This window comes from Oryzias latipes, chromosome 13 (assembly GCF_002234675.1).
Source record: "Oryzias latipes chromosome 13, ASM223467v1".
NCBI classification, from domain to species: domain Eukaryota; kingdom Metazoa; phylum Chordata; class Actinopteri; order Beloniformes; family Adrianichthyidae; genus Oryzias; species Oryzias latipes.
In genome coordinates this window covers 27,565,575-27,809,566 of record NC_019871.2, presented here as the reverse complement: position 1 = coordinate 27,809,566, position 243,992 = coordinate 27,565,575, and the positions used below count along the sequence as shown (strand labels likewise).

General features: G+C 39.9%; 5 protein-coding genes across 12 annotated transcripts in view; 4 read left to right on the top strand and 1 right to left on the bottom strand.

The window, feature by feature from the left end:
* Nucleotides 1-20,153: 20,153 nt before the first annotated feature.
* Nucleotides 20,154-40,057, top strand: LOC101174937 (von Willebrand factor A domain-containing protein 5A). Of its 3 annotated transcripts, XM_020708464.2 has the most exons (20): nucleotides 20,154-20,342; nucleotides 20,436-20,496; nucleotides 24,176-24,378; nucleotides 24,461-24,683; nucleotides 25,667-25,833; nucleotides 25,915-26,029; nucleotides 29,535-29,707; nucleotides 29,785-29,873; nucleotides 29,948-30,092; nucleotides 31,512-31,591; nucleotides 35,084-35,198; nucleotides 35,284-35,442; nucleotides 35,545-35,660; nucleotides 36,851-37,071; nucleotides 37,186-37,251; nucleotides 37,415-37,480; nucleotides 38,914-38,973; nucleotides 39,148-39,287; nucleotides 39,425-39,548; nucleotides 39,656-40,057. In XM_020708464.2, exons 2-20 carry the CDS (start codon nucleotides 20,454-20,456, stop codon nucleotides 39,733-39,735), a joined length of 2,385 nt encoding a protein of 794 aa, XP_020564123.1. In that variant the 5' UTR covers nucleotides 20,154-20,342; nucleotides 20,436-20,453; the 3' UTR covers nucleotides 39,736-40,057. The 3 variants fall into 3 exon arrangements, with proteins under 3 accessions (XP_020564123.1, XP_020564121.1, XP_020564122.1); XM_020708462.2 differs by lacking the exons at nucleotides 20,154-20,342; nucleotides 20,436-20,496 and adding an exon at nucleotides 23,849-24,057; XM_020708463.2 differs by lacking the exons at nucleotides 20,154-20,342; nucleotides 20,436-20,496; nucleotides 38,914-38,973 and adding an exon at nucleotides 23,849-24,057.
* A 13,306-nt stretch (nucleotides 40,058-53,363) lies between these two features.
* rap1gap2 (RAP1 GTPase activating protein 2) lies at nucleotides 53,364-177,021 on the top strand. Of its 6 annotated transcripts, none has more exons than XM_023961596.1 (24): nucleotides 53,364-53,499; nucleotides 76,312-76,347; nucleotides 139,541-139,625; nucleotides 149,258-149,293; nucleotides 153,906-153,938; nucleotides 155,228-155,260; nucleotides 155,409-155,633; nucleotides 157,185-157,288; nucleotides 157,458-157,536; nucleotides 162,796-162,849; nucleotides 164,054-164,137; nucleotides 164,226-164,326; nucleotides 165,322-165,451; nucleotides 165,960-166,115; nucleotides 166,334-166,405; nucleotides 167,959-168,045; nucleotides 168,143-168,283; nucleotides 168,968-169,117; nucleotides 169,778-169,890; nucleotides 169,966-170,064; nucleotides 170,160-170,283; nucleotides 172,210-172,315; nucleotides 172,417-172,490; nucleotides 173,608-177,021. In XM_023961596.1, the coding sequence occupies exons 1-24, from the start codon at nucleotides 53,372-53,374 to the stop codon at nucleotides 173,614-173,616; spliced, it is 2,259 nt and encodes a 752-aa protein (XP_023817364.1). In that variant the 5' UTR covers nucleotides 53,364-53,371; the 3' UTR covers nucleotides 173,617-177,021. The 6 variants fall into 6 exon arrangements, with proteins under 6 accessions (XP_023817364.1, XP_023817365.1, XP_023817367.1 ...); XM_023961599.1 differs by lacking the exon at nucleotides 53,364-53,499 and adding an exon at nucleotides 72,228-72,599; XM_023961597.1 differs by lacking the exon at nucleotides 153,906-153,938.
* LOC101174447 lies at nucleotides 176,406-179,693 on the bottom strand. The gene is made up of 5 exons (XM_004075917.4): nucleotides 179,417-179,693; nucleotides 177,826-178,167; nucleotides 177,515-177,748; nucleotides 177,399-177,424; nucleotides 176,406-177,283 (listed from the first exon to the last, which is right to left on the bottom strand). Exons 1-5 carry the CDS (start codon nucleotides 179,466-179,468, stop codon nucleotides 177,185-177,187), a joined length of 753 nt encoding a protein of 250 aa, XP_004075965.1. The 5' UTR covers nucleotides 179,469-179,693; the 3' UTR covers nucleotides 176,406-177,184.
* Nucleotides 179,694-183,155: 3,462 nt separating this feature from the next.
* On the top strand, nucleotides 183,156-230,415 carry blmh (bleomycin hydrolase). Its single transcript, XM_023961603.1, has 12 exons — nucleotides 183,156-183,301; nucleotides 185,143-185,340; nucleotides 188,803-188,912; nucleotides 195,346-195,487; nucleotides 195,616-195,704; nucleotides 197,735-197,827; nucleotides 213,304-213,459; nucleotides 213,557-213,715; nucleotides 213,801-213,868; nucleotides 215,587-215,704; nucleotides 215,919-215,985; nucleotides 230,121-230,415. Exons 1-12 carry the CDS (start codon nucleotides 183,292-183,294, stop codon nucleotides 230,267-230,269), a joined length of 1,359 nt encoding a protein of 452 aa, XP_023817371.1. The 5' UTR covers nucleotides 183,156-183,291; the 3' UTR covers nucleotides 230,270-230,415.
* Nucleotides 230,416-235,468: 5,053 nt separating this feature from the next.
* slc6a4 (solute carrier family 6 member 4) overlaps nucleotides 235,469-243,992 on the top strand; it is a 24,358-nt gene continuing 15,834 nt past the window's right edge. The window contains exon 1 of the mRNA XM_011482921.3: nucleotides 235,469-235,681. The gene's annotated coding sequence lies outside the window, so the exon portion shown is untranslated. The remainder of the gene's footprint in view (nucleotides 235,682-243,992) is intronic.

Genomic DNA, 243,992 nt, shown 5'->3' with positions numbered 1-243,992 from the left:
AGCCAAGGTACTGCTTCTAGCCAAGCATGACAGTTTCTGCGGAAATAAAGCGAGGTGGCCCAAGACCGACTTGACTGAAGGAATTAACGCTTGTAGAAGAAATGCAAACTGAACATTTTTAAGGATGTCCGTCCTGTTGCTTTCATTTTATGAAATGGGCCATCTTTCCATCCAGGCAAGAACTACAGCAGCAACTTCCAGCGGGTGACAATGAAAAGCTGTCCATCTTTCGCTCCTTTTACTGGGAGGCAGCGTCGGGCGAGTTACGCCACACTTTGTGAATAGATGGTAGAAGTTCTGCTTGCATTAATGTCGAAGTGCAGAAAAGCCAGCATCATTGATGAGGACCCGCACGAGAACGAGACAGACTCTGACAATGAGGAAAGGGAACCTAGTGTGTTTGATAGAAATTTAGCCCAACTGTTCATTTCCGATCCAGAAGATGAGGACTTTGATGGATTTTTGGATGCTGATTGATGACTGAAAAAATGAAAAATAAATCACGACCAACTCAGTTTTGCTCCCGCTGCCTTTTTTAAATACACACTAGCGTGCATGTTTTACCGGTATGTGTTAATGTGCCCAAGCCCTAAAACCTAACACCTTTTGAATGTGTCAAATACAGAAAAAGCACCCATAACTGAAAGTGCGCCTCATGGTCGTGAATATACGGATACCGTGGCTCTTTGCCTCATTTCATATTTATTTTTTTTCACGTGATTCCTCATGGGAGGGGAGCACCGCCATCTTGGTGAGGTCAAGTTACTGCTGCAGTGCATGCATGTGAACACATTTTTTGCAAAATGCCAGTTCATTGTGCAAGTTTCAACTGCCAAAATCAGAGTCCACAAAGGAGGAAGGTAGAACATTTCACAGGTAGGAAATATAATTATTTTCTTTTACCACTGGAGGGGCTTTATTAATAGAACACATGTTGACATGTATGATGCTGCAGGGCTATTATCAACATGCTGCATGATGTACGTATAATTTGCTGTCGACATAAATGTAAACTTTATTTTGTTAAACCTATATACAGTATACTAGGACTAGGCTAATATAGTAATATAGATTTATACATTTCTGACTCAGTGACTGAACTTTTCTTGCAGGTTTCCAATGGATTCAGACTTAAGGAAAAAGTGGGCCTTAGCAATAAAAAGAGCTAACCAAGATGGATCACTGTGGTACTAACTAATACTAACTAATAATACAGTCTGGATATGTTCATAAGATTTTGGTGAAACAGATTTTGATAAGAGGCCAGACTGTTTGCTTGAAACCCGACACCGAGCAATCTGTGTTACACAAACTGATCACTTACATGAATCAGTATAAATCTATTGTTTTTTTTTGTTTCTTTTTAAAGGGGAAAATCTGTTTTGACATTTGGACTTATTGTTGACTTATTATTATCATTTATTATTATTGACCTATCATTGATTTATTGTTATCATTTAATTGTTATCATTTAATATTATTATTGACTAACTATTGATTTATCATTATTATTTATTATTTATTCATAATCTAGCCACAGGGGTTGCAAGCCAGTTGCCTCTGTGCCGGTCCCAAGCCCGGATAAATAGAGAGGGTTGCGTCAGGAAGGGCATCCGGCGTAAAAATTGCCAAAATAACCATGCGAATCATCCACAACACTTTAGACATACCGGATCGGTCGAGGCCCGGGTTAACAACGACCGCCACCGATGCTGTTAACCTACAGGGTGTCGGTGGAAATTTGACTACTGTTGGTGGAAGAAAGAGGGGAGGCAGAAGGGCCCGTGGCCAGAGAGAGAAGGGAAAAGGCAGGAACATAGGTTTGAGAATAGGGACTCTTAACGTTGGCACAATGACAGGGAAAGGCAGAGAGCTGGCAGACATGATGGAGAGAAGGAAGGTAGATGTACTGTGTGTGCAGGAGACAAGGTGGAAGGGCAGCAAGGCACGTAGTATTGGAGGAGGATACAAACTGTTCTATCATGGTGTTGATAGGAAGAGAAACGGGGTAGGAGTGATTCTGAAGGGGGAGTTTGTAAACAGTGTTCTAGAGGTGAAAAGAGTCTCAGACAGGATGATGAGCCTAAAGTTAGAAATTGAAGGGGTGATGGTGAATGTAGTCAGTGGGTATGCGCCACAGGTTGGCTGTGAGTTAGAAGTGAAGGAGAGATTCTGGAATGAGTTGGATGAGGTCATAGAGAGTATCCCCAGAGGAGAGAGAGTTGTTATTGGAGCAGACTTTAATGGACATGTTGGTGAGGGCAACAGAGGTGATGAGGAGGTGATGGGCAGGTTTGGTGTGAAGGAAAGGAATCTGGAGGGACAGATGGTGGTGGACTTTGCGAAGAGGATGGAAATGGCTGTAGTCAACACTTACTTCCAGAAGAGAGAGGAACATAGAGTGACATACAGAAGTGGAGGTAGGAGTACTCAGGTGGACTACATCCTATGTAGACGAGGTCATTTGAGAGAGGTTATTGACTGCAAAGTGGTGGTAGGAGAGAGTGTAGCCAGACAGCACCGCATGGTGGTGTGTAAGATGACTCTGGAGGTCAGGAAGAAGAAGAGAGGGAAAACAGAAAAGAAGACCAAGTGGTGGAAGCTACAGAATGAAGAAACTTGTGAGGAATTTAGGCAAAAGTTGAGACAGGTCCTGGGTGGTCAGGATGAGCTTCCAGATGACTGGGAAACTACAGCAGAAATTATCAGGGAAACAGGTAGGAAGGTGCTAGGTGTGTCATCTGGAAAGAGGAAAGACGGTAAAGAGACTTGGTGGTGGAATGAGGAAGTACAGGAATGCGTCCAGAGGAAGAGGTTGGCTAAAAAGAAGTGGGATGTAGAAAGGACTGAGGAAGGTAGACAGGAGTACAAGGAAGCGCAGCGTAGAGTGAAGAGAGAGGTGGCAAAGGCCAAACAGAAGGCTTACGATGATTATGACAGGTTAGACACAAAGGAAGGAGAGAAGGACTTGTACAGGCTAGCCAGACAGAGAGACAGAGATGGGAAGGACGTGCAACAGATAAGGGTGATTAAGGACAGAGATGGAAAGGTGCTAACAACCCAGGAGAGTGTACAGAAAAGATGGAAGGAGTATTTTGAGGAGCTGATGAACGTGGAAAATGACAGGGAAAGAAGGGAGGAAGATGTGGTTGTTGTGGAGCAGGAAGTAGCAGAGATTGGAAAGGATGAGGTTAGAAAGGCTCTGAAAAGGATGAAGAGCGGAAAGGCCGTTGGTCCTGATGACGTACCTGTGGAGGTATGGAAGTGCCTAGGAGAGACAGCAGTGGAATTTCTAACAAGGTTGTTCAATAGGATTTTAGAGAGTGAGAAGATGCCTGAGGAATGGAGGAGAAGCGTTCTGGTTCCGATCTTTAAGAACAAGGGTGACACGCAGAACTGCAGCAACTATAGAGGAATAAAGTTGATGAGCCACACAATGAAGCTGTGGGAAAGAGTAGTGGAAGCCAGGCTTAGGAAGAAGGTGGAGATTTGTGAGCAGCAGTATGGTTTCATGCCCCGTAAGAGCACCACTGATGCCATTTTTGCTTTGAGAATGTTGATGGAAAAGTACAGAGAAGGTCAGAAGGAGCTGCATTGTGTGTTCGTAGATTTAGAGAAGGCGTATGACAGGGTGCCGAGGGAGGAGCTGTGGTACTGTATGAGGTCGTCTGGAGTGGCAGAGAAGTATGTCAGAGTAGTTCAGGACATGTATGAGAGAAGTATGACGGTGGTGAGATGTGCTGTAGGTCAGACAGAGGAGTTCAAGGTGGAGGTGGGACTACACCAAGGATCAGCTTTGAGTCCTTTTTTGTTTGCTATGCTGATGGACAGGCTGACAGACGAGGTAAGACAGGAATCTCCCTGGACAATGATGTTTGCGGATGACATTGTAATTTGCAGTGAGAGTAGAGAGCAGGTGGAGGAACAGCTAGAGAGGTGGAGGTTTGCTCTGGAAAGAAGAGGCATGAAGGTCAGTCGTAGTAAGACAGAATACATGTGTCTGAACGAGAGGGATCAAGGTAGAAGCGTTAGGTTACAGGGGGCTGAGGTGAAGAAGGTGCAGGAGTTTAAGTACTTGGGGTCAACAGTTCAGTGTGATGGGGAGTGTGGAAAAGAGGTGAAGAGGCGAGTGCAGGCAGGTTGGAGCGGGTGGAGGAAAGTGTCAGGAGTGTTGTGTGACAGAAGAGTGTCAGCAAGACTCAAAGGAAAGGTGTACAAGACAGTGGTGAGACCAGCTCTGCTCTATGGGTTAGAGACGGTAGCAGTGAGACAGAGACAAGAGGCTGAGATGGAGGTAGCGGAGATGAAGATGTTGAGGTTCTCCTTAGGAGTGACCAGGTTAGACAGGATAAGGAACGAGTACATCAGAGGGACGGCTCATGTTGCCTGTGTTAGCGACAAAGTCAGAGAAGCCAGACTGAGATGGTTTGGACATGTTCAGAGGAGGGATAGTGGATATATTGGTAGAAGGATGTTGGAGATGGAGCTGCCTGGCAGGAGGGCAAGAGGACGGCCAAAGAGGATGACTTATTTATATATTGTTATTTATTATTATTATTGACTTATTATTGATTTATTGTTATCATTTAATATTTTTATTGCTTTACTATTGAATTATTATTATTATTATTATTGATTCATTATTATTATTATTATTGACTTATTGTTTATATACTTTTATCATTTAAAATTATTATTGACGTATTGTTGGGCTTTTCTAAATAATTTAAATTACATGTCAAAGAGGTCTAAAACTTTGAAATGTTTAAAAATTATTTTCAAAAATTCTTTGTAATCTTTATTTATTTATAAGAAGTCCTGCAACAATGCATTTCTCATTAAAGTTTGAGCTTAAAAGGCTGACTGTTTCTCTTATTTAACAGCAACAAATGATGTATTTATATATAAAAATTATATGCATTTATTATATATTTATTTATATGTACAAGTATATAGAAATATGAATATATATAAATCATATAAAAGCTACTTAGATGCCACCAAAGGCTATAGAAATCATTGTCATGTGTCATTGTCACGTCGTCGACCTCACCAAGATGGCGTCGCGCTCCGCCACTGTCGGCCAGGCTTCTAAAGCGGGCGTGTCTCCTCTGGTGATATAACTCATTGCATGTGAACACATTTTTTTGCAAAATGGAGTTCCGGAAGATGGCGGAGTGAGTGGCGGTGTTTGAGGCAGGGTCTGAAAGAGAAACCAATTTTTGTGTCCAATTACGAATTGTGGTGAGAACAACCATCCCCAGAAGTGTCAGAAAATCAATATTAGGTAGGAAAAAAATACGGATAACTTCTAGATATATTTTTCACGTTTTTTCTCTACTGCATGAAGAATGGCTAACCCAAGGCAAGCTAACGTTAGTGACCATGATTATGACCTCCGGGCTCTTGAAAACAGTTTTGAGGAAGAAGAAACAGTGCAAATGGAGCAAGCAGTTGCTGAGGATGTGAATGACCCGATCTGCTTAAACAGCCCAAACCCAAAAAGAATGAAGAAACGAGGAGCAACGAAAAAACAAGATGGCGCTAGTAATGCCAGCCTCACTCATGCCATGCAGGCTATTCTAACCAGATTTGACGGCCTTCATTCACGTATGGATGAAATCCAAACAGCTCTGAAAAGATTTGACGACTTGGAAAAGAAATTGGAAGGCATAGAAAATGGCATGGATGGGATTGGAAAATCTACAAAAGAGAACACAGAAAATATTGTGAAGCTGCAAGAACGTGTGGAGCATCTCTCATTAGAAAACAAAGAGTTGAGAGAGAAATGTCTGGAGAGCGAAAGATACAAGAGTAGATGGGACCTGCGGCTGATGGGGCTGCCAGAGAAAGAAAACGAAAACACCAGAGAGGTCGTCCTCGGTATCCTCACCCGTGTGGTTCCGATGTCTGTGGAGAAGCTCCGGGACACCGTTGACACCGTTCATCGGCTGGGAAAAAGAGGCGCAGGGAATAACAACATGCCAAGAGCCATAATAATCCAGTTTGCAATGCGCACGGTGAGAGACGAAGTGTGGAGAAAAATCCAAGGAAGCCAGAGTCTGCAAAGAGATAAAGATCTACTTCAGGGAGGACTTCTCCAAAGAAGATCGGGAAGCAAGAGCCAAACTCTGGCCGATGGTGGAGCAAGCCAGACGGAGCGGGAAGAGAGCCTTTCTGAAGGAGGGATATGCGCTGATAGAAGGGAAGAAAGTGATGCCATGACGACCAGAGACAGAGTTTGAAGGTCTGTTTTTGTTGAGCATTAAAATGTTGTAATTTCAAAGTTGATAACAAGGTTTATAATTAAAAAAAAAAAGAACTTTTATTATCAACGGGGAAGTTGGTCCAATTATGTTTTTTTATGGTTTTGGACAGACATTCTGCTCATTCCTGCATCTTCAGGAAATCTCAGCGTTTATTTAGACACCAAGTATTCTGCTCAGTGTTCATGTCTATTTTATTTTTATTTATATTCCTTTACTCACACGGCACGAGCCGCTCAGCAGGAGTCCTGATTCTGTTTAACAGGTTTACGGGGAAGTTAATTAGGCATCTTGGAGACAGAGAAGGCCACTGGTTGTTAGCAGCTATTGAAATGAATGAGCAAGCCATTATTGTTCTGACTTTATATGGGTACAATAACAAAGTACAAAATAAGAATATGTTGGAAAAACTTGCTAAGGTTTTGGTGGAATGGAAAATTTCTCTTGATATACAGATAAAATAATTATTGGAGGAGACTTTAACATTGCTTCAAACTCCTGGCTTGATAGATTACCCGTTAAAGGACAACAACCAGAACACAATGATGTCATCAGAAACTTCTGTTTGTCAACAAACACATTTGATTACTGCAGATTAAAAAACCCCACGTCTATAAACTATACATGGATTAGTGCTTCAAGCAATAACCAGCAATCAAGAATAGATTATTGGCTTATTTCTCAACATTTATCTGCTCATGTAGGAAACTGTGAAATAGAACCGTCTCCACTTAATGACCATTCTTTAATCAGCCTTTCCCTAAAACTGTGCAAAAATGCACAACCATCTCCAAACATGTGGAAATTTAACAATAAACTTTACTAAATGACATATTTAGTAAGGAGATCAAATCTCTATGTTTGAAAGTCAAGGGAATGGAAATGACAAACAAAGGGAAGTGGGAGTGGTTTAAATTTGAAAGCAGGTGAAATTGCCAAAAATGTTGTAAAAATATAAAAATAAAGCAAAAGGAAATAGTCAGAAATATGAAAATTTTACCCAACAAGGCTGATCCTTCAGAGGAAGATCTGGCCGAGTTAAACATGCTCCAGAAACAACTTGATGAGATTTATGCAGAAAAAGCAAACGGTGCGTTTATACGATCCAGAGCTAAGTGGACTGAAGAGGGAGAAAAAAAAACAACAACATACTTCTATGGATTAGAGAGAAGAAAATTGCGACATCTTTTTTACCCAAATTAAAGAACACATCCAAAAGATAGAAGACGTTGATAGAATTAGTTTAGAAGAAGATGTAACTATATCAGAAATTGAAATTGCATTGAAAAATATGAGTAATGGCAAATCACCAGGAATAGGTGGACTGACTGCAGAATTTTTAAAGTTTTTCTGGCAGGACATTAAAGATTTAATGATTAATGCTTTCAATGATTGTATCCAGGAAGGTTGCCTAACTCCATCTATGAAAACTGGACCAATAACCTTACTCCCTAAACCAAATAAGGACTCTTCAAAGTTAGATAATTGGAGGCCCATCACCCTGCTGTGTAATGATTACAAACTATTGGCACTAGTTTATGCAAACAGGATAAAACTGGTTCTAGACAAAGTAGTGGATAGTTTTCAATCTGCCTTTATAAAAGGAAGAAACATACATTATAATGTAAGATTAATTCTGGATATGCTGGATTATCAATCTATGATAGAAACAGAAAGTCTCATTTTATTTATTGATTATTTCAAAGCCTTTGATTCTGTAGAACATAACTATTTATTTCAAACGCTGGAACATTTTGGATTTGGAAAAAAAAATTGCTCAATTATAAGAATGTTCTATACTGATATCTACAGTTACATCACTGTTAACTCAGAACTAACACCCAGAATAAATGTAACATGTGGAATAAGGCAAGGATGTCCAATATCACCAAAAATCTTCATTCTATGTACTCAACTCTTTGCATACTTAATTCTAAACAACCCTAATTTTCAAGGCATTAAAGTTTTTGATTTTGAATTCCGCCTTAGCCCGTTTGCAGATGACAGTTTTTTCTCTAAAAGACAAAAACATGGTAATGAAAGCCCTGCAAATTATATCCATTTTCTCAAAAGCTTCTGGTCTTCAATTAAACTTACAAAAATGTGAATTACTACCCCTGTACTCTTGTCTGGAAAAAGAAATGTTTTCAATCCCAGTAAAACACGAAGTGAAATATTTAGGAATTAAATTAATTAGAGATGAAAAAGAAAGAGAAGAAATAAACATAATGGAAAAAATTAACCAAATGCAGAAATCATTCAATCACTGGTTAATCAGAGATCTAACCGTTTTGGAAGAAATTTGTTGTCCAAATCTGAAGGAATTTCAAAATTAATTGATCCGTATCAATCTCTCTACATTAACCCAAAGAATGTTAAAAAAAATTAACTCAGTTATTTATAAATTTATTTGGAGAAATAAGATCCATTACATCAGAAAATCTCAACTAATTAAGGAATATAATTTAGGAGGTATAAGGACGACAGATTTTGAATCAATGATTGGAACCTTTAGAATCTTCTTCCTCTTTCGGCTTCTCCCATCAGGGGTCGCCACAGCGAACAAGTCGCATGGTTATCTTGGCAATGTTTTACGCCGGATGCCATTTCTGACGCAACCCTCTCAATGTATCTGGGCTTGGAACCGGCACAGGGGTAGAGAAGGGAACGGGGAGCAGCCCGGAGTTGAACCCTGGTTTCCCGGACGGAAGGTGCCGCAAACCAGCACGAGCTAAACCGGTTAAAAGACTTTATGGCTAATCCTGACTCAATATGGTTTCATATTCCCAAAAACATCTTCAATAAAGTCGGTGGATTCGATTTTTTGGTGAGATGTGACTTTGAAATTTCAAAACTTCCTATAAAGATTTCAGAATTTCACAAACAAGTACTTTTCCACTGGAAAATGATATTTAGCCACAATTTCACCCCTCACTGCGCCACCCTGTGGAACAACAGAGTCATTACCACAAACAGGAAGACCTTTTTTCATCAGAATTGGTTTGACCACAAGATTATTTTTGTGAGGGATATTCTTGATTCAAATGGAGAAATTCTTCAGTTAAAAGACTTCAAAAGTAAATATGATATTGAATGCACAACCAAAGAATTCCAGAAAATCTGCAGAGCAATTCCAATTGCTTTAATACATTTAATAAAAAATACAGTATTGTCTTCCTATGTTCAAATTAAACTACCAAATTTAGTAATAGGAGAAAATAAAACTTAATGAAAAAAATGTGATAATAAATACCTAAACAAATCCTTTAAAGGTAAATTATACCATGACTTCAATAGAAAAGTGAAATATAAAATAACTGAGACACCTGTCACATCAGGTGCTCAACTTTGGAAATTCCTAAAATGGCCAGTGGTCCCCAAAATTAAAGAAATGCTGTTCAAAATTATAAACAATTATTACCCTTCGGCAGAGACATTGAGAAGTCGATTTGGCTTTGTGGTTGATCAGTGTGATTTCTGTCATGTAGCCCCCAGAAACAACCAGACATCTGTTTTTTTTTCATGTCCAGTGATCCAAAGATTCTGGCAAGATTTTCATAACTGGCTTAGTCAAAAAATTAACAACATACAATTCACAGAAAAAGATATTTTGTTTTATAACAGTAATTTGCCAAAAGAGTCAACAAACTTAGTGAACATCTTCCTGCTTTTGGGAAAATATTATATCCATAAGAAAAAGTGGAAAAAAGATCGGCTGAACCTCCTGTGTTTTCAAAATGAAGTCAGATTGTATTTATCCTCATTGAAATGTATTCACAACTCAAATCCTTTCATTGATGACATCTGTAACTCTGCTACAGAATGGTTACAAATCTAGGATCCAGATTGTTGATTACCTTGTATTTTAATTTATGCTGATTCTTTTTAATATCTTTTATACATGATACTTTATTTTATTTTATTTTTTTATCTTTGTTTTTGAAAAGAGCTGTGCCTTGCATCTTTGTGTGTTGTGTCTGCGAGAGTTTTGTAATGATTATATTTCAATAAAAAAAAAAAAAAAAAAAAAAACATTTTTTGCAAAATGCCAGTTCATTGTGCGGGTTGTTCTGCCAAGATCGGAAAAATGAGTCCACGAAGGAGTAGGGATGGGTATCGTTAAGGTTTTAACGGTACTACTACTCTTATTGATACTGCTTATCGATCCGGTATTTTAACGATACTCTTATCGATACTTTTTGAGAACGAAAAAATAAATAAATAAATAAAAACTTAAGAACATAAAGTGATTTATTTCCTCATTATGCAACAACATTGTTGTTTTTAACAAAACATTTTACTTTATACATGAGAATGTTCCAGACAGGATATTTATTTAGTCATTTTTATTCTTTTCTTTATGACAGGTCTCCCAAAAATCAGCTCTGCGGGTGATGGTAGTTTACTGTCAATTGGTGTTGCTCTGATCTGCAATAGTGCCATTTGTAGATTTCCACCATATTTCAGTGTCTTCTTGACGATGGATTTGATGTGTCGTACGTGTCTTTCGATGAATCCGTTACTTTTTGGGTAGTGAGGAGAGCTGGTGATGTGTTTGACTCCCCACTCCTTTGTGAACTGTTTGAAAGCTTCTCCTGTGTACTGTGTCCCGTTGTCCGTCAATATTTCATCTGGACGTCCAAACAATGACATGTATGCTTGTAGTTTTTGTGCAACTGCATGACTTGATGTTGTGTGCATCTCATCCACCATAGGGAACTTGGAGTATCTGTCCACAGTTAATAAGTAGTGGCGACCATTTACCTCAAACAGATCGGATGCGAGTGATTGCCACGGCTTAGTTGGTACCTTATGTGGTTGAAGAGGTTCCTTTGGGTTTGCATCTTGGTTTTCAATACACACTGAGCAGGATCTGCACATCTTATCAATGTCGTTGTTCATCTTTATCCAGTATACGCTTTCTCTTGCGAGGCGACGTGTTTTCTCAATTCCTTGATGGCTTGAGTGCAGTTGTTTTAAAATGCTCTCCGTCATAGAGTCGGGAATCAGCACTTGTCTGCCTTTGAATATGACTCCTGTTTTTATGCCAAGTTCATCCCTGAAGGCCCAGAAGGCACGAAGATGTTTTGGTAAGTCCTGTATTTTTTCTGGCCATCCTTGATGAATCACCTCCTTTAGTGCACTGAGTTTGAGATCTTTGCTTGTTTCCGCACGGAGGGTGTTCTTTTTGTCAGGTGAGAGGTTAAGAAGTGCGATGGTGTACATTTTAGGGTCTTCCGGTTCAAAAATCAGTCCGTCTATACGTTCATCCAGCTCTATTTCACTGCTGTTTTGTGGGTTGGGTAATCGACTTAAGGTGTCTGCGAGGACCATCTGTGATCCAGGACGGTACATGACCTAGAAATTGTACCCCTGAACTTGGACTAGCATTCGCTGTAACCTTGGTGGAGCCGCATGTAGTGGTTTTCTGCATATGGTTACAAGTGGCCTGTGATCTGTGATCACTATGAATGCTTTTCCGTACAGAAATGTGTGATATCGTTGTATTCCATAGACAATAGCAAGCATTTCTTGCTCAATGTTGCTATATCTGGACTGAGTATCTGTGAGTGTTTTGGATCCAAAAGCTATAGGTTGGTTGTTTTGCACAAGAGCAACACCTAAGCCTTTCTGGGATGCATCTACTTCAAGTGTTATGGTCAAGCTGGGGTCGCAGTATTTTAAACACGCGTCCTCAGTGATTATTGTTTTAAGGTCATCAAAACAATTTTGGTAGTTTGTGTCCCATACCCACGGTGCGTCGTTCTTCAGTAGTCCTCTCAAGGTGTGTGCTTTGTCTGCGAACCTTGGTATGTAGGGGGACAGGTAGGATAGCATCCCGATGAATCTGTGCAACTCATCTTTGTTTTGTGGAGTTGGCATCTTTTGGATGTCTCTGATTTTAGCTGGGTCCGGTCGAATGCCGTTGGTGGTGTACTGGTTATCAAAAAATGAGATTTGGTTTTGTTTAATGTTACATTTTTCACTGTTGAACACCAGACCTGTGTTTGCAGCACGCTCCGTCAGGTTGATTAGGTTCCTGTCATGTTCCTCTTCATTTTGTCCATATACTGCAATGTCATCTGCAATGCTGACCACACTTTGCATTAATCAGTAGGGTAAATAGGGCAAATCTATTGTTGACTGTTGGACTTATTGTTGACTTATTATTGATTTATTATTATTATTATTGATTTATTATTTCTTTTACAAATTCTTTGTATTAATTTTTTTTATTTGTAAGAAGTCTTGCAACTATTGTCAAATCCATCTCTGCACTCCTTAGTTGTTTGTCTTCACCGACGGCGAGGTGAGCAACACTAAGGAGATTCTGGATCTGGTGAAGGAGAACTGGGGGGTATTCCAGGAAGCATGTTTAAACTAGCCTGACTTTAAGCCTGAACTCTGGCTGAAATCCGCCTGAACTTGCTTACTCTGGGTATGTCGGTTCCAAAAGACCGGATATGAGTCAGCGTAATTACGCCCGACTTGGTAACCCTGGGTTAATGCACATGCACAGCAGGTACATAAAGACATTCTCAATAGATCGCCAATTTCCGGAGTCACCATGGAAACGCGTGGAGAAAAAAAGAAAGCGCTATACTTCAGTGAGACGGAGTCTGATATTAATGACAGCGTATGAAGATTATAAGTCCATCAAAAAAGTAACACGGCTGCATCCGCAAAAGAAAGAGTTTCTGCTTGTAGTAGAAGAACAGACAAAGTAAACGCACGAGTTTCTGATCTTATTTCCATTTTCTTTGTGACGCATATATATATATATATATATATATATATAAACTTAAATATATTACTTCTATTGGTAACAAATAATTTAGTTAAATTTATTCAACCTAATTTCTTACATCTATAAAACTCAATAATTGTTTATACCACTCAAATTTATGTATTTATCTAACCAAATGTCATATTACTCCATTAATTTTTTTTCCATCTTAATTACTTATATTTCTTGAACTCTCATATGTCTAAGTAAAAACACAGTAAACAACTAAACAGCTAAACACATTTGGTCAAAAAGCCACACTTAAACCCAAATCCGTCCAGACAGGCAAAGGGAATGACATCCCAGAATCCCTTGCGGTGCCGCTCTAACAGCAGAACCAAAGTTACAACTACTTAATTGAATTAATTTGAATGAAAGGAAAATAATTGTCTGAAAACTACGTGTTATTTTTAAAGTGACCTAACAAAAAAATGATTTATCTTAACTGAAGCAAATAATTAAGTTAGATCAAAGTAAAAAAGTTTCTCTTTCCAACATCCATATGTGGTCTTATCATCCTCTCACCGTGGAAAAAGTATTATCTGAGCTTCTTCATCCACTAAATCATCTTCAAATGGACACGCCATGCTGCTTCACCTCTCTGTAAACAAACTAACCTTCAACTAAACCTGTTCCAGACCAGGTTATGTTCAGAGCATGAGTTGCCATGGCAACTTGACATATCCTGAAACAAACCTCCATTTCTGGAACCGAAAGCTGAGGTTATCCGCTTCCTTAGCCTCAAACGTACCGTGGTAACTAGCATAACCTGCTTTCTGAAATACCCCCCTGCTAAAAATTAAAATCCTCTTGATAGGTGAGCTTATTTATGATCATAAATATTAGATAATAGATTTTGCCTTTTCAACTTTTAATTGCAGCTCATCCTATAGTTTTCATGAACAGATAAGGTTTGTGATCAAGCTTGTTTGTAGTCTTTTGCTTAGTTCTTAAATAAAATTAGAACAAAGTTCCCCCTTTTTCTTTTTCATTGAATGAAAGATGCATATTTTTCAATTTTCAACCCTTCCCTGTGACTTTTTATTTCTAAATTTAAAATCCTATGAGATTTTTTAACAAGTATAGTCACATTACTTCGGAACCTGTGACCTGACATGGGTAAAAAAAAAAAGGCCAATTCGTTCCCACGAAATAAAAGGTGACAAAAGGTCACGAAGTGACCTTTTCCACACCCAATATTTTCAACCGGAAACAGACCTAAATGCTTCCGGTTGCATCTTCATTGTAAATAAAATTTCTGTTTTAAGGCATTTATTATTTCATTGCATCATTGATGTTTCCATTGACTATAGCGAGATGGGCAGCTGGTTGCCGCCAGAGCGGCATAGCGAGCACTGGCGGCGGAGCTCCTCTGCTTGTCATGCCGGCATCCGGACAGCTGGATGACAGACAGAGAGCCGCTGCAGGATGGGGAAGCAACAAGATCGGGTTGATAGTTGCCGTGCACGTGCATTAACCCAGGGTTACCAAGTCGAGCGTAATTATGCTAACTCATATCCGGTCTTTTGGAACCGACATACCCAGAGTATCCAAGTTCAGGCGGATTTCAGCCAGAGTTCAGGGTTAAAGTCAGGGTAGTTTAAACATGCTTCCTGGAATACCCCCCTGGAAGATTTGTAATCATCAACATATCAGTTCAGACAGTGGCGGTTCTACACTAACTTACTCCCTGGGCAAGTAACCCCACCAGCCCCCCCTGCATACATACAAAATTTGACAACATCCTGCCGTCTTCCCTATCTTCTATTTAGCCATTTTACACAAAAAATGCATGAATTTTCTAGACTCGTATTACAGGGCGGTCAAACTCAGTCACACAGGGGCCTAAGTTAAATACACGCTTAAGGTTTTGGGCCGAAGAAGATAAACATTTACTGAACACACTAAAGCTAAACTTTTAAACCTTTTAAACTGAACTTTTTGAACATAAATATGAATAAAAACAGGAACATTAATCCAGATATATAACTCAAGTTAAACCTTAAATAACTTGTAATATTTTGTTCTCCATAGAAATATATTCTGTCAAAATTATACAAATATGAACATGCTGCAGAACAAAACAAAGAAAGCCTGGAAATATTAATAAGAAATTACAAATCAAACTAGAAAGAGCTGCATTTCCAGAAGAAAATGCAGGGTTGAATGCTATAATGCTGAATGAAAGCTGAATTTGCTGAAGAAATGGCTGAACAGAGCTGAAAGAGCTCAACATTTTAAAAGTAGAATGGTTAAAGTAGGTAAAAAACTGTGAAAGAAGTTAAAAAAAAGATTTCCTATGTATTTTAATGAAGCAAAAATCCTGGGAAATCCTGGAATATCTTTAAAAGTTAAAAGATTTGAAAAAAAGTCATAGCAGGAATAAGCTGAAAAAGTTGAACATTGTAATAGTAGAATGGCTATAATAAGTCAAAAAATGTAGAAGGAGTTAAGCATGAAAGCTTAAGTTGATGAAAAAATGGCTGAACTGTTGAAAATTTGAAGATGTTGCTAAAATTGTTAAAAGTGCTAGCATTGGAATCAGCATCATCAACTGACTAAAAAAAACACATTGTTTGAGAGTATCATATTGGTAAAAGCTACATGTTCTAAGTTGACAGAAAATCCACTTTTTCAAAATGGCGGCTTTTCTATTAATTTTATCTCCATAGCGACCATTTTACGTTTGGGTCGGCATGGGATGACGAACAAATCGACGTCAGTTTCAGACAAATCGGAAAAAGTAAACCTTTGGAAGTCCTTAGCAACGAAGTTTGTTTGCTAACCACGCCCACATTCCTTATATGTCCAGATCCAGTGAATTTCAATCTGTTCAGTTCCAGCCATGGATGAAGTTTATTGCAATATTTGCTTCAGATTTTGTCATAAAAAGGCCACCAACATTAGGTTGTGTCGACATCCCATAATAATTTCAAAGCGTATGTTGAAGTCCAAAGCCTTGTGAGCATTTCAAAGTTTGAACGGTGCCTCTAGCTGAAAGCTTGTTAAAGTTATAATGCTTGAAAGCAACAAAGGTTTTCAAGGATTCTCCATGTATTTAAATGAAGCAAAAATCTTGGAAAATCCTGGAAAATCTTGGAATATCTTGAAAAGTTCAAAGACTTGAAAGACTAAAAGTCGTAGCTGAAAGAAATAAGCTGAAAGGGTTGAACATTGTAATAGTAGAAGGATTAAAATACGTGAAAGTTTGAAGAAGTTTAAAATTGCCTCACATTTTGGCACAAAATGGCCGCCAAACTGTAGGTGGTGTTGCCATCCCATAATAATTTTGAGCCTTATGTTGAAGTCCAAAACCTTGTGAACATTTCAATATTTGAACGGTGTCTCTAGCCAAAAGAATGTTAAAGTTACAATTGTTTAAAGAAGCAAAGGTGTGGCCAATGGAGCAAAAACATTGGAAAATCTGGGAATATCCGGGAATATCTGGAAAAGTTCAAAGATTTAAAGGACCAAAAGTCATAGCTGAAAGGAATAAGATGAAAGGGTTGAACATTGTAATAGTAGAATGGTAAAAATAGGTGAAAGTTTGAAGAAGTTTAAAATTGCCTCACATTTTGGCACAAAATGGCCGCCAAACTGTAGGTGGTGTTGCCATCCCATAATAATTTTTAAACCTTATGTTGAAGTCCAAAACCTTGTGAACACTTCAATATTTGAACGGTGTCTCTAGCCAAAAGAATGTTAAAGTTACAATTGTTTAAAGAAGCAAAGGTGTGGCCAATGGAGCAAAAAGATTGGAAAATCTGGGAATATCCGGGAATATCTGGAAAAGTTCAAGGATTTGAAGGACCAAAAGTCATAGCTGAAAGGAATAAGATGAAAGGGTTGAACATTGTAATAGTAGAATGGTAAAAATAGGTGAAAGTTTGAAGAAGTTTAAAATTGCTTCACATTTTGGCACAAAATGGCCGCCAAACTGTAGGTGGTGTTGCCATCCCATAATAATTTTGAGCCTTATGTTGAAGTCCAAATCCTTGTGAACATTTCAAGATTTGAACGGTGTCTCTAGCCAAAAGAATGTTAAAGTTACAATTGTTTAAAGAAGCAAAGGTGTGGCCAATGGAGCAAAAAGATTGGAAAATCCGGGAATAACCGGGACTATCTAGAAAAGTTCAAGGATTTGAAGGACCAAATGTCATAGCTGGAATAAGATGAAAGAGCTGAACATTTTAATAGTTGAATGGTTAAAATAGGTGAAAAATTGTAGAAGGAGTTAAGTGCCGAAAAACGGCGGAAGATAGCGTAAGAGGAAAACAAAGGGTTGAATGCTATACAGCATTCAACCAATAATTCCGTTTTTTTTTTTGGTTTTTTATCATTTTTTAGAGCATTTTTTTTAGAGCTGGACTCCTGCTTCATTTTTAGCAATAATTTCTTAATGTGTGACGTCCTGTGTGTGTCTTTGTGAAACATATCATAGGTGATTAGATCTAAAAAAAAACTTATTGTGATTAATATGTTTAGGTCTTATAAAACATTAAAGACTAAATCATGGAACTCATCAGTGGGATTACTCCAAAAATATTTGGCATTTCCCTAAATTTGTGCAACAACAACAGCAGAAATCCTCCAAAAAATCTCAATCCATAAAAAATGTTCTGCGCCCACCACCCCTCCCCTTCCCTCTGACACACGCGGCTCCGTCTCTATGACGGGAGGCGCAACTGTGGCCCAGAGTTGATTGTCAGATAGAAAAAGACTCCCAATCACCTGTTAGTGTGATTCAGCCAGCCACCTCTCGAGTTTTTTGACTTAAGGCCAGGTACACACCGGGACGAATTTCGCGCGCGATATTCGCCGACGTTTAACGCCTCGTGACTAAACAAAGGGCACCAACGTGAGTGTGCACACCGACGCGAAAAACGCCACGCTTTAAAGCACCATTTTGTAAAAAAACGCCTCGGGTTCGTTTTTTTGGTTTGACGTGCTGCGTCGAAAACTAGACAACCAATGAGAATGGCGCTTTTGCACACGTGTCTGGAGCTTCTGAAGTTACAGTAAAACACAACTTGGGGGCGCTCAAACACAAAACTGCCTTTCTGAGCACATATACCGGCGAAGAAGATAGACGCCAAGTAGCGTCTACATTGCCGCGAAGAAATAATGACGGACATTCTAAAATATCCCCGAACCACCATTTCAAGCACCAGTTGGAGCAACTGGTGCTTGAAATATTCATGTTTTCTTTGTATGATTCTGACAAGCGCGTAAATACTTGCTTCTTAAAGCGACTTTAAGAAGCGTAAAGTTGCGCAGCGCCACCTTATGTACAGGTCTATTTCTGTTTACATTAAGCGCCATCTAATGTCAGGGAATGAAATTGCATGTTCGCTCGGCTCATCGTCAGCGAAAATCGCCTGGGTGTGAACACAAAAAATGTGGCGAAAAACGCTGGCGAATAACGCCTGGCAAATATTCGTACCGGTGTGTACGGGCCTTTATGTTTCAAAGACTACCGCAAAGAGGTGTGGCCGCAAGCATCTTGCAGCAGAGGGCGGTGGTCATGTGCGCGTCGGGTCTGCTGTGTCGGAGCAAGGAATTGTGGGAAATAATCCCCATTGCCTGCTTTTGTCGAAATTGGGTTGAGCACGGGTGTTTGTTCTGCCTAATTCCTTTTCATGTGCCTGTTTTACGTTGTTTCACTCTGAGTTATTTCAGCTTTTTTTAAATTTATTTATTTTTTTGCACCATAAGTGTGAAGAGGAAATAGGATGAAAACATTTTTAAGAGTCTGTTGTGTCAAAATAAAAGCGTAAAGTGTCGGCAGCTGAAGCAATTTCAAATTAAAAGCTCCAAGCTTCCTCTTTGAATATAGTAGCACATTATGTGTAACATATCGGGCACGGCAAATGCCGCCCCCTATGAAGTACCACCCTGGGCGACCGCCCACATCGCCCATATCAAAAACCGCTACTGAGTTCAGAACAACGACTTTTGCATAGATAGTGTCTATGGCCCGAATGTTGACGAATCCACAGATACTTTACCTCACTCTCTGTTCACTCTGACTAAAGCAGTACATGAATGATCTGGGTCTCTGTGACGCTTGGCGCTCATGTCACCCAAACACTAAAGGGTTCACCTTCTTCTCTCCTGTTCATCACTCACACTTTAGTTTAGACTATTTATTAGTCAGTAAATCTATTTTAAAAGATATCAAAAGTTGCAGCATTCATCCAGTCATTATCAGTGATCATGCACCAGTTTCTGTAAATATATTTAGGAAAATATCCCCACCCTCGGGTACATGGAGGTTTAATACATCTCTGTTAAAATAAAAAGAATTTATTGAATTCTTTAAAACAGAGTGGGCAACCTTCTTAAAATTCAACAATAATCCTGACATTTCACCATGTCTTCTTTGGGAAACAGCAAAAGCAGTGATGAGAGGGAAAATCATTTCTTACTCAACTCATAAAAAACACAAAGAGAAAGCGCATTTATTAGAATTAGAAAATAAAATCCAAACTCTGGAGGCTGCTTCTGCACAGGAACACATTCTGGGAGATCTGAAAAAAATAAAAGCTTCAGTTAAATGACATTATCAATAAACAAACACTATTCAAAATAGAAAAGACTTTGACTCGAAAGATTTGAAAACTTAAATAAATCTTGCAAATTTCCAGCTAATAAGCTTAAAAGTAATAAAGAAAAATAAACAATCCCATCAATTATGGACCAGACAGGTAATGTCACAGGTCAAACTTAAGAATATATTTAAAGACTTAAAATATAAAAATGTATGTATACACATCACAGATCCACCCATCAGAACAAAGCAACAACTCATAATGTAATAATAAAAATAATGTAAACCTACCCGTGTTAAATGAAGATTAAATCAAAAACTGGTAACAATTTTATTTTTAGTTATTTTTTAACCAATACTTTTCTTTGTATTCAAATACTATTTGGTTTAAGTTTATTATTTTATGAAGCGGAAAACAGAAAGAGACTAAAAGAATGCAAATCAGTAACTGCTGTGACTTAGGTCAACTCAGAGGAAAGCCCCGCCCCTCCCGTGCATCCCTGTGAACAAAACAAGCGACCAAAGAGGTGCGTCTTTATCGTCACTTTCCGGTAACAAGTTTCAACATAAACAAAACCCCGTTGTTCTGTCACCATAACAGACAGTCGTTTAAAGGGCAGAGGCGCTTTAAAACAACATTTCAATCTAATATTCACGCATTTACGTTAGAAAGGGAGAAAGAAGGAGGAACCAGATAGTAATAGCGGGAACAATAACCTAAATGTAACTGTATAAACACGTAAAACGCCGGCGGTATTGTCCTTTTCTTTTCCATTCAAGATTTAGTTTATTTTTATTTTACTTGTTTTTGTGATCTACTTTGTGCCGCAAGTATTAACAGATTGACAGGATGGAATGTCTCTTCGGTCTGGTGTCCTGTGAAAGACAAAAAGGTACAGAATTGACTTTTTCTCTGCTGGTTTTTTAAATTGTGTTGTTAAAGTTTTGTCGTTACCATGGAGCCCTGAACATTCTTAATACTAAGAACTTTGTGGGACAAATTAGTAGTAATAATTGAAAATAGTAACTCACAAAATCCAAATGTGTGTGCTAAAAAAACCTAATTATTGGCCACAAATTGTTAAATTGAGGGAAAAATGTCTGTCTGTCTGTCATGTCCAGAGCTTAAAATGACTGAACTGTCTGTCTGTCTGTCTTTCTTTGGTCACGCTAACATCACTGATGCTTCTCGAATGAACAAAGGACTGATTGTTTTTCTGACGGAGGAGCTTTTAGTGTCTGATTTTATAGCGTGTGACGTCACTGTGGGCGGGGAGTTCCTATAGGTGTCCCCGTTCCCGGTGCCGTCGACTCGGGTCATCGTTTCGGGGTTTCCCCCGTTCATCCCCACCGAAGCTCTGGAGAAAGAGCTGCAGCGTTTTGGAAAGTTTGCCAGCGGTTTCCGTCGTGTGGGTTTAGGATGCAGGGGTGAGAAGCTGAAGCATGTTCAGTCCTTCCGCAGACAGGTGTTTTCATGTTTCTGAGCTCTTCTGCTCAGACTCTGGACGTGTCCTTCCGCGTGAAGCACGGGTAGCCTGAAGTGCTTTGAGTGCGGGAACGCTGGGCATAAGCGCGCCGCCTGCCCTCACAGGGCGGCTGACGGGCGGCCTGATGAGGCCGCTCCGGCCGCTCAGGTGGAGCAGGGGCTCGCCGCTGCTGACTCGGTGGGTGTGGGGGGACCCTGCCCCTTCTAACTGCTACAGATCCTGGTGAAGGTTGCAGCTCTGGAGCTGCTCAGAGCAGCAATAGTGAGGTTAATGTTAGAGACAACGCTGTTGCTCCTGCCTCAGAGCTTCAGGAGGAGTCTGAAGGTGGTGTGAGTGTCAGTGTGGAGAATGTTGGCGGTATTTCTGACCATTCTAGTGGTGATCAAATGGGCACAGGGGTGACTGGTGAAGGGGTTGAGTGTGCAGATGGACAGTCTGCTGTTACTGATGATTTTTCTGCTGTGATTCCTCCTCCTGTCACCACAGACATGGAGCTGGATTCAGACTCTGACTGTGTCTCTCTGACAGAGTCCCAGATATCATCCGATGACATTTATTCACTTGAGGAAATCAATCACTTCCTAGAAGATTCATTTGGTAGACCGGTTAAAGTGGCTGATTATTTTCCAGATTTAGAAAAATTCATTCTGACGTCACTAACTTTACAGAAATTGGTTGACTTTAATACACTTGACGAGAAGAAACGGTTTAGGTTGAAGAAACATGTCACTACCGTTCGTAAACAGTTGAAGGCTTTGAAGGGTAAAAGCTCCAGAAGGTTGAAAATGAAGAAAAAGATTGAAACGTTGAAGTAGTTATGACTCTGTGTGTGTGGATGATTTTCCTCCTTCACTCCATGTTTACAGTTAAGGCAGCCTCTTTAAATATTAATGGTGGGAGGGATACGGAAAAGAGGGCGATTATTAAAGATGTTTTTGAAGATAAGGCTTTGGATGTTTTGTTTTTACAGGAGACACATAGTGATGTACTGACTGAAGCAGAATAGGCTCTGTGGTGGAGGGGTCAGTCTTTCTTTTCTCATGGTACAGTCCTCTCTGCTGGGGTGGCGGTTCTTTTTTCACCTAGGCTGAGTCTTAATATCTTATCCGTCAGTGAGGTGGCCGCGGGCAGGTTCCTCGCTGTGAGGGTTGAACTGAACGGGTTTAATTTTTGTTTGATTAACTTTTATGCACCTGCAGAAGGTGCTCACAGAATCCCTTTTTTCCTCACTTTAGAGGATTTTTTGAAAAACTGTGATCCAGGGGACGTTATAGTGATGGGCGGTGACTGGAACTGCACATTGGATTTTACTTTAGATAGGACAGGTGCAGAACCTCATTTCCAGTCATCATCGGTTTTATCAAAGATTGTTTCTGACTCTTCTTTGGTTGACGTGTGGCGGCTTAATAATCCCCAAACCAGACAATACACATGGGCCAGGAATGTGGGTGGGAAATTGAGCCTCGCTAGACTGGACAGATTTTATATCACAGACAGCTTTAGAAACAGGGTTTATGGGGTTTCCATTTATCCGGTTGCATTTAGTGATCATCATATGATAACACTAGAATTACACCTTGTTAGAGTTTTTTTGTGAGAAATTTGAGTTTTTTTGGGAGCTTTGGAGATGTAGAAGATCTGAGTTTGTTTCTGTTAGCCAGTGGTGGGAGGTGGGTAAAGCACAAATACGGGTTTTCTGTCAACAGCATACAAGTCATAAGAGTTTCCATCAGTACCTGTGGCATCAGGACACCCAAGGCATGAGACCGATGATCGACTTTGTGGTTGTTTGTAGTCGTATTCGGACGTGTGTCTTGGACCTTTGGGTAAAGAGAGTGGCAGAGCTGCTCAATGATTGTGATGGCGAGTTGGATTCACTGGAGGAGGGCGGAAAGACGTGACAGATCCAAATGTGCTGTGAATTTCTGCTGGGAACATCTGGGTGAGCTCCCCATCAGAGAAGCTTTCAACTCCCACAAAGTTTCAAACAGGTACCGAGGGAGGCTGGGGACATTGAGTCCGGGTGGACCATGCTTTCCGCCTCTGATGTCTCTGCCGTTGTTCAGAGCTGTGGTCACTAGGTCTCTGGTGCTTGTTGCAGTGGTAATCCCAAAACTCAGTGATAGACACCGGAAGTAAGGGATGCTGTCAAGCTGATAAAGGAGTTTACCGGGCCTGGCTGGCTTGTTGGACTCCAGAGGCCGCTGATGGGCCGCTGTCTAAGCAAACTGCAGCCCGGAGTGTTGCAGAGGCAAAAACTGGGTTCTGGGAGGAGTTTGGGGAGGCCATGGATAAGGACTGTTGGTTGGCCTAGAAGAGATTGTGGCAAAGCATCCAGCACTTCAGGAGGGGAAAGCAGTGGTTTTGCAGGCCGCGTTTTCTGAGCAGGTGAGGAGCTGTTGACTTCGACTGGGGACTAGGGGGTGGAGTGCTCCTGCCCCAGGTTGAGGAGCTTAATTAAATACTTTTAGATCTTGTTCACAGGTGAGGAAAGATCGCAGCGTGAGATCGACAGGTGGATCGGCGCGGCATCCGCTGTTATGCGGTAGCTGTACTGGTCCGTTATGGTGAAGAGAGAGCTAAGCCAAAAAGGAAAGCTCTCAATTTACCGGTGGATCTTTGTTTCGATACTCACCTATGGTCATGAGCTATGGGGTCCCGAATGAGTTCCCGAATACAAGCAGCTGAAATGAGCTTCCTCCATAGGGTGGCTGGGCGCTAGATAGAAGGAGGAGCTGGGTCATCTGGAGAGATCTCGGAGTAGGACCGCTGCTCCTCCAAATCCAGAGGAACCAGTTGAAGTGGATCAGGTGTCTATTCCGGATGCCTCCTGGACGCCTCCATGGGGAGGTGTTCCGGGCATGTCCCACTGGGAGGAGGAAAACCCAGAACATACTGGAGATACGTTGTCTCTTGGCTGGCCTGGGAACGCTTCAGGGAGGAGAGGAGCTGGAGGAAGTGGGCGGGGTGAGGGAAGTCTGGGCATCTTTCCTTAGACTGCTGCCCCCGCGACCCGGTCCTGGATGAGTGTAAGAAGATGGATGGAGGACTTACTTAACCAGAATTGTGTGTTTTTTTTTCTCAGTTCCTCTGAAGAGCGTGGAGGTGGAGCTGCAGGTGAAGGACCATGTGGCTACAGTCATCTCCACTCTGAACTACCAGAACAAGGAGGACAAACCCATAGAGGCGCTTTTTGTCTTCCCTCTGCCTGGAGATGCTGCTGTGTGTCATTTCAGTGCTGACATTGGACAGACACACATTGTAGCTGAGCTGAAGGAGAAGCAGCAGGTGATGTGGACAGAAAGCTTCCGTCTCTGTAAAGCAGCTGCAGATCAGTGAACATCACTGACATGTTTGACGTTTGCTGCAGGCTCGTGAGGAGTATGACGATGCACTGAGCTCAGGGCAGCAGGCCTTCCTGTTGGAGGAGAGTGAGCAGAATCCTGATATCTTCTCTCTGAGTGTGGGCAGTCTGCCTCCAGGGGAGAGCGCCTCCATCAGGCTGCAGTATGTCATTGAGCTGGCTGTGGAGGCTGATGGGGCGCTGAGGTTCTGTCTGCCTGCTGTGCTCAACCCTCGCTACCAACCTCAAGGTATGAAAACCTCAAGATTTGTTGTTCAAATAAATATTCAAACAATCTGAATTATTAAAACCCTTTATATAAGACTCATTCTATAGATGAACATGATACTTGATTTAAAATGTGTTATTTTGTAACTTAAATGCTACACTTTGATGGTAGGTAAGCTTATGCAGGTTGTGTTTATTTTTTATGAAGTTGGTTGAAGTTTTGGCTAAAGATGTTGTGGATCCATTTTAGGTCGGTGAATTGTATTGTTTAAAATAAACCAATATCAACTATGAATCATCAACCACAAGTTATGATATGAATCAAATCGTTGTTAAGATGAATTGTCACACCCCTATAATATACATGTATAGTCAAAGAAGATTTTTCAGTTAAGCTATTTTACTTTCTTTGATGTTCTATTTTTTACGTCTAAAACGTAACACTTCTTGGGGTTGTAAAAGCCAGTATCTCACAATTTGTACTATTTTCTTTCACGTTCATTAACACTATTATTTTCTGTTGAACTGCGGTGGAAGCTCTGTTGTTGACACAAGTTAGATTTATCATCAAACAACAATGACCTTGAGGTCATTTTCTCATAGTTCTTAAGATTTCCCAAACTTGGCCCAAGAAACCTCATAAAAACAACACATGTTTACAGTTTTACTTATGAATCTGAACCTCTTAATAGAGTCTGTGTATGTGTGACAAATGTTATGTAAAACCCCTGGGTGTGGGAGAAATGGGAGACATTACCATCAGAAATGACTGAGAGCATTAAATGAGGACCAGACATAGAGCCCCCCCCACCGTCCAGAAGAAGAATAAAGAAAAACACAGAGTAATGAAATGTTTAAAAAAACCCAGATGTTCAAATTATAACCTTTTTAGCCATATCATGTTGGATTTAAATACAAAACTTGAGTGAGGCACTAAAGCGTTCCCCTTTTCTACCTAACATACTCGTGTTTTTGATGCCTCCTGGTCTCTCACCGTGTTTGCAGGTAGTGAAGGTCCTGGAGTCCCGGTGAGCTCAGTTCCAGCCTCTGAGATTCCCTACAGTCTGTCCTTTTCTTCACGAGTGTCCTCTCCTCGTCCAGTTTCCAAAGTAGAGTCCAGCTGTTCTCTGGAGCCTCTTCACTACCTGAACACTGATCACACAGAGGCTGCTGTAAGTAAACAGCTGTGAGAAGTAGTTGTTGCTGAAAAGAAGATACAAAGGTTTCGTCATCTTTGTGTTGTTGGTGTGCAGGTGAAGCTGGCTGCAGGACACAAGTTTGACAGAGATGTAGAGCTGCTGATTTATTACAAAGATGCTCACCAGCCCTCTGCTGTGGTGGAGGCAGGACAGGACTCTGCTCAGCCTGGTGAGTTCAAGTTCACAAACTTCTGTTAGAATAAATACACCATTTCATCACTTGTGTATATTGATCAACAAGCTTCATTCTAAAAGAAATAGTGAATATTCTTTCATTTCTTAGAGCTGTGACGGTGTCGAATTTTTCCTCACCGCGGTGATGAACCACCAGGGGGCGCAGTGTCGCGGTTAACCGCAGCCCCCCCCCCCCCAAAGAAAAAACACAAAATCCCCCGGCGGCCGCATCGAAAATAAATACAATTACAACATACTAGTCTTTATTAACAAACAACAATAACAACTAACAACTACACATCTAACTGGTGAACTAACTATAGGTGTTGTAGATTGACTGTGTGTGAGCGCGAAGCGTCTTGTGTAGGAATAGTAGGAAGGAGCGCACCCGTGTGTTGGGGGGGGGGGGGTTGATTCTTCTGCAGCAGGCCGCTCTGGAGCTGCACGCAAGTTTCACCTGTGCTCTCTGGTACAGACATCTTCTCAGAATATTATGTATTGCCCAGTAATAAGCAGACTGCAGACACTTCCGGTAGCCGTGAAGCCTAACACCCATGAAGAACGCGGGGCAGGAGGCTCCGCCTTTGTTTATACAGAAACGTAACGTTACGCTGCAAAAATAGTTCCCAAACAAAACATGTAGTGATTTTCATGGAAATCTAACAGCGCGCGTTCATGTTTGGTGTTACGGAGTGAAGGAGGACAGTAATACCCCCCCCCCCCCCCCCCCCCCCAACACAAAATTGTTGGCAGCCGTGTCGCGCTCTTATGAACGCACGCAGCTTGTGATGGAAATGAATACAATGAAAATTAACAATTAGAAAGCAGTAAATTTGTCGTATTTCCTTGCGAGACGGAAACTTCTGTTGTAGAATAAAGATGTGTGCTTCTGAAAGCGCGCGCCTGTTTGTGTAACTGTAAAGGGAGCCGCGTGCCACGTGCAGCGCAGAGTCAGACAGTGAGAGCGCGCACGGTGGGAGAAAAGGAGACAACAGTCTGAAAGAAAGAAGGAAAGTCTGAACAAAGGACTAGCAGAAAAGTAAATTATAAGCAAAGATGAATGCGCTTAATGTGTTTATTATAGTTCCAAACACGCACCATATGCAAAAAGTAAAAAAAAAAGTGCGTAAAAAAAGTGCGGTGATGAGGTCATCTCCGCGGTGATGGGGTTATCGTCACAGCCCTATTTCAGCCGTAGACTTTTTGACACCTTTGAAGAAGCTGATAATGTTCTTAGAAACAGTGAAAACACAGATTATTCCTTTTATGGACATATAGGGCCTACAGTGAGGTCAATAAGTATTTGATCACCCTGTGATTTAGCAAGTTCTCCCACTTAGAAAACATGGAGGGGTCTAAAATTTTCATCATAGGTGCATTTCCACATTGAGAGACAGAACCTGGAGAAACATTCAGAAATCACGTTGTACAATTATTTATAACAATTTATTTGTATATTACTGTGACAAATAAGTATTTGATCACTTGATTTAAACAACTTTAATATTTGGTACAGAAACCTTTGTTAACAATTACAGAGGTCAAACGGTTCATGTAGTTCTTCACTAGGTTTCTACACACTGCAGCAGGGATTTTGGCCCACTCCTCCATACAGATCTTATCTAGATCTGTCACTGAGCAACATGGAGTTTCAGCTCCCTCCAAAGATTATCTATTGGATTTAGGTCTGGAGACTGGCTAGGCCACTCCAGAAGCTTGATATGCTTCTTACGGAGCAACGCCTTGGTTTTCTTGGCTGAGTGCTTCGGGTAATTCTCATGCTGAAAGACCCAGCAACGACCCATCTTCAAAGCTCTGACTGAAGTCAGGAGGTTTTTCACAATATCTCACAATACAGAGCCCCGTTCATCCTCTCCTTAAACAGTGCAGTCGTCCTGTCCCCTGTGCAGAAAATCACCCCCAGAGCATGATGCTTCCACCCCCGTGCTTCACTGTAGGTATGGTGTTCTTGGGATGATGCTCCTCCTTCTTCCTCCTCCAAACACGCCGAATGGAGTTAAGACCAAAAAGTTCTATTTTGGTCTCATCTGACCACAAGACTTTCTCCCATGACTCCTCTAGATCATCAAGATGGTCATTGGCAAACTTCAGACGGGCCTTGACATGGGCTGACTTCAGCAGGGAACCTTCCGTGCGATACATGATTTTAAACAATGACGTTTTAATGTATTACTTGCAGTAAATATTGGAAACGGTGGTCCCAGCTCTCTTCAGGTCATTGACCAGCTCCTCCCGTGTAGTCCTGGGCTGATTCTTCACCTTCCTTAGCATCATCGATACCCCACGAGGTGAGATCTTGCGAGGGGCCCCAGTCCAAGGGACATTGACAGTCATCATTATCCTCTTCCATTTTCTGACAGTTGCTCCAACGGTTGTTCTTTTCTCACCAAGCTGCTTGGCAATTGCCCCGTAGCCACTTCCAGGTTTGTGAAGGTCTACAATTTTGTCTCTTGTGTCTTTTGACAGCTCTTTGGTTTTGCCCATGTTGGTAGTTAGATTTCTGACTGATTGTGGGGGGCACAGGTGCCTTTATGTAAGCTAACAACCTCAAACAGGTGCCACTAATTTAGAATCATGAGCAGAGTGGAGTTGGACTATTTAAAAGCAGAACAGCAGGTCTTTGCTGGTTAGAAATCTATCTGAGAATCAAGTGATCAAATACTTATTTGACCCCTCCATGTTTTCTAAGTGGGAGAACCTGCCAAATCACAGGGTGATCAAATACTTATTGACCTCAATGTATATGATGCAAAATTAAATCCTTGACTTGTTAAGTGTGTTGCAATGTTCATTCCGCACTAAAAACAAACCCAATATGGTATTTTGATCCATTCACACATTTCTGAGTATTCCTCTAAAAACCTGCACTCTGACAACCAGCTCACAATTCACAAAAACGAGCAGGTTCTCACATTGTGACATCACAAAGTGAGGAACTGCCCCTTCCAGGAAGAGTCTGTGCTGCCAGCACCGCCATCAGGCTAACACACACTCCCACTTTCTCCGTGAAGCTAGCGGTGATCAGCCAAATGCTTTCCTTTTACGTGCACAACATGAACATCCACGTTTGCAAAAGTTTGGATATTGTTTGGTTTCGTGGGAGAAAGGCAGACGCACTGCCGAGGCTGATTCTAGAATGATGTCATGTAATATGCGGCACCCGCACGAAGCGAAAGGCGGAGCCTCCGGGATTGAGTCGTAATTACTTGCATAACTAATATTTAATAAAAAAATTGTTCTTGCGTTTTCCCAAAGGTAATATATGACCATATATATGGATATAGTTTACTATAAAAGGCTTAAAAAAAGCACAATATAAGCCCTTTAAATATGTTAAAGGGATTCTGGGAGTTTTGGCTGGATGCAATTTGTTTTGGATTCCGAGTGTCAAGTTTTTCTATTTCAAAATATTCTTGCTTTTTACTTGTTTTTCTGACTTGACATAACATTAATTCATATGTTTTTCTCCTGTTCGTTAGGAACACTGATGGGTGATCCAGTGGTGATGGCGAGCTTCTACCCTAACTTTCCTGAGTCGGTGCAGTCTTCCTCGTCTTCCTGTGGAGAGTTTGTGTTCTTACTGGATCGATCAGGCAGCATGGATTTTCCTATGGCTGACATCCATCATCGAACTCGCATCGACAGTGCCAAGGTAGACATTCATGCAGAAAATCTGCCCTTTTCTCTTGAATGACCTGACGTCACGTATTTCCTGTTTCCTCTCTTAAGGAAACTCTCCTGCTCCTCTTGAAGAGTTTACCAATGGGCTGCTATTTCAACATTTACAGTTTTGGTGACCGTTTTGAACACCTCTTCCAGTAAGCTAAATCAAACAAAGTTTGTACTTTGGTTGTAGTGTGTTGTTTGTATGCACGTACACTTTCCATAACAGGAAAAGCCTGAGGTACAGCCAGAAGACCATGAAACAGGCTCTGAAAAAAGTCGAGGAAATGTCGGCTGATCTTGGAGGAACTGACATCCTGGAGCCTCTCCAGCATATTTACAGACAAAGCTGCATCCGTGGTCAACCTAGACAAGTAATACATTTATACATACACACACATATACTGTATGATCTGTATTTCATCATCAAGAAATGTGAAGTTAATCACAGCTTTAGTGCTTTTTCTTACATTCTAGCATCCTCTGCAATCCCTCAATTTAAATTTATGAGATTAAGGATATATATCCTGGTTAGTATTGTAATATACGGAGCCCGTGACCTGACACGGGTAAAAAAGTAATTCATTCCTTCCCACAAAATAATAATCTACATAATAAGTCCTTCATAAACAGGGATGTGAGCAATTCTTACAGCAGATACCTTCACATTTCTGTCTGTGTGTGTCTCATCACATTGCACGGAAGACACGGAGAATGTTTAGAGATCAAATTTATTTATTTTAAAAAAAGCATCGGTAATGACGTCTCCATTGTCTTGGTTCATTCACATACCGGTACGCACTCCGTCCTGCCGCAAAAGCCTCTTTCTGCCACTACATCCGTGTCTCTGTGACCCGCATTATTTCAAGAGGGGAAAGTAAAAACAGGAATCAAACTAGGGAATCTTTTTATTATTTTCTTGATTTAAAATAAGCAAAATATCATAGGATTTAGGAGGCCCGATCTTGCTGCTTCCCCATCCTGCAGCGGCTCTCTGTCTGTCATCCAGCTGTCCGGATGCCGGCGTGGAAAGCAAAGGAGCTCCGCCGCCAGAGCTCGCTATGCCGCTCCGGCGGCAACCAGCCGCCCAGAGTAGCAATCATCTCGCTATAGTCAATGGAAACATCAATGAGGCAATGGCATGACAAATGCCTTAAAACAGAAATCTTATTTACAATGAAGATGCAACCGGAAGCATTTAGGTTTGTTTCCGGTTGAAAATATTGGGTGTGGAAAAGGTCACTTCGTCACCTTTTGTCACCTTTTTTTTCGTGGGAACGAATTGGCGTTTTTTTTACCCATGTCAGTTCACGGGCTCCGTAGTAATGTGACTATACTTGTTAAAAAATCTCATAGGATTTCAAATTTAGAAACAAAAAGTCACAGGGAAGTTTTGAAAATTGAAAAATATGCATCTTTCATTCGATGGAAAAGAAAAAGGGGGAACTTTGTTCTAATTTATTTAAGAACTAAGCAAAACACTACAAACAAGCCTGATCACAAACCTCATCTGCTCATGAAAACTATAGGATGAGCTGCAATTAAAAGTTGAAAACCCCAAAAAAAAACTTGGTTGATCATAAATAAGCTCAACTATCAAGAGGATTTTACCTTTTAACAGGTATCAATATCATTTGCAGAGGTCGGCTTGTTTTGGTTCTGTTGTTGTCTTTAATAATCACAGCACACATAACACAGAAACAGGATTCAGCTGTGAATCACAGATACATTTACTGCGTCTCTTGCTGTGTCTTATCAGCTCACATTGTCAAATCCATCTCTGCACTCCTTAGTTGTTTGTCTTCACTGACGGCGAGGTGAGCAACACTAAGGAGATTCTGGATCTGGTGAAGGAGAACTGTGCTTCTTACAGGTGAGAGCTCAGAAACTCAGACCAGGGGGTATTCCGTAAGCATGTTTAAACTACCCTGACTTTAAGCCTGAACTCTGGCTGAAATCCGCCTGAACTTGCTTACTCTGGGTATGTCGGTTCCAAAAGACTGGATATGAGTTAGCGTAATTACGCTCGACTTGGTAACCCTGGGTTAATGCACGTGCACAGCAGGTACATAAAGACATTCTCAATAGATCGCCAATTTCCAGAGTCACCATGGAAACACGTGGAGAAAAAAAGAAAGCGCTATACTTCAGTGAGACGGAGTCTGAGATTTTCATGACGGCGTATGAAGATTATACGTCCATCAAAAAAGTAATACGGCTGCATCATCAGCAAAAGAAAGAGTTTCTGCTTGGAGTAAAGAACGAACAAAGTAAACGCACGAGTTTCTATCTCATTTCCATTTTCATTGTGACGCATATATTTACACACACACACACACACACACACACACACACACACACACACACACACACACACACACACACACACCCACACACCCACACACACACACACACACACACACACATATATATATATATATATATATATATATATATATATATATATATATATATATATATATATATATATATATATATATATATATATATAAAAGGGTGCAGTCCCATCCAACTACCGGCCAATAACCTGTCTCTCCACAACATGGAAGCTCATGTCTGGCATCATTGCAACCAAGATAAATAGGCATATGGATCAATTCATGAGCAACACACAGAAGGGCATTGGTAAAGACTCTAGAAGAGCCAAACACCAACTCCTGGTCGACAGAACAGTCGCTCAAGACTGCAAGTCACGACACACCAACCTGTGCACAGCCTGGATTGATTACAAGAAGGCCTATGACTCAATGCCACACACATGGATCACTGAATGCATGGAGCTGTAAAACATCAACAGGACTCTAAGAGCCTTCATAGGAAACTCAATGAAGCTGTGGAAAACCACCCTTGAAGGCAATGGGAAGCCACTTGCACAAGTGTCCATCAAATGTGGGATATACCAAGGTGATGCTCTGTCCCCACTGCTGTTCTGCATAGGTCTGAACCCCCTTAGCCAAATAATCAACAAGACTGGCTATGGATACCGACTCAGAAATGGGGCCAACATCAGTCACCTCCTCTACATGGATGACATCAAGCTATACGCTAAGAGCGAGCGTGACATTGACTCCCTGATCCACACCACCAGGATCTACAGTACTGACATTGGGATGTCATGTGGGCTCGAGAAATGCAGCCGGATGGTGACAAAGAGAGGCAAGGTAGTCCACACAGGAGGGGTCTCACTCGCAGAAGGAACAATAGCAGACATTGAGGACAGTTACAAGTACCTTGGAATTCCGCAGGCAAATGGCAACCTGGAGCAGGCAACAAGGAAAGCTGCAACAGCTAAATACCTCCAACGAGTATGGCAAGTCATGAGAAGCCAGCTCAATGGCAAAAATAAGACCCAGGCAATAAACAGCTATGCACTGCCAGTTATCAGATACCCTGCAGGAATAATAAGATGGCCAAAGGAAGAGATACAGACCACGGATGTTAAAACACAAAAGCTCCTCACCATGCATGGAGGGTTCCATCCCAAATCCAGCACTCTGAGACTGTATGCTAGCCGCAAGGAAGGAGGCTGAGGACTAGTGAGCGTAGAAGCCACTATCCAGGATGAAACATCCAAGATGTATGAGTACATCAATCTCAAGGCCCCAACTGACAGTGTGCTCAGTGAATGTCTCAGGCAATGGAAAGCAGAGGATACAGTGCTGGAGGACAGATCCTCATGGGAGGACAAACCCCTGCATGGGATGTACCACCGGACCATAACTGAAGTGGCTGATATCAAGAAGTCCTACCAATGGCTAGAAAGGGCTGGCCTACAGGACAGCACTGAAGCGCTCATCCTGGCAGCTCAGGAACAAGCCCTGAGCACCAGAGCAGTAGACGCTCAGAACTACCACACCAGACAAGACCCAAGGTGTAGGTTTGTGCAAAGAGGCGCCTGAAACAATCCAGCACATAACTGCAGGGTGTAATATGCTGGCAGGTGAAGCATACATGGAGCGCCACAATTAAGTGGCTGGAATAATATACAGGAACATGTGTGCAGAATATGAACTGGACACCCCAAGGTCAAAATGAGAAACACCTCCGAAGGTGGTAGAGAATGAGAGGGCAAAGATATATATATATATATATATATATATATATATATATATATATATATATATATATATATATATATATATATATATATATATATATATATATATATATATATATATATATATATATATATATATATATATATATATATATATATATATATATATATATATATATATATATATATATATATATATATATATATATATATATATATATATATAAAAATTATTGGTAACAAATAATTGAGTTTAATTTGTTCAACCTAATTTCTTACATCTATAAAACTTAATTAGTGTTTATACAACTCAAATATACATATTTATCTAACTAAATGTCACTTTACTCCAATTCAATTAAATGTTTTTACATCTTAATTTCTTGTACTTCTTGATCTCTCTATACAAATATGTCTAAATTTTCTTTGTTTTATAACATTAAAATAAATGATACAGTGTGGATTAACAATATATATCCAGTATTTGGTTACTATGATTGTAACATTAACTTCATTTCTTGCAACTTGATTAAGCACTTGGGGTACTATATAAACTCATGGTCCTCTCCCTCCTTCTCACTCATGGTGCAGAAAGAATTAAACATAACAGGACAAATAACTCGATAAAACACAGTAAAACAACTAAACAGCTAAACACATTTGGTCAAAAAGCCACACTTAAACCCAAATCCGTCCGGACAGGCAAAGGGAATGGTATCCCACAATCCCTTGCAATGCCGATCTAACAGCAGCACCAAAGTTACACCTACTTATTGCATTATTTTGAATGAAAGTAAAATAACTGTCTGATAACTATGTTATTTTTAAGCTGACTTAACTAAAAAAAAAAAAGATTTCTCTTAACTGAAGCAAATAATTAAGTTAGATCAAAGTAAAAAAGTTTCTCTTTCCAACATCCATATGTGGCCTTATCATCCTCTCACGGTGGTAAAAGTATTATCTGAGCTTCTTCATCCACTAAATTATCTTCAAATGGACACGCCATGCTGCTTCACTTCTCTGTAAACAAACTAACCTTCAACTAAACCTGCTCCAGACCAGGTTATGTTTAGAGCATGAGTTGCCATGGCAACTTGACCTACCCTGAAACATACCTCCATTTCTGGAACCGAAAGCTGAGGTTATCAACTTCAACTTCCCTAGCCTCAAACTTACCGTGGGAGCTAGCATAACCTGCTTTCTGGAATCCCCCCCCCCCCCCCCCCAGATCTTCAGGACCTGTTTTATAAAGAGGCAAACATTTTTTAAATTTGTTTTAATTTCTAGGTGTTTCTCTTTCGGGATTGGTCCAGGAGCCAGCTCTGCTCTCGTCAATGGGATGGCTAAGGAGGGAGGAGGTCATGCCCAGTTCATCACAGACAATGACAGGATGCAACTAAAAGTAAGAATTGATGTTTCTTTACTTTTTGTTTTTAGACAAGCAATCACTGATATCTGATATTGCAATCCTCCCTTCTGTCTGTCAGGCGATGCAGTCTCTGCGGCTTGCTCTGCAGCCGTCTGTGGAGGACATTTCTCTCACGTGGGATTTACCCGCAGGAGTGACCGCCAAAGTCCTCTCTCCAACCATCCAAAACATTTTCCAGGGACAGCGCTCTGTGGTATTTGCTCAGCTCACAGGTCAGGTAGGAGCATCAGTTTGTCACTTCCAAGTAACATTTGGAAAGGCATTTTATGATCAAGCGTTTGGTCTAAACGCTGAGTCTTTGTTTTTCCTGCCTTCCTAGAGCTCAAAGACAGGAGAGGGCTCTTTGACTGTGAAGTACAGCATTGCAGGTCATTCCTGTCAAAACCAACTGTTCCTCAGCCTCAAGCCTGCACCCATGGGTTCCTGCACAGACAGGTGAAACCCCCTGGACATCTTTGAACCTGCTGTCACCTCATGATCTCCAATAGTTAAGTGTTGTTTAGCGGTTGTTTAGCTGTCACACAGCCATGAGAACAGCGTGGTGGTGCTTTAATACCCCCTTGTGCTATCCTGTGGGGGTCATCTGGACCCCCACAAGACGGGTATCGGCTTGTTCAGTGCACCTGTCTTGCTGCCAGAGCTCGCTGAGACCAGAAATTAAGTTACTATGACCCTTGTGCTATCTTGTAGGGTCCAGATGACCCCACTCCCAACGTTAACGTGCCTCTAAGGCACGTTAACGTTGGGAGTGGGGTCATCTGGACCCTACAAGATAGCACAAGGGCTACCAGACTCTTGACTCCCCATCCTCTAATGTTCCATCATCTGATGAAACCACATCAAGATTTATTTATAAAGCCCTTTTCCTACAAAAGTAGGATTATAGATGCTTTACAGACTTAAAACGATTAAAAATGAAGCGGTTAAATAAACAGAATTCCCTCAACCCTCCCGACCCTCCCCAACATAATAAAACATAAAATGATATATGAATAAAACTTAAAATAGAAAAAAGAAATAGAAACCAAAGAGGAAACCAGGCTTTCTGCTGCTTTTATGAGATGATCTAGGAATATTCTTTCTAATACTCTGTTGTTGATTCTCAGTAAAATAGTCTTTCAAAAACATAAATCCTTTTAAAGTCTCTCATTTACGCACAAAACGGACTTGCAGAAATTTTCAGGAAATCTCTGCTCATCCATACAATTTCACTGCAAAGTGTCAACCTGCTGTCAAAGGGTGTGTTCTGGCGAGGACGCGTCTTTGAATTATTGATTTATACCTCATTCAGTTATGGACTGGCTTACAAATGTATTAGAGACACTACTAACCCACAAAAAAGATGACATCAGAAAAGCACACATTCATTTAGTTCTTCCCATGTAAATCTACAGATATATGAAATGTACATGGATGGACTTCTGTTTTTGGTGACTTTGGAATGTAAGTAAAATGCCTATAAACAAAACAGTTTGCCTGGCAACATTTTGAGGCTTTTTTATAAAATGGTGGTGGGTTAAAAGGTTTTCTCGGTTATACAAACTTGTAACTTAAGAAAGGCTAGTTTTTGATGTTTTCTTTATGAAGAATAGCCATTGTTCAGGGGTGTTTTCCTCTTTCTGCAGCCTCACAGTGCACCATCTGGCTGCGTTGACTCTGATTCGCCGGCTGGAGATGGAGGAAAGAGGCTGTGAAGGCGAGCAGAGTGAAGGGGTGAAGAAAAAGCTGGTGGAGGTTAGTGTAGAGTCTGGAGTGAGCAGTGCCTTCACGGCCTTCATCGCTGTGGACAAAAGCAATAACAGAATAATAAAAGGCCCACTAATTACCCAAGAACTTCATGCAGACCGTGAGTGACCCGTCTTAATTTATCAGTCGGTGAAAGTACTTTCGTTTTTTTGTGTCTTTTCTGACATTCTTTGAGTGCTTTAATATTTGTCTCTTCTTCTGTTTCTTCACAAAGTGGTTTTAAAAGGTTCTTTGTTCTTCTTTGGAGATGATGACGATGATCTTTTTGGCGGTAATAACGGTATGCGCTCACAGCCAAACTCATTTCTTGTACTTCAAAAGATAGTTGTCAGAATTCAAGCAAACTGATCATTTGGAATAATCACACTGTGTTAGTTCAGTTGTGAGTTTTTTTGTTGCTTTTTCTTTACAAATGAGATTTGAATTGTTCCTTCTCTTAACAGTTTTCAGGAGGATTTACTCATCTCTAAAAAAAAGGCCCAAAAAAAGCCTTTCATTGAAAAAGTGTGGTAAGTGAAGTCCTGATACTGGAGATATTTACACCTCAACTTTCTGTAAGACCCAACTTTAAAAAATTCCACAAGAAAATATACATTAAAAACAATGCAATAGATCTTACGCAGGGAAATTAAAGGTAGCAGAATGTATTTCTGCACCCATTGCATGCATTGCTACACATTTAACAAAAGAGCAAAAGGTACATCTACAACTATGTACACATGTTGTGTGTATGTACCACTATGTACTCATCTTATTTACTTTTCTACACCAGTTTAGCACAACAACAAAGTCATTAGTTGTATTTCTGTAGACATCTTTTCTATGTGATTGATGGTTTAGTTTCCTGAGCTGATAGTTTCAGGTCGTTCCATATGTGAACCCCTTTAATTGGAATACATCTTTTATTTTTGTTCTGAATTTTGGCAATGAGAAAACCTCAAGACCTTTTAGGTTGTAATGACTCATTTGACCTCTAGGGGGCACTGTGGACTAACTGTCGTAACTTGCTTTTTTAGACTGAAAAAAAAACAAATTAAAACAAAATATAATTCTTTGCTACATTTAAATTTGTTTTAAACATTTCTAAGCAGTAAAAAATACTTTATGTCGACATTTTACAATTTTTAATTTACTTGTTAATTTTTTTGTTTCATTAAGTTCTATTAAGACAGAACTTATAAAACTCATGTACACCAGTTTAAAAAAAAAGAATTCAAATTTTTTATTAATCTTTTTAAAAAAAAAAAAATTTGATAATGAATGCCTTTGTATTTGGACAACAATCAAAACGTTTTAACTTAGATTTTATTGGTAAGAATGCCAATGAATCAGTCCAACATTTATCCACCTTTTAAATCCGACTCGTACGTTTTCCAAACTTATCAGATCCTTTGACATTTCTGTTGCTCCTTCAACAAATACAGAGGATAACAGGAACTTGAAGAACATTAAAACGTGTCAATTAATTGGTGTCGTTTGTTAAACTGAGGAAAAAGGAAGACCTGAGGAATCTGTTTTGGATGAATTTTTATTTTTATGTCAATGATTAAAATCAGCATGTTGTTTCTTGCTTTATTGATTAGTTTTAATCAGTCACCAAATCCTTTAATGATTTATTTCAAATAGTAAAAGTATATGCAGCACATCTATACTTGCATTACCCCTTGTGCTATCTTGTGGGGTCCAGATGACCCCACTGCCAACGTTGGCAATGGGGTCATCTGGACCCCACAAGATAGCACAAGGGTCATAATCACTTCATTTCTGGTCTCACCTGGTTTAAAAGTGAGCGCTGTCTTCTTATCCCAAACATGAGCGAATCACAGAGCTGACTCTCTGATCCCTCGGCACATTTCCTGTGTAAGCTGGTGTTGTTAATAGCCTCTAAAAGTGAAATGATGCTGATTCTCTTTTTTTGAAATATATCTTTTGTTGCCGTTAGCTTGCAGACTACCTGCTTCCAGCCTTAAAAGTGCTGGACGTCCCTCACCGCAGAGCAACGGTAGGCTGTGCATTTGACGGGGGAGCACACCTTTCATGAGGCATCCTCTTGACTTGTTTTGATCTGGCTACACCTCTGCTCTCTTATGAGTCTTAATTCATTCACGTTTAAACACGACGGCACGTCTCTGCATTACGTTTGTTTGTTTGTTTTTTTCATTTGAACTGAATGCAGACTCCAAGCCCCGGTATGAGGATCCACTGCTGCAGCTGGTTTCCCTGCAGGAGGCCTGTGGCCGCTGGCTGCTTGATCCAGCTCTGGCTATTATTCTGGGAAAAAGCAGAGAAGAAGTGAAAAAAGCCAAACCCACAAAGGTTTGTGACACATCTGCATTTAATAATAACAAGTTAAGTGCAGTTAAGCACAAATATGGCATTAGAAAATGATGCTGTCAGTGTTAGTCTCATCTCAGCTGGTTTATGTGAAGCTTCTGCCTTTTCTGATTCTTCAGGTCAGTAAAGCAGCGTGGGCGACCGTTCTGGCTCTGATTTGGCTCCATAGCTCTAAGGTGGAGGCAAAGAAAGAATGGGAGCTTATTGCAGTGAAAGCCGTGTCATGGCTGAAAACGCAGAAAGGTATGACGCAGAAGAAGCAGCGTTTGCTCGGCTGTTTTGGTAAAAGTTCTGCTCTGTCAAATTTCATGTCTTTTTGTGTCCCCCCCCACCCCCCCACCCCCCCACAGTGGCTTCCATGTCCGATTGTGTGGCCGCTGGAAATGCACTTTTGTGTTGCAACGTGCAGACAGACACTCTGGGGCTGTGATGTGTTCACTGAGGTTGTTTTTTTCAGGTTTATGTTCCTGTGTTAAAATCTGCAGGAGTTTGTTTGTTAAGATGCTTTTCTAAAATAAAACCGTTTGGAACATGTTTTTAAAAGAAAAAAAAGTTACTGAGCTGGCAGCTAAATTACTCTACAATAAAAGTAACTATTTGCTTCACTGTGTTTTTAAATGATCAACTGAAATGTGTAAAATAGACATGTACTTGTGTATACACCAGTGGTGGGCAAACTACGGCTCAGGGACTGGGATTAAACTATTTCATCTGTTCTGCAAATCTGGAATAAATGAAGTTGATAATCCTTACGAATTTCAGTCTCCCCTGCTGCAAATGAATTTGTCTTTTAGATGCAGAAAGTTATTCTGCTTTCAGGAGGCGGTGGGAAATCTTTTTGACATTCATGTGTGTTTTATGAGTCAGTCATTTTTCCAATCATTCCAACACCACATGAACGCAGTGTTTGAGGTTTTTCCCTGAAGGACATCAACTTGTTGCTGCACTAAAATGAGGCCAAAGGCCACATTTCTGCCATTAGAAACTCCAAACTGTTCTGTTTTAAAATACATTTGTTCATTTTCAATCCAAATTAGAGCACATTTTCATCCAGGTTCCATGTCATTGCTTTCTTCTAGGGTGGATAGCCAAAACGCTCCACGCCTCTGCGCCTGGACTGGCCCCTCTGTCTAATTTTAAAACCTTTTGTGACCCACAAGCCAAAACGTTTACCCACCGCAGAATACACCTTTCAATATTTATTTCAGAGTGAAAGAAACAAACATTTCAGGAACATAAAAAGCCCTTAAATCCACAGTCTAAAATGAATACATTTTCTGTAAATCTGTAGTTCTTTTCCTCAAAAGTAAACAGTTAAACATCATGAAATGTTAAATGCAGCTAATGAAATCCATTCATCTCTAACAATCTGAGACAAATAGTCTGGAATCTCCACCTGGAAAAGGCCAACTTTTCATCAGGCTGTTCAGGGGGGTATTCCAGGAAGCATGTTTAAACTAGCCTGACTTTAAGCCTGAACTCTGGCTGAAATCCGCCTGAACTTGCTTACTCTGGGTAAGTCGGTTCCAAAAGACCGGATATGAGTTGGCATAATTACGCTCGACTTGGTAACCCTGGGTTAATGCACATGCTCGTCAAATACATAAAGACATTCTCAATGGATCGCCGATTTCTGGAGTCACCATGGAAACGCGTGGTGAAAAAAAGAAAGCGCTATACTTCAGTGAGACGGAGTCTGAGGTTTTAATGACGGCATATGAAGATTATACGCCCATCAAAAAAGTAACACGGCTGCATCATCAAAAGAAAGAGTTTCTGCTTGGAGTAGAAGAACGGACAAAGTAAACGCAGGAGTTTCTGATCTTATTTCCATTTTCCTTGTGACAAATATATATATATAACTTATCCAATTTTGCCAACTTGAATGAATCACTTCTATTGGTAATAATTGAGTTAAATTTATTCAACCTAATTTCTTACGTCTATAAAACTCAATAATTGTTTATACAACTCATATTTACGTATTTATCTAACTAAATGTCATATTGCTCCAATTCAATTAATATTTTTTCCATCTTTACTAATTATATTTCTTTAGCTCTCATATGTCTAAGTTTGAGCCGGCAGATATACTCAATTTTATAACAATAAAAAAGACGGGGAAAAAATGCGCGGTGTGCATAAATTGATCAAAGCATTATCCATCATTGTTATTACAGCATAAAGCGGTAGGGGTGCTATATAAACTCATCATCCTCTCACTCCCTCTCATTCATGGTGCAGAGACGTAAGCATAGTAGGACAAAATAACTCAGCAAAACACAGTAAAACAGCTAAACAACTAAACACATTTGGTCAAAAAGCCACACTTAAACCCAAATCCGTCCAGACAGGCAAAGGGAATGGTATCCCACAATCCATTGCGGTGCCGATCTAACAGCAGCACCAAAGTTACACCTACTTAATTGAATTAATTTGAATGAAAGTAAAATAACTATCTGAAAACTACGTGTTATTTTTAAACTGACTTAAAAAAAAAGATTTATCTTAACTGAAGCAAATGATTAAGTTAGATCAAAGTAAAAAAGTTGAATTTTCCAACATCCATATGTGGTCTTATCACCCTCTCATGGTGGAAAAAGTATTATCTGAGCTTCTTCATCCACTAAATCATCTTCAAATGGACACGCCATGCTGCTTCACCTCTCTGAAAACAAACTAACCTTCAACTAAACCTGCTTCAGACCAGGTTATGTTCAGAGCATGAGTTACCATGACAACTTGACATATCCTGAAACATACCTCCATTTCTGGAACCGAAAGCTGAGGTTATCAACTTCCTTAGCCTCAAACTTATCGTGGGAGCTAGCATAACCTGCTTTTTGGGATACCCCCCTGTACTCCATATTTCTGCAGTGCGTTTGTGTGTTCAACAACGCTGGTTCTGATTGGCTACCACGAAACATGATTCATTCAGTCATTTTTACTGATGAATAAAGTTTTGCTTTCTGACAGAAAGACACTTTATGCCACAATACTGGCTGCTGGTGCTTTCAGTTTATTCAGATTCAAATAATGTGCTGCTATATATTTAAATCAGTTTACACACCGCGCAGCGTTGTGATAACAAAAACAGTAATTGGTTGAAATGACTTTGTTGCCGATAAAACAGTGAAAGAAATTTTTTTTTTTATATTTGTTTCCTACAGAAAAACATTTGAAGATGTTCTTGAGAGGTTTGGGGAAACAAAGACAAATGTGAATAGAAATATTTGAAATTTGACATTTATTTAATGAGCCATCATTTGTAGTAACAAAAACCAGAAAGCAGCGCATTCTTTCCCTGCTCCCTGTGAATTCTGTTGTGGCTCATCTTAAGCTGTGTCATCTAACAGAGCAGTCCGTACAGTTGTGTGCAAACAAACTCGACCGTGGTTTTATTGGTTTTTGGTGGAGATGTGAGAACCACTGATTGCTACTAAAGTTTAGCTTCACTTTTCTTCCCACAGTCATCAGAGAAGAGATTTTAGTTCTACTTTGACTTGTTGCCATTCATTTGCCCTGAAATGCCCTTACAGGAACATTTAGTGTCAGCTTTTGTGTGTTCTGCATGTTATTTTTCTGTTCAGTCTATTTAACTCCCTGATCTATCAGGTAAGGGGATTCCAGCGTACGCACCAGCCTTATAACTTGTCTTCTAAACATTAAACTTAATGATAATTAACTAAGCAACGTTACTTTAGGTTAAGACTCATTTGTTTCTGTGTGCTGGACTGTTCAAATGACTGGTGCACATGTACTGTAGAATATAACCAGACCAATGACGTGTGACGTCACCCATAGAAAACGCCTTACAGTACTTCAGGTTCCAACCAACCAAAGTCAATTCTGTCGCCATTTTTCCGTCGCCACGTTGGATGTCCTCAGTAAGCCGTTTATTGGTCCGTCTACATTTCTATGGCAATCACTCTTTCCAATCAGGAGTGAGGATGTTTGAAGGCCACACCCCTTCCACTGAAAGCGGGCTCGGGACGGTCGGGACAACACTTTGAACGTTTGGCCCGAGGCCACCTACTTTTATTGAGGTATCTGATTAGTCAGTTGATAACTTTAAGATTTTAAGCCAAAATATGAAAAAACAAAAACAAAATAGGATTAGCAATAAAATGTTAATAAAAGGTATCAGAGCAAGAATGGTTATCCACAGGAACACAATAACCGACTGACTAATAGATGTTTATTTCTCTAAAGACGTCTGTGGGATTTTGTGGGATTTTGTTTTTTTTTTGTTTTTCCTGTTTGAAACGTCAGGAGGGGGGGCTACTCAGAATGGATGAACCATATCCCCCCACTGTCGGTTCCAGGATTGAACACAAACCAAATATATGACACAGTCAATGGTAAGTGGTGTAAACTTTTATAGCGCTTTCTAGCTTCCTTAAGGCTCAAAGCGCTTTACAGTCACAGACCCATTCACCCAGTCACACACACATTCACACACTGGTGGCGGCTCCGCTGCCGAACACTGGCGCCAACCTTCTACCAGAGGCAAGGTGGGGTTCAGTGTCTTGCCCAAGGACACTTCAACACACAGCCGGGCAAGGCGGGAATCGAACCTGCTATATTGAGATCGAAGGTCTACCACCCTACCGCTCGTAAGCCTGTGGAGTATGACCAGTCAAAGGTTTTGCATTAAAGACAAACTTCTCCAAAGACATTATTTATTCCTCATTTATTTTTATTTTTTTTACGAACACTTTTTTTTCCAGAAGATGGACTGAAATGTAGAGCCGTAAACTGCAGGTACAAGGTTAGAGAGTAATGACATGAGGGGTGATGATCCTGAAAACATTTCATCAGTAAACCCTGCAAATCCACTCAGGAACACGTAAAGACAAATCCATGTAATCTTCCTAGACTAGTTGTGCAGTCAGCAAACCCATAATGGCATAGCTGCATACAGACAGGATTCTGATGGTGTCCTTGGAAAAAAACGGAAGTGAAGCTCTACTTTTTGTTCACCTGTATGGATTTTAGAAGCCCTCAGAAGTAGCTTTTGCTTCATTTATCAATAATGACCTGATTTATAAAGTGACTCACTTTACACTTACAGGTGAATAGAGTCACTTAAACTTTGTTAAAATGACCTTATCAGTCACCATTTCAAGGAAAGTTTAGCTTAAGGGTTCCACCTAAACAACAAAAAACCCGGAAAATCTTGGTCCAGGTGTTAAGCTAATCTCTGGGGATGATGCAAACATTAAGCTGTTTCAGATTTGTCAATTTAAAGACCACAGGAAAATGTGTTTTTAACAAGTTCTTGTGGCATTTTTCTAATGATGGAGGACATGTATAAAGAAAATTAAGATAAGAATGTATTTTCTGAGTACCGTTATGTCTTTATTCATATTGTTGTATATCAGGAGCAGAAAAAGAATGCAATCTTTAAAAAAGATTGTATTTGTGATGTAGAAAATACGCAGAGCGGGCCTCAAGCTTTCTGCTCTGCTCCATTCTGATGCTTCCACTAGTAGACGACTAGATCGAGCTGGAATCTGGCTCTAAACGGTACGGCTGGATGGCTCTATCGCTCGCCATTTTAGTTGCACAGGTAGTTTTAGGTTGGGGGTGTGAGGGGCTGTAGGCTAGAGGGGGGGGGGGGTATACAAAAGGATGATGCAAAATGTGGACAGGCTTTTTGATTTTGGCTAAAAACAACATAATCATAATTAAAAGACCTCTGGGAACACTTTGATGATTGGAGTGGAATAGCATGGATTTTACCCTTATTTTTCACACAGAGGGGGAAGAATAAATATTCCATTCATTTCATTCAGACAGCTGTGGTATTCTGGTTAGCAGAAAACAAGGCATCAAAGACAAAACAGTGTTTGAGCCTTTCTATTGTAGCTGAGTTAAAGACATTCTAAAAGTAGGTCAGCAGTAGAATGAATCTTCATAATCCAGATCTTGGGATGAACATTAAAGCCGAGTAATACGAAGCTAAAAAGCAAAAAGGAAGCCAAAAAGATGGATGAATGCATGAAAACTGGCAACTTTATACAGTCTGAGGAGGGTTAGAATCGACAACCAGTTACAGCAGCTGGACTCTTGTGAGATCCATGGTCAGAATCTAGTGCAGCAACTCTTCGGTTTTGGTCTGTTACAGCTGAATCGATGTACCTAATCATCCCAGAGGAAGTCTATGTTAGTAATGGATTAACCCTCGTGAAAAGGTTCAAAATATTGTTTTAAATCACTTTGTATCATCCAACCTTTTTTATTTACTTGTTTTTAGATAATATAGTCATATGTCCCTACCACATTCCCAATAAAATCTCTGAGTGTTTTTGAACCAGTGTGCCATGGGAAGGTATTCACTTTCACCTAATTGGCCTAAAAACATTTACCGATGACTGGATATGAACTCAGGACCAGGTTTCACACTGAGAAGGTAGAAATATAAAATATCATAAAAGACAATTTTTTTCTTTGTGTGCGTTTGATTCAGTGGCAATTTCTTTAACCCTTGTGCTATCTTAGATGACCCCACCCTTCCATTGACGTGTTCTTCCTACCATGACAAAGGTGGATAAAGGTGGAAAGATTTCATGGAATCCATGGACACCAGTGAAGATCACAAATCATTGAAGAAAAAAGGTTCAGAGCACTGTCTAGTGGGTCTAGATGACCCAACTCCCAACGTTAAAGTGCCTAAGATAGCACAAGGGTTACGACTGCAAGGCCTTATGTCACATAATTAATGGTCAAATATGTACTATTGTATTAACATTTTATTGACTAAAGATGCGTTAGGAAACGTTCATCTCAAAGACGAGCTCGTTCAGAAGCAGTTACATAAAGCAGGTCGGCTGACCCGATTTGCTTCTCATACATTCCCGCAGCGTCACAGTGCATTTCCCCATTGAAGCCCAACGTCCATTGACTTCAATGGGGCCGCTTTGAACGTTTTTTTCAGCGCTTCAAAACTAGACGGTCATTGGATAAACGCTGCGATTATGTCCCGCTCCAGGCTTCTGTCTGATGATTGGAGGGTCTGTCGAAAGACTGCATCTCCTCTTGACTGACAGCGATTGTGTACTATAAGGAATCACTGAAGCTATTTGCGCTCAGTCCCAACGCAGATGTTCAGTCGAAATAAAAACTGCTGCAACCTATTTCTTTGATATTTTCTTGGCGAAATAGCTTGATCTTTTACTTTTAAATAAATAAACAATTTTATGACGTAGGCCGAAGATGAGCTTCCCCTCTCTGACAGACCAGTAGCCGCCACTGGTTTTATTCCTATTCAAAACAGTTCTGTTAATACAGACTACAGAGTTTTTTTTTTCCCCTTCCATTTTCTGTGTCTTATGATTTTTTTAAATTGACCTTGGAGTAAAAAATGTTGGAAAACACTGATCCATACAAATGTGTGTATAAATATCACACTAATTTACAGTTACACTTGTATATAGTTACATATTAGTAACTGCAGGACGTACAAAGTTGTTCTCCCGTTTTTCATTAATGTGCATAGAAATGTGTACTGGTCCCAAAGTCTGTGTAGTGCATCACAAACGGCTCCTTTAGGACCACAGCAGAGGAGGAGTCAAGCGTTCATCTCCAGAACTCAATGAGCCATTTTTGGGGTCCCTGCGGGGGGCTGCTGGAACCAACCCAGCCACTGTTAGGTGAAGGAGGGGTACACTCTGAACAGGTTGCCAGTCTGTTGAAAGGCGACACACAAACACACCAAGGGACATTATCTTTTTTAGAAATACCAAGTAGCCCAGGAAGCAGGTTTTTGGATAGTGGGAAAAAGCTGGAGTGCCTGGAGAAAACTCATGCATGCACAAGGACAACATACAGGGGCGGGGCTATAGGGGACAAGTGGAGCAGCAAAAATCTTTGCCCCCCGCTTTATGAGGCAATATTAGTATTATTATTGACAGAGATTAAGAAATCATCAAACACACTTCTGTCAGCTTTGCAAAAATAACAAAAGCAATATTTTAAAATGATATCTTCCAAGATCTTTCACGTTTTTTTCACAACTGCTTTATATTAGTAACAGCACCTCAGCTAAAAGACCTGCAGTTTTAATAACAACAGTTACAATAAAACTTTGTAACAGCCTTCCAATTTGCTGTTCTCTCTTCTCCTTCCAAAGACTTCTGCCACCCCCCAGCCCTGTTCTAGCTCTACTCCTGAGAACATGCAAGCTCCACACAGAAAGGATTTGAACCGTGAGCTTTCTCACTAGCTGGTTACATGGGCAGAATATCTTGATCGGATCAATGGTCGGGTTAAAATTCAGTTTGCAGTTCATGAGCTCCTTCAGTATGTTGAACCATGGCTGTTTAGTGTTTGCACATTTCACTTGTCCTCCCTGCCGGCTCCTGATTTTGGTTTTGTCACCCTGGTCTGTAGCATTTCAGTCCTTTTGGGGTTGTTAAAAGGGAAAATTCTAGGTGTTTTGTGTTCCTTTGGGTCTTTTTTTTTTCCAATTACCACTTCAGAATCAGCGCTCATATAGTGAAAACCAATCAAGCTAACCCTGAAATGGCAGGTCTTCCTTGTATGTCAGCAAACTTATACACCTATACAAATGTGGATCCAAACCACCTTCCAGTGACTGTGATTTGATAGCTCATGACTACACGTGATGGTATTTAACGATTAAGATATCATGTAAACAGCAAAATGCACATTTTCTGGTGTTCTTTTACATTCATTGGTCAAAAGACAGTCTGTCTTTCCTGAACAGCTGGCATAACGTTTTTCTTAGATCTTTACATTTTTTGTAAGCATTTGTCGTCACCAGCAGATAACTCATCACCGTCTGTCCAGTCTGGAATACAAACCCAAGCATGCTGGAATCTGTTAATGCCCACGCAAGGTCATCCCTGAAGGATCTGGAGCGGTAAACAGCACAGTCACAACTGCTGGTCGCTGCAGCTTTAACTAAGAGTTTTGGAATGAAGCCTGAAAAATCCTAAAGACCCACTCCAATGAAAATCCAGTTTTTTGGTGTTTTTAACGTGTTCTTGTGGTATTTTTCTGATAAGAGGGCATATGTGAAGAGAATTAACCTCAACGTTGCATTTCTGACTCATTCTTCATTCAAATTGTGGTGAATCAGGATCAGACGACAAAAATGTTGTCAGAATAAGAGCTTATGTGTGTGCTGGACGAGCCACAAGCTCCTGCCTCTGCCCTGTTCTGATGCATCGACTCACAGAGAAATAGATCTGTTAACGTCTTTGTTTTCCTCATTTGAACTGGTATCTGGCTGTAAACTGTACCATAGCGCCAGTGTTGCCCGCCATTTTTGTTGCACCGGTAATATTAGCTTAGAGGTGTGAGAGGTTGAAAGCTATTGGGAGAGAGAGTAAACAGCTTAATTATGGGTGATGGGAGAGGGGGGGGGGTTGCTTCGCTCCAATGGTCCCGCCCGCAACTGAGAGGCAAATTTCGAATGAATTCCTGCTGCTCTACAGAAAACATGTCCTAGAAAACAACACAAGTTTTCATTTTGGGCTGAAAACGACATAATCAGAATTTAAAGACCACTGAGAACACTTTTACGATAGATTCAAAGATGATCAGAGTGGCTACTTAAGGGCTTTCTTATTTAGAAGTACACAGAAATAGTAATTGAAGAGTTTGGGAAGGATTGAAATCTCAAAGAATCCTAAATATCCACACTTGTGGGTGCATTTAAAAAACAAAAGAAAGTTAAAACAACCAAAAGGAAGCACAATTTCGCCAAGCAACAGCGATGAACCTGCTGCTCACAGTCATGTCATTTCACAGAACAATGGGAGTGAATTGGATCCAAGAACAGTCAGATCTTTGACTGAGTGATCAACCTCTCAAAGGCTTGCAAATGGAGATAAAAGAACGGAACAAGGGTAAGGATTTGTTGAGATGCTGTTTTCTCATCTGTGATGTTTCCTTATCATTTAGTCCAAGCACATGCATTTGCTGATGACAACCACTGCATGTGTGTTTTTACGTTATCTATGTTGAGTCATGATAAAATCAAGAGTGACTGAAAAAGGATCCTGGAGATAATTGGGCACAGAGGCTCTGGCAGGCGCCACCCCGACAAAGACTCCGCCACGTCACTGGTTAGTGAGACAAATTTAGGCCTATGGGGGCACTTGTTACTATGGCAGGCAGAATGCAACACTATCACCCGCTGTCACAGACCAACGCCTGCCAAGGCTCATCCAGTTCAAATTGTATGATTCCTCCATGAATTACACAAATAGCAGACAGTTTTTGGATTGCAGTCGTGGACTAGAAAGAAGAAGCCGGAAAGTTTCAAAGAATCTTGTCGCAACAAGTTGTGTTTTGTATATAGTGTTGACGGAAAAAAGGGCAAAAAACCCCCCAAAATAACTGAACCACTGAACTATTTTTAGTGAATTCTCAGTCTACATAAACGCAGGAGCGTTGGATACAGAAGGTCATTACAGCTAATCTTGTCCAAACCTTTGGCAGACCCCCAGCTAACACTTTCTAACTGGTTTCCACGGCAACCCCAACCAGCAGGATGAATTACATCTGACAAAGGACAGTTAATGTTTAACAGCATGTGGATCTCAGAGAAGAAACAACCTCAAAACACACACAAGGACAGACAGAGGTGTGTTGGGATGTGTGGATGGATGTGTGGGTGGGGCAAGGGGACTCATTTGGCACGAGGGTGCACCTGTAGGCTCCTGTGATTCATAGGATTGATTTAGGAGGAAAAGATCAAATTAAACCTGGGTATGTTTGTGCGCTTAGGGCTGCAGGCGGAAAAGCAGATCAATGGGAAATAGTTTATAGAGGCTGATGCTTCCATTTCTATTCAGAGTGATCAATGGAAAACTGGCCCTTGAGCTGCACATCAGTCACACCGGTGCGTGTCAGGGATGTGTTTGTGTGCACTTGAGTTGAAAGTAACTTTATTGAACACTTGACGTCCTTTGTCCCACGGTGTTTGCTGCACACTGGGCATGTTTGTAAAAGCGTTCCTGTCCGCGTGAGCTGAAAATGCGTGTCACATATCAGGATCGCTGACCTTTGGCGAAAAACCTTTTAGCATACTCCTCTGTGGTGAGTTTCTTTTTAATCTAATGATGTCCAACAAAGCGGAAACAACCCGAGAACCAGTTGGTCTTAGTGTTGATTTTGGCCACTATTGTCCTAGCTCAAACTGCCTTAAATAACAGTTGATAAAGTTTTTTTCAATGAATAGTAATATTCCAATTCCAGGTGCTACTTGAGGTGGCTCAGGCATCCGGTCTGGATGCCACCCTGGAGAGATATTCCAGAAATGTCACATAGTGTGGAGGCCCTGGGAAGGACCCAGGACACGCCGGAGAGACTACGGCTCTCAGCTGGCCCAGCAACACCTCTGGGTCCGCCAGAGGAAGTAACTGGAGGAAGTCTGGGCCTATGCTTGGACTGCTGCCCCCACAACCTGGTCCCAGATGAGCAGAAGAAGAGGGATGGATGGATGGATGGACAGAAATCCAAAACAATCCAGAGACAGCTGCTATTTCAGGCTTGGAGACAAATCTACAATCTATCTACAACTCTGGTTGTAAATACAATGATATTGTGCCAACCCCAGTAAAAAAGGGTTTTCCTGGAGGTTGTTTTGGGAAGTTGCAGTGTTACTGTTTTCCAAAAAACCCTTCCTCTTTTATTTTAAGGTGTGTTTCACTCACTCTACTTCCTGTGTTTCTGTTAGCTATTCCTCCTACAGTGTGTCGTCACACTGCTTTTATTTAAGGCTCTGCCACATTCAGCGTTATTCTCAGTTGATGCAGTTTGTCAATAAACTATTCGATTCCTTTATTTAATTTTGTTTAGTTAAATTATCTTTAGATTCTTGATTGTCCATCTTTTTTTTGAGGTTCTAATTTCTCATTAAATCTATTATAATTTTTACAATCGAAAAAAAACAACAATAGGTTTTGGAACCTTTGCTAAATCTTTTGTTTTTTAAATGATAATGCCGTTTTTAGCCTGTGTTGTTTTCTAGGACATAGTCTCTGCATAGCGGGAGCGGGTAATTAGAAATTCAACTCTGACACACATGCATTTCCCAAGGAAGGTAGGACCTTGGACCATCTGTGCCCTACCCCATCCCTGGAGGGGGGTACCAGGCCCTCAGCAACGGCGGCCCTGTCCCATGGGTGCTGGCTCCCTGGGCCCGGCAGTCCTCTTTCCACGCAGGGAGAGGGATCCTTGAGTTCTCTTGCAAGACCAAGAGCCGGGGATCACATTATATCTGAGTCGGGGCTGTCCGTGTCCCTGTGGTGTGGGTTCTGGTCCCTGCCCCTTTGGCCTCGCCAAATTTCCAACTGTGGGCGAGCCTGGTCGGGCCATGTTTACAACACTCCTTGTGGTCCCCTCTTCCCTTGGGTGCCCTCCTCCTGGCGGGGACGGCTGGCCCCTGCCTTGCTCTCTCCTGGACCATCCGTGGGCCGGGTGGGTGGCTGCCTGGAGCGTGGGGCGGGTCTCCCTTGGGGGGTCCTGGCTCTTACCTGGGGTTGAGGTGGGGGGATGCCCAGAACTCCTGGGTGGTGGTGGGGTACTTGTCTGGAGCTGTGGGCGTTCTTCCGGGGTTGGGTCCCGCGTTGGGCCCTCCCAGTGAGATGGGGGGGGGGCTGCCCTTGCGGTTGGGCTGGAGCTTGCACTCTCTGTCCCCCAGTGCCTCCCTGCTCTCTGGCTTTGGGGGCCCCTGTGTCTCACTGGCCCTGGCCTGGGTGGCAGATTTGATCGCCCGGGGGACAGTTGTTCTCCATCTGCTGCCGTGTGGTGTTGGGGGGTTCTGGCAGCCGCTGCTGCTGCGGCGGGGATCTTGGTGTGGGAATAGCTGGGCACTCTCCCTCCTTCTTTTTACATTCCATCATCCATTTTAGAAGAACATAAATACTCACTAGAGTACAGGTGTTAGCTCACCTTTGCAATAATATTTTGCGTGATTGAATGAATGAAATATTTCACACTAGTTGGTTTGAAGTCATAGGTATGCGCGTGTGAACAATATTTCTATTGTGTACATGTTGACCTGAACTTTTATGGAGCCAACAGGTATGTTTATAACATTTGAGTGTGTGTGTGGACAGGCCCCGCCCTTATGGACTTGTATTAAATCTGAACCTCACTGTAATGAGTATAACCATCCAGAAACCTGTTACTTTATGCTGCTTCATGATCACCCTCCTAACCCCCCTTCTCTCCAACATCCCTCTCTCTTCTTCGCTCCTTTCCTTTTCTGTCCGGTCCAACACCAAAGATTTCAAATACGATTAAAATGAATAAAGTTTGGCCTCAATTACAAAAGGGGTTTATTCAGACATACCTCTGGTTTGTCAGAAGATTAAGAACCCCTGTTGTTAAAGTAAAATATGTCCAACACAAGAGTCCTTTAGCTCTCATCTGTTTGCCCAGCTGTTGGACAGGACAAGTTAAAAAAAAGAAAAAAAAGAAATTCACCTCTGAGTCGTAGGCAGGACCAGTGGTATAAAGCAACCCCCCACCCCTTCCTGTCCTGAATCTTATAACATATCCTTACTTGTTTTAGTTACATTTTTATTTTAAACGTTTCTTGTTTTGCTGTATTTTTATTGTGAAGCACTCTGGCACCTTAATGGATTTGTAAAGTGCCATACAAATCAAGATTCATCATAAAAATACATCCAAACACAAATAAAGTCAAATATAATAGTCTAATTTGAAATTGGTCAGGTCTTTTGAAAAATGTTGGCCTCTTTCTTATAGAGAAATATTAATGTAGTCAGAAATAAGAGCCAAAAGCTCTTGTTCACCTCTTGACTTGTGTTTCTTATCCTCTCCTTTGCTTTTTTACTCGGTTCTCTTCTCCTTTTTGCTTAAACCTTGTTCTCTCTTCTTTCTTTTCTCATCATGCGATCTTAAAAGGCTTTGCAGGAGTTGAGGCGTAGCCCTCTCCATGGTAACGCTGTCTTCCATTCCTGCACGCACACACACACACACACACATCTTCTCTCGTCTCATGATCCCCCCCTCCCCCGTACGCGCTTCCTCTCCCGTTCCCCTCTCTCTTTTGCTCTCGGATGGTCGCTCAGCCTCCCTCTGTCACACACTCACCCTCTCCTGGCTGCGGGTCCACTGCTGATGCTGCACCATCCCCTGACTGCCAGATGTTCACCCCAGCTTTCAAAGCACCCGCCGGGGAGTCAAGGTAAGGTCCCCCCCACTTATTTTCCCAGCAAAACCACAGCAGACGTGATGATCAGTCTGCTGGTGACTGATGGGAGCATGTGCATTTGTGCGTGTTCACATCTGTGTGAGAACTCGAGAGCAGGGGGGAGGCTGGACCCGACACGTGGGATGTGCATACCTGCACAACCAAGTGAAGTGGAAATCTGTTGTCATAATTCCTCGTATTCACGCGAACTTGAGCCTTTCTGGATGTGCTTCGTGTGCAGAGTAGGCGTTCAGAAGTGTTCAAGCTGAGAGAGAACCCTTGGAAGCCTGGTGGCGCGCAAATCGCCTTGCCTGTTATTCTGCAACAGTGCTGCAACGGCTTCTGAGACTAATAGCATTTAAATCTCTGACCGTCGACGGCTCTGCTGCAGTGTAAAGCGTGGGTGGGGGGGGGGGGGGGGGGGAAGAGGGGCTGAAGCGTGAAACTTTAAGCTTTCTTCTGCATCCAAGTGCGCTCACAAGTGCAGAATCTTTTTAGAAATGTTCATGCGTTCATTTCTAAATGCCACCTCTGCACCCCCTCAAGTTAATTTGAAACACCCACTAAAATGCACGGCTGCCAGATTTGACTTTTTTTTTTTTATCGCCATGCCAGAAGACCTGAATCTGTGCTAAAATGTTACGTTCTGTCTGCAGGCAGAGCAGCCCATCTTCACGTACAAACACATTTCCAGCTGCGAGTCTCTGGGGGCTCAATCGTGTTAATGTAGAGCAGGAGTGTGTGCTAGCCCCCCCCCCCCCCCCCCTCCCTCAGGGAACAGGATCTTCGCTGCATGCAGCACAAAAAGAGAACTTCTGAGATGCAGTTGTAGCCATGCCACTGCCCACTTGAAACACTCATAATAGCAAATGTTAGAAATAAGAGATTTATTTCTGGATTCTTAAAGGTTCTGCCAAAGTCACTTTGTTCTGAAACATTATCCACATTGCATCATTTTTTTGTGCATACAGGCCAGCTTCATTTATATCGCTGTAGAAAACAAACAAACAAAAAAAAATGTTAAGGCAAAGTGGTCAAAAAGTTAGCAAATGGAAAGAAAGCAGATTCCATCCATTGATTCATTCATCCATCAATCATTTACACCTGCTTCCTCCTGAAGAGGTTATTCCAGTTACATGAGTGAAAGCCCATCATGGAGTGGTCTGACGAAAAAATAAATACAAATAAATATGTATCGAAATAAAATTCAGGGAGAATATTTAGAAGCAAAAAAGTAATAGCAATAAATAGTTCTTTATTTTAAGAATTTGAACTTAAAATGAACATCTTTTGGGGGGGAAAAAAACTTCTCCAAGTGGATTTTATTTTGAAATTTTCTATTTTCTTACTTGCATGCAACATTTAAAAAAACTCTTTTTCAGTCCTGTACTAATTTCTCACATGTTGTATAAAGCCAACAACATATCAGAGGTAATGTTGCCCCAAATGAATCCCTAAGGAAGCATCATTTCTCTTCCCTAATGACTAGAAAAGGAAAGCGTTTACCTGATCACTGCTAGCTCCGTGGAGAAAAAGTCTGTGTGTGGGTCAGTTTGAGGGCGGTGCTGGAAGTTCAGACTCTTCCTGGAAGGGGCAGTCCCCCACTTTGTGATGTCACAACAAGAGAACCCACTTGTTTTCATGGATTGGGAGGGGCTGGTTCTCAGACCACAGGTTTTTACTGGAATATTCAGAGATCAAAATACCATTTTGGGGTTTTATATTTATAGTGAGGAATAAACATAAGTGGTAGGGCGGTCGACCCTTGATCGGATAATTGCAGGTTAATAAAGTGTCCAAGTGTCCTTGGGCAAGACACTGAACCCCACCTTGCCTCTGGCTGAAGTTTGGCACCCGTGTTTGGCAGCGGTCTGAATGTGTGTGTGAATGTGTGAATGGGTCTATGAGTATAAAGGCTTTGGACCTTGGAGGAAGGTAGAAAAGCACTATAGAAGTATTTACCATTTACCATTTACCATGAAAAGCTCAAAAAGTTCATTTCTCATGATATACCCTGCTTAAAGGATTTACAGATTTTTAGCCCATTTTAATTTTGACTGTAAATAAGACATTTTTTTATCCAAACAACTTCCTTTTCATTGTGTTGGTGTAAAATATCCCACTGGAAACACAGATTAACCATGTTTTATTGAAACATGGTGGGGTGGGGGACCTTGGGCAAGACCCTTAACGCCACTGCCTCCTGAGCGCGGTTAGGCTGCAGCTCACCGCTCGCCCAAAAGATGGGTCAAATGCGGAAAAGAATTTCCAATTGTGGGATAAATAAAGTATTTTTTATTAAAGTATTATTATTATTATTATTAAAGAAAGTTTATAAATGGAACATTGAGACAATTAATTAAATTATACAAACTAAAAGTAACAAAGAGCATAAAACAGATCAGCTAAAAAGAGAATTGAGCACAGCTTTGAAATAAAATGGGGTAAACTACTGTTTTATGATGTATTTAACAAAAACCTGACCTTTAGCCTGCTATGTGTTTTCCTTTGGGGTCCGCATCACCACACCTGACTGTATTGTGGCCGACAGCACCCTCTGCTGGTGGCTTCAGCAATAGCAGTTGTACTGATTTTAGCCAAAAGGGTGTTTGATCAAAACAAGCATATGGATGATCACCTATGGAATTAGGGACTCCATGTGTGTTTTATATTCACTTTTTCCTCATCATCTTTGTTTTTTTAAAATCTCTGATTACTGATAGAAATTTAAATGTGGGAAACATCCCCTCCTTTGATTGGTCTGTCATTTGCAAAAATGAGTTTGAATTTTGATGTTCACTACAATTGACATACTTACTGTTGTGTTTTACATCCCTATGATTGTGAATTATGTTTAGTATTTTCTAACATCATTTCTATACTTAGATGTGGGTGACATGTATGCAGATTCTGCAACAGATTTTGTCGATTTGTCAACAAAATCCTCCTTTGAACGGTTCGCTCCAAGTGACAAGACATTTAAAATAAAATAAAAATTCAAAAAAAGGACAGTAAAATTAATTTTAAGGAGAAAATGCCCATAGATTTTTGCAATAGCATGTTTCAATTCTTTGACATCAACATGTACATGGGTAAAAATGTCAATTCCTTGTTGTTTTAAAAACATGTGAATTAATAATTAGATGACTGTATTTATTATTATTATTATTTATTTGTGTACTCCCCTGTTTTTTCTAGCTAAGACACCTAGAAGCATTTTAAAAATGTTTTGCATCACATAATATTCTTTTTTTTAAATATGTTTTAAGGTTGTGTAATGCAGGATGCATGTGTCCATGCACACATTCAAAAGTGTGTGCGTGTGCATCATATGTGTGCATGGGCTCATAGGAGGCTTCAATGTCACTTTCATTAAAATGCAACAACAGAGACAGGAAGAATAGGGGATATATATAAAAATAGTATGCAGCCTAAACAAGGTTTAGACAAGAGAGTCAGACAGAAAACCATGAAGGAAAGGTATGGAGACTTCCAAACTCTGCAGTATTTTGAATATGAATTCGAAATACTGTCGAGTTAATATCAAAGAAGATTAATAACCTCCATTGTGACAGCTAAACAGTTTGTAATAAGTATTTTTCTTTTTTAGCTTCACTGTCAAAAAATGTATTTTCTCTGAAACAGTCAAGATGTTTTAGTTTTGAATCAATCAAACTTTTCTTTTCATCATTTCAAAATGTCTTAAGATCACTTGAAGGGATGACTTCAGCTGTGGCCCAATACCTTAAATAACTTTTCATAACTCCTGATTTTTTTTCATCTGGCTCCCGTCCAGAGCGGCAGCTGCAACGGCAGACGCTCTGCTGCCACGACCATCAGAACCAGACTGACTCCTTCCATGTTCCTGTCACTTCCTCACCATGTTCACAGCTCAACTATTCTTAGCAGGAGATGTTTGCACTATCAGACTGCAAACTCCAAAATGTATAAACCAGTCCACACCCGATACTGGGATGGCATGTCTTCAAAAAACATCATTCTAGATTCTGACAACTGGAAATATACAGGAAATAATCAGTTTAACTGATATGTTTTTGATTCTTTTCAGTCATTAATAGTGTATGTCCATTATTTCTTCTTTTGAGAGTCTTTAAATAGTTTTTTGTCCAGTTATTTGAGTATTGTAACTTCAGATTGAAATAGTTCCAGTCAAACAATTCATTTCCTTGAACATTTAATATAATATGAAACCCATGATTACGCAAAGTATAAAATGCCAGAAAAGCTAGTTTTTAATCTGTGGTCTCCTGGCCATTATTTGTAAAAAGACAGAAAAGCATGCATACATTTACAATATAATACAAAATACACACAATCACTAACTATGCAATCAAGGAAAAATACAAAATCAAAACATTTAATCACATCAGTTATTTTACCGCTTTATGTATATATATATATATACACACAAAATATAAGGAAATGATTTTTTTATGAAAGAAAGAGAAAATCGTTTAAAAATCAGCAGTGGAAGTTCAGTTGTTTCTCTTTTCTCCGTCTCAGACTGGACTTGTGGAGTTTTGTCTGTCTGTCATCGCTGACTGCAGAGTTTCACTTTGCCTCTAGAGATGGGATATTGACACATCTCCCCTGAAAGGCAGAGAAAAACAATTGAGGCAGCAGCAGCAGCTCAACAGCAACATCACCCTACAGCAGACTCCAGCCCTTGACTTGGCCTGACCTGACCTGACCTGACTTGTCAGCAGGACTGGGATCAATCTGCTGTATCAGAGAAAGCCTCCTACACTTGCAGTCTGAAGCTAAAAGTCACAATTCTTGGGAAATGTTTACTGTTGTATGATAAACAAATTTCCTTTTTCTATTCATTGTGCCCTGAATTTGCATCATTTTTTCTCTATACTTTTTTTCACAAAGTTATCCACCTATCAGAAATCTTCCCACCTCCCTGTCTGTCTCATATTTCATCTCTCTACATCATACCAACATATTTTAAATAATGTCTGTATTTAAGTGCGTTTCTTTTTTACACAAACAATAAACACTGTCCTATAATGTAAACTGTTGTAAATAGAAACCAACATGCTTTTTTTGTAATTTTTATTTTATGTCTTTCCAATTTTTCTTTGTTCCTGGTCTTGTCTTGTTTGGCATAATTGTGTTTCATAAATTACACTATGCTACACAAAAATGAAGGAATTTCTCTGTAGTCCCATTAGAGCTGTAGTTTCAGAAGCTCCAAAGCGCTTCCACCTGTGTTAGCATATTTTATCAGTTTGCTGTTTCTCTGTGCTCTATAAGTCTAAGGCAGTTATTACCATGATAGTCTTTGTGAAAATGATCCAACAATTTGCTGACCTCTGAGACAACAGGTCTGCTCTCACTTTTAATATTTGCCTTTGAGTCGATTTAGGAAATTGAGAGCACATTCTAGTTGTTGTTGTTGTTTTGATGCAAAACAACTAAGTATGCCTGTCTGCAAAGCAGCATGTGCAGTGAAGATCACGTGAAAGGTGACTTGATAAAAGCACCTGTTTTTTATCACTATGCGTTCATCATTCTTCATGCAAAGTTCTGCAGATGGATAGAAAACGTGTGAAAACATAGCTGCAGGCTGGCCTCGTGTTGTCTGTGTGTGTCCCTGAAAGTGATATAAACGATCGTGATTCATCTTGATGAGACGGAGGCCATTAAGGCAGTGCATCCGCTCTGACTAGAATTCAGCATCCCATTCCAGAAAACCTCAAATGGACTAATAACCTATTAGAAACGCAGAGAGGGAGTGGTCTGGGAGTCAGGGAGAGATAAATTGCAAGAAACAGAAAGGTCTCACGTCTCTATGGGCACATATGCCACCCCTTGGGAATCCATGTAATTGCTATTTCCCTTAGAACAAGGCCAGAAGAGACTGCAGAAGTGGCATTAAAGAAATAAAAGGGATAAAGATGGGAACATCAGGTTTCTTGTAGAATAATAGGCACCAGAGACAGAAAGTTATTGAAGAATAAACCAAAGGGAGGTCTAGAAAATGGGATTAATGGGAGAGAGAAAACTGAGACACAAGAAGCAAATGTGAACAATAAAGGCAAATTGCAGATTAGTGAGATCCCAGCGCGGTCTTATTACCCAGGTATCCTGTTTTTGGTCATGGCAGTAAGTACCACTGATCCACCAAAGATCAAAAAATGACTTTGTTTTTTCCAAGAGCGATACACCTATAAATGCCAATTTATCAAAATTAAACTTTAACTATGAAGCTATTTGAACAAACCTGATTGTTGTCTATCAGTGCTCCTCAGCAGGTTTATTTTGGCAGCTACACCTGTTCAAAAGCTCAGTTGATTCCTTGTAAGACTAACACATGAGAAACCAGGATTCGTTTCCCAGGGGGCGCCATGAGCTTCATCCAATTCAATAAATTTATAGAGCCCAATGTTACAACACAGTTGCCTCAACAGGCTTCACTAATTGTACAAAACATAAAATCCATTATAAAATACAATCGATGATTGCTAAACTTAACAGACTAAGTTAGATTGGGCATCCCTGCCCTTAGACCCTCCTTCTCGGTAAGGACAAACTACCATGCTCCGTGCCCCCCTGCAATACCTCCGTGCCCCCCCTAAAAAAGTATAAAGTAACAGACTGTTTTGGTTAAGGCAAAGTAAAGTTGTTGTTTTTTTCCCTGTAATACTAAGTTACCCAACGGGCTGCTCTCTTTCATCAGGATCCACAGATGTTGGGGATGCTGACTTTCTAAAGCATTCAGCTTCCATCACAAAAAGTGTATAGGAACTTCTTTTGGCAGTATCAGTTTAGTGTGGTGAATATGGGGCCAATCTCTTTTGCTTAGTCCCATTTTTTCTTTTATTCTTGTCAGATCTTAAAAAAAAGTTACCTTTCCAAAAGGAGAAACGTTTACTGGAAATGTATCTGTCTGCAGAGTACGTCCTTTCATCTTCATCTTGCTTTTGCATCAAATTTTTGTTTGAAGTTGGCCTAAACCAGGGGTGCTCATTGAAAAGGATGTGGGTGTATTGTGGGCAATCAAAGATGAATAAACAAAAAATTAAAGATATATTTGAAAAAAAAAATCAGTAAACGAATCATCACCCTTACAGGTCACTTGATTGACATGCAGAATGGCCAATCCAACATCCTCTGGAACATACGTCAGTGTGTTTAACCACTCTGAGCGCACTTTCTGCTCCTGTTTTCTTTCTTTCTTCTTCACTGTGGATCCCCGGCGGAGCACCACTCCGGCCAGCGGGAGCATTTATTAAGGCCCGGCCATAATAATCTCGAGACCTTTAAACAGAGAAGGGGCAGCCATTTGCTCAGCAGTGGTTAACGAGCTGCACTTTAAAAATTGTCATGCCCCCCCCATAACCAGGTTTACAACAGAGCATGAAACACAATTGTCGCTGTTTTCTGTTTTTGTAATAACACACGTTATCGGTCCCAAAATGTGTATTACTACAAAAATAACATTAATACACACGGCAAAGCTATCTTCTCACAAAGATTTGTGTACTGTTACTGTTTAATTTTCAATTATTATTACATAAACATGCTATTTTTAAATGATCATTTATAGAAGCTGTCAACTATATATATATATATGTATATATATATATATATATGTGTGTGTATATATATATATATATATATATATATATATATATATATATATATATATATGTGTATATATATGTGTGTGTATATATATATATATATATATATATATATATATATATATATATATATATATATATATATATATATATATATATATATATATATATATATGTATGTATAGACACTGACCAAAAATATAAACGCAACACTTTTGTTATTGCTCCCATTTTTTATGGTATGAACTCAAAGATGTGAAACATTTTCCACATACACAAAATAACCAGTTCTCTGAAATATTGTTCACAAATCTGTCTAAATCTGTGATAGTGAGCACTTCTCCTTTGCCAAGACAATCCATCCCACCTCGCAGGTGTGCCATATCAAGATGCTGATTAGACAGCATGATTATTGCACAGGTGTGTGCAATACTGTGTATATACCTGCCCTCTCACCCTCCGCGGGTGGTTTCTCCTCCAAGCTCGGGTCCTCTACCAGAGGCCTGGGAGCTTGAGGGTCCTGCGCAGTATCTTAGCTGTTCCTAGCACTGCGCTCTTCTGGACTGAGAGGTCTGAGGTCTTTCCAGGTATTTGTTGTAGCCACTCCTCCAGCTTGGGGGTTACTCCCCCAAGTGCTCCAATTACCACAGGCACCACTGTCACCTTCACTTTCCAGGCTTTCTCCAGTTCTTCTCTGAGTCCCTGGTATTTCTCCAGTTTCTCATGTTCCTTCTTCCTGATGTTCCCATCGCTTGGCACTGCCACATCCACCACAACGGCTTTCCTCTGTTCTTTATCCACCACTACAATGTCTGGTTGGTTCGCCATTACCATCCTATCAGTCTGGATCTGGAAGTCCCACAGGATCTTTGCCCTCTCATTCTCTAGCACCTTCGGAGGTGTTTCCCATTTTGACCTTGGGGTTTCCACTTCATATTCTGCACACATGTTCCTGTATATTATTCCAGCCACTTGATTGTGGCGCTCCATGCTTTCCCTGCCAGCATCTTACACCCTGCAGTTATGTGCTGGATTGTTTCAGGTGCCTCTTTGCACAGCCTACACCTTGGGTCTTGTCTGGTGTGGTAGATCTGAGCCTCTATTGCTCTGATGCTCAGGGCTTGTTCCTGAGCTGCCAGGATGAGTGCTTCAGTACTGTCCTGTAGGCCAGCCCTTTCTAGCCATTGGTAGGTCTTCTTGATATCAGCTACTTCAGTTACGGTCCGGTGGTACATCCCATGCAGGGAAGTCCCACAGGATGAAAGGTTTGGTTTATTTCCCCACTTCTCCATCAGGTCTTTCCTTTCCTTGGATCAAACCATCTTCTTCTTCTTCTATTCCTCTCATGAGGATCTGTCCTCCAGCACTGCATCCTCTGCTCTCCATTGCCTGAGACATTCAATGAGCACACTGTCATTTGGGGCCTTGAGCTTGATGTACTCATGCATCTTGGATGTTTCATCCTGGATAGTGGCTTCTTTGCTCACTAGTCCTCGGCCTCCTTCCTTGCTGCTAACATACAGTCTCAGGGTGCTGGATTTGGGATGGAACCCTACATGCATGGTGAGGAGCTCTCGTTATAATAATAATAATAATAATAAATTTTATTTAGAAAGCGCTTTACATTTTAGATAAAATCTCAAAGCGCTACAATGGAGGCAGAAATAAAAATGGTTTACAATAAGAACAAAGTAAGACAAAAATAAAACAACAATGAAAGTACTAAAAAACATTATTAAAAAGGAAAGTTTTTAAGCCTTTTTTAAATGTGCCAAGGCTTTGTGGGGCTCTGAGGGATTGTGAAAGATTGTTCCAGAGTCGAGGGGCAGCAGCCTGAAAGGCTCTGTCTCCTATAGTGGTTAGCCTGGTCCTTGGCTGATGAAGGCAGTGTGTGAAATTGGAACGGAGGAGTCGTGAAGTGGCTTGCGGGAAAAGGAGCTCACTGAGGTAGGCAGGGGCAGTTCCATGGACACATTGGTAGGTGAGGAGACAGAGTTTGTATTGAATTCTGGAACGAATGGGTATTCAGTGAAGTGACTGAAGGACAGGAGTGATGTGGTCAAATTTGCGTCTCCTTGTCAGGACCCTAGCAGCGCAGTTTTGGATGTGCTGGAGCTTTTCCAGGCTCCTGCCAGGAATCCCAACAAGGAGAGCATTGCAGTAATCTAGTCTGGAGGAGATAAAAGCATGGATTAGTTTTACTGCATCAGACTGGGTGAGTGAGGGGCGGAGCTTTGCAATGTTTTTCAGATGGAAAAAAGAGACTTTGGAGAAGTGACGTATATGATGATCAAATGTTAGGGTAGAATCGATTTTGACACCAAGATTTATCACAGGTGAAGAAAGCGGAATGTTGTGATCAGACACCAGAATGCTTTTGGTGGATGATGTTTTGATCTGGTGATGGGTACCGATTAATATGGCTTCAGTCTTGTTGCTGTTGAATTGGAGGGAGTTTTCGTGTCTTAACATCCATGGTCTGTATCTTTTCCTTTGGCCATCTTATTATTCCTGCAGGGTATCTGATAACTGGCAGTGCATAGCTGTTTATTGCTTGGGTCTTATTCTTGCCATTTAGCTGGCTTCTCAGGACTTGCCTTACTCGTTGGAGGTATTTAGCTGTTGCAGCTTTCCTTGTTGCCTGCTCCAGGTTGCCATTTGCCTGCGGAATTCCAAGGTACTTGTAACAGTCCTCGATGTCTGCTATTGGTCCTTCTGGGAGTGAGACCCCTCCTGTGTGGACCACCTTGCCTCTCTTTGTCACCATCCGGCTGCATTTCTCGAGCCCAAATGACATCCCAATGTCAGTACTGTAGATCCTGGTGGTGTGGATCAGGGAGCCAATGTCACGCTCGCTCTTAGCATATAGCTTGATGTCATCCATGTAGAGGAGGTGACTGATGTTGGCCCCATTTCTGAGTCGGTATCCATAGCCAGTCTTGTTGATTATTTGGCTAAGGGGGTTCAGACCTATGCAGAACAGAAGTGGGGACAGAGCATCACCTTGGTATATCCCACATTTGATGGACACTTGTGCAAGTGGCTTCCCATTGGCTTCAAGGGTGGTTTTCCACAGCTTCATTGAGTTTCCTATGAAGGCTCTTAGAGTCCTGTTGATGTTGTACAGCTCCAAGCATTCAGTGATCCATGTGTGTGGCATTGAGTCATAGGCCTTCTTGTAATCAATCCAGGCTGTGCACAGGTTGGTGTGTCGTGACCTGCAGTCTTGAGCGATTGTTCTGTCAACCAGGAGTTGGTGTTTGGCTCCTCTGGAGTCTCTACCAATGCCCTTCTGTGTGTTACTCATGAATTGATCCGTGTGCCTATTTATCTTGGTTGCAATGATGCCTGACATGAGCTTCCATGTTGTGGAGAGACAGGTTATTGGCCGGTAGTTGGATGGGACTGCACCCTTTGAGGGATCCTTTTAGATCAGGATCGTTCGCCCTTCCATGTCTGTATTTTACAACACGCTTTTAGCATACAGTGTCCTCACTGGACTGTTGCTACTACATACTAGTGCACATACTCACAGTTGGCAGAGGCTTAGTGGGAAATGTCAAAGTGGTGCAAATCTCGCGAATCTTGCTCCAGGCTTTTATTTCACAGTTCTATTCTGATATATGAAAGACTTGGTGTCATGGAAATCCTGCAGAACACAAAGCGCAATTGTTGATTCCTCCTTCATTATCACTTTAAAAATGGTTAGCACTTCCGTGAATTGAAATGGACACTACACACATGTCACTACCATCATCTGGTTTATCTTTATCTTTCCTGACCACTGAATGTATGTTTTGTATGAAGAGCCCAAAAACGGATTAAGATAATTAATGCATGAATGCGAGAGTTTTAAACACGGAAGCCTGAAATGTGCATTTGCACGTACATCAAACCATTTATACATAACCAACCCACATAAACTGGACTGACTACATAAGTTTAGTCCCATCTTTGTGGGTTAACGTGTCTAATCCTTGTTCAAATGTGAATGTTGCTCCCAGTGTGGTGGCTGACGTTTTGGACAAATGTCCAAAATTGAACTGTTTTCCAAGATATGTTTTCCATTGCTGTCCTGTACTGTTAATAAGGAAAACGCCTGCATTTCCACATCATTAAGCATCACTTTCACATTAGGTCTCATCCACTAATTGAAGGCAGTGTATCTCAGGTTTCTATGAAGCTCTTACATTTTTTGTGATTTTGTTAAAAATGTATGAGGTAAAAATAATAATAATAATGTTTGAGGTAGCTCCAATATTAATTACCCGGCCCCTCATCTTAATGTTCATTGGTTGCTATTGGACTTCAAAATGAGTGCCTTTAAAGTTTAAAGTCTGTTCGGCTTGCTCGGCTCCAGATGTGATTTCTTCTCTTCGTCCTTTTTGTTTTTGTATCAATAACATTGTGTGAGTTACTATTCCAATGACCAACTTCTTTTTATATGCACCCTTCACTCATATTGTTTCTGCTGTAGTGTGCCTTTGAACGACTCAACACAGTCTCTGTCATACCGTCACTGGATTAACCACTTCACACATTAAGCTGTAATTTGCAGCGTACCCTTAAATCCAGGACTAAGCTTAATTTAGCATCACCTTGAATGGAAATAACATTGAAAACATTTTTTTTACATGATTGGAAATAAATTAAGGGCATTGAGGAGTTAACCTTAGAAATGCGAAATAAACAGAGAACTATTGTGTTCTCCTTACTATGTGTTACATGTATGGCATATTGTTTATAACTTTCAGGCAGTCCTTTTAAAACCATAGCAACAAGAACACAACCACTCAACACGTCACCTGCATTGTGCAGGGCTGTGATAGTGATCACTGCACCCATATTACAGTCTGTGATTATTTCAGAATTTGTCTTCTGTTGTGATGTTAGTGGTGTGCACAGGCTGATGATACTGGGCTTTTCCTTGCACATCAAGCACATCTATTACTTTTATTGATCTGAATAAATATTAACCAATTTCATGGTCTAAAAGTTGAATCAGCTCAGCATGCACATCCGCATTTTTCTACTTTAGCTTCACCCCTTGACTCTCCTTTATTAGTCCTAATAAATGTAAATGTACAAATTTAGTGTCCAAAATCTGATACTTCATTTTATATGACTGTCTGCTCTACATCGAAATTTTTTTATACATCACAACTTTTTTATGGCAAAGAAATCCTGAGGAACTCCTCAGAGCTGGTTAAAGGACTGAAAGGAAAAGGAAGGTGGCCAAAGAGCCTCTTGGGATATTTATTAAAACAAAACAAAAAGTTAAAACTGCTTTTTCAGCAAAAGGGCTCACGAACAACTCAAATCAGTTACTCTCACTAAATGCATCAGCAATGACTTAACATACATCACTTACCCGCAAACCTGCACCCAATAGTTGTGAAGGAGAAACATTTCATCCTTTGCCAAATAATGTCATCACACATATGTAAAGTGATAATAAAAGATATTCTGAAATCACATTTTCAGCCGAGAAAGCATAAAATAAAATCACTCAGCAGGTGCACTCCCATTAGGACTTTTCCTATTCTAGTTTAAAGTAACAATTCATTTTAACAAGGATTTAATTCATATCATTATTTGTGGTTGCTGATAGGATTTCTCAATTCTTTGACCTAAACCAGTGACTCAGAGAGAAATACCTGGTACTGAACAGGACGGTAAAGTTGTCCAGATTATTTGGATTTCTTCAAGATAATCAAGTGTAAATTAAATATGTGTACAAACAAGTTAACAAGAATGAATGTCAAATCCATTCCCATTTTAGTTTCCAAAAGTTCAGCCCATTCTTGTTTATCCACATCCAAATAATCCAAAGGGAACATTCTTAGAACATTCTAGCACACTGTTTGGTCACATGACTTTGCTAAATTCAAAGTGTTTTAAAACATTGGACTGGAATGATGGTTGATCAGTTTTTGCTGACATCTCAAGTACAGTACAGACTAAAGGTTTGGACACACCTTCTCACTCAAAGAGTTTTCTTTATTTTCATGACTATGAAAATTTTAGATTCACACTGAAGGCATCAAAACTGTAAATTAACACATGTGGAATTATATACATAACAAAAAAGTGTGAAACAATGGAAACTATGTCACATTCTAGGTTCTTCAAAATAGCCACATTTTGCTTTGATCACTGCTTTGTACACTCTTGGCATTCTCTTGATGAGCTTCAAGTCACCTGAAATGGTCTTCCAACAGTCCTGAAGGAGTTCCCAGAATGCTTAGCACTTGTTGGCCCTTTTGCCTTCACTCTGCGGTCCAGCTCATCCCAAACCATCTCCACTTTTCAGGTCCGGTGACTGTGGAGGCCAGCTCATCTGGTGCAGCCCCCCCATCCCTCTCCTTCTTGGTCAAATAGCCCTTACACAGCCTGGTGGTTTGTTTGGGGTCATTGTCCTGTTGAAAAATAATTGATGGTCCAACTAAACCCAAACCGGATGGAATAGCATGCTGCTGCAAGATGCTGTGGTAGCCATGCTGGTTCAGTATGCCTTCAATTTGGAGTAAATCTCCAAGAGTGTCACCAGCAAAGCAGCCCCACACCATCACACCTCCTCCTCCATGCTTCACGGTGGGAACCAGGCATGTAGAGTCCATCCATTCACCTTTTCTGCGTCGCACAAAGACACGGTGGTTGGAACCAAAAATCTCCAGTTTGGACTCATCAGACCAAAGCCCAGATTTCCACTGGTCTAATGTCCATTCCTTGTGTTCTTTAGCCCAAACAAGTCTCTTCTGCCTGTTGCCTTTCTTTAGCAGTGGTTTCCTAGCAGATATTCTACCATGAAGGCCTGATTCACACAGTCTCCTTTAACAGTTGTTGCAGAGATGTGTCTGCTGCTAGAACTCTGTGTGCCATTGACCTGCTCTCTAATCTGAGCTGCTGTTAACCCGCCATTTCTGAGCCTGGGGACTCGGATGAACCTATCCTCCCCAGCAGAGGTGACTCTTGGTCTTCCTTTCCTGAGGCGGTCCGCATGTGAGCCAGTTTCTTTGTAGAGCTTGATGGTCTTTGTGACCGCACTTGGGGACACTTTCAAATTTTTCCCAATTTTTCAGACTGACTGACCTTCATTTCTTAAAGTAATGATGGCCGCTCATTTTTCTGTACTTATCTGCTAATTTCTTGCCATAATCCAAATTCTAACAGTCTATTCAGTAGGACTATCAGCTGTGTATCCACCTGACTTTTGCACAACACAACTGATGGTCCCAACCCCATTTATAAAGCAAGAAATCCCACTTATTAAACTTGACAGGACACACCTGTGAAGTGAAAAACATTTCAGGTGACTACCTCTAGAAGCTCAGAAGGAGAATCAATAAGCCAATTGATTAACGACTTGCCTCAGAAATATTGATCTCGTTGGATCATAAGAATATAAACCGATTCATTAATAAGATTGATTATTTGTTGCACCCCTACAGTAAAAAGATAAGTCACCCATAGAAAATGGTTTACTTCAATCTTTAAACAAATTAATTCACTTCAGTCACCATTTGTCCGAGATACGGACACCGCCATTAGGAGACAGATTGTAACCCCAAGCAGTGGTTGTTCCGAGTCTGTCTGACTCAATGTTTCTATGGCAACTACTGTTGCCATTCAGGAGTGAGCTTGTTGGAAGTCCACACCACTATAAGTTGAAAGCAGGCTCGGGAGAATCTGTCGAACGTTTTAAACGCTAAAGGTGGGGTCCAGTGGGCACCACATGCTTTTACTGAGACATCTGATGAGTTATTTTATTACTTGAATAACCTACAATAAAGACAAATATATCATGAAAAAAATAGGTTTAACAAAAACATGTTAAAAAAACGTATCAGAGCAAGAATTCCGACAAATACAATGACTGAGTAACAACTGTTTGTTTTTCAATAGAAGTCTATTGGATTTGGGGTTTTTGGAGCCAGCGGGTACTTCCTGTTTGGAAAGTGAAAGGGGAAGGAGTTACTAAGTCCAGTTCTCCTATGCAGTCAGTGGTTGTACTGGGATTGGATTCTTATGTGCCTGCATTTCATGACACACATTGATTCTATTTTTGACACTAAAGATCACAGCTACTTATTCGACACACCGGAGTCTATTTTCTTCTGACTGCCAGCAAACTGCAATGAATTTCTGCACCTGGCAACCAGGGGGAAGTCATTTATCTCTCAATACCCATACAACACAGCAGTGCTGGCATTTATCTTAATGTAAAATAACTTTATTACCAAGCAGTCAACACCTACACCCCTGATGCAGAGAGAAAACTGAAACCGCACACAATATGCAAAAGAAAGATGGGAGTTACCAAACACAAAAGGAAACAATGTACTCTTTTTAAAATCTTTAGCAGTCAATATTTTTAATTCTAAATAAAAAAAAAACACATTTTCAGCTTTTGTTTTTTTTTGTTTGTAGAGAACGGCATGAGCCTCCATTAGAACAAAGGTACACCTTTAACTGGTTGCATGTCTCCAACAGGGACACAACAACAAACACATTTTCATATCAATCTATCAAATGTGTGCTTATATACAGTACAGTATGTGGAGAAACAGGGGCATCCACATGGAAAACATGCAAACTTTAAAGCCTCGATTGAACAAAGAGCTCTTTCACAGGCGTTATAATAGTGAAACCACAGTGAAACCACGGTGAACTAAAAATGGCCATAAAGGAAAAGCTTTTAAGTGTTTTTTCTTATTATGTGCCACACCTATGGACACATGGCAACTGCCAATCATGTTTCAATGCACAAATACATTTAACCATAGTGAAATCAAATACATTACTTGTGGAAAAGTCATGAAACTGATTTAAAGATTTTCAATCAAACGATGACAGAAAGCGTCCTTGGCAGTTTCCACATTAAGTATAGATTTTTACATGTTTTATAGGGAACTTAAACCCATCGCTCTGTTCAAGTGCTGCAGCGGGCTGCTGGGCAAGAGTCAGAAAATAATAGGATTTGAATGTTCCAAAGCAGTGTGTCGTTATTTACTTATTAGCATTGATGTGAACAGTTTCATGACCTGAGATTTTGGCCATTGTCTCCAAACTCCAATAGAATGCATGCATTTTTACTTCGTCTTTGTTTATCTTACAGTTTGTTTCTTGTCCTGATTGTAACTTAATTGACATTTTAAGCTAAAGTTTAAATGTTTTCTATTTAAAATAATGGTATAATTCCAAATGCTGCATGCCTAAACTTTATTTCTGCCTTTTTTTTTTTAGTACAATTTAAAACAATTCATTTTCCATGTTAGCAAAAGGCAGCCAATGATCAACATGGTCTTATTAAGTTTCTAGCCTCAAAACTGAAGACGAATATGAAATGTGGCAAGGCTGCTGGCTCCACAAAAAACTCCAAAGTTTTACTTTTTCATGTTTTTTGTTTTGTTTTTAGCAGCAATGCAATTTTTAGAATTCAGAGACGGTAAAATGAATGTTTGTGTTGTGTGGGGAAAAGGCTTGTGTTGCTGCCAGAGGTCAGAGCAGAGCTGTGGAGTGGAATTACAACCACGTCAAGCATCGTTGCAGACAAGATGCAGCCGCAGAAAGTCTCACCTTTTGCCACTCATGTCATAGCAGTAAGGATGCTAATGCTGCAGCTCGCAGTGACTCATTCCCAAAACAAAAGATTGAAAGAAAAAACAGTTGCCTACAAGTTATGTTGTCTGCTGCAACAGTCAGACAGGAGTGTCAAAAACTGGAGAACAGCTGCAAAGAATGGATCTGTCATTTAGATCTGTCATTTAGATCTGACCACATCTAAAGACACGGAAATTCTCTGACATTGATGATTCAATTTTCTGTTTGAGCTTCAGCTTAGCAAACAAATTATGATTCTACCCTTTTAGCCAAACTTAAACAAACAAAAAAAACAGAGCAATTTCCTTGGGGATAGTTTCAGTATAGCTGTGATGGTTCATTAGAAATTTGCCTCTATGTTGCGGGCAAGACCACTGATGCAGAGTACGCCCCCCCCACTTCCTGTCATCCATCAATTTACATTGCTGGCCCCCTGTCATTCTCAACCTAATATTAGCAGTGCAACAAAAATGGCATGCAATATCGGAGCTATCCAGTCGTAGAGTTTTGATCCAGAGTCCAGCTCAGATGAGGAAAACAGAGACGTACATGGATCTGTTTGTCTGCAAGTGGATGATCAGAATGGAGCAGAGCAGGGAGCTTGTGGCTCGCTAATTATAGCTTCTATGTCACAACCACGAGATTTTTTCAATGCAATTTTTTCATCTACTCCTGATTTATCACAACTTGAATAAAGAAATACTCAGAAATGCATTTTGGAGCTTAATTTTCTTTACAGAAAGCATTAAGAGAAAGAAGAGATGCAGAAAAAGAGGAAGACTTCAGAACAATGAATACCAGTACTCTGTCTGTGTCAGATGTGTGAAGCACACCCTACACACTCTCCATCAAACAAAAGAATGCTTAATAATTCAGAGCACAGCCACAATGTCAACATAATCCATGTAAGACTTCTTCATTCTTAATTTTCCCCGAAGTGGAATCTGCAGCGTAGCGTAGCGTGGAGTACTGACGATGCAAACTGAATTGTAGCTCTGTGTGTGCGTGTGTGTCAGTGTAGAAGTGGTTACAAGTTTTTTTCAGTTGCTTCTCTATCAGTGCTGAACACTGTGAACTCTGAAAATGAGACTTGTCATCTCTGCAGGGAACAGGAAGGGTGTGAGGAAGTCACTCCCATTGGCCACAGCATGCTGGGTTTCTATGTACAGCAGCCTCCCTGCAGCTAAGCTCTCTTTTGCTTCGAAAGTAGACTAATATAGTCGACAGTGGATCATATTATAAACCTGAAATCAACAGCAAACATTATTGGGACGGGGGCAACATCCCTAATCTGGAGTTATGAGTCAAAATGCAATGTGAAGGCTGTCTGTGGAATGTGAGGATTTGACTGAAGAGTCTTTCAGTACAGGAAGTGGACAGCAAACAAACATGCAAGTGTGTTGTTGTGTTGATGAGTGTGATTACAGAGCTCCATGACCCCTCCTCACTTGCTCCTCCTCCCCTCCGCTGATATGTGTATACCTGTATGTGCTGGCTGCAAGTGTTTATGCGTGTTCAAGCCGGCTGCAACCGAAGAGCAAGGGGTGTTTCAGGAAAGGGGCTGAGTGGTCAGGTGGCAAAGTGGAAAAACGACAGCTCAGGACAGGCAGTTGGGGGAAGAACACACAAAAAAAAAGAGCAAGAGACAGGGAAAACAGGGCAAACAGAAACCAGAACCAGGAGGGAGGGTAGGCTGGGACTGAGGGTCAGCTAAAAGCAAAGAAAGTGCAAGTGCACAGTCTGTGAAAAAAAAGGCTGGTAAACTTGCAGGAGAGCGCACATTTTCACCAAAGAAAGAAGCTGCAGAGTGCACAACTGCTGAGGACATTTGGACAAAATGCTGAGGAGGAGAAGTGTTTCTTTCGGAGGATTTGGATGGTATGTTCCCTCTAAATTCTAAAACAATGGGCTTCCTATTGTTCCAAGTAGTCTAACGATATTAGCACTTAGTGGTGTAACGGGAGAACGGAGGGTTTTGCAGAAATGTGAACTCCTGTCATGAAAAGGAAGGATGGGTGGGGAGACTTCAGTATCTCACACCTCTAACTCTTTGTGTGTGAGACCAGACCGTTTTGCTGTATGTTGTCACCAATGTGGTGAAAAATGAAAAGCATGTTATTGTTGCATCCATCCCTCCTGGAGCCTCTATCCTTTCTGTTCCGGTTCTGCTGTACACTGGCTAATAGGACTTCCCATCATGCAATAGCATGGAGACTACCTGTGAGGCCATTTAGCGTTTAATGCTCTGACACACTCGGGTGGAGCGTTTTCATGCCGGCTCTCTTGTTCGCAGTCATTCTGACACTGAAACGCAGCTTCAGAGCACTTAACCTTCCCCAGGCGCGCCTGCAGCTGCGCCTCCACCCTGAGAGGCTGCAGCAGACGGTAACGGACCTGACAAAACGCCACGCCGGGCTTTACGCTGCTGAGTCACTGCTAATGTGTGATACTGAGACAAAATCAAAGCACGCCAATCAGATGGTTGTCAGTAAAAACGTATTAAACTCATTTGTTCTGCAAATGTTTGTGGTTTAAAGGTTTCGGACGAAACGATGTTTTGAACAAAAAGGTCCAGCTTTACTCAGTTTAAATCATTCTTTGCCAACTTGTGGTTTTTTATTTGCTTACATCTGGAAAAGCAAAAATGCTAACTTAAAATAAATGTATAAATTTAAAGTGACGTTTTTGTGGAATTCAGTACATGGATTTTCTAAAGCAGTGGTTCCCAACCCCCTGGCCTTGGACCGGTACCGGTTGTTGGGCCACTTAGTACCGGGCTGCAGACAGAAAAAAAAAATGCATCCACTAACTTTCATTATTCCCGTTTTGTTTATTTTCTCACACAAAATGAAGGTTTTTTTGGAGAAAATACTGAATTCTGTTCTCCACATCCGTCCTTCTCGACGCGTCACGTGACGTTAAGCAGCTGCTCGGACCGCTGAGTTAGTAGCTCCACGCTTAAAAGCTAACAAGAACCAATCAATAAAACGCTTTTGGAAAATTTTCTTTGAGAAGAATGAGTCAGTGAGAAAACCAAAGACCAAACCTTCAGCTTTAAAGTAAAATAAAGCTGCTGCTTACAGACAAAAGCAGGAGTTTTCCTCCAAAGAAAAATAGAGATTTATTGAGACGGTTGTTCCCACATAACAAAAACTGCTCGCTCTGCCTGACTCTTGAACGTTTCACACGTTGATAATACAGACACGATGAATTCTTGTTCATTATTATATTTACAAAATACCAGTTTTACGATGGTTGTGTCATTTTATTTTGCCTTATTTATCCGTCGCACCTTATAAGTCGGCCGCGGCTAAAGTTAGCATCCGGTTGCTAGCATCCACTTTGACGTAAAAAGGAGAATCTTCATCACAAAGTTAAAGTTTAAACCAGCCACAAACATTTGAAGATAAAGATTCAATCAAATAAAGTTGCTGATTTTGAACTAATAAAAGAGACATTTGTGAATTTTCCTACTGCAAAGGAGACTTAGGAAGGCATCTGTTAAGAATTTTGAGCACAGAAAATTTTCCTCTGTGTTAAAAAAAGAACACATTGAATCAGGATTCATGTAAAAGCAAAATATGATCAATCTTTTTGCCCTGAAAGATGATCAGAGATTGAGATCTTGGTGTTAAAATAGTGTTCTATAAAAAAAAAAAAACTGTTGCTTTTTTAAAATTATTTACAAATCAGAAACAACAAATTGTAGTAGGTTTACTAGATGGAAAAATAAACCTGAGACCACCATTGTTATTAAGAGAAGGTTTATCTTTCTTGACAAAGATGGCTTCTTTCACTCCTCGCTTAAACCATCCTTTCTCTCTGGCTAGAATTCGGACTTCACTGTCCTGGAACGAGTGGTTTGTGGCCTTCAGGTGGAGATGCACTGCAGACTCAGGTCCACTTGGGTTGGCTCTGCGATGTTGGTAAAGCCGCTTGTGTTGGGGTTGTTTGGTTTCTCCTAGATACTGTTCATTGCAGTTCTCTTTGCATTGGATAGAGAGGAACAATGGAACCAACCTGGATGAATGAGAGTCTTCATAGACAACTTCAACAAATCAACTATTTTGATTCATTAAATCTTTGTCTGTGAGGGAAAAAAATCTTTGTTTTCAGATGTTTTTTTTTACAAAATGTTTGTACTAGCATTTTAATATGAGACATAGGTTTTTAATAAACCGGAAGCATAATAAATATTAAAAACAAACTGAGAGCCCGTTCGGACTGGTCCGTGAAAATCCTGCCTGACATTAAAGCGTGACCCCAAAAAGGTTGGAGACCACTGTCCTAAAGGAGTTATTAATTTATACATCATTTTTCCCAACATCCATAACTTAGTCCTTTCTCATGAATGTAGAGGTGGAACGCATTCATTTTTATAACTTAATTTGTGATTGACAATACGATTCGTCATTCATTTAGGTTCATTTTGAGCAATTTGATTCAATCTGATTTACTGACTAGAATGAATCCAGGACATCTCCAACCATTAAGACTCAGAGAGAAATACTTGGTACTGAACTGGAGTTTGGTGTGACTGTGGCATAAGAAAATCAAACCATTCACATAACTAGGTCACATGACTACAAGCCCAACACTATTAATTCAGAGAATCATCGAACAGTTTCATGAAACAAAAAGATAGAATTAGGAGTGAACTTCTGCCCTTAATATGTTTAATTATCAATTATCATTTTATAAAGACATGGTGGCAGCACGAACTGTGTAAAACATGTTTGCGTGTTTAACTGTAGTTGAGTCTAAACTTATTTTCCTGACATTTGAATATCAGATGGTTGCCTCTTTGTTTTTGTGTCTGTTTCCTCGTCGATGTTCCCTTTCAGTCCCACATTCAAATCTCCTCTAAGAAGACAGCTCAGCTGCTGCTATAAATGTGTTTTTGCAGTTGTGTGCGTCGGTTATAGACGTATGTTTGTTTTCATGAAACACAGAAAAGGTTTAGTGTGTTTCAGGCATCATATTAAAGACAGTTGTTGGTGTCATTAATGTAGGAACAGAGTCTGAATATTTTACAAACCCTGAAGGCAAAATTTGGAAGCAGAACTGAAAAGTGAAAATGCTCGTCTCTGATTGTGTGTGTTTAGCGTGTGAACATGTTGTTGAACATGTTGTTATGAGGCATGAATATGGCCCCTATAAACAAAGGCAGCAACCAGTAGGTGCACACTGCGGGGAGATGACCTTGGTAAATGTCAGACTTTTTCTCAGACGCAGCGTCAGGTTTAGCTGTTGAGCCAGTTGACCCCGCATGGAAGTCAGAATGTTAAATACTCCGAGTTTTTGTGCCATATGAAACATTGCGGGCTACAAAAAGGATCACAAAGCTGACAAACTGCAGACAGACAGATGCCTGTTTGAAAATATTGCCAGAGGCCACAGGGGAGGCTGTGGAAATGAAGTCATAAATGTTTACTGCTCGCCCCTGATCTGAGCGGACAAAGCCGTTGTTTATCCCTGCAGTCCTGTAAAATAAAAGCACTAATAGTGATACATTTGACTGCTGCTTTGAGAAATCAATAACACCTCTCTTTGTGTGTGTCTGCCTTTTTTCTGTCTGGCTTTCTCCCAGGATTGACAAGTCGACTCTGGCTGCGCTAAGAGCTCGGTGAGTTCTCCTTCAGATTCTGGTCATTTACTTTAGATTGTGTCTTAATGCATAAAAACATGATCCCCTTATTGGTTGATCGCATCAAAAGGTGTGTACATTTTAGCAGAACTGGGCATAAAATAATGGCTTCTTCTGATCAACATGTTTTTAGATTATACACACTTTTTTAACCTTAGTCTAGTAAAGTTCTTCATCTTCGTCTGCTAAACTTCTGTCACTTCAAACTTCAAACTCTTCTCAGATGAAGCTCATTTAGTCAATCTGAGCTTTTGTAACACGATATTTAGTCCCAATGGATATATGAATGCTAAAAGTTACATTCAATCTTTCCACCTTTTCATCAAGTAATTGTAATATTCTGAGGAAATAACAGGAAAAAAGCATGACTGAAAAGTCTGATTTGCTAACAGGGTTGTGTATTCAGAGGAGATATTTAACCCCAGACTGAGTCAGAGGCACCTATTGAAGTGTAAATGTGGTTGATATACAGTATATACTGTATTATATATATATATGTATATGTATATAAAAGGAGGGGGGGGGGGTAGGTTCCCTAGGCCCTTAGTGTAAAAGCAGTTTGAGATGGGAAAGTTCACCAAATTTCAGCCATAATACAGTTCAACTTAAAGCCCCATCTTGATGAAAATTGTGTTTTTCACGTGTTCTTGTATTTTCTGATGGAGGGTATAGATTAATAAAATTGAGCTTTCTTAGTATTTCTTTATTCAAATCGTTGTAAAAAAAAATGCAGTTGGAAATCGGGCTTATTTGTGACGTAGAAAGAAACGATGGGCCACAGTCTTCCAGCTCTGCTCCATTCTGATCATCCACTTGCAGACGTCTTTGTTTTCCTCGTCTGAGCTGGATTTTGGATCTGAAATGGACGGCTGGATAGCTCTGATATTAATTACCCTTAATGTCAGGTTGACTGTGTGAGGGGCTGTAAGGTAGCGGGAGAGTGCGTTATCAATAGGATGGCGGGAAGGGGGATTGGGGTTGCACGACTGCTGCTCTGCAGAAAGTGTCCTATGAAACAACGCCTTTTTGTTTTTGTCCAAAAACTGCACGATCATATTTAAAAGGCCACTGGAAACACTTTTAAAATAGATCAAAAGATGATCAGGGTGGGACTTTAAGTATGCTGACCTCTATGCTGCCCTGCAGCTGTCACCAGTGACTGGATTTCAATCATCATGAAGTATGTCTGCAACCTCAAGAAATCTCTTTGCTTTTTCATCTCATTAATAATAACAATTTTAAGACATAGTGTCGTTTAATCACACATGAAAAGATGAAAATGCATAGAGCTGTACATTTTCTCATTAGTATGGAGCTGAAAGTTTGTGCTGGTGAGTCCTCCAAATGAAAATCATTGTGGGTGAAAGCCATTGTTGCCGTTTAATGAGGTTCAGTTCAGAGACAGAGCCACTCTAATGATGTTTTATTTACTGCAGCAGACCACATTTTTTTTATCAGTGGTTTCCCTGTTGCAGACTGATCACAACACACTGTCCTTACTCCTGCCCTGCTAGTGTCGTGCAGTCCACTTCAGTATCATCTGATTTTTGTCGTGTTTGTTGTGTAAAGCCTCTTTCCTCTGGAGCTTTAAAAGTTTTGGTTTGGATTTATGGGGATGCACGGACAGGGAAAATCCAAATGTAAATATTGTTTTAGGAATTTTACGGGAATCCTAATTTCCACACATCTGAGTCTGACGGGTCTGTTGCCATAATGACGCTATAAACAGCAGGTTTTGTGTGATCCTGCTAACTTCTCATCCCACGATCAGCTGTAAGTTGTTAGTGCATCAAAGATGCTTTATGATTAATTCAAACACATTTTTCCAAGTTAGTGGTTATTGAGGCTTGACTTGAAGTCACAGTAAAAAAGCACAGCAAACTTTGGTCTGATCTTTGCTCTGTGCAACACTCATTCATTAAGACAACAATGTGCCTTGATAAAATGTAAATAATAAAACAACATAAAAAGTCTTTAAAAACTGAAAATTATTATAAGGTTGATAACATGTAAACAATACATAAAAGAACATAGAAAGGGCATCGTTCAGTTACTAAAAACAGAAATATATAATTAAGCTGTCATTATACAAAAGTTTATCAGTCAGTAAAAAAAACAAGCTTTACAACTAAAAGTGTTGAAATAGTTAAAACCAGAAAAAAATATGAAAGAAAGTAGAGTAGATCAAAAAATAAATAAATTGAAGCCGTCCAGAAGAAAACGTGCAGATGTTCCAATTTAACTGTTCTCTCAAGATTATGATAAAAAAATATTGTTACATTTTTGTTTTTTTTACTAAAGTTTATTCTAATTTTTGTGGTTAAAAACATTTTCGAGGATAAAATCAGTCAGTCACCAATTCAATTCAATTCAATTCAATTCAATTCACATTTATTTGTATAGCCCAAAATCACAACAACAGTCGTCTCGATGGGCTTCGAAGTAAAACATGAACTCAAAAGGATCACGAATACAAAGAGTTCAATAGAAAAATACTAAAATGAACTAACAAACTGACTAAGCTATACTGGCATCCCTGCCCTTAGACCCCCCTTCGCGGTAAGGAAAAAAAGGAAAAACTCGGATTCCGGAAAAAACGAAGAAACCTCAGGGGTGCCCACATGAAGGAGGGATCCTCCCCCAGGACAGACAGGCGATTTACCAGAAATCTTAGAGAAGAATTAACTTATATAAATCTACAACTACAAATATAAAAGTCCAGCAGACGAGCTTCATCCAGCAGTGGTTGGGGGGACAGTCAAAGGCGCGAGTCGAGGCGGAGACAGGAACCACAGCCAGGTGTAGGAGCAGGAGCAGAGACGAGGTACACGGTCAGGAACTGGAGCACGGATGAGCCAACTGGAGTCTGGAAGCACTCCCACTCCCCAGGAGGGGAGAGGAAAAGAGGGACAATTCTGTATCCTAAAAACTCAGTTTATTCTCAAAAAAAGGCTTAAATCCTATTCATAAATCATATTTCCAAGTTGTTTAGACTTTAAATCATTAGATGAACTTGCTGGAACATTTCTGTTTTCCCCTAGAAAGATCTGAAAGCACTTAATTAAAGTTGAAATCTGTATTTTTATTGCCCTTTTCTGACTCATGGGATGAAAAAAAAATTTCTGTGGATAATTTTCTTCCTTTTTTTAGCCAAGCGATAACCATAACCTTAATTTTCCACTTAGAAGCCCTTCCTCCTCCTCCTCCTCTTCCTCCTTCTGTCTTTTCCTACGTGCATTTAATTAGTAGCACCTGGCGCTTGATCATTTTCTTAATTTGAATGGAAGCAGTGGGGGTCCATCCGGGGATTGAATAATTCAGACAGCCACATGAAAGCTTGTCTGAGTGAAAGTCAATGACTAAAGTCAAGGTCTTCTATTAATCTGGTGTATGATGATGGGGCGGCACCTTGAAATGCACAACTGTGGCCCAGAGCGGCATGCAGGTGAAAAAAAACACAAAACTTCAGATAGGGTTACTGTTGACTTTGTTTACAGGACAAATTTGGTTAGCGTGTGACATGTAAATGAAGATCTGCTTGTTCTCAGCGGTGTTTGCACACAGACGCAAACCGGCAATGAAAGCCTTTCCTGCCTGGCCAGGTGTCTTCAGAGCCTCTGCTGTGGAGTGGCTGTGAATATGAATGAGTGAGTCGTGACTCTTGTCTTTGCAGACGCAGAGAACTGTGCGTGTGTGTGTGTGTGTGTGTGCGCATGCACAGTCGATGTGTACAACACAGGTGAAAAGGGTCAAACACGGTAAAAAAAAAAAAGAAAAGAGAGACAGAGAACAGAGGATTAACCTACAGAGCCACAAAAATAAATGTTTCCTCAAATTACTAGTTTTTGGCTACAATTTTGTATTTTGTGGCCATTTTGTGCAAACAAATTAGCATTATGTGTGCAAAGATTAGTATTATGTGTGAACGAATGAATAATTTGTGTGTAAAAATTATCATTTTGTGTGTACAAATAAGCATTATGTTTGCACACATTAGCATTTGTGTGTACAAATTAGCATTATGTGTGCACACACTAATAATTTGTGTGTACAACTTAGTATTATGTGTGCACACAGTAGCAATTTGTGTGTACAAATTATCATTTTGTGTACAAATTAGCATTATGTTTGCACACATTAGCATTTGTGTGTACAAATTAGCATTATGTGTGGACAAATTAATATTTTGTGAACACGTATTAGTAGCAGGAACTTTAAGATACTAAAGTACTAATTTGTGCAAAAAAATACAAACTCATTGACATAGAGCACTAAGTTGAAGGAACAATTTAAAATGTTTTTTTGTCATGTATCTGTATGAATCAACTCTAAATAATCAATTGCATCATACTTTGTGAAAGTACATCAGACATTGTTGTAAACAAAAACCAAATCACTACTATCTATATGGCATAAAAAGCTGATATGACTTTTTTTGTGGATATTATCAAAACTTTTTTAAAGACAAAGAATTTTCTGTTCATTCTTTGATGCAGTGGGCTTTAAAGGGTCCGGATGTCAACTCTGTGTTTAATGGAGCAGATTTGGTCGACATTTTTAGCTTGTGTCACAAATGTCTATGCTTGGTCAAAGTAGAAGAGACTTTGTTAAGTTTAATTTAAAACACAAAAGTCGCAGTTTGACTTTCTGCTTGTGTGCATCCAGTTTTTTAGAGTTAGCTTTCAAGCTGCCATATTCCTCAATGACCTGACTGCTATGAAAAATGTACAACCTGGAAAGCACAGGAGAATGGTGGTGAAAGAAAGGTGAAAGAAAGGTCAGTGGAAAGCCAGAGGAATAAAAAAAACCCAGCAGATATGTTGCTCACTTCAAAGTTTTAGGTTTTGGTGTGTGTGTGTGGGGGGGGGGGGGGGGGGGGGGGGGGGGGGGGGGTTAGGGTGCTATTTTGTCATTTTTCCTCCTTTATTGTGCTGACGTTGGGCTTTTTTGTTGCTCCAACCGCCTCTTTCTCCGCCTTCAAACGTGCGCACTGCACCTCATTAATAACTGCATAATCAAACCTGTGTGCCCGTGTGATCATGTGTGTGTGTGTGTGTGCAAACACATGAATCCGCTTTGTCTTGAAGAGGATGAATATTACAGGAGGGTGAGCAGGGGCAATAAAACAGTCCGGGGAGCAAAGGGGGCACACAGATCAGTCTGTACATTTTGTGTAACCATGCCACGCAAACTTTGGTAAGTAACCGCTGTTTATTCCTTCGCTGAGTATCCTTTCATTCACATTAATTAAACGCAGCTAAAAGGTCTCACAAAGCAATTCTGTAAGCAGTGATGTCTCAAAAACTGAACGTGTAGGACTGGAAGAGTTAAAAAAGCTGAAACAGAGGAGGATTGTACGAGTGTGTGTGTGTTTTTTTCTAGTAATGCAAAAGGTTGTCTTGCTCTAAGTTGTAGTTCTCTTTTCTTTGGAGAAAAACAACATGACCTGTTTTGCATTTGCTTTACCGTTTGGACCACAGCAAGACGGCAACAATCAGGCTCAATTTAAACAGATTTTTCATGCTTTTCATTAATGTTTCATATATGAGATGGTTGTGAAGGAAGGATGATTGGTGATTGGTGTATTAAAATTTCTTTAGATATTATATAAATGTTAATGTCCTCCTGCTTAAAGTGCTTTGATTGAATTAATCAACACATAAATCCACTTTTAGACAATATTATTAATCTCCGCCAACTTGAACCTTACTGGTCTTGTATCCCTTGTGCTATCTTGTGGGGTCCAGATGACCCCACTCCCAACGTTAACGTGCCTCCAAGGCACGTTAACGTTGGGAGTGGGGTCATCTGGACCCCACAAGACACTGCACTAAACCTTTTTTGTTCAATGATTTGTGATCTTCACTGGTGTCCATGGATTACATGAAATCTTTCCACCTTTATCCACCTTTGTCATGGTAGGGAGAACACGTCAATGTAAGTGTGGGGTCATCTGGACCCCACAAGATATAGCACAAGCGGTGTTTGGGACTCAACTGAAATGTGGCTGCAGTGAAAGGCTGGGGGGGTCAAACGTGTTGCTGATAATCCTTGTGTAGTCAGGTTAACACCATGCCCTAGCTCTGTAACATTTGACACAGAAGGATTCATGCTGCGTTACTCAACACCAGCAATTACTGTCACACACAGCGCTGACAGCTCCATCATTAACTCGTCCCTTCAGTTGACGGAGCAGAGATCGGCTCCTCCAGCTCTTCCAATTCCCGTTGGGACACATTTTATTTCCAAATCACGCACTTTAGTAGCCAAGAGGATTTTTTTTACTGACGCAGGCAGAACACAAAGGGTTTGAAGACTCACTCTGATGAAAATGGAGTTTTGGGTGTTTTTAACATCTTCTTATGGCATTTTGCTGAGGATGGAGGACATTTATAACACAAATATTGAGCTTTAAACTGCATTTCTGAGTATTTCTTGGTTCAAATTGCCGTTTTTCAAAAAAAGCTCATTTGTTACGTAGAAAATACGCTGGGTGGGCTACAAGCTCCCTGCTCTGCTCCATTCTGATCATCCACTGGCAGACAAATAGATCCATGTACGTCTTTGTTTTCCTCGTCTGAGCTGGAATCTGGATCTAAACTGTACGGTGGGATAGCTACAATACTGCTCGCCATTTTTGGTTGAAAGTGTGAGGGGGATGTAAACTAGCGGGAGAGTGTGTAAACAGAGACCTCTCAGCAATGAGGAGGGGGAGGGAAAGGAGGGGGCGGTGTTACTCTGCGCAATCAGTCCTCGCCGTAACTTAGAGGCAAGTGCAAAAGAACTACCAGCTCTGCAGAAACTATGTTCTAGAAAGTGACAGTATATTTTAATAAGTTTGGCTAAAAACGACATAATTATAATAAAAACCACTGGGAAAGTGGAAAATACCAAAAGATGAGTTTAAAGCAACTGCAGACTAATCTGTAGGGACAGTAGTGAGTGCAGTTTTCAAATTAACCATGGAAACCAAGCACACTTTCCTGTCTCCTTACTCTGCATCCACTAACACTTTTTACTGTATAGTAAAAGAAACTGGAAAAATGTCCTAGATTTTCCAACCTTTTCAGGCCACCTTTATTTGATTGAATTTTCATTCTCTGTCAAATGTTTGCGGCTGATTTAAACCTAAACTTTGTGATGAAGACTTTCCCTTTAACGTCAAAGTGGATGCTAGCAACCGGATGCTAACTTTAGCCGCGTCCGACTTTTAATGTGTGACGGATAACTAAAGCAAAATAAAATGACACAACGTCGTAAAACTGGTATTTTGTAAATATAATATAAACATGAATCCACCGTGTCTGCATTATCTGCGTGTGTGAAACATTCAAAAGTCAGTCGCCGCATATGTAAACGAGCAGCATCTGGAACAACTGTCTCAAGAAATCTGAATGTCGATTAAAACTCCTGGTTTTGTCTGTAAATAACTGCTTTTTGCTGAAGGCTCTTCTTTTTCCCCCCAAAGAAACTTTCCAAATGTGTTTTATTGTTTGCTTTGTAGCTTTAAGCTATAACTTGGCGGTCTGAGCAGCTGCTTAAAGTCACGTGAAGCATCAAGACAGACAGATGTGTTGAACATAATTTAGTATTTTTCCAAAATAAACCTTCATTAAAAGTATCAGAAAATAAAAAAAACGGAAATTATTCTAGTTAGTGTTTGCATTTTATTTTCTGCCCAGTACCAAGTGGCCCATGGCCCGGTACCGGACCGGGCCCCCTGGGTCGGGCACCCTTGTCTTAGATTGTTGTTGTTTTTTGGCTCCACCCCAGCTGAATTTCACAGCTAAATGTTCATACTGGTCAGCAGTTTCCAGTGATCCTGTCTGCTCGTGGGCTATACAGCCAGCTGCAGCTGCAGAGACCTCACCTTAGTCATCTATTCTTTGCATCCTTAGACCCCGCTTGTCTTCACACCATCCCCTTTATTCTCTCCTCTGTTCAAACAAACCTGCTGCTTAAATCCAAATGTAGCTCTGTTTCTTGGGTGTTTAGATTGGGCAAGCAGGGAAGAGTTTCTCCTTCTGTAAATCTTGTCAATCCTCCTCCAGGCTTTTTCTCTCACAGCTCTGTTCTGAGTTGGTGACATTGAATTAAAGCCAGAAGCAAATCGTAGTTATTATTTCTCCCCAATGATCAACTTCCAAATGTCTAGTACTTCCCTGAATTAAGAAAGAACCTACCCGTACATCATTACCAAATCCAAGTCCCTGATTGACCTGCTTTGACTTTCAACACGTGTTTTAGTAGGTAGAGCCTAAAAACGGTCCTGAAACATTTTGAACACGAACGCTGGAAGTGCATTTACGCACGTATGAACGTTTTATGTCGAGGGCAGTGTGAACGCAGCTTCAGAGTGCCATCAGGTGTGTTCAGTGTCAGAGCCCTGACGTTTGAGTTTCTCCATTTAACACATTGTATAGAAGAAGCTCTCAGCTGACCCCAGAGTGGAACGACAGAAGTAAAGCTGATACTTTAGACGGGCTCCAGAGAAATGGAGTTCATGACAAAGGTGAGAAGGCTTTTCTAAAAGTGTGGATGTGAGGTTCCATCTTTTTGAAGAAAAAAAGGGAATAAAAAAAAAGCAGCTCTGCCTAAAGCCTAGTTTTAAAGGGGCCAGGTGTAAATGTTATCTTACTGCTGGCATCATGGAAAAGGGCAAAAGTGCTGCTGCTATTTCTGGAGCATGGCATTTGCTCTATGTCCTCCTGTGCCTTTCTATGTTCCAGGCAACTACGGCGAGTTGCGACCACCAAACAAACATGAAACTGCATATCTGCTGGTATATTTACTCTGTGTGACGGCTTATTAAAGCTCCAGGCTTTGCTCTACAGCGCCAGGAGAAGAAGCAGTGATTAGTCACATATGGAGACTTAATGAGCTGCCAGCTGCATTGTGTTCTGCTTATGAGAAGTGCTTGTTAAAGCAGTGTACACAGTTGCAGCCACACGCCTGACCTAATAAAAACCTGCCATGTCGGGACGAGATAAAGGAGAGCAGCGGTAATGAAAGGACAGAGGTTCGTAGCTGTGAATATTACTCCAAGCCGGGGTTGATTTTGAGAGCAGGTGGATTCAGCTTTATCGCAACACAAACATGCAGTCGAGCGGGCGGACTTGATTGAAGCAGCCATAAAACATGCAGGACTTGTCATTTCAAAGTGTGTGTGAAAAATGGTACAGAAAGTGGAACCGCAAAGCCACAGACGCTTTGTATGAGAGCGATGTGAGAAGTGACTGAACACCACCCAAGCTCTCTCAACCGCCAGGAGGAAATTGCACTTCCCCTCCCCTCTCACTCCCAATGATGCTCAGTAATTCATGAGTTTCACTTTCAAATATTAGAATAACTCGAAGCACATTTACGCTTTCAGATCCAATGACAGCTTCACATTTTTGTTAGACTTCTCTCTGAAAAGTGACTTTTGGTTCCATATTATTGCATGAATCTGTTTCCTCTTGTGCAGCCACTAGAGGGCGCAGTGTGTCTGTGTAATGAAAGCAGCTCAATGGGGAAGCAGATTTCAGCAGAGGGAGCAATTTCACCATGATCTCCTTTGCTGCAGCGCTCCCACCTGTTAACATGCAACTTGTTGAGGACTGTTGTTTCATGCTTTAATAAGAATTGGAAGCTAAAAACATCATAGTTTTATTAAGAGAAGTTATTTTTAATGTTATCATCCTCTAATTTCACCTTCCCTGCTCAATTTTTTCCTCTCCTAGTTGCACTTTACACACTGCGTCACATTTCATCATCCTAATGGCTGTAGATCCCCAGTGCCAAATATGATCTTCTTGTTTTCTCAGCCATACTGTTTGCTGCAAACTACAGGGAGCCACAGTTGTTGCCATGGCAGTCAAAGCTAATGGTCACCTAAGGGATGGTCCAATATGGCTCATTACCATGGTGACTGCTCTGGTCGTCTCACCTTGAGACCAGATTTCATTGCCGCCGCATCAAAATATAACAGGTAATAGGGGAGCGGGTGCAATGTTGCTGGTTGCCAATAGCAACCAGAGTGTTTGGAGCTGCAGTGCGTGTGCAAGTGTGGGTTTCACCTAAGGGGGGATACATGGCAGGAGTGTGGAATCGCAAAAACATTTATGCAGAGTCTGAGAGCAGGAGAAGGTTCATTTAGTCACTGCCGTTGCTCAGACGGGAGTGATGTTTGGGGCGTTGCAGGTGTGGAGAGGAGCAGCGGCTTTATTAAACGCTGATCATGAGAGTAGCACCGCTTTGTGACCAATCAGACACAAGAGCCTCTGTGCACACCAAGGTTAAATCTGATTTAGGTAGTTGAGTACATCAAAGACAAGGGAAGCAGCACTGCATATTCTGGGGAAATGGCACGCCAAATTGACTGTGTGCTTTTAATTTGGTAAGACGTTTTCTACAGGCATTTATTTTTAATTTTTATAGCAAATATAAACACAGGAACGCTTATAGAAGTAAATCTGTATTTTACTGATTAAAAATATCAGCATTTGGTACAGACATTGTCAATGTAAAAGTTTTCTTTCAGTAACAATAAAGAAAAATTGAACAAGAGTTCAGGGAAAAAAAAGCCTTTCAGATCAAAGCAGGAATTAAAGTGTAAGCATTGACCTTTTCTCTAAGAAAACACATTTAATGAATATTTTATTATTTTGTTATTTAAGAAATTCATATAAGTATGTTGTGAAAACAGCTGCTGGCTACATGGGAAAATGAAATTTTGAGAACAGTGGCAGTGAAGCAAAGCAACAACGTTGAGCTAGTTGATATTTGATTAGCTGGAGGGTTGCTGCAGTTGCTATTGGTGATGTCATTAACTTTATCTGAATCAACACTCTGATCCAAGCTGGCAAATAAAGGACCGAAAATACCAGAAAACACTAAATCCTACTTTTCACTTTTAAAGTGTCTGCGTTCAGGGAAAATGTGAGTCATTTGAATGAACTTGTCTCTACATATTAGATCTTCTTTCAAACTGTTTGAAAGTACAGGTTTGCTTACTGTTTAAAAGGAGCTTCAAATTTTTTTTCTATCAATCAAAATGGAAATGCAATGGGGAAAAAATAGGAAAAAAAGTAAAACTATTTAAAAAAATATTTAAAAATAGTCATCTTACTGTATAAAGTGACTCTGCACCAATTGGTTAATGCGTATCATTTTTTTTATCACAGCTTCTAACCTTACTTTTGCAAACTTCTGTTTATTTTTGTGTTAGTTAATTACTTTAAACAGTTTTCTAAAGATTAACCATTTTTATCTAATCATCAGGGATGAAAACTTTAGTTGCAAAATCTAATCTGAAACAATTCCCTGTCCTGGTCTTCTAAATATATAGTCACCAGTGGGTTTGTTGTGTTTTGGTTTTTTTGTGTGTGGATGTGTGTTTTTCTGGTTAGGACTTCAGACTTGTTTCTCTGAAGTCCCCCAGACAACCAGCTGCCTCTTGGTTTTTGACAAATATTTACCTCCTGCCATTTCCGTGATGTTACACACACACTCACACACACACACACACAGACACACAGAGTGGTTGATAAGCGCACCATCTGGCCTGAGTGCCGCTGTAAAGGGCCCATAAAAAAGACCCTCATGTATTAGGAGAAATGGAGGGCTCCAGAAGGGGTAAACTGTGCAGAACAGGTAAACAGCACAAACACGTGCAGAGAGACCCTGGTTCTGGATGCACGTAGCTTAATCTTAAACTCACAAAACACCAAAGATAGGTAACAAATAGAGCGCATTCTAGATGTGTAAGAGGACTGTTTTGTAAAGATTTATCTGCCAAAGGATTGTACCATTTGTTACGACCCACCCTTTTAGGACCCTATTTACAGGATTAGGCCTTAGTCACAACTGTCCAAGTGGATGCAGACCAAAAATGGGCGGCACACAAGTTTAAAATTTTAAAACCGCTCGGTGAGCTCATAGAGCCAAAACATTCATGCACACTTGGTTGTAGAGAACACTAACACAACACGCAAGGGTGAGTAAGGCGAGACGCCGGAACATCACACGAAATTGTTCCCTGTGCTCTGTGTAAGGCACACGTGTCAAACTCAGGTCCGTGGGCCAGATTTGGCATTTATATATTATAATTGGCCCACGAAATCATATCACGTGTGCATTAGAGCTGACCCGCGGTATATACTGTACAACTAATACTACAAATCCCACAATGCTTTGCCAGTGTGTTGGCGCGCAGTCAAAACTGGCAAGCGCTCCTTTTATCTGTTGACAGTCATTGACAGCCATGCTCCAGTCACATCAGACAAATTGATTTCATCCTCCACAAAAATGGCCAAAGGAAAGATGGACAACAGGAGCTTTGAAGACAGGCGGGAGGCAGGTTATCTGTTCACGAATATAAAGTACAGACCTGTTTGTCTTGTGTGCGGAGCTAACGTGGCAGTAACCAAAGAATATAACATAAGAAGACACTATATGAAAAGGTTAAACATTACATATCAGTTGCAGTTAATTTTTTCAATAAATATTGGGTTTGGCCCATGACTTTACTTTACTGCTTAATTTTGGCCACTGTGAATTTGAGTTTGACCCCCCTGGTGTAAGGGGTCAATAATTGGCGTTCACATGATAATTGTGAACTCCTTTCATGTAGCCCGACTCTTGGAAACATTAACTGTATCTGAAAACTGGATGGAGTGGCTGTGAAGTCACCCATAGAAAATGATTTTCTTCCAGTTCCAACCAAACAAAGTCGATTCAGTCGCCATTTTTTCCCAATACAGATGCCGAGTCAAATGGAGTCAAATGACGTCAGTAAGCAGTGATTGGTCCGTGCTGGCGTAAATCATTGTTTCTACAGACACACAGGTATCACCTGCACCAGGTCAGTAAGGTGCTGTAGCGGCACCGCACGATTCCACGTGCACAAGAATAGTATGTTCCGTTTTTGTGACGTTCTTTAAGGTGATTGCACGAGCTTCAAGAGAACTGAAAGACACAACTGCACTCCCTTTAAGTTGTAGTTGCTCCTATGACCCTCCACGGGCCAAGACACAACCCCAAAACCTGCAGCGCCCGTATGAATCGACCCCTGTACTGGTGCATGTAATTATGACTGAGTAGTGAGTTTATGTGTGTTGGTTGTTAAAGGAGTTGCTAGAAGTTTTCTTATAGCTTTGTTTCATTTAGGCATTGAAAGACTCTGGGTTTTCTCATGCTTCAGGTTCATTGGTCAATCTAAATTGTCCTAAGGTGTGAATGTGAGGGTGCATGGGTGTGTGATTGTGGCCCTGCGACAGACCGGCCACCTGTCCAGGATGTCCCCTGCCTTTGCCCACGAGTGGCCAGGATAGGCTCCAGCAGCTCCGTGACCCTGAAAGGGACAAAATGGTTTAGAGGATGAACGAATACTCTCAGATGAAGATTAAGCAAATAAACTATCAGGTTAGCATCACAAAATATGAATGCTTTTTTTGTAGTGTAATGTCTACTTATTGACAGAAAAAACTATAAAGAACTTGCACTGTTTTTGTCATTAAAAAGTCCAACATTTATGACCGGTAAGCAGAAGGAAATTTCCCCCAAATCCCTGCAATAACTCTAGGAAAACCTGTCGTTTCATGAGTACCCCTCGACAGCCATGTCGGCACGTGTTCTGCTTTCCATCCTCCGTCTTACCAATTTGTCCGTCTTGTCAGTGGGAGTCTTTGGCAAAACTAACTAGGCCTGGCAGCGTTGCCATTGGAGATCATCTTAAAAGGATGTTTAAAGTGAAGTTCTGATTGCTTCTGTTGCTCATTTGTAAACAAACATACGCATCTCCAGCAACATCTCCTGCGTATCCGACGGCAACAAGAGATGCTGTAGAGAGGTAAGAAAAGAGAGTTTGTCTAAGGGGATGTGGGCAAACTTTGTGAATTGGAAAGCCAAGAAAGTATTGCAGATAGTTAGACTATTGGTATGATTACAATGCGATTTTGTTTGTGACAATGACTCCTTCAAAGACACCAGCAAAACAATGAAGGATAATGGCAATACTGGGTAGAGGATGCTTCTTTATCAATGCAGAGTTGATTTAAAAAAAGAGAGGAGTGCAACAATGGGAGAGAAAAATAAACCGGATGAAAACTAAATGGCTGCCCTCTTGGGATTAATGAGAAGAAGGAAGAAAGAAAGAACCAGCAGAAGGAGGCGAGGAAGGCTATCATATTTTTTATTTATTGTCTCTGTTGTAAATCATAGTTATGTGTCTGTTCCTTCTCCGTGACCCTAATAGTCATCGTCAAACGTCCACAGCTTTTGACAGATGGTCCAGCAAACCGCGTTTCCTCTGTTGAAACTGCATTTGGTCGTCTCCTTCTGACCCGTGTTTTTCCATGCACACAAACACAACGTTTCCCTCTCAGTGCATCCATGTCGTGCGCACCCTGACAGGACTTAACTCCAACCAATTTTCTGTCAGCGGAATAATTCGTCTCCACTTGAGCAACGCCCAGTTGGCGCTTTCAGCTGGTCCTTGACTGTTTGTTTGCACCAATTGCCGCTAAAAGGGTTGTGCCTTTCCTTAAAAGAAAAAGTTTTTTTTTTTTTTTTTTTTTTATTTACCCAGAGTCCCAACAAAAGCAAATGATGGGCTGCAGGTGCGAATCTAGATCTGCTGGGTCAGCTCTATGCTGTTTTGCTGAAGTTGCAGCTATTAGTGCGAATTGAATGGACAGAGATGGTAAAACACAAACCCCGTTCAGCATTGCCTTCCGTAGTTACTGTTGCTATGCCATTCTCTTCTCAGATTTAGCAATTTCTAAAACAGTGCTGCTTTTTTTGTTGGGAGTGTACATAAAATTAATTATCAAAAGCCATCTGTGGAATACTAAACAAGCCATTATTAGCTATGTGACTTGAGTAGCTCCCTGTAGATCTTTTTTCTGTTTATTGTTTCACAAAAGTGATTATCTAAAAGTTTATTTGTTTTAGTTTAGTTGTTTAATTAGCTGCAAAATTATAGCAGCATCCTACAAGTGCATTGGGATGGAGAGGGATGAGAGAACAGCTGTCAACTGTTGACACAATTTAAGAAGGACACATCTGAAGTTGGACTAGGATTACAATAATAACACTTGTCAAAATGAAAACATCTATACGCACACACTCTGCCAGAAACCCTCTCTTAGATTGAAAAAACTAAAAGATAATTCACTTGAAAACTTCAAAAAAGATATTTACTCGAGAGTCATTTCATCAAATAAAAGATGACTCTTAGTTGCCATAGAAACATGCCTTGTAGGTCTTCTGTCATAGGCTGTGCGGCTTTGATAACCACCTTTTTCCTTGACAACATTTCTGTGGACCTTGATTTTGTTGTTTCAACCAAGGGTCAAATGATTCCAAAGGTCTGACCATCTTAAAAAATGGTAAACCTGGTCGTTCTCCATGATTCTGTGAATATGATCTGCTTTTAAGAGCACATCAGCCTTCACACAGCAGAGAAAGATGGAAAAAAAAATCAAGGTACTCCATCTACCAAGAAGTTGTTTCACTGTTTCTTCTTTAGCCATTACCCTTCAGCAAGAATAATGGCCAAACTGAGGTCTTACAAAAAATAAAAAAACAAAAGTCTCCTCATGTATCATCAGTTAGGTGCTTTAAATCCAAATGTGCAGCAGTGGAGAATGGTTGGCTTGCATTAGCAGTAATTTGATACTGCTTTTTCCCCCCAGCACGTACCTCTCTGGCATGAAGTTGTGTTGGTATTTCAGCACTGGTTAGAAGAAATGCAAACTGTTTTAAGGCAATAATATAATCAAATAGAATCTTAAGACTTGTTTTAGTAGCATGCTAAAAGGATAAGGCTTTTAATGCACATCCCAGAGGGATTATTTGGTTTATAAAACAATTACAGAGTAAAAGCAGACTTGCCTGGTTATCTACCTCTGTTCATATAACCATGATCTCAGGTTACATGGTTTGCATATACAGTGCTGTCCAACTATAACGTGGTTGTGTTATGTCTGTTTCAAAAAAGTGTGTTGTGAGGGGTTTTAAATGACCTAAATCATGCAAAATCAATATTTAGAGCTTTAAAGTGTATTATTTTGTTTGATTCTCACAAAAAACAACCCCAAAGCGGTATTTTGATCTATTTACACAATTCTGACTATTGCTTTGGGTGCAAGCCCCTCCCCATCCACAAAAACAAACCGGTATTCACATTGTGATGTAAACCAATGAGGACAGTCCCTTCCAGGAAGACTTTGTGCTGCCAGCACCGCCCCTAGGCTAACACACACACATTTTCTCTAGCCCTCGTGCTATCTTGTGGGGTCATCTAGACCCAGCAGACAGTGCGCTGAACCTTTTTTTCTTCAATGATTCGTGATCTTCACTGGTGTCCATGGATTACATGAAATCTTTCCACCTTTATCCACCTTTGTCATGGTAGGGAGAACACGTCAATGTAAGGGTGGGGTCATCTGGACCCCACGAGATAGCACAATAGTGTTTGGCAAGAACGCTTTCTTTTCATATGCATACCATGCACCGGTTCTAGGTTGACGTCATGAAATGGGCGCCACCCACAAGGAGCGAAAGGCGGAGTCTCGGAGATCAAGTCATTTTACTTTCGAGTAGGAAAATGAGCTGTGAAAATTACTCATATTTCCTTAAAAAATGAAAGAACATTTAAATAGTGGTGTCAAACTATCGTGTTAATCATAAATAGTTATTTACAGACAAATAAGTGCGTTTTTTAATTTGCTGGCTCAATCTCATTTTTAATCTATGTTGTTGTGTTCTGAAATACATAAACCAATAGCCCAGCTGTGTACTTCTATGAACATTTTATTTGAACTGAAAACGCCTCTAACATCCCTCTCTGTGCTTGTCTGGGTGTGCGCCGTGTTGCTGCTGGGACGTTGTTGCTGTGCAACTTTGTTGCTCTTCACAGAACTAACGCACAATGCCACTGTCATCTATTGTGTAAGGAATAAAGCCGGATGCAGTGTTCGCTATCATCAGTTAATGGACTACACAGGGGGCTGATCGCGTTACACAATAATCTGTGGAATAAGGTATGTCAACGTGTGCTATAGTATTAATTAAAAGTTTGTGGTCAATAATATTAGGATTTCTCAAAAAAATATTCCTGCTGTTTTATGTGTTAAATTTGAGCACTCTGGACCTGGTACCCTTTTTTTTTGTTGTAATTTAATCTTTTACTGCGCCACAATGTCACAAATTTATACGGAAATACCTCACATTGAGGCTTTTCACAATAACTATTAGGCTCAATTGAGCTGTAATTAATTAGATGAATGAATGAATTACAACTCATTATTAATTTCGTCCCTCAGCTGGCCTGGGAACGTCTCGGGTTCCTCCCAGAGAAGCTGGAGGAAGTGGCCGGGGAGAGGGAAATCTGAGCACTTAAGAACAAAACCGCTGCGACAAACAAGGGAACACTGTTAAGATATTTCTGAATGAGTCTGTGCTCCAGCTGTTCTTCCCTAAAATCCCCTTTAACCATTGGATTATGATTGACATAGTTTGTAAACTCCGGATGTCAGCAGGCAGCACAGGTACTTGGCATAGCATTCATCCCGTGAAACTTCCAAGTGCCTGTTTGTTTAAAAATCTATTAAAGTGGAAAGAACGTGTTTTTAGTTTTTATTAGATCATGGAGGGCATTTATGTCAGGCAGCATTAAGTTTTAAATTCATAGTTTTGTTTTTTAGGAACAGAAACACAACTGGGGCTCGATCAGTTTTTGCAGATGGAGATGCACCCATAGAACAGTATCACAGAGTGTTTTCATTTGTCATGTTGTTGTTTTTTTCTGTCTGTGGCACATCATTCCCAACATTTCGCCACATTTTTTTTCTTCCTCTAGTGCCCTCGAATCCCCAAGGTACGTACTTAAACAGGCCTTTCTGGATTTCTGTGCAACTGCTGGGGAACCTCAGCTGTCGGCCGGCATCAGTCAGCCGAGCGAACTCAAAAAGCAGGACTTTGACTTGCTTCTTTGATGCTACCTGTGCAAGACAGTGTGGTCACAAAGGGGAACAGAAGATTAATGAAAACAAACGGAACAAAAAAATAATAAAGAGTGCGATATTAGGATTATATGGGGATATTCATCCGTTTATCTTTTGTATTCTGTGCTACATCAAAACCACAGTTTTTAACAGTTAGAGGCTTCATTTTGTGCTTTATGCCCTGTCTGAAGCCCATTAGCAGTCATTTCTGCAATTACTGACAAACTGTTTCATGCAGAAGGAACAAAAATTCCCCAAGTTAATTTCCCAGAACGCATCGAGCAGAGTGAGACAGTTGCGCGACACAATAATTGTCTGATGACATTTCTGTCGCTGTTGCATGACAGCAGTCAGCAGAGAGCCGGTCGGGGGTCTGCACACTTGGTAATTAAGGAAGGACTGGCTGAGATTTGACACTGTAATCAGTACGAACAAAAGGAAGGCTTCTATCTCCAATTCCTCTCAGCCCTTCATCGCCCTTATCACAGTCTTCCTCTAACCCTTTCCTCTCATCTCTCGCTTGCATTTATTCTCTGTGTCCTGATCATTTATAGTCATCTTCTTACTTACAGCGTGTCTCCATTTTTTCCTTCTGTCTATTTTCTTCTCTTCCACTTCTTTTTTTTGCCTTGACATTTGGATTTGCCCTTTGTGTTACCCTTGTGTGGCGTGATGCACTCTTCTGGCATTGCCATTTGAAGCTCCTCCCATGTCCTCTAATGAAAATGTTTTGTAATTTAGTTAGAGCGTGTGCACACCACAGGAGGGAAAACACTGAGTCCAAGCTTTATGCAAGTAACAAATGCTTGACCGTGCCATGGATCGGACAATTTGAGCAAATTAGTTTGCCATCAACAGAAACTATTCAACCAGAATCAAAATAATCCCATCAACCCTGAAAAAGCAGTATTTATTTATTCTACAATATTAATGTATTAATTATTATATTATAACTGCAACACTGATGTACAGTATTGCATGTTTACACTGATATAAATATACTTGTATTTGAAAAACAGACCCTTTGCATTTTTAGCAATGCACTGTTTAACCCTTGTTCTATCTTAGATGACCCCACCCTTACATTGACGTGTTCTCCCTACCATGACAAAGGTGGATAAAGGTGGAAAGATTTCATGTAATCCATGGACACCAGTGAAGATCACAAATCATTGAAGAAAAAAGGTTCAGAGCACTGTCTAGTGGGTCTAGATGACCCAACTCCCAACGTTAAAGTGCCTAGGATAGCACAAGGGTTAAAAAAGCTCGAACTCATTTTTCAACACTGTGAGGCGCACTTAAGCGTAATATTGTGTTCAATTTGACCAAAACACAATATAAGGGTTTAAAGCCTTATTATTCTTAGTTTTTTTTGCCCCTCATTTATGGATTAATTCAGGTTGTGCTTTCTGATGTCAAAGCAATTTAAGATATACGCAGAGCTGTGTCTAAGTGTAGCAGTGTGGGACTGTGTTTTGTTTTTACCAACAAAGTTAGCGGGGTCATTGCAACATTTTAGTGGTATCGGTCTGTTTTTTGTGGCGTGTTGTAAACAAAGGTTGGAGTTACAAGTACATACGGCAACAGGCCCAATGTAGCATAACGTGTTACCAAAAAGTTAATGTGAATGTAGTTAATAAAATCTGATTTACTGACTGATTTATCTCTGACTTTTTTGTCTCACTTAATGTGCCTCATAGTTCAGTGCGCCTTCTTTATGACATAAGTTCAAAAATAGACCATTCATTGACGGTGTGCTTTATAAAGCAGAACATACGGCAGTCTGACAAATGATTTCCTACACCAGCAAACAAACTATGGTGCATTTGAGAAGGATTTCAGTTTCTGAAAATGCATCTAGCTCAGATTAAACACCAATGCCTTAATTACAGACCTGTTACCATTTTTCTAGGCTTATAAAGACGAGATGTCAAGACTAAAGTAAATCCAGCATTGCTGTTCTTTGTGTTCATCTGCTCACACTTGTGATGCTATTTACCAAAACTACGTCAGAGAAGAACTAACCGTTCTTGTTCTCCTGGATGTGCTGCTTTTTAGTTTTAGTATTCCAGCATCAGTTTGTTTCTAACAACTTAGAGAAGATATTATTCTATTCTATAGCTCAGTGCTTGGCAGAAGTCAACAGTGTGTTCCGCCTTCACCTAAGTGCATTCTGCCTGAAAAGAACAAGTGATCTAGAAAATGAATGAATGTAAATACGTCCTCTCTGTCTACCCTACAATAACCTCCGTCCATTAACTTGGTTTTAGAATTTTACAAGACTGGACAGATGCTGGAATTGATTCACCAGTGAATTCCAAGAAGTCATGGGTGACTAGATCTTTTGCTTAATGGTTGGTTTCGGCTTTTTTTATCTTTGGGAAATGTGTCAGAAAAATGCACCTCTTTAGAATAAATGATTCAGTGTGAAATAGGCAAGAAATGAGAGACCAGCTGAGCGCAGATGAGTGCAGAACTTCCCATGAAACAGTCTAGGGTTATCCCATTTCAGTGGAGTACAAGATGTCAAGGGCATTTGTGGGCATTAGGGAAGCCATCTGAGTGTTTCACAGTCACGCTGCATCATCTTCCTCACTGCAGGATTACAGGAAATTGAGAATTTGAGATATGAAGCTTTCTGAGTTGATCCTGAAAGTGTTCAGTCAATATAAACACGAAAGAACATTCATTTAGCTTCAGATATGATCCATATTTAGATTCGATTAGATAACTTTATTTATCCCATGATGGGCAAATTCACTTATCAGCGGCAGCAAGGACATTCAGAAATGACAGCAAAAATGACATTCAAATTAAATAAATACAGCTGCAAAAGTGACATGTGATCCACTGCAAGCATGTGATCCACTTTTTTTCTATATAAATATATAGATAAATAAGTAAAAAAAAGTACACACCAAAAAAACAAAAGTTAAGGGAAAAAAACAACTGAAAACAACTGCAACAAAAATAAATGAGTGACAGAAAAACACCCCAGGGACCGTAGTGTGTCACCGTAACTCGGTGTTGTACAGTCTGATGGCTGTGGGGAGGAATGACCTTTGGTAGCGCTCCTTCTTGGACTGTGGGTGCTACAGTCTGGTGCTGAAGGAGCTGGTCAGCGCCTCTACAGTTTGGTGCAGGGGGTGGGAGGGGGTACATCCTCCTGTCCACCAGCTCCTCGATGGACTCCAGTGAGCAGCCCAGGACAGAGCCGGCCTTCCTAACCAGTTTGTTAAGCCTCCTCATGTCTCTGCCTGCACTGCCCCCCGCCCAGCACACAACTCCATAAAGGACCACTGAGGCCACCACAGTGTCGCAAAAAGGTTCTGAGCGGCATAAGGGAATTTCTGACACCAGTTTGGTCGATCTTTCATCAGTGTTCTCGTAAACTATGATCTAAGTCAGTGTTTCCCAACCCTGGTCCTTGGGGCACACTGTCCTGCATTTTCTCAATCCAAACCTGCTTAGACACACCTGCCTTTGATGACTGTCATTGTCAGCCTATTGCAAAGCCTGATGATGAGCTGAATCCGGTGTGTACAACAAGAGCAACACGGAAAACATGAAGGACAGGGTTCCCCGAGCACCAGGGTTGGGAAACACTGATCTAAGTATTTAACAATCTCTGCAGTCCACTTTAATCCAAAGTACTACAATCCAGTTTCTTTATACTTAATTAGGGATAGTTTTATCTAATGACATTCATATAATGCCAAAATCAAAGGGAATCCATACCATGTTAGAACAGAACACTTTAGCCAGACATGGACAACAGTTGAGCCAGTTTGCAAAGCAATGTGACTGCAGCAATGAGGCATGTCTGTGCTTTATCTGATCCCAACTGCGTCTGCGTGTGCATGCGTCTGCACCAGTAGCTTCGATTTTTCATGGTTTACATTAACCTCTGCTTTGTTTCATTTAACTGAGAGAAAATGTAAAATCCCACAAAGCTTAAGTAACAAAGTAATGAGGGTTTCTACAGTCCAGTAAATGTAATTATCAACATTTGAATTGCAATTCATTACGTTCCTCTGTTACGGACAAAAATAATTCAATTACAGTAATTTATTACTTTGTAATCCGTTATCCCCAGCACTGGTCATCGGCCCCTTGAGGGTTTGTGATCAAGAGGTGAAGGAGACCTTTAAACACAAACATTACAATACCTGCAAAGAACAAAGAGAAATCCACAGTTCCAAAGAAATGCACATGGTTTCTGGTGCAAAGCCCTACCTAAAGAATCAGAGGATCATGGCATAACTTTAGGGTGAAGTGCAGTTTCATGCATGAAGAATTCTGTTACAGAAAACCACAGTTCTTCTTTTTTTTTACTACAGAACAAAGTGGTCAGTCAGAAACTCCACATACTTTTCAGAAATCATTTTCACACCTTTAGGGCCCCTAAAGGGGGAAACGAGCTCTCTCCCCATGATTCTGGCCTGAAACAGGACTCTGCCACCTCCTTGCTGACGTCGCAGCCTTTTTGGAACATGGCCATCCTCCAACCACCCACTACTCTGTCCATCTGGACCATCCAGGATTGCGTGACACTCATCAATGAACCAGAGTGTTTTAAAATGAGTCTTCATGCATGTCTGGGCCCACTGCAACCGTTTCTACTTGTGAGTACTGTTTGGGGGGGGCAAATAGAAGGTTAACGTATAACTGCATGCCTGGAGGATCCTACACCTTAATGTTGGTGGTATTCCAGAGACATCAGCAACTTTAAATATGTGCTTTGTAATGGTATTTTAGCAGCTGCTCTCTTAATCCCGCGTGTGCCTAAAATCCACCTCGAATCTCCTAATAGTACAATGATCATAAATAAGTTATTGTGAAATATCCAAGGCTTTCAAACCTTGTTCAGGGCATTTAACTATTTCATGCTTTTTAGCAGCAGAGAGATCCTTTTTCTTTCTGATATTGCTTGAAAATGTTGGTCTGCTTATGAATGGGGTACATCCTTTTTTAGTAGTTATTCCGTTAATTGAACTCACCTGACAAACAAAGTATCACAGGTGTCTAACATTGATGTCAGTGATCCAAAGAGCCCCGAGACACAATATCATCCGTGAGTTTAATTGAAAAACAAAGAATTTTATTTTTGACACTTAAATACAGCTTGCATAATAATTTGGAAAGCACTGTAAACCAAGATCAGGTGGTTTAAAGCTGGATTCAGTCTACATAATGGTTTCTAAAGATTTGTTTTTCATTTTTACAGAAAGAGTCAAGCTTTAGGATAAGCTAATTGATTTTGCACTCAGAATGTCTTTGGTTTCACCAAGATCCCCTACTGTTTTTTTTTGTATTTTTTACCAGAATTGCCTAAACGTGACTGGGCTGTCTTGGTCATAGTGGCGACATGTCGCCAATTGTCCAGCTGATGGATCACCCGGCACAAACCTTTTACGGCCAGAGAACAAAGGAGCAGTCCATAATAGCTGTCTGGGCTGTCACAGCAGAGTATGGATGTATGTTTGCGTCAGTGTGGTTGGTGTATCACCAACATGATTGTGACAGAAGAAAGTGTTGGTTGAAAATAAATTGATGTGCAGAGGTTTCTTTTCAGGCAGTGCCTTGCTGTGGTGTTCTCACTTCTGACCTTGCAGCAATTCTGTCAGGAACCGGTGGTGTGGGACCCAATTATTAAACTGAAAAATGACAAAAACCATGGAGAAACTAAAAGGTTGTAAAGCAAAGCAGATGACCTGACCCTGGGGAACCGAAAAACCAGACCCTGATATACACTGAGGGTAATTAACTACATGAAGACGGCTGTGGATGAACAATCTGAACCTGGTATGACAGACATAAAGAAACTTAGAACATGATCATAAAAACCAAACTAAACAACAGAACCCTCACAGTACTCCTCCCCAAAAGCACAGATGCCCAAACACTTAAGGGGAGGGGACCTGGATGAACAAAACAAAAAAAGTCCAGAAAACAATGTGGGTTCCTGCAGCCTAGCAGAAGTGAAGGGATTCATGGCGAACCCCTTCTCAGGAACAGATATGAAGAGAAGCGGTACAGACAATTCTCCCCATCAAAAGGGCACATGAAGTGGAGCAGACCACTAAGCCACTCAGATAAGATTCCAAGGTAGGATCTGCATGTGTTCTGATTTGCCAATCCTAAGTTTTGACAAGGTGATAACTCTCTTGAGTTCCTTAGGAAAGCTAAGCAATTGGAACTTTGTGCAGTTCATGGTTGGCATGTATACCATCAGATAACCATCAGATACTCAGGTATGAATCAAACAAGCATCCGTTTGGTCACTTGGAGCATGAATCTCTTTACATTTGGAGGTGGATGAGTGACGTGCTACACATTGGAAAAAAAAAATAAGTTAACAGCACTAAACGGAAAAGGTGGAAATGGTAAATACTTGTATAGCGCTTTTCTATCTTCCTCAAAGGCCCAAAGCGCTTTACAGTCACATTCACATGCAGGTGGCAGCTCCACTGCCAAACACTGGCGCCAACTACCACCAGAGGCAAGCTGGGGTTCAGGGTCTTGCCCAAGGACTCTTTCGACACATGGGCGGGCAAAGTGGGAATCGAACATGCAATGTTCCAATCAGAGGTCTACCGCCTTACCGCTGCACCACAGTTGCCCACAGGCTGGAAGGTAGGGCTGTGTAGTGATAACCTTAGCACAGGTGTAATGAAAAATTCTGCATGTCTTACTGGTTTTCTTCTCTGGCGACACAGAATAAAAGATGCTCTTCGATCAACGGTAACTCTTTAACCATTTGTGCAATTAACAAAATTACAATGCAATTATTTGCCAAGTTGTTGTATTTTGCAATACCTAGTAAAGTACAAAATTCTCCCCATTAAAAAAATAAAAATAATAAAACCTCTTCAAAGCCTGCGTCTTCCCTCTGCTCTTTCATCTCCATCTGTCGCCTCTTCAGAAACACATGGTATTTGGTGCGGTTGACTCAGCAAGGGCCCTGACTGTGTGGGCTTCAAGCACAGCCACTGAAGCACATGCTTGCACTCCTCTGTCTCTCATGCACTGAGACAACGTGGGTATGAAGGGTCTTACTGTGCATCAAAGTTAATCGTCTGGCAAAAAATTGAAGAAAAAAAATGGGAAAGGAGAAAGCAATCCTTAATATTAACATATCAGAGAGCAGACTGGGGTTCATTGGATCATCGTTTGTGGTTGAAAGCTTGCCAGGGAATTAACAATGTCCGCTGAGACACAAGAGGAGGAGAGAGAATGGAGCAAGATAAGAGACACAAAAGGGGGTGGGGGGGGTGGATGAGAAGAGCAAGCTGGCATAAATGCAGCTCGCTTCTAACACAAAAGAGAACCAGTCTTGGGGAGGGTCAGACAGACAGATGAGTGAGGAGGAGGGGGGGTTTCAAGGTGCATGTCTGAAGCTTAATATGCAGCAGGGTGCAGAGAAAGTCCACTCTTTTCTAAAGTCTGAATGGACTTGAAGGCAAACGTGATATTTTAATCAATTTCTTACAATTTTGGAAGTTCTGAGACACTGCAAACCAAAAAAGCATCAACTGTTGGATTGAGAGCTGGAATCCAGCTGTATGCCAAATTACTTACTTTTCTTTGCTTTAATCCTAAACTAAAAAAATGAATAATTACCACAGTAGTCTATTTTCTGCACTATAATGCACACTTAAAAGCCCATTTTTTTGAAGGACAGTGCACTTTTTAATCTAGAGCGCCACCTATGGACATTTCTGGTTGTGTTTACTGATGTTGAAGAGTTTAAAATGTCCAAATGTTTGGCGTTTTGTTTTTATGAGTTGCAAACAAACTTGGGTGTTGTTGTAATTCTGATGCGGTTATCATGTGACTGTGTCAGACTGTGGAGTTCTTTTCCACAGTTACAGATGATTTAGGGATGTTGTGACAATGATGACCAGAGTTCTGAAACAAACTGGGAGCCCCTGTCTGAATGTCCATCAGCAGACCAAAATAGGCAACTGAGTGCACTGATCATGTCGGCAGACGAAGTGGAGGACAGAGGAACTACCTCGGGCCACCTGGTGGTCCGACCCACCGTGGCCAACAAAACTCTTTGAAGGAGGCAGTGGACCCGCCAAACCCATGTGCACATGGCTGATTGCTTGGCAGGGATCGGAAATGGTTCTTGGGGGGGGGGGGGGGGGGGGTCTACTGTGCCAGTGAACGCAAAGCAAGAAAAGGCCAATTTCTTAACATCATAATCAAAATTAGAACTGACCAGCTTCACTGACGTGGGTGCGAGAGAGAATGGACAGAGTCAAAAATGCGGCCATGCCATCCTACGGGCTGAGGCTGTCGTGTGGAAACATCACACAGGAGAGTTGGACCACCATCTTGCACACAACCTCCTCAAGCGTGAGGCCCAAACTGCCGGAGCGGAGGGCATACATTTCTGAATCACCAGGCTGCTTAGCGACCATAGCAGAACAATCGCTCCCAAAAAGCACGGGGGGGCAAAAGCGCACGTGAGAGGCAGGCCGCAATAATGTTGGACTTTCCTGGTACGTGATGTATGTCAGTCGTAAACTCTGAGATGGCTGCGAGGTGGCGCTGCTGACACACAGTCCAAGGTTCACTCACCTTAGCCATGGCAAACGTGAGGTTCATGGTCCACATAGGTCGCGAAAGAACGCCCTTAAAGCAAAAAGCGGAACTGTACCCAAACCTAAAGACATTTGTGAAGCTTGTGCCTCAACCGTTTTACTTAAGCATGAATTTAACCTAAACATAGTTTACTATTTTTAAATATCCTGAAATATTTTGGAGGAATAAGTAATTAATAGATGCAAAAATTCTGTACATTGTGCAAATGAACTGAAAATAATTTAAAAAATCTCGGTACTACATTGTGTTTTTTAATGTTTATTTTATTTAAAACTATCAGATAATGAAACATTTAAATAGCTGTTTTGTTTCGATTTTTTTTTTCCACAAAAAGTAGGCTAATAGTGACCTATGTCTAACTCAAATTGAGTAATTTTGAGTGAAGGTGTTCTGAACTCATAATTTTTAGACAAATGTATTCAAAGAAATTACACTGAAAATGTTACAATTATATTTCTGGATAATATCTTGTGATTTTTTTTATAGTAGATATCTGCTGTTAGTTTGCAACGAAAACAAACCTATTCAAGTGAAAGTGTCTTTGGGCAAGACCCTGAACCCCATACTGCCCCCGGTGGTTGTAGGTTGGCGCCATGCAGCAGCAGAACCGCCATCAGTGAGATTATGAGTGAATGTGACTGTGACTATAAAGCGCTTTGGGCCTAGTATAAAGGTAGTAAAGTGCTATATAAGTGCCATTTTTATTCCTGCAAAGAAAGAGAATACATCTTACTCAGTCTTTATCAAGGTGTGTTATAGAAATTATAATATAAAGTATATGTTCTGTCTTTTAATATGACATAGCAAGCATGAAGATCAATATTTTCTTTTCTTTAAGCTACAACTTTGTGTGTTAGGTTCTTTTGATACCACAGGCTTTAGACTCCTATGATCATAAAGAAAAAAAAATTCAAAAGAGAACAGGACACCTCATTTTAAACAGGAAACACCCCCACCTTCAGTCTAAACTCCTTTGCGTTTGTGCCTGGGTCAGCTATGAGTGCTGTGGGGCAGAGGTGGGTGGGGGGCGAGAAAAAGCAACGTCAGGCATCTGCTTTCTTAATAAGAAGCAAAACAGTATCATTTGTGAAATGTAAGACTTTTTTTTCCCACCCAAGCCAAAGAAGATTTTGAGTAAAAAAGAAGTCCAATGCCTCTGTCTGTCTCTGACACGATTTCCTGACTGCGACACGCTTTCACGTGAAGAGGCAGCTCCACTTTTGTCTTTGCGCCTGTTTAAAAGCAGTCTGCATTAGACGGCACAATGATTGCATTAAAATAATGTCAAAGCTGACGTCAATTTTTGTCCTTTACCAGTGCTGCAAAGACCTAAAGGTTCCTGAACTGGAATGCTATTTGCCTAATTTATTTATTTTTGTCATTTCTTTTCTGGTAGTGTGAAATGTTCACTATTGAGCTTCCCATGTCACCTGAGATGATATATGCAGCTGAAAAAGGTTACCAGGCGATTGTCTTTTAAAGGTGTGGTTGTGAGAAAAGTCACTTTATGTGGAAAATGCTTGTAAAGCAGCACACGTGTGTGGGTTTAGTGGATGAAGCCATAACTCACTCTGCCATAAACTTATCTTAAACGAATAATCTCTTGACTTCCGTGTTTTGGTTTGCAGTTCCAACACTGATAGTCCACGACTGTGATGCAGGAAGCTGTTGAAACAGCTGCTGAGACTTCTGGAAAAGACTTTTCTATCACCCAGTCTGATGTTTCATTTGGTGCTTTCAGAAAATGCTGCACCTGTCAGATGATGGAAAACAACCACCCTGCTATTGGGTTTTTATTTTTTATGTTTTTACAGAGGGACAGCTTAAGTGGACAGTAAACACAAAGACATGTGTTCTCCTTTACGTTTTTAAGGTCAAAGTGCAAGAACCAATTCATCAGAAAACAACTAGCCAAAAGATGAGTAAATACCAACTCAGTGACCTTGGGGCAGAGTGTCCACCCTGAGACTGGAAGGTTGATAGTTCAAATCCCCGGCTGAATCATACAAAAAGCTCTACAAATGGCATGTTTGACATGCAGCGTTCCCCGTGGTCTTTTATTCAGTGGCAGGAGTTCATTAGAAACTCAACTCTGAAGTGGGTGGGACTGTTGGCACAGATTGAGTCTGCCCTCATTTCCCAGTATCCCTTTGTGTACACTCTCTCCCGCTAGCTTAAAAAGCCCCTCACAACCCCAACCTAAACTTAGTGATGCTACAAAAATGGTGAGCAATAACTAAGCTATCCAACCGTACAGTTTTGAGCCAAATTCTAGCTCAGACGTGGAAAACAAAAACGTATATGTATCTATTTGTCCACAAGTCAGAATAGAGCAGAGCGGTGAGCTCGAGGCCTGTCAATTGTATTTTCTATGTCACAGTTTCAAGCTTTTTGCCAACAGCTTCTTTTTTCTGCTCCTGATTCAAAACAATTTAAGGAAAGAAATAATCAGAAATGCAAATCTTGAGCTTAATTTTCTTTTTATGTGTCCTTCATGGCTACTCGAACCATAAAAGCTTCTCTAACACCCTATAAAGTTTAGCTCGACCGTTGGCTTTATCTTTACAGCGGGTGTAGCTTGCGTGTTTACAGGGCTGCAACCGGCGCTTCAGAGTTCAGCGTCAGAGCTGATACTGATATTTTTTTGCTTGAAGTACTGTGATTACAACTTCAAGCTCTCTTACTGTGCCTCCAGAGACACATTTTTCCAAGAAAACATGGTTGCTGACAACAACATGGCGCCATACATAGTTAGCCGGAGGTCTGTTTTTTTTTTGTTCCAAATCCAGTAAATCCCTTTTTCCAATTCCCTATTATGGTCAAAAAACACATATTTAACTGGTGACCCTAGCAGTTGTGTTTTTTTTCTTTTTCAGTTTTAACCCTTAACCCTTGTGCTACCTTAGATGACCCCACCCTTACATTGACGTGTTCTTCCTACCATGACAAAGGTGGATAAAGGTGGAAAGATTTCATGTAATCCATGGACACCAGTGAAGATCACAAATCATTGAAGAAAAAAGGTTCAGAGCACTGTCTAGTGGGTCTAGATGACCCATCTCCCAATGGTAAAGTGCCTAGGATAGCACAAGGGTTAACATGATGTGTCTCTATTTCCTGCATTGACAGTATTATCACTGCAAGCTTTTTCTGCCTCCAGGATTCTTGGTCTCTGTCCATTTTTTTTTTTTTTCTCAATTGGTTGTCATCAACAGCTCCTCCAGTTTTGACCCAAGTTGAAATGGATTGGCCTCTTTTGGACCTACAATAGGTTTCACAGTAAATATAAATATATACAAAAATATTTTTCTTTTTTCTTTTACCCAACTGAATACAATTAGTTTAACTACCATTTAAAAAAGGAAAAATTACAGTTTTTCCTTTTTGCTTTTAACAGCGCTTTAATTGGCTTAAATAAAGATGTTTTTCGTCAGCATAAACTCAATGAAATGAAGATAGTTTTTTCAGCACAGTCCATGTTTCTTAAGATGCAACCAGAAGCTCCCAGCGAGCAAAAAAAGGGACATATGTGTTTAGTTCTTATCACTCAGGAGGGTGACTGACTTCAGAGAGGAGTGCTTCTTTTGCTCCTGGTCATTAGTTACAGAGGGTGGTCACACTTGAAATTCCTTAACAATCCCACTTAACACAAGTAGCACTGATAAAGCATAAATGAAGGTACTTTACTGTTGGAACCACTGAAGAATCTGCAATTACCAACAACATAGCTCAGCCAAGGCCACATGGGTCTCCTCCAGTTTAGTCAATTTGCTTAAAAAAACATTTTTCTTTTAATTTTATGTCATCTTTCCAATGCTGTCCAATTATAACTGATTCTATATCCACTTTTTAAATAATCCGTAGAAAATGGATTTGTTACTTTTGTGAACCAAATTCAACTTTATTTATAGCGCTGTTACACAAAACCTCAACGTTCTTTACATTAAATACATATAAAAAAATACATAAAAGGAAAATAACAATCATAATAAAAGCCCTCCAATACACTACGGGTGTAAGGATACAGTAAAAATCTCAATTCAGTTCAGTTCAGAATTTCATAGGGCTCGGTTCGGTACATTTCGGTTCGGTACTGCTGTTTAACACATCTGCCTGATATGAACTGTTATTTTATGTATTATTTTATTGTTATTCATTGTGTGCGTTTGTGTGGTTTTGCTGCCGGACACCTGAATTTCTCCCTTGGGAGATTAATGAAGTTTTTATCTACATATCTACTTTCGGTATTTCTTTGGTACAAAAAAGGCAGAAAAAAATTACTTACAAAATGCATTTATTGGTTTTAATAACTAAAATTGACCTATGTAGGTGATCTGCTTTATAAAATAAGAAAAACTATTAGCTGCCAGGAACCAAAACTCAACACTGACCAGAAAAAAAACATTTGAACTTGCACATTTTTTTTCTTGTAGACGCGATTGTTCCAGTCAGTGATGCCGTTTTAAGTTTGTCAACAGATTGGATGTGTTACTGTGGCCTACGCTATCTTTGTGTAACATTGTCAACACAGAGCATTCAACTTATCCAACTGTCTTTTTCCTTCATGGATGCTGACAGCAAAGCCAAAGTGTTCCCATACAGGAGAGTGTAAGGAGATGGGGGGGGTCCTCATCTCTGGCCTGGCGTCTGCATTAGCCACATGTTGACATGCTAACTGTCAGTCACCTAATAGCGTCTCGGAGGAAACTCACGGCTAACATTACTTCTGCCTCGGCGCAAAGTTAATACTGTGGCGACCTGGGGGTTAGCCCCGCCCATAGCCACTAAGACTCATGGGAAGTGTGAAATCTTGTGTGTTGAATCCTTCACCATCACTTAAGAGCTGTGAAGAGAAGTGACGTTCATGTTGTTATGCCGTTCATGTGTGTTCATAATAAATGGGTTTTAATATCAGATAGGAGAATGAGCATCTATTTCTCTGCCTACTCTCTCTCTCTCTGAGACTGTTTGAGGGCGTGTGAAGTATGAGGTAAGGACAGTCAACGCAGCTAGTTCAGTAGCAGCTCGGCTCTCGTTTCCCCGATACGAATGACACACCAGCTGGGTCGCTACAATGCATGTGCGGGAAAAAACAAAACAAAAACGTACCGAAACGCTACAGAAGTGATCCGAACCGAAACTGCCGTACCAAAACGGTTCAGTCCAACTACGTGTGTCGTTACACCCCTACAACACACACACACACACATTGTACAAATACAAACAGGGAAAAACAATCCATAAAATCGAAATAAAACACGTAAAAAGTAGTGTAAAGCCAAAAAGGAGTTTTAGTTTTTTTTTTAAACACCTCCACAGTGGATGACGTCCTCACATCGTCAGTAAGGCCGTTTCACAGTGAATGTTGGACACGTACACACATGTGCACTAAACGGACAATTTCTGACGTCATCTGTCTGTTCCAAAAAGTCAAAATGAACCTTATAGTGGAACCCAGCTTTGTTTGGTTTAAAAAAATACGTCAAAAAACAGCAAACTGTAAACGATGCATTTTAGTAATTAAATAGAACAATTCTTCCTCCTGATGAATGCCTCCAGTTATCACTTAAGGAACTGCAATATTCTACTGTAAATTTATATTTACAACAAAGAATAAATCTTTCAAAACACATTCATTTCATTCTGATTGATTTTTTTCCAGTATATCTTTGGGGGGGAAGGGTAACTTTCACGCTATAACAGTCATAATGAATAAGCAGCATCTTTCTGCACAACCTAAAACAAAAAGTGTTAAGATTTCAGCTGTAGAGGCAAAAACAGCAAGAACTGTAGGATTCTGAATCTTTAAGGAAATGTCACTCGGTTCCTTTTAAAGCGATTTTTAAAGGAATTCCACCTTTTTTTGGTTATATTTGAGCTCTGTAGTCAAGTTTTGTGTTTCGTTATTGTCTGTTTTCCTGCCTGTCACAGCACACCAGGTTCGAGTCTCATTTCTGACGTTATTCAGTCTCATGACTCGGCTTCTGTGGCTTCTTCTCATCTCCCACATGTTTTTTTTTTTGATGGTCCACATTTTGGTTCTGTTTGGTTATTATGTTTTGAGTTTCTCCTTGATTTGAGTCTTCACATTCAAACATTCATGAAAGATTTGGACTTGTGAAGTGTCGTTACAGAAAGAAAGAAACAAGATCTGATGGCCTAAAAATATTTCTTGCCACGATTAAAAAAAGAAAAAAAGTTTGTTGATATAAAAAAAAGATTAAGCAAATGAACACACTTCTGAACCAAATAAAATGTTTAACCATTACATGTCAATGTTTCTTCTTAACAACACAAAACAAAAACCACTTCAGACACTAGCTAATATTTTGTTTTTCGTTTCGTTTGCTTGAGGCCAGTAAAACTCATACAACATCAAATCAAAAATGAATTTAGTTCATTCAAAGACACATTTAAAAAAAAACATTTATTGTCTTTATTTGTTTTCACTTAACAGAAAAAAAAAGGGGGGGGGGGGGGGCTGTTGTGCCTTTTCCCACTGCTGTGTTTGCTTTTAGGAATATAGAAGTCATTGTTTCAGTGAGGAGGTATTATGGGGTTCATTATTAATGAATTAGAGTTTTGACTGGGAAAAATGAAACATTTGCTGTACATTCCGCTTCATAGGGCTCATTGGTTTATAAGGTACGCCATCTATAAATGGTCTAATTTTGAAATTATGTCATAAACAACATGCAGCAAATTATAAGGTGCAATAACCAAGACAATAAAGTCAGACTTAATAACAGCATTCACAGTAATTCTAGGATTTGTTTACCAAGTTAACTACATTCAAACCATATTCACAATACCTGTAACTCACAACCTTGTCTGCAACACGTAAAGAAACAGACGGAGACCGCTAAAACAAAAGTCACTGCTACTATGATAGCTCCCAACCTTGTTAGTAAAACAGTTTTCTTTTTGTCAGAGTTGGACCTGAGATCATTTATAACCTTGACCGTCTCTGTGGAGTGATGTGGTCTAAAACCAGACTGAACATTTTCTGAAAATATCATTTTTATTAATAAAATCATTTTTTTGAATAAAAACTAGTTTTCCTAAAAATCTTCCTTAAAAATGGCAGGTTTGACACGGGTCGGTAATCATCTAGATTTGAAGCATCTAAACCGCTCTCCTTCAGAGTGGATCTCACCATAGCAGTCTTTAAGGATGTGGGGAAGAGAGCGGTTAACGGTGCTCAGGAGTTCCTCCTCACACTTAACCCTTGTGCTATCTTAGATGACCCCACCCTTACATTGACGTGTTCTCCCTACCATGACAAAGGTGGATAAAGGTGAAAAGATTTCATGTAATCCATGGACACCAGTGAAGATCACAAATCATTGAAGAAAAAAGGTTCAGAGCACTGTCTAGTGGGTCTAGATGACCCAACTCCCAACGTCAAAGTGCCTAGGATAGCACAAGGGTTAAAAGTGAGGTGGGGATGGGATCCAGAGAACAGGTTTTACTTTTAAGTTGGGAAATCATTTTCTGAACCTTTGTAGCATCAATCAAGGCAAAACTGCATCTAGTGTGTTCTCAGAAGGCAAACAGAATGCACCAGACTGAACTGTAAACTGAACTTATGTGTCTGTGAAAGAAAGATTAAGGTGTTGGAAATGCATTTCTCCACCCAATGACTGCCTCTTGTTGTGCATTTTTTTAGTACTAAAGCTGCAGGATGTATAAAGTTCCTCAGAGACGAAAGTCCCTTTACCCTTTACATTGTTTTTCTTTTTCTTGTTTTCATAAGTGATGGATAAATGTTTCCTTATGTCTCTCTTCAGTCCTGCGTATCCTAGTTTTCCTAAAGGTCATCCTGTTTACTTAAGGGTTATGCTGTTTGACACCATGCTGGGAAACATCCATGTGATTTATGCAGTCAAAGCAGTCTTGATGGAACAAGTGGGAACTTTTATGATCAATACCGTTTTTTTTTCTTTCTATTTTGCTATTTTTTGTTTTAACCAAATGCCTCCTTTAAATATTGAGCTGCCCACATCCCATGATATCATGCTCTGGTCTTTCAAAAGTGCACACAATTCCTCTCAGTGTGTTTGCTTTGCTTTATCAAATAAAGAATGATGTTTTCTCAATATTACAGTTTGTAGTTTTAATTCTGGAGAATCTATAGGGTCATTTTATTTTCTTAATATTAATATTTGTTCTTTTTTTTTGGCTGCCGTTGACTGCTGCTACCCAAAATGAACAAACAAAAGGGAAAAATTTGCCAAATTAACTTTGAAAGCTCTGCAGAAAATTGCTCTTGGGTTCTGTAAAACCAGCCAGCTGCATGTCGCTTGGTTTTTTGCTCATCACGTTTGTCCTGATAAGAGATGGAATTCCTTAATTTTGTTTCTTCTCTTGGGGTTTGAATTCTATGAAAACACAACATTGCAGAGATAAACCCGGATTTGTGGCGCTTATGTCATTTCCATCTAAGGCTCCTCTGCTTGTTTGCCAGCAGCCTGCGGTTCTTTGTGCCTTGACCACCAATGCTAAGTGGATGGCCCTGCTGAAAATGTGGAGATACACATCTGCAGAATTACATCCGCTGGAGAACACAGAAAACAGAGATCTCTCATTTGAGCTTGTGTATTTTGGGGGTGGAGTGCTTACTCTGCAGGAGCTGTGAAGGTCATTCCGCTGCAGCAATTCTGTGGTTCAGTCGATCATTTGGCTCGACCGTGTGCATGTGTCTGAGTGTGTGGAGGGGGCCGCGGGAAGAAGACGGACAAACCTGTTGAAATGATTACTACAATGTAATCCGTTAGAGACATTTCGGGGGGGGGGGGCGTGTCATTTGCGCTGTCAAGGAACAAGCAGGTCATGTGGAGAGGTTGTGTTGACAGCTCAGCATCTGCATGTTTGCCAGACACTTTAGTAGCTGTGAAGAAACAGGAAAGGTTGTGCTGCATGCAAGTGTGTAACCAGAGCTGTGTTTAAAAACAGAGAAAGAGGGAGTACATTAGGTATAGTGCTTGTATCACTCGCATACTACACAAGAGTTTTAAGATCTATTCTGATTAAAATGGAGTTTTTGGTGTTTTTTACATGTTTTTTAATAGCATTTGTCTGACGATGGAGGTCATTTATAAAGAAAATTAATCTGAAATTGCCTCTCTGAGTGTTTCGTCATTAAAACTGTTGTAAATTAGGAGCAGACAAAAAGAAAATGCTGTTCAAAAAGAGATTATTTGTGACGTCGGAGATCCGCGGCGCGGGCCATAAGGTCCCTGCTCCGAGATCTCAAGAAAGGGGAAGGGAAGTGGGGGCGGGGTGGCTCTGCACCAACAGTCCCGCCAACAACTCAGAGGTAATATTCTAATGAACTACTGCCGCTCTGCAGAAACTATGTCCGACACAGATTTATTTAACTTCAAAAGATGATCAGAGCGGTTTTTTAACAGAGTTTTTTTCAGAATCTACTTTCAAAACCCATCTCAACATTTGTAAATACTTACAAAAATATACATATTTTGTGATCCTTGTGATTGAAGGAGAATACATTTCAATAAGGGGAGTTATTAGTAATGCAGGTAAATAATAAATTGTGCTGCAGAAAAATTAGCATGGAATAAGTCCATAATCTCTGGCAGGTCTTGCGTTCTTGGGACGATCTCAGACCAGACAATCCCCAGAACCCAGGCGCCGGTAGTGGTTAGAGGCCCACTAGTCCAAAGCATCGCTCCAGAAAGGAGGGGAAATGTTTTGAATGCAGAGAGACAAGCATTTACAATTTTAAAGGTGAATTTATTACCGGTGCAACCAAAAGAAGGCCAAGCAAAATTGGAGCTATCCAGCCGTACAGTTTAGATCCAGATTCCGGCTCAGACGAGGAAAACAAAGTCGTCCATGCAGCTATTTGTCTGCAAGTGGATGAATCAGAATGGAGCAGAGCAGGGAGCTTGTGGCCCACAAATTCAATGATTTTCCAATGGTGTATTTTTTTTGTTTTTTTTTTTGCTTTACAACAATTTGGATAAAGAAAATCTGAGAAATGCAATTTTGAGCTTGTTCTTCTTTATATATGTCCTCCATCATCAGCAAAATGCCACAAGAGCATAACAAAAACACCAAAAGCACAATTGTCCACAGAGTGCGTTTTTTTGTTTGTTCTTTTAAAGGTCTATCAGTGTGTCCTGTTCAAAAAGGAGTGCTGATGAATTATCCCTGATTTAGTGTTCCTGCTTTTTACAGTGTTTGTTGTCTTTAGGTAATGTGTCTCAGTGTGGTGGTCTGGACGGTATTGGTTCATAATCATTCACCTGTTTCTGATGATTAGTGCTGACTGTATTCATGTCCATGGTTTTCCTCTCAGGCACTCTATTGATTTATGAATTTCACTGGGTTTCCATTTCTTTCGGGTTGTCATGTTTCAGCCTGTTTTTTCATTTGTGTCTGGTTAAAGTTTAAATTCGGCTCTTCCTCCATCCCTGACAGGCTGAGTGTTTGTGTGCATGCACATTAATGCTTTTATTAGTTGGTAACCATCTGTCTGCAGGGAATCGCTGACAACAGCGGTGAGCTTGTTTGTTTGCCACCCCACGTGGTAGGGGAGGGAGGGTGGAATGCCCAGGTGACTGACTGCGAGTCCTGCACCAACGGTGGTGGGAGCGTAGAGTGAAAAAGAGCCACGGAGGGTGGAAACCTCTAAGGCGTGCCATGTGTGGCTGTCAGGACGATGGAGCTCTGGGGTTTAACCAGACCCATCCTCTGGCAGCTGTCTGGTTTCCATGGCGCTGATCTTACACAGAGAAAGCTATCATCTTTTATTTAATAGCTGCATTTATTGCTGCTGGGTATTTCTTCTTTTTTTTTTTTTTCAAATTAATTTATTCACTGGCTGTTGTCAGAGAATAACTGAGGCGTCTCCCCTGTTCAGATTTCTTTGTTCCTTGTCCCGAATGATCCATTTTTTTGGTAATTATCCATTGTACAAGTGCCAAAGTATCTCTATTTGAGCTGGTGAACTACTCTCACCTTTATATTATGGTTGCACAATGTCACCTCGACAGGTTCCACCAAATGCGCATCATGAATCACTGCTTCTCTGCTGCGTCAGCCTTTTTGAAGCCTCATGTGTAGCTTTGTGCCTTTGTCCTTGTCTGCAAAGTTTTATCTTTGAAGAAAAGTGACCTTCATTTGTTCCTTTCAAGGTTCTTTTTGTTTGATATGTCATGCTGCAGAAAATCAAAAAGACTAATTTGGTATAAAATCATCAGAGAAGTATAATCAATGCAGAAAGACCTGATATGCGTTTAATGAAGCGTACATTCTGTGTGCTTCCCACATATCAAGCTTACATGGTTTCATTTCAAACCCTTTTTTTTTACATCTGCTGTGTATTTGAGTAGACTCAAACAAAGGAAAAAAGATGTGAAAAATGAACTGCCCTTTACTGAATACAATCCAAATGTCAGCATGTAAACTGGTTCATCACATTACACATCCACCTGCTTCACTCCTCTATCCCCTTTAATACCTACCAGCATTTAACGTGGCATTTGAGTCTATGCACGCAAAGAGAAGAGTCAAAACCCACGAATAGCAACCTAATGTGTGCTTGTCTTTCTCTGAAGCAGTTCAAACAGAGGCTGAGAGCTGAGCAAGATTGAAACTACTTTGTACAAATCTGTACAATCCCTTTTTGGATGTCTCGTTGACGTTTGCGTACTTACAAATAACAAATAAATGTTTCTTGGTGGCTATAACCCTTGTGCTATCCTAGATGACCCCACCCTTACATTGACGTGTTCTCCCTACCATGACAAAGGTGGATAAAGGTGGAAAGATTTCATGTAATCCATGGACACCAGTGAAGATCACAAATCATTGAAGAAAAAAGGTTCAGAGCACTGTCTAGTGGGTCTAGATGACCCAACTCCCAACGTTAAAGTGCCTAAGATAGCACAAGGGTTAAAAAGCCTAATATAGAGGTCTCAGGTAGAAGACTAGGACTGGTTCGTGGGTCAGTTGGTACTGAGCCGCAGAGGGGAAATAAACACAACCTACGTGTTTTTTTTTTTTTTTTTTGTTTTATCTATAATTTGTTTCTGAAGTTTTATTTTGAAAAACGACTGAATTCTCTCCACCACATCCAACTCATTCTTGCCGCAAGTCAAGTTGCTCGATCACGTGTAGGAATTGCATGGTAAATGGTCTGTACTCATATAGCGCTTTGCTACCTTCTTCGAACGTCCAAAGCGCTTTACAGTCACAAACCCATTCACACACTAGTGGCGGCTCCGCTGCCAAACACTGGCACCAACCTTCCACCTGAGGCAAGGTGGGGTTCAGTTTCTTGCCCAAGGATGCTTCGATACACGGGTGGGCAAGGTGGGAATCCAACCCGGGAAAGACCGTATCTACCACTGCACCATGGCCCCCCCACTACATCCACTACTTTCTTACAACCACTTTATTGCTTGCAGAGTTGCCAAAATACAAACATATTAGGTGAGTATATTTGTGCAGAAAAGAGCCAATGAGGAAACAGAAGAAGAACCTCTGGCTTCAAAGAAAAATAAATCTACATTTATGAGAGAAAAACCTGGAGTCTTTACCACACACACCAAACCCACTCTGCATAATATTCAGCCACTCAGTTCAAACGTAACTAGGATGCTGCTAATAAAGTTCCTCAAGCAATGCAACAAGCAGATCCTTTCATTCATCTTCTTAACCCGTTTTGTTCCGTTTCGGGGTCATGGGGCTGCTGGAGCCTATCTCGGTCACCTGTGGGTGAAGGCAGTGGACATCCTGGACAGGTCGCCAGTCTCTCATAGGGCCTCAATCTCATTGCATGCACCTATGCAAACTCACATTCACACCTATGGGCAATTTAGATGGACCAATTAACCTATGAAGCATGTTTGTGGGCGGTGGGAGGAAGCCGGAGAAAATCCACGCATGCACGTGGAGAACATGCAAACTCCACACGTCCTGTCTTTTGCAAATGCACCGCTGCTTGCTTCATGTAAAAAAAACAAAACAAATCAACTCATTTAGTTTTGCTAAAGCAGAAGACATGTTTACTTGTCATTTTTAATTTATTATTTTTATTTATTGTCTTTCCCACTTTATAAGCCGCACCGTGTTATAAGGCGCACAGTCAATGAATGGTCTATTTTTGAAACTTAGTCCTTTACACCGGGCAAGAACGTGCTAAACGCGCGTTCTTGAACGTGCATGTAGCCCTTTGTGTTTAGGCTGGACTGTCGCGACCATATACTAGCGCATGTCCGCCACCTACAATTGGAGGAGTCTGGTGCCCCGTTAGCATATCCACAATAATACCCAACCGTGTTTGGAACTCATAGGAAAACCGTCTGACATTTTGACAGTGTACCTTTCGAGATCACTTCGACATCAATAAATAATAATTTGCGAATACTTATATCCATGACCATGACCATGATGGTTATTATTATGCTTTTCTATCTTCCTCAAAGGCCCAAGGTGCTTTGCAGTCACCCTGTAACACACACATTCACATCCTGCCGAACACTGGCACCAACTTTCCACCAGGGGCAGGGTGGTGTCAGTGTCTTGCCCAAGGACACTTCAACATGTGGGCGGGCACGGAGGGAATCGAACCTGCAATTTTCCGATCAGAGATCGACTGCCCTACCGCAGCACCACTACTATGAGAATGAATCCATCTATAAGGCGCTCTGGTTTATAAGGTACACTTGTTTTTTTTCATTTATTTTTTTCATCAAGGCTTTTATGTGTGCCTCATACTTTGGAGAGTATGGACATTATTTCACCCATACAACAGTGTCAGAAGTCGTTTTTTATTGCCGTACAGAAAGAAGCTATAAGGCAAACAGTTGGTGATGTGGATCTGAAAGGAGAAGCAAACAGGTGAGCACAGACAGAACCTGAACACTCCAGATCAATATGTTCTGTGGTGGTGACTGCCTTTGTTCTATTTACTGACACTAAACAACTGGAAAAGAAAACCTGCACACGCTGAACAGGACGAGTGTCCAAAGCAGTGCAGGGCTGACCAACCTGCTCATGAAGGATGCAGAAGTTGAGCAGGTGAATTGAGTTTAAAACAAAAGCATCAAAGTCGCAAACATCAAGATCCATTTCACATGATGCATTTTTTCCTTTATTAGTTTTTTTTTTCTATAGGTAGTATTTCAGCTTTCCTGTCCTTGAAAAAGGCAGAGCAGGCAATCAGATGATAAGCCGACTTGAATTGAAATTTCACACCTTGGGATGTGTGGTGTGTGAGAGTGTGTGAGCACACGTGGGGAGGTGGGAAAGGTGTTAGCGTGTGTGTTTTCGCTTGGAAATGAAATCACCAAGGCAAGCAGATGGAGCAAGGCCAAACAGATTAATGTCAAATTATTAAAGTAGAAACAAGGACATCAAGATAGAAAAACGAAGGGAACAGAGGAGTGAGGGGGCGGTACCTTGTGCTCCCTGCACCTATCGGATAGCGGAAGGGAGTGGCTATAAAGAGGTGGAGGAGGGAGCTAGCAGCAGCAAGAGGCACAGAGGGAGAGGAAGCAGAGCATGTTGAGAAAAGGAGGGAGAGGCGGGAAGACAGAGGCTGGCAGACAGAGAGATGCGGCGCTACAGTGTCCATGAGGCTGCTCCTCTTCATCCTTTCATCAAAGACCAAGAAGCACTGTGCTGCAGTCAAGTGCGGATTCACTGCAGGAACAAAGAGGGCAGATAGTTCACCTTGAGCTGGAGTACCCCACTTGGACCTCTGGAATTACTACTCACACTCACCGATTCATCCTGCCGGGACAAAGAGGACCAACTTTTGGATCTCTCCTGAAAGAGACAGTTTGTTGGTCAGGAGACTGTAATTGAGAGGGGGGGAGGAGGGGGGGAGGGTGCCAGCTGAGAACTCTCAGCTGCCTCCGAGCTTGGAATCCAGCAAACCCCTAAGAAAGCCCAACCTTGGAACAGCTGTCGCCCAAATTGTTTTTTGGCACCAGCTGACGCTGCTGGCATGTCTGAGTCCAGAGGACGGTGCCACAACAAAAAGGCCGGCATCCGGGCAGCCGTGATCCTGATTGGACTCCTGCACAAGTCCCGCAAAGCCAAGGAAAGGGAGAGGGAAAGAGAGGAGAACGAAGGGTGGGTGAAGTTTGTGCCAAGGTTTCTTCGGATGAGAGGTGCATGCTGGGAGAAAACGTCAGGGTCAAGCATCCTCTGCTCAGTGGCAGGAAGAACTTTCCTAGCTTATGTCTTTTAATGCGTAACTTTAGAGAAATGGGGACACTTTAATCCTTTAATGGTTCACTGATTTTGCATTTGCTGTTCTGCTGTAGGTCCAGTTCTTTAGAGAGATCTGGAGTGTTTCGAGTGAGTCGGCCTCGTTGACCGCTCTTGTGTTTGTATCTGGGTCAGTGGAAAGAAAAACACACGGGGAAGAGGGAACAAGGTGCCGAGGAGTGTGAGTGAACAGAGGTTTGCTCTGAGTGCTTTTGGAAAGCCCACAAGTGAGACTGAGAGGACAAAGGAGATGAGCAAAAAGAGCAGGACAAGAACAAAAAAGGCCTCCAGTATCCAACTCTCTATATAGCTCTTCATGTCTAGCCCTCACTATTTGTTTTCATATTGAACACATTGTGCAGTCAGCACTTGTTGATGCATGCACTTATGTTAGAGCATCAGAACAAGACTGCATCTGAGGGTTGACTAACTGCATCCAGGTTGAGCAGAGTAGGAAAAAAATGCCACAAAAACACAAGTAATATTGTTAAAAACACCAATTTTGCTTTTGGAGAGCTTCAAAAAAGGTACAGATTTGCATGTAAACGGACATTTTTTCCTTATAGACTTTCATTCAACATGCACATGCAAAGTGGGATTTTCCCTGCCCAGTTCTCTGGAGTGAGATCACCTTACTAGGTTGTGTACAAGAGGAATTAGATCCCTGAGAACAGTCCACCTGGTGGCAAACGGCGCATGAAGTTGACAGGGGCCAGCCTGCCAACATGTCCTGTCCTCACGTTTGGTAGACCGGTTTGCCCAAGCTAACTTTAGATGTACAGTTGACTGGAACTTGAGAAGATCATTGGAGATTGTGAAATTGTGATGGCATGGTGTGTGTGTATGTGTGTGTGTCTTTAATCATTACACGAGGACTCCCAAATGCACTTGTTTTAATAGCTCAGACCAAAATAGACCTTAACACACTTTGCAAAAGTTCACGCAACCTCAGTGTACATTCAAAGTGTAATTTGGATGCAAAGACAGTCTGGGTAAATATTTTTTCTTCTTTCATAAACTATTTTAAACTGGAGCTTTGGTTCCAATTTTTTCATTCATTCTTTTGACTAGCGTACATCTTCAACCATTAAAGCAAACAACATAATTCCAGCGGATTCCGAAGCAGAAAAAAGCAGCTTTGCGCTGATTTGCGACACTTGACATTAGTGAGGTGCTTACGCAATCAACGCAAATCAGCTGATGCTGTTGTGGGGAAATGTGTCTTCTTGTCGTTAGACAACACTTAATGCTGTAGTCACAACTGCACTCACGGGTGGATACAGCTTGTCTGCAGGGGAAAAAAAAATCAGCCAATCTGTACGAGGCACGCAGGTGGCCTGCACAAAACACCAAGGTCAGAGACCATTTGGTGGCCCAGAGAGCGAAATAGGCATTTTTTTCTATGGGCGTGATGTAGGCGACAGGTCATGGTCAAGACTAAAAAATATATCAAGGTAACCAATATACAGATTTTTGATTTTTTTAAACCCTGCGTAATGTGCATGGGGCCTTTTAGTGCTGTTCTAGTGATGGTTGTGTGCCCCTTGTGCGCAGCTTGACTAATAGAAATTAGGAAATTAAACAATCAGAGCGAAGTTTGATTGTCTAACTGCGTGCAGCATTTGCATTCAGCCAGTAAGGAGCCAGTGCATGCAGCTTAACAACAACTAGACTGCTGCAATAGGGCACCATACGACAGTATCACCCATATGCCATAAGGGCGTGGCACTGACATTATCCTTACAAATATTTCAACATGCACTGACCACACACTTGACAATGTACGTGACATTTTTACAACTTCCCTGAAGGTAATCGCAAGAGCCACAAGGGAACTGCGAGACACTCACTCCTCTGCCCCTGTTTACGACCTTCCATCGGCTCGGACAACCCAAAACATGCACCCGTACGGGAAACTGCAGTACAGACGCATGTGACTAAAGCGTTACGCTATTAATGGGGCTGAATCGATCAAATCGATTAATCGATCCAAATTGATCCAAGCTTAGTAAATTATTCATCAATCCATTTCAGTAGAGATTGATCTTTCATGCCTTTCCTTTTCCAGTGACCTGATGCAAAACAGCAATCAGTTTGATGCTAACGTATAATGGAATTTCACATAGGACGGCTAATGCTAACGCTTGGTCGACCTAAACATACACTGCTGACTGAATGAACAGTTTCTATACTCACAGGCAGGGATTTTCCTAACTCTTTAAGAGGAAACTTTTTTTTAATAATTCTTTGCCCAAATCTTCTGGAATATTATCGGGTAGCTAGGGTCCAGAGTGAACACCATGGGCTAAAGGCATTTTCAAGAATGCACGCGTTCTGTGCATCCTAGAACACGCATCACATGTTTAGTGTGAATGTGGCCACAAAGGGTTAAACTAAGAAGCAAGATAAACACAACCCACCAGGAAAAACCAGTTCCTCTTAGCTTCCACTGTGACCATCATGCTTAGATGATCATCTCAGATTGTAACCCTGCCTGTTAGACTTGGCTGTTGTGCAGGTGATTTTTCTGCTGTGGTTTATTGCCCTGCAACAACTGATAACTATACAGTCATGTCTGGACTGCAACAGGAACACAAAGCCCTCCCAGTCCCATCCAAATGTTCGGCTGTTGCCACTGTGGCCGGGTCACTACATCATCACTTCACTGTGTTTAAGGTGCTCTTCCTTGAGTGATGAAGATCATCTGCATCTTTTCAAACTTTGAATTTCAAGGCTGTTGTCCTTAATGTAATTATTTTTCTCGTGAATGAAAGGAAAAGTGAATCATTGCAGACCGCATTACAGGTGAAGGGGCACTGTCTTTTCATTTAGTTGTTTTGATGCTGCTTGATTTATTTTAACCTTTTTTTTCTTCTCATGAATAACAAAAAGGCACACACAAAAGCTTGCAGTCCTGTTTCTTGCCTGCCTTTTGTTCATTTCTCTTCCTCTGAATCTGAGATAGACACATACTGTATGTGCCTAGGTAGAACAGCATGAGATGTGCTGCTTCTATCTAAATGTTTCTACCACTGTCTGTGCATCACTGTCACCCATAGCTCCTTAATCTCTGGCTTTGAATTTGATTTGTTTGTGTGCTCGTGTTTTTTTTTCTTGCTTTCTGCATGCAGCACATCTTAAAAGACCAATTCAGAAAGACCCGGTTTGGGTTCATTTCCCTGTCGATGTGTGGTTGTGCGGCCAGAAGTGAGCGGGCATGTGAGTGAAAGATTCAATTATTCTGCCAAATCATTCCTAAAATTATTTCAAATTGTCGGTACCAGGCAATATGTTCACAATCCGTGTTCCTCCACCAAAGATGAAAACACTGATGTAAATGCCAGTTTTCCAGCTTTCCTCTGGACAAACCATCTCTTTTTCCTCGCTCTGTGAAGATTCCATGTGAGTAAAGCAGTTTACTCATCTGTATGTCCCCTCAGAAAGGAGGCACAGGAGGTGTTTATTCTTAGTTTCTTAGTTTCGTCATCTGTCATAATCTCAGAACGCTCTGTGACTGGCTCGGAGTGTACCCAGCTTCTGGCCTTCTGACCACTTGGCCAAGGCTTTTCCAGTTTCCGTGTTTACGTTATCACCAGATGCCATTGACTTAAAGTTGACTTTATGGGAAAATAAAGTCGACTTTTCTGTTTTTTCAGCACTAAGACATAAAATGAACTTCTAGAACCTTATATATAGAAATTTGAAGCATTTAGATGAAATAGCAATGTTGCTTTGAAGGAAGATAATTACCTTATTAGCTGTAAAGTAGCCACACAGAGCTAGTCTTGATTTTGTTCCTTCACTAAAACTTTCATGTACAGCTTCATCCAATAAGCACTGATTTAAAGCTTTTGTGAAATGAACCTGAACGGGGAATGACCCAAACCGGTGCTGTGCGTTTATGGGTCGTCTGGGCCAATGGAGGGTCGTAGACAGAATGGAACACTTTGAGGCTTGTACAGCCAACTGGAGGGATGTCATGAAAATGAGACGTACCATTGTTGTGCATGTGGTAAGTGTATCGTGAAGTATGGATAATGAAAGTTGCACGCACTTTTGACTTGTGCCCTTATGTCACACTCTAATTGTTTGCGCACTTCTAACAGTAAGGCTTCATGCAATGCAGCACGCACTTATCACTTGAATGGCACTACCGGGCTTTTGGTGCAGCGTGCAGGACTTGGTGGGGTTGAAAGTCAAAAATTCATACGACAGGCTTGCGTCTCGCCTGCTTCACTCTTACGCTTACATGTTTTCTCCAAGTTTTCACTACAATCTTTTGCTTGCAGAAGAAGCCAGTAGAAAAATGTGCATAAACATTTTGGGTGTCACTAAGCGCTCTTTGACCTGCAGGTAATTCTTCGCCCGCAGACAGACCATATATAACCGTAAGGGAAGTTGTGACTAATGAGACCTGAGATATATACATGATTTAACTGGCCTCAATCTCATAGAAAGAATCGTCCAGTTAAGGGAGATGGTTATAACAACCACAAATCAAAAGTCTGTCCAACTTTGACAGTAGATACTTTATGTGACACGTTGGACAGATTAAAGGCTGTTCATCTTTGACCCATCCCAGTCCCTATTTCTAGTTCTATTTCCCATGTCATAGTTTAAAATGTACTTTTGTTGTTTGTTTTGTTGTTTTTCTTGCATCCCTTCGTGTGCAGTCTTCTGTTGCCTTTTACATTGTTTTTTTGTAGATGTTTGTGTTTTAAACTTGCATAGAGAAAGGGTAACATCTTCCTGAGGTGACCAAGTGACCTTTGACATGTTTCAGAATCGTTTCAATCGTCCAGGAAATTCATCACAGCCAAAAATCTTAAATAGATTTTGTCAGGCGGGCTGAGCCAGACACTGATGATTGCCAGTTAGTTCAAATGAGAAGGAAAAGCCAGATTAACGTCACTATGACTCACTCTGTGATTTTTATTTGCTATTACCTGAAGACAAATGGATGCTAAAATATCTAAAGCAAAGAAGATTTACGTGAAAATTAAATTTGACTCGCTCCGGTCTATATTTCACTTAGGAACCAACCATAGAAGAAGGAATTTCTCAGACAGCTATTGACTGATGGGCCTGTGAGTCACTGAAACTAACTAATGGTGTTGTCACAGTACAATTACAGCACTGAATACCAATAGATACCAGAGTACAAGAAAGACAGAGGTGTTCTTTCACATTACAGTCAAATAAGACCAAAAACAAGACCTATAATGCTCAGCGACTTGTCTTAAAACCTACTCAGATGAAAAACTTGTTTTTGGTGTTCTTGTGGCATTTTTCTGATGATAGAGGAGATACATAAAGAAAATTAAATTTAAAATTTCATACTTTTGTCGATGCATCTGACTGGCCAGTTTATAGCTTGAATAACTTGCACTACAGAAAAAAACAGCATGAAAAGAAATCAGGATTAACAAGAACATGTTGAAAATGTATCAGAGCAAGAATGGTTATTCTGACAAACAGATTGAGTAACAGCTGTTTATATCTCAATACAAATCTATGGGATTATGGCGTCTTGGAGCCAGCAGCTACTTCCTGTTTGAAATGCAAGAGGAGAAGAGTAAGTCCGTCAATGGATGCGTCCAGGTCAGCATGCATGACAACTGGGTGACATGCATGTGTAAGGGTTTCACTGAGTCTACAAACAATGCAACAAAGACTAAGCAAAGAAACGACAACTTTTCCTTCAGATGAACGTCCACAAAGTGCTGCTATTCAGTGTAAAAGGCTGTAAAATAATTAGCCCTGACTGGAGGAGAATACTGCTTACTTCCATTCAAGTTGAATGAAATGAGTCAGAAAATGTTGAGATTATTTGTCAAACCTAAAATGAAGTCACTGTCAAGGATTTCAAGCTTGCTGAATGGCTAAATAAATCTTAGCCTATACCCAACTGGCACACTGCAGTGGAAATCCACGCCAGACCATTCCAAACAAAGGCATGCTGACCTAACTGGCATCCCTACTGATCAGTGGAAATGTGGCTTCCACATTCCTTCTATTTTTTTCTAAGTCAGACTAACCTGCGACTACACTCAGTCATAGCATAGGTCTGAATGCTATGTGGCATTTGCAGTCGCCAACACATTCTCCATCTGCACTGACTGCACCGCATCTCTCATTCTAGTTATCTCAACTGAAGACCACAGAAAACTGGACACAATTCTATTTTTCCTGAAGGAAATGCAGGATGGTTCTCGAAAGCAGAGTGAAACATCGATTTATATGTTGTTCACACTAAAGAAAATGGGTGAATCACAACAGCAATGATAAAAAAAGTGCATAATCTTGCTTCCAGCAAAACATCTCACAGTTTCCCCCACCTTTACCTGAGTGGGTTTGTGCACAGATGTCCTTGCAGAGAGCTGCTGATAGAGACGCTGCTTTCGTGTTGTGACAGGCTGCATTTGTCAAGCCTGTACACACTGAACTAGCTCTATAAATGAGGTTTCTAATTTAGGATCAATGTAGTCGTAATCACATTAGCTGAATTTATTTTTTCCTACATATCAGTTCTGATTAAGCCATGCTCAAAGGCATTGCAGATAATTGGACGAGAAAGGCCAAAGTTATGTAGGGCCTGTATTTTGTTGTCACATAGTTATTATGCACCTTTTATTTGCTGTATAAAGAGCTACCCACTTAGCATAATGGTGGAGTTGAGTTAATAAGCTTTCACTTCTTTTCCTCTTAGTTGGTTTCATAAAAACTTGGCGGATGTGTGATTTTGCTCATGTTTGGTTGAGGTCCATGTGACCAGTGTCTGTTTTTCTCTAAATTATTTGTTGCAGCTTGAATACATAGATGTAATGCACATTTATAAATGTCTTTCTGCATTTTATTAAATGCAACTTTTATAGCCGTAAACACATTTTATTTTGAGATAGAGCTCCAAAGATCCCTGAGTAGAAAGTCCAGGTTCAGTTCCATCAATGTGTGAATGTGTGTGAATGGGACTGTGACTGGAAAGAGCTTTGGGCCTTTAAGGAAGGTAAAATAATTACTATATGTACACACCATTTACCATTTGCCTTGTAAAGACTACATTTTTCACTTTTCCATTATTTTCCATTGTTAAATAAAACGGTTAATAAAGGTTTAAGTTTTTTAAAGTTGACATGAAAGCATTGTTTTAAAGGTATTTCTGAGCTGGAGAAACATCTTTAAACCTATCGTTTAAAGTATTACATATTTTCTACGTTACACGACAGGGGTTGACATAGCCCAGAAATTTGCACTGGCCCACAGGGCCAGTAGTTTTTGAAAGTTACTGGCCCGACACCGCGCACAGCGAGACCCGCCGCTCCGCAGGTGCTTGCAACTTTAGGGGGGTCCGGGGGCATGCCCCCCCGCAAAATTTTAATCTGGTGCAATTTGGTGCATTCTGGTGACATCTAGCACTTATTTATACACTTTTCAATGACTAAAAATAGAGCATATCAAACTTAAATCTGCTTTAGTCTGTTTCAGATGTTTTGAAGAGAGCACTGCAGTGTAGTAGGAAACACTAGTTAAGAAGTTTTCATGCTGCCTCTAATCACTGCTATTTCACATTTGTTCCTAATCAATAGTTAAGAAGTTTTATTTACTTTTTTGCCCTGACTGCCTTAAGGTTCTGCTTTTTGTTACTGTTGCAAAGTTACATTTACTTTTTAGGTACTTTAGTTACCTAATTAAATTAAATAATTGAAAAATTAAATACAATTAAATTACTGAGATCATTCAGCTAACTAGAAATACTTACTGCTTACAGTGTTGTAAAGAAAAACAAAATTAAGTAGTTTGACCTTATACTCCATTTGAGTCTGAGATTCAGGTATTTTGAGTTGCCTTTGATTCTTTGACATTCAGCTTAAAGCTTAGTGCATACAGTTTCATCTTCAATGCATTCATTAAATATCTTGCTGTCCATAGCACTAATTCCACCCGTCACTCCATCTAACATATTCCTATCTATTCCTGCCATGTCTTCCACATCTCTGACATGCTTCAGTCTCTCTTCAGTGACGGTGTTGGATTTATGATCATCGTGGTGAAAAACCACCAGGGGGCGCGCTGATATGTGTCAGTTTAAATATATCTACATAAGATGTAATAATAACCCACTGGCTTGTTCCTTCGTTGTTGCTGTTTAACAATGTTTAGTGTTGAATTGTTACATTCAATAAAGTTTGAAAAAAAAACAGTAGTGAGCGCGTGCCGCGTGGTGCTCGGCAGTGACAGCCACGCGCGCAGGCGGGAGAGGAGGAGAAGAGTGATAAAAGGTTTCCCATAGAAACCCTTGAAGTCTGAACACAGGACTAGCAGAAAAAGTGAATTATAAAGACGAGGTAAATCTACACGTTTTCGCAAAATATACTTTACTGTAAAAGGTGAAAAATGTATTAATTGTTAGATATTTTAGTGGCCCGAGCGGACAAGTAAAAAATAAAGTCTTGTGGTCCGTACTGCTCGAAAAACAGGACCGGGCCAGCGGACAAATGGCTATGTCGAGCCCTGCACGAGTTCATTAGGAATTTTCCTCTGAGTCGCACACCGGACTGTTAACACGGAGCAACCCCGCCCACCTCTATCATCACCCATAAGTGAGAGCTCTCTGTTAGCTCCCGCTAGCTAACAGCCCCTCACACCATAACCCTTGTGCTATCATAGATGACCCCCCCCTTACATTGATGTGTTCTCCCTACCATGACAAAGGTGGATAAAGGTGGAAAGATTTCATGTCATCCATGGACACCAGTGAAGATCACAAATCATTGAAGAAAAAAGGTTCAGAGCACTGTCTAGTGGGTCTAGATGACCCAACTCCCAATGTTAAAGTGCCTAGGATAGCACAAGGGTTAAACCTAACATTACGCGTGCAACAAAAATGTCGAGAAATATCAATTGTGGGCAGGATCGTTATCGCGGAGAAACCACCCATATCCTTGTTGTGAAGCTTGGAAAGGGAAGATTGTAGTCCACCCAGCTCCTTTTTTAACAAATACGATCTTTTTCAAACAATTTCTTTTAAATCCGCTTCTATTTAACAGCAAATCGAATAAAGACATAATCAGAAATGAGCTTTATTTTCTTTAATGCCACAAAAACACGTTAAAACCACCCAAAACAAGATTTTTGTTGGAGTGGGTCTTTAACCTTCATTTAGCACCAAAGGGAAAAAAAAGACTATTTTTGTATATAATTGGAAATAAAGTCAGGCATGAAAGGGTTAAATCTGTGTTCTAGATTGTGTCTTTTACTGACAGACAGCAAAGTGGTCAAATGAGTTTCATTAAGGGTCCTCTGCCTGCGACTCAAATCTAGCCCAGCTGTGACAAGGACCTTTGGCTTTAGTTAATGGTACAGCCGCTCGGCCAGCTGAGGTAACCTGCGCCCCATTTGCACTCGCAGACAGAAAGCATTATTGGACATATGAAGTGCTGTTTGAAAGCGCTCCGTCTTACTCGGCTTTTCCCAAACCCCTTACATAGTTTTTCCCCTTTCCTTTGCTCTCCTCCTTACATTCTGTCAAACCCTCCTCCTGTAGTTTCCCACACCTCATTTTGTCCTCTCACTCATGCGTCTCCATTCCTCTGTGTCTCCGTAGTTTTCCCCTCCATCAAATACCTTAAACTCACTTGTTTCATTTTTTCAGACGTTCTGTCAACTAAGAAAGCACGGCCAAAAAAAAAAAAATTTTTAACATCAACACAACATGCCGCTTTGTCGCAGACTGTAATGGAAGAGATGGCATTGTTTCGAAAAAGTGCCCGGAGACGCACCCAAGACAGCCCTCTTAGCGCTGCACAAGGCCTGAAAGGGCTATTTTTAGTTTATTGTCTCTCCCCCTCACCTCGCTCAGTGGCCTTCTCTCTTTCAGCAATCTGTCTGTCTCCCTTTCGGTCTGCTCCTCTCCCTGTCTTACTCCACCTATCCCTCCTTTTCTTCGCATCGTTTCGGCTCGGTTAAGGTCATCCAGTTAAGTGACTTAGCTGAGCTATTGAGAAGATTAATAGTTGTGTTCAGTTTCTTTGACTTGAGTCAGTAGACAAGGGGGGGCTGAGCAAAGATTAAGAGAGGAAAATAACAAGACCTGACAGGTTTTACAAATGTTACCACATTTTCTGCAGTATGGTTTACACTTGAAAGCATAACTTTATTTTATTTTTTAACGATCTGGAGCGCCTTATTAATGGATTTGATTTGATGTGACCTAGCGGTGTCAGACAGTCATTTTTTTACACATAACTAACAAGTTTGGAAGTTAGTGTAGTCATAGTAATGTTTGTTTTAGCAGTATTAATCGTTTTTTTTACAAGTTACAAACAGCTTTGAGAGTTACAGGTATTGTGAATACGCTAACACGGCTAACGCGGGTAATGTGTAGCATGTCGGACTGTGTTTTTTTAACTGTTAATAACAAGGTTTGGAGTTAGTCACAGTTTCTCTTAGTGGTGTCAGTCTGTTTTGTGTTTGTTTTACGAGTTACTATATCAAGTTTGTAAGTTACAGATGTTGTTAATAGTCTAACATAGATAACACTTGAAACGCGACTAACCTGTAGTGTTGTTGAACTGTTGAAACCATACAGTGCAGCACTATGTTGTGCCCTGAATTTTAAAAGCAACTCGGACAACATGCTCACTATTTTCTTTTTAAACGGCGGATATGACGTCATCGAATTCACAACGTTAAAATTTAATTGATACGAGTGTTTTGCGACAATTATTTATGAGTCCACATTGATGGTTTATTAAATAAATCCATGTGAAAACATTCTTTGGGCAAAATTTGTTCTGATGCGATGCCTTGGGGTCTATATTCACTGATCTAGTGAGCATCGAAGCACACTGGTTATTTACACAGACTTCTGGGAAATTTCCAGGGCACTTGATTTTGGGATAGTAGATTCGGACAGCACTACAAAATGGCGAACGCACTATGTAGTGATCAGGGAAGGAATTCTGACACAACCTGTGTTGTTGTTTTTTTTGTGTTGCTAACTAGGTTGGCGGTTACCGTAGTCATAGTAACTTTTGTTGTAGCAGCACCAGTGTGTTTTTAGTGAGTTGCAAACAAGGTTAGGTGTTCTTGTAAACACGCTAACGCTTCTAGCGTGGCTCACTGTGAACGTAGTTGATAAAGTCTGCCTGACTGACTCATCTCTGACTCCTTTGTCTCTTTTATTTTTCATGATCCGGTAGACCCTTTTGAGTAGAATCAGAATCAGCTTTATTGGCCAAGTACAGTGCATATAGGAGGAATTTGGCTTTGAGTAGAAAACGTGGTAGTTGGATATAACGAGGAAAAATTGTGATGCTAGACATGCTTTTCACTGCAAAAGGCTATGGTTCTGCGCCAGAGAAACATAAATAATATACGTATGAAAAGCTAGCAAATTACAGAAAAAAAGGACGTTTTTGTTTTGTTTTTGTTTACTTCTACTAAACCGACCATGTGCCCTTTAACAATACTATTGATTTCACTGGGTCAACATTGTGAAGTGCTTTGTTTAAATCAAGTATTTCTGGTTTAGTGTAAACACTAAATAAATAAATAACTATTGAACACGTTTCCATTGAAAGTTTAAAATGCATCGGCTTTTACACATGTGGGAAACAGAGAAAGCATCAGTCAACCTTTCAAGTTTCCTATCCAGCATGCAGCATGTCTGGATTTTCTTCCGGACATTTACCATTATTGCAGGAAGTCCTCTTTTAGATTCAGAAACAACTTGTTGTAAGGAGGCCTGGCTGTGGTAACACCCACGATAAAACAAAATGCCAACCATCTAGACTCAAGAGGCTATATTAAAGACTATATTTTTCACTTTTCCATTATTTTCCATTGTTAAATAAAACGGTTAAGAAAGGGTTAAGTTTTTTAAAGTTGACATGAAAGCATTGTTTTAAAGTTATTTCTGAGCTGGAGGAACATCTAAAATAGTCTAAACAGAAACTACTTTACAAAAGCGAACACAATAAAACAATGGGCATCTGGGAGTTTAACCATAAAAGTTGTTCAGATGCTCTAGTCTACGAATACTTAATGATTTCTAACCAAGTAAATCATAATGAATAAAGTTGTTTTTCTAAATTTGAGATTCAGCAGTAAAAAAAGCCCTATAAAGTGTAAGAGGCTGCATGTATGTATAATTTATCTTTATCATTAAACAGAAGTTTTAGCTATTATACACATTTAAAAGATGTAACCTATGAACATTTCAGACCTTTTAAGGGTCTTTGTAACGCCTGAAACGCAATCTGAAGACCTTAAGTCAGCCATCATCATCTGCATCATCTGTATCATCTGCATACAGACGAACTTCAGCTTGAATGTCTTCACTTCCTTTAGAAGAACTCGTTAATAAATACAATATAAACCTTTAAAGTGAAGATTGTGAAGCAAAATTCTGGACAAACTAACACTAATTTATTCTATGCCATGTAAAATTAAAATAGCATATTTTGCTTAACAACTATGACATGTTTTTAAAGCCTTTAGAAACTTTTTGGTGTACAAAACATAAAGACATCGGCAGATTAAAAATATTCAAGGTCTGATCCCACAAGTTGAATGTGTTCTGATACTATTACACAAAAAAGCCACTGTTGTGACATAAAAGAACATCGTAAAAAAGCCTGTAAAAAGCAAAACACTTTTAAAAAGCTAAACTGTCCCATGTTTTATATCAGATTGCTAAAATAAATGCAAATATACCCATACTTGGTAACAAAGACTTGCTAAGGTCATGACGAGTTCCCCAGCTCGAAACAGAAGAACCTCTTTGACATTTGTGAGATTAAACAAAAGCTGCGGTTAAGTAAATTTTAATTAGCTCTTAAAGTTTTTTTATTGACTCAATAATTTTGCTGTCAGCTGCATAGTTGCTATGCTTAAGACCAAATAGTTCTTGAGCCTTTAAGTCACTCCTGTTCCTTCTTATTCTGGAACATTTCGTGACAGCTCAGACAGTTTTTTTTTTGTTTCTTCCTTTTTCTGACAGGAGCAAAATGATGATAGTATAACTTGACTTTTTCCCAGCGAAGGGATGAAGTAGAACACAGGCGTGATTTACATTGGTTGGCCCCCGAGGGGTTTGGGGAAGGTGAGACTTTTCTCAGGTGTCACCTTGGGCTAATGATGGGATTAATTACAGAACAGATAAAAAGAGAGGAGACAATGAAAACAGGTACTAAACGTGAAGATTATTCATTATAGGAAATCTATGTCTGTTGTCAGTCTTTGGATTGTGGGAAAACACTATTGTGGGTAAGGCTGGCGGTTTTACACATTAGTTAATAGCTTTTTTTTTCATTCAGCCAGCAGATAAAAAAAATTATAGGCTTATTTTTAGTAACATAAAAAAAATTAAAAATCTATTCCCAGCATGCAATTTCAAACGTTAAAATAAAGTACTTGACGTTAAAATTGTCATACAAGCTCCTTGGTTGTTTTGAAGGTTGGAAATTCTTGTTTTATGTTTAATCCACTCCCTCATCTATAGCATGAAGACGTTGAAAAGACAATGTTGGCTGAATACATATAAGTTGTGATAAAGTAGCTTACTGATAGTCCAGGAAGTGTGCACACAGACACGCACAAATTTAAATGTATTTGCTTCCACTGTGGAGGAATAGCAGCTTGGAGACGTTATTTACATACTGCCTTGGTATATAGCAGCTCTAACGATAAAGAACCTGCACATATTTATGTACACAAATGCGGTGACGTCTCTTTTCACCACAGGCATGCTGCTCCCTATCTATTGATCTCATCCTCTTGCTGATAATGAGAATGTTTCAGGTTGTGGCTAGGCATCTAATTTCCTGCCCGCTGTCATCTCTGAGGCCATTCATACGGCAGCAATTGAGCGGGGAAGGCTGACGTTCCCACAGTCAGCAGCTGGGGATTTCTGCTGTGGTCCCTTCCCCAATCATTGCTCTGTTAACCCCTTTTGCATGTCATTGTAAATGTCAGCGTGGGCCCGGTCAGAAAGCTGGCTTTAATTCCCTGTTTATGGAGTGGAAGTAGTAACAGTGACAGAGTGATAGATAGCAGAAGAGGAAGTGGAGGAAGGACAACAAGACAAAGTGCTTGTAATTCAATCTGGCGATTAAAGGGCATTAAAGTTGACGTGGCAGCTCTGTTTCCTGCAACTGCAGTCATGTTTCTTGTATGTAAAAATAATCAGTGACTGATCTCAGACACCCGGCATTATGCACCGGTGATAATCTTGGTAATAGGTGTTCAAAGCCTCCTAACTTGATCAATTTTGGTTATGCAATGCGACAGGCTTCTATTTCCTGCATGCTCCTCATCATGTGCAGCTTTCAGTTTGCTTTTCAGCGCAGTAATTACCAAGTTTAATCCTGTGTGTGGAATTGAAGAGGATTCAGTTGCGCCCTGTTTTTCCTCATCTATTTCACCATATTCTGTGATTTTTCCCTTCCCCTCTCTGCCTGCAGAGCCCTTTTCTTTCCACATTTCTCTGTCTTCAATTAGTGCTGTATTAACTCCATTAGTGAAATCATCAGCTGAGTAATCGGCCAATCAGCTAGAGGATCTGGCTCTCTATCATGTTTCATAACAAATATTAGGACCAGCTGGAAACAGCCCCCAAAACGCGCCTCTGGTTCTCCATCTCTGTCCTCAGCTCTTTGTTTCCGTCATCCTTCCATCACCCTGATTTCTTTTTTATCGCCTTATCTCCTGCTTTTCTTCAGATTTTGGGTTTTGTGGGGGTGTTCAGACAGAGGTCGTGTTCAGTCTTTTATCTCCAGTTTTCACACAGTCTTTACCTCTCTGCATCCTGCCTTATCCCCCATCCCCGTCTCTCTGTCCAAATCTTATCTTAAGTGAGTAATCAATACATGAGCTGAAAAGTATTATGCTCTCTCCGGTCTGTCCTTCAGGTTTTTCTCAAACGCACACACATTGTCATTAGATAAAGAGTAAATGTGTATCTGTAATTACTCACACATACACAAACAATAAGTAGCAATTGCTCATTTAAAAACAATTTTATGCGCGTTAATATAGAAATGCATCTTTACCAGAAATATCTAATCTTGTGATATTTTTAAGCATCTATTGAAATACTTTGTATACTGTTGCAGGGCTACACACACATACACACAGATGCACACAGATGGGCGATCTAGAATTACAGATTAACCTATGAAACCTGGTTTTGGACTGTGGGAGGAAGCCAGAGCGCCGCGCATGCATAAGCAACATTCAAACTCCACACAGAAACGAAGAAGAATCAGAGCAGCACATCTTCACTTTCAACCTATGAAAACAAAACCCAACTTGGGACATTTCAAACCCCCCCAAAAAAAACATGAAATAACAATACAGATGCGGCAGTAACATCAACCTCTGCTAATAAATACAGACTTAAACAATTCTACTTTGATCAGTCACTTTCACCAAAGATGTCCTGTTTTCGGACACCATCACATCGTCTTTTAGGATTACAGAACTTGTTGTATTCGTCCATTAGCAAAGGTTTAAAAGATGGTCTCTAAAGCCCATAACACAACCATAAATGCACCTTTTAAAATATACTTTATGTTATTTAATTACCCAATTCAATTATCTGTAGCCCTCTCTGGGAAAATAAGCGGCTTGTTTATAACGTGCAAGGCATGATGGGACCGCAGCTCAATAAGCTGTGGGAAGGTTGTCTTCTACAGGTCTTAACGGCGATGTGCAATAGACCAATGAGTTGATGTCGAATGGACGCAGAATGCATATCTCTAGCTGTAAACGCCAAAACAGCCATAATTTAGACATTTAATAGCTGCAGCCATCCGCCGTGGGATTAGTTTGATTTTATAAGTAATCATAAAAAAAGTATTCTTGGGTAAAAAAAATTGCCTTAATCAATGTTGATACAAAACCAGAAATCAATTGTACAATGTAGAAAATGAAACGTTTTCTGTCTTTCCTTATTCTACATGTGTGTGACTGCCTCTGGTAGGCAAGGCAGACAAGAATAATGGCATTGTGTTTTAAAAAAACATCTCCAATCAATCCCCATCTTCTTTAAAAATGCTAAGCTGCATGTAATACCTGCACGAAATGTTTATACCTGCACCTGACTTTTCAGAAAAGATTAAGTCCTTTTCTATAAAGCAACAAGCCTTCCACGATTCATTTGACACAGGGATGGCTGAACTCCAGGAAGACGGGCTCTGGAGGCTTTTAGAATCCCGTCACTGCTTAATAAAAGGCATTCTGGAGCCTTTTAGACTTAATCTATCATTTGTAAAACAAAAGAAAAGTATCTGCACACTTCTTGCAGCCGTAAGGAATACAAATGTAAAACCAGAAATGAAAACCTTAAGTAGTAGTGTCATCTCTTATAACGCCTAGAGCGTATCCTTTGAATTGTTGGAGTGGTTTTAAAAACACTTTACCCTTCTTAAACCCTCTCATTCCATGTTTAATGGTTTTTTTTTTCTTTTTTTAATAATCTCTTCTTGTGTCTTGCTGCATTTCCATGACACATGTCAGAACTTTATCAAAATCCTAGAAATGTCAAAAACACAATTTTGTAATTACACTATTAAATCATCATTATGTGAATAAACACAGATGACGTGATAAGTCATTATGAGGGATAAGAACAATACTTTGATTTACAGCAGATACTAGCACTCATCATCATCTATCAGAGGAGACGTCTGCGTCTTTTTTCGGCCATGTAGCAGCGTTTTGGGCGGCATCATGGGAAATGGTGGTTGGTGATTTTCCAGTGGAGCTGTGGATCCAATAATTCCCCATGACACACAACTCAACTTTTGATGAACTGTGTGACGCTCTTGTGGCGCCTGCCGGGCAGTGCCCGAGACAGCCAGTTCCTACCAAGACGTGCATCGCCATCGACAAACTGCGCGGAGTTGGTGTTCACATAATAATTTGAAAAAAGTGTTTCCATTGCAGTTTTGCGAAATATGTCAATTCCGATACGCCGCAAAAGCCCAGTCCTCCAAGCACTCCAAACAAAAACTTTTCTTTTCATTAAATGCAAGTTTTTTTCACATTTTACTTGTGGAAAATGTAGTTGTGACACTTATTATTTTGAGAAGCACACAGGGGTTGTTACATTTTGTTGTCTTAATTTCCTACAGATGTTGGCTTTTTTGTGAGGCGATGTAAGAAGTATTTCCCATTTATTCCATTTTTTTTTTTTTTTATTAAGTCATGAAATCCAAGATTCGCCTTGATTTTAAACATGCGCACAGTTCAGAATTTTGTTCAAAGTGATAAACGCATACCGTATTTTCCGTACTACAAGTCGCTGCGGAATATAAGTCGCACCAGCCCAAAAATGCATTATAAAGTGGAAAAAAACACAGATAAGTCGCACTGGACTATAAGTCGCATTTTGACTTGCACAACCTCATATGACACAATCATAGCAGACTGTTTATCACATAATTTCACAGTAATTCTTTCTCACTTATTTCGTTATTCCTTTCATGAAGCATCATTGGCCAACTAACACTCATCCTGTATTTGTAGAATGTAGTCATTTTTATTGCATTTCTGAATCTATGAAATCATTGGAAAATAGAATATTATGTTGTTAGCCTTCAAGATCTTACTGTAAAAAAAAGGGTTTGCTGATTCTCTGGGTCACTTAACATACTCTTAACACTTAACATACCTCATACATCAAATTGACCCAGGAACATTATCTCTCTTCCTCACAAATGAACATAACAGGAGGGTTAACAATGTATTTATTTCAATTTATTTCTAATATAAGTCGCTGCGGAGTATAAGTCGCACCCCTTGCCAAACTATGAAAAAAAGGGCGACTTATAGTCCGGAAAATACGGTAGCTTTTGTGACTTAAATTGACATTAAACATGCATGTCTGCAGAGCCTTTCTGTTGTTGTTATTTGGGGGGGGGGTGCATTCCCATAGAGCACTAAATCCTTTTTCTGAAAGTATCTGCAAATATGTTTGAGTGAAGCTACAACAAGAAAAAAAAAGGTGTCATCCTTGTGTACATACAAGGTGGCTTTAGAGATCTGCCCCCAAAGACAGTCTTCCAAACAGGTTTTTCCTTTTCACAAGTCAGTCGTGGAAAACCACCAGGGTTTCCTGTAGTCTGAAGAGACAGAAGACAGAGAGAACAACGATGTCCATCAAGAGAATGAAAAAATCGTGTTTTTTTGTGCTTTGGACTCTTTTGGTTTGTCTTAGCTCTTCATTCCATCTTTTTCCTTCATAACTCCAAGTATACCATTGCAAACAGAGAGCACAGTGGAGCATTGTTTGAACGCTGACCCTGTTGGAAAAAGATGGCCACTGTGGGCTTTTTATCTGCACTGAGGGTTGATCTGTTGTCGTACGCCCTGTGTTTTCTAATAGACATGTGTCTGTGTATTTGAATGAGCTAGTGTAAGCCTCACAAAGCATGTGAAAAAGATAAAAATGTTGTCATTCTTCATTTTACTCCTCTCTTCTTTCAGCTCCATAAGGTGCACTTAAAAGCCTCAATATTTTTTTTTAAACATCAGCGCCGTATTCTGTAATCCAGAGCGATATAGATATGGATTAATTCTGTTTAGTGATGAGGTAGACGGCGCTCAAAATATTTGGTTGGATGTTGTTGTGAATCTGCTAACGTGTAGCTGTGCTGGATTGTGTGTTGTTGTTTTTTCTTCTTCTTCGGTGTTACTAACAAGGTTGGAAGTTACAAACTTCAAACTTTATTCACTTATTCAGGCTGAAAACACAAAGCGCTTTACATAAAAGCAAATAAAATATGAAATAAAAAATGATTATGATTTAAAACAGAAAAACACAGGACAATCACACACAGTTGGCCCCCCTCCCTCACCAGATTCCTCCCTCCCCTCACCCAGTTTCCCCAACATAACCCTGAACAAAAACGCGCTGGTAAACAGAAGAATAAGCCCGTCACTGCTTGTTCATGGGCTAAATGTGCGTTTAAGAACACACTTTTGGCATGTTCTTGAATGCATACCTGTGGTGAACGTTACATTATAATTCTGTGCTCCTCATTTATAACATAAGTTTGAAAATAGAATTGATCGGTGTGCCTTATAATCCACTGTCCTCTATGTTGGGCCTATGGTAGGACCATAAGCTTTATATAATACAGATCAAGTATTTTTTGTTACCTGGTAATAAAAGACAAAAAAGGCATGTTAAGTTCACAAATACTTTTTTTTATTAAACTGTTTGTTATTTTTATGTATTGAAGTTTCGCGGTTTTATTTTTTCCCTTTTTTAATGAACTGAAAAAGGCAGAAAAAAATATTGGTGAAACTCATCAATACACATCAGATGTGGGTGTTTTACAAAGCCTTTTAAGGCTGTTAATGTTTCTAATTGATTTAACATTTATAACAGACAATTCCAGTTAACTAACCTCCAAGCTGTGGACCTCTGTAGGAGCAGAGAAACGTCAACGTGCTTTTATTGTGGTGTTTAGTAAGAGAGCAGGTCCAGAATGGATTTAGCTCAATTGTTTACATTTTTATTTTATTTTTTTGCCCTGCATTCATCGGGACAACTGTTCTTTACAGAACATCACAGCTGAGGCTGCTTCTCTAAATAGAACTCTATCACAAAAAGTTAATCTTCCTGCTGTCCCCCGGTAACAGCTCAGCCATGTCATCTGGTCTCATTAATGAGAGCCCATGCATCTGAGTGAGCTATGATACAAAGAATGAAAAAAGGCAATAGTCCTTTCGCCCCAAATGACCCCTCAGTCTCTCACTGGCCTCTGTACCTCTGAGCTCACAAAAAGAGCCACTTAAAAAGCACATTTTCAACAGTCTTACTTTAAAAAAACCCTCAATTAAGGTACTTCAATGCTGAAACAAAACTACAAGTGGGGATACTTTAATGACTCTAGGATTAAATTATAGTGTACACTGCAGTCAACTAGCTGTAAAGGTGACAAATAACACAACTTTGTGAATAAAATCCCCTCAGTGCTGAAATGCCGAGCCTGACAATGCTAACGTTTTAATCACAATGCTGGAGGTGCAGCAAGTAAAAACTAGAAGACAATAATATTTGAATAAATCATGTTTTATTTGATAGGTTAAAGCCAATTTTCCTTTTTCTTTTAGTGTCACACCTGTTTATGTGGCTTTTAATGGCCTTTAATGAAGGTGTTTTTTTTTTAAGCTTTGTTTGGTTCTGATGTTTCATGAAACTGTGTACACCCCGGTCACGTGTGGTGCGTTCAAGAATGTGCTATAAGCGGGTTCTTAAACGTCCTTTTAGTATACGGTCGTCACTCAGGACTGGCGCTACCCGATACTAGTTTATGTTTTCCCAATTGGAAGAGGCTTATTGTGAAATATTGAAGCTGTGCAAATCTGGTGAATCTCGCTCCAGGCTTTCACAGCTTTATTCTGAGATATGAAAGACTTAGCGTCATATAATACCAGCTGGGCACAAACCACAATTATTCATTTGTCTGTCATGATTGATTTTTGAATGGATGGTACTTCCATGAATTGGAAAGGATGCTACCCTCAACTGGTTTAACTTTCAATGCGTGTTCAATCGCTGGGTGTTTTGTACCTACAGCCCAAAAACGGGTAGGGACGCGTGAACGCATGAGTTTTTATTGCAGAAGCCTGAATGCAGCTGTGAGGCATGACCTTTAAATAGTTACTACAACATAGTAGGATATATATAGTTTGCGTGTTCATATTTTCTGCAATATTGGCGCAGTGGTTAGCACTCTTGCCTCACAGCAAGAAGGCCCCATGTGCATGTGATCTGTGGCCCTGCGTCGGACTGGCAACCGGCCCAGGATGTTTTCCCCTGCCTTCACCCACGAGTGGCGGGGATAGGCTCCGTGACCCCCAAAAGGGACAAAATACAAGATGAATGAATGAATTGTACTTTGTTTTTTGGAAGACACAGTTACCCCCATCCAGGGACTACAGAATAAAATAGCCTCTTCGCCAACACTGGTGCATATGCTGAAATGCTTTTTACTTTCAACATCCATGCCAACAAACTAAGAAATAAGCAAAAATAAATTCATATTCCAACAAATAAATCTGGACCTGCTTATGGAGAAGTGAATGCAAATATTTGCATTAAATGCTGGTGAAGCCTTTGTGAATCCATAGTCACAGGGGAGTTAATTCAGCCTTTACATTAAAACATTCAGGAGGAATTAAGGTAAAGCTGCAGCTAAGTCATGTCTGAAGCTATACTTGAAAACTTTCTGAGCCACATAGATACAACTACAACTTTATGGATCCTTAGATGAAAAATAAATGTTTTATTTCATTTCCTTCAGGAAACAAGAGCTGCTGAATATCACCAACGTCCCTATTGGAGAATGCCCCCCATCACCACCTCGCACTGCACCACCCACCATGAAGGTAAGACTAGCACAGGCGCAGCATTTTTATGTAGATGACAACTAGATCTACACAAGGGACCATTTCTACTTTTTTTTATCACATTTTATATTTACGATTTGTGTATATTTTAAAATCAGTTCTATTGCCTGAAGATACCTTAAATATCCCATTTACAATTTTTCAAGGATGTATAGAAATAGACATTTTTTGATTTCCAATTCTTTTTTTTCATTATCTTTATAAACATCAGTTATATCTTGGTTCACTTTCAAGTACAGGAAGGTTCTTATTTTCCATCTTTTTCATCAAAGATAGGAGAAGACAGTGACATCACAGTGCAAACTAAATCCAGCTCTTCCAGACAGGGATTACTTGACATTAATACAGGGATTACCTTTTCAGGCAGTAGAAATGAGAGTCCAAGATTCAAAGCTCTTGCAGGAACCTGCTGCCCTGCACCTCAGTCTTTACATTTTTGTTGAGAAATAATGGGTTTTCATTATTTTGATAGGATTGTGCAATCCCTTTAACATTTTCCTTGTCCATAAACACTTCAGCAGCCATTTAGACTGCCCCATAGCATTTAAGGTCTTAAAAATAGATTTTTTACAATCTGCAATTTTTTCTGTTTGTTGCGGTTCTGATGTGAACCTTTCCTGTACGTCCCCCTTCTGGCCAATATGTATCCTCCTCTCAAAAAGCAATTGAAGCTGTATTTAGTGGACCGAATCCTGCGGCATTACAGCAGGACACGGTTGAAGGCTTTACTCTCAGTCTGATGGAATCAAAGCAGCGAAATAGAAACATTGATCAGAGGAAATCTAAATGAATTTGAGGCCATCAGACCGAAGGAGCTTGCATACTTCGTCTCTTGAGATCTTCAAGTTTCCGGGCTTTCATTGCTCATAGGAGCTTGTTAGATGTGATGTTGTCCAGACAGACAGTAATCAAACTGCTCTTTGCTCACAGGACAATTAGGGATATTTTTCATCACTCAATGCTCAGAATGATAACAGCATGTTTGCATAAGGAGCAGAAAAGCACATCTGATGCAGAACAGACAATAAAAGAAGAAGCCTTTTCTGCTAGTAAAAGCAGCATACTATTAAAATAAGTGGGTTTTTGAACAAATGACAAATGATAAGAGTTTTGTTGTAATGTACAACATTTGAACTTAAAAAAGGCTAGGAAGAAAGTGCTTTAACACACAAAAAGCTCATTTGCTTTCATCACAAAGACATAACCTTGAAGTGAAACATCCTTCCTGAGTCTGAAACAACACAAAGAAAAATTGAAGATTTGATTGAGGGTCTGACAGAAAAATGGCTATAAGGGGGAAACTATAGCCAGAAGATATCAATGTCCTTCTGAATAAAAGGATTTTTTTATAATTACCAGTGACAACCAAAAATTATGCTGCAAACTTTAATGACAAGGATTGTATCATCAATGTCGAAATGCAAATTTGTTTCAAGAAGACATGCAAATCAGAAAATACAGTTAAAATTGACAAATGTTTGATTGAAATTCATTATTTCTAGCTTTCTAAACTTTAACACCAACACATTTTTTTTTCATAATACTTACTATTTGTTCAAAATTTACTTGATTAAAGTCTGATTTGTCTATCCAAGACAAAAAATCACAACTACAGTTTCTGTTTCGATAATGAATGTGTCTGAGTGCATAAGATGTCAAAGCCAATCTTTTTTTTTTTAATCTCAGTGATAGCACCTGCAAAAAATGAATATTTGCTGAGTGATCTTTACACATACTGGTAAGGTTTGGGGGCAAATAAATATTTCCATTTAACAAGTTCTCTCACTTATAAAATCATGGAGAGACATTTTCATCCTATAGGTGCACGTCCACTGCGCATGTTCACATAGCATGATTTTTTCAATAATGTATTTGTCTACCCCCTGTCTGTCAGCTATAATCCTGACCCTCAAAGATTGCTTGTCCGCCTTTAAATAGTCCACCTCCACTCCACTTAATATTCTAAATCAGAAGCACCTGTTTGACTTCCCTCCTTTCCTTTTCTGTCTGGTCCAACACAAAAGATTCCAATTAAAATAAATAAAGTTCGGCCTCGATTACCAAAGGGGTTTATTCAGTCATACCTTTGGTTTGTCAGAAGATTCAGAACCCCTTTTGTTAAAATAAAATATGTCCAACACAAGAGGCCTTCAGCTCTCATCTGTCTGCTCAGCTGTTGGACAGGACAAGTTAAAAAAAAAAAATAAATAAATAAGGAGGCACCTGTTTGAGGTCATTAGCTGCATAAAGACACCTGTCCACCCAAAACAATAAAGACTCCACCTATTATCCAGACACAAAATTGTAGATCTCCATGATGCTGGAAAGGGCGACGGGGCAATTGCCAAGCAGCTTGGTGGAAAAAAGATCCACTGCTGGAGCAAATATTTTAAAATAGAAGAGGCTCAAAATGACTGTGAGTCTCCCTGGGACTGGGCTCCATGCAAGATCTCACCTGGTAGGGTCTTAATGATCCTAAGAAAGGTGAGGACTCAGAACCCAGAACTACATGGGGAGGAGCTGGTCAATGACCTGAAAAAGAGCTGGGACAACCGTTTCCAAGGTGACGTTGTGGTTTGAAATCACGCATGGCACGGAAGGTTCCCCTGCTTATACCAGCACATTTCTAAGGCCGTCTAAAGTTTGCCAATGACTATTTGGATATTTAGAAGATCCGGAGGATCATGGGAGAAGGTCAAATGGTCAGATGAAACCAAAATAGAACTTTTTGGTGTTTATTCCACTCGCCGTGTTTGGAGGAAGAAGAATGAGTACCATCCCAAGAGCACCATCCCAACTGTGAAGCATTGGGGTGGTAGCGTAATGCTATGTGGGAGGGGGGGGGGGGGGGGGGGTCTGCACATGGAACAGTACGACTGGACTGTAATAAAGAGAGGATGACCGGGGCCATGTATTGCAAGGTTTTGGAGAACAACCTCCTTTGTGAAGGCAAGAGATTTGAATCCAGAAGCCAGTTACGCGCATTCACGCATGTTTACGTCGACTTTTCATTGAAAGTGCTTGCTTGAACGCATGGTGTCCACATAGCGTTAGTCACAACTGCACTCACAGGTGGATACGGGCTGTCTGCAGGCAAAACATGGGCAAACCTGTACAGGGCACGCAAGACATAACAATGTTTATCTGCCTTATCATGTTCATGTACCTTTTTCCTGCCAGCATGCTACGGGTGACAGGTTGTAGTGAACATCGTACTGATTTTTCATTTTTTCAACTCCCACAAACACTGTAGACTGCTTAAAAAAGTAGTTTGTCAGAGTGTTTTTTAGTACTCACACCTTATAATGATCAGTGTAACACAAGGTCACCATATAACAGCATCACCCTGTGTCTCATAAGTGGGTGGAACTGACATTATTCTTATAAATACTTCACAATACACTTACCACACCCCCATCAATGGTACGTTCTGTTTTCATGAGTTCGCTTGATGTGGATGTATAAATCTCAACGGAAATGCAAGACACACCTGTGCTCCTCTCGTCAAAAACCTGCAGCACCCAGTCACGTCAACACCTTAGAGGTTCCATGTGACTTAGGCTGTACTGAGCTCCAGGGTGTCGATGAAAACTGTTTTTTTTTTAATATTTGACAAGAGGATTTTCCTTTTTATTTCCATATTCCCTCTTTACCACTTAACCACGTTTTTAAAGTCACTGAAACAGCAGGATTACATTTGTCCCCGCCTGCTTTTGTCAGATGTTGAAGTGAGAGTTGTAAGACTCAAACACACCAGAATAACCTGTTCACAAATGAGTAGCTCCTCTGTCTGACTGGACTTTCTTGCTTTAAGCAGAAGGCACTAAAGCAAAAAAACACAATGAGTTCAAAGTTGATGATCAGCAGCAACACAAGAATAACAGCGCATATAAATAGTAGGTTCTGCTGCTGCGGTGACGGTAAGTCTTTTTGACCAAAAGCCAGATCAGACATGAAAACAGTTGTTTGTTGATTGAGTTTCTCATTGTGAGTTACCTCTGTGACGTGACTGCTACTGCTAAAAGATGTCCTTCCTTCTCCTGGGTTGATGACCTACAGAAAAACACTTCAGGTATCTGCTTACACAGCTGTGAATGCATGTCACTCACTTTTCCACAGAGTGTTCTGTGGTTCTGGATGGTTCTTCAGACAGATACTCTTATGAAGAGTCATTGCTGGGATTGATTTAGCTTCTCCTCAACTCTCCACACTTTCGCTCTCCTATAATTAGACGCTTCACTCCTACATGTGGAAACGTTTCACAACACCATTTCATAACTCAGGAATCAAGCCAAACATGCACTTAGATATCATTCAAAAGATACAGACATATATTAATTAATAAAAGACCTACAGTATATGCATAGTGGGCGATGAGTAGTGATGTAGCCATCGTAGACATAATTGTGTAGTAGAGGTCAGAGGCCAAAAAGGTCACCTTCAGTCTTTATTTGGGTGCTATAATGTAAAAAACAACAGAAAATGTTTAAATTTGAAGCTTAAACTGTGTTGTGCTTGCAATCTCTTAAGTGCATTTCTTTCTTTTTTTTATTTGTTTTTTTTCTTTTTCTTTTTTGCGTGTTGAGACCACTGACTGTATTTGAGAACTGGACATAATCCATAGAGAAGGACTTGAATGACAGAATGAAGGAAAGTTCCTTTAATGTGACAAAGATGCTTTGTTTACATATCTGCACTAAACCGCTGCAGCCACGCTTTCTCACGCGGAAGTAAACTAAGCATTTTGCATTTTGGTTTATGCTAAGTGCATTAGCTTATTAGCCGCTGTGCAGCTGCAGTGCTTCACTCATTCTCATCTGAGCCTCTAAAAAGCACAGCAATCCGCCTTTTTATATGTTACTGACAGCAACATGGCACAGAGTTTCAGTTCTGTACCCATCCCAAGTTAACACTAAGTAGTTCACGTCTCATAACAATGAAAAAAGCTGCCTCTAGCTGCAGTCTTCCTGTTGTTTCGTGTGGTGTAGAGCTGCTCAAAGAAGCTCTGTGTGCTCTGCTGCCAACTAGCGGTCGGAGGGGGAAGTGGACACTGACACTGAAGGACGGTCAGAAGTAATTAACAAAATATCATCCTGACAACATTTTGAATCGATACAAGTATCGGCAAATGAACTATCACGATATTTTGCCAAATCGATTTTTTAACACCCCTACTTGAGTGCGGCCTTGGAGGAATCTGTCAATCAAACATTAGAACGTTTGACGTGGGGGCCAGCGGGCACCATATACCTTTATTATACCATCTGATTGGCCAGTTTAATAATAACTTGCACTACAGGACTGGCAGGAATTCGTATAAAGAAAGGTAGCAGAGCAGAAATGGCTATTCTGAGAAATATAATGGCTGAGTAATAGCTGTGTTTTTACCTATAGAGGTGAAGAAGAAATTTTGATTTATTGGAGTCAGTGGTATTTGGAAAGCTGTGGGGGAGGAGTCACTCAGTCCAGTTCCCATATAAAGTCAACAATTGATAGCTGGGAAATTTGGAAACCAACCTAAAACCACATTAGCTAGAGAAAGAATGAATTAGAAACTCTTAATAAAGCTCTAATAGATCCCCCTCTGATATTTATATAGATTTGATACAGCAAGTAATCGCAGGGTCAATGCATGCACATGATCAAAGTGTTTTTAGTGTTGTATCTCACACAAAGCCTAATATAAATCATTTATATTAGGAATGCTAGGAATTATGAGGGCAGGGCAAAGCAAATATAGTATATATATGGTATAATTATAGAAGTCTTACGCTTTGCAGTCCTTTTCAGGGATAGTTTATTCAAACTTTATATTGGGCTGATCAATTTTATATGCCTGTGTCAAAGTCAGGCTCAGCACTTTTTACTCGCTTTTTTGGTCCAGTGGAGGCATGCTGCAGAGGGTTACTGGCAAGAAGACAACTAAGAAGTTACACTGATACTTGTATTTAATACATATAGATTGTCTGGAAAACAGTGAACAGCAATGTGTATCACATAAAAAAATGTGTTAATGGGCCTTCATCCGACCACATTTCATTGAGTTGCTGTTTCTCATCGTTGTGGTGTTATGGCATTGTTTATAAGAGAATTCTGTTAAGGAACTACTAGGTAGCCTTTAGGATGACATCATAGCAGCACCTGTCCCGTGTCGCATTACGAGACACAGAAAAGCATGTAAAAAGCGTTTTCAGCTGTGTTAAAACCATCATTGTAACAGATAAGGAGTTGGACCCTTTTTTCTGTTTGATACACGGTGTGGGTACCGGATGTTCTCGGGTTGCCGGATGTTCTCGGGGTCCTTCAGGCTCCTTCCAATGAGTTATATCACTAGAGGAGACATCACGTGGTTCCACATGGGAGGAGAGCACCGCCATCTTGGTGAGGTCAAGTTTTGAAGACCAAACCACTTTTTATAACTTTTAACAGAAATACAAGCTTCACGAGTACCCCTAACTTAACTAGTATTAGACTATTTAGATTTTTTCTATGTTCCTTTATTTTATTTTACTTATGTTTTTATTTATTTGTGTGTTATGTTCATTGTTTCTTTTTTCCCCTCTATTCTTTATTTTCTATGTTAATATGTTATGTTTGGCAATGGTGACTGATCTTCGAAGCAATATTCATTACATTGTTATTGTTCGTTGTTAACGTTAATGTCATTGTTAATGTATGATACCGCAATTGTCAATAAAGTTTTAAAAAAAACCTAGCGACGTTAACTCATTGGTCATGGCAACTTACAGCCAATCAAATAGTGTGACGTCATCATTGGTCGAAGGACCCCGAAGGACCCCGAGAACATCCGGCAACCCGAGAACATCCGGTACCCACAACGGCAATCGTTGCTTTAGATTTGTCTCCGGCTCATCTGTTGCTACATTCTGGCTGTGTTTGGATCACGTGACCATCGGCTACAGTGGCCGTTTTGGTTCAGTTGGTCCGTTCTGAGGACGGATTGTATTCAGACTGAGAAATCTCAAAGTGAACCAACGCTCAGTCCGATTGGAAACAAATCGAGACCACCTCCAAAGATGGATCAGAGAGCGGTTTGGTCCGCTTGGCTGTATTCAGAATAAAAATTTGTTCCAGATTATCTGGGAAGAAAAACTCTGATTCACTTTAAGCGAACCAAATGTGTCCAGTCTGATTACATCCATACTGAAGGTTTTTGTTGTCCTTTGCACCTTCTCACTTGACTCACTATAATCTATGATTAAATCAATTCATATCAGTCCACTTGGGTGCAGATTGTTAGAGAATTCGATTAATTATTGCTCTAAATCAGTTTATTACAGTTCAGGTCAGTTAAATGCCATTATTTTTCCAGTAGTAGCATCAGCATCTTACATAAAGCTTTGGTCACAACTGCCCTTATGGGTAGAGAGAAAGAGTCAGAGGGCAAAAAAAGGGCAAACTTGAACGGGGCACACAGGTGGTCGGCATGAAATAGCAATACAGCAAACTGTTACGCAGCCTTTTTTTTCTACCCCTCCCCTGCACTGCGCAAGGAGCCCGTTAATGCTGCTCACATAAGTGTGCGCTCCTTGGTGCAGCTTGATTGTTAGAAATTAGGAAATTAGACAATCACAGTGTTGTTTGGGTGGGCTTCCGAAACCCGTCATGCCCACACTTACAGATCAGCGTGCGGCATTTGCTCGTAATAAGTAATGAGCCAGTACACACACCTTGGTAACGGCCACAGTATGACGTCATGGTACCGTACGGCAGCATCACCTGTCTGTCATAAGTGCAAGCAGCTTAAATTATCCTAACAAATACTTTATGATACACTTACCACATGAGGTGGCCGTCCAAGCATCAAGACACCCCTGTGCTCCCCCTTTAGATGTGACAGTTCCTCTCTATGACCGGCATGGACAACCCAAAAACCTGCAGCAATCCCCTGAATGAGTGCATGTGACTAAAGCTCAAGGATGCTGGTATCAAATATTTCCTGAGAAGTTTTCTTCAACAGTAATTGATGAATTTATCAACATTCTTTATATGAAAGTCGGAACAGTGAGATTGTGCTCATCAGTTTCCCAGTCTCTCTTTTCATCTTTTTCTATCCGTTCGATTGCTTTAGTTGATGACCTAACATGAACGCGTGCACATTCTTTCTTAAACAGGGGAGCTTTCGATGTCGTCGGCCCCCTGAGTTCTTCTTGAGGTTGCCACTGGAGATAAGCTGCGCAGAAGTTGCTTCATTAGAAGGCAACGAAAAGGTCACAAAACAAACAGTATGAAATGATAAGCTGAGAACAAATTAGTATGATCACGCAAGAACAGAACCAACTAAAAGGTGAAGTGTGAACACCATTCGCTTTGTCTCAGTATAGTAGGTAAAAAGTCCAATAGTGAAGCTTATAATGGTTTAGAATGACAGTATCCTTGTTCTCTGCTGGTTGCTCTGATCTGCACCACCTACAGGCATATTTACACTGGAGAGGCAAAACACACATGACTGCAAAGTTCCTAAGAAAACCGACATAGTAGTTTGTTCTGCTGACTCCACAGGTCTGCATCAGTTTACAGCATGTTTAAGCTTATTTAGTTTCTGACTAGAGTGAAGGTGTAGAACTTTTAATATATTATTTCAATTTCTAATAAGACACAGAGGTACACTTGGAATGAAACAGTTGGTCCACAGCAGCTCCAGTCAAACCCAAGGTTTTCCTGCTTTAGGTGTTTTCATTTCTCCATACTCCCACTCTGATCGTCTTTTCATCCATTTTCAGTTTTCCCAGTGGTCTTCTAAATTCTGATTATGCAGTTTTTAGCCAAAATTAAAAGCCCATGTCGTTTAATAGGACATAGTTTCTGCAGAGCGGCAGGAGCTCATCAGAAATTTGCCTCGGAGTTGTGGACTCAGACTGTTGACTTGAAGCAACCCCCCCCCCCCCCCCCCCCTCCCCATATTGCTGATAGCTTCAAAAATGCGCTCTTTTTTTAAATTGAATTTTTTCTTCTGCTCCTGATTCACAGCGATTTGAATAAAGAAATAATCTGAAATGCAATTTTAGGCTTAATTTTCTTTATGTCCTCGGGTAGAACAGAGGAAGTGTGAAGATGCTCGTCAGGATCCTTTAATTTTATTACTTTTTTTGTCAAAAAAGTTGACTTTGTTGAATCTGCTATGTTTAAGTGTGTCACCTTTTACCTGTGCATGCAGCCTGGGTAAAAGCATGGCAGGATGTTAACACAACAAATGTGTCAGCCATTATCACCTTCACAGCTTGCTTATGTGGCGAGAAGGAAACTCCTGGGAAGAAGAAGTGTGAGTGCACGCCTGTGTGTGTTGTTTCTGGGCGTGTTGCCGTCCGAGGAAGTGGTTTCTTTATCAGTGTGTGTACATGTGGGCGTGAGACCTTCCCTGCCCTCTTGACACGGTGAAGTTGCGCAGCTGCAAACAGCGAGCTGCAGCTCTGCGCCTGCCAGGATCCATGTATCCATGTAGGACCTTTACATTCAGACGGCCAGGTTGTTAATTAAGGGTTAAAACACCTGCTTGAGGTGTAAATTAAGGACAGCAAAAAGCCAATTATGTCAAATGAGACTTTGTCTCACTTTGTTTATTAAGCTTTTTTATTTTTTTTCTGTTTCAGTCTGCAGAGTTCTTCGATATGCTGGAAAAAATGCAGGTAGGAAGCTTCTAAATTGTACATATTTCCCCTAAATGTGTTTACTTTTGCCTGCCTTATCCTTCTTTGAGCCACTAGTGAGTATTTTCAGGGCTTATCGTGTCACTTATTGACTAAAATAAACGTATTTCCAACTCCCTCAGTGACTTCTGGGTTTTATTTCTTTCTTTGATCATGGGGAGGGAGCTTTTAAATTGAATATTTTCTCTTTGTCTGCCAGGAATACATAGATTTTTTTTCTTTCCTTATCAGTAAAGTCTACTTCTCTTTGTGTGGGACCACTCTGCACTCCAAAGGCCCCGTGGGGCTCAGGCTTTTAGCTGTCAGCATGCATAGTATGATGAAAAGGAAAAGTAGTAAAAGCTACAAAGAAATAATAAGTTAAATGTCTAAATATGTACAAGTGGCTAAAGGGAGGAAGTAGAAGAATTATAGCAGCAGTTTTATAATTACCTGCCAACAACAATGTATCCGTGAGCTGAGTGGGTGTTATGTTAATACCTGCAGGTAAAGATGATTTTCTGCAGAAAACAGAATTTCCTCCTGTGGTTTCTTCTAAACCTACATTGCTTACAACATTTAAAAAAAAAAAGTAATTTAGAAAACCAATTACTAGAATTTAATTAAATGCATGGCTTAGAAATGTGCTGTGTTGACATAACAATGTAATAAGTCAATATTGTGTGTGTCATTTAAATTACAATTTCTGTGATAACTAGGGTCCAAAGGTAAAATGGTGTTGCAGCTTAACAATTTTAGTCAATAACTTTTCTCCACTCTGAGTTCCATGCTGTATCATATTTGCCTTACCATGCCCGCAGTCCAATGTGAACTTTTTCAAAATTTACATTAAAATGTAAGCTTTTCTGCAAAGACAAATTGTCTGTTGGGATGAATTTACATAGAATACCACCTGTTCAGAAAACGTTTTTAGTTTTTCTTTCTAAAATATGTGTTATTTAAAATCAAACATGTTCAACAAAAGCTTCTCTAATGTCTGTTTGAAGTAGTTTGAATTGTTGCTTTCATTGTTGTGAGGAATAAAGTTGACTTTAACGACCAAACTTTAAATTTTACACATACACCCTTTTTAAATTGGCTACCTAAGAATGTGATCATTGACTAAATTGTCCCCCCTTTTCTTGAGGTGCACTATATTCCCAAAAGTATTGGCTCACCTGCCTTGACTCATTTGAACTGAAGTGGCATTTCATTCCTAACCCGTAGAGTTCAGTATGATGTGGGCCCCCCTTTTGCTGCCGTTACAGCTTCAGCTCTTCTAGGAAGGCTGTCCACAAGGTTGAGGAGTGTTTCTAGGAGTTTCTGCCCTTTCCTCCAAAAGCGCATTTATAAGGTCACACACTGATGTTGGTGGAGAAGGTCTGGCTCTTCGTGTCCGCTCTAATTCATCCCAAAGGTGTTCTGTCGGGTTCAGATCAGGACTCTGTGCAGGCCGGTCAAGTTCATCCACACCAGACTGTCCTCCATGTCTTTATGGACCTTTGCTTTGTGTACTGGTGCACAGTCATGATGGAAGAGAAACGGGCCGCTCCAAACTGTTTCCACAAGGTTGGGATCATGGAATTGTCCAAAATGTTTTGGTATCCTGAAGCATTCAGAGTTCCTTTCACTGGAACTAAGGAGCAGAGCACAAGTCCTGAAAAAGAGGCCCCATACCATAATTCCTCCTCCAGCTAATATCACACTCGGCACAATGGAGTCCCAAATGTACGGTTCTCCTGGCAAACTCCAAACCCAGACTCGTCCATCAGATTGTCAGATGGAAAAGAGTGATTCATCACTCCAGAGAAAGCGTCTCCACAGCTCTAGAGTCCAGTGGCGGCTCACTTTACACCACTGCATCCGACGATTTGCGTTGCACTTGGTGATGTGCGGCTTGGATGCAGCTGCTCGGCCATGGAGACCCATTCCATGAAGCTCTCTGCAGCTATTGACTGTGCAGAAAGTCAGCGAGCTCTTTGCACTATGTGCTTCAGCATCAGCTGACCCCTCTCCTACCACTTCATGGCTGAGCTGCTGTTTCCAAACTTCTCCATTTTCTTCTGAGAGAGAAAACAGTTGACTGCGGAAAATTTAGGAGTGAGGAAATTTCAGCACTGGATTTGTTCCACAGGTGGCATCCTAGGACAGTTCCATGCTGGCCCATGCGGCCCATTCTTTCCCAAATGTTTGTCACAAACAGTCTTGATTTTATACACCTGTGGCCAGGCCAAGAGATTAGGACACCAGATTCTGATCATTTGGATGGATGAGCCAACACTTTTGGTAACATAGTGTATAATTTTTTCATACCTTAAACATAGTTTATTTGGTAAATCTCCCTTAAGGCCATGTCACACTGTCTCTACGTACAATCTGTGCATTGTCCACGTATGACACTACGGTCATCCGTGATACATGCGTGATATACGTAATTCATAAGCGTTTTTTGTATCCGTCATTCGTTGATGTGCACATATGTTGGTCATGGGTTTCAGCTTACGGGTCTGTACACAAATTTTTTTTTTGAGCTGTTGAAAATCTTTGGTCGGTTGCAGTTCATGCGTGTTTCTCTCGTGGGGCGGTGTCTGATGCAAGGTGGAAGGTGAGTCACAGGCGGGGGCCAGGGATGGCGGCTCTCCTCGACTAGCGCCTAGCAATGTAAGGCCGCAAAATGTACATGGTGGCAGTGTGACACAACCTTGACTTGAAAACAGGTGCGGATCAGTGGGACCGGACTGTATAATTAAAACGAAGCATTTGCGAGGGCCCGGGGCGGTCGCTAACCATGGTGCTGATGTGATGCGGTTTCTGCTCAGTTGTCTCTGAAAGTCAAGATAAAAAAATTAAATGAAGTGCAGGTTCTGTTCTCTGGGTGGTTTATTCACACATATTCATACTTCCATGGTTTTAATGTGGTTCATTCGTGACACATGTCAACATTTCATGTAAGGAACCAAAACTGTTCTCACTTTTTTCCACGTATGTTCACGGATGACCAGTTTACACCCATGGAAAATGTAAGCAAATAAACCAAACTGGCAAACATTTAAAAGAAAGATAGTTTACATCATTGAACTCAAAGGACATCCTGTTGGTGGACGAGATTTTAAATGTGACGGGTGAAACCAAACCAAGAGCACAAAGGTGACATACTTTCAAAATAAAATGAAGATGACAAATGAACAACAAAGAACAGATCAGTTGTTAGCAAAAGTTCCATGACATAAAGTCATAATTATTGGAAATAAATATTTAAAAAAATGCTTTTTTGTTTCTGTTAATATTACGTAAATCAAGACAGAAATAGTTTTGCTTCCTTGAGGACGAAACATCTGACATTCAAACTTATTAAGTAAGCAATACATTGTTTTGGGACAGGATGGTGATTTGATTGAAGTGAGTAAATAATAAATTTCTGGTAAATTTGAGGGTCCTTTGGCCAAATCAGTAGGATAAAGGTCTTCCTTCAGCCTGATTGAAGTCTTAGATTAGACCCAAATTATTAGAGGTCATGTAAATCTAGATGTTTGGAATCTTAGAGGAGCTTTCCTTCTTCCTCCTTTCTTTATTTACCTGTTTTTTATTCATCTCTTGTGATAGTACCAGAGATTGCAACTTTTTAAGAGGGTCTTTATGATCCATCTCATAATGTTGGTGATGATTGCCTCCATCAACAAGCACTTAAGAGAGACAAAAACATCTGCAGACATGACGCAGAAGAGGGTGACCTCTCATGTGCTGAATGCTGCAGCCGGTAGACCAGCTAATGCTGGAGGTGGGTGTTTAAACAAAACACACAGTCAGGACCTGTTTCATAACTGACCACATTCTATACATCTTATCCAAACCCTCCTTCTTTCATATTTGTGTATTTACACACATAAGACATGATAAAGCTATCCAGGCTGCGGCTCACTGCTGCTGCATCATAAATGAAGAAATTTCAATTGTGAAGAAAATGATTTATGTCTGCATGTCTGAAAACCATTGACTGTACATGACAACTAGACCTGGTGACCCCTCCCTCTTGCATTCCAAATAGAAAGTACCCACTGGTCCCAAATGCTGAAATCCCATAGACTTCGGCTACTTTTTTTTTGTTTTTTTTTGTTTTTTCTTAACATTTTCTCGCTAATAGAGATTTTTTTCTGTAGCTCAAGTTCTTCAAGTTGCCTCAAAAAAGTAGGTGGTCTTGGGTCGATTGTTCAAAGCGTTTGATTGACAGATTCTCCTAAACAAGTGGTAGGGGTGTGGCCTTCCAACGTGCTCACTCCTGATTGGTGAGAGTGGTTGCCATAAAAATTTTGACCAACTCAGACCAATCACTAATTACTGACGTTTTTTGGCTCCAACATGGCAATGGCTATATCACGAATAAATAATGGCAACTGAATTGACTTTATTTCTTTGGGGTCAGAAATTAACCATTTTCAATTGGTGACGTCACACTCACTCGGTCCAGTTCTTATATACAGTCACTGGTGAAAACCTGTTCTTGCCGTCAAACAGTGACGAATACCATGTGTCAAGACATGTTATGCTATGCACAGACTCTGCTGTTTGACCCCTGTTCTTCTCTATCCTCACGCTGCGAACGGACACTAATAAGGTCCCTAAAGCGGAAGAGACCAAAAAATGGAAGGTGTGGCTGGTCGCACCCTCCCTCACATCTTCTCTGTAGATCTCATGAGTTTGTCCTTTGATGCTCCCTCTATCCAGATGCATTTTGCTTTCATTGTTCCCTCCCTCCTTTGGTCTTGTATGTGGTTGCTTTTTTTGCCCCTCATCTGTCTGCTTGTGAAAGATTTTGAACTCCCCTGCGAAGGTTTTTCAGATTTTTCTCACTGCCTTTGGAAGTGCAAAATCAATAGTCTCTTGATCCAATTGATTACAAGCTGAAAGACGTCCAGCTGTCAATGGAGCCTGCCAATACCTTGACTCTTGCTGCTGCAGAATATAAATAGCTGGCTTGCCATGGCCCTGCATTCTCAGAAGCTGTTCAGCGGCATTTAAGGCTGCACACAGTTAAAGCAATTAGTCAAGTTTCACTAGCTTTAACACAATTCTCAGACAATCAAAAAGTGACACCTACCACAGGTGTTTATAAGGTCTTAGTCACAACTGCACTTACGGGTAGATACATGCTGTCTGCGGGTGAAAAATGGGCAAAGCTCTTCGGGGCACGCAGGTGTCGCGCAGGAAATATCAAGGTCATAGACCGCTTGGTAAACCAGTGGAGCAAATTGTTCGTGTTTCTACTGGCAAACTGCGGACGGCAGGTCGTACTGAACAAACACAACACATAAGGAGAAGGAAGTGTGAATTAGGTGAGATGGAAGTATGTCCTACAGATATATATATATATATATGTGTATTCTTTAGCAAAAGGCCTATTAATGCTTGTTAATCCTATGGTTATCCTATGGGCATCCTGCGGTCATTCAGGTATCAACTGCACACCCCGTGCGTTCATCGTCTGACCACCACCAGAACCTCACTATCGACTAGAGTGTGGCGTTAGGGCACCGTACGACAGCATCAGCTATACTCCATGGTGCATGGCCTGACAAATGCTTTATGATACACCCACCACGTTTGCGACAATCATACGTTACATTTTCATGATATCCCTTAAGTTGGCCACAAAAGCCTCAAGGTAACTGCAAGACACACCTGTGTTCCCCTTGAGATGCACCTACTCTTGTCCATGACCCTCTACAGGCCCGGACAACCCACAGCAGTCATACAGGTCTACCCCCCTTCATGGGGGTTTGACTAAGGCTTAAGGATCTGCATCATTTTAGTAAAGGAGTCCAAGTCCATCACATCTTTGTGTTTGTGTTTGTAGCTTTCCATGAACGTTCATTATCTGTCAAAGAATACATTGCAAGTATTGAATTTTTAAAGTTTGCTCTGTGCTCCATCTTTCAGGATGACTACATTCCTTACCCACGGATTGAAGATGTAAGTGGTATCTCAAACACATATTTACTTTTTCTTCAATTGAACCCTTTTTTTTAAAAAGTCAGAAGTATTGCCTCAAAATTGTGTATTAAAAGTTGATTCACCTTATTTTTTTCTAATTAAATTTTTTTGATTCTTCTCTTGAAAGGTCTTAGAAAAAGGAGGTCCATATCCCCAAGTAATTCTGCCCCAGTTTGGTGGTTACTGGATTGAGGATTCAGAGGCACCTGCAGGGACACCTTCCTCTTCAGAGTCCAGTTTCTGTGAGGAGGACGAGGATGGAGATGAAGCCATGAGTCCTGGAGGGGCGCACAGCTTTCGCCTGGAGTGCAACAGCACAGCTCGAGCCTATGGCAAACACTTCCTTGGAAAGGTTAGGTCCACATTCATCACATTCTTTAGAGATCCTAAACCCCGCCCACTATGACCAAATCCATCAGATTGACAGCCCATGTTAAAGGTTCTGCAGATAAAGTCAGAGAGGCCAGACAGAGATGGTTCAGACATGTTTAGAGGAGAGACAGTGAATATATTGGTAGAAGGATGCTGAGCTGCCAGGCAAGTAGTCTAGAGCAGTGGTCTCCAACCTTTTTCAAATCTAATAGTCTAATGTCAGACAATGTATTCATGGACCAGTCCAAACAGGGCTGAAGTTTATGTTTAGTAATTCTTCCCTTCGGGTTACTGAAAAACCTTTATTTTTATAAACTAAAATGCTACTATAAGAAATTTGGTAAAAAAGCATCTGAAAACACAAGTTTTTTTTTTCACGGAAGACAAAGATTCAATTAAACAAAGTTGTTGATTTGTAGAAGTTGTTTCTGATTTGTAAATAATTTGATAAAAGCAACATTACAGTTTTTTTATAGAATACTATTACAACACTGAGAACCCAACCCAGTCTCTGATCATCTTTCAGGGCAAAAAGATTTATCATATTTTATTTTTACATCAATCCTGATTCATTGTGTTTTTTTTAACACAGAAGAACATTTTCTGAGCTCAAGTTTCTTAATAGATGCCTGCCTAAGTCACCCTTGCTGTTGGCAAATTCACAAATGTCCTTTTTACAGGTTTACACGAATCAGCAACTTTATTTGGTTGAATCTTTATTTTCTGTCAAATGTTTGCAGCTGGTTCAAACTTAAACTTGGTGATGAAGATTTTCCATTTCACGCCAAAGTGGATGCTAACAACCAGATTCTAACTTTAGCCGCGTCTGACTTTCAATGACGGATAAATGAAGCAAAATAAAATGACACAACCATCGTAAAACTAGTATTTTCTAAATATAATAATAAACAAGAATCTATTGTGTCTTTATTATCAACGTGTGAAACGTTCAAGAGTCAGGCAGAGCGAGCAGCTTTTGTTATGTGGGAACAACCGTCTCAATAAATCTGTATGTTTAGGAAAACTCCTGGTTTTATCTGTAAATAGCAGTTTTATTTTTCTTGAAAGCTTCTTCGGTTTCCTTACTGACTCATTCTCCTCAAAAAAAAAAAAACTTTCCAAATACATTTTTATTGTTTGTCTTTTATTAACTTTTAAGCTTTGAGGTACTAACTTAGCGGTCCGAGCAGCTGCTTAAAGTCATGTGACGCATTAAGACGGACGGATGTGTTGAACAAAATCCCGTAGTTTTACAAAACAAAGCTTCTGGCTTTAATTTCTGTGACCGTTAAAATTAAAAGAGAAGTTCATGCTTTAGTCATGACAGCTGAAAAACAACAAGCCCCACAAGCCTGCAGTTCTGACACTCCTCACCTTCAGGTGTCGATGGAAACACCAGCAAGAACCAAGAAAAAAATCTCTCGGGACCTTTCCGCCAAGCTCTTTGTCTTTGGGTTGGATGATTGAGATGAGACCCCAATAAAGGATTTTTCCCTTTGATTTAAGCTGACCTCTGTTTGCTTTTTTCCAGGAGCACATGAACTATTACTGCACAGGCAGCAGCATCGGCAACCTCATCATGTCTCTGAAACACGAGGAGACAGAGGCGCAGGAGTTCCTGCGCATCATTCTCAGGTACTGCCAGACGAGTTCTGGCTTTGACATATTTAAGGTTTTGAAATCAGCTTTCTCTGCTTGCTTTTTCCTTTTTATTGTCATAATGTGTCCTTTTTTTTTACTGATGGTGCTTTGAAAAATAAAATTCTCCTTGAATTCAGTAATCCTATTTTTCTTCTGCTCACAGATCAAGGACCAAAACAATTCATGACAGAATTTCATTAGCCGGAATCAACCAGCTTCCCAGTGTGCCTCAGATTGCGAAAGTAAGTCAAAACCTAACACTTATTTTTAATTTTTAATCAAGACAAAAAAGAAATTCTAGAGACTGAACTTGACACCAAAAATGTGCTTTTCTATTACAGAAAAGAGAAGAATTTTTATTTCCAGTAATCAACTGATCTCAGAGCTTTGCACTGTCACTTCACAAAATAAAGCGAGTGAAGCAAAACTACATGAACAAAGTATAAATAGATAAATACAGAAAAACATTGGTCACTCTGATATTGTATGCAGTCTGTATGCCTCATAAAATATAAATGTCATCAGGGACTAAAGCATTTCTCATCTTCACAAAAATATGATTTATGAAAGTAAAGGTCTGTTTCCTAAATGTTGTTTGAAAACTTTAAAAAAAATGGGTTCATATTTTAAAATGAACTAAAAGTTTAAAAAATGTTCGAAATAGCCAAGAATAACTTTTGTTTAACAATCTTTAATATACGACGGAGTTTTAGGGCCAGTTTACCAAAAAAAAGTTTTTTTTAAATTTCGACTTTTAACTAGTAAATTTACGAGAAAAAATCTCGTAAATTTACAAGGAAAAAACGTGTAAATTTATAAGATTTTTTTTGGGTAAGTTACGAGTTTTTTCCTTGTATATTTACGACTTGAAATCTCATAAATTTACAAGAAAAAAGTCATAGATTAACGAGGAAAACTCGAGGTTTTTCTGAGCCTAGATTGAATTTGAAATATGTGGAGCCTTTTTTTTTTTTCAAAATTGTTTTTATTGGATTATAGAGCAGCAATAGTAAACACATGATAACAACAATGATTACACTTTTTTTTCCCTCCCCCCCATTGAAACCTAGAACAAAAGGGAAAAAAAAAACCCCAAACGGAAAGGCGATACACATCCCATCACTAAGCCTAATATACACCAAAAACTTATAATAATAGTAATGAATCATTAAAATTAAGAAGAAATATGTGGAGCCTTTTGTGAAGATTTATTTCCGCAGAGATTCGGAACCTTTTGGTGAGATTAGATTATTTTCAGTGGAGCTGGCTTTGAGGGGTTCGGTGTCGGTAAAGCAGAGTTTCATATGTGAAATAAGGAGCTCAGAGACACATTTGGGTGTAGAGGACCGCTGCAGCCTTTATTTTCCTTTTCATTCACATAACCTGAAGTTCATTTCTCACATTACGTCATGAACCTGTCATGAGCAGAACACCAAGGTGTAAACAGTCACGCCCCCTCCTCCAGATGAAACGTCCCGTTTCAACATAAAACAATAAAGAGGAATGAAAATAGTCTGTTATATTAGCTTTAGAACGTTGAAAATGCCAAAAAGTGCTCCTCTTCAGACGGAAGCATCACACAAACGTAGAGATCTTGTGTTTGGTGGAGGAAGAAAGGATTGAAGTGGACAGGAGCAGGGATACCGATGGCTTCATCAACGGCTGCAGAGATCCTGCAAACCACCCATCAATAAATAAAACATTGATAAATCGAAAATCAAACATTTGGCCTATTATTAATAAACACTCAGCTTACCTGTAACATTGAGTTTAGTCGGTCTGCTCTGTAAGCTCACTTCCACTTTAAACTTGTAAAATTGTGAGTTTTTTTCTCGTAAGCGTACGAGTTTTTTTTCCTTAAATCTACGACGGAAAATCTCGTAATTTTACTATTTCATTAATTTTTTGGTTGCTCTAAAACTCAGTCGTAATACTATCATGGTCTTTGACGGTCATTTAAGAAGAGGATTGTGATGTTTATCATTGCTATATTTATATTTTTATGAGAAACAGAATGCAATAAAAGGATCCAGGAAACCATACTGTTTGATTCTTAAAGACTTGACTTGTATAAAAGTGTAGAAAACATGTCTTTAGTCAATAACAAAAGTTTACTTCTATACTGTAATGTAACCCAGGTTATGAATGACAGAGGTCAAACAAACATTTCCTGTTTGTCTTTTGCAGTTTTTATTGAAGCTGCTATTTTGGTCCTTTCTTCCATGCAGATCTTCTCAAGAGCTGATGTTTTGGGGTTTTTCTCCCTCCATATATTCTCTATGGGGTTGAGTTCTAGAGACTAGCCAGGTCACTCTAGAACCTTGAAATGCTTTTTAAATATTCACTCTTTGGTTACCCGGTCGCTGTGCGAGATAATTGGCATTAATATTTTTCCAGTCATTCCCAGTGGACTTTTATTATAATTATGCCGTTTTTAGAATAAATCTAAAAACCTGGGTCGTTTTCTAAGACATAGTTTCTGCAGAGCGGCAGGAGTTTTAAGCAGGACTTTTAGGTCAGGGCAACCCCACCCCTCTTCCCTTCCCCATCGCTGAGAGCTCAGAGCTTTTAGGCTAAACCAGTGTATTTTCTGTGACATATAAGCTCTTTTTTAACCAGTTCTTTTGTCTGCTCCTGATTCACAACAGTTTGAAGAAATACTCAGAAATGTACATTTGAGCTTAATTTTCTCAATATGCGTCATCAGAAAAATGTAACAAGAACCTGTTAAAAACATCGTTTTCATCTTTGCAGACTTCTCATAGCTTTTTTTAAAAAGGCACAAAATGCACATTTGTGAATGATAAACCTTTTCCCCAATGTATTTGAATACATGGCAAAACAAAACGTTCTGGTTTTTGATCACTAATCATCATACCCATCATGAGTAAGTATTTAAGAAACATGGACAAAATAAATTTTGGGCCAATAAATCCTGCCAGTGCTAAATTAAACCATTGGTTTCATCATTTCCAGCAGGAACTTTTTTTTCTAATAAACCAACAAGGAAAATAATAAATAAACCAACAAGGAAGTACACTTGCGACTGGTGGGGCTTCATGCCTCTATACACATATCTACAAGAATATTGCATACTGCATTACAGTGAAGGTATGTACTGTTAAAAGAATAAATATCAAATTCCTTGAAAATGGACAACAGTCTGTTTCTGCAGGCAATGTCCATTTTTCTTTTCATTTGTTGGAAGGTTTAGAATAAATATTGATTATTGCCCACATTACATTTTTTGAGATCATTTCTTAAAACGACATCAGCATTATGGCCATAAAAGAAATCAATAAAAAGTCTGACCTTGCATTTATAAGACATAAAAAAAAGTCCCACTGAGAGCAGTCAGCAGAACTCAATAGCTTAAGATGTGATCTCAGGCCCCATGTTTCTGAATATAAAGACTGCTTGTAGTATGCAGCTGCTGTGACACCCTCATTTTCAATTACAGAAAAATAGTCTTCAAAACATTTGCTATCTGCTCTGTGATGGCCATAAATGTCATTTTAAAATGGTCATCACGAACCCATTGTCGGCTGTTGGGAATTTACATGAATGGCCTCAGTTTAGGTGCTTTAACATCCTTGACAGTAAATGAGAAAACAATCCCTCCCTTCTCGCATTCCAAATAGGAAGTCCCAAAAAGGAGAAATCCCATAGAAGTCTTTAGAGAAATAAACAGCTATTATATTGGTCAGAAAAACCATTCTTGCTCTGATACTTTTTAATAACTTGTTCTCGCTAATCCTAATTTTTTGCGCAATATATTTTCTGTAGTGCAAGTTAATAAAGTAATAAACGGACCAATCAGATGCCTCAATAAAAGTATGCGGCCTTGCATTGAACTTTTAAATCGTTTGATTGACAGATTCTCCCAAGCCCGCTTTCAGAGGACGGGGTGGCCTTCTATTATGCTTACTCCTCACTGAAGAGAGTGGTTGCCATCGAAATGTAGACGGACCAATCACGGCTTACTGAGGCCATCTGGTTCCAACGTGGCAACATATTGCAGAAAAATGGCGACTGAATTAACCCTATTCAGTTGGAACCGGAGTAAAGCATTTTATACGGCGGACGTCACAAGTGATTCATCCAGTTATAATATACAGTGTTCCCAGTGTTTTTTTTTAATTATGATGGTGCAGTTTTAAGACCAAAACAAACAAACAACAAACTGCTGTTTTCTAGGAGATAGTTTCTGCAGAGCGGCAGACGTTCATTAGGAATTTGCCTCTGAGTTGTGACCGGGACCTTTACTGTGGAGGAACCCCATTCCCCCTTCCTCCCTGTTAAGCTACGTTCTCTTCGCCCTCTGCAACACATATTCAAGAGCCCACTTCCAATGAAGAGCTTAAGGAAAAGTGCCTAAGTTAGGGATTCTGATTTGGTAGTGATGTGTGGATGGCGTCCCCTTTAATTCACGCAATCGTTTGAAAATTGATCATGGAGGGGAAACCAGTTTTAGCGGTTTGTGTCTGGCTAGTATTCTATGACACCAAGTACATCAGAATAGAGCTGTGAAAGGAAAAACCTGGAAAAGGATTCACTTGCAACTGCAGGTGGTGGACATGCGCAAGTAAACTGTCGACAAAGAAAAAGAAGCCCCCCCCTGCTTGTCCAGTGTGAACAGCATAGGCTAAAAATGCATTCAAGAGAGAGAGTTCTCTATTTACACGTTGTTCCACTAGTTTACAGCCCCTCACACCTCCAATCTAACATTAACAGAGCACCAAAGATGGTGAGCATTGTTGGAGCTATCCAGTCCTACAGTTTGGATCCAGATTCCATCTCAGGCGAGGAAAACAAAGACGCACATTTATCGACTTGTCTGCAAGTGGATGCATCAGAATGGAGCAGGAAGCTTGTGGTCCGCCCAGTGTATTTTCGCTCTCACATATACATTTGCGTCAAACTTCATTTTTTTTCTTCTGCTCGCAATGATTTGAATAAAGAAATTCTCAGAAATGCAATTTTAACCTTAATTTTCTTTACATATGTCCTCCATCATCAGAAAAATGAACGTCCGTGGGAGTATTTCAGGCAGGCAACTCGAGCAGTGCGTTTACCTGGTTACTCCTCCTGCGGGCGGTTCAGTCTAATCAACTCACCTGTTCAGCGTCCTACTTAAGTTCCAGGTGTGCGGTCCAATCCCTCTTCTTCCATTTCCGCGAGCTCTGCATTCGTCACCCCACTCTCCTCCCCGGCTTCCACCCGTGAGCTCCGTTAGAAGTGGTTTATTACTCGTGTTTTCGGTGGAGATCTTTTTTTATGTGTCTGAACGGAGCCTTATGCCAAACTAAAAGAAATATGGAAATGAATCTTCTTTACTGCATGAGTTGTCTGACTGAAATGCCACAAGAACATGATAAAAACACCAAAAACACTGTTTTCATGGGAGAAAGTCTTCTCTGGGTTACTTTTGCAAGTCACTGCTCTCCTTTCAGTCTTTCAGTGGCAGCTCCAGACTCTAGAATGTCTCTCTTTCTTTCCAGCTTCTGTGTGACGATGCCACTGGGATCAAGTTCAACCCGGTCCTGTACCCCCGGGTGAGTTTATCCTCAGCTTCCACATTGTGGCCCACATTCTGAACAGTTTGAACTCTTCTAACTGTAACATGCACTTTCATTCCAGTTGACCTGAGTCAACTTTTCTGCTTTCTTGGCTCTGCTGGGAGACAAAAATTTCCTTTAAAGCCAAACAAGCCACAGACACCGCAACTTTTACAGCTACAGAGCCAATAAATATATGCATCATGCAATCTTAATCTGATTTTCTTATTCCTATTTGCTGCAGTTGCCATGGCAATGTAATTTTCAAGATGTTACTGCATTTTGCCGTACTAGTTAATGCCGCTTATACCATGGTCCGGGTGAATAGTCGATTCTGATTGGCTGCTGGGTGTGCATTAAAAAGTAACATAAAATACCCCAGTGATATACCACGCAATTCCGGTCACATAACAGAAATGTTTTATATCACTGCGCTGGCTTCTCTAAAATAAACTTTAGCTGCATCATCTGAACAAAAACAAGCGGTAAGAGGTAACTTTCTCTCTGAACTGATGCTTTATTCAACCCATCGGGACGATCAGCACATATATGTCGCCGAATCTTGAATTCAGGACTAAAAACTGGTTAGTATTTATTTCTTTTGTAAATGACCATGGTATAAGCGGGTTAATGACCTTCAAAGTGTGCATTATTTTATTCCAGGTCTGTACACGTTCTTTTAAGTAAACATTTAAGTGCTCCACATTTTCGTTCAATCGCTTTTTTCTTTTCAGCGCCACAGACCTGATCCCGCTCGTCATTAACTTTTCAATCCCTTCTGGCTTTCAACCGGAAAAATACTCCACTACTGTTTGCGTTTCAACCCTCGCTGGCTCCTCACTTCTCCAGCATCTGCCCCCGTCAGTAATCAAATCACACCAGAGAGGACTGATGATACAACCGCCTCTTGAACAGGATGCAGTGAATGTGCTCGTCTTCCTCTGTGGAGGAGCATTGGGCTGCTTTCTTTCAGCCTGAGCCTTAGCAAAGGAAAATAAAAGAAAACACTGTGTCTTCATTTACGTCCCCTCACTGGGGACCATGGCGGCATGTCACATGTCTGCCTTATGGAACACGGGCCTGCCCCTGAGACATACAGGAAAAGAGGAAAACATGTTTTCCCAAAGGCAACGGCAGACGGAATGGGTTACAAGTTAAAGAGTAACCAAAACCATGCAACTGTGTCTTTGTTGACATGCAGGGATCTCGCTTGATAGTTGCTTACGATGAACACGAGGTGAACAACACGTTCAAGTTTGGGGTTATCTATCAGAAGTTTGGACAGGTGAGCAGTTTTCTTTTTGTTTGCTGACCTAAACTTGTGCCTGGATTGACTTTTTTTCCCCCTTTTTGTGAACGTCATTTCTTGTCAGACGTCGGAGGAAGAGTTATTCGGAAACAACGAGGAGACGCCTGCTTTTAAGGAGTTTCTCAGTGTCTTAGGAGATAACATTGAGCTACAGGATTTTAAAGGGTAAGGACAGATAAAGGAAAGAAGGAAGCATGTGACCCTTGCAATGGATTTCAAAGAGGGCTCAATTAATTCTGTTTTAACCTGCAATCCCTGCCACACTCACACCACCCTCTGCAACATACGTTCAATGAAAAGTCTATGTGTTTCGGGCTTCCACATTCACTTCTACACTCAAAACTTGAGCGTTCACGCATAGCTGCACAGAATTCTATGACCGTTTTCGGGGTCTGCATACAAAACGCACATCCATTGAAAGTGAATTGAAAGGTAAATAAGGTTGAACTTTGATTTCTTTTTTAATTCCCAGAAGTTGTACCATTTGAACATTGATCATGGAGGAGAAATTAACAACTGATGTTTGTTCCCATCCGAAATTCTATGACACACATGACTTCCTGTCCCTTTCAAGCAATCTTAGATTTGATGTTAAATTATCCTCAGTTTTTTATGTTTTTGTTTAACTGCTGATTGTATCGCTTTGTTCATCATTCTTGCTTTGATTGCTTGAGGTAAACCATTTCAAATCAAATCGAATCACAAAAATTAAACAGTCTTTAATATATCAGAATAGAGCTGTGGGAGAAAAAACTTGGAGAAGGATTCATGAGATTTACACCGCTTCAACATTTCACACCAAGACTCGTCCAACTGTAGGTGGTGGACATGCGCTAGTAAACAGTAGAAGAAGCCCCCCCCTGCTTGTCCAGTGTGAACACTGTGGGCTAAACATGGCTTCATAAATGCCCTATTAGCATGTTCTTGCATGTGCGTTACTGGTCTGGTGTGTCCACATTTTACATGTCCACCACATTGACATGTAAGCAGAGGCCAGAACAGTTTTCTGTATCAACCTGTACTTAACAATCCTCACCATCAGGCGCCCTTTATGGGAAAATGCATGCAAAGTAAAGCACAAAACAGGAAGAAAGGAAAAAAAAAACATGTTATACTGTGGCACATGGAAGCAGAGACCTTGTGCTTTGATGATGTTCCAGGTTCCGTGGAGGTCTGGACGTGTCTCACGGGCAGACAGGGTCCGAATCCATCTACACGGTCTTCAGACAGAGAGAGATTATGTTCCATGTGTCCACTAAGCTGCCCTTCACAGAGGGCGACGTTCAGCAGGTATCAGGCTGTAATACTCACTTTATTGCTGTCACACTGGCTGTGAAAGCCCGGCTTTGGCTAGGACGACTTATAGAAAAAAACGAAATCTGTTTTAAATGTCCCATGCAAATAATGACATTTTTATCATGTAAGCTATGGTGGGATGCTACAATGCTCGTTTACAAGTCACTAAAATTGAAGCTACAAAGATCCCTCTGAGGAATACTGAGGTCAGACTGCATATTTAAGGGAGGGAGGGAGAAAGGGAGGGAGGGATGATGGATGGAGGGATGGATGGATGGATGGATGGATGGCATCCAAATCCTAAAAGACATTTTTTTTAATTATAGATAATAGATGTGACCAAAAAGTTTGTTTTGCGGCATCATCATACTAAATAAAGGATTATATTTGAAATATTTGTATAAAAGAATTTTTAACCTTTTTTTCATGCAACAGAATAAACTGAATTCTGCAGAAAACAAAGAAATCATCTGAATATTCATGATCCATCTGTTGGCTGCAGCTCCAAAGGAAACGGCACATAGGAAATGACATTGTGGCCGCCGTCTTCCAAGAAGAATCCACGCCGTTTGTTCCAGACATGATTGCCTCCAACTTCCTGCATGCTTATGTTCTGGTGCAGGCGGAGAACCCCTGCACAGAGCACACAACTTACAAGGTATACACACTCTGCTCTGATGTCATGCATCCACTCTGCATGCACAATTACAACAGAAGGTGTGTGATTGAATTAAAATAAAATAAAATAAAAATAAAAAGCTATGTTTAACTTAAAGTGAGCCCTGAAAAGAGATTGAATTGACGGACAGCTTTGGAGGACTGAAAGGTTTGAATAAAGTTGTGTTGCTTTGCTTCAACGCGTTTATGTGTCCCCAGGTGTCTGTCACTGCCAGGGAAGATGTTCCCTCTTTTGGACCTCCGCTCCCAAACCCACCAGTCTTCAAGAAGGTGAGGGACAGATGGAACAGCATCTTGATCTTTTAGTTTTTTTGTTGGTGTTTTTTTTTAGATTAAACTTAAAAATGCTTTTAATTAAAAATAAAGCTGTGGTTTGGATTGACAAGCCTTGACTTGAAGAAATGTAAATGAATTGAATCAATGTTACCATTTCATAGAATTATTTTAAGATATTTAGGCCATATAAATTTAGCTTTTTGAATTGGGTGAACGGGTGAAAAACACGAATCAGTATCCTTCCTCTGCTGTGCTGAAAGACCCACTCTGATGAAAATGATGTTTTGGGTGTTTTTAACATCTTTTTGTGGCATTTTTCTGACAAATATTAAGAAAATAAAGTTCAAAATAGCATTTCTGAATTCAAATTGTTGTAATTCATGAGCAGACGAAAAAAGGCGGTTGGAAAAAAAGAGTGCAATGGTGCCGCAGAAAACCCGATGGGCTCCAGTATTGTAATGTTAGGTCAGGGGTGTGAGGGGCTGTAAGCTAGCGGGAGAGCGTGTAAAAAATATGGGTGACAGGAAGGGGGGTGGGGTTGCTCTGCACCAACACTCCCACAGCTAAAAACGGCATAATTATAATCAAAAGAGCTCTTTTACATTAGATCAATGATGATCTGAGTGGGACTTTAGGGATCGTCAGAATGTTTGTCCATATTTTTGTCTTTTAACCATCAGTGCTACCAAAATCTGCCCCACACCCACAAGGACAATCATTTGGCTTCCTCCCTCTAATAAAGCTTTTCCTCTTGACTTTAATGTTATATTACATGTAAACGACGTTTCCACCACGACTGTGCAGCTTTTAGATTGCTGGAAAATACTTTGATGACGTTTTTATGACTCGTTTTGTCCCTTAATAGAGTTTGCAGAACCAAAACTGTGCAGAAAGTGAGCTTTTGGGAGCTTTAATCCAAACTTCCCAAGCAGATTTGAACATCAATAACGCATTTAGAAGGCTCATTGCTCCGCTTGCTGGGGTGTGAGTGTCATTAGAAAACTGAGAAGCCTGAAAATACGATGCAATAAAACGACAGTTTTCCAGCTGAAAAAGAATATGACACATTCGCCTGTCGTCTGCCATTAAACAGAGCCTTATTCAGAGAATGCTCATAAATATAGAAATGGAAATATTCATGTTGGAAATTAATCAGAAAATAACTTTATCCAAGCTGAAAGTCTGAGGTGGCTCTAGCAGTAAATTTTAAATATTTTGCCTACAATTTTTTTTGTTTCATTTTAAATGTAGGAAATGATCCAAGTCAAATAAAAATACACTTTTTTTGGAAAATCAAATGATTACAAAACAAGACATTCGTTTTTTTTCCAAAAACTTTGCAAACCAAATAAATGAACTGAACTAAAAGCCTTAATTGCATTTTAAAATAGACAGAAACGGAGGGGAAAGCAGTGTTATTTTTAATTAGTTGTGTTGTAATTCATCCCCAGTCACAATGTGGTGCACGGCTCATCTCTGTGATGCAGTTAAAGGTCACTCTTGCTGACTGTCCTGTCTTCTGTGTCTCTGCCTCCACCCCCCTTCAGGGTCCTGAGTTCAGAGACTTCCTGCTGACAAAGCTGATCAATGCTGAGAACGCCTGCTACAAATCGGACAAATTTGCCAAACTGGAGGTGATGCACTTTTCAGCGAGACCCCCACATCGGGTCTTGTTACTCACTCATCAGTACCATCAATCGAGCCGTTTCTAAACGTGTGAACGGCTTGCAGGGCCGCACGCGGGCGGCGCTGCTAGACAACCTTCACGACGAGCTGCACAGGCAGAGTCAGGCCATGATGGGTTTGGGCCAGGTGGGGGAGGAGGACAAGCTGGAGAACGGCGGGCACGGCGGCCTGCTTGAATCCTTTAAGGTGAACAAAATTTAAAAAAAAAACTCACACGGAAGTTCACCTGGCAATATTTTGGCAGCTCTCTGACATTTATGTGATCTCTGTCACAAACAGACGGACTCAGACAAATGTCACAGGTCTGTCAGAATCACAAAGTGCTAAACCTTTCTGCTGCTTACTTGAAGATAAGATCTACATGCCAAGGAGCTTATGATAAAAAATAGCAATCCTCCATCCCTTCTTTGTTTAGATCTCTTAATATTCTTTATAATCACTTACTGGATTTCCAAAATTCAAGTTAAAGTGAACAAACAGTAACATTTATACTTTTAGTGTCTGGAGATGATGAAATGATGCACTGATTTGGTCATTTTGCTTGTTGCAGGTTTTATGGACAGCTGCTTTTCACTTTCTGCACTCAGTCCCAGGGGGCGCTATTCTCATTGTCTTAATAGCCGTTTCCGGTTTTCATTTCTCTCTATTACTGTAAAGGAAAGATGTGACATTCAGCCACTACCCATTTTCCCTTTCTGTGAGAACTGCGCCCTCCAGTGGTGTCCTATGGTAGTGATTTTCACAGATTGGGCCAGCATTCTTTTTTGAGTCCTTAAAAAGACAATAGAAGAAAAAGTATATACGCTAACACATCCTAATGCGTGTCCCACCCCACATGTTTTTCATGCTCTTCCTACGCTCACCCGGCAGAGAGCCATGCGCGTCAGGAGCCACTCCATGGAGACCATGGTGGGGTCTCAGCGCCACCGGAGCCCCGGGGTAGGAGGCGGAGTTCCAGCCAGCCTGAGTGGTGGAGGGCTACCTCAAAGCACCAGTGAATGCACCAAGAGCACATTCACTGTGAGTACAATGATTCCAAAACTTTCTGAAAGTGTTTCATTTACACTGAACTCTATTAAAGTCCGCCTCCAATCATCTGTTGTAAAAGCGTGGTCTTTTAAACATGATGATGCCGCTTTTAGCCAAAAGCCTGTGTTGTTTTTCTAGGACGTAGCTTCAGTGAACAGGAGTTCATTAAAAATTGACCTCTGAATTGTCTGAGGCAACCCTGCCCCACTTCCTGTCACCCATAACAGACAGCTCTCCTGCTAGCTTACAGCCCTTTCCAATCGTAACAAAAATGGTGAGCAGTGTTGGAGATATCCAGCCGTACAGTTTGGATCCAGATTCCAGCTCAGACGAGGAAAATGGAGATGTTTATGGATCTGTTTGTCTGCGAGTGATGCATCAGAATGGAGCAGAGCAGGGAGCTGTTTTTCCAACAGCCTTTTTTGCATCGCAACAATTTGAATAAAAAAATACTCATCATCTCCGTCATCAGGAAATGCCCCCAAAACATGTTAAAAACACCAAAAGCAGGATTTTCATCAGATTGGGAGCAACATAAATATCCACACAACAATTTTTGTCCAATTTTAATTCTGGTTGACGTGATCTTTTTTTCTGCATCTTTCAAGCTCTGATATATTAATGGTTTATTCTGAAATGTGCAAACTTCAGCCTCCTACTATGTCTGCCAAGTCACCACTCAAGAGTCCTGTGAAGCGGCGCTCAGGCCTCTTCCCTCGTCTCCACTCCAGCACAGAAAGCCCTGCAGACAGGCACTCGCGCATGTAGGTGATCCACACCTGCTGCCATCCCAGTTGATTCTGAGCTAGGATTGATGCGTCTGTGCCTTTCATCTGCAGCGACCAAAAACCTGCAGAGTTCTACCCGGCCTCGCAGGAAGTCAGGTCAGAGACGTCATCCAATCCGAGCTCCCCCGAAATCTGTCCCAACAGAGAAAAGTGAGGCAGCCGTTGCTCCGCAGACGCTTTTAAGAAAAGCCGATTTAAAAAAACAACAACTTTTTCTCCATGCCTTTTATCTTTGAAATAAACAGGCCTTTCATGAAGGTGAGGGAATCCACCAGCAGCTGCAGACCAAACATCTCCCGCTCCTCCTCGAGCACCAGCAGCTTCAGCAGCACCACAGGAGAAACAGAAGCTCTGGAGGAGCTGGAGTCTGTAAGTAGTGGAAGTGGCACATAAAAAAAAAGAGTTTTACAAACCTAATCATATATGGTTGATGGAAAAAAAACGGAAAAACCAAACAATGTAGTTAAAAATTAATTTGTCCAAAGCTTTTGGAAATAAAATGAAGAAATACACATGGGAAAAATGTCCTCTAAACAAGCTAATAACATAAAGTAAGACTTGTTTTGCCTTTATGTAGGGAAAAAATCTGCCAATAAAACTACTCTTAATTGCTTTGGTAATATTTCTTAAAGTGAATGTTGATGTCCTGCCCTTAAAAGACTAAACTTAATCTTAAAATGAGCAATAAATACTGTATTTAGATCTAGAGCTCTGGCCTTTGGGAACATTCTCTTGAAATGGGCATGAAAATTTACAAAAAACCCACCTTTTTTTAAATAAATACAATACACTTCCACATATTTATACACTGTCACCAAATATATCCTATTTTAAGCATTACAACAGTCCCCTATTTCTAGTCTATAATCATCTTAAAATAAGAAATTTCAAAATAAATTTGTCTAAAAAAGTTTTGAGATATAAAACTGTCCAATTTTCTGAGATCACAAATATCACTTAAGTTATGCAATGTTATCGAAGTAAGAAGCTTTTTGTGATGGAAGATGATTAAAAAAAGATTTTGATTTTAGTCCCAAACTGATAGGAGGAAACTTAAATGCTTCATCTGCTGAATGGACATTGAAGCACCTTGTCTGGAAGTTTCTTGATAGTTTGAAAGTTAGAAAAAAAATCTTTATAGTAAAAAATAGCCTTAAAATAGGGGAAAAAAACTAATTTTAAGGGGAAAAAACACAAGAAAGAAGTAGAATCAGTTGTTTGTGCAGCAAGTCCTTTTACTTAACAAGGAGTTCCACACAAGCATTTAAAAAGGGAAAAATGTTAGAATTACTGGGACTTCTAACTGAATGTTCTACCACCAGGTTGTAGGATTTTCTGTTCTAAGCCTAGGATTTGTATTTTTGAGTTTTTATGTACCTAACTGCTGTTCATTTTGATTACAGACAAAAGAAAAGTAGTGAAATGTGTGGAAGTGATTCATTTTACAACTAAATGGGAACAAAATCAGAATACAATCTCAGAACAAGTTGACCCTAAAACCAAACAAAAATCTAAATCGTTTCCAAAATGTAACATTTACTTACAATTGAACCAAAAACAATTTGTTTTGTTTTTTTAGTCTTAAAACAATTTTTTTGTTGTCAAGAATCTTGAAGCAAAATGTTTTTGACTCATTTTAATCATAATTTCCTTATTTCTAGAGCTTAGCTCTAAATGAGACAAAAAATCTCAACTGTCCTGATTTTTAGAAAAGCTTCCAAATGAGCACCTTGAAACCTGGTCAAACATCCTGAATGTCTGAAAATGGGAATGATCTGGAGGATCCTAAAAGTTTGCTTGCAGCAGCTAATCATCAATTCTGCTGCTTTTAAACACCTTTCTTACTGAAACAAACATGTTACTTTTGCTATAGAAAGATTTTAAGAAGGATCGTGTCAAGAAGCTCTTCAAAACTCTGATTTGATTTATATAATCACTCCATAATTGAACACTGTAGGATGAGCAGGTCTTTCAACATGAATTGTTTGATTCCATCCATCCATAGTTTTCAATTTATTGAATATAAGTTACAAAACTAAATTCCTTTTTTATTCATTTTCAATAATCATTTGTCGACAGGAAGTTGAAAAGCAGCTTCTTTTTTTTAAACCTGCTTATTACCTTTCAGGGTCACGGCGCTGCTGGAGCCTATCCCAGCTACTGTCAGACCACAGAGACACATAGAATCCCACACATTCACATTGGGACAATTTAGAGTCCAGTTACAAAATAACAGTAGCAAACATGAATTTACTGCCTTAGTAAAGGATTCTGACCTTTCTGTTGGCTCTCCAGGCCGCCCAGCACAGTTTCACAGCTTCCTCTTCAGCCTTCAGCCCCACTCTGAGTGTGGACAGCCAGGGATGCAGCACACCTGTCATCATGTGCCGCAGTCCAACAGGTAACCAACCACCAGTTTGTGTGAGTGTTTGCAACAAACCGAATCTTTTTGATCAACGGCAAAACTTCTTCATTTGTTTTGTTCATAATATCTCTTCACAGATGGGAAAAGTAAAACTTCACCCAGGTCCCACTTGAAATTCCGCTTCGACAAAATGAGCCACTCATCTGCAACTGTGAGTTTAAAACAAAATGGCTGTTGTACATCAGCTGTTTGTCCTAAAATGCAGCAGATCCTAAATAAATGTTAAAAAAAAACCGGGGCAGAGAGAACCTTAGCTGTGTCTGTCTGTCCACCTGCTGTCTTTACTTTTATTATTCCATGTATTTATTTCAAACTGATAAAACACAAAATAAATGTCATGAACAGAAGGACGATGAATGAAAATGTTTAAAGCTTAAAAAAAAGGGCTTTGGATGAAGATGAACAATTTATGGAGCCCCTTTTTTCAATCCAAACTTAAATTTATACAGAAAATATTTTTACATTAAAGCAGAAAAAGTAACACACACTGACATCAAACAATTGTGAAAAAAGCATAAAGAATCTGATTGTCTCACTTTTATTTATTTTTACAACCCTTTCTATTTGCTTTGAATTTTTTTGATTGACTGAACGTTTTTTTCGTCTTCCCTGCAGTCATTTCATATCTGCCCCCCCCCCCCCCCTTTATGGTGAAGTGACGTTTGGTCTTTAGTCTCACATTTGATCCTCTCAGACTGTATTTATTATTCCTGATAGTCCCACTCAATCCTCTTTTTATCTATTTTAAAAGTCTTTTCATTGTGATTTTTAGTTGTGGGCGGGGCTATTGGTGCAAAGCAACCCCCTCCCCATTGCTGCTCTCCCACTACCTTACAGCCCCCTAACAATTCCAAGCTAACATTAGCGGTGCAACAAAAATGGTGAGCAATGTCTATCCAGTCGTACTTTTTAGATCCAAATTTCAGCTCAGACAAGGACAACAAAGACGTTCGTGGATCTATTTGTCTGCAAGTGGATGATCAGAATGGAGCGGAGCAGGGAGCTTGTGCCCCGCCCAGTGTATTCATGTCACAAATACCATCTTTTTCAAACTGAATCTTTTAGTCTGCTCCTGATTCACAACAATTTTGACAAAAAAGATACTCAGAGATGCAATTTGGGGCTTCATTTTCTTCATCAGAAAAATGCCACAAGAACCCTCAAAAAAGACCTGCCATCACATCCTTCTGACGTGACAAGCACCCCTGTTCTAATAGAATGCGATTGCATTGATTGAGTCTCTCTCTCTGTTTTCTTCTCTCTTTCAGACTGAGTAACTTCCTGGAAAGGAAAGAAACAAAAATCCCGGACTTGCACAATTAAAAGTGGAACTGGAGGAGCGGAAGTGAATCATGATAATCACAGTTCAACCACTTCCTTCTAGAATGAATCTGGCTTGTAACTCCAACAGAGACCTGCCCCTAATACTGTGAGAGTAAGATGACGAGACACAGCTGACTTTCTCAGCAAACTGTGAGCTGCTGGAATGACTCAATACTTTGCTGCATTACAGAAGTTAACTGTTCTCACCACAGAAGGCGTTGGCATGGTGGTAGGACCGTGAGCACAGGCTGAGCCAGGCTCCGCCTCAGCCTTGACAGAAACATCTTTGAGCATAAAGACATAAAAACCTTGATGGCCGAACTGTTAGTCTTTGTATTGTCGAATGTTGAGTTTCAATTCCCTTTCACATTTAGTCCCAGAATGGTAGGTTTTGGATAGGGGCACGCACCACAAAACTTCACATCCAGTTGACCTCCGAAAGCCTCAAAGGTTGCAACCATTGACTGTATTGGTAGAACTGGACTGACTTGAGTGTGACGTCACCCATAGAAAAGGCTTTACTTCTGGCTCTAACAAAATTGTCGCTGCCTGATCGATACCCTTTATGGGCAAACCTTACATCACTTCCTCTTGTCGCCAACATTGCAAGAGTGAAGTCATTTTAAATTAGATAAGCTCTCGTAACTTGTACATTTTGCACATTTGTTGTTTGAAACGTGTACTTCATTAAAAAAAAGAAAAAAAGATTAGCTTCCAGTAGCATTTTGCAACAGTTTTGCCTCCTTTACGACTGTCCAAGCCCTTTAAACACATCCTTCTACTGTGTTCAAAACAAACGTACGTTTTCTCTACTACAGAGAGCTTCCCCCAACTGATTTATAGCCTCCTGACTGTGTTAACACATTTGATACATTTGCAGTAAATGGCGGTACTTAGACTCACCGCTTATATTTCCAGACCGCAAAAAACACAAACTGCTGCTTCAAAATAAATTGACAAATAGTTTTCATTCATAAAATTAACACTGACCTACTTTGGTTTAAAAAGAAAAAAAGAGAAAGGGAAGAAAAATGCTCCAATGATAAAGGTAGGCCGGCAGTGTCCGAAATGAACAGTCGCTGGGCATCAAATGCCTTTGGCATTAAAAGTTTAAGGACCATTTGCGACACGGCAAATAGAGGTTGGCATCAAATTAGGCTAGTCTTGTTAATTAGCTTATTGGAGTTCATCCATGCCGTCCAGATGCGTGCTGTGAACTGACATATACTAAGTCTTTATTGTGAATTAAACTATTTAAATTGAACTCATATAGTTAATAGGGTAACAAAAATAATATATTTTGTTCTCGTATATGTGTATATGTAGGCTTTGAGACTTTGTGTGTGTGTCTGTCTAGGGGAGTGTGTGTGTGTGTGTGTGTTTGTGTAGGGGAGTGTTGCAGTGTTTCGCCCCGAGGTGCCAAACTAACCATTACCGCCTCTGAGCAAAGTTTCGAACGTTGGGGCCAGCGGGCACCACATGCCTTTATTGAGGCATCTGATTGGTCCGTTTAAAACTGGAATAACTTGAACTGCAGGAATAATATCATAAAAAACAATAGGACTGGCAGGAACACGTTAAAAACAGGCGGCAGAGGCAGGACGGTTTTTCTGACAGATAGCTGTTTAATTCTCTATAGAAGTCTATGGGATTTTGGCTGTTACTTCCTGTTTTGCATGTAAAGGGGGGAGGGGTTGCTCAGTCCAGTTCTCTTGTACGGTCAATGGTTGCAACACTTCGTAGGTCCATCTCAATGTGTGGAAACTAAACCTGTTCTTTGCATTTCCCACTTTCCCTCTGTGGTTAGCTGCTGCATTGCCTTGCGACTCAAACACACCCGCAGTGTCCGTCTGTTGAAGTAACCTTAAAGCTGCACTTAGTGAAATGAAACCCTGCTCCCTCTGAACACAGTGGGAGACACCGCCGTCACATTTTCGCTCGTTCCAGCCAAAGCTGCGCCTTACAATCTGTCTTCAGCCCTTCTTCTCTTGTGTTGTGTGCGGCGGGTCTTTCCCAGCATCCCTCACGGCGCGAGAGGATGACCCTCTGATGGATCTGGTTACAGCACCGTGGTGGGTGGCCAACTGACACCCACAGCCGCTGCTGAGAAGATTTCACCTGCTTGTACCTTCATTGAAGCTTGCTAGCTGGATGTATCAGTGTGTTTAGTCAGTGTGTGTGGGAGGGGGGGGGGGTCCTTTTCTTTTCTGTCTTTTTTTTTGAAGAACTACTTTGAATGTGAATTTTTGTAATCAGTACAGAGCCAGATGTTTTCTCTTGTTTTTGCCATTTTCAAAGTGGACCTATGTTTTTAGCAAAAGTGCTGTCTCACCTCCAGAAGATAAAATTTTCCATTTGAAGAAGTATGTATTTTTGAAGAGATAGCGGCCAAAGGTCTGTGGTTCAAACGCAACTTTTTTTTCATAATTACTTCTATTCTGTTCCTGTTCTGCATTTGACAGTTCAATTTTCACTTCCTTTGGTACTCTTGACTTTTCCTTATTTATTTGACTGATGCAAAACTTATGCAGTGGGAATATACAGATCTTCATTTTGCTCAAATATTGCTTGATTATTTTTTATTTATTTTGTCTTTATGGATATAAAAAAAAAAAAAAAAAGATTTTGGCCCCCTTTTTTTTTCTTCTCGCTTCACCTTTGTCAAAGTTGCCCCCTTAATTGTTTAAACTGGGTGGGATTTGAGTGCTGCCTGCTGCAGAAACACACTAAGCACTCCCAACTATACACCACTTCCCATTCCCTTTTAAATTCTCTTAAAAAGCTATTTGAACAGGTTAAAAAAAGAAATCAAGCTTCTCAAAGCAGCACAGAAAAATGTTAAAAAAACACAATAATAAGGATTTACAGAGATTTTTCCTAACGTGACCAACAGAAACACAAACACCCGGTACATGTTTGTAATCTTTGTAAACTTACAAAAAGCTTCATAACTAAAGTTCAAAATACTGTAAGTTGTTCATAGAATTCTATCTGAGACAAAACTGTTTTTTCTTTACTTTGTATGAAAATGGAAACATTAATGGACAAAGATCATCATATGATGAAAAACAGTGATGAGCTGGAAGATTTGATGCTTTTTTTCCTTTGTTTTGTTTGTTTTTTGCAGGAATTGCCAAAAGTTGTCTGCAGCAATTTCTTTGTTGATGCTTAATTTATTGGAGATGAACTTCTTTTGCATTGATGTCATGTACAAATGTCTCTGCAGAGTACGCAAACTAAGTCGAATAAATACAAGGAATATATTAATTTAAGAGATGTCTAAACATATATATGTATATTTGGTTATGTAATGTGCCACTAAAAATTTATTCTAAAATAAAATGTTGTATTTTGTGTCATTTTCTTTTGTTGTACGCGTTTCAATATCTAATGCTGAATGAGGGCTTTTTTTGTGTTTATAACAGTTTTTCAAAAAAAAATGCCTCCAAGTCCAGAATTTAAAAAATAAAAGTAAAAAACGTTCATGGACAGTTCGTCATCTCCATTTGAGGTGGGCTGCAGTCAGTAGGACCTGAGGGACGAGTACACAGTGGACTCAGTGGGACCTCTCACACCTCGCTGTGATCCTTTTGCATCCTGATAGATGTCTGCATACACCAGCTGTAATGTCAGGATTTAAGAAAAAAGACAAAATTACTCAAAAAGCTGGTTTGAATCCCCTGAGGCCAACAATTAGCACTTAACAAAATATGACACGAGTATGATTAAAACCCACCTCAGTCTTTTGCTCGGATTTAGGGGCTGAAAGATAAAAAATGAAGGTGAAAAGTTGATAGCACATTTTTTGAACTCACATTCAAAGTGACACTGACTGAAAATTCAACTGGATACCTTGGAAAGCTGGAGAACTGCATTCCTGTGGAAGAGAATGTCGAGCCGGAGGCTGCGGAGCCTCGTGGGGTCGATTTTTGGTCACTGCGGCATAAATGACCGGCATCCTGTGTTGAGGCTGAGGTTTGACCTTTGAACTCAGACATCGAGCCAACCCCAAAATGACTGGCAAACAAAGGGAAGCGCCAGCCAAAACATAATACCTGTGCAAGACCTTTCTCTGAGTGGGAACCACTGAAAGGGAGGACAAAAACTAATACTGAATATTCTGGATGGATATAATCCCTTTTTCTCAGTGTTACACTGTTTACCTCGTGTGATGTTCACATATGTCCAATGTCCGAGTTCGGTGCTGCCATCACCCCACTCCACACTGCACCGATAGGCCCCCATGTCTGCCGCTTTGACTCTTCGGACTTCTAGAAGAAGTTGGATCTCACTCGCTGTAGGCGTTTTCACCATCAAACGGTGTCTCTGGTTTTCTGTAACAATGCTGCTGTTCGAGTCCATGGACTTCTCCCACTTCCATTTGCCTGCCCAGGTGACTTCACAGTGTTGGACAACGCAGGACAAACTCAACGTGTGTCCCTCAGACACGAAAATGGAACCGCGTTTCGCCAGAACAGCAGGTGTGCACGCCTCAGCAGAGGCACCTGAAAAAGAAGGTTTTCCTGCAGCTCATGGATGTGATCAGAGATTCCACTTACCACAAGGATTAGTACCAGTAAATAAAAGTCTTTTTTGATGGCGACAGATGGATGCCGTCCTTTTTAATTCGCAGAAGTGCCAACCTTGGAGGAGAAACTAATAAAGTGTGTGACACCAAGTCTTTCATACATCAGAATAGAGCTGAGAAAGAAAAGAAACCCAGAGACAGATCCACCAGATTTCACTGCTTTGACATTTCACATGAAGCCTCTTCCAACTATAGGTGGTGGACATGCGCTGGTATTAGTAGCGACAGTAAACGCCGTATGCTAAACGCGCATTTAACACGCATTCAACACTTTGAGCGTGTTACTGACAATCTCCACATGCTAGATGTGAACGTAGCATTATGTTATGTTATGTTAGGCTGCTAATAAAGTTGCTCCAACAGTGGACTCACCTTAGTATATTGAGAAAATATCCGTTTTAGTGATCACTTTTCTTGTTTTTCTGTAATTATTCATCGCACCTTAGGCTGAAGTTGGCATCCGCTTTTGTAATTTACACTTTGACAGGTGTGGGTTCTGGGAAAGTCTGCTGTATATCATAATTTCATAGTTTCTGCTTAAAATCTAGTGTACAAATACAGTTTAAACAAGCTGCAGACGTTTGAAAGAGCTTGCAGATAAAGTTTACCTCCAGAATTTAAGGGAAACTGGAAACTAAAAGAAAAATAACTTCTGCATCGTACCGGCCGGTCCATGAAAATATTTTCTGAGATTAAACGGGTCTGTGACCTGAAAACAGTCGGGAACCTCTGATTTAACCTACTAACAAATTATGCTAAAACTGTTATCTAGTACAACTTGAATGCAAAACATTTACATACATTTATATCAAATTCTAATCAAGAGTTATTAACACATTAAAGTTAAAGGATGGATTTCTTTACAAAAAAAAAAAAAAACTGACCAGAAGTTAACATATTGATTCAAGTTAAATGTATGCATTAATTTCAATATACAGACAATGTATGCCTTTAACAGGCAGCAGACCTACCAAGATACATTCAGAGTATTATTATTGTAAAGCAAATAAGTTCAAAGAGCAGCAAAGATTGTGGTAAAAACGATTGCACATAACTGTTTGACCTTGTTTAGTCTAAAGTGGACGTGTTCCTCAAAAACAACACCAAAAAAGTCCTTTGCATCAGGAATGTGAGGTTGATCTGATCAGACCAAAGAATTCACTTACCAAGATAAAAGACGCACACACAGCTCACAGCACTGAGGAAAAGCGAAGACATTTCTGCTCCCAAGTCAACGTTCTACTTTCCCAAAAAACAGAACAAGCCTGCTTGTAAAAAAGAATATAAAAAATGCAGACACAGAAAAAGAGTCGGAAAAATGAGGATTTCTCTGAGAAGGATGTCTGGATTCGAAGTTGTTGTCTGTGTTTGCCTCACTTTCTTTTCCCTCTGCACCCTTCAGGCTGCCTGCTGCTCATTTCCAAACCAGGTGAAGGAAGGAAGTAAGGAAGGAACTCATGATCCATTCTCCTCCCACCACTCCAACCTCACACTCTCTAGTAAATGTACAAACACACACACACACACACACACACAGCATTACAGGAAAGCAACCACCTCACATAACAGCAATGTAGAGTCGGATCAGGAAGGAAGAAACAATTAGGATCATTTTATGTCAAATATTGGTTACTCAAAAACAAATATGTAACTTATTGCACATCTCCATGTTGAAAATCAAAGAAGGCATCAACGTTGATGACAAGAAGCTTATGTGTTGTTGACCCTTCAGAACTTGTCTCATAGATATCATAGAAGGAAAAGCCAGAGTTAAAGTTCTCCAAAAATTGTATTATTTTAATAACTTCTAATTTAAATCTGTATTCGATTATCAGTGGACCCAGTCAGATGTGGCTTGAGTGTAAACATTGCATACTGATCACATTTAACGGACTAATTAAAACTTTTTTCATACAATCCTCCTACAGCTATTGAAAAAATATATATACAAAAAATTGCAATATATAAGGTGTGCTATCCTAGGCACTTTAACGTTGGTAGTTGGGTCATCTAGACCCACTAGACAGTGCTCTGAACCTTTTTTCTTCAATGATTTGTGATCTTCACTGGTGTCCATGGATTACATGAAATCTTTACACCTTTATCCACCTTTGTCATGGTAGGGAGAACACGTCAATGTAAGGGTGGGGTCATCTGGACACCATAGGATAGCACAAGGGGTATAGAGAAAATTCTGACTATATGGCACAAGGGTTAAAAATACATTAAAGTTTTATAATAAAACTGTTTTTTGGCTCTGTAGTTTAGTTTGGTTTTTCAGTGATGTTTTTGGTCACGTTTTGAGCTGTCTCCTGTCAATCCCACCAAGTTCAGGTTGCTGATCTTCTGTTTTCATTTCCTATAATGACCCCCAGTGTCATGAAGTGTCTGGTTTTCAGTTCTTCATTGTCAGCTCATCTGCTCTGTCAACGTTTTTTTTCTCCATGGGTTTTGTGATGTTAACCTTAATTTATGAAAGGTTCAGGTCGACCGAACACCATCAGTTACTGACAAGTTTGGAAAACAATGTTTCATAGTTCTGTTTGTGGAGTTTCCTTTCCAAACGTTGTCTGTTAAAATTGCTCAACAATTGTTTTAGATGTAGTTTGCATGTAGTTGTTGTATTGTTCTTGTCCATGCATGGACTATTAATACTCTAAAAACATATGCAAAATGGAAAATCATGCAGAATTTCAGGAATTCAATTTATTTTTAATTCAATTTTATTCATATAGCGCCATTTTAGAACATAGTTGTCTCAACGGGCTTCATACCCGTAATTGTATAAGAACACTAAACCAGTCATCAAATATAAAAGGTAATTGCTAAACCAAACTAAAAAGACTAAGATAAACTGAACATCCCTGCCCTTAGATCCTCCTTCTCAGTGAAGAAAAACTCCTTCCTATTCCAGGAAGAGGACAGTTATTAACAGAGACAAAAAAAAAATGTTTTGTGAATTGCTAATTTACGTTTACAAATGGCAAACGTGTGGAGAAGTAAGAGTTTCTCTCATGATCGAACACAACAAAGTGATGTTTAACAAAAAAAATAAACACGCCTAGTCAGCATTAAATTCATCTGCATGATCAAAATTGTTAAGACATGTCAGATTTTTCAGACTGCAGGTTCCTAAAAGTTCAGTCAAAACAGCATTTAGAAGTAATGGATCTGAAAAAACAAAATAAATCAGATTAATGTGAGCATGCAATCAGATTTTTGGAAACTGTAATCATATTGAAAATAAGGTATCTTTATTATATAAGGGATTAACAGACAAGCCTGTTTAAATGATCAATTGAATGGACAGCCTTTTATTCTGTAGACTTGTGGATGTCTAAATAAAAACAGATTCAGCTGGATGACCCACTGTCTGATACCGATGAACAGTGTTTCATCATTCTAGCTCATTTTTCAATGAAAAAATTGCTTTCAGTTAAAAAACAAAACAAAAACAAACCCAGAGTGGATTCAGTTGACAAATCTACAGTAATTTAAAATGTCAGCCCAAACAAAGCAACCTTGAACTTTTGTGATTAGGCTTAGTAAAAAAAAACAGAACACCTGATGAGTTTAGTAAGCTGGTAACCTCTGACGTCACCCATGGGAAGTTCAAATGACCAGAGTTTAGGTGCAGCATCGCAGGCGGGAACCCAGCGACACCACAGCAAGGTGCCACAATGAGACAGAAAAACGGGGTTGCAGAGACATAAAACGATAAATACGTGTCAGTTAAAATAAAATAAAAACCAAGAAAGATACAGTCTAGTTTACTTATGATTGAATTTGTGTTGATGTCTTAAAAAGGGCAGTAGCTGTTGTTCTGATACTGTTGCCTTGTAGTTACAAAATTATTGAAATACTAATAAAGTTTTAAAGCTAAACATACAGATTTAGCCCAAACAAAACTGTTTTTATTTTTTTTATTAAAGCAGGAGATTGATACGTATTCTCCTGGTATGCTTAAATATTGACTATGAAATTGAATGTTGACACATCAGGAAGCATTGTTTGTTTGATTTGTTGTTGTCGTTGCACAAGATTCATGATACAGATAAAAAAAACTGTTAATAAAGTTTAATGATTTTTTAATTGACAGTATTAATTAATAAGCCCTTGTGACAAAGGTATTTTGAAAATTATTACTTGACTTTATTTTTTTTCTTTTCCAAATAAAATACGAGTTACAAAGAACAAAGTAAAGTGTTTAGGGGTATAATAGGTTAGTTAGACGTTTGGCTCTGATGTTACTCCTTGTCATAAAACTAAAACTGTGCAAAATGTACTTGTTATTCCTTATAATAATAAAGATAAATCCAATTATTTGGTGTGATGTGAACTAAAATTAAGTCAGGGAAAACAATGGTTTATTGTTTTCAGCAAATTCAGCGCATAAAATGCAAGAGTACCAGTTGAATTAGAGATACTTTGAGTTCAGTTTGAAGCCCGGGGGGGTAAAAATAGGCCACCTTAAGGTCAACTTCATCTGTCTAAATGTGTTGTGATAAAGAAGTCTGAAGATAGTAAACAAATGCGGTCTCAGCTCGACCTTGGCTAATATAATTTCAGTGATATTACTATATTACTACCCGTTTTGACGTTTTAGGAAACAAAAGTGGCGATTCAACCTCCTGAAAATTTTAAAACCTTCATGTTTCAATTCAAAACCTTCACACACTTTGATGTATAAAAAGTCTTCAGTGAGTCATTTCACTATTAAGAGAGGGAACTTTGAACTTTACAGCGAATTTATAGCATATAGGGGGGGGGGGGGGGGGGTGAATCCGTGGCATTTTCAAGATCACTTTTTGACAGAGTCGGATTTGTTCGTGATTTTGTCCACGTATTGCTGAGGGCGGGAACAAGGATTCCCACAAACCGCATTTGTCAAACTCCGCCCAGCCGCCACGTTAAAGATTGTCTAGAGAGCAGATAAACGAGCGTACCCTGTTCCCACTGACTGCCTGTTAGTGAATGAGATAAACAAAGACCCGGCGTCTCTCCAGGAATACAGTTACCGCCACTCGGGCTCCTTAAGAACATGGAAGCGGGTAGGGTTGAGGGTTCCCCTCCTTAGTCGTGATGGTTTTTGTGTGTGTTTCTTTAGCCGCGCGGCTTTTAGCAGCCGCTGAATGACAACTATGAAAGCCACAGGGCCAGGTTAGCATTCAGTGCGCTAGCATTCCACCTAGTGGCTTTCTCAGCTGGATTGACATGTCACGCGGCTGGAAGTCAGCGTGGTTCCGACACCTGAATCCCACGAGAAGCTAACTTTAGCTCGCGCGTTAGCAAATGTCCGCTTCACACAGTCTGGAAACATCCGAGCGCCTTCTCTAGAATCAAACGGACCCTGTCAAATTCTTAAAGAGATAATGTTAATTCGGTTTTTTCTTCTTCTTCTTCTTCTTCTTCTTCTTCTTCTTCTTCTTCTTCTAATTAACTGACCCTCTATTTGAAATGAAATGAACAGGGGAAGTATTTATAGAAACTATTTCGAGTATTTTAACACATCAACCTTTTCCATTTGTATATTAGCTTGATTCATAACTGTTATTATTACCCTGTTATTACATTTGTACATGTTCATATGAAGTTTTTTAATTGCTAGGTAAGCTAGATTTAGCCAATCATTACTTCCGTGATGAATATATAATTAGGATATTAGCTTCTTTTAAGCTAGCAGCTTTGTAATAACTTGTGTGTAAAGTTACAAATCACTTCTATTGACACCTGATGAAGAATATCAGTCACTTTAAGGTAGGCTGGGTATCTGATTGATCAGTTATTAAGCATTAATCAGGACATTTCCATTGTTTCGGTGCATTAAAACACTTCACATAAGCGTTATTACAAAGAGATTGGAACCTGAAATAGGTTGGTCCACCTTCTGTTGATACATTTATCATATTTAGACAAAAGTAGCTGTCAAATAGTTGTGTTTGTAACTCAAACTACTCATTTTATGATGCTAAACAGAGTCAAATAGCAAGTTAGTCAAAGGTTAAATCAGTTTAGTCACACCACTAGCAAATTTAATTCAAAATCCCTTCATAGAAGCCAATGAAATGTAGAAACTAAGACACTAGAAAAGTCAACAGTGCTTTAAGGAGGATTATGAAACAGCTGTAAACCCCAATGGGGAAACCAGTTGCAGGCCATATGCCACTCTAAAAAAAAAAGCTTCTCCTTAGGCTTACTTTGTCTTTTTAAATTGCTCATGACTATAAATGAAAGCTGACACTGTTCTAACCTAGTGGTCACTGTATTTCAGTTCTGTTGAGATGGGAAATCACACAATGCAGCTGAGGGGTCAAACTCTAGGCTGCATGCATGACTAAGCAATGTCCATGTCAATGTTTAATTGCTCTGCACTGCTATGTTAGAAGAGCCCACTCCATTACAGACAGCTTGATTCTGCTAAGGTGTGTGTGCCAGTACTTGCTGATACACACTCCTTAGTTTTGCCCTGTCGGTCCAATGGCACAGGCTTTCTGGAGTGCTACAGATGGAGCTAGAGAAATGATGCCAACATTTTCTGATATGGTCCATCAAACGTCTGGGAGTCTTCCTAACAAACAGCCTTTTCTTTTTTTTTTTTTGAAGTCCAGTTTTAGTCACAAATTCAATCTAATAGGAAATGATCTGCTTTTCCGAAGCAATGAAAGATCTGCTGTGGGTTCATGATTATTGATCGACTGTTTTTCAGGAAATGTCTTGACTTCTGAGAGCAAGAGCTGATACTTAGAATTTTAAACGGGGGGGGGGGGTTGAAGTAAACAAATGGACTCATGGAAAGGCTATGAAGCATATTTTAATATTGTTTGACTGAATTTTTGACCTTTTTCCCCTTCTCACTGCTCTTTCTCCCTGGTCTTCTCCACTTTCTGGAAAGGTTTGAGTCGAGGAAAAGTAGCTTCTTTTGTGAAGCGGCTGAAGTCGGAGCCGCGGTACCTGCTAGCCCAGAATGTGTCCACGTGCATCGACCCGTTGGAGGTCTGCCTGCACCGGCAGACCGTTCAGGATACCGTTCACATCTTCCAGCACTCCATCCCAACAGAGGGCAAACCCATCACCAACCAGAAAAACTCAGGTGCAGTCCTACGACCACATTCATAGCAACACATCCCACTTCATTTGGTTTGTTTGGACCTCTTAACCACCTCTGTAACCTAAACGAGACAAAATTAGCAAATTGACCATAATCTATTCGACAAAACAAAATGTGATTAGTTGTGTTTTTCCTTTTTTTGTCTGAGATTTTTTTAGATTTTTTTTCCCAATCAGATCTCTTGAAGAAATGCTGTATATGTGTTAAAAACTAAATCTAGATGGACACAACCTCCTCTATGTGCAGAGTTTTTTTCTGGAAAAAAGGTTTATGGCAAGAATTAGTTTCAAAGAAAATCAAGAAAAAGTTTTATTTTCATTTTGAACAGGAGAATTGACCACTTCAGTAGGTCCATTAAAAGAAAAGAAAAGTTAAAAAAGAAAAGATAAAATACAGTGGTTGTTACATAAAAAACTACAGTCGCCAGGCAAAGGGATTATGGGAAGGCTTACTCCGCGCCAATGGCCCTGCCCACAACTTTGGGGTGAATTTCTAATGAACTACTGCTGTTCTGGTGAAGCAACAGTTTTTTTTTCTTTTTTCTTGGCTCAAAATGGACGACCACAAGGAACTATTTTACAGTAGTGTCAGGAACTGATGGTGGAGGACCCAAAATGCAGGAGACCAGGGGCCTGTTTCAGAAAGGAGGTTCAACCAACTCTGAGGTTGAACTTGAACTCTGAGTTGGTCAATCGAGAGATTAACAACTCAGAGTTTTCTGTTTCAGAGAAGCTGATCCGAGTTAGATCAATCAACTCTGAGTGGACTGATTCGGAGTTAAGCGTCCGCACCGCGACTATAAGAAGCCATTATCAATGGAGCGCAGATATCACGAGTCACCATGGCAACCGTGAAAAAAAGAGGTCTGCATATGTTTCGCCAGCTGAACTTGACGTGCTGCTGCAGAGTTACAGTGAATATGAGCACATATTCCGGAAGAAAAGCAACACCGCTGCATCTGCAAAACAGAGACAGTTAGCGTGGGAAAACATAGCTGCTCAAGTTAATGCCTAAGTTTGCATTTAAATCATTGTTATAAAATATTGGCTGTAATAACTTTTTAAATAGCGTAAGGTGTGAAATAAAAAATGGCGAAATTTGGGTGTACTTTTGAAGTGTTATTCCTGGTGTAATTACATGAAATGCTGCATAGTGTACAGAACCAATCAGGGGGAAAATGCATTTAACGTCTGTAATGTTTAGAGGACTTTTTTGTTAACCTTACCCTCTTGCAAACGTTGGTCAGTTTAATATTAATACATGCAATTGTAGCCGGCCTCACAGGGTTCGGTGTCGGTAGATGTGAATGAAATTATGGCGCTCAGACACACACGTCTGTTCACTCCACATGTCTCTTTATTATAAATCTTGCACAGCAGAACACATGCCCCCTACAGTCCCACTAACGTAACTGCAGTAGTAAATGCATGAACATGAGACACTGCATGGGCTGCTACAGAATTGTGTTTTTAAAAGTGAGCTTATGTCTACCCTTGTATTGATCAAGTGGTATAGGTTTATATGGGATTAAGAAAGTAAGCAGTACTAAGAAATTGTGTTTCCAAAAAGTAATTGTTACATTAATCTAATTCAGTGTCCCTGATTTCATTTTCATGTAGATGCAATCCTGCAGGAATTAAAAGAACATGGCAGCAGCTAAAAATGAAGTATAAAAACATAATTCAATCAGGTCAAATGTGAGCATGTCATGGATGTAGGCTTTGTTGACAATATTTGACATATGAAACATCTACATAGCAAGACCTAATGTTGTTTTCATTGTATATATATGGAATTGACTGCAACGAAAAACGGTAACGCTCAAACAAAAACGTATGGGGAAATGACAAAAAATCGAGTCTAGGTCTCAAAATCCTCGCACGACGTAAATGTAATTCTCTACGAATTAATGCAGCCTCCTCGTCTATTGGGTCCTCCAAAAAAGGACAAGCCATTCACGTCACTTAGACCGTCTCTGTGTGACGGAAATTTGGGCAATGAAGGTTAAAGCGAAAAATACCACTTCGTCTTTAAAAAGGGGAGGGGACCGGCAGAAACCTTGAGTTTAGAGAATAAAACCTGCTCCCGACCAGGTTAGGTTCACAGCGTAAGTAATCATTGACACTGACTCTGAGTATAAGTTACCTCTCTTTCAGAAACGGGTTTGACTTACTCTGCTTTCTCTGGTTTAACAAACCTCCCATTCTGAAACGGAAAACCCAGGGTTTCCCTGATTTCAGGGTTAACGCACTCAGAGTTTACACTTAACCTCCTTTCTGAAACAGGCCCCAGGCTTGGGGACAGGAAATAAAACATTTAATAAACAAACTGAAACATGACAAAACTATGGGGAGAACCAAACTGGTGACACAAAAGAGCAGATGACCTGACAAGGATGAACAGAAACCAAGACACTTAAATAGGCTGAGGGCAATTAACTGAACTGAAGACAGCTGTGGATCATCAACCTGAAACTGGAGTGACTGACAAAAAGAAAACCAAAAACATGACCAAGAACAAAACCAAACCACTGAGTATGATCATCGTTTGATCTATTTTTCTCATAATGGAGGACATGTTAACCCTTGTGCTGTCCTGAGCACTTTAACGTTGGGAGTTGGGTCATCTAGACCCACTAGACAGTGCGCTGAACCTTTTTTCTTCAATGATTTGTGATCTTCACTGGTGTCCATGGATTAAATGAAATCTTTCCACCTTTATCCACCTTTGTCATGGTAGGGAGAACACATCAATGTAAGGACCGGGTCATCTGGACCCCATAGGATAGCACAAGGGGTATAGAGAAAATTCTGACTATTTCTTTATTCAAATCGTTTAGAATCAGGACCAGATGAAATATGCTGTTTTATTAAGGCCGTATTTGTTACGTAAACAATACGTTGGACGGACCCATTGACCGTATAGGAGAATTAGACTGAGCGACCCCTCCCCCTCACGTTCCATGCAAGAAGTACCCGCTGGCTCCAAGATCTGTTACTTTTTTTTTAACATTTTCTTGCTGATCTTAACATTTTTTTGTCCATATTATTTCTTTACTGCAAGTTATTCAAGTAATAAACTGACCAATCAGATGCCTCACTAAATGCCAAATGTTCAAATTGTTTGATGGACAAATTCTCCCAAAACCGCTTTCAAAGATGTGGACTTCTGACAAAGTCACATATCTAAACGTGGTAAACTACCGTATTTGGTCAAAATAATTAGCAAAACATTTTTGTGCCTTGTGTCAATCTATTTGAAATGATGGTGACAACATTTTATTTGGGTAAAATTATAATAAATTTATTGTGAAAATCTGCCTTTTATTTTTTAGAAATCAGCTTCTGTTTTTGGAAGTACTTTTGGTTTATTATCAGGTCTTCTCTCTGGTTTGAACTAAAATCTTTTTTCTCCGTGTCTTTCTCTGCTCTTTGTCCTCGACAGGGAGATGTTGGATCTTCTCGTGCCTCAACGTCATGCGTCTTCCCTTCATGAAGAAATTCAACATAGAGGAGTTTGAGTTCAGTCAGTCCTATCTCTTTTTCTGGGACAAGGTAACGAATGCCGTAAAGCTTTATTTGTTTTGTTCAATATTTTTCTTTAGAATTTCGTTTTTGTTGTTGTTGTTTGCTTGAGGTTTTGTGCAAACATTCAGGGGTGTATTCCAGAAAGCATGTCTGAACTCTGGATGAAATCCGCCTGAACTTGTTACTCTGGGTATGTCGGTTCCAAAAGACCGGATTTGAGTTAGCGCAGGGGCGCTCACACTTTTTTGCCATGTGAGCTACTTTTGAATCGACAATGTCTTGAAGATCTACCTGTGTGCGTGTGTGTGTATATATATATATATATATATATACACACACACGCACACAGGTAGATCTTCAAGACATTTAAATACTATTAGTAAGTAGTATTTTACTATTTACTAACATTTACTATTAGTAAATGTTTGTTTATTAGTTACATGTTTATTTGTACATTGTTGTTTATGTACTGATGATTAAAAACTACACAGTAAGATTACACAAAGGCTGCATTTACACTATACAGTCCTGAAACTATCAAACGTAGACGTTCTGAGGATTACGTAATGTAGCAGCATTTCCGCCTACCGTGGACCTGAGCACTGACCGCACGGATTTAAAAAATGATGTGCGAGCAGGCCCTTAATAATAATCATAACAGTAATAAAAGCACATATAGAAGATGCGTTGGTCCAAATGGCAAACATTTAGCATGGTGAAACCCTCCCCTTTTTTTGTGTTTCTTTGTGATTGTCATGGAGGCAACGTAGCGACGTAAGGAGGCGTTGCCTTGGGTGCTCCTGAGGGGATGCACAGCAGAGGAAAAAGAAAGGCTGCTCGGAAGGCTTATGTTCTCTGAGTTTTGAATGAGGAAGTGTTTGCAGACGTTGTGCTGGACTAACAGTTTGATCCAAGCAAAGAAATAAACGGCTTCTAGCCTTCCAGAGCAACGGTGTCCCGCTTCATTAGTTACCGTTTGCGTCCTGACCAGGACCGGACCGGAAATAACGGTTTCCGACTACGGTCTGAAGCCTGAGGCTGAAAGGTAACACGCTAACAGCAAAATCAGCGCAAAAAAGCACCTTAATAAGTCATGTGACCTCAGTTGGTGGTGTCCTGAGTTGACGTCACTCACGTACGACTCGCATTTACTGGGGAATATCCGATTTGTCTGCTTACATGGCACACGCAAATGCACGTATCCGATTCATTTCCGATTTATTTCCACATATGAGTGAGGCCTGTTTCCGATCTGAGAAAATCGGAAACCATGCGCTTTTGTCCTGCTTACACGTTCACCGGTCATATCTGATCTGAGCCACATGAGCGGAAAAAATCGGAATTGGGTCACTTGAACCATGCAGTGTAAATGCGGCCAAAGATACTTTTGTATTAACAGATGAGGCGTTTTATTACAAAGACAGAAAGCAGCGATTATTATTAGTCATGCTCTGTTGTAAACCGTGCAATGCCGGGAGCGTGGCATTCCAAAGGCGCTGATGGCTGCGTACGAAGCGCGTGCCACAGAAAAAAAAACGCTTCCTTAATGAACTCGTATTTATCGGGCGAGAACTGCAGAGCTGATAGCAGGAGGAGACACGCAGGACGGCTTCAATAAACACTCCGGTTGTCTGGAGTGGTCTTCTGCCGGGGACTTGACGTGCCGCGGGGCAGAAAAGACTTTCTGATGACTGACAGAATTTGCGCTCAGTGAATTTATACACGCATGTGCAGTGACACATGTTTCAGAAGATGTCTGATTGGCCGTTCTGCATGTCAGTCATGTCCAGTATATTATTTTTATTTATTTATCTTTGCTCATCTGTGATCTACCCTCATGTTCTTGAAGATCGACCGGTCGATCACGATCAGCGTAATGAGCACCCCTGAGTTAGCGTAATTACGCCCGACCCTGGGTCAATGCGTGTGCACGGCAAGTACATAAAGACATTCTCAATGGATCACCGATTTCTGGAGAGAGCACTAATGACGGCGTATGAAGATACGTCCATCAACAAATAATACTGCATCATTAGCAAAAGAAAGAGTTTCTGCTTGGAGAAAAAGAACGGACAAGGTAAATGCATGAGTTTCTGATCTTATTTTCATTGTGACGTATATATATATATATATATATATATATATATATACATAACATTTATTCAACTTAATAAATCCAATTCAATATTTTTTTACAACTCAAATTTACATATTTATCTAACTAAATGTCATATTACTCCAATTCAATGAAATGTTTTTCCATCTTAATTTATTGTACTTCTTGAACTCTCATGTCTACATTTGAGCCTGCAGACATACTGTATTTTCAAAGGGAATGGTATCCCACAATTCCTTGTGGTGCTGATCTAACATCAGCACCAAAGTTACACCTACTTAATTTAATTAATTTGAATGAAAATAAAATAAATGTCTGATAACTACGTGTCATTTTTAAGGTGACTTAACTAAAAAAATGATTTATCTTAACTGAAGCAAATAATTAAGTTAGATCAAAGTAAAAAAGTTTATTTTTCCAACAGGGCTCCAGACTGCGAGCAATTGGTCGCATTTTGCGACCAAAATTTGAGAGTGTGCGACTGAATTTTACATCCAGTCGCACATGCGCGACCAGTAAATTTGCTTCCCCCACCCTTCGTATTTTTTATACATTAAACGTGGAAGGGGCACGTCAATGATCAATGAAATAATTAATGAGACGCAAGCGCACACGGACGCAGGCAGACACACACACTCGCGCACATATTCATTAAACGCGAGCACATACACTCTCGCGTGATGCCTGTGTGCGAGGCGGCCACTGCGTGTGAGAAGAATAGGGACAGACACTGAGTGGCTAAAATGCGTGTAGGGGGAGGGGCCTAGAGATAATCGAGCGCGCGTAAACATCTGTGGGAAGGAAACGGAGAGACAAATATCAAAACCTGATATGTGCGTCTGAGCTATGAGCAAGCGAACTATTGATTCGTTCTTCCCACCTGCGGCTAGTGTACCAGTGCCAGAGTGTACAGCAGGGGTCTCAAACTCGCGGCCCGCAGGCTATTTGCGGCCCCCAAGATGATATTTTGCGGTCCCCGCCTTAATATGAAGGTTTAATGTTACTGCAGCCCGCCAGTTTGTATGAATGACACTTTTTCATTGTCGTGCGCGAAGCTGACCAACCAATCACAGTGGGGTAAATGACTCTTGGGGGCGTGACAATGACAGGGCTTGAAAGCAGGACACCTGACAGCCCCCTCCCCGGACCACACTAAGGAGTTCCTTACTTTCCTTTAGAACGTATTTATTCGCTCGTAATTTTCTAAATACATGCAGTCCGTGCTGAACTTTTCTCTGGGCCGCACAGAACCGGAGGAAGGTTTAGGTTTTGGTTACAGTTACGGCGGCGCATCAAACGGTCCTGCGCGGTTGTTACGGCAGCACACCGTCCCGCGGGAGTCGGGTCAGCTGAGGAGAATAAATGTCCCACACCTACACGCTCGAGCAAAAACAACATTAGTTTTAGACACACTGAAAATACGTGGGGAAAATGCAACGATAGACGTGTTTAAGATGAACCGGCACCTCGCGTGGATGATTGGGGAGACCGGGGGGGTGAGGGCGGGGGGGCTGTGAGATGAAAGCGAATCTGCAGCAAGACTGAAGGAGAACAGGAAATTGGAGTTGTCCTTAACATTCAATTTAGTTTTAATATTCTTCTCCCCCTTAGTATGATCTGTGTTATTATATATTTTATGATTATTTTAATGTTTTGTGATGTATGTAGCCTTTTTTTAATGAATTGGTATTTTAAATTATTTTAATTTATCACTCCACTACAAAAACCACCAGGACACATGTCCCATAATGCATTGTTTTGTAGTCTGTAGGGCAGCTTTCAGTCAGTTCAGTTTCCAGCTGTGTCCGGGTAGGTTTGCCCCTTGCTCCCACCCCTTTCTCGATTGACAGTTGATGTTGGAGCAAAAACAAAAATATATGTCACACACCAGGTGATCTGTGCAGCGTTGAGTTCACCTGGGTGATCTCAACCACGCTTATTGTGCATCTTGGCTGCACCTATTTGGTGTCACAAAGATAAATTTGTACTGTCATGACAGCGATGCTTTTGTTTTGTTGCATCTTCAAAAGTGCAGAATAAAATGTGACACTGAATTTGAAACAGCACATTGTAATTTCTGCATCTATTATTAAAGTATTTATAAGTAATACAGTGGAAATGAGTAGATTTGGTTAGAATGTTGATTTACGGTATGCGCCCCTAAATTTTCTGGTTGTGCCCCTAAAATTTTCAGTTAGGGGCCACTGTGCTCCTAGTGAAAAAAGTTAGTCTGGAGCCCTGTCCAACATCCATCACGGTGGAAAAAGTATTATCTGAACTTTTTCATCCACTAAATCATCTTCAAATGGACACGGCATGCTCCTTCACCTCTATGAAAACAAACTAATCTTCAACTAAATCTGCTACAGACCAGGTTATGTTCAGAGAATGAGTTGCTATAGCAACTTGACCTACCCTGAAACATACCTCCATTTTTGGAACTGAAAGCTGAGGTTTCTTATCCTCAAACTTACCGTGGGAGCTAGCATAACCTGCTTTCTGGAATACCCCCTGGTCCAATAGATGCTTCTGTTGTTCCGCTGTCATGTCGCTGTGTTTGTCCACTGCTGCGTTCTACTAGCATGCCGTCTTTGTCCCGCTAAACCCCTCTTTGTGTGTCGTGGCTGGAGCTCATTCACGGCTGACGTCACAGTGACACCTCGTGGAACATTTCGATGTTTTTGTCATTCTCATCTCCTTTCTGTCTGACAGTGTAAAGAGATGCAGGTCCAACCGGTATACATCCATTCTTTATCACACGCTGGTTCAAAACACTCTTGATTGTAAAAACAGGAATGTCCGTCTATTAATACCAATCCCGTTTGTGATTTTTTTCAAGCTACCTGACAAATATTTTAATTTTCCTGGCTGGTTTAAGAATCCAAAGGTGTTATGTCTTTAGAGGAAATTAGTTTAGTGCTATAGCTCTTTTCATAAGGGTTTCACACACCCAAATAAAAAAATTCAAGAAATAAAAAGCACTAATTTTAACAGGACAAACATGTAGAAAGTAAAATTATTGAAAAAGTCAGGTATAAAACACCTGGTATGTTGAATCTTATAAAGGTGCAACAAAAAAATTGATTGAGTGATAGATAATTAATAAAGATTGATTTAGCAAATGACTAAAACAATCAGTTCTGAACTAAAACGGAAAGTTTAGAAAAATGTGAAATTATGAGCTAAAGTAAGATTGTTTTGAAAGTCAAAAAATGCCTCTAGAATGAGAAACAGAAGCCGTGCTTTGTCCCCCCCCCCCAAAATTTTTGTTTTCAACAAGCTAAATTCTCATTAGTTCTCTTTGACATGGTCCCACATTCTTTCAAATGTTTCGTAAAAAAATGTTTAAATACATTGAATGCTCAGATATCCCATTTGTACAAAAAAATGCTTTTTGTCTCACGAAAGTCATGAAATTAGAATTTTTTAAAAACATTTTACAAGAGTAAAGGTGTAAAATTAAGTAATGATAAGTAATAATTCGTTAAAAAAAGAAAAAAGTCTTGCTTTTTTTTTTTTTTTAAGGTTGTGATTTAAGGGAAATAAGGATGTAGATTTACTGAAAGGTTAAACCGATTAATCGATATTCTTAAGCAGTCCGATGTCTAACAGACTTTTCTGAATTATGTGCTGAATTTATGTGTCTTTGCTAAAACAATAAAAAAAATTAACGCTTTGTTTTCAGAAATGCACGACTTTTTCCTTGTAAAATTGTAACCTTTTGAAGCATAACTTTGACAACTATTTTCATGTAAATTTTAGTTTCTTTTCCCCATAAAATTATGACTATTTTCTTCTAATTGTGCAACTTTAGTCTTGTACATTTTGGACCTTTTTTCTTATAACTTTATTACAGGTACTTCATTCTCATAAAATGTTGTGTTTTTTTCTCATAATTTTATAACGTTATTCTCTTAAAACGTCTATGACTAGTATTGCACATATTCTATCGCGTAAAATGTTGAGCTTTTTTCACGATTTTCTTACTGAATTGTCATAATGCTTTGAATATTTTCCTATAATTTTATTCCTGATATATTTTATTCTTTTCCTTCTTTAATGATGGCCGTAGTACGCCATGTTAGATTAGTGATTTCAAACCCATAATGGAAGAATTTGCAGATAAACCTTCAGGTTGGGTCCACTGCTGGGGAGGATCTATCCTAATGTGTCCTGTTTCCACTAATGTCATGCTTGAGCAGCGCCTCTTTCAGCTGTAGCTGCCTTAAAAGCTTTATTTTGAAAGTATTTCTGAGTGTGTTTTAGTTGATGCTCACAAGGGCAATTGTTGCTCTTATTCTCCACACCCAGGTTACTTAGGCAACTTCTTACGTTTATGAACAGGTTGAGCGTTGCTATTACTTCCTCCACGCCTGTGTGGATACGGCGCAGAGGAAGGAGCCGGTGGACGGGCGCCTGGTTCAGTTCCTGCTCTCCAATCCAACCAATGACGGAGGACAGTGGGACATGTTGGTGAACCTCATTGGTTCGTTCCTGTTTCATCGCACTAATCAGGAGGATTATTTCTTAACTGCGTGGAGCTAAATGAGTGTTGGGTTAACGTTCGTGTTTATCAACTTTACTGATTCAAGTGTTGTGTGTTCTGGCTTTCAGAGAAGTATGGCGTGATTCCAAAGAAATGCTTTCCAGAGTCCCACAGCTCGGAGGCCTCACGCAGAATGAATGACATTCTCAATCATAAGGTACAAAAGCAGTGTTTTCTGACGTTTAGCTCAGTCCAAATCTAAACGGGAAGATTGGTCACGAAGATAAAAACTACTGACTGTTCAGGAGAACTGACTGAAAGACCCCGCCCCTCTGGCATTCAAAGCAGGAAGTAACCGCTGCTTTAGAGAAGCCAAAATCCCAAAGACTTCTCTATTGAGAAAGAAACAGCTGTTACTCAGTCATTCTATTGGTCAGAAGAAGTTATTCAAGGTTTAAACTGGCCAATCAGAGGCCTCAATAAAAGTATTTGTCTCATCTCGAAGGTTCGAAAGGTCTGATTGACAGATTCTCCTGGGCCCACTTTCAAGTAGAAGTTGGTGTGGACTTCCAACAAGCTCACTCCTTCGATTGGAAAGAGTAGATGCCATAGAAACGTTGACTAAGATCGATTGGGACTAGGCCTGCACAATATACCGCAAATTGATCTTTATCCAGCTCTGCAATATGTATATCCCAAGATATGGCGAAAATCACAATAAATTGTAAACATTAAATGTGTTAAAACAATCTTATAGCAGCTTGAAGCATTTAACGAATCAAATAAATCCCATTATGCATTTGACCAATCGCATGGACGCCTTCATGTTGTTGACCAATCAGACGGAGGCCTATTATGTTAGATGTTTGTCATCTATGTCGACGAGAGTCATTTAGAGAATAATTTTTAAACTGTTGCAATGACATGGGAATGATGTTTTTGGTTGTTTTGCTATTTGTTTATAAACCGCAAATTATATCGTTATCGCAAAATGAATCACTAGTATCGCATATCGCGAGTTTTCGTCATATCGTGCAGCCCAAATTGGGACCAATCTCTACTTACTGACGCCCACTGGCTCCAACATGGCGTTCTATGTTGTTAAAAAATGGCGACTTGATTTCATTTAATTGGAGCAGGATGTAAGTCATTTTCTGTGGGTGATGTCACACCCACTCAGTCCAGCTCTCTTATACAGTCAATGCAACAAACCCTTCTAGTGGTGATTGTCTAGTTTTGCTTCTGAAACAAAAATGAGATCAAGTGGTGGAACTTGACTATTTCTGCCTATTGTTTTCAAAATCATAACAGATGGTTGGTGTGTTCTGCAAAACATTGGAGAGATCAGCTGAAAATGAATCAGACTACTTATTGTTTTTATTTAGAAAAAACCTGTTTGGCCTGAGAACAGACAAAAGTTGTACGGTTGAGGGTGTGGCTGCCTTACAGCAAAACTCACATTTACAAAAGTAGGTTGTTTCAGGGGTGAAGCTACTTTTTTCATTTTATATGTACATAAACACCTTTTAAAAAAGGAAAATAGTGCATTTAAACACTTGTAATTTCAGAATTCAGAATAAGGAATTCCTTGTTTGTTTAATAAATAACCCTGAGGTTTCTTCTTTTTTTCCGGAATCCGTTTTTGTTTTATGAGTTTTTCTATACCGCAATGGAGGGTCTAAGGGCAGAGATGCCCAGTTTAGTTTAGTTAGTTCAGTTAGAATGAATTCTATGCGTTTATGATCCTTATGATTTCATGTTTACTTTACAATTACCAGTACGAAGCCCATTGAGACGACTGTTGTTGTGATTTTGGGCTATAAAAAAGAAAGAATGAATTGAATTCAATTGAATAACATTTTTTATCTAATACGTAATATAAATCTAGAAGCAGTTTTTTGAAAATATTTGCAGACACTTACAGGTTTATTGAGGGTTTTACTATGTCAAATTAAGAAAAACGATTCTTTAAATTCAATATGATATAGTTCATTTTACTTTAAAAAGTGTGTGATGTGAAAAGAAGGAAAATGAAGAAAGAAAAAAACTGCAGAATAGCAGTTCAGATGCAAATTTAAATACCAGATTTTTTACATTTAAAAATGTCAAAGGTTTTAAAATTTTAATAGTATTTATTCTCCTATCTTTTGCTAGCAGAATAACTACATTTTTTTTACTAATTCATGAACAAACACAACAGTCATTGGAGTGACATTTGTTTCAGTTATTCTGTTTTTTCTCTTTCAGTTGAGAGAATACTGCCTCAGGCTGAGGAACATGGTGGCCTGCGACGCAACTAAAGGGGAGCTGTCCGACGCCATCGATTCCATGATAGAAGAGGTGAAATCAAAGCTCAACATCTTTCTAGTTTGTTTTTTTATTTACTTACTGACCGAGTGAGTCTCCACCACCAAAGTTTTTCAAGACAAGCCAACACTTTTGAGGACTGCAGTTTGCCACTTTGTGAACAACAGGTTCCACCGGTGGACCAGAGCAGCAGCAACCAAAAACATCTCTTCTCGTTTCAAATCAAAGTTTTTTCTCCAGAAGTTTGGAAAATTGTTCCAAATTAGCCATTTTCACGTCAATTGAACTTTAAGAAAATGTGAAACACAGTAGTTTTAAATGAAGTCCAACCTAAATTTTGACACACTGTGCTACTTTAACCAGAAGAGGGAGCTGTCAAGTAAAACATAAGCATGAAGACTAGTACAGTTTGGGCTTCTTGTCAGCTGCCTTAGATTGCAGTAAAGTACCAAAAAAGTATGTCTTTTTTTCCTTCTAAATACAACGGAGCTTTGCTTTGAGGTTTTTTAAGTACATTCTGTTTAGCGTGAATGTATTTTGTTGCACAAATATTCTTGTGGTTCAGTCTAAAACATCCTGACGATGAAGACTTGAGTAATAATGTTAAATAACATTGCAACATTTGTCCGCAACAGTGGATTGTAGCCACGAAACAGAACCAAAGCAACATTCACTAAGGTAAAACAGAAACCAAATATCTCCAGTTTCTTTACAAAAGTCGAAGAAAGACACTGAAATATTTCATAAACAGATTTCACTCAGTGGATGTAAAAGCACAGCGCATCTTTGTTAAACAACCACTAAATAACCAAAGTCTGCATTTCCAAAGGAATGTTGTATTTCAGCAATAAAATGTGGAAATGGTCTTTTCGAACATTACTTGTCAGTTTATATCAACACAATTTGAATTTATTGCTGCAAATCTTTGACTCTACAAAAAATACAGAAGCACAGGTGGCAGTGAAGAAAAAAGTTTATTTTTATTTTTAGAAAGACATCATAATTTGTTCTTTTTTAATTAAAATAAGTTTAAAAAAAATAATTATTTATTTATATATATATATATCTATATATATACATATATAGATATATATAAAAAATAGTAGCACGCGGCGTACAAATAACAAGAAAATATGTTGACTTCAGTTTTTGTTTATTAAAAAGTGTATTTTATAGTAGTATTTTCCTAAAACAGAACCTGCTACATTCCAGCTTAGCCTGCAAATCTGTTTAAATTTTTGTTTTATTTTGTAATTCTGTTCCCTCCCTGCTCCTCCCATAAAAGCAGCAAAAACGGTGTCAGGACAGTTTAATTGAATGCCGTTGACAGCGCGATATGCCGCGAGCTTCATATTTATCGACTCAGATAAGTTCTTACGCATGTAAAACTGTGCGTTCGCCGCGCGCACGTCACGTCTGGTCTCCTGGCCGTTTCAAATAAACAGAGAACTCTTGATGATAGCGATCTTGTTTATGGAACAGTCCCACGATCTGATGCTGCACAGCCCGAGACGTATTCACCTCCAACACAAAAATACAATGCTGGCCTGTAAACAAACACGTGTACTATGAGAACAGCATGCTTTATGTGTGCCTGCGAAATATAGCGCGCTCTTTGTGTGTGTCTGTGTGTGTGTGTGTTAGTGTGAGTGTGTGTGGGGGGGTTCAGTCCTGGTTGGACAGTAGGTGAGAAACATTATTCTCTGTTTGTGTGAGGGGGGCGTCAGTCAATCAGCCTCCCATTGACACTGTAGCAGAGCAGCGGTTTGGTTAGGCAGCCTTTGTTGTCACCTGTTGGCTTGTATTGTGCTGCTGACTCGTTGCTTGTTTAAACAGTTGCTCATATCTCGCTGCGCCATGGTAGATGCCCAGTCATCACAGCAGACTGCCACACAAACAGAGGTTTTGTGCGTAAGCCTGCACGTGTCGCACCGGTAGGCGAGATGAGACCAGAGGAGTTGGCGGCGTGTTGGGCCACCTGGAGTTTTTGAAAAGACAAATACGCTAATACTTCGTCCTTTTGCGATAAGAGTTATTCATATTTAGATATAGGACCAAAGAACATAAAGATATATTTATTATTAATCAATAGTTTAATTTATGATTTCAGATCATAAATTCAAATTCAATGATATTTTTTATTTTTTATTACTGTTTTATCTAAACACAAAGTTCCCTTTTTGGAGTTTTACGTTTTTGTTTTTTAACTTATTGGATCAGATAAAAAATTCTGTGTGCCTATATCATGTGCCTATATCAAGTACCTATATCATGCTTTTCTTATGCCTTTGAGAGTAAACAATTCAAAGAATATTTTCCTACCTGCAAGTAAGACTATTCGATTTCTGAGTCTCCGCCTTTTGCTCCTTGTTGGTGCCGCCCATTTCATGCTGTCAGCCTACAGTCGGCCTCAGCAGCGTGTATTTTCCTTGGACAAGCATGAAAGTACAAATTTCCAGTTGCCGTGCACTTGTTGTATCTTTCCAACATTTTCTGGAAGGACGTTTACCGGTGGGAACATGTCCACCACCCTCATCACAGCCTCCTTCACACATTCTTTCATCTCCTCAATGGCCTCAAAACGACTGTCCATGCCATTTTCCTGGAGTTTAGGGAACAACAAAAAGTCACAGGGAGCAAGGTCTGGGTGTAGTGAGGGTGAGGATCTGTATGAGGGGCCGTATAAGACATTATTTATTCTGAACCATTCACATTCATACATTCTTGCTCTCACAGTCATATATACTCTCTTTCGCATACATATATTCTCTTACGCATCCATATATTCTCTCTCTCACATTCATACATTCTTGCTCTCACAGTCATATATACTCTCTTTCGCATACATATATTCTCACTTGCACATCCATATATTCTCTCTCTCGCATGCATATATATTACTTTACACATACATACATTCTCACTCTCATTGTCACTCTTAAAAAAGAATGTATGTATGTGAAAGACAAGTATATATGAACGTGTGAGGAAGAGTTTATATGTGTGTGTGAGAGAGGAGTATGCATGAAACGGAAGTGACTTTGCATGAAAAGGAAGGCACTTTGAATGAAAAGGAAGGCACTTTGAATGAAACGGAAGGCAGATGATTTCTCGTGCTCTGATTGGACGAGAGGCCGCCACCTCCCATTTTGAACACACTCTAAACCCTATCACTTGTACTGACTCATAACTATTAAGGTTACACAACTTAAATGTCATTTTGTAGTTGATTCAACTATAAAGTATTAAGCTCTATCAAGATTTTTTCAAATTTAACTTAACAGTGCTAAATATTTTAAAGCTTATTTGTATCTAGCACTCAAAAATTTTAAGATCCCTGAAGTAGCGTTATGACGTCATCACGTACTGGTGGGAGGGTCTTTCGTTTTCTCTACGTTAGCTCAGGTGGCCATGTTGGATTTGCCGAATGCGAGTATGCGACGTTTGAAATTGAAAGTCGAGCATTTTATTTTTCTGCAAAGCGTTGCGATTTCGTCCCGCTTCAAGACGCCCCAACCTCGGGTTTTTTTTTCATCCGCCTCATCGCTGATGGTGCCGTCTTGTCTTCAGCCCTGATTTAATTTGGTAAGTATCGTTCATGGTTTATTTTGAATGAATGCTTTAAAAATGCTCTTATACTACCGTAAATGTGGTTTACTGTTGTTTAAACATATGTGTGTTATGATTGTTTTAGAGATTAATGTGGAAATGTATACATGATTAGTTTGTCATAGCAGACGTATGGCGAGCCAAACCCAAAATGCATTTCTGCCCGTAAGTTACGACAGTGATGAGGTTTTTTTTTTTCAGAGGTAGAAATGATCTGTTATGCTGCAATCACACTAAACATGATCCGCGTGTGAAATTCGCGTTGGAGGCTTCTGTCTTAGGCTAAAGTTTGCTGCTGGACATTTGTCCAAAAATGTCACTCAAAGCCTCTAACGGTTGTGTGGGAGGAGCTACCGCCAACAGTTTTAAGCCTGGTTGCTACATGGAAGCATTGGTTTTTGGATGCAGCTTTAAGCTTTTATAAATCACTGATCTCCATTATAAAAAGGGTTTTTGTAAAAATAAATTAATCAACGTGCTCGTGTTGTGTTCAGGTACCGAACTACAGAGTGTTCAGTGTTTCACCTCCAGGTAGACGCCAAGGCCAGCCAGGTAACTTGTCTCCTGATCAGTTATTTGTCTAGAGCTATTTTAAAAAAACAAAAAATGCAATAGGTTGTGTAGTGCAATAAATGTTTTTTGATCAGAATATAATTGAAACATTTTTTAACATTGAAAAATCTCTTTTGGACTTTTTTTCAGATACTGAACTTCAGAAAGTTCACCAGAAAGTCACCATTTCACCAGAAAAGAGGTGTCAGTGGGTGAGTTTTATACTTATTTAATACATTCATCCTGAACTATTACCATTATTAGATTTATACGGCAGCATGGAAACATTTATGCACATTTTAACTAGCCAAAGGTCTAAATAGAGCTGAAATTATTTACAATTTAACTAAACATATTTAGATTGCAGGCTGAAGGTGGCACAATGGAATGGAGGTGCAAGTTGTGTTCTGTTACTTTGGCACTATGCAGTACTACATATAATACTGCAGTACTACAAAGCCAATATTCCAAAGTGTTTCCACTGCCATGTATGTGGAGACACTTTGGAATATTGTCATGTCTTTATGACAGTATATTAAAATAATAAAATGATGTTGCATTAGCACCATTCCATCATTTGAAACCATGAAAACTCATCTGTCAAGATCTTAAACGGATTTATGTAGAGTAGATGCAGTCAGAGGAAATTGTGCAGTTTTTACATGTTTGTGTAACTTAAAGCTGCCCTTTTCTGAGACTAAGTCCACCAAAACAGACAGGAACTGGCCAGCTTGGTTAGGATTTATGACCTCCAGGTGAATTTCTAATGTGCATAATTCAAAAACGGATAACAGCTGTAAGAAGCCAAGGTGTAACTTGCCTTAAAAATGACTTTGGGTCTTTGACCTGAAGTGGATCATGCCATAAACACTGTATTGTCCTCTTACTAGAAATAGACATCTAGAAAAGGTATCATTTTATTATTTCTTAAAGTTCCTTAAATAAATATTGGAAGTGTTTGCCCTTCATTTGCTTCAATAGTAATGTATATTTCTTTTTATTCTTTTAGGACCAGCGTGACGTGAACATGAGACGGGCACTTGTCCTCCTTGCACTTCCTGTTTATCTGCATGAAGATGCCTCCAACTTCTTCAAGACCTGTACAGTAAGTGCAAACGACTCCCTGTCAATGGTTTTCACTAATCCTTTAATATTGATTGAGATTTTATTGAGTGACATAATAAATAGGGCACTTGTTTGTAGTTTGTGAACTGAGTGATATTTTTAAATGGTTTTAAAAATGAGACGGAAGATGAAAGGCGAACATCAGGGACTCCTGATTGGAAGGAGTGGAGTTTCGTTTACCTTTTCTGCTCCTGATCCATCATTATTTGAATAAAGAAAAATGAAGCTTTAGTCTTAAATTATTTTATAAATGTCCTCCTTCAGAAAAATGCTAAAGAACTTTTTAAAAACACAATTTTAATTGGAGTTGGTCCTTAAAACATCATAGCCAGTTGATTAAAAGCTAACAGAATGTTAGCATGAAAAGATTCCCATTGACAGATGGCAGGAATGTCAGTTTTGGACATTAGTGTGATGAATATCTTTGAGGGTCTGAACTCATCTGTGTTTTTTGTTTTGTATTTTCCAGAATACCAGACCTCACAGACACTGCTGTGGTTCTCCTCTCAGTTGTCGTGGTGATGCTCCTGATGCTGCCGTCAGTGGTCCCACACATCTGGCTGACTAATCTCTTCTAACTCTTCGGGACATCTATGCTCTGGACCTACAGCACCCCAAAAAACTTGAACTTGCCTTCATATTTATTCAGAATGCTGTCTTGAGCCTTGAGGACAGCAAACCACTGAAAGGACATTTATTGACGCTGAAGAATGTTTCGTTGAGTGAGTCTTCCAGAATGGACTATTTGTTGGTTTAAGTGTTATGTAACTAATGTGTTTTGTTGTGATCATTTGCTTTTTCTGCCGTACATTACAAAACCAACTCTTTTTGTCAATATGTTGTGTGGCACTCTTATAATGCAGTTTTATTGCACTTATTGTTTCTTCATCCTCTTGATATTTGTGCTTTTTTTTAAAGAGCAATTAAAAAAAGTGTATTAAGCAATCACTATTGTGTGGCCTTCACGTTTGTTGGTTTTTATCAATGTTAGCCTTTAAAATGTAGTGGGGCAGTATCAATATCTCTGTTTAGAATACATTTTAAGCTGAAGAATTTTAAATATTTTCAATGCTACACATTTAATGATTTAAGAATTTATAAAGCATTTGAGTGAATTTTACATATTTTATGAGTTAAGTAATATAAAAATATAGTTAGTTAAAGCGTTTTTTAGTTGGAAAATATTAAAAACTTTAAGTAAATAATCTCTCTTTTATAAGTTGAGGAATCTTAATATTTTTTATATGAAATAATACAAATGTAAGCCAACTGACAATATGAATTTTAATAAATGTTAACTTAAAAGTTTTAATAATATAACTTAACTGTTGCGTAATCTGTTACACAATAATTTTTAAGTTCAGTCAACTCGCTAGGGATTACAGTGCAGACGCTAACATGAACCAGCAAGAAATCCCAAATTAACAGACTTGTGGTGTGGAAAGGTATGTTTTTCAGCTAGCAGGAATAATCAAAGTATCCGTTCTCTGTTTCAAAATGAGATTGCCACAAAACCGTATGTTATCTCATACTGGAACAGCTTTGGATGTAGAATTCAGTGGGAAAAGGTTTGGACCCTGCCACAAAAGTATTTCATCACCAATAAAATCAGAGAAATTTCTTTCAAAATTCTTCACAAATTTTATCCAGTGAAACATTTCTTTACTAAGTTTAAAAAAGATCTGGACATAAACTGTTCATTCTGTCATTCCTCACCAGAAACTGTGCCTCATCTTTTTTGGTTTTGCTCTTTCACTCAACTATTTTGGAAAGATGTGATACATTAGATAAGAACTCATCTATGTGAAGATTATAGATTATTTTACGAGCATATCATTTTTGGATATTTTACACAAGAAAGACTTAATGCAGAAAAAATATATGTAGTTAATTTACTTATAATTATGGCTAAATACTTTATACACAAGTGTAAATATGCCAACAAAAAAACCGTGTTTTATGTTTTTCAGAAAGAAATGGTTTTGTATGTGAACAGTATTAAATCTTCCACTAACAAAAAAGCTGTCAGAACAGTTGAAACATGGTCTCTCCTGAAACTTTAACAGATTCCTTTGCCTTATTATTTTTGTTTTCTTTTTGCATAACCTGTTTTACATGGTTATCATTATGTTTTTTTGTTCATTCTCATGGCGAACGTGAAGATTGTATTTTGCACACAGTGGAGTTTTGTGTTTGGTATTTTGTTTGTGCAAGATATTGTTAATAAAGTTTATTTTTTAAAAAAAACGAACCGGCAAGAAGTAGCCACGGGGGTCCTGCAGCCATCGGAACCTTAACAAATATTTCATCTCCACCTCACCGTTGCCTTTTTTAAGAAATGACAGCTGGTTTTCCCACATTTATATGTAGTTATGGATCGAAAACAAGAGGAATTTGTTTTAATGTAAATGCGTGTTCCAGCGTCTACAGGAAGTGTCGCCCATAATTCACGCAAAGGCTCATGGGGGCTAGGAATAAGGTGGATACGGATTTTCTGTTTCGGTGGCACTTCTATTACCATTATTGGTATTTGAGACATTCCTTTGTGTCTCTAGAGATGCAGACAGATTTGTGACCACTTGAGGTGAAGATAAAATATTTCTTAAGGTTCCGATGGCCTTCTTATTGGTTCGTGTTAGCGTCTGTTCAAAATGGGAGGTGGCGGCCTCTCGTCCAATCAGAGCACGAGAAATCATCTGCCTTCCGTTTCATGCAAAGTGCCTTCCTTTTCATTCAAAGTGCCTTCCTTTTCATGCAAACTCACTTCCGTTTCATGCATACTCCTCTCTCACACACACATATAAACTCTTCCTCACACGTTCATATATACTTGTCTTTCACATACATACATTCTTTTTTAAGAGTGACAATGAGAGTGAGAATGTATGTATGTGTAAAGTAATATATATGCATGCGAGAGAGAGAATATATGGATGTGCAAGTGAGAATATATGTATGCGAAAGAGAGTATATATGACTGTGAGAGCAAGAATGTATGAATGTGAGAGAGAGAATATATGGATGCGTAAGAGAATATATGTATGCGAAAGAGAGTATATATGACTGTGAGAGCAAGAATGTATGAATGTGAATGGTTCAGAATAAATAATGTCTTATACGGCCCCTCATAGATCTGTTTTAACTCCCCTTTCAGTCAGATAGCTGAAAACTTGGTTGGAATTGTGGACTTAAACATTGTCCTGGTGGACATGCCATCAGGACAATGTTTGAAGAGTGTTGGCAAAATCACAGCACCCACAATGACTTCAATCTGTTCACTTGTTGTCTCTACTGACACTTGACAGTCGTCATCTATAATAGTACATGTTCTGACTTAGCGCTTTGTGTTTAATGAAATAAACTGCTCGAAATGAAAGGCGCTATAGAAATAAAAAAGATTTGAGTTTGCATTTTGACTTCCTAACCCAACCCCTCCCACACCTGCCATTGTTTCTCATAGACACTGTTCAAAACAAAAAAATACAAAAATACGGATACCCTGACCATGCAGTTGAATCCATAAGCAGTCTGATGCAGTTCATAAGTCTGCATAGTGTTGTATAGGGGAATGTCCTCCTGTCCCAGCTACATTCTCCAAAAATAGTAAACTGTGACGAGTGTGGTTTAGTCGGGTTCGCTTAACCCGACTAAACCACACTCGTCGGTAGAGACGTCCTGCCGTCTCTACCAACCCAGAATGACAAAAATTGGTATGTTGTCGCATTTGACACATGCTAATGACATATTAAAATTATAAGAGCGTGGGATGACTACATCTACCCTATGAAAAATGTCTCAAAACCTTTTAAAGCCACCTCACATTTCCTGGTTGGATGGTCAGCTGTTGGTCTTCTGGCCAAGTAACAATGTTGTTGAATGATAGCCGTTCAGTCCTCTGGTGCGAACCAGGTCAAGCTGGTCCAGTGGTTTCATTCATACAGATGAAGTTTTCTCAAATCTTTCTGGGACTTTTTCATATGTCTGGATATGTTTGACAAATGACTAGCAAGTTCGGACTTGATGGATGCTGACATTTGGACCAATTCCTTTATTGTACGACAATAATCGCTCAGGGGATACCAAATCAATTATGTTGGTGCTTATAGAGGCAACCCTACATGCATTTCTACAACAGATTTTCCTTATGGAGATAAGCTCTTTCTTGATCATGCATTATGAAATCCTTTTTATCATATTTTGTTTAGATTTTAAACACTATGTTTCTGAAAGTAAAAAACATTGCCAGTTATTACACCCAACATTCTAGATTTCTATAACAGAATAACACTTCTAAAAGCCTCGCCAATTATGAATTGTAACACATTACTGCGGTTGCGTTTCACTGAGAAAACACGTCCTTGTTCTCTCATTTTGTTCAGTAAAACATTAGTTGGTACTAATTAGGAACATATGAATTTCTTAATGAATTCATGAATTCCCCAATGGCTTCTGTGTATACCAGGGGTGGGCAATTATTTTAACTTACGGGCCAAATAGGGTTCTAAAATTGGATAGAAGGGCCGGACCACGAGCAGATGCGTGGAGTGAGAATGATTTAACCTTGAATGTAGATGAAAACATTTGGATTAAAAATTATATTCTAAAATAGAATATTATAGAGTTTTTAGTTTAAAACTTTTGTTCCAATTTTAGATCTATGTGAAATTGTGAAGCCCTTTGGTACCTTCAAGGAGTTGTAAAGTGCTGTATGAATAAAGTTTCATTCATTCATGATCCTTTTAATAAAAGAAAATTATTTATGAAATAAAACAATGACCAAATAACACTATGATTTTCAAAGACAAAACTTCAGAAAAAATATACTGATACATAAAAAAAACAAAAAAAACCCAATAAATAATCGATCCTCTCCCATCCTAATCCTAATAGACTTTGAGGACTGCAGCTCATCAGTTTGAGCAGCTGCGCTGTGTTCTGCGCGTCTGTTTGTCATCCAGTAATAATGAAAAGCTCTTTTCTATGTTTTCTGCTGCAGCTACGCAAATGTCTGCGTTACCTTTTTACCAGTACAGAGTTTCCTCGTTTATTGCAGGAGTTACGTTCTAAAAATAACCGTGAAATCCACGGAGTCTGATTAGACGTTAATGGCAGTAAAACTCCTCACTGCCTAAATACACTTTTCTCAGACATTTACACACTTTTTCTCTCTTGTTTAAATACTCAAACCTTCATAGAAATTAGGTCCAGGATCTTAGAATGAAAACAAAGATCTGATCATAGATTTTTGGTCTGAAGAGCTGCGCGTTTCTGTACAGGAGACACGGCACGGACTGGGGAGATTAATTGACAAGGTCTCCAGCCAATCAGGACACGGAACAGGGTGCGTTGTTTAAAAAAGGCAGAATAATCGCTCTAAAAGGACGAGTTAAACCGGGAAAGATGAACTGCTACATAGAAAGGAAAGACTGTCTTCTATTCTGTTTGACAGAGATTTTAGAAGGTTTTAGGTTGGAGCACAGACTGCAGAAGGGGGGAGTAAAATGTCACGTCTTGATCGTGTGGCCAGATAAAAAAACAAAAAAATACATGGGTCTCTGATATTGTTCAGTGGGCCGGACCAAACATGGAGGCGGGCCGGATCCAGCCCGCGGGCCGTAGTTTGCCCACCCCTGGTGTATACCCTCATGACTAAATGTCTGGCCATCCTGCGCTTTTGTATAATCACTTCTGTTCAACTGGTCGGCCTCACACAAGTGTCTGTGTTGAGTTTCCTCTGCATGATCACATATGTGTTAGGCAGGATCAAAGTGTCGTGTCAGTTTTACTTTAGTTTGCATAGAGCGGATGATGTCTAACTGCCTGTGTGGCAATCGGGTTTGTGCCCTGCTCTCTGTCAGACCAACCATAAACACGCTCGCCTGACAGGTCATCGTCTCTGCTTCTATTTAATGGACCCGTGCTGTGCTGTGCTTGGCTAGAATGGATAGATTTGCGTGTCAAGAAGCTATTCGTTTTGCTAGCCCCAGTCAGGCAGGTTTGTTGAGAGAAATCTTTAATTTAGGAACATTGGCCAAAAGAAACACTCTTATCCACTTTGACCAGCACCTGCTGTAAGAACGGGAGCGTTCGTGGGGTCTTGTGTGTTTCTGAGCTGACAGTCCGTACTATGGACAATGGTTTACATTTCAAAGTCTGTCTTTCTCTTTCATGTTGTGTCAAGCATGTATAAGGGCCCCTGTTCGATCATTTGCATGGACAAGTCGTCAGCACACTGAAATGAGAAAAAAGAAAATACAATCACTGGAGACTGGACATATATGCAGCGCATCACATATGAAAAATACACAGATGTTACCCCACACGCCATGACTGTAGTCTTTCCGTGCGCCTTTGCGTCATGGAATCTGGAACCTCATGTGCGCCTCTGAACTTGGCCCCCAAATGCATAGATCAAGTAGAAGACGATCTTTATTTATGACACGGCCATCAGCTCACAGAGCAGCCCTCCTGATGCCGCTCAGAACTTTTGGAGCTGTCAGCCCTTCTCATTTGCTGCTCGATGTGGGTGGGTTTTCTACATGTGTGCAGGAACAGCCCGTCTGCTCACGTTTTGTCAATTTCTGCACTGACTGTTGGGATTTAACAATGACCACATGTGTGGATTATTTACAAAACATGGACGTTTCATCAAAACCTCACTCAATTTTATCCAAATTGTTTGCATGGTGTCATTTGCTTACGCTCTCAATTCCAGCTTCTAGACAAAAGCTATGCATTGATTTCAGAGTTGTAGCGAAGGGCATGTTTTATCTCAGTGTGGCGTTCAGCTGTGTCAGAAATGCATTTGACCTCTGAATGCTCACCACAATATTTAGTTTTGTGCTCAACTTCACAACAAATGATCCCCCGTCTCTTTTATGTCAAGGTTTTGGAAAGAGTTTTTTACTATTCAGAAGTTTCAAGGCACAACATTTAAAGCAAAAAATAGTTATAGCTTTAGATATATTTGTCTTTGCCGTTGACTTCAGAGCACAAGTGCAGTCATTTCTTCATGTTTATTTAAAGTAAAACATACTTACAGTTGAAGACTACATTCTTTCTAAGAAAGACAGACTAATGTCAAAGAATATGCATTTGATGAACATAGTTCATCTTATGTGACATGCTTTGTCTTCTTAGCTGACTCAGTTGTCTCCTCATTCTGATTGACGGAGCACGGCTTATCCAGGTAATCAGCAGCAAGAAGGACAGAGAGAGTTGGAAAACAGGCAGGATGGTAGGTCTCGAGGACCAGGATTGGGCAGCCCTGATGTAGACTTGCAGATGTTATTTTTTCAGCAGACTCCTGGCTTCAGACTCCCTGAACAAAGAAATACCGTGCTGGTTAACACTCTGTAGTTTCATCTTGTTTGGTTAAAGACACTATCCTCCTTTACGTAGCATAAACAAACAAAACATCCACACTTGCATTTTTTGGGAAAAATAAACTGCATCCACTGCTTTATGATTCAGTACTTTAAGGAAATAAGATGTGGATTAAAACTGTTTCTTAATCTGCAACTTCTACTTATTCTTGACAACGCAGTGAACATCATCCTTACTAACTGCTGCAACAGTCCTTAAAGTGCACATTCAACCAAGGTTGTAATGAACCTCAATAAAGCAACGCTAAATCTGAACAAAATAAAATCTGTATTAATAAGTATGAAATGTATTAATCTCCTTTAACAGACATTGCTGTAAAAATGCTGAAAGGTTATTTGATTGTGAAAGTATCACTTTGAAATGGCTCCTGAAATCGCTTTGTCAGAAAACCAAAGAAATATGTATAAATTTTAAGAGGAGGTGGTGTTACAGTATCAATTTAAGTTCAAGCAAGTGTCATGCATTTGTGAATCCAAAGATGAAAGATTAACAATAAGTACATGTTTAAATAGTTAAAGCATTCAAATGTACTTTTTGTCTTTGTTTTATAATTCGAGTGAACTGCATAAACCTGTGAATTACTTTGTGAACTTTTATGTTTAGTTTTTGTTGTTAGCTTTTTGTTGTGTTTTAAACTTTCAACTCCTATTAATCTACGGCGGCAGGTGTTCTAATATTGATCCTACTCGGGTGTCGCCGCAACTGTTTATTTTCTCACGTGTCGATCTGTCTGCTCGGCTTTTTCGGTCCTGCCCCCTGCTTTTGCTCAGCGGGATGTGATGAGTGGTCCTACGGTTGGACCAACGAATGGCTGACTCTTACAGAGCTGTATTCATCAGGGCATCTGCAAGAAAAAAAAAGCATCAGGGCGCGTTTTGAGTAACATAAGTTGACAAACGTCTCGGCTCGCATTTTGCTCACAAGTCAACGTAAACAAAGTGGCTAAACTGAAAAGAAGTCGGCTCAGAAAACTATTGAAGGAGTGAATTTGTATATTTACTGGTCTTTTTTGTCTTTATAGATGTGCATTTGTTTGTCAGTTTATAACATGTAGCAAGATAAAAGTTAAAGGCAGTGGGAGTGTGATGTGTTTTCATTTGGCTTCACAATTACATTTTTTTCAGAGTAGGATACACTGGGCTGTTGACCTACTGGGACTCTGCTTTTTGTCAAATCCGTCTTTCTCAGTGCATTTACTAGTCTGTCATCGATCACAACCACTGCTCTGCTGTTCATATTAATCCCTCAGTCTTCGCTTAATTCTATTCGATAGGAAAAGCATGCGCTAAGTGCTGGGAGAGGAAACCAAAAGGAGAAGTGAAAAAAAAGGGAAATACCAGAGATAACTGTATCAGAGGTTGGAAGGGCCAGATAGACAGACGGTCCAGTCCAAACAACCCGGTTTAGCCCATAGGACCTCTGTCTGAACTCCTGCACGGGAGGAAGAAGCACGTGGTGAGGGAAGCAAGGATGGAAAAAAGGAAGCTGTAGGGGAGGTTATACCGAGGTCTTGGCTCGAAAAGTGTCATGGCAGGTACAGTGCTGCCAAAAATTGTACTCAAGTAAAAAAAAAGTGTTATTATAAAATAAAACTACCACTATTGGATCTATTGGTGACACTATTGGAATTCTTCTTTTATCCTGCACTCCTTTAAGCATTGATGGATACTTAAAAGCAAAAATTAAACTTTTTAACTTCATTGATGAATTAACCCAGATTACTATTTTTGAGGTTATTGTTTATTTTGTGTCCTATAAATGTTTTACCCAGCACACATAAAAGCTGGTTCACAAGTAGACAGCAAGTTTGTGTTCTTTCTGACTGTACTCAGCGCTGATTTTGTTTTTTACTTTTAAGACTACAATTTGTTACAAAAGGTTGATAAATTAAGTGTAACTGAGTTGCGTAACCTGTTATAGTGTTCCCTCTCCATATTGCAGTTCATCTTTCACGTTCTCACTGTTTCGTGGATTTTTTCCGCGTAACTTTTCAGTAGCACACTATGTTATACATCCTGAATGGCTGTTTATGTCCATCTATCTTTACTGTGCTGTCTCCTGTACAGAGACGTGGCACATGCACCTCGCCAGAGTAACATAAATCTTTGATCGCGATCAAATCCTTGTTTTTTGTTCTATAATTATTTGTATTGCTTATTTTTCTGTGAATGTTTGAACTTTGAGAGTTTAAAAAAGAGAGAAAAGTCTGAAAATGTTGAACTGTGTGTAGTGAGGAGTTTGACAGCCCTAAAACATGCAATCCTACTTTGCGGATTCCCCCTATCTTGGGTTATTTATAGAATGTACCGTGGCACAGTGGGTAGCACCCTTGCCTCACAACAAGGAGGCCCCCGGTTCAAGTTCTGGCTGGGGGACTTGAAACAGAACATCAATGGGGGACCTTTCTGTGTAGAGTTTGCATTTTCTCCCCGTGTTCTCCGAGGTCTCCGGCTTCCTCCCACCGTTAAAAAACATGCTTCATAGGTCAAGTGGCAACTCTAAATTGTCCATAGGTGTGAATGTTAGACTGAATGGGTGTGTGATATGTGGCCCTGCGACAGACTGGCGACCTGTCCAGGATGTCCCTTGCCTTTACCCACAAGTAGCTGGGATAGGGTCCGGCAGCCCCGTGACCCCGAAAGGGACAAAACGGAAGAAGATGAATGAATGAATGAATATCCTCTGCTATATACATCGGAAAACTGTACTTGATGAAAGCAAGGACAGTGTTCTGGGGCTGAAAAGTCATTGTCTACTTGAAAAAACACCGTTGTTGTACGTCAACTTTGACCGGCTTTAAGATCGACGGTAAAATGAAAATGCTTCCGTCTGCGCAGGTGTTCCGGGTGGCCAGCGTGTGTCTAGGCAGCCCTCCCGACACCATCAGCTGGGAGTATCGAGACAAGGATAAGAACTTCCATCGCATGGGACCTCTAACCCCCCAGGAATTCTACAGGGAACATGTCAAACCCCTATACAACCTTCAGGACAAAGTATGCACACAAAACACTGCTCTACCACACCTCAGTTACCTAACCTGCCACTTGTAATTCTGTTTCTGAGCCCATGTTTTGATCCCATGACCCTCAGGTCTGCCTTGTAAATGACCCTCGACCCCAAAACCCGTACGGGAAGCTGTACACTGTTGAGTTTTTGGGCAACATGGTTGGAGGTCACAACACTCTGTACAACAACCAGCCCATCCAGCTGCTTAAAAAAGCTGCAGCCGATTCTATTAAGGCTGGGGAGGTAGGTGGAAGGGTCCAAATGACTGTCAACCTAATTGAACTTTTTTTTATACTTGACTTTTGTGCTCTCGTTCTTCTCATGCCAGGCCGTGTGGTTTGGCTGTGATGTAGGGAAGCATTTCCATGGCAAACTGGGCATTAACGACATGAATGTGTGAGTAACAATAAGGGAAAACCCTTGTGTGATTTAGGGTGTATTCAGGGTGGACACATTTGGTTATCTTAAAGTGAGCCAGAGTTTGTTTCTCTCAATAATCTGGAGCAAATTTTCCAGATTTGTCCATGGACAAATCTAAAACAACGATTGTCGTGTTATCAAACAGAAGAAAGGGTCTAGCTGTTCACTTGTTAGAAAGTTTATTTTAACACAGCTAAAAACGCTTCTTACATGCGCTTCTGTGTCTCGTTACGTGGCACACACTGCCGTGATATCATCCTAAAAGCTACCTTGTAGCTCCTTAACAGAATTCTCCTAAAATAATACGTAAAACAACGATTAGACACAGCAATTCATTGAAATGTGGTCAGATTACAGCAATTTTTAACGTGATACACATTGCCTTTCATTGTTTTCTAGACAATCTACATGTCATAAACCCTTATCAGTGTAACTTCTTAGCCATTTTCTCCTCAGCACTGCAGCTGCTAACATTAAAGCTCACACGGCACGTCTCCTTGCCAGTGACCTCCTTGCACCACGCCTCCACCGTACCAAAGTAACAAGTAAAAAGCGTTGATCCAGACATTCAAAACTGGTCATCGAAATGTAAAGTTTTAATAAGTTAACTGTCCCGATAAGAATTGTAAAGTGCAGCCCGTTGTTTTGACCCGCCCTCGTAGTTCCTGGCCAATGTCGGAAGAGATCTTTAGTCATGTGGTTTTGTTTACAAGCTTTGGTCCGTGACAGAATGGGTCGCTTGATGCCAGTCTGTATTGACCAAACGCAAGGTTCAGGACTCGATCCGGAACAAATGATTTTTTTTATTCTGAATACACCCTTAGATTAAACAGAAGTTTTGGCCAGATATGCGACACTTTACAGTAGTAAAGTCCTGACAGATTTAACGTAAATAAGCTGCTTCTAAAGCAAAGCAATGTGACTTTGCGCCGATATGCAACCCTTTACATGAGTATGCAACTCTTTTGCATATCGATGTAAAGCCACTTTTTTCTGAGTCTGTTGGAATCACGTTTATTGCGGTAATGGCCAAATTTATACAGTAGTTCAAGGAGCGTGTGTTATTTTGTCAACAGCTCTGCCGAGAAAAGATTAAATTATGTAAATTGCAACTTAGAAAAAAGAAATTTAAAGAGCAAACATGGTTTGAAAATATTTCTTATATATCACTATTATGTGGCTCTTCACTTTTCTTCCTTTCTGACAGCTATAACTTAATAAAAATAGTCAACCTTCATAAGGTGTCAACCCATTTTCACAGAGGAGAACATAGCTGGCATCTGCCTTTCAGGTGTTTGCTTTTTTTTCTTCAATAAATTTCAGGTGTTTGCTGCAGCTCTGTCTGAGTTGCAGGCGCCAGGCTTAAATCTGTTCACTCAACCAGTTCAGCTTAGTGCTGCCATACGTCTGGTATCATGTCTGCTGAGCTCATCCATCAGACAGATCTGTTGCAGCTGTAATTAGGGTTAGTTTCCATCTTTAGACATTAGCTATCTGTCTTTTAGCTCATGATAAGACAAAAACAGAGTGAAAAATGCAAAGTGTTTGGGGTTACGGTCATATCTTCCTGCCCAAAAGCATTCTAGAATAATCACTCTTCATTGGAGGTTTTTCAGTCTTGACATTGATACACTGGTGACATGAGAAATAACTTTAACATCTAATTAACCTTCAGCGGTTGCTTCTGTGCGCAGGTTCAACCACGAACTTGTGTTTGGAGTTTCCGTAAAGAACCTGTCGAAGGCAGAGAGACTCATGTACGGAGACTCCCTCATGACTCACGCCATGATCCTTACTGCCGTAACAGACAAGGTATGCGTACACCAACTATGCCCTCAAGTGTTGCGAAAAGCACAAACTCACCGCAAACACACACATTCAGAGCTTCCCAGAGATTTGCTGTCTGTTTACACCACTCTAATCCACTGAAGTTTTTCATAATTCTGTCCATTTCCTTTCTCGTAAGTAAACGCAGCTGTTCGAACACTTTTTCACTCTAACCTTCCTCTTGTCCACACTCTTTCAGGAGGGGAAGGAAGGCTATGAAAAGTGGAGGGTGGAAAACTCCTGGGGGGACGACCGTGGAAACAAAGGTACAACTTTTACTTTTTTTTTACATAGATAGTGAATTGATTTTTTTCCGTCACTTGTTAGCCGATGATGAACCCAAAAATCCTCGTTTTCACCTAAATGTGTTCTTGGAACCATAAAAGGAGACATTTCGTCAGTCAAATCGTTCAGACTTCATAACCTCTTAGGATGAATTCAGTAAAGAGAAGAATTGTGGGCTTTTTCTTTGGTTGCTGTAGGGAATCTCAAACTTGGTCTATTTTTACAAAGGAACAACACAAATTCACGATTAATGCATGCATTATTCTCTCATAAAATTGTTAAACTATTACACTTTTAAGTTTTTGTTGGAAAACATTTTACAATTATGTCTGCTTTGTTTTAAATTTACCAACAGAATGTACCAAATGATAAAAAAAACAATAAAGTGACTCAAATGCTTTATGTTTTAAAATGACTTCAAATTGATTTATTTATGAAGCACAAATTAACAACTGATTGTTTGAATTAGCTACACTTACAGAAAATTAGATATCTCGTCAAATAATTGTTGTAATTTAACTAAACGTTCTGGACCAATATCGTCACCTTCATAAGATAATTGCCTAAGTCGTTTTTCTGATTTTTCAGGAAAAGCAAAAAACTGAAGTTTGTTGAATAAATGATAGTTACTGACAATTTTAATTAAAATAGCTATGACAACACATGTCTGTTGACGTACAAAAACAACAAAGTTACCCAAACATGGAACATGGGGGAATTAAATGACTTAGGCAAATTTTTGAACATGCCTTTGGGATTTAGGCAATTTTAAGCCTTCTATTAGGAAAAAAACATTACTAACAAACTAACTGAACATAATGCTCAGGAACTCTTCAGCTCTTCTTTGTAGGGTTCTTGTCTAATGCCTATTAGTATTGAAAATTGTAAAAGAAGTGATGGGTTTCATTGACTGGAGGTTCTGAAAATTTGTTCTTGATTGTCAAAGCACAACAATCTTATCCATACCAATGGCCCATTTGACATCAATACCCTTTGTGGCAGTTCTTCCATACAGAGGCTTCTGAGAAGGATAGTCTGAATGGACCTTGCCATCACTGATAAACTGAAGAGCCTGCAAGTAATGCACAGTTGGATATCAAGCTTTTTTGCCTGGTTTGACCTGATATGGTCTCTTGGGGTGAAAATATCTGCTAACCATTTTTTGTTTAATGGTACTATGAATGCTGTCACACTTCATTTGTAAGACCTGCAACAAGGTATTACTGAGTTAGTACACCATATTTCCTTGCAAGCTCAGAGTATGCATTCACCACACATGCATTGGGATTCTGATTACGGCAACCATCAATTCACACTATGATCTCCTTGAGTTCTGGATAGCCTTGATCACACCTTTAAAATGACATTATTAAAGATGAGAAAATACCTCACTACACAATGTAGCAGTAGCTTTCTTTGAACCCAAGTTGAAAAGGGTAAATTTATGGACCTGCAGTTTTCTTTTTGCAATATAGACTGCTGCCTGGGGTTTGGGACACAGTAGCACAAGTTTCATTGTCCAAACAGACTTCTCTTCATTGGCCGAATCCTTGTCCTGAGACTTCTCTTGACGCGCTTCATCTTCTTGGAGGCACATGAGTCAAATACATCCCTACTAATTTTCCCGTGTTGAAATGAAACACAAGAGTCCCACTGATCTTTTAGCAGAATAAATTCATAATAGTTCTCATGGAAAACATTGGGAAATATTGGACTCCAGCAGCCCTCACTCAAGAAGTTGTAGCCTTCTGTTGGTATTCACAGTGTAGCATTGGTAAGCGCAGCAACGATCTGACAGGAAGCAGAAACACCCCAAATCACCAGAACATCTGTTTTAAGACAAATACGGTAATTTCATATCTGCAGCAGTGACGGGATAGGAAGTAGACAAACAAGAACCACTTCTGCATGTGTTTGTTTGTTTGGATGCTTGTCTTTTTTAAGACAGGGACGGCATATATCAATGTAACATTTAAAAGTGTAAATATGCTAGATTAGATTAGATACAAGATTGCCTTTTAGGCTAATTTCCATCTTTAGTCCCTATAGACAGGTTGATGGTCCTTAGACATAAAGACAAGTTAAATCAACAAAGAAAGGATAACAGAAGGAAGACCATAGCAGATACAGAAACAACACAGATGGGGTTGTCAATAGAAAAACACAACTGTAAATTTGTTTCAAAAGCTGAAGGAGATACTAAATACTATTTAGAACAATGACATATACATTTATGGATGAAAAAAAAACAGATTTTTTTTAAATTTTCTTTTACAAACATTTCAAAATAAACTTACTGTATACACGACAATAGTATGTTCCATTTTCCCATAAGGTGCCTACACCAGCCTCAATGGGAAGTTTGAGACACACCTTTAAGACACAACTTTAAGATGCAGCTGCTCCTGTCTACAACCCTCCAAAGCCCGGACAACCCGAAAACCCACAGCATGCACACAGGTCAACCCTTAAAGGGTGCATGTAACTATGGCATGACAATGGCATAAAGCCTTTAGCAGCAAAACTGCAAGTATGGCTCAGGTTCACCGACTTCAAGAGAAAATCAGACAGGAGTCGAACCAAAGGGGAGTTTGATCAAATTAGATCAGGCTAACCCGAATCCTTGACTTTTGTAATGATGGTTTTTGGTGAAAGTAAAACAAAATAAAAAAAATTCATAAATTCTAATCTGTTGCACCTCCTCCATAACCCGTATTTGACCTAAAGTTCATTCAATCCTAAAAGCAAAAGGTTCTTTTAAAAATCACAACTTGTGATTTTTATATATATCATTTTTTTCCCCTCGAATGTGACTTATTCTTTTGTTTTTGTTACTTAAACTTCAGCTCTGTAAGTTCCCCTGTGTTGCAAGCTTTATGAAATTCTAATTGGCTGTGTCCTGTTTCATAAAGACTGAGACAAATGGCACTGTTGAACTAATGCTTTGTTTTGGTGTGTTTGTTTTGTCTTCAAACTAACTGCCTCTGGGTCCAGTTATGTAACGTTTATTGAATGAGCTAATCCTCCAGACTAAAGAAACAGAGCAAAATCGCATGCTGGATTTAAAGGATCGAGTTTTTGTTTTTTTTTGTCTGTTTGACTTCTGTCTTGTAATGTTCCTGAAGCGGTTGTTTTTTTGTTCCGACCTCGATATTGACACCAATGTGAAGAGTTTTGTTGCTTTTGCTGTAAATTATGAGAAAGACTTCTCAAACGATGATGGAAAACGAACAGGAGAAGCCATGTTTTTAGATTGGATCACATCCTTCAGATTTAACCTTTCGTTCTTGAATTTTTTAAGTTGGATTTATGTTTTGCTTGTTGTTGGAGTACTTAAAAACAAAGACATTGGATACATTAACAGTTGAAGCTAAAGGGTTGAAAGAGTTTCTGCAATTAAATAGAATTTATGATCTAAATACGTTCTGGTCTAAAGCTGTTGAAAGATTTATCCATGTTTTAAAACTATTCTCCAACACAATGAAGGCCAACCAGGAACTTTTAAGTTTTGTGATTTATTCTTCAACAGTCGATCTGTAAATTCAACTACCCAAATCGAGCTTCAACATTGAGATGTACCAAAGAGGTGGAAAATGGAAGTTCTTTGTCATTTTGTTTAGAGACATCAGCTTGCCTTACCCATGATCCTCAGAGAGCACAGCAGGTACTCCACACCACATTACCGGCTCAGCCTGCTGTTATTTTTCCCCACTGTCCTTTCATCAGCGTTCCTCATCTTTTGACCCGGCTCATCTCTGTGTCTGAACTTGAAATTCCACTGCAAATTATAGAGGAATATTTCAAGTTGGTCATGCGTCAATGGGAAACAACACACACACTGCCCAAGATTTACACAGAGGTGCACATACTCGAAATACTCACCCGAGCCCGCAAACCTTTTAGCGACTGTTGGGAAAACATGTGAAAACCCCTCAGTCAATTCAAATGAATTTCACGCGTATCTTATTCCATAAACACAGGACAGCCGTGAACCAAAGTCACCATAAATTATTAACGTTTTCTGAGGACAAAAGTTTGAGAAGTGGTCTCCACTTGGGAATCAAGTAGGAGGGGAAAAAAGGGGGTGAACGTGCGGGAGAAAAAGATGGACAAAGCCGACATGAAGTTGCAATAGAACAGTTTGGTGAGGAATGAAAAACAAGGATGCGGAGAGGTGTTTTGGGAAAAAATATTGATGAAGACATTTAAGATTAATGGCAAGAAGATGGAGTGGTGAAAGAGAAAGGGAAGTGTTTCTATAAAAAGATCTGATCCCCCAAATGTTTCTCCTGACACCAAGGAGATCTCTCATGAGAGGTTTAACTTTCTGCTTTCCCCTGACACAGCAACTGTAATGGCTCTGCTCACTCAGCAACTCGTACTTTTACACCTTTTTTGGCAAACGCCTGGAAGCACACAAAGGGTTTGCTTTTTCAAGGCAGAATGTACATTTGGCTTGTGCTGAGTCTCAAATCTCTGACATACCTAACACTTAAGACTTTCATTATTTTGACAAAGACAAACCCTAACATTATTTCCCTCCGATTAGAAGTTTGCTAAAAAAAATAGTCGTGTGTTAGTCATGGTGAAGTGTTTTAACTTTTTTTATGTTGTGATTCCTATCATTTGAAACTTTTTGTCCAACATGATATTCTTCTCATCTCTTCATTGCTATTTTATCCCTTTAACAATTTGAGAAGTTGCCGGCAACACCAAAGTAACACACACATTTTGACACATCATAAATCTTTACCCGATTGGCGATTTTGATGTGGAGATAAATGTCTTTACTAACGTCACTAAAGTAAAGTGTTACATAGCGGTGCAAAGACGCTTTTCTCCGTGTCAGAATCAGCTGATTTACGTTAGTTGCATAAGCACTTCACTGCTATAAATCTGCATATCAGTTCAAGGCTATTTTTCTATACCTTAGAATCCACTCTCAAACGTTAATTGTGCAAATGGGTGAAGAGTTAAGGTAGTCAAAACAATGTCAACACTCGAGCCAAAGCTCCGGTATCAAAGGGTTCATTTTGAAATAAAGTTTTCAGGTAGAAATTAATTTACTTTTGGTCTCGTCTCAGCCCACCTTTTTTCTTGTACATCCAGAAACACAGATGAGCCCTAACTAGAACAGTACATTTATTAGTCTTGGGACACATCTTGTGCTGTTTGGCAGCAGATCTTTTTGTTTCTTTGGGTCTGTGTGCAGTCTTTCTGATGTTTGTTCCTTACAGCACCCCATTTCAAAAATAAACAACGACTATAGCGTTTGTTTTTTATGTTCACCGACCCATTACTGAGGACGTTTTGTGCTTTCGATGTGTTTAAACAGAAGATGACTCATCCATCGAGAAGATGTTGCTTATGCAACTAACGTAAATGATCTGCTATTACCAAACATTGCATCAGGTCTATTAATGAGATTTCATCTTTTAGCATGTTAGAAAGGTATTAAATGACTTAAGTATTTCTAGTAGTGCTACATGAGATATAAGGATTCAGCTTGTTATGTCAACATGACCATGGAATGGTCATTCCGTTTTGTTTCTTACTCTACTCATCGCCTTCTGATCTTTGTAAGTCTAGTGGGTGAGAGATTGTGTGATGTCGGACAAAAACACTCAGGAATAATTTGACTCTTGCCATCTAAGATGAATTTGTTTTTAAGTATGCTTTATTAATCCAAGAAGGAAATGTCATCACATAATAATGAGAAAGAAAGTTGACACTTATTGCTTTGCACAGGAAGAGCCCTTTGCGTTCATATTTGTTCCAGAAGTCAAGGATACTCCCTTTTCTGAGTCCCTGTTATGTTTTAATTATGTCATGTGAGGCAAACAGTTTTATTTTTTTCACACAATCTAATTTAAGGGATCCAGAGCTTTACAGATCAGACCCTTTTTCTTGGTTCCTTAAGTTTCCGAGTAGGATTTTGCTGCCTCAATAGGATGTCAAAAATCCTGCAAAGATGTAGAAGGTGATCAACATCTAAAGAACATAATCTTTTAACACACTGATGTTTGCTTTTTCTATACTCATAAGCAACCTTTTTGATACCAGTCAGTCCAGTTGTGCTCCCGATGCGCCTCAGGAAGTCCTCTAGTCGTCTTTTACTTCTTTACTACTTTTTATTTACTTTTACAATCATTTTTCAGATTTGCTTCCATTGTTGGGTAAGTTTTTTTTAGGCTGTAGGTGTAAACAATGACCACAGGTTTAAATTTTTGCCACTTCAATCTTGTATATACTTAGATTTTATATTTCTCGTTTTATTTAGTCTACAGTCAGCAATACAGCATATGTTTAACGCATATTGTTATTTTGACTGGGTGCGTTTGAGTGACAGGAGATGTTTGAACTGCTTTCAAGTTATAATGCGGGACAGCTTCCACATACATCTGTTCCGAGGCAGTCGGCCTATCCCCAAAAACAAATAACCCTCAACATTTTCACACACACCATGCCACCCAACACGTGGGTTCCAGGAAGCTCATGTGAACATACACATGGATACCGCAGGGAGAACAAGACAACTTACCGTCCTAGATGTGCGTACTCTGAGAAAAAAAGGGTTCACATGGACATCCTGATATGTTGTTTTGATCTGGAGCATGGTTTTGCGGTTAGCCTGATGTCCTTGATACAGTGGGACAAAAGGTATTTGTCAGTCACTGATTCTACATGTTGGCCCACAAAAAAAAAGATTAGAAAGTCCTGTAATGCTCATCGCAGTAATACTTAAGCTGAGTGAGGCAGAATGAAAAAATAATAATCCAGGAAATCACATTATATGCCTTTTTAAGAATTTATTTGTATAATGGAGAAGAAAATTAATAATCATCTCCAACAAACAAGCAAGAATGTTTTCCCTAACAGAACTTTTAATTCTTCTTTAAGAAGCTCTTCTATCCTCCACTTTTTACCTGTTTCAATGTCACCTGTTTGAAATAGTTATCTGTATAAACAACACCTTTTCACACCCTTAAACAATCAGACTGCAACCTTTCCACCATGGCCATGACCAAAGAGCTGTCAAAGGACACCAAGGCCAAGATTGTACATCTGAACACAACTGGGATGAACAAATGTACAACAACCATTGATATATGTTACTGGATTGGCCTTTCTCTATTTGCTGCTATACACAGTGACGTGCACACGCAGGTGCCATTACTATGCATTAAGTCACATCAACAGGACCTGCTTTTCCAGTTTAGGAAAGGCAGGCATCATCTACAGAAATCAGGAAAGCTCCTTCATTTCTTAACTGATTTTCACAAAACATAGCTCGTATTAAAGCTTGGAAAATTATTGATCTTGTGGTATATTTAAATATTTACTATCTCTAAAGATTAATCTGTGAATAGTGCAAGAACTGCGCCTTCTAGTGTTACAAGTAACATTTTGCTGTCAATTAACAGTTTTTAAATATCCGTGTTTCTTTTTTTTTATTTGTGCCGGAATCTGTGCAACTGAGCTTGTAAATGCTTGTCACCCAAGCCCAAAAAGAAAAAAGATTGATGAAGTTCGAAGCCATGAATCGCTAATAAGCTTGAAAAAGTTAAGTAACAAAGCCCTTTTCCAAATAAAAACACCTCAAAGTGCTATACAAAGAAAAAACTCCCTTTACCACACATACAAATGAAATGAGGTACACTGTAATAAATCCCATTTAAATTTTTTGACTTAACAAAATCTTTCAAGTTGTAATAACTCTATAATCTAAGTTCTACTAATCAATTCAACAATTTAAGTCAGTTCAGCAAGTTAAGGTAGTTGTACACGTCAACATTATTTATTGAGTTGTCTGTACTTATATATCTAAGTTGCAGTCATTACAGTGTGATAAAGTTCTGTGAACTTTTCTTTTTTTAATTGTGAAATGCGGGAATGCCAACTTTTGGAGTTGGTATTGCCCATTAATTGAGTGGTTTGTCAAGAAGCGTCTGCAGAAGTTTTAACTCCTATTTAATGACATAAGTATTAGACTCAAATATATATGTGTATTAGTGTGTGTGTTAGTTTACAGACACGAATCAGGGGTTATTCCAGAAAGCATGTTTAAACTACCCTGACTTTAAGCCTGAACTCTGGCTGAAATTCGCCTGAACTTGCTTACTCTGGGTATGTCGGTTCCAAAAGACTGGAGATGAGTTTGCGTAATTACGCTAGACTTGTTAACCCTGGGTTAATGCACGTGCACGTCAAGTACATAAATGCATTCTCAATGGATTGCCGATTTCTGGAGTCACCATGGAAAATGGAAACGCATGGAGAAAAACAGAGAGCACTATACTTCAGTGAGACGGAGTCTGAGATTTTAATGACGGCATATGAAGATTATACGCCCATCAATAAAGTAATACGGCTGCATCATCAGCAAAAGAAAGAGTTTCTGCTTGAAAAAGAACGGACAAAGTAAACGCACAAGTTTCTATCTCATTTCTATTTTCATTGTGACGCATATATATATATATATATATATATATATATATATATATATAAATTATCCAACCTAAATGAATTAATTCAATACGTAACGAGTTAAATTTATTCAACCTAATTTCTTACGTCTATCCAACTCAATATTATTTTTATAACAAAAATTTACATATTTATCTAAAAAATAGTCACATTACTCCAATTCAATTAAATGTTTTTCCACTGCCGATCTGAACGAAGCAGAAGTTTACCTTTGATAATTTTTAGCTTCTGGTTTCTAAAAAAACTATTTTTTACATTAAAATGCTACTGCAAGAAATTTAGTTTAAAAATAAAGCATTTGTAGGTTGTTGTTTTCTGCAGATGACAAGGATTTGGTGAAGAAAAATTGTTGTAGAAGTTGTTTCTGATTTGTAAAAATTAAATAAAAGCGACATTCCAGTTTTTTTCTTCTTTCATAGAATGTTATTATAACACTGAGAACACAACCAAGTCTCAGATCAACTTTCAGAGCAAAAAGATTATTCACATTTTATTTTTACATAAATCCTGATTCATTGAGTTTTTTCTTTTTTACTGATTCATTGAGTATTTATTTTTAACAGATGAACATTCTCTGTGCTAAAGTTTCTTAACAGATGTCTTACCCACTAGATTTCTGAAGTCTGTACTGAACATTTTGTCAGCACCAATTACTCAAATAGTTAACGTGTCACTTCAATCTGGAACATTTCCCGAGGCTTTAACAACTGCAGTCATTAAACCTCTCCTGAAGAAGAGCAATCTTGATGTCACAGTATTGAACAACTACAGACCCATCTCAAACTTACCATTTTTAGGAAAAGTTCTTGGAAAAGTTGTTTACCAACAGCTCACTGACTTTCTCTTAATAAACAATCATTTGATGTTTTCCAGTCAGGTTTTAGACCCCATCATAGCACAGAAACTGCTCTTATCAAGGTAACTAACGACATCCACCTGAACACTGACACTGGCAAAGTCTCTGTCTTAATCCTGCTAGACCTGAGCGCTGCTTTTGACACTGTTGATCATAGGATCCTTTTACACAGACTCCAAGACTGGGTTGGAATTTCTGGGTCTGCCCTTAGTTGGTTTAAGTCCTATCTAGAAGACAGGAAATATTTTGTTGAAATTTGGGGTTGTGTCTCAGACTGCATGGTTTTGGGGGGGTTGACCGCGACTCCTGCTGCTTCATCACTGCAGTAATCAAAAATCCCACACCGTCATAGCCCTAGTTTATATCTTGTGGGACACAAAAAAATGCGACTTCTCCAGTACCGATAGCAGAACCGTTGAGGTCAGATCTAACGGAGACTGTGGTCTTGAAATATGTTGCCCCGGGGCTCGTTCAATACCGGGGCTCGGTACCTATCCCTAGGAAAGGGGCACGGTGCAAAACTATCACCGTAGCGGTCGCTTTGCATTTAGCTAAAGATATGGTACCCATGTATACCGAACCCAGAAGACTGGGTTTATTAATTTAATTAAAACCTTATTGTTAATCCTTAAGAAAATGGTGCAACTCTCAAGGTGAATATTTGTTTCCTTTTAGTCTAGACTACAAAGTGTGTCTTAAAACACAGCTGTGACTTTGATTCCAAGAGTTTGTTCATTTATTTATTATTCATCCCAGAAATGGGGGTTACTTTTGTCTTGATTTTTATTAAATAAAAGCAAAATTTGCTTTAAGTTGTCTGCCGTTTGTACTTATTGCTTTCCTTAAGTAGGGGAAAGCCCTAACTCAGATCTATGTGTCACTGACAGCAGGTAAACATGGGACAGTGGATTCACTCAGTTGCTGCATCCAACAGATCAGTGCTTGGATGCAAAACAACTTCCTCCAGCTAAACTCAGACAAGACTGAAGTCATCGTCCAAAGAAAAAAAGAGAAAGTGTCAGCAGTTATATTCACTCTCTGTCTCGAAAAGCCTCAAATCAAGTCAGACACCTAGGGGTAATCATGGACTCTGACCTTAACTTTAATACATATATCAAGTCAGTAACATCAGCAGCATTTTACCATCTAAAAAACATTGACAAAATCAAAAACATAGAGTCAAAGCCAGACCTCGAGATACTATTCATGCATTTGTCTCCAGCAGGTTAGATTACTGTAAAGGCGTGCTCACTGGCCTCCCGTTCTCAGGTCTCTGCACTGGCTTCCTGTAGCTGAAAGACTAGACTTTAAAGCAGCACTGCCTGTTTACAAGTCTCTCCATGGCTTTGGACCAACGTACATCTCTGACATGTTAGCGCCATATGAACCATCTCAGACTTTGAGGACTTCAGGGACCGGCCTCCTGCGGGTGCCTAGAGTCAGGACTAAGCTAGGGGAATCAGTGTTTCAGACTGATGCATCTAAAAGCTGGAACAGTCTCCCTGAGGTTGTGAGACAGGCCTCCACTGTGTTAATGTTCAGTCTAGAATCAAGACATGTTCATGTTTTTTTCTCTTTACTGTCTTTTAAAGTAAATTTTATAATAATTATGTATGTTTTTAATCTTTGCACTGTTATGTATTGTGATGTTAATGCATTTTCCTGTTTTGTGAGGCACTTTGAATTACTTTCTGTATGAATTGTGCTATACAAATAAACTTGCCTTGCCATTGCCTTGACAATAACCAAGCAACTTGGAGAGAAGAGATCAACTGTTGGAGAAATGATTAGAAAATGGAAGAAAAAAACAAGATCACTGACAATCTCCCTCCACCTGGGGCTCCATGCAAGATCTTACCTGGTGGGGATCAAATGATTTTGAGAATATTTTAGAAACAACCCAGAACTATACTGGGAAACTGGTCAATGACCTAAAGAGATCTGGACTCACTAACAAAGGTTACGATAGAAACACATTGTCATGGTGTCAAATCCTGCAGGGCTCCAATGTCCTGCTTTAACCAGCACATATCCAGAACTCTCTAATTTGGTAGAAAGTTGTGTGGTCAGATGAGACCAAAATGGAACTCTGGTATAAACGCTCTTTGTCATATTTGGAAGGGGAAGAACACTGTGTTGCATCCCAAGAACACCATACCAAACATAAAGGATGGGTGGAAGTATCATGATTTTGGAGCTGCTTTTCTGCAAATGAAACAGGGTGACTGATCTGTGTCAAGGAAAGTATTAATATATCACTGTTTGATGAGATTTTGGATAAAAACCTCCCTCCATAATGTTCAAGATAGAACTTGGCTGGATCTTCCAGGATGTCAGTGACCCCAAAAAGAATAACCGGGAAACGAAGGAGTGGCTATGTAAAAAGCATTTCAAGGTTCTGGAGTGGCCTTGTCACATGGCCTTGATCCAATAGAGAATCTGTATTGGGGCAGAAACTAACATCACAGATCTGGAAAAGATTTGCATGGAAAAATGGACCAAAATAGGAGCTATTTGACCTGCAGGAGAGGTTTGACCTCTTTCATTGCCAACCTTGGTTACATTTAAGTAATGATGGGGACTTTTGTTTTTGACCTAATACTTCTTTTCTGCACCAATAGACAAATTATTTTAAAATCAAACAAATCCTGGATTATTTTTTAACATCATTTCCCTCACAGTTAAAGTGTATTCATGGTACAAATAACAGACCTGTTAGTGTTTGTTCAGCTAGGATCACATGACCAGAGGAAATGAGGAGCTGGTGTCAGGGAGCAGGAGAGTGAAGTCCTTTTAACTCGGTTTTGGCCGTAATTTCTAGTTCTTATCCAGCTTTGTGTATGCGTGGGTTAAGTGGTACATTTTGAGCTGATTAAATGTAATTTGACATTCATAGAACACTTTCATAACTCCACAGCAGTCACGTTGTCCTTGTGTGTACACGGAGAGAACTGGACAGGCATTTAACTTCTTTGTGGTGGGAGTTCAGGGCTGATAGCAGAAGTGTTGAGTTCATGCTGCACTGATAGATATGCTGTCAGCTTTTATTGTCTGCTACTCATCTGACTGGCAAAACAATTATGTTTCTAGTTTCTATCTCTTTCTATTTCTTGTACTCTTGTAATCGGTTTAATTTCTTTCATAAAACACTCTTAAAAATAGGTTTTATGTGAGAAATAAATTGATTAATTTATTGTCCTCGACTGCTGCTGCTCTGGCAAAGAAAGTGTTGATAGACTTTCTTTGGCTAGGGAAGTTAGGTGTGAGAGAAGAGGACTTTATAAACTAAAAAGGTTACATAATGATGCCACATACATTCATGCTAACAGAACTGATGAAAGAAAACTAGGTACAAATCTTTCAATGGGCAAGCAAAAGACAATTGATGCTTTCAGCTCAATTCCTAAATGTAATCTTTGTTTTGCGGAAGCCCTATAAGACAGCACCTATAAGTTTTCCCGCTATTTTCGAGGCTGTATTCAGACTGGACACATTTAGTATTCTTAAAGTGAACCAGAGTTCATTTCCCCCGATAATCCTGAACAAATGTTCAGTCTGAATACTCTCAATCAGACTCTGGTCCGGGACCAGGAGTAGAATAAGTGAACTATCTCAACAAGGATTGCAAAGGGCAGGACTTCCAATATTCTTTCTCTTGTTGCTTTGCCCCGCCTTCATAATACCTGTTCACGTGGTTTTGTTTACGAGTTTTGATCCAGAATGAAAAAGTCAGCTTGACGGCAGTCGAATACAGACCAAAGAAAGGGGCCAGGACTCAATCTGGACCAAATGAAGTGGACTAAAAGGACTTTTCCAGTCTGAATCCACTCTTATTTGGAATTACTGCTGCCTCCAGGTGCTGTCAACTTGCAGTGGGATTGTCAGCTGTGGGTCTTGGGCCTCCTATAGTGGTGACGCTTCAGTCCCAATTGCCCATACAGGTGGTGCTGACTGCAGATAACAGATGGGGCGTGCAGGTGGCCCGCACAAAATATGGAGGTCGTAGACCGTTTGGTTATCCCATGAAGTAAAAATGTTTTACATTTTTTCATGGGCACGCTGCAAGCAACACGTTGTAAGACACAGTTATACACGACAAAAGGGTAAAACATAGGCATGTCATACAGATTATTATTTCGACACCACCCCAAATCCTACAGACTACAATAATTCACCTTACTGGTATCTTATAATAAATTTACCACACAGCACAGCAGCGGTATACTTAATTTTTATGACGTCCCTTGTAAGTGGCCATACTTGCCTCAAGGGAAATTCAAGAAACCCCTGCAATCCCCCTTAAGATGTGCCCCCTTTGCTTTACAACCCTCCACTGACCCTAACACAAAAACTGACTGCATCAATACAGGTCAAACTCCATATGGGTGCATGTAGATAAGGCTTTATTTGGGTTGAATATAATATCCGACTGATCTACATCGGCCCCTTACTAAAGTGCAACCTAAAGCTGGTGTTTTTCAAAACCATGTAGTGGCACTGCTTGGAATATCCATCTTTAATTTGAAGAACAATATTGATTTGACATGAGATCTCAGAGATTGCAAAGTTTATGCCCCGTTTGAGCAACAAAATTAAAAAGAAAATATCTTTTAATCGTTTCTTCCAGTTAGCTCTTTGGTGACTGTTGACTGCTTTTGTTTTATATAAAATAAGTCTGAATTATGTGGACTTTTTTACGACTTGCTTAATTCAAGATTGATGTTTTATTTCTTTATTCATCAAAGCTGAAAGGTTTTCCTCTTCTCTCTGCAGGTTACTTGATCATGACAGACGACTGGTTCTCTGAGTATGTTTATGAGGTGGTCGTAGACAAGAAGTTTCTTCCCCCCGATGTCCTAGAAGTGATGCAACAGGAGCCTATCATACTTCCTGCCTGGGATCCAATGGGATCATTGGCCTAAACACATACAAATCCATATTTTTGCCCAACCTGACTCCGCCCTAATCGCTGGCTGCTTTTATCCCGAATATTTCTCCAGCTCCTCCCTCTGAAACAGCCTGTTCTTTTAGGAAGATAATAAAAGATTTTGTTGTCTTTTTTACTGGACTGCTCGTGTCAATTTGTCTGCTTTATTTTTATCATTTGGTTTATTTCCAAATCATGCAAAATCATTGCAGTTTTTTCTCTTGTTGCTGAATTTAATTCTCTCCAAAAATTGCAAGAAACATATTTTCCACGTATAGTTTTCCCTCATAAGATTACGATGTATATAAGAGCAGAAGAAGTCGGAGTCCAGTGTGTGTTCACCTAAATTTGCCTTTGAAAGTCCAACAGACATTGATATGTTCAGACTTCCTGCTTTAAACCACAACTGCCAATGTAATGAGAACTTTTGACCTCCTACCAGTTAAGTTATGGCTGCTATTCAGTTGTTAAGAAAAAATATGTTCTCTTCTTTTTTATTTTTGATTTTTACAATAAGCCATAGACACAAGGCTTTGGCGTGAGGAAAAACTCCTATTTTAGTACACCTTGAAGGATTTGATGTGATATTTTACAATTTTCCTTGTTACCCTAAAGAGAAAAGAGCTTTGAGGAATGTGAAACCGCCCCACAGACGGGTAGTTTATACGAGGACTGTCAAGGGAGCAGTTTTTAAACAGCGTGGCCCATTCTGCTACCAAAAGCTACTGTAGATGGATGATGTGGTATTATTTAAACTCTAAGATTGATAACATGCCCAGAATATCTGTCCTCAAGGTTTGTATCAGAGCCGTGGAAGTGCTCTTATTCTGGGTTTATTTTAGAAAAGAGCGTAAACATTGTAGTCAACGCTGAGCTGTAACACCACACTAAGCCACTGCTTCGGCCAACTTTGTGTTTTTGAGTTGGTGCTTTAAAAAAAACAACTCAAGCTGTGTATCCACCGTTCTCAGCAACATGCTCTCAAGCAACACTTTTGATAAAAAGACAATGTAAACGTGCATAAATGCACATTTTGGGCTTTAATGTTAAAAAACTCCTGCGTTGATGCACATTTGAGCAAAAAAAAATGAGCATAACCTATGGCCATTGAACACACATTTAAAATGATACCAGGTCAAACTTTGACCAATCAGGGACTCAGATTTAGTTGTGACGTATATATACGGCATTCCATTTTATTCATTGAAGTACCAACTATATTTAAATTGACCATGGAGGAGAAATTAATAAATGCAGTTTGTGTCCCACCGGAATAATATGACACCACGGCCGAATCTGACTTCCTTCTCCCTACCCCTCCAATTGTAGAGACATTTGGATGGGCAGGGTTGTCAAAAATAGTTTTTTTTAAAGGCTAACCTTCAAGGGAGGCTGAGCCCTCTGCCACAAGGGTGTTCTGTGTCACGCTGTGCCACGGCGGAGAAGCACTTTTCTTCATTTATTTGTGTTCTGATGCACAGAAGTTTACATTTAAGTGTAAGACCTTTTTAAAGTTATAAAACCGATGTTATGTATTTCCGAGTGCTAGAAGCTCCGTGCTAACGTAGCTGACCGGCGACTATTCATGACGTCTTTGAGTGGGAGAAACGTCCAAATTCGATAACACGATTTTTCCATAACTCTCCGTCTGAAGGCTAAATGTAGGGGAAGAATTCAGATTCGGCCGAAGTCTTTCATACATCAAAATAGAGTTCCACTTGAGGATACCAAACGTGCCCATCACCTCCTCATCACCTCTGTTTCCTGCACCGACATGTCCACTGAAATCTGAACCAATGACAACTCTCACTTCTAGGGATGCTCATCATCACTTCATCAAGGTCCAACCAGAGTTTCTCCTTCTCCTCCAGCTCACATCCTACCTGTGAGGCATACCCACTAACAACATTTAACATCTCACCTTCCATTTCTATCTTCAGACTCATCGCTCCATCTGACACTCTTTTTACCTCCACAACACTTCTAACTCCACAACTCTTCTTTTAAGAAAACTCCTACTCCATTTCTCTTCCCATCTCCACCATGACGGAACTACTTGAACCCTGCTCCTAGGTACCCTGTCGCTGAACACCACCGATGGCAGTTGTTGTTAACCCGGGCCTCGACCAATCCGGAATGAGTATTATAGGTCTGTTTCGCATATTTGGTGGGGCAAAGATTTGACGGATGCCCTTCCTGGCTTGGGACTGGCATAATGAGACACTGGCTTGGGTCCCCTCATGGTACATTATAGAGTAGATTGGAAATATGAAGCTACAGTCAGGACCATAAATATTTGTACAGAGACACATTCTTTCTAATTTAGTTTCTGTACATTACCACAAAAAACTAAAGCATTTTTTAAACACAATCCCTTCATTTAATGGGCCCGTAAGTAATTGGACAATTGACTTCCATGCTATTGCATGGGCAGGTGTGGGCAATTCTCTTGTTATGTCATTATGAGTGAAGCAGATAAAAGGCCTGGAGTTGATTAGAGGACTCGTGCTGCATTTTGAAGATTTTGCTGTGAACAGACAACATGTGGTCAAAGGAGCTCTCCATGTAGGTGAAAGGAGCCATCATTAAGCTGAGAAAACAGAAAAAAAACATGCCAGAAATTGCTACAGTATTAGGAGTGGCAAAATCAACAGTGTAGTACATCCTGAGAAAGAAAGAAAGCACTGGTGAACTCAGCAACGCTAAAAGACCTGGATATCCACGGAAGACAACAGAGGTGGATGATGGCAGAATCATTTCCATGGTGAAGAGGAACCCGTTCACAACAGCCAACCAAGTAAACAACACTCTGCAGGAGGTGGGCGTATCAATATCCAAGTCTACCGTAAAAAGAAGACTGCATGAAAGTAGATACAGAGGGTACACTGCAAGATGCAAGACACTCATAAGCCTCAAGAATAGGAAGGCTAGATTGGACTTTGCTAAACTAACCATATAACTTTTTCACCAATCCCCCAAAAATTGACTATGATTAAAAAAAAAGCTAATTATTTTATGTCAGTATGAAAAAAGTGAAACTTCTGTTTGGTAAAGAATCACTACACACAGATTGATATACAGTACTTCAGGACTTAAGTTTTGTGTCATTTTGAATATTATGGCTCACATGTTATCAAAAGCTCAAGTCAAAATGTTGGAACCTCGTGTTGTCACAAACTAATCACCTAATTTACTTCAACACCCACAGAGATTTCCTAAGCCTTTAAATGTCCTCTCAGTCTGGGTCAGTAAGCTACACTTTCATGGGGATTGTGTCGACTTGACAGATGTCCAGGAGACAGTCAGAAACAGCCTTCAAGGAGGTCAAGCCTCAGGCCTTTGATACAAACTGGTTGTTGACAGAGTGCTGTGTTCAAGCATTTTCATGAAAAATTGAGTGGAGATACAAAGTGTGTTAGGAAAAGGAGCGCATCAACACATGTAACTGCTACATTGAGAAGATTATAAAACCAAATTTGTTCTAGAACTTCAGGGAGCATCAAAGGAAGTGGACTGAAGCAAGAGCCAGTGCATCAAGGATCACCAGACTCACAAAAAGGCTAGACGTGGGCTCAAATGGTAAAATAAAATTAATAATTGGTCCAAAAACTGGTAAATGAAAAAATCTGGTGCATTTAAGTAAGTAAATGCTGTGTGACAGCTTTGCATATTTAAAATCTTGATTTTTGAGCCATTAGTCACTTCAGTGTAAAAATAGCAGATGCCAAAAAATTCATAATAAAGAAGAAAAAAATCGTATGCAAGTCATACTGGAGCTTAAGTTACACTTTTTGGAGAATTTTAATTAACAAAATATGGGAACAAAAACAGACATTTCAACTTGAAAGGCAAATCATTATAACAGAATAAAAGCCAATATTTGACCAAATATATGCACACTTCATCATGACTCTATTTAGCTTCATGAAACATAGAAGGAAATAAAAAAAATATCTAGTATACTAGCGCAACATGTGAACAATCGTTCAAATAACCATAAAAGGAATATGCCTGTTTGTCAACTAAACTCTATATCACTAAATGCTCTGAAATCTTCAGCTTCTGTGTCACTTCTGAACAACTCCACCGAGGCTGACGCTTCTTCTTCTTCGTTACTGTCAGTAGCAAATACTGATATAGACACCTTCAGCGCTTTTTGGTGTTAGTGGGGAAAAAACAAACACAGGGGCCTGTTTGTTTTTGATAATACATAAGTTAAAGGGCAGGGCACATCAAACTATGCAAAGAAAAACGACTTATGCTCCAAAAATACAAGAAGTATACTGCCTTGTTGAACATTTTAGACAGAAACACACAAAGCATCTCATCAACTTGGTAAAATCCCATGAATGGGTCCAAAAAATATTAAGTGTTCAGAGTTGATTGCATAATCAATTTTGCCACCAAGTTTAATCTGAACTCACAAAGATAAGTGACCCTTCTGTCCTGGGCGTGTGCTCTGCCGTGTAACTGTAAACGGCAAAGGTCCACAGTTGTAAAAGTGTAAACAGTCACTGCATTTTGCCTGGAAGGGCTTTTTGTCAATGTTTTTTTAATTATTGGGAAGCAGAACAAAGTAGGGCTGTGAACCTTTGAACTGCTTCACCCAGGCTTACAAGTCGTGACGTCAAAAACTGAGACTTATCACAGCGGCTCTGTGAGTCGGGCGGTCAGAACTAGCTGGCCGTTTTCACACGGCCTTTGCGAGGCTGCTCTCATTTTTGCCTTGCCGTTGTCTTATAAGGTGTTTGTCTGAGCCTTCGTGTTTGGGTGCTGCAGTGCGGATTAACCTACTGTTTCAGGTGATGATGATTGGGATGACGTTCACCATTTCCAGCCAATGGCTTTTGGGACTATAAGACATGAGTTGTGGGGGGGGGGGGGACCTTTAGTATAATTTACCTCAATGTTTACACGTTTCAAGCCCTTGTTACTTTCAAATCAAAACCAAAATTAAAACCCACAAGACTGACTGTACTGGGCCTGGCATAGTGCCATTTGGCATGGCACAACACAGGTGGCTGTAAATGGGTTAGTCAGGCCTGTCATTTTGCCAAAACTAAAATCCTAGTGCTCCATTGCGTTGATGATTTTCAATATTTTACAACTTTACGTGATCCTCATGTTTGTGTTCTCTGCGCCTCCATGCATGAAGGAGTCCTGGATTAGGGGCAAGAATCCTGTTGGGCTCAGAGTGTGAGTGTTTAGTGGAGAGGGTGTGTGAGCGGGTGCATGCCGGCTTCAGTATGTGTGTTTGCGTCTTAAGCCGGGCAAAGCAGAATACGACCTGTTGTAAGCCTGGGCATGTGGGATTTGTGTGATTGGGTTTAGTCAGCGCTGAAGAAGGCATGTTGGGCTCCGGATGACCTCCAGGAACAATGCAGGATCTTCTGTTGACAATATTAAGGTAGGACCTCACACTTCCACAAATCATCATCATCGGGCTGCCAAGTTCATTATTACCAGCTGCAAACCTTTGTTTATGGCCACTAAGAAGCCCTGGGTGGTTGTGTTTTCGTGCACGTTAGGCAGTTTGTTTCTGTCATCTGTCCTCCACTTTGTTATTCAGATGAATATTCAAACATCATAATCCATTAAATGTTAGATGTTTTTCTTTTCTTTTTTTGCCTTAAAAATAAACAAAAGACTTTGAAAAGTTCTATGGCTTTAAAAGAAATCATAAAAAAGTCAACACAACTCGCAGATTTTAAAAATGATTGTTATAATACAGAAATACTGGATTTAAAATGATACATACGTACATGGTTAGGATTACGTACATAATAAATCCAAAAGCTTCTGGGTTTGATGAGATATAAAACTAACAAAATAAAACATTACCTAAGAGTAAAAATCAATTTAACTTTTAAACCATCCAGGTCGCTTTTACACATTTAACAATAATCCGTGTTGATATAAATAAATCAATTCCTTAGTTTGATGGCTCAGTTGGCTGTGTTTAGGACTGGCTCATGGGAAATCAGGGTTCGTTGCCTAGGGAAGTCTGGCTCTTTTGGTAAAATTTGCAGCCTTCTATTTGGGTAAGAAGTGTAGCTTCTACAACAACAACTGCTTGGCTACATTTATAATCTATCCTTTAACATATTTACATCCAAAATTTCAAATTGTGGTATAACTTCTTAATTCCGTTTACCTAATTTTGGCAGTTCTGAAGTTTTTCGTTGCTAACTTAGCTCTAAGCCCTAGTGTTAGCAGTAAGTTAGCTGGTTTAGCAAGATCTACTGATATTTACTAATTCATTTTACTTTTTTTCCCCTCAGTTTCTCAACATTTGCAGCTTTTTCAGCAAACGGTTTAGAGGTTTGAGCGATATCAGCTACACACATACTGGAAACACTCAGGTCACGTTTAGCTTTTAATGTGATTCAAACATATTGTGTTTTTAGTTTCACTTTATGTTGTTTATGGAGGAGGCTTATAGCTTTTGCCCCATAGACTTTGAACAGAGTCACAACAGGAGATCTTCTTAACTGACTCAGCTTCATGATAATCACACGTTTTTATTCAAGTCCCCCTCTTCTATCCTCCCGATTTCAAAGTGTTCCCAGTAGTCTTTTAATTGTGATTTTGCTGTTTTTATTAAAAACCAAAAAAACTGTCGTTTTCTAGGACATAGTTTCTGTAGAGTGGCATTAGTTCATTAGAAATTTGTCTCTGAGTTGTAGGTGGGAGTGTTGCGTGGTGTGCGGAGCAGCCCCGCCCCCCTTCCCCTCGCTGTTGCTGAGGAGAGCTTGGAGCAAGGAGCCCATTGTATTTTCCACTAAACAACTACGATCTTTTTCCAACTGCGTTTTTGTTGTCTGCTCCTGATTCACAACAGTTTGAATAAAGCCATACTTAGAAACTGAATTTTAAACTTAATTGTCTTTATATATGTCCACTGTCATTAGAAAAATGCAACACGAAACATGTCAAAAACACCAAAAACAAAAGATTTTCCTCTGAGCGGGTCTTTAATTGAGAGTAGATCAAAGAGGAAGTGTGAAACTGCCCTTAAAGATACTTTTATATGAAAACTTCTTTAGAATTGTTGATTTTGGTGTATCTACTGTGTTTCAATGTGTCAACTTTCACCTGTCATGGATTTAAACACGTGAGGATGTTAACAAAAGAACATAATCATACGAACATAATCGTCATTGAACTTGGTCTTTAAACGGATCGGGTCAATTATGATTAAGAAAGGCTTTCCTAAGTGGGTCAGCATGGTTAAACAAAGTTGAATTATTTACTTGTTTTGTTTTAATACGACTCTTTATGATGCCTTTCAATGCAGACGTTTGGGGTTGCCATTCCCTGGTCTTTCTGATACACTATCCTTCCTGGTTTCTCTGGACTCCTTCCAGCTGATTTACCTGGACCAGGTGTGTTTAGTTAATCAGACAGAAACACCAGAGTCAGACAATCAGCAGCAAGGAGGGACAGGACAGGTAAAAAACAGGCAAGGTAGCAGAACTACAAACACTGAAGGATAATGAGGAAACAAAGCCCAGCTGACATGATTACAAACTGAAACCAACTGTGGTTCTGACATCACGGTAGGAGCAGGAACAGAAAGCGTCATTTTAGAAGAAACTGAATCAAAAACCCAACAATACAAACAGTAAAAAAAGACAAGACAAGAACCAGAAATCCTCACAGTCACAATTAAGCACAGATTGTTAAATTCCCTGACATAAGCACAATATGTAGTATTTAAAGTGTTATAAAAGTCATTATGTCCGTAAACATGTCAAAATAATCCAAATGATCCCAACCAAGACATTAGGAAAATCCTTCCAAAATCGTATTTTATAGGAAAATGAATAATCCTGAAAGTCCAAATGTAAGAAATATAAACAGCAATTTTTAGCAATTATAATCAAAAGAGGTGTTATGTCCCTCTTCAGAGAGGAGGGAGAAACGAACAACATAAAGAAAATGAAGATAACCGGGCGGGGTTAAGGTTGGCCACACAGCCCTTAATTCGGTGACACGTGAAAGAATCAAAGGGGACTAAAGGAAAATAACAAACAAGACACCAAAAAGTGAAATAAAAAAATAACTTAAATTCTCAGGCTTTTTAGCTAAACAATTATGACAGGAAGGCAAAACTCAAGATTACTCTAAATGCAAACAAAAGACCACAATGTAACAAAAGGACAAAACCAAAATTAAGCTAAGGGGGAAACCAGAGGCTTTCTCAAGCTAAGGCCAGGCAAACAGCAGGGGCAGGCTGGAAAGTAAATTCCCACTCAGGAATGCAGCCGCCACTGGAGCAGAGAACCCTGGGAGCTTTTAAAGCTTCCCTCCAAGCCAGACGATTGGAAGCAGCCTCAATCAGCCCTGCAGAGGGGGCGGAGTCAGCAGCTGTGCAGAACCTGGACTTCTGCAGGAGCTAGAACTCTCACACACACACCCACACACACACACACACACAACAAGCAGACACGACCAGGGGGTATTCCAGGAAGCATGTTTAAACTAGCCTGACTTTAATCCTGAACTCTGGCTGAAATCTGCCTGAACTTGCTTACTCTGGGTATGTCGGTTCCAAAAGACCGAATATGAGTTAGCGTAATTACGCTCGACTTGCTAACCCTGGGTTAATGCTCGTGCTCGTCAAATACATAAAGACATTCTCAATCGCCGATTTCCGGAGTCACCATGGAAACGCGTGGAGAGAAAAAAGAAAGCGCTGTACTTCAGTGAGACGGAGTCTGAGATTTTAATGACGGCGTCTGAAGATTATACGTCCATCAAAAAAGTAACACGGCTGCATCATCAAAAAAAAGAGTTTCTGCTTGTAGTAAAAACAGACAAAGTAAACGCAAGAGTTTCTGATCTTATTTTCATTTTCATTGTGACGCATATATATAAATAACTTATCCACCTTAAATGAATTACTTCAATTGGTAACAAATAATTGAGTTGAATTCATTCAACCTAATTTCTTACGTCTATCCAACTCAATATTTTTTTACAACTCAAATTTACATATTTATTTAATTAAATGTCAGATTACTCCAATTCAGTTAAATGTTTTTTCATCTTAATTTAATTACTTCTTGAACTCTCATATGTATAATTTTGGGCCTGCAGATATTCTCATTTTTATAACAATAGAGTGAATGAAACTAAATGGATTTGCAGTATAAAGTCATGTTCCATTTCTCCAACTGTAACATTACACTGTGTGGTACTATGGGTGCTAAGTGAACTCCTCATCCTCTCCCTCCCTCTCACTCATGGTGCAGAAAGAATTAAACATAACAGGACAAATAACTAGACAATACACAGTAAAACAGCTAAACAACTAAACACATTTGGTCAAAACCCCACACTTAAACCCAAATCCGTTGTAGGTACCATAACCGTTCGGCCTGGAACTTCCATTCGGGGTCCTTTTGACTGAAGGTAACGTCACACTACAGTAACCCCACTTGGACATACTACTTACGTCGAGATCTGCTCGGGCTCTACAAATTTTCATTTCACATTCCCTTTTGTAACCTAAAGTTATTTTCCCTTATAAATTGTGTCTGACAATATTCTTTGTAATCTTTATAAAGAGATTTTGCCACAATCCGCTTGTTATTCCAGTTTAAGTTCAGCCGTGGCTGAAAATGTTGTCAGCAATGTTGTCAACAATTCATTCATTCATTCATCTTCTTGACCGTTTATTCCCTTTCGGGGTCACGGGGTTGCCGGAGCCTATCCCGGCCACTTGGGCGTAGGCAAGGGATACCCTGGACTGGTCGCCAGTCTGTCGCAGGGTAGAATGTCTTCAATCACACATCCATTCACTCTCACACTCACACCTATGGACATTTTAGAGTTGCCAATTAACCTATGTAGCATGTTTTTGGACAGTGGGAGGAAGCCGGAGATCCCGGAGAAAACCCACGCATGCACGGGGAGAACATGCAAACTCCACACAGAAAGGTCCCCCGTTGATGTAGTTTATCATGTCCCCCAGCCGGGACTTGAACCGGGGCCTTCTTGCTGTGAGGCAAGAGCGCTAACCACTGCGCCACCGTGCAGCCCGTTGTTGTCAACAATGATAAACAATAATAAAGGCACGCTTAGAAGATAATCTCGGTCTGTCAGAGCTCTGTTTGTTTACAACAGAATTAATAATATCTTCTTCTATGGTAGTATCATAATTTGTCCAGACCAATCACTGTCTGACACGTCAATCGGACCAACGGACAGCCAATCACATAATGTGACGTCAGCACTAGTCCAAGGACCCAGAACGGAAGTTCCAGGTCAAACGGTTATGGTACCTACACCATCCAGACAGGCAAAGGGAATGGTATCCCACAATCCCTACTTAATTGAATTATTTTGAATGAAAGTAAAATAACTGTCTGATAACTACGTGTTATTTTTAAGCTGTCTTGACCAAAAAAATAATTTCTCTTAACTGAAGCAAATAATTAAGTTATATCAATATAAAAAGGTTTATCTCTCCAACATCCATACGTGGTCTTATCATCCTCTCATGGTGGAAAAAGTATTATCTGAGCTTCTTCATCCACTAAATCATCTTCAAATGGACATGCCATGCTGCTTCACCTCTCTGAAAACAAACTGACCTTCAACTAAACCTGCTCCAGACCAGGATATGTTCAGAGCATGAGTTGCAACTGGACATACCCTGAAACATACCTCCTGGAACCGAAAGCTGAGGTTATCAACTTCAACTTCCTTAGCCTCAAACTTACCGTGGTAACTCACAAAACCTGCTTTCTAGAATACCCCCTAGGGGTCATAACAAGAGGCTATTTTGAAATGACCTCCCTACTCCTTATTTACTAAGAAACTATCTAGTGCCCTGGATTTTTAAAGCAATTCGGACACCATGCTCACCACTTTTTTGTTTGTTAAATGTGACGTCATCGATTTCCCAAAGTAAAAACGTAATAAACCTGAATTTTTTACGATGGCTAACCATAAGTCCACTGTTTTCTGAAAATGAAAACTTGGATGGTTCATAAAAAATGAATTAAATAACATTTTATTTCACAAAACTTTCCAAATGCAATGCATTGTGATCTACATTTTACAATCTAAGGAACACTGATGCAGAGACTTCTGGGAAATTTCTAGGTCACTTGCATTTTGAAATTGTAGATTCTGAGGGCACTTCAAAATGAAAACGCACTTCACTTCACTTCACTTCATAGTGCACTACGTAGTGAGTAGGAGTGCAGACATAACCCTAGTTTTTTAGATGTTATTAAAAAAAAAGGTTGTATTTTGGGGCATTTTATGAATTAATGTGATTTAGAATCAATATAATTCAACTCAATACTTTACAAAAATAAAAACTAGTAAAGAAAATCCCAGAACTGATTAGATTTTTTTTAAGTTTCTGAAATGCTTGGATAGTAACTTTTGCTATTAACACATTAAATTTTTATAAAAATACGGACAATGTCAATGTGTTCAATTTACAGAAACTCAAATGTGCTCATGTGTAGAGACACTCACATGAATGTGTTTTTTATTTATTTCATTTACTAAGGCAAAAAGAAAAAGACAGAACAATGAATATTGGACTGCACTGTGTTTAAACAGCAGATTGCTACACAAAGCTGTGTAACTGATTTGAATTGTACTTTCTTATGTAAGCGCAAGCAAACACAACAGAACATGTAATGGTCTGGCAGGTTTAAAAAAATAGAAATGAAAATAGAAAAATCTGACTATAAACACAGATTGATAGCAGTCTCCCTAGAATCTAAAAGCGTTATAATCTCACAGGAAAATGCGTGTTCTCCCACATTTCTCAGCTTGTATAAAGAAATGAAGCTCTTGTTCTAAAGAATGCTGTGAGTGTTCTTTGCCACCAAAAGTGTTTCCTCACATCTGCTTATCAGTCATCCCTTTTAATTTAGAACAATCAAAACCCAAAATGTTTTTTTGGTTTTTGTTCTGGGTGTAGTTTCCTTGTAAATTACTGTGAGTTCCTCTGGCCAGGTTAAAACTGTTTGCCCACATGGTGCAGCGGTATATTGAGCGGAGAAGTAAATGTCTGAATCTCCGTCTTCTGTCTCCACTGTTTATTTTTATCAATCTATAACCAAATGGTGTTGAGTGTGCATGAGCAAATGCAGAACAGATTTTTTTGTGTGTTTTTGCTGAGTTTAAAGATCCACTATGATGAACATGGTTTTTTAACATGTTCTTGTAGCATTTTTCTCATGATGAAGGGCATATATGAAGAATATTAAGCTTAAAATTTAATTTTGAAGTATGTCTTTATTCAAGTTGTTGTAAATCAGGAGCAGATAAAGATATGCCCTCTGGAAATGACTGTATTTGTGACGTAGAAGCTAAAATCGGCAGGCCACAAGCTTTATGTTCTGCTCTACTCTGATCCATCCACTCAGACAAATATTTCCATGTACGTCTTTGTTTTCCTCGTCTTTGCTGGATTCTCGATCAAAACTGAATGGCTGGATAACTCCGTTATTGCTCGCCATTTTTGTTGCTCCGCTAGTGTTAGGTTGGAGGTGTGAGGGGCTGTAAGGTCGGATCAGCGCGTGTTAAAAGAGAGCTCTCAGTTATGGGTGACAGGAAGGGGGGCGGGGTTGCTCTGTGCCAATAGTTCCGCTACTCAGAGGTAAATTTCTAATAAACTCCTGGTGCTCTGCAGAAATTATGTCTTAGAAAATGACAGTTTTTTTGGGATTTTGCCTAAAAATTGCATCATCATAGTTAAAAGACCACTGGAAAATGGATCAAAAGAGGATCAGAGTTGGGACTTTAAATGGCTCTTCATAATTAAAAATGTATTTAAAAGCCTTAGTACAACAAAACACTAAGTTCTAATACCTATTGTTTCAAAGAGTACACAAAGATTACCCAAAAGGCTTTGTTGGTTTCTTAGTCATCAACATTAGAACTAAAAAAGTAGTGAGTCAGATCATGAATTATGGTGAAATACCATCTAGATGTCAAATATGAAAGAAATAGTAGATTTTATTTATTTGACAGAGGAAAAGGTTTGTCAGGTTGATATATTGGTGGTTATTGGCTCATCGTAGCTCCATTCCATTAGGACTCTCAGGTGGAAAGAAGGAGGAAATTGCACAAGAGAAGGAAGAAATTTAGTTAGTGGTGATTTAATCTCCCTCCTCTTCTCTTCATTTCTAATAAATTCACAAGTATATTATTTATTTGTTTCTTAAGAGAACCGTCTGACCAACATTTGTAGACTTTGACAAGCATATTATTCTTACATGTTTCTGGAAAAGCTACAAAAGCCAACGCAGAGCTGAAACTTTGACGTTTTTTTGTGTTAAACCCAGAAAAAAGATTGATGAGCTGCTGTACAGTTCATTAGCAGGGAAGACTTATACCTTTAATGGATCACTTTATCACTTCAGAAACCTAGTCGTCTCACTGTCCATAACCCCAAAACCTGGGAACTTTTATCCTTTGAATTAATCCCTTTTCTCAGAAATTTCGGCTTTTGATGGTTGGGGGATTTTTTTTTTTTGATTCCACATGCAAAAAAGAAAACCCAACCTTGGTTTGTCAAAAATAAATAAATCAAAACTTAAACAAACCAAAAAAATATGCGACACAATGTCAATAATTAGAACGGTTGTGGCAGTTCAGCGTGATTGAGAATTCCTTTTGCTCTTATAAAGATGCCAAAAAAGAAAAAAGTACTTCAGCTGGTTTCATTTAAAGAAATGAGG

What these genes read in the sequence shown, in the direction of transcription:
- blmh (XM_023961603.1), top strand. An exon ending in TCGATTCCATGATAGAAGAG is followed by an intron (nt 197,828 to 213,303) that starts GTGAAATCAAAG and finishes CCGTCTGCGCAG; the next exon opens with GTGTTCCGGGTGGCCAGCGT. An exon ending in ATTCTATTAAGGCTGGGGAG is followed by an intron (nt 213,716 to 213,800) that starts GTAGGTGGAAGG and finishes TTCTCATGCCAG; the next exon opens with GCCGTGTGGTTTGGCTGTGA.
- LOC101174447 (XM_004075917.4), bottom strand. Translation starts at nt 179,468, where the DNA reads ATGTCTTCGCTTTTCCTCAGTGCTGTGAGCTGTGTGTGCGTCTTTTAT. An exon ending in TGTGTGCGTCTTTTATCTTG is followed by an intron (nt 178,168 to 179,416) that starts GTAAGTGAATTC and finishes CTTCTTTTTCAG; the next exon opens with GTGCCTCTGCTGAGGCGTGC. An exon ending in CAGTTCTCCAGCTTTCCAAG is followed by an intron (nt 177,425 to 177,514) that starts GTATCCAGTTGA and finishes TTTATCTTTCAG; the next exon opens with CCCCTAAATCCGAGCAAAAG.
- LOC101174937 (XM_020708462.2), top strand. Translation starts at nt 23,952, where the DNA reads ATGTCCCACTGGGAGGAGGAAAACCCAGAACATACTGGAGATACGTTG. An exon ending in GAGAACTGTGCTTCTTACAG is followed by an intron (nt 31,592 to 35,083) that starts GTGAGAGCTCAG and finishes TTTAATTTCTAG; the next exon opens with GTGTTTCTCTTTCGGGATTG. An exon ending in ATGGCTGAAAACGCAGAAAG is followed by an intron (nt 39,549 to 39,655) that starts GTATGACGCAGA and finishes ACCCCCCCACAG; the next exon opens with TGGCTTCCATGTCCGATTGT.
- rap1gap2 (XM_023961596.1), top strand. Translation starts at nt 53,372, where the DNA reads ATGGTCGCTCAGCCTCCCTCTGTCACACACTCACCCTCTCCTGGCTGC. An exon ending in GCAAACACTTCCTTGGAAAG is followed by an intron (nt 155,634 to 157,184) that starts GTTAGGTCCACA and finishes GCTTTTTTCCAG; the next exon opens with GAGCACATGAACTATTACTG. An exon ending in ACCCGGTCCTGTACCCCCGG is followed by an intron (nt 162,850 to 164,053) that starts GTGAGTTTATCC and finishes GTTGACATGCAG; the next exon opens with GGATCTCGCTTGATAGTTGC.